Genomic DNA, 243,793 nt, shown 5'->3' with positions numbered 1-243,793 from the left:
AGAACAATACCTGGTGATTACAGATAATCTTTCCAACTGCCCGTTGTCAAGGCAATCAAAGTGTTCAGATTCCTAACTTTTAAAAGGGAATTGGAGACATGCTTGATGGGAAAACATTTACAGGGCTATGGGGAAAGAGCAGGGGAGTGGGACAAATTGGATAGGTCTTTCCAGGAGCAGGCACAGGCAGGATGGGCCGAATGACCTCCTCCTGTGCTGTACCATATTATGATACTATGATACATAAAAGTAATTTAATAATGTAGTCATCTCAGCGTTGGGTTTATTCTTCACGTCATGAATTTGTGTAAGGGGAAAGAGATTAGCGTTGAGTGGGAAAGGGCCCTAAGGGCAATGCGTAAGAAAATCAAACAGTACAGCGCCACTGATCAGGACTTGACAACGCTTTTTAACGTTTTCTGATTTTGAACATATTTTACAAAACCCTTTTGATGAAGTACAAGGCAGAGTAAAGGAATGGCTGATGTAGAATTTGGATTCCATTAGCAGCTTTTCCTTTTTTCCCTGATTTATTTCCAAGAAGCGGGGCTACTGCGCATGTAGCAAGTACACACATCGCTCCTCCATCTTGAGAAAGAGTATTAGCCCCAAAATATATTTTAACAAAATAATAATTTTAAATAGCCGATGTGTTAATGGTGCAGCGGTTTGAAAATGCAGATGGCAGAGCAGTGAGGTTGCAGTCTGTTGTGTCCTGCCTGAGTCGGTGATGGATATCAAGCACAAGGCGCACGCTGGGGGACTCAAAAGATCTCTGCTTGTTTAAATTTCGCACCGAGTGTCACGGTGAGTAGAAACCATCAGAAATTATTATTATTATTAATAAAAAAAAACACGCACACACCAGGCCCGACGGTGCTCGATGCTGTGTCGCTGGGTGATGTGAGAGGAGCGGTGTCGGCGCCATCATCGCCCCCAGCCCCCCGATGTGTTGTTTCGCCCTGTGCTGGTCCCGGTTGCTGCTTCCTTCAGGCTCTGGCCGGATGCGGCTTGATGTTCTGGCGGTTTTTTATTTACGAAGCCGACAGAAATCAGTGTGAAAAGGATGCAACGAGCTTCGGCCGCAGTACAATATAATGTTTAGATCTGCAATGTAATATTATTCACGTGTACGTGCTCTATAACAAAGAAAACAATTGCAATGTACGAGATATGCATCTTTCGGATTACTTATCGATTTTTAAGAAACCCGTGTTTAACGCTTTTATATTTTAAAATCCTTGAAAATTCGAACAGAAATGTCATCGCACAGTTATTGAAAAGGGTGGACGGGGTTTTAGTATCGGTGGGACTTAACAATACAAACGAGAGAGGTTTTTAAATAGTGAATGCGTTCTTGTATTGGGCATCAGATCCAGGAGTGGTTAAAGGGGATGTGTGGCAGCAATATAATTTTGGTGTCTGGTGATCAATATTGGCTCTAGATATGCAGTGTTGGGGCAGCAATCTTGTTACACACACTCAGACATGGACACATGTGCACGCTTGATTAAATCTGTTTAGTGTTTCTCTATTCTGTCATTTGCAAAATGGAGTTCCTGGAAGGATTTAACATTTGCTGACATTTTTCTTGTTCCAGATTAGCATCGTACTGGACCAATCAACTTCAGAATGGAGCTGATCAAGGCATCTCTTCTTGTCATCTTCTGCTTTTGGATTGAACAAGGCCTGTCCAGTAATAAGGCAAAGAAAGAAAAGTTGAAGAAGCAGCATCCGTGTCCATCGTATGTTGTCTTTTCTCTGTCATCTCATTCTGTATTAAAATTTGTATTTGTGTTTTTTTAAGTATCTGTTTCCCAAGTAATGATAGGCAATGGTTTCAGGCCCTTTGAACTCTTTCCAAATACCATACAGCTTTACCACATAATGAGGGAAGAGAATGGATACTTTTGGATTATAACCATTTTAATCAGCCTCTGTCTTCACAAAAAAGTACTCAAAAACCTCTTTATGTTTGGGAAGCGAGAACAGCCAGAAAGGTGTCATTTTCATCATGATGATGTCATGGAGAAATGTTGTGATTGTGCACTTCTGCAGGATTTATGTCACTTTGTTGTGTATTTGTTTGCAAATAGAAGAAAAGGTTTGCCAATCTTTCACAAAGCCATTGTCTCTTTAAAAAGAGATGCAAATGTGGTTGGAAAAAAAAAGCCCTAAAATTGTGCCCATGTGAAAAATCACAATATTCCTTCAGTATCGTTCAGAGGGGAGAATTGAATAAAAGAAGATGTAAGTAGCCTGAGGCTACACTAACATACTTATGCCATTTTTAGATGTAGCTCTTGTGGACAAAATTCTATATATCAGAATTTTTTCCAACAGAAGAATGACACCTGAAAATTACTATATAACATGGGTCAATATGTTCACCAGTTGGAGACAGAAGTTACAAGTTTCTAACAGCTGTTTGTGATGTCAGAAACCAGTTTGTGAAAATGTTGGAAAAATACAAGTCTGGGTGTGAAGTTGTTTTAATGGGTGGAACAGCAGCAACATGTGCTGATTATTACGGTTGTCATACATATCTTGGTGGATGGAGACATTTATCTCAGAGACCTCCATATATATGTTACTAGATATCGCCCAGAGCAGTACTCACTTTGGCACAGAAGAGTCTCTTAGCTGAAAAGGGTAGAAATCAGATTTTCCTGAAACTCCCACTTACCTCCCTTCTCATCTGAAAGGATGAGGTCAATCTCCTGAGGACAAAGTTTAGTGTTGGTGTGCTGCTGCTGAGTTTGGCAAATAATTCACCCTATTAGCATCGGCTCTAAGGTGGACTTGCAGGCAAGTGATGCACAGGGCCCCTAAGTGGTTGGAAACTGCAACATGGCCCTCTGTATTTTTCTAACATTTTCACAAACTGGTTTCTGACATCAAAAACAGCTGTTAGAAACTTGTAACTTCTGTCTCCAACTGGTGAACATATTGACCCATGTTGTATAGTAATTTTCAGGTGTCATTCTTCCGTTGGAAAAAATTCTGATATATAGAATTTTTCCCACAAGAGCAACATCTAAAAATGGCATAAGTATGTTAGTGTAGCTTCAGGCTACTTACATCTACTTTTATTTGATCCTCCCCTCTGAAGGATACTGAAGGAATATTGTGATTTTTCACTTGGGCACAATTTTGGGGCTTTTTTTCAAACACATTTGCATCTCTTTTTAAAGAGACAGCGGTTTTGTGAAAGTTTGGCAAACCTTTTCTCCTATTTGTACTCACAGACTTGTACATTTCAAATAAAGGATACAAATAGGGTAAATTTTACAAATTTTCACTCCTGGTGCAGTGTTTTGCTCACCTAGAACTCATATTGGAAATTAATACATGGTGGTTTTTTTTCTGTGGATGACAAATCCTGTGAGCCCCACTGATCTCAATGTCCAAGATCCTAATGTGCATTCCTGACAGGTAAATTTCACTGCTGGGACTGCAAATTCATAAAATCTAATCTAATAAATCATCAGACACAGCTAATTTTTGCTTTTGCCACATTAGCAACTGTTCCTTGGGTAAACTTACTTTGTGTATTCAGAAATCTAGGGGGATGGATGCAAAGTTGCTCATGAACAAAATTACTGGATTCTTTCCATTTGTGGAATATGTGCCTACCGTGTGTATTCTGTGATCTGCTCCCATGCAATCTGTGTACCTCTCACCTTTTGAATATGTGACCATGGTGGTGACCTCTGTAGTACCATTACTATTGGTGGAAGATAGGTGGAAGACTGTGAACCTTCAGATTGTTTATAGGCAAAATTAGGAAGATCATTGGTGCTTCATGATGGTGGAGTATTAGAGCAAGAAATGTCTTGTATAAATGTCATGGAGGACTGCTTGACTTCCAGTGAGTACCAAAGAAAGAAAGACTTGCATTTATATAGCGCCTTTCACAACCTCATGACGTCCCAAAGTGCTTTACAGCCAATGAAATACTTTTGAAGTGTAGTCACTGTTGTAATGTAGGAAACACTGCAGCCAATGTGCACACAGCAAGGTTCCACAAACAGCAGTGTGATAATAACCAGATAATCTGTTTAATGATGTTAGTTGAGGGATAAATATTGGCCAGGACACCGGGAAAAATTTCCCCGCTGTTCTTCGAAATAGTATCATGGGATCTTTTACGCCCACCTGAGAGGGCAGACTGTTTAATGTCTCATCCGAAAAACGGCACCACCAACAATGGTGCACTCAATCAGTATTGCACTGGAGTGTTGACCTAGATTTCTTGCTCAAGTTTCTGGAGTGGGACTTGAACCCAGAGCTCCAGCAATTTAGAGACAGTCTGCTGGCATATGCTTTAATGTCCTGCCTTTGCAGTCCCCTACTTAAGCCACTGATGGCGCTACTGACCTGTCTGAGAACAGAACAAGATGTACAGAATCCCCCTCACACCTGTACTGGTAACCACATTGTTTTTTCAAGATTATACAGCCCGAACCACAAAATTTCTTCCATAATGGACCCTATGTCAGGCATAGCAGCAGTTAGAACTTTGTGGAGCAATATCCCTACATTGTTTGTCCTTATTAAAGCCCATGGGATTAAAGGGACAGTGGTAGTGGATACAAAATTGGCTCAGGGACAGAAAGCGGAGAGTAGTGGTGAATGGTTGTTTTTCAGACTGGAGGGAAGTATACAGTGGTGTTCCCCAGTCGTCTGTATTAGGATCACTGCTCTTTTTGATATATATTAATGACCTGGACTTGGGTATAAAAGGTATAATTTCAAACTTTGCAGATAACACAAAACTTGGAAATGTAGTAAACAATGTGGAGGATAGTATCAGACTTCAGGAGGACATAAACAGACTGGTGAAATGGACAGACACATGTCAGATGAAATTTAACGCAGAAAAGTGCAAAGCGATCCATTTTGGTAGGAAGAATGAGGAGAGGCAATATAAACTAAATGGCACAATATTAAAGGGAGTGCAGGAACAGAGAGACCTGAGGGTGTATGTACAAAAATCTTTGAAGATGGCAGGACAAGTTGAGAAGGCTGTTTAAATAAGCATATGGGATCCTGGGCTTTATTAATAGAGGCATAGAGTACAAAAGCAAGGAAGTTACGCTAAACCTTTATAAAACGCTGGTTAGGCCGCAGCTGTGTTCAATTCTGGGCACCACACTTTAGGAAAGATGTCAAGGCCTTAGAGAAGTTGCAGAAGAGATTTACTAGAAAGGTGCCAGTTATGTGGAGAGACTAGAGAAACTGGGGTTGTTCTCCTTAGAGCAGAGAAGTTTAAGAGGAGATTTGATAGAGGTGTTTAAAATCTTGAAGGGTTTTGATAGGGTAAATAAGGAGAAACTGTTTCCAGCGGCAGAATGGTCAGTAACCAGAGGACACAGTTTTAAGGTGATCGGCAAAAGGTGACTTGAGGCAATTTTTTTTATGCAGCGAGTTGTAATGATCTGGAATGCACTGTCTGAAAGAGTGGTGGAAGCAGATTCAATAGTAACTTTCAAAAGGGAATTGGATAAATATTTGAAGGGAAAACTTTTACAGGACTGTGGGGAAAGAGCAGGGGAGTGGGACTAATCGGATAGCTCTTTCAAAGAGCCAGCACAGGCATGGTGTGCCGAATGGCCTGATCCTGTGCTGTACCTTCTATGATACTATGTCAACAATGGATAAACAACATAATGACACTGATCCACAAAGTTCAAGTGCTGCTATGCCTGACATTGTGTTTATTGTGTGTCCAGCTCATTATAGTTGTCACAAGATGGAGATACTCCATTTTGAGATATGGCTATTGAACGCAGATACGGGGGTCTCTGAGTTGGATGTCTCCATCCTATCCATTCCCTCTTCCACTATAGTATGAATGGCGACCGTAACATTCTGCATATCTTGGTGATGTTCCACTATCCCTAGCTTGAAGGTGGTGCCACTGAACACTGCACCTACCACTGCTTCTCTTTGGGCCTTGAATGTAGGACATCTGTGAAAACTTCACCTGAGTCTCCAAACGACCTTCAGCGAGTGGAGTCACTGGCCCACCAACCATAGTCTTACCTGCATTTTGATTAAAAGCTAGATATTGCTTGCTTTTCTTGATGATATGAAATCTCTCCATGATCTGCAAACATTCAGGATGGTGGGCAGTGCATTATATTGTAATTAATTCTCAGGATATGCATATCGCTGGCAAGGCCAGTATTTACACCTATCCCCAGTACCCTTGAGAAGGTGGTGGTCGGCCTTCTTCTTGAACCACTGCAGTCCATGTGAGGAAGGTACTCCCATAATGCTGTTAGGTAGGGAGTTTCAAGATTTTGACCCAGCGACTGTGAAGGAATGACGATGTATATCCAAGATAGGATAGTTTGTGACTTGGAGGGGAACTTGGAGGTCAAGGTGATCCCATGCACTTGTGCCCTTGTCCTTCTACGTGGTGGAGATTGATGCCTTGGGAGGTGCTGCCGAAGAAACCTTAGTGACTTGCTGTAGTTTATCCTGTAGGTAGGACACACTGCAGCCACGGTACGCCAGTGGTAGAGGAAGTGAATGTTTAAGCTGATGGGATGGGGTGCAGAACACACGGACTGCTTTGTCCTGGATGGTGTCGAGCTTCTTGAGTGTTGTTGGAGCTGCATCAATCCAGGCAAGTGGCGAGTATTCCATCACATCCCCAACTTTTGCCTTGTATGTGGTGGAGAAGCTGTGAGGAGTCAGGAGGTGAGCCACTTGCTGCAGAATACCTAGCCTCTGACCTGCTCTCATAGTCACTGCATTTATGCGGCTGGTCCAGTTGAGTTTCTGCCCAATGGTGACCCCCAGGATGTTGATGGGTGGGGGTGGGGGGGGTGGCGGGATTTGGTGATGGTAATGCCATTGAATGTCAAGGGGAAATGGTTAGGCTTTCTCTTGTTGGAGATGGTCATTGCCTGGCACTTGTGCGAATGTTACCTAATACAAATCAGCCAAAGCCGGGATGTTAGCCAGGTCTTGCTGCATGGGGGCACGGGCTGCTTCATTATCTGAGGATTTGCGAATGGAGCTGAATACTGTGCAATCATCAGCGAACAGCCCCACTTCTGACCTTATAAAGGAAGGAAGGTCATTGATGAAGCCATGAAGATAGTTGGGCCTAGGACGCTGCCTTGAGGATGTCCTGCAGCAATGTCCTGGGGCTGAGATGATTGGCCTCCATGAACCACAATCATCTTCCTTTGTGTTAGGTATGACTCCAGCCACTGGAGAGTTTTCCCCCTGATTCCCATTGACTTCAATTTTACTAGGGCTCCTTGGTGCCACACTTGGTCCAATGCTGCCTTGATGTCAAGGGCAGCCACTCTTGCCTCATCACTGGAATTCAGCTCTTTTGTTCACGTTTGGACCAAGGCTGTAATGAGGTCTGGAGCTGAGTGTTCCTGGTGAAATCCAAATTGAGCATTGGTCAGCAGGTTATTGGTGAGTGAGTGCCACTTGCTAGCACTAATGAGGACACCTTGCATCACTTTGGTATTGATTGAGAGCAGGCTGGTAGGGCGGTAATTGGCTGGGTTGGATTTTTCTTGCTTTTTGGGGACAGGACATACCTGAACAATTTTCCACATTGTTGAGTAGATGCTGGTCTTGTAGCTGTACTGAAGCAGCTAGGCTAGAGGCGCGGCTAATCCTGGAGCACAGGTGTTCAAGTACCACAGCCGGGAAGTTGTTGGGGCCCGTAGCCATTGCTGTGTCCAGTGCACTCAGCCGTTCCTTGATAGCATGTGGAGTGAATCGAATTGGCTGAAGACCGGCATCTGTGATGGTGGGGACCTCAGGAGGAGGCCAAGAAGGATAATCTACTAGGCACTTGTGGCTGAAGATGGTAGTGAACGGCTCAGCCTTGTTTTTTGGACTCATGTGCTAGGCTCTGCCAACATTGAGGATGGGAATGTTCATGGAGCTTCCTCCTACCGTTAGTTGCTTAATTGTCCACCACCATTCGCAACAGGATGTGGCAGGACTGCAGAGCATTGACCTGATTGTTAGTTGTGGGTTCGCTTAGCTTTGTCTATAGCGTGCTGTTTAGCATACATGGTTAGTAGTTGTAGCTTTACCAGGTTGACATCTCATTTTCAGGTACGCCTAGTGCTGCTCTTGGCATGCTCTTCTACATTCCTTATTGAACTATGGTTGGTCATATGGCTTAATAATCATGGATGAGTGAGGGATATGCCGGGCCATGAGACTATAGATTGTTATGGAATACAATTCTGTTGCTGCAGATGGCCCACAACGCCTCATGGTTGCCCCCAGTTTTGAGCCGCTAGATCTGTTCTTAATCTATCTTATCTGTTCTTAATCTATCGTTCCACACGATAGGATGGAGCTTGTCCTCCGTGTGAAGTCTAGACTTGTTCTCCACAAGGATTGTGTCGTGGTCACGCCTAACAATACAGCCATGGACGGACGAATCTGCGACAGGTAGATTGGTGAAGGCGAGGTCAAGTAGGTTATTCTCTCATGTTGGTTCTCCTTAAGGACTCAGCCAGCTCGGTCAGTGGTGGTGCTACCAGGCCATTCTTGGTAATGAACATTGAAGTCTCCCACCCAGAGTATATTTTGTACCCTTGCTACCCTCAGGGCTTCTTCCAGGTGGTGTTCAACACTGATTCCTCGACTGAGGCAGGGCAGTAGATGGTAATCAGGAAGAGGTTTCCTTACCCATGTTTGACCCAAAACCAGGAGACTTCATTTGGTCTGGAATCAATATTGAGGACTCCCAGGGCCACTCCCACCTGACTATACCACTGTGTCCCCACCTCTGGTGAGTCTGTCCTGCTGGTGGAACAGGACATACCCAGGGATGATGATGGCGGAGACTGGGATATTGGCTGATAGGTATGATTCTGTTAGTATGACTTTGTCAGATTGTTGATTGACTAGCCTGTGGGACAGCTCTCTCAACTTTAACACCAGTCCACAGATGTTGGTGACATGCTGTTATTAATACACAAATTGACTAGCGAGTTCAGGGGATGAAGAGAGATGCCATGAGTTGAATCTCCAGAACTTGCTGCTCGATTTACGCTGCTCCGCCATTTGCTTTGCACAAACGGCATCTTGCCCTTAGCCTCCCTGTCATTTTTAGGAACTTGCTGGATTTGCATATTAATTTCCCATTAAACTCGCCACAGAAAGTTAGGGCTGGAACTTAATAGTGTAAGTACCTTTTTACCAATGTGATAATTGTTAATGCAGTGCCAATCAATCTCTCTTGCCCAGAAAGGGAACAATTTAAACTGTTCAATCCCATTCCTACGTGTAGTAAATTGTTGTTAGAGGTTTCAAAAATGTCAAATTTTAATTTTTAAATTCTTTTCCTTTCTGTCTCTTGTTTCTCTTTCTCTTAATCCAATCTTTCTTTCCCTCTCTTTATTTCTCTCTCTGTACCTGATTTGACTCTAATTTACCCTCCTTCTCTGCCGTTCATCTGTTTCTTTCTCAGTCCTTAAATCTCATTGGTTAAGGAAATAAACTGTTGGTCCTGTTGTTCACTAAGGTCCCAGATGCCCTGTTGACTTCACCACACCGTATCAGCTCGCACTTCTAGCAAGTTACGGCGAGCTGAGGGTGCAGAAAAATATCTAACTAACGGCGTGTACAGCGAGAGGCGCTGCTCCAGCAAGATCCGGTCCATCATGTCTTACAGAATTAGATTCACCATTGTATTAATGAAACATGCCCTTGTATTCAATTTTCTGGTGCTAAAGTTTCCGCTTAGAACATCTATACAAGTGAAAAGTTTTTTGTTACAGGGGTCAAGAGGCTCCTTTATGACTTGTTAGAATGTGCTGTTGTGACTTCTTCAAATTTATTTGCTAAACCTGATGCTGGGAGTAAACTTCAGCATTCCCACCTGTTTATAAATTGTTCATGTTTCATGATAAATAGGTCTGTAAGAGGTCTAAATTTGTGCCTTCCATTCCTCCTTTTTATAAAAATACTGACTTAATGGAGGCTGCTTTTCTTGACAAAAAAATAAAATACTGATGTGCAGACAGATAACATCCATTTTAGATGGGTTTTGTTATGAGCAGAGGACCAGGAGTCTATGTGCAGTCAGGGTATGAATTGCTCCACTATGCCTAACACCTTCCATGAATGCATGCCCAAATGGAAGAGATGGCAGGTCTTCAATACATTTGGAATCATAGAATTTTGCAGCATATAACCTTTAAGATTGTTTTTTCAAATATTTATTCACTTCCCTTTCAAATGGATTTTGCATCCATGTCCCATGTCTGGTAGAGTATTCCCTATCATAACAATTCTGTGCACAAATAAGATCTCCCAACCTTTCCCTTCATTCCTTCATTCTTTCGGTGATGATATAAATGTATGCCCTCTAGTTATCGACTCATGGACCAGTGGAAATAGTTTGTCCCTATTTATGCTATAAAACCCTTCATAATTTTGAGTAGCTCTGTCAGAAATCCTCTTAATCTGCACTGCTGTAATGAAAAGGGCCCATGTTTCTCTAGTCTCTCTTCAAAACTAAAGCAGTATCAGTGAATCTCTTTTGTGCGCTTTTCATGGCCCTGCCATTTTTCTTAAATTAGGGCACTCAAAACTGGACACAGTGGCATAGGATTATTGGTGTGAACTGGGTAGGCCCAAGGCCTCAGGCCTCATTTAAATGAAGCTGGTGAGTTGCGGACACATGCTGGGCATACCCAGAAACTCACTGGCGAATTGGCATTGGTGTCAATGCAGCGGCCCTCAGGTAGGTTCTGGTGGTGGGGGTAGGCAATCGGGAGGAGGGGAAACAATCGGGAGGAAGGGGGTCATCGAGAGGGAGAAGGGCAATAGGGAGAGGAGGGAAGCAATCATAAAATCATAGAAAAGTTACATAATGGAAGGAGGCCATTCGACCCATCGAGTCCATGCCAGCTCTATGCAAGCGCAATCCAGCTAGTCCCACTCCCCCGTCCTTTCCCCATAGACCTGCAAATTTTTACCTTTCAAATACTTATCTAGTTCCCTTTTGAAGGCCATGATTGAATCTGCCTCCACCACCCCCTCGGGCAGTGCATTCCAGATCCTAACCACTCACTGTGTAAAAAACGTTTTTCCTCATGTCACCTTTGGTCTTTTGCCAATCACCTTAAATCTGTGTCCTCTGGTTCTTGACCCTTCCAACAATGGGAACAGTTTCTGTCTACTCTGTCTAGACCCTTCATGACGCAGTGATGTAATTTAATATAGTGGATGGCATACTTTCGGTGCGGAACATGCGTGCGCTTGCCGCACGCTATATTGGATGCTTTGCCGTCCGTTTTATGGCTGTAAAATAGTCACAGCGTCAATCAGGAGGGAGAGGGCAGTCGGGATGGAGTGGGGATGCAATCGGGAGAGAAGGGACGATTGGGAGAGGGGGGAATCTAGAAGGCATAAGGCGATTAACCCAGCATCAAAGCTGAAGGTCAGGCTAGGGTGTGTGGCCCAACTAAGAGTTCTATATATAAATGCATGGAGTATAAGGAATTAAATTAAATTAACTACAGGTTCAAATTCAAATTGGAGGGTATGACATGATAGCTATTACTGAGATATGGCTGCAGGATGGTCAGGATTGGGAACTAAATATACCAGGTTATAAGGTCTACAGGAGAGATAGGGAAAATGGAAGAGGGGGAGGAGTAGCCTTAATGATTAGAGATGAAATCACTTCAATGATAAAGGGGGATATAAAGAGGTAAGCAGCCAACAGAGACCTTATGGGTTGAATTGAGGAATAGGAAAGGATCTAAGACTATAGTGGGAGTTGTGTATAGGAGCCCTGGCAGCAGCTCTGAAGTGCTAGATTGTATAAATGCAGAGATTAGACAAGCATGTAACAAAGGCATGGTGGTCTTAATGGGGGACTTTAACCTTCACATAGATTGGGAAAAGCAGACTAGAAACTGTTAGAAAGGTAGTGAATTTCTTGAGTGTGCCCGGGATAGTTTTCTGCAGCAGTGTGTCCTAGAGGCAACAAGGGGGCAAGCCATACTAGATTTAGTAATGAGTGATGAACCAGATTTAGTTAACGGCTTAACTGTATGCGAACATCTATCCAATAGCGATCATAACATGATTGAGTTCAATGTAGTGCTTGAAAGGGAAAAAAGTGAGTCAGCTGCTCAGGTTCTAGACTTCGGTAAGGCTGACTTCAATGGGATGAGACAGAGACTGTCCACAGTAAACTGGGCAAATCTGTTAATGGGTAAAATGACTGATGATCAGTGGGAAATGTTTAAAGAAACATTTAACGTGATACTGAATCAGTTTATATCCCTGAGGGGCAAGAACTCTACTTGCCAAAAAAACCAGCCATGGACAACTAAAGAGGTAAGGGACAGTATAAGACATAAGGAAAGGGCATACAAAAAGGCAAAAAATGGCACAGATCCTGGCGAATGGGAAAGATACAAAGATCAACAAAGGGTCACAAAACAGATAGTAAGGGCTACAAAAAGAGAGCATGAAAAGAAACTTGGAAGGGATATCAAAACCAATACGAAGAACTTTTATAGTCACATTAGGAAAAAGGTCAGGAGCAGTGTTGGCCCCTTAAAAACTGAAAGTGGGGATATTGTCATTGACAATGGGGAAATGGCAGACATGTTGAATGATTACTTTGCGTCAGTATTTACAGTAGAAAAAGAGGATAGAATGCCGGAAATCCCAAGAAAACTAATATTGAATCGGGGACAGGGACTCGATAAAATTAACATAAGTAAAGCAACAGTAATGAGGAAAATAATAGCACTAAAGAGTGACAAATCCCCAGGACCAGATGGTTTCCATCCCAGGGTTTTAAAGGAAGTAGGTGAGCACATTGCAGATGCCCTAACCATAATCTTTCAAAGTTCTCTAGATTCAGGAACTGAATTCAGGAAAATTGCACATGTCACTCTGCTTTTTAAGAAGGGAGAGAGAGGGAAACCAGGGAATTATAGACCTGGTTTCCCTCTCTGTTGTGGGGAAAATGTTGGAGTCTATAATTAAGAATAGGGTGACTGAACACCTCGAGAATTTTCAGTTAATCAGAGAGAGCCAGCATGGATTTGTGAAAGGTAGGACGTGCCTGACATACCTGATTGAATTTTTTGAAGAGGTGACTAAAGTAGTGGACAGGGGAATGTCAATGGATGTTATTTATATGGACTTCCAGAAGGCATTTGATAAGGTCCCACATAAGAGACTGTTAGCTAAGATAGAAGCCCATGGAATCGAGGGAAAAGTACGGACTTGGTTAGAAAGTTGGCTGAGCGAAAGGCGACAGAGTAGGGATAATGGGTAGGTACTCACATTGGCAGGATGTGACTAGTGGAGTCCCGCAGGGATCTGTTTTGGGGCCTCAATTAGTCACAATATTTATTAACGACTTAGATGAAGGCATAGAAAGTCTCATATCTAAGTTTGCTGATGACACAAAGATTGGTGGCATTGTAAGCAGTAGATGAAAGCATAAAATTACAAAGCGATATTGATAGATTCGGTGAATGGTCAAAACTGTGGCAAATAGAATTCAATGTAGACAAATGTGAGGTCATCCACTTTGGATCAAAAAAGGATAGAACAGGGTACTTTCTAAATGGTAAAAAGTTAAAAACTGTGGATCTCCAAAGGGACTTAGGGGTTCAGGTACATAGATCATTGAAGTGTCATGAACAGGTGCAGAAAATAATCAATAAGGCTAATGGAATGCTGGCCTTTATATCTGGAGGACTAGAGTACAAGGGGGCAGAAGTTATGCTGCAGCTATACAAAACCTTGTTTGGACCGCACCTGGAGTACTGTGAGCAGTTCTGGGCACCGCACCTTCGGAAGGACATATTAGCCTTGGAGGGAGTGCAGCTTGGGTTTACTAGAATGATACCCGGACTTGAAGGGTTAAGCTACGAGGAAAGATTACACAAATTGGGGTTGTATTCTCTGGAGTTTCGAAGGTTAAGGGGTGATCTGATCGAAGTTTATAAGATATTAAGGGGAACGGATCGGGTGGATAGAGAGAAACTATTTCTGCTGGTTGGGGATTCTCGGAGTAGGGGGCACAGTCTAAAAATTAGAGCCAGACCTTTCAGGAGCGAGATTAGAAAACATTTCTACACACAAAGGGTTGTAGAAGTTTGGAATTCTCTTCCGCAAACGGCAATTGATACGAGCTGAATTGCTAAATTTAAATCTGAGATAGATAGCTTTTTGGCAACCAAAGGTATTAAGGGATATGGGCCAAAGGCAGGTATATGGAGTTAGATCACAGATCAGCCATGATCTTATCAAATGGCGGAGCAGGCATGAGGGGCTGAATGGCCTACTCCTGTTCCTATGTTCTTATGTTCCTATGGAATCAATCCGGCAGAGGGAGGGAATCAGGAGCCGGCAACAGTCTTCGGCTGGGAGGAGCACTCCTACTCCTCATGACTCCATGTTAAGGTAAGTTAAATATTTTTTAACAAACTTACTTTTTTGGTAGCGGTGTCCAGCGGTCCTTTTAAGGACCTCTGGTTAGGCCGCATGTGGACCACGTTTTTCTGAACACAGCCGGCACAGACTTCTCTTTTTCTGTCTTTACTAATATAGTGGATGGTGCACATTCGGCGTGGAATATGTGTGCGCTTGCCGCACGCTATATTGGACACTTTGCCGTTCGTTTTATGGCTGTAAAAAGATCAAGGCGTATTCTAACTTTGGCCTAACCAATGATTTGTATGTGCTTAGCTTCCCTATTTCTTGTGTACTCAATGCCTCTATTTATAAATCCTCGAATCCCATATGTTTTGTTTTGCATAGTTTTATCATCTTGTCTTCCCACTTTTAAAAATTTACTCTGTGTTAAAATGTGTTTGCTGGTCGAACGAAAAGGGAAAATTGGCTCAAATACTAATGAAAATGACTAATTTATTCATTCCTTGTGAACAATGGACCAAAAGTAATTAAATAATCTGCTTCATATGAAATAGTCGAAATGAAGGGTGGTAAAGTGGCATAGAGTTCCGAAACACTTTGCCACTCAATGATGGGATATGGGCTTTTAACAAGTTTCTACATGGTAAGTTTCCAGTCACGATGAAACACAGAGCAGAGGATAGGCACTTCTTCCCCAGGGAAGGAGTGCAAATCTAAGAGGCAATCATCCTATGCTCCAACTGACTCCTCAGAGACCAGTTATAAACCAACATTGGCAGAGGCCTGGTTGTGGAGATCCAGTCCATTCTGCTGGTTGTGCTATGATGCATGCCTTGTGCAGAACTGAAGAAAAGAGAAACAGGTAATAATAAATTCCTTTAAAAAAATAACAAAGTGAATCCATCAGTCTTGAATAACTTGATCACTTTTGTAACAGCCATAATACTGTAAGAAAATGGCATTCTGTTAATGCAAGTTCAGTGGGATATGATTTTTGTAATTTGACATAAAAAAACAAAATAGTTCTGTTCTTTATTTTGCCAATCTACTGTTATATTTTAAACTGAGAAAATTTCTTCATGAATAACAGGCACCTAAGTTCAATTGATATAAAAACATGAATCTGATTTTGAAATATCACATTTGGGCCTGGAGCAGTTGCTCATATACTGTGTCTTCATTATAGCTATGAAGAAAATGTGTTTATTTTCAGGCTAGGTTTCTTGCTGTTTGGACAGGGACAAGTGTACACCTGTGTTACATACAATTAAGTGACTGGTGCATGAGCATACTAATCACATAATTTCTGCAATGTGTACACTGTAGGGTAGATTTTTCGATCGGTTACGCCTGACAATTAGATGTAAAGTAGGTATAATCAGTTATAATAGCCCGGCTTTACTTTGCCTTGGTTCCATGGATGCAGAACAGTATTCAACATATCTAACAGAGACTTTATAAATGCACAGCAGTATGCAAAATATGTTACACATATGTATTTTATTGTATAATCACCTTTTAAAATATATTATGAGTACTCTCCTCTGCAGTGGTGTGATGCAGTGTCAGAAAAAAATCATAAGTACAGAATTACTAAGCCTCAATTGAGACGATAGGGGTAATTTTATGAAATGATAATCCTGGCATGGAGCCTCTTGAGCACTCGCTGCCCATTATTTTCCATCCTAAGGACAGAAAATCATGGGCACCTGAATTCCTACTATGTACTCCCGATCAGTGAGGCTCCCTGCTGGTAGAGCAATTTCAAAAAATTACCCCTTATTGGTTTGACAATTTTTTTTTACAAAGCAGTAGGTGCGTAATAGGTTTTAAACAAAAAGTATTGAATGCTGTGCCAATTAACACCTTTAAGAAAGAGCTGGATGAGTATCTGATGAGGAACAGGATTGATACTAATAAAAATAAGTAGAATTAGAAATAATCAAATACTGTGTAGAATCTTATGATCCTGAGCTACTGGGATATGGAAGTGTACCAAGGAAAGCAACTGGCAACTGTGGATAATGTAGGATGCAAGATTAGATAGATATTAGTAGATAGAGTTTTACTTGATTTAGTTTTGGGGACACAAGAGGACACTTGTATAAGCTTCCTCCTAAGATTAATGAGTTGGGTAGAGTTCATGATTGAACAAATTGTACATGGTCTGTAGAAAAATTGGCTTGATTGTTTGAAAGACCGTTCTTGTTTCATGCTTTTCATTCAAGTGATGTGTTGCTAAAAATGTTGTAGCCTCAGGAAACAATACCACATCAATTATAGGTTTACTTTTATTGCATGCTGTGTGATCTATAACCCATTCCAAAGTTAATAATAACAATCAGTTATGTATCATTGAACTGACAATTAGCAAGACATCATTCTCAGTATCAGCTGTTTAATTTGCCCCCTATTTTGTAGTATCAGAAGTAGTTTCCCATATGATAATTGGACAAGAATGCACAAGACCTTAGAGTGTAGAATGCACCAAGTAATAAAGGACAAAAAGATTGAATGAGTTTATTCACTAAATAGCTGAGGCATACAGATCAGAAAGATCCAGGCCCTAAAAATCTGCAGTCCTTCCAGTATACTCCTGCGGTAACTTCGGCAGGCGCCCGCTGGAATGCCGAGCAATGAGGTCAGGACCTGGAGACGCTGGGTCTCAGTCTTGTTGAGTTTCCAGATGGCGTGGTGGGAATGGAGCCTACACTCATTCCATCTTAATATATAAGAAGAGGCAGAGCCAGGGGGTGGGGACTCTCTAGAATCATAGAAAGTTACGGCACAGAAGGAGGCCATTCGGCCCATCGTGTCCGCGCCGGCCAAAAAAGAGCTATCCAGCTTAATCCCACTTTCCAGCACTTGGTCTGTAGCCCTGTAGGTTACAGCACTTCAAGTGCACATCCAAGTACTTTTTAAATGATTTGAGGGTTTCTGCCTCTACCACCCTTTCAGGCAGTGAGTTCCAGACCGCCACCATCCTCTGGGTGAAAAGAATTCTCCTCAGTTCCCGTCTAATCCTTCTACCAATGACTTTAAATCTATGTCCCCTGGTCACTGACCCCCTCTGCTAAGGGAAATGGGTCCTCACTATCCAGTCTATCTAGTCCCGTCATAATTTTATACACCTCAATTAAATCTCCCCTCAGCCTCCTTTGTCCCAAAGAAAACAACCCCAGCCTATCCAATCTGTTCCCATAGCCAAAATTCTCCAGTCCTGGCAACACCCTTGTAAATCTCCTCTGTACCCTCTCTAGTACAATCATATATTTCCTGTAATGTGGTGATCAGAACTGTATGTAGCACTTAAGCAGTGGCCTAACTAGTGTTTTATACAATTCTAGCATAACCTCCCTGCTCTTATATTCTATGCTTCGGCTAATAAAGGAAAGTATCCCATATGCGTTTTTGACCGCCTTATCTACCTGTCCTGCTACCATCGAGGATCTGTGGACATGCACTCCAAGGTCCCTTTGTTCCTCTACACCTCTCAGTGTACTCCCATTTATTGTGTACTCCCTTGCCTTGTTTGCCTCCAGATGCATTACCTCACACTTCTCTGGATTGAATTCCATTTGCCACTTTTCTGCCCACCTGACCAGTCCATTGTTATCTTCCCGCAGTATACAGCTTTCCCCCTCACTATCAACCACACAGCCAATTTTTGTATCATCTGCAAACTTCTTTATCAAGGCCCCCACATTCAAGTCCAAATCATTAATATGTACCACAAAAATCAAGGGACCTGGTACTGAGCCTTGTGGGATCCCACTGGAAACAGCCTTCCAGTTGCAGAAACACTCGTCAACCATTATCCTTTTGCTTCCTGCCACTGAGCCAATTTTGTGTCCAACTAGCCACATTCCCTTGGTTCCCATAGGCTTTTAGTGTTTTGACCAATCTGCCATGTGGCGAGCTCCCCCTTTCTGGCCCTTAATTTGCCAGCAACCAGGTGTACTAGGCTGACCAACGGCGTGTGTAGGGATCACCTGGATGTCCAGGCCAGGATCCTGGTACTGAAGAAAACTCAGCGTTTTTAAACATTTTTTAATTGTGGCCTGAGATGCACCCCTGGCCTCACAGATGCCCATTGGCAGCCTATTGAGCAAACTTTCCCTTGACCCCCAGAAAATCTGTCAGCTTATACTTCTTGCTGGGAGCATCTCGGCTATTATGATAGGATGCAGCCCATTGGACATTTTTGGACCCCAATATTTATTCCCTGCCTGTGCTAAATCAGCTGACCTCAGTTGAGACAACAATATGGGTGCAATGCTCCTGGTATAGGGAGAAGAGAATTGGCCATAGCTCCCATTTCTGATCACTAACCAGGCACCCTGCCCCAGCAAGAAGTATACAAGTATGAACATTGGGTAAGGGCAGAATGCCCTCTGTGTGTTCTCTAAATGGGCAAATGCATTTTCTACGAGAGTTGCAAACCTGGGAGGCACCAAGCTTCAGTATCTCCAGTTCAGGTATTGAGTTGAAAGTGCAATGGCATTAATAACTCCACATGTAGAATGTTACCTCTAACTTTTGACACTATTGGCTTTATTAAGACCAATATTTGTCTGATCTTATATGTCAGGTCACTTGGAAAGAGCAAGTACACTTATACTTCTCACCCATTCAGTGGAAGTGGCAGAGGTAAATGCAATATTTGATTGCCAGAGGACAACAGAAGAGGGGGAGAAGGGATCTGAGGCTCTACCTCCACAGAAAAACTTTATAAACTCTGCAGTGATTTCCTTATCTAAAAAATGCAGATTTTAATAACTTATTGAACACGGGGAACCAAAAGAATTATTAGGAATTCTAAGACCCTGTCATCCTAAGTGGCATTTCCTAGTTAATTCCTGCTTCAAATAATGTTTCTCTTGCAGTAGGCCTCTATCTTGGTAGAGTTTGCTCTTCAAGGAAAAGTTATTGGCTTGCACTCTACTGATCAACTTGCTGGGCCTTTGTTTCCTTGACCAAAGTTAAAGAATTGTTTTGAGTGCTTACACTTATTCCTGATTTCATCATCTTGATTAGTGTCCTTTCCATTCCCAGTTTGGGTGGTTATGGATCCCTGAAGAAATGTTTAAAAGTACACTTCTCAAGAGCTGCACATCTTTGTGGAATGCTTTATATCACCTACTATGCATTGTCACTGAATGTTCCACATTGTTTTCTTTAGCCATTTTTAAAACTGCTACACATTTTGGTCATGTGCTACACATTGAACTCAACATTAGGTGTTTAAGACATTGAGAGGTATTTTTATTGGTAGAATCCCAAAAGGAGGAAGCTCTGACTTTTAACATTAATTGGAAGCACTAGGGGATTGGATGCTAATGGAGTTTTAGCTGCCATCATAGTGCATCTATTAATGTTGTATGGTCTCATTTCTATGAGCACTCAGCAACTCATATCTTTGAATTGTATTTACAATGATATCGACAAGTTTTTTGGTAATAATCACGTCCTTCTTCTAGGTTTGCAGAAAATACTTTTTGTATGTCTACCGAGCAATTCATTTCTTATTTTAAAATCTCAAATTTTATACTCAGTCATCTGTTTTCCAAATGGAATCAATTTAATTTTCTGAGCCAATCTTCATAGCTCAATGATCTAACATCTGGAATCATCTTTCCTGCTTCTCTTTGTGCCCTATTTTCTATGGGTACAATGTTCTATGTTTGATCTCAGCAGTGCTCTTTATGGTATTAGTATCACTTCTTTGAACAGATAGGAATACATTTTTCAGACCCTTTGCCAGTGATTTTCTGTCCATTGAAGTCAATCCAGTAAAAAAGCAGAGTGCTGCGATTTTGCAATCCCCACCGGCTGCATGTGAGGCCCTGCCACCGGCATGGGGTCTCACAAAACTTACCCCAAATTATATGAAACTGACATACAAAACCAGCATATTATGAAGCTATGATATCATTGGCACCACAGACTCCTGATTTAATAATAACACATGTTGGGCAAACATACTAGGTACAGATAGATAAGACAAACTGGGAGGAAGCATAGCATTTTATGTGAAAGAGAACTTGATTATATTGGAGATTGCTGTAAGCTCTAGAACCAACGGATATGGGCTCAAGCTTAGAAGTGGGAATGTATACAGACAGTTTTGATTTAACTATTTTATGCAGAGGATGGTGAAAGTGTTGAATAGGCTGCATAGGGAGATAGATAATATGGAAAAATTGAAAGCAGAATTGGGTGGATTTTTGAGGGAGTGAATGATTGAGAGATATTGCTTTTGGGACTGGCCAGATGGACTAGTCTTTTTTGCTCTTGTACTTTTCCTATGTACCTATTTATTTGGTTTTGCAACTGGTGTCTGCCAAAGAGTTGGTGCTCAATCATTATAGCTGAATCATTTTTCTGACTCATGTTATTTAGTACTATGCTGTTCATTTTATAATTACATCTGTGTCTTTAGGACTAATATGTTACCTTGCACTTCTGAATGATAAAGAACAATGATACTGTGCTGAATTGTCATTCATGTTCCAAAAAAAGAAATCTGCGCATTAACTAGTTTATCTCTATGAGGACAAAATTCTGCATATCAGACTTTTTTGGTTGTAGAACTATACCCAGAAACTGTCATGCTGTATAGGTTAATATGTTTTCCCGTTAGGGTTAGTGATTACAAGTTCCCAAATTCTATTTCTGATGTCAGAAAATAGTAATTAAGCTTGTTAACTTGGGCAGGTGGTTGATCCTATTCAGCTGGCCTTTTTACAATTTTCACATACTTAAGAGGCTGCCAGACTTTTAAGTCTATCTCAGAGCTGCCACTGAGGGGATGAAGCCTTTGTCAAAACCTGCAAAAGCATAGCAGCATGAATTTTTATTCAGTTGTAGTTGTCAGGTGAGGACTGGGACAAACGGTAGCTGAGGGCACACAGGTGCAAGATTCTCAGAAGACCATATTCCAGAGAGAGGGTCTACAGGACCAGAATATAAGAACATAAGAACATAAGAAATAGGAGCAGGAGTAGGCCATATGGCCCCTCGAGCCTGCTCCGCCATTCAATCAGATCATGGCTGATCTTTGACCTCAACTCCACTTTCCTGCCTCATCCCTATATCCCTTGTGTCTTACCTGAGGTTAAGGTTTTCCAGGGATACGATTATTGGACTGTGTGGGATGTAAACAGAGGACTTGAGGTTCTCCTCCATGACTAGAATTGTTCTGTGTGTGGCTGAGGATTAGTCAGAGAGCCTTGTCTACCTATATTCAGGACATTTCTGATGCACTGTTTTGCAAGAGTGAAAGGCTTGTTCATTTCCACAGAGGTGCAGAGCGACAGAGGCAGGGAAAGGAACAATTTCACACCATTGCTGACTTCTCAAAGTTATTGAGTAGCAGAAAGTACAGGAACATACAGATTAGGATGCCCATGATAATCCTATGGTTTACATCAATTGCAAAGATATTCATTCCATCAATTTGTAGGTAGTCTGATGCACAAAAAAACAAGTCCTACATATTAATGCGCGTGACTCCTTTATTCTCAGCTAATTGTCTCTGGTTTCAGCATGACAGCAGACTACATGATTGGGGCAAAAAATGTTAAATTATGGGGACAGATTGCATAGACTAGGCTTGTATGCCCTTGAATATAGAAGATTAAGGGGTGATCTAACTGAGGTGTATAAGATGATTAAAGGAGTTGATAGGATATTATAGAATCATAGAATGATACAACAACATCAACAACTTGCATTTATATAGCACCTTTAACGTAGTAAAACGTCCCAAGGTGTTTCACAGGCGTGATTTCCAAACAAAATTTGACTCCAAGCAATATAAGGAGATATTAGGACAGGTGACCAAAAGCTTGGTCAAAGAGGTAGGTTTTAAGGATCATTTTCAAGGAGGATAGAGAGGTAGAGAGGTGCAGAGTTTTAGGGAGGGCATTCTGGAGCTTAGGGCCTAGGCAGCTGAAAGCAAGTCCACCAACGGTGGAGCGATTAAAATCGGGGATGCACAAGAGGCAAGAATTGGAGGAGCGCAGAGATCTTGGAGGGTTGTAGGGTTGGAGGAGGTTACAGAGAAAAGGAGGGGCGAGGCCATGGAGGGATTTGAAAACAAGGATGAGAATTTTAAAATCGAGGTGTTGCCAGTGTAGGTCAGTAAGCACAGGGGTGATGGGTGAATGGTACTTGGTGTGAGTTAGGATACGGGCAGCAGAGTTTAGGATGAGCTCAAGGTATTGGAGGGTGGAAGGTGGGAGGCTGGCCAGGAGAGCATTGGAATAATCAAGTCTAGAGGTAAGAAAGGTGAGGGTTTCAGCTGCAGATGAGCTGAGGCAGGGGCGGAGACGGGCGATGTTACGAAGGTGGAAGTAGGCGGTTTGCTGATGGAACATAACACAAGAACATAAGAAATAGGAGCAGGAGCAGGCCATCTGGCCTCTCGAGCCTACTCCGCCATTCAACAAGATCATGGCTGATCTTCTACCTCAATGCCATGTGGTCGGAGGCTCATCTTAGGATCAGATAGGACGCCAAGGTTGCAAATGGTCCGGATCAGCTTCAGACAGTGGCCAGGGAGAGGGATGGATTCGGTGGCTAGGGAACAGAGTTTGTGGCGGGGACCAAAGACAATGGCTTTGGTCGCCCCCATATTTAGTTGAAGGAAATTTTTGCTTATGTCAGACAAGCAGTGTGTCAAATCAGGGACAATGCAGGGGTCGAGGGATGTGATGGTGAGGTAGAGCTGAGTGTCATTAGCCTTCATGTGGAACCTGACGTGTTTTCGGATGATGTCGCCGAAGGGCAACAGGAGGGGGCCAAGGATAGATCCTTGGGGGACTCCAGAGGTAATGTGCAGGAGTGGGAAGAGAATCCATTGAAGGTAATTCTTTGGCTACGTCTGGATAGGTAAGAATGGAACCAACCTAGCACAGTCCCACCCAGCTGGACGATGGAGGAGATGCGTTGGAGAAGGATGGTTTGGTCAACCGTGTCAAAGGCTGAGAAGGATGAGGAGGGATAGTTTACCATGGTCACAATCACATAGGATGTCAGGATACTGCAAAGAAGGAGGCCATTCGGCCCATCATGCCTGCGCCGGCTCTTTGAAAGAGCTATCCAATCTTTCCCCATAGCCCTGTAAATTTTTTCCCTTCAAGTATTTTTCCAATTCCCTTTTGAAAGTTATTATTGAATCTGCTCTGACCACCCTTTCAGGCAGTGCATTCCAGATCATTACAACTCGTTGCGTAAAAAAATGTTTCTTCATGTCACCTCTAGCTCTTTTGCCAATTACCTTAAATCTGTATCTTCTGGTTACTAACCCTTCTGCCACTGGAAACAGTTTCTCCTTATTTACTCCATCAAAACCCATCATGATTTTGAACACCTCCTATCAAATCTCCCCTTAACCTTCTCTGCTCTAGGGAGAACAATCCCAGCTTCTCCAGTCTCTCCACATAACTGAAGTCACTCATCCCTGGTATCATTCCAGTAAATCTCCTCTGCACCCTCTCCAAGACCTTGACATCCTTCCTAAAGTGTGGTGCCCAGAATTGGCTACAATACTCCAGCTAGGGCCTAACCAGTGTTTTATAAAGGTTTAGGATAACTTCCTTGCTTTTGTACTCTATGCCTCTATTTATAAAACCAATGATCCGATATGCCTTTTTTAACAGTCTTCTCAACTTGTCCTGCCACCTTCAAAGAATTGTGTATGTGAACCTCCAGGTGTCTCTGTTCCTGCAACCCCTTTAATATTGTACCATTTAGTTTATATTGCCTCTCCTCAATCTTCCTACCAAAATGAATCACTTCACACTTGTCCGCATTAAATTTCATCTGCCACGTATCTGCCCATTTCACCAGTCCATCCATTTCCTCCTGATGTCTGTTGCTATCCTCCTCACTGTATATTACATTTCCGAGTTTCATGTCATCTGCAAAGTTTGAAATTATGACCTGTATACCCAAGTCCAGGTCATTAATACATATTGAAAAGAGCAATAGTCCGAATACCGAGCCCTGAGGGACACCGCTGTACACTTCCCTCCAGCCTGAAAAACAACTGTTCATGACTACTCTCTGCTTTCTATCCTGTAGCCAATTTCATATTCACACAGCTGCTGCCCCTTCAATTCCATGCACTTCATAGATAGAGATACAGAGAAATTATTTCCTCTGGTGGCAGAGTCCAGAACAAGGGGGCATAATCTCAAAATTAGAGCTAGGCCGTTCAGGGGTGATGTCAGAAAGCACTTCTTCACACAAAGGGTATTGAAAATCTGGAACTCCCTCCCCCAAAAAGCTATTGAAGTGAGGTCAATTGAAAATGTCAAAACTGAGATAAATAGATTTTTGTTAGGCAAGGCTATTAAGGGTCATGGAACCAAGGCGCCTGGATGGAGTTAAGGTACAGATCAGCCATGATCTAATTGATTGGTGGAACAGGTTCGAGGGGCTGAATCGCCTGCTTCTGTGCCTATGTTCCTTCCTTTCTATGTTCCTATGATTTTTATACAGTGGAATGAAAATTAGGAGGGTTCTATAAAGGGTGTGCGATTCACCCCACCAGATTACCACCCAGGCACTGAAAACAAAAATCGACTCCGGTGTCTTAAGACCCCACTGCTCACTCTACAGCCACCAGCAGACCAGAGGCAGAACGATGTACATAAAACTACCTGGCATTACCAAGCAAAAGATTAGTTGGGATCCTGAAGCAGTGATTGAAGTGTCTTGACTGCTTGGGGGAGGGCTTTCCAGCATGATCTAGCCAAACTGCAGAGTGACTTTGGCTTGCCACATGCTGCAAAACCTCATAATTAAGAAGGGCCCACAAGGCAATCAGCAAGGAACGCACATGTGCCAAGACTTGGATTAGGAGGAACTACATCTGCCAGCACAGGTTGAAGATAAGGTGGCTTATGCATAGGAGGTAAGGGACAATCTGATTAACACACATTCTCCATAGAGGTGATGAAGCATACAATTGGATCATTCTTAATCAACAGGGTAGCTGTCAAAAATATTACTCAGTCTTGTATGGAAAAGCTGTTTCATGCAGTAAATGAGGTGTGGCAAACCTATCAAAGTTCAAGAACTGGGAAAAGAAATTGTAATATATTGAGCCACAGATTTTCAATACAATTTGTATTATGCTCACTGATATTCTGTAACTATAACTAGTACAAGTATGCTATGAAAGGAATTTTGAAACCTAGCTATCTTTTGACATGCTTTGTTTCCAACTATATTTACTTGAAATCTGACTACTCTCTCATTCCCTCTCTCCTACGTTCCATCCCTTCTCCTTTGCTCATTCATCCTCTTACTCTGTCTCATTCCTCCTCTCTCATTCCCTTTCTTGCTCCCCCTTTCTAATTCCTTCTATTTCTCTTTCTCTTAGTTTCTCTTCCCTCTTCATTTTCCCTCATACCCTCTGTTTTGTTCCCTTTATCTGTGATTATCAATCTCTCTTATCTTGCCTTTTTCATTCCCCCTTTTCTCTTTACTGCTCTCTGTTCTCTCATTCCCTCTATATCTTTCATTTCTCTTCTCCTTCACTCATTCTCTTATCTCTTTCCTCTGTTCTCTCGTTCCATCTCTTACCGTTTCTGGTAGCGGCTCTTTGTTTCATTAGCCCAAGCCACACCTCCAATCCAGGTGACACCATCTTTGGTGCTGCAGAGGTCAGTACACTGACGGTTTGTGCAAATGTGGTAGCAGCAATATTATGCCTCGTGTGTACCTTGCTAGGTTATGAGCTGATTGGTTAAAAACTGAGTTTGTAAATTAGGTGTAATGGGCATGGTGGCATATTCAGCACAAAATTAGATAAAACAAAAATGATTCCATAATCATATGAATAAATAAAATAATTTATCTTATTGCAGATCCCGTATCAGAAACTTTGTTTGTTTAACCATGATTTGTGCACTCTGATTTCCAAACAGGCCTTGTTCATTAGAACATTGGGAATGTTACCATGAATGTTAGAAAGAAAGAAAGAACTTGCATTTACATTGTACCTTTCATATCCAGAGAATGTTCCAAAGCAATACACAGCCAATAAATTACTTTTGAAGTGTAGACAAAAAAAGCAGAATCTAGAGTAGTGATAACTGGGGACTTCAACTATCCTAATATAGACTGGGATAACAATATTAATATAAGTGGCAAAAAGGGGGAAGAATTTTTTTAATGCGTTCAGGATAACTTTCTTGACAAGTATGCTTCCGGCCCAATGAGGAAGGAGGCATTGCTGGACTTGGTTCTAGGGAATGAGGTGGGCCAAGCGGAGCAAGTGTCAGTGGGGAGCATTTAGGGAGCAGCAATCTTAGTATCATAAGATTTAGAATAGCTATGGAAAAGGACAAGGACCACTCTAAAGTAAAAATACTCAATTGGAGGAGGGCCAATTTCAATGGGATGAGAACAGATCTGGCCTGGGTAAATTAGAATCAAAGATTGGCAGGCAAAACTGTAATTGAACAGTGGGTGACCTTTAAAGAGGAAATGGTTCACATGTCGTCTAGGCACATTCCCATGAGGCAGAAAGGTGGGCCAGCTAAAGCCAGAGCTCCCTGGATGACAACAGAGATAGTGAGTAGGATGAAATGGAAAAAGATGTCAGGTTGATAACACAAGTGAGACCAGGCAGAATATAGAAAGTTCAGAGGGGAAGTGAAAAAGGAAATAAGAGGGGCAAAGAGAGAGTTGAGAATAGACTGGCGGCCAACATAAAAGGGAATCCAAAAGTCTTCTACAGGCATGTAAACAGTAAACGAGTTGTAAAAGGAGGGGTGGGGCTGATTAGGGACCATAAAGGAGATCTACTCAGGGAGGCAGAAGGGATGGCTGAGGTACTAAATGAGTACTTTGGATCGTCGTTACCAAGGAAGAAGATGCTGCCAGCGTCTCAGTAAAGGAAGATATAGTTGGGATACTGGATGGGCTAAAAATTGATAAAGAAGAGGTACCAGAAAGGCTAGCTGTACTTAAAGAAGATAAGTCACCTGGTCCGGATGGTATGCATCCTAGGTTGCTGAGGGAAGTAAGGGTGGAAATTGCAGAGGTACTGGCCATAGTCTTCCAAACATCTGTAGATACGGGGGGTGGTGCCAGAGGACTGGAGAATTGCAAATGTTACACCCTTGTTCAAAAAAGGGTGTAAGGATAAACCCAGCAACTGTAGGCCAGTCAGTTTAACCTCAGTGGTGGGGCAACTTTTAGAAACAATAATCCGGGACAGAATTATTAGTCACTTAGATGAATGCGGATTGATTAGGGAAAGCCAGCACGGATTTATTAAAGGCAAATTGTGTTTAACTAACCTGATAGAATTTTTTGATTTTGATTTTTTGAGGTAACAGAGAGGGTAGATGAGGGCAATGCAGTTGATGTGGTGTATCTGGACTTTCAAAAGGCATTTCATAAAGTGCCGCATGGTAGGTTTATCATCAAGATTGCGGCCCATGGAATAAAGGGGGCAGTAGCAACATGGATACAGAATTGGCTAAGTGACAGGAAACAGAGAGTAGTGGTGAACGGTTGTTTTCCAGACCGGTGGGAGCTGTACAGTAGTGTTCCCCAGGGGTCGGTGCTGGAACCACTGCTTTTCTTGATAATATATTAATGACTTGGACTTGGGTGTACAGGGCACAATTTCAAAATTTGCAGATGACACAGTAAACAGTGAGGAGGATAGTGATAGACTGCAAGAGGATATAGACAGGCTGGTGGCATGGGTGGACACGTGGGAGATGAAATTTAACGCAGAAAAATGCGAAGTGATACATTTCGGTAGGAAGAACGAGGAGAGGCAATATAAACTAGAGGGCACAATTCTAAAAGGGGTACAGGAACAGAGAGATCTGGGGGAATATGTGCACAAATCGTTGAAGATGGCAGGGCAGGTTGAGAAAGCGGTTAAAAAGCACATGGGATCCTGGGCTTTATAAATAGAGGCATAGAGTACAAAAGTATGGAAGTCATGATGGACTTTTATAAAACACTGGTTCGGCCACAACTGGAGTATTGTGTCCAGTTTTGGGCACCTCACTTTAGGAAAGATGTGAAGGCCTTAGAGATGGTGCAGAAGAGATTTACTAGAATGATTCCAGGGATGTGGGACTTTAGTTATGTGGATAGACTGGGGAAGCTGGTGTTGTTCTCCTTGGAACAGAGACGATTGCGAGGAGATTTGATAGAGGTATTCAAAATCATGAAGGTTCTAGACAGAGTAGAAAGAGAGAAATTGTTCCCATTGGCGGAAGGGCCTAGAACCAGAGGAGATAGATTTAAGGTGATTGGCAAAAGAACGAAAGGTGACATGAGGAAAAACTTTTTTACACAGCGAGTGGCTAGGATCTGGAATGTACTGCCCAAGGGGGTGGTGGAGGCAGTTTCAATTATGGCTTTCAAAAGGGAACTGGATTAGTACTTCAAAGGAAAAAAATTGCATGGCTACGGGGATAGGGCAGGAGAGTGGGACTAGCTGGATTGCTCTTGCATAGAGCCGGCGTGGACTCGATGGGCCGAATGGCCTCCTTCCTTGCTGTAATCTTTCTATGATTCTATGCTTCTACATCAATGAAATAAATGACCCGTTAACCTGCTTTGCTGGTGTTGCTTGAGGGTTAAATGTTGCCCAGGACAACTCCCCTGCTCATCCTTGCACCACGTCTTGGGATCTTTTCCAATTACCTGAACAGCTTGCCAAGGTATTGGTTTAAAGTCTTATTTGAAAGATGGCACCTTCAACAATGTAGCACCCCCTTCAGTACTGTGCTGAAGTGTCAACGTAGATGATGTGCTCAAGTCCTGTATCAGGGCTTGAACCCGGAACCTGAATTAGAAGTGAGTACTTTCACTGAGCCAAACTGACATAATAAAAAAAACCTTTTCTATCAGTTATTATCTAAATGAGAACTTTGGAATCATAGAATCATAGAAAGTTACGGCACAGAAGGAGGCCATTTGGCCCATCGTGTCAGTGCCAGCTGAAAAAGAACTATCCAGCTTAATCCCACTTTACAGCGTTTGGTCCGTAGCTCTATAGTTTACGGCACTTCAAGTGCACATCCAAGTACTTTATAAATGAGTTGAGGGTATCTGTCTCTACCACCCTTTCACACAGTGAGTTTCAGACCCCCACCACCGCCTGGGTGAAAAAGTTTCTCCTCGGCTCCCGTCTAATCCTTCTACCAATGACTTTTAATCTATGCCCCCTGGCCACTGATCCATCTACTAAGGGAAATAGGTCCTCCCTATCTACTCTATCTAGTCTTGTCATAATTTTATATACATCAATTAAATCTCCCCTTAGCCTCCTTTGTTCCAAACAAAACAACCCCAGCCTATCCAATCTTTTCTCATAGCTAAAATTCTCCAGCCCTGGCAACATCCTCGTAAATCTCCTCTGAAACTTCTCTAGTGCAATCACATCTTCCCTTTTGAGCGCTGACCAGAACTGTGTGCAGTACTCAAGCTGTGGTCTAAACAATGTTTTATACAGTTCTAGCATAACCTCCCTGCTCTTAAATTCTATGCCTTGGCTAATAAAGGAAAGTATCCCATATGCCTTTTTAACTACCTTATCTACCTTCAGCGATCTGTGGACATGCACTCCAAGGTCCTTTTGTTCCTCTACACCTCTCAATATCCTCCCATTTATTGTGTATCCCTTGCCTTGTTTGCCTCCAAAATGCATTACCTCCCACTTCTCTGGATTGAATTCCATTTGCCACTTTTCTACCCACCTGACTTGTTCATTGATATCTTCCCGTAGTCTACAGCTTTCCTCCTCACTATCAATCACATGGCCAATTTTTTTTTCTTCTGCAAACTTCTTGATCAAGCCCCCTACGTTCAAGTCCAAATCGTTAATATATTCCACAAAAATCAAGGGACCTAGTACTGAGCCTTGCGGAACCCCACTGGAAAAAGGCTTCCTGCCACTGAGCCAATTTTGGATCCAACCAGCCACTTTCCCTTGGATCCCATGGGCTTTTACGTTTTTGACCAGTCTGCCATGTGGGACCTTGTCAAAAGCCTTGCTAAAGTCCATGTATACTACATCAAATGCATTATCCTCATCGACCCTCCTTGTTACCTCCTCATAAAATTCAATGAAGTTAGTCAGACACGACCTTCCCTTAACAAATCCATGTTGACTGTCCTTGATTAACCCGTGCCTTTCCAAATGACGATTTATGCTGTCCCTCAGAAATGATTCCAATAATTTTCCCACCACCGAGATTAGACTGACTTAGTCTATCTCTTTCTCCCTTTTTAAACAACGGTACAATGTTAGCAGTCCTCCAATCCTCCGACACCACGCCTGTAGCCAGGGACGATTAGAAAATGATGGTCAGAGCTTCTGCTAATTCCTCCCTTGCTTCTCTTAACAGCCTGGCGATTTATCACTTTCAAAGATGCTAAACCCTTTAACACTTCCTCTCTCACCTTGTTGATCCCATCCAATATTTCACACCCCTCCTCCTTAACTACAATGTTTGCATTGTTCCCCTCTTTTGTAAAGACAGATGCAAAGTATTCATTTGGAACCGTACCCATATCTTCTGCCTCCACACATAAGTTATCTCTTTGGTTTTTAATTGGCCCTACTCTTTCCTTAGTTATTCTCTTACTCTTTTTGTATTAATAAAACATCTTTGGGTTTTCCTTGATTTTACTTGCCAGTATCTTTTCATGCCCTCTCTTTCCTTTCCTAATTTCCTTTTTATACTCCTCTCGGCTTTCTGCAGTATTGAGCTCTCGGTGGCTGACTTAAGCTTCCCTTTTTTGCTGTATCCTACCCTGTATGCTCCTTGTCTTCCAGGGGGCTCTAGATTTGGCAGTCCCACCCTTTTTCTTTGTGGGGACACGTTTGCTCTGAACCCTCGCAATCTCTCCCTTGAATACCTCCCACTGCTCTGACACTAATTTACCTTCAAGTAGCTGTTTCCAGTCCACTTTTGCTAAATTGCTTCTCAGCTTAGTAAAATTGGCCTTTCCCAAATTGAGAGCTTTTACTCCTGTTCTAGCTTTGTCCTTTTCCATAACTATGCTAAATCTAACTCAATTACGATCACTACCACCAAAATGCTCTCCCACTGATACTCTTTCCACCTACCGAGCTTCATTCCCTTAAACTAAGTCCAGAACTGCCGCCCCTCCTGTTGGGCTTGCTACGTGCTGGCTAAAAAAATTCTCCTGAATGCAATTTAAGAATTCTGCGCCCTCTATACGTTTTGCACTGATTGTATCCCGATTAAAATTAGGGTAGTTGAAATCCTCTACTATTACTGCCCTATTATTTTTGCACTTCTCAGAAATTTGCCTACATATTTGCTCTTCTATCTCTCTCTGACTATTTGGGAGTCTATAGTATACTCCCAGCAGTGTGATTGCCCCTTTTTTGTTCTTTAGAAATATTCTGCAACTTTGACTTGATTAACTGAGCACATTTCTATTTCAGTCATCAAACCTTCCTCTCGCCCATAACCAATTCGTTATTGGTCACAAGTGGATATTGATTGTAAAGTACCATTTTCCAAGATAACTCCAATTTCTCAACTTATTGTAATTCAAAAATTTAACCTATTCTAGCTTGATAGTTAATTTCAGCTTAATCCAGAGGGTATCGCACTTGTTCTTGAGTCAAAGGTTGTGGTTTCAATCCAGGGTTTGTGCTCGTAAACTAGGCTCTAGTGCTGTATTGAATGTGTGCTGTATTGTTGAAGGTGCCATCTTTTGGATGAGATATTAAACTGAAGGCCCATCTGGTGGACATTAAATATCACCTGGTACTATTTACAGAAGAACCGGGGAGGTATCCTGGCCAATATTCATCTCTCAACCACTACCACCATTATACTGCACTCCAAAAAGCAGTTACTTATGTGAAGGACTTTGGGATATTTCTTTGAAATGTGATAAAGGGCTATATAATTTCAAGTCTTCTTTCTTTCTCCACCCCCCCTCCCCCCACCAGGCAAGAAAAACTCTTTTTAATCAAGAGCAGCTCTTCTGATATAAAAGAGACTATGAAAGATCTCAACCTGAAGATTGGACATGCTGTTTCTATCATAAGAGCTCATCATTTTCTTGGGTTATTCTTAACATAAGTTCTGTTCTCTTCTTATATTGCACAGTGGAGGGATCAGCAGAAGCTCCTGATGGTGGAATTTTACGCAGTCACTACAGAGGGCTATATGGCTTCTATTATGGCACCACAGGAAATGTGACTAGGACTGTGACATCAGGGACAGGCTATGAGTTCCACCCTCCTGTCTCTGCAGTGGCCTATTCATGCCAATGATGGTGAGCATCTTCTCACGGCTGCCACTGATCTATCTAAGAACAGAACAACATGCATCCATAAAGTGAGCAAAACCCTCCCTTATGATTAGCTATGTTCTTTCTCTAAAATTATATAGCACTGATCTTGGATATTAGACCACATATCAGACATAGCAGGACTCACAGCATTATGCAGCAATGTTCTTATATCACCCAGTGTCTGGGGCAACAAGTTTTCCGCTACAGAATCATGGAATAATAGAATGATACAGCACAGAAAGAGGCCATTCGGCTCATCGTGCCTATGCCGGCTCTTTGAAAGAGCTATCCAATTAGTCCCACTCCCCATAGCCCTGCAAATTTCCCCCCTTCAAGAATTTATCCAATTCCCATTTGAATCTGCTTCCACCACCCTGTCAGGCAGTGCAGTCCAGATCATAACAACTTGCTGCATAAAATTTATTTTCCTCATGTCACCTCTGGTTCTTTTGCCAATTACCTTAAATCTGTGTCCTCTGGTTACTGACCCTTCTGCCACTGTAAACAGTTTCTCCCCATCTACTTTATCAAAACCCCAAATAATTTTGAACACCACTATCAAATCTCCCCTTAACCTTATCTGCTCTAAGGAGAACAACCCCAGCTTCTCTAGTCTCTCCACGTAACTGAAGTCTTTCATCCCTGGTACCATTCTAGTAAATCTCTTCTGCACCCTCTCTAAGGCCTTGACATCCATCCTAAGGTGTGATGCCCAGAATTGGCCACAATAACCAGTGTTTTATAAAGGTTTAGCATAACTTCCTTGCTTTTGTACTCTATACTTCTATTTATAAAGCCCAGGCTCCTGTATGCCTTTTGAACAGCCATCTCAACTTGTCCTGCCACCTTCAAAGACTTATGTACATATATCCTCAGGTCTCTCTAATCCTGCACCCTCTTTAAAATTGTACCATTTAGTTTATATTGCCTCTTCTCACTCTTCTTGCCAAAATGAATCACTTCACACTTCTCTGCGTTAAATTTCATCTGCCATGTGTCTGCCCGTTTCTGTTCATATGTCCTTCTGGAGTCTATTACTATCCTCCTCACTGTTTACTACAGCCTACCTTTGATCCAGCATATTATGAGTGCAAGAGATGCAGTTATTCATCTCAGAAATACAGATATTCATTGGGAGGTAGGTACTTCTGAGGAAATGCATTCATCCTGAACAGCCTCACTTCTGTCATAGCTTGTGTGGTGACCATAACATTGTGCTGATACTGCACAACCATCAGCTTCAAGGTCGGCATGCTACTGTCCATACCTCTCGCTCCCTCATCTGGATTATTAGACCCAGGATTTGTGTAGCCCCTTAATAACGTCTCCAAACCTCCTTTAGCCAAAGGAAGGTTCTACCTCCCATGTGCTTAGTGAGTGCCCTGGTTATGCTGGAATTGCAACTAATTCTATTTCTATTTTGGTGTCTGGTGCAGTAGTAATGGTTGAGTGAGTGTCAGAGTTGTGGTGTGTGATACAGTGCACTGCAATCCAGGCGGCGCAAGCTTATCTGTGGAGAAAACACAAAGTTCATACTACTTGGTGATCGTTCATGTGATATGATAATATGAAATACATTTCATAAGTGTGCCCATTTCAAGGTAAATAATATTATACATAAAGTAGTGACTTTGTAATATTATACATATGCATATCTTACCCAGCAAAATGCATGGGAAAGCATGAGATTGGAGGAAAGATACTTGCAGAGACACTGGCAGATACATCAGGGTCGATTTTAACTTGTAGCACGTTCGGGGCGAGCAGGGCAGGAGGGAAACTCTCGTGGAGAGTTGAGCATGTGACCTGGGACATTTTAACTCCTGGACCTCATTTGAATAATGCAGCACTGTCTCCTGGCCAAAACTGGCGGGACTGACGTTAGGGATGTTGGATGGGAACGGAAATTTGGGTGGGAGCCACCGCCGCCGGGGACCCAGGAGATGGTCCCTGGCATAAAAATAGTGCTGGGTGGGAGGGTTTGAGATGAGATGTTGGAACTGGGAGAGAGAGGCAAGGGCAGGGCTGGGGGAAGTACTCCTGCTACTGTTGACCATGAAGGAATCCTCAGAAAGTTAAATTAAACTATTTACCTTGGCCTCTTCTGGCCACTCCGCTGACTCACGCCATGGTCTGGATGTCGGATTTGGCCCTGTGCAGCCCTCCCAATTTCCTGAGTTGAAATTGCATTGCAGTGCCAATGACATCATCACTTTTCACTGTAAAGTAGGTCCACAACTGCCTGGGATGGTGGCCCTCCCATGCCTGTTTTGAGATGAGTTACAATGCTGGCGGGTGGGAATGCATCAGGAGTGCAGTGCAAACCCCCCATCCGCCATGTTAATAACCCCCTCGCCATGTTCGCACCGGGCAGGCTGCGTTAAAATCTACCCCATCCAATTTGGCTTTGTCATCTCAGATTTTCCGGGCTACACAATTCCATCATATCATTTTGTAGTGTCAAATTTAATTTCCTGTGGCCACCACTTGTGGTCTTGTGTGACATTTAGTTGAAAACAAGCTTTGCACTTTTTGAAGTGAGGGAATTTTTTTCTGACCTCTTGCCACATTTTATGGGTGTTGGACATGGCATTCACCCAACTGGCAACATCTTCCCTGGATTACTTCCTTGCATGTGGATCAGTGATATATTTTCCAAAGTTGAATGTTGCAGCCCTCCTGGCAAGGACTCTTGCATAATCAATTGCATCTCTGGTTTGGTGAAACATCTTTCTGGTTGAGTTTTCAGTCATGGTTGTTAAGTTTCTGATGAGCACATGATTAGTGTTGAACTTTGCTTCCTGCTTGTTTAAATGTTAAACAATATTATTTGTTGATCTAATTTAAATTTGTTTGCTAAACTCGATGAACAGGAGATGGCACAGGGATGCTGGGAGGCCTACCGTCGCATCCCCGGCCCAACCTAAATTGTTCTTGCTCCACCTATGCAGGGAAAGCCATCGGCCATCCCTTCACTGCCCCACCACCGATAATTGGTTGGATCCAGGAACCTGGCCGATATCCCTGCCTTCCGCCACTGATCCCACCACCCCCCAGGGACTGCCAGAAGAGGGCGGTGGTAGTTCTTGCAGCAGTGAAAAAGGCCAGCTGAGGCCCATTTTGGAGAGAGAGGGCTCAGTAATAGTGTCCTCTTCCTGTTTGGTCTGGAAGCCTCTCTGGTGGGAGGAGGGGTGAATGAAGTGCTGACACTCACTCCACCTGGTGCTGCATTGTGTTGAATTAGTCTTGGATATTGGCACTGAGGATGACATTAGCATTCGCCGTGAGCCCTGCTATCTGTCTCAGGTTCTCCAAAATGATCCTCAGTGCCTCCATGTGAGTCTGATGCTCATCCAGCATCTTTCTTTCTAGAGCAGGAGGAGCCTTCACTTCCCAGTGTTATTGATCCCACTTTCACCTCTGACTCCTCTGATACTATGAGGGCAATGAATGGAGGAGTTCTACAAATATAAAGAGACTGCAAGGAAGGTTAGGAGGAGCAGGTAGTTTACCTTGGTTGAGGTTCGTCAAATTTCTTCCTGTACTGCACAAGACTCCTGGGGTTCAAGGAGGTGGCACTCAGTGCAACAGCCATCTCCCTTGGCAGATCTCCGGCTCCCAGCCCCAAATAGCTCATCTTTTCTGCTCCGTATCTCTGTTGGGAGGACATCCAGGTCAGACTCCGTGAAATTTATCGCTCATTTCTTCAACCTGGCTGCCATCCTTTTAGCTTAGATTTGCTGCCTCCTCTAGTGCTGCCATTGCTCCTTTAAGCAGCAGCAGGTTTTATATCCTGTTGTTGCTGTGCTAGATCTCTGCCACACCTCCAGCTATTCACCCCCATCAGCCAATCATTCAAAGCCTCCTTGGCACATAACTACAGCTTCTGCTAGAGTTTTCTAAACCCCATCTAACATTTATGTGGCGTCACAAGATGGATTTACACAGCCTGCACATCTCTCCACATTCTAATTATCTGACGCTGTAACTCATGGTCAGGTCAGCACCAGGACATATGAAGGGCAGAAGTCCCACCCCACATTACTTTCAGTGGCACAACAGCACTGTGAAATTTGGACACACGCTGCTTCATGCTATGTAATGTGCAATGTATTATAAAGGCCACTTGTTTTTTTCGTATCTTCGCACTCTTCCCTTGGAGAAGAGTGGCGAAGCAATGGAAGGATTCGCAGGCTGATTAACAGTCTGACAGGCCATGACATGAATGTTCCTTCCATGGCTGTAACCAGCCAATAGCGTGATTAGTCCTATACAACCACAACCCATATGGTGAGGGGGGGATGGGGGAGCACCCACACTCACTGGACACGAGTATCTCGCTGGATATCAACCCAGAATTCAGAACTGGAGGTCCAGTCTCCACTTGCTGGGACAGTCTGGAATGGGATTCCAACCTCACAGGTGGAAATGCTATCACTGAGCCAAAGACTCGCTCCCCATAAAGGCCACAAATTTAAGGTGATGGAATAATTAATTTAATTAATTCTAGTTTTTATTTCAAAATGTTACAGGAGTATCGGGGGTATTTTCAGGTTCAAGTTACGTGGAATCGTAATACATTGCACATTACATAGCATAAAGCAGCGTGTGTCCAAATTTCACAGTGCTGTTGTGCCACTGAAAGTAATGTGGGGTGGGACTTCTGCCCTTCATAATGTCCTGGTACTGACCTGACCATGAGTTACAGCGTCAGATAATTAGAATGTGGAGAGATGTGCAGGCTGTGTAAATCCATCTTGCGACGTTTTGTTGGAATCGTAAATTAGTGGCTTTGATTATTATTCCATGTTGTTTAGGTTTAAATGAATTTTATGTTTTAGGTTTTTGAAGTCCAGGATGCAGAGGGTAGTGTTAGGAGGGTGGTGCAGGTTGGGAGGAAGATCTTTATGGCACTTAACTGTGCTTCTACAGTCTTTGTAAAAACTCAGTAAGTGTTTTTAAGAACTTAGGTGATCAAGAAGGCCAACGGAATGTTGGCTTTTATTGCTAGGGGGATAGAATATAAAAACAGGGAAGTATTGCTGCAGTTATATAAGGTATTGGTGAGACCGCACCTGGAATACTGCATACAGTTTTGGTGTCCATACTTAAGAAAAGACATACTTGCTCTCGAGGCAGTACAGAGAAGGTTCACTTGGTTAATCCCGGGGATGAGGGGGTGGACATATGAGGAGAGGTTGAGTAGAATGGGACTCTACTCATTGGAGTTCAGAAGAATGAGAGGCGATCTTATTGAAACATATAAGATTGTGAAGGGGCTTGATCGGGTGGATACGGTAAGGATGTTCCCAAGGATGGGTGAAACTAGAACTAGGGGGCATAATCTTAGAATAAGGGGCTGCTCTTTCAAAACTGAGATGAGGAGAAACTTCTTCACTCAGAGGGTAGTAGGTCTGTGGAATTTGCTGCCCCAGGAAGCTGTGGAAGCTACATCATGAAATAAATTTAAAACAGAAATAGACAGTTTCCTAGAAGTAAAGGGAATTAGGGGTTACGGGGAGCGGGCAGGAAATTGGACATGAAGCTGAGTTCGGATCGGTCAAGGCCCTGTGGGTGGCGGAGCGGGCCCAGGGGCTGAGTGGCCGGGTCCTGTTCCTACTTCTTGTGTTCTTTAGATTTGAGGTTAGGATCAGATCAGCCATGATCTTATTGAATGGTGGAGCAAGCTCGAGGGGCCGATTGGCCTACTCCTGCTCCTATTTCTTATGTTCTTAAAGCTGGTTCCTGGATAATGATTAGGAATGTAGCGAAAGGGGTGTTTTACAATGGTTGGTGAGAAAGGAGACTAAAAGGCATGGGCATTCATGGCAGGAGTGTCAAAATTTGGTATGTTAAAATATGGAGAGCGGAAAGTATGGGCACCTGAGTGAGAGGCAATAGGAGGGAGCAGCAAGTTACTTTGAGTTTACAGCACAGAAACAGGCCGTTCGGCCCAACTGGTCTATGCCAGCGTTTATGCTCCACATGAGCCTCTTCCCTCCCTACTTCATCTAACCTTATCAGCATACCCTTCTATTGCTTTCACCTTCATGTGCTTATCTAGCTTCCCTTGAAACGCATCTATGTTATTTGCCTCAACTATTTCTTCTTGTAGCGCGTTCCACATTCTAACCACCCTTTGGGTAAAGAAGTTTTTTCTGATTTCCCTACTGGATTTATTAATGACTATCTTATATTTATGACCTCTAGGTTTGGACTTCCCCACAAGTGGAAACATTTTCTCTATGTCTACCTTATCAAATCTTTTCTTTATCTTAAAGACCTTTATCAAGTCACCCCTCAGCTTTCTCTTTTTTAAAGAAAAGAGCTCCAGCCTGTTCAGCCTTTCCTGATAAGTATCTCAGTTCTGGTATCATTCTTTTGAATCTTTTTTGCACCTTTTCCAATGCCTCTATATCCTTTTTATAAAATGGATACCAGAACTGTGCACAGTACAGTGGTAAGTGTGGTCTAACCAAGGTTCTGTACAAGCTTAACGTAAGTATGATGAGGTTGGAAGGCGCAGGTGGTCACAGGAGATTGGAGTCAATGGGAAGGAGGGACTTAGGACAGGTTGGTGAGAGCAGGGGGAAGGGGGGTGGGGGGGCGAAAGAGAATGAACTTTGTGAACCTTCAGTTCCTCTCCCTCTCCCAAATTTAAAAATGGAAAAGATTTTCCCAGTGATTTGTTGGTAAGCCCCCATGACTTAAAGTATTTGCTCTTCAATCAAGAAAGGCTTCCCTGAAGTCATTAAGAAGTGATGAGGGAATCCTGCAATAAGCCCCTAGGGTGTTCCGTTCTGCTGGATTCAGCTCGGCACAGTGCTACAGACCTCAAAGCTGACACTTTCTCCCTTCCCCACTCTTTGATATAGCTTTCCCTAAAAGTCGATTCACAGCGAGCAAAAATAAAGCAAGGTGAGAGGATAGTGGCAGCACAGAGCAGGGAAGGAGGAACAAATTACCTCGGATTTCTATCGGGTTGGGCAAGGTACCTGGAGGCAAGGCACAACTGCTCAAGAAAAAAATTAAATACTGTTCCCAGATGATGGCTGGGAATTTGTAGAAAAAATACGATGGCTGAAGAAAAATTTGAATATTGTTCTCAGCAGATGACTGTTAGGTGGGTGAGAACAGCTAGAGATGGAGGATGGAACAGTGGAGCTTGGGTGGGGGTAGCGGAGGGGTGGGGGGGCGGGGGGGAGAGAGAAGCAGGGGCCTCATGGTGGGGGGGGGAACATCAGTCAGTCAGCGGTATGTATATGATAAAAGGTTGAACATAAATGATTAATAGCATGACAACAATCAGGTGACAGACACAGGATGGTGGAAAAATTGTGATAGGAAGTGCACACAGACAGCACTTTAATAAATTAAAGATAGCTTATAGATATAGATAGTTTCATTTCCAACATGTAGAAATTTAGTTTCTACTTCCAAATTCTCCTATGTTCTTGTATTTTAAAACCTTAAAATTACTGGTCACTGGTGCCTGGGAGGGGACATTTTATGTAGGATGAGCTCTTCGCTAATATCCTAGGGCTTCATTCCAATGAGATTAGGGACAATGTACATTTGGCAGCACTTTGAATTTATGATGTCTTTGAAGAGGGAATTCTGCAAAAAATGACTGCTCCCAGCAGTTTTAACACATAAATTCAATAACAAAGGAGGACCGAGAGTCTAAAAAGTAGATAGATATATCCCTTTATAAAGCTTAGGCTTTTGTGACAGTTCAACAACAACAACATTTATATTATGTCTTTAATATAGTAAAACATCCTAAGGCACTTCTCAGGATCATAATCAGACAAAAATTGACACCGGGCCAACGAAGGAGACATTAGGACAGATGACCAAAAGATTGATCAAAGAGCATCTTAAGGAGCATCTTAAAGGAGGAGTGAGAGATGGAGGGGTTTAGGGAGGGAACTCCAGAACTTAGGGCCTAGACGGCTAAGGCACTGCCGCCAATGGTGGGCGAAGCCAGAGTTGGTGGAACGTAGAGTTGTCAGAGGGTTGTGGGGGGGGAGGTTACAGAGGTAGGAAGGAGCGAGACCAAGGAGAGATTTGAAAATTTTAAAATCAAGGCATTGTTGGACTGGGAGCGAATGCAGGTCAGTCACAGGGGTGCTGGGTGAATGGGAGTTGGTGTGAGTTAGGATAGAAAACATTACCCCTTAAAATGCAATTTTTGATGCATACACTCAGTTGCCTTTTTATTGTAAATTGATTAATACCTCTGTTAAAATAGTTGACAAAGGAATATCATAGGCTAAAATCTCAGGGCAGTCATCCCATTTAAGTTGTATCTCCTTCATCTGTTTTTCTCTACAATTTGGTATTACCTACAGACCAAATATTATAATACCTTGATTAAAATTGTTTATAATATTGTGAACAGTACAGATCCCTGGACTGACCCCTGATCACATTTATCCAATGAAAATTACTCCCACTGATCAATAGCAGTACTATTGTTCCCAGTTATTTAGTTAATTTATTATGCAATTTACAACAATCTCATTTATACTGAAAGCTTTCATCTTGGTCACGGGTCTCATGTGAAGCATTTTATTAAATACCTTCTGAAAGTATTGATGTACATCTTCAACGAATTCCAAAAAATGTCTGCAAAATCTGCCTTAAACTTTGGTATAATTGATTTTCACTGCTGTTTGTGTGTTTTTGCTGTGTACAGAATGGCACTTGCCGACAAAAAAGCATCGCTGCACTTCAAATATAATTGATTACATGCGTCGAGCTTTGAGACAATTGGTGAAATTCCAGACAATTGTAAATTTGTTTTGTTACTCTTCTTAAAAGTGATTACATTTGTTTCCTTTATAATGAACTCCAGTGCTTTTCCTATTTTTTATATAAAATTACATTTCCCAGGATCATGCTTCTGACCTCTTTTTAATAAATTGGAATAAGTGTAGTCATTTTCCTGCAATGTGATACTATAACCTGGAAATTGTGTAATTAAAAATACTGCAAGTTGAATGTAATTCTGGGGGGGCAGGTGTGGAGAATCAGAAATGGGGTGGAAACTGGATCTTCCAGGCTTCCGCCCTTCTTAAATTCCCAACAAATTTTATTTAGAACAGCGATGCTTGCCCCATTACATTGTGAGAGTTTTCTAGGGACATTCCTAGGCTGCTCCGGGAAAGCCATCAGGAGCACTCTTATAGGCCCAGTTGGATACAGATCTGCTGAGAGAAGGCATGGGTTCTGTTGTGAGCCTTAATTGGGGCCTGAATTTGAAAAAGCAAATGGTAACTGATCCCAGCAGCATATATATACCAGGGTACAAATTCCAAATGAATAAGTTGCCTCTTTTCGTACAGCCCAATCTGGGACTCTGGCTCCCTTTCTCGAGCGGCACCCTGCCACTCCAAGTTTTACTGCTTCTGTGGGGCAAGCACCGTATTGTGCCACTACTAGCATGGGCAGCCACTCTTATTTAAATGATGTCATCCATGGGATTTGGGATGGAGTTGGTGGCTAAAGTCCCAACCTGTGGCTCTTCTGTGGGTACAGAGCACCATGGAATTTGTAGCCTTGTATATATATCAATAGCTAATGTGCTACAAAAGGTTTTAGGCTATACCACCGCTTCTAACAAACCTCATTCTCTAAGTATTCATAGAATCATAGAATGGCTACAGCACAGAAGGAGGCTGTTCAGCCCATCGAGCCCGTGCCGGCTCTTTGTAAGAGCAGTCCAGTTAGTCTCATTCCCCCGCTCTTTCCCTGTAGCCCTGCAAATTTTTTCCCTTCAAGTATTTATCCAAATCATTTTTGAAAGCCATGATTGAATCTGCTTCCACCACCCTTTCAGGCAGCATATTCCAGATCATAACTACTTACTGAGTAAAAAAGTTTTTCCTCATGTCGCCTTTTTTCTTTTGCCAATCACCTTAAGTCTATGTCCTCTGGTTCTCAACCCTTCCGCCAATGGGAACAGTTTCTCTTTATTTACTTTATCTAAACCCTTCATGATTTTGAACACTTCTATCAAATCTTCTCTCAACCTTCTCTGCTTTAAGGGGAACAACCTCAGCTTCTCCAGTCTATCCACATAACTGAAGTCTCTCATGCCTGGAACCTTTCTAGTAAATCTTTTCTGCACCCTGTCAAAGTCCTTCACATCCTTCCTAAAGTGCGGTGCCCAGAATTGGTCACAATACACCAATTGTGGCCGAACCAGTGTTTTATAAAGGTAATATTTAGAAAGGCATGGGTTCGTCATTTAGAAAGGCATGGGTTAATCAAGGACAGTCAGCATGGATTTGTTAAGGGAAGGTCGTGTCTGACGAATTTGATTGAATTTTTTGAGCAGGTAGCAAGGAGGGTCGATGAGGGTAACGCATTTGATGTGGCGTACATGGATTTTATCAAGGCTTTTGACAAGATCCCACATGGCAGACTGGTCAGAAAAATAAAAGCCCATGGGATCCAAGGGAAAGTGGCTAGTTGGATCCAAAATTGGCTCAGTGGCAGGAAGCAAAGGGTAATGGTTGACAGGTGTTTTTGTGACTGGAAGGCTTTTTCCAGTGGGGTTCCGCAAGGCTCAGTACTAGGTCCCTTGATTTTTGTGGTATATATTAATGATTTGGACTTGAATGTGGGGGGCTTGATCAAGAAGTTTGCAGATGATACAAAAGTTGGCCGCGTCATTGATAGTGAGGAAGAAAGCTGTAGACTGCAGGAAGATATCAATAGACTAGTCCGGTGGGCAGAAAAGTGGCAAATGGAATCCAATCCACAGAAGTGTGAGGTAATGCATTTGGGGAGGGCAAACAAGGCAAGGGAGTAAACAATAAATGGGAGGATACTGAGAGGTGTAGAGGAACAAAGGGACCTTGGAGTATATGTCCACAGATTCCTGAAGGTAGCAGGACAGGTAGATAAGGTAGTTAAAAACTATTAGCCGAGGCATAGGATATAAGAGCAGGGAGGTTATGGTAGAACTGTATAAAACATTGGTTAGGCCACAGCTTGAGTACTGCGTGCAGTTCTGATCACCACATTACAGGAAAGATGTGATTGCACTAAGGAGGGTACAGAGGAGATTTATGAGGATGTTGCCAGGACTGGAGAATTTTAGTAATGAGAAAAGATTGGATAGGCTGGAATTGTTTTCTTTGGAAGAAAGGAGGCTGAGGGGAGATTTAATTGAGGTATATAAAATTAGGATGGGCCGAGATAGAGTGGATAGGGAGGACCTATTTCCCTTAGCAGAGGGGGTCAGTGACCAGGGGACATAGGTTGAAAGTAATTGGTCGAAGGATTAGACGGGCGCTGAGGAGAAATTTTTTAACCAGAATGTGGTGGGGGTCTGGAACTCACTGTCTGAAAGGGTGGTAGAGGCAGAAACCCTCAGCTCATTTAAAAAGTATTTGGATGTGCACTTGAAGTGCCATAACCTACAGGGCTACAGACCAAGTGCTAGAAAGTGGGATTAAGCTGGATAGCTCTTTTCGGCTGGCACGGACACGATTGGCCGAATGGCCTCCTTCTGTGCCGTAACTTTCTATGAGTCTATGATTCTATGAACGTAACTTTCTTGTTTTTGTACTCTATGCCTCTATTTGTAAAGCCCAATATCCCGTATGCTTTTTTACTGCTTTCTCAACCTGTCCTGCCACCTTCAAAGATTTGTGCAAATATACCCCTAGGTGTCTCTGTTCCTGCATCCACTTTAGAATTGTACCATTTAGTTTATATTGCCACTCCTCGTTCTTCCTGCCAAAATGTATCAATTCACATTTCTCTGCATTAAATTTCATCTGCCACGTGTCCGCCCATTCCACCAGCCTATCTTCTTAGAACAAAGAGATCTAGGAGTACAGGTTCATAGCTCCTTGAAAGTGGAGTCACAGGTGGATAGGGTGGTGAAGAAGGCATTCAGCATGCTTGGTTTCATTGGTCAGAACATTGAATACAGGAGTTGGGATGTCTTGTTGAAGTTGTACAAGACATTAGTAAGGCCACACTTGGAATACTGTGTACAGTTCTTGTCACCCTATTATAGAAATGATATTATTAAACTAGAAAGAGTGCAGAAAAGATTTACTAGGATGCTACCGGGACTTGATGGTTTGACTTATAGGGAGAGGTTAGGTAGACTGGGACTTTTTTCCCTGGAGAGTAGGAGGTTAAGGGGTGATCTTATAGAAGTCTATAAAATAATGAGGGGCATAGATAAGGTCGATAGTCAAAATCTTTTCCCAAAGGTCGGGGAGTCTATAACGAGGGGACATATATTTAAGGTGAGAGGGGAGAGATACAAAAGGGTCCAGAGGGGCAATTTTTTCACTCAAAGGGTGGTGAGTGTCTGGAACGAGCTGCCAGAGGCAGTAGTAGAGGCGGGTACAATTTTGTCTTTTAAAAAGTATTTGGACAGTTACATGGGTAAGATGGGTATAGAGGGATATGGGCCAAGTGCAGGCAATTGGGACTAGCTTAGTGGTATAAACTGGGCGACATGGACATGTTGGGCCGAAGGGCCTGTTTCCATGTTGTAAACTTCTATGATTCTATGATTCTTCAAGTCTGTTACTATCCTCCAAACTGTTTACTACAATTCCAAGTTTTGTGTCATCTGCAAATTTTGAAATTGTGCCCTGTACATCCAAGTCCAAGTCATTAATATATATCAAAAAAAGCAGTGATGCTAGTACTGACCCCTGGGGAACACCATTGTGTACCTTCCTCCAGTCTGAAAAACAACCGTTCACCACTACTCTGTTTCCTGTCACTTAGCCAATTTCATATCCATGCTGCCACTGCCCCTTTTATTCCATGGGCTTCAATTTGGTGACAAGCCTATTATGTGTCACTTTATCAAACACCTTTTGAAAGTCCATATACACAACACCAACAGCATTGCCCTCATCAAACCTCTCTGTTACCTCATCAAAAAACTCATCAAGTTAGTTGAACAGGATTTGCCTTTAACAAATCTGTGCTGACTTTCCTTTATTAATCCACACTTGTCTAAGTGACCATTAATTTTGTCCCAGATTATCACTTCTAAAAGCTTCCCCACCACCGAGGTTGAACTGACTGGTCTGTAGTTGCTGGCTTTATCCTTAGACCCTTTTTTGAACAAGGGTGTAACATTTGCAATTCTCCAGTCCTCTGGCACCACTACCGTATCTAAGGAGGATTGGAAGATTTTGGCCAGCACCTCTGCAATTTCCACCCTTCCCTCAGCAACCTAGGATGCATCCCATCCGGACCTGGTGACCTTCTAGTACTTCCTCTTTATCAATTTTTAGCCCATCCAGTATTTCAACTACGTCCTCTTTTACTGTGACTTGGGCAGCATGTTCTTCCTTACCAAAGACAGATGCAAAGTACTCATTTAGTACCTCAGCCATGCTCACTGCCTCCATGTGTAGATCTAATTTTTGGTCCCGAATCAGCCCCATCTTTCCTCTTTCTACTCATGCACCATTTATGTGCCTATAGAAAATTTTTGGATTGCCTTTAATGTTAGCCATCAGTCTATTCTCATGCTCCCTCTTTGCCCCTCTTATTTCCATTTTCACTTCTCTCTACTTTCCATATTCAGCCTGGTTCTCACTTGTATTAGAATCATAAAAATGTTACAGCACGGAAGGAGGCCATTCGGCCCATCGAGTCCACGCTGGCTCTATGCAAAAGCAACCTAGCTAGTCCCACTCCCCCGCCCTATCCCCATAGCCCTGCAGATACTTTCCTTTCAAGTACTTATTCAGTTCCCTTTCGAAGGCCATGATTGAATTTGCCTCCACCACCCCCTTGGACAGTGCATTCCAGATCCTAGCCACTCGCTGTGTAAAAACGTTTTTCCTCATGCCTTTGGTTCTTTTGCCAATCACCTTAATCTCTTCTGTTCTTGACCCTTCCGCCAATGATAACAGTTTCTCTTACCTACTCGGTCCAGACCCTTCATGACTTTGAATACCTCTATGAAATCTTCTCGCAACCGTCTCTGTTTCAAGGAGAACAACACCAGCTTCTCCAGTCTATCCACGTAACTAAAGTCCCTCATCCCTGGAATCATTCCAGTAAATCTCTTCTGCACCCTCTTTAAGATCTTCACATCTTTCCTAAAGTGCAGTGCCCAGAACTGGGCACAATACTCCAGTTCTGGCCGTTTCAGTGTTTTATAAAGACTTCCATATTTTTGCACTCTATGCCTCTATTTATAAAGCCCAGGACCCCGTATGCTTTTTTAACCGCTTTCTCAACCTGCCCTGCCACCTTCAATGATTTGTGCACATAAACCCGCGAATCTCTCTGTTCCTGTACCCCATTTAGAGTTGTACCCTCGAGTTTATGTTGCATCTCCTTATTCTTTCCACCGAATTTTGCATTTTTCTGTGTTAAATTTCATCTACCAATTGTCCACCCATTCCACCGGCCTGTCGATATCCTCTTGAAGTCTATCACTATCCTCCTCACTGTTCACTACCCTTCCAAGTTTTGTATCATCTGCAAATTTTGAAATTGTGCCCTGTACACCCAAGTCCAAGTAATCAATATATATCAAGAAAAGCAGCACCGACCCCCAGGGAACACCACTGTACGCCTCCCTCCCGTCCGAAAAACCTACTTGACTTCGTCCTCACCAATCTACCTGTCGCAAATGCATCTGTCCATGACTGTATTGGTAGGAATGACCACCGTACGGTCCTTTTGGAGACGAAGTCCCGTCTTCGCACTGAGGACATCATCCAACGTGTTGTGTGGCACTATCATCGTGCTAAATGGGATAGATTCAGAACAGATCTAGCAGCTCAAAACTGGGCATCCATGAGGCGTTGTGGGCCATCAGCAGTAGCAGAATTGTATTCCAGCACAATCTGTAACCTCACGGCCCGGCATATTCCTCACTCTACCATTACGAACAAGCCAGGGGATCATTCCTGGTTCAATGAGGAGTGTAGAAGAGCATGCCAGGAACAGGACCAGGCATACCTAAAAATGAGGTGCCAACCTGGTGAAGCTACAACTCAGGACTACATGCATGCTAAACAGCAGAAGCAACATGCTATAGACAGAGCGAAGCGATTCCACAACCAACGGATCAGATCAAAGCTCTGCAGTCCTGCCACATCCAGTTGTGAATGGTGGTGGACAATTAAACAACTAACGGGAGGAGGATGCTGTGTAAACATCCCCATCCTCAATGATGGAGGAGTCCAGCACATGAATGCAAAAGACAAGTCTGAAGCGTTTGCAACCATCTTCAGCCAGAAGTGCTGAGTGGATGATCCATCTCAGCCTCCTCCTGATATCCCCACCATCACAGAAGCCAGTCTTCAGCCAATTCGATTCACTCCACGTGATATCAAGAAACGGCTGAGTGCACCGGATACAGCAAAGGCTATGGGCCCCGACAACATCCCAGCTGTAGTGCTGAAGACTTGTGCTCCAGAACTAGCCGCGCCTCTAGCCAAACTGTTCCAGTACAGTTACAACACTGGCATCTACATTGTGGAAAATTGTCCAGGTATGTCCTGTCCACAAAAAGCAGGACAAATCCAATCCGGCCAATTACCGCCCCATCAGTCTACTCTCAATCATCAGCAAAGTGATGGAAGGTGTCTTCAACAGTGCTATCAAGCGGCACTTACTCACCAATAACCTGCTCACCGATGCTCAGTTTGGGTTCCGCCAGGACCACTCGGCTCCAGACCTCATTACAGCCTTGGTCCAAACATGGACAAAAGAGCTGAATTCCAGAGGTGAGGTGAGAGTGACTGCCCTTGACATCAAGGCAGCATTTGACCGAGTGTGGCACCAAGGAACCCTAGTAAAATTGAAGTCAATGGGAATCAGGGGGAAAACTCTCCAGTGGCTGGAGTCATACCTAGCACAAAGAAAGATGGTAGTGGTTGTTGGAGGCCAATCATCTCAGCCCCAGGACATTGCTGTAGGAGTTCCTCAGGGCAGTGTCCTAGGCCCAATCAACTTCAGCTGCTTCATCAATTACCTTCCTTCCATCATAAGGTCAGAAATGGGGATGTTCAGTGATGATTGCACAGTGTTCAGTTCCATTCGCAACCCCTCAAATAATGAAGCAGTCCGTGCCCACATGCAGCAAGACCTGGACAACATCCAGGCTTGGGCTGATAAGTGGCAAGTAACATTCGCGCCAGACAAATGCCGGGTAATGACCATCTCCAACAAGAGAGAGTCTAACCACCTCCCCTTGACATTCAACGGCATTACCATCGTCGAATCCCCCATCATCAACATCCTGGGGGTCACCATTGACCAGAAACTTAACTGGACCAGCATATGAATACTGGGGCTACAAGAACAGGTGAGAGGCTGAGTATTCTGTGGAGAGTGACTCACCTCCTGACTCCCCAAAGCCTTTCCACCATCTGCAAGGCACAAGTCAGGAGTCTGATGGATTATTCTTCACTTGCCTGGATGAGTGCAGCTCCAACAACACTCAAGAAGCTCGACACCATCCAGGACAAAGCAGCCCGCTTGATTGGCACCCCATCCACCACCCGAAACATTCACTCCCTTCACCACTGTAGCACTGTGGCTGCAATGTGTACCATCCAGAGGATGCATTGCAGCAACTCACCAAGGCTTCTTCGACAGCACCTCCCAAATCCGCGACCTCTACCACCTAGAAGGACAAGAGCAGCAGGCACATGGGAACAACACCACCTGCACGTTCCCCTCCAAGTCACTCACCATCCCGACTTGGAAATATATCGCCGTTCCTTCATCGTCGCTGGGTCAAAATCCTGGAACTTCCTGCCTAACAACACTGTGGGAGAACCTTCACCACACGGACTGCAGCGGTTCAAGAAGGCGGCTCACCGCCACCTCACCAGCAACGCCCACATCCCATGAATGAATAAAAAAAAGGTAACCCATGGGGTTGGGAGTAATATATTAGCATGGAAAGAGGATTGTTTAAAGGTCATAAAAGAGTCAGTAGAGATAAACGGGTCATTTTCAGGTTGGCAGGCTGTAACTAGTGGGGTGCCGCAAGTATCGATGCTTGGGCCTCAGCTATTTACAATCTATATTAATGAATTAGATGAAGGGACCGAGTGTAATGTATCCAAGTTTGCTGACGATACAAAGTTAGGTGGGAAAGTAAGCTGTGAGGAGGACACAAAGAGTTTGCAAAGTGATATGGACAGATTAAATGAGTGGGCAAGAAGGTGGCAGATGGAGTCTCATGTGGGGAAATGTGAGATTATTCACTTTGGTGGGAAGAATATAAAAACAAAATATTTTTCAAATGGTAAGAAACTATTAAATGTTGGTGTTCAGAGAGACTTGGGGCATCCTCATACAACAAAGACGAGGCTTGATTTTCCCAGGAAATTGCGGATGTGTTGGGGGCGGGGAGGCACCGAAAATCGGGAAAATCCCATTCGGGTTCGGGTATGGAGCCGGCTCCAACCCGTCGACGTCCGATTTCCCCATGGACGCACCTATGTGCGCGCGGGAGTCCCGAATCCAGAAGTCCCGCCGGCAATTAAAGCCAGCGGAATGATAGTTAAAGAGCCAAATGTACCTCATTGAGGTACTTAAAGCACTTCACTTGTGACGTATTAGCTGGTTAGAACGATTCTTAATGTACCTGGGCGGTTTTTCCATGGGTTCTGATTCACGCCTGGTGAAACCAGCCGTGAAGGGCCGGATTTTTTTTTATTCGTTCATGGGATGTGGGCTTCGCTGGCGAGGCCGGCATTTATTGCCCATCCCTAATTGCCCTAGAGAAGGTAGTGGTGAGCCGCCTTCTTGAACCGCTGCAGTCCGTGTGGTGAAGGTTCTCCCACAGTGCTGTTAGGAAGGGAGTTCCAGGATTTTAACCCAGTGACGATGAAGTCGGGACGGTGTGCGACTTGGAGGGGAACGTGCAGGTGGTGTTGTTCCCATGTACCTGCTGCTCTTGTCCTTCTAGGTGGTAGAGGTTGCGGGTTTGGGGGGCGCTGTCGAAGAAGCCTTGGTGAGTTGCTGCAGTGCATCCTGTGGATGGTACACACTGCAGCCACTGTGCGCTGGTGGTGAAGGGAGTGAATGTTTAGGGTGGTGGATGGGGTGCCAATCAAGCGGGCTGCTTTGTCCTGGATGGTGTCGAGCTTCTTGAGTGTTGTTGGAGCTGCACTCATCCAGGCAAGTGGAGAGTATTCCATCACATTCTTGACTTGTGCCTTGTAGATGGTGGAAAGGCTTTGAAGAGTCAGGAGGTGAGTCACTCGCTGCAGAATACCCAGCCTCTGACCTGCTCTTGTAGCCACAGTATTTATATGGCTGGTCCAGTTAAGTTTCTGGTCAATGGTGACCTCCAGGATGTTGATGGTGGGGGATTCAGCGATGGTAATGATCAGGCAAAAAGAAACAATATAAATTAAATAAAAAACCATTGCACGAATTTGAAACACAAAATCAACCTACCTTTCCACCCTGCTCCGATGTCCGATGTCTCCCTCTCCGATCTCCCCCCTTTCACCCCTCCGATTTTCCCTCGATCTCCCCTTCTTCACCCCCCCCCGATGTCCCCCCGATCACCCCTCCTTCATCCTCCCGATGTCCCCTCGATCTCCCCTCCTTCGCCCTCCCGATGTCCCCCCGATGTCCCCTCCTTCACCCTCCCCGATGTCCCCCCATCTCCCCTTCTTCACCCCCCGATGTTCCCTCGATCACCCCTCCTTCACCCCGCCCCCCCGGTGTCCCCTCGATCTCCTCTCCTTCACCCTCCTGATGTCCCCCCAATCTCCCCTTCTTCACCCCCCGAAGTTCCCTCGATCACCCCTCCTTCACCCCCCCCCCCCCCGGTGTCCCCTCGATCTCCCCTCCTTCACCCTCCCGATGTCCCCCCGATCTCCCATTCTTCACCCCCTGATTTCCCCCTGATCTCTCCTTCATCCCCCCCGATGTCCCCTCCGATCTCCCCTTCTTCACCTCCCTCCGATGTCCCCTCGATCTTCCCCTCGCCCCTTCGATCTTCCCCTCTTCCCTTCCCACCCCACCCCGGTCTTCCATTCCAGCGCTGGATGATGTCTCGCTCTCTTTCTCTCCCCCACCTCGCGTTGCAGCTCCTGACGGCAGCCAGCCTGATTGACAGGCTGGCTGATGGGCGCGAAACCCGGAGAGCACGTTAATCACCATCAATTAAGATGTGATCGCGTCGGAAACGGTAAGGTTTGTTTATTCGGGTTTGCCACGTGCATCTTCACCCTCCTGTTGCCAACCCGCCACTATTTCAAAATTGAGCCCAAGAAGTTAGTGTGCATGTACAGCAAGCAATTAGGTAAGCAAATGTCATGTTGGCCTTTATTGCAAGGGGGTTAGAGTACAAGAGTAAGGAAGTCTTACTACAGTTGTACAGGGCTTTGGTGAGACCTCCCCTGGAGTATGTGTACAGTTTTGGTCTCCTTATCTTAGGAAGGATATACTTGCCTTAGAGGTGGTGCAACGAAGGTTCACTAGATTAATTGCTGGGATGAGAGGATTGTCCTATGAGTAGAGGTTGAGTAGAAAGGGCCTTTACTCTCTGGAGTTTAGAAGATGTAAAGAATCTTACAACACCAGGTTATAGTCCAACAATTTTATTTGAAAATCACAAGCTTTCGGAGGCTTCCTCCTTCGTCAGGTGAAGAGTTTAGAAGAATGAGAGGTGATCTCATTGAAACATATAAGATTATGAGGGGGCTTGACAGGGTAGGTGCTGAGAGATTGTTTCCCCTAGCTAGAGAGTCTAGAACTAGGGGGCACAGTTGCAGGATAAGGGGTCAGCCATTCAATACTGAGATGAGGAGGAATTTCTTCACACAGAGGGTTGTGAATCTTTGGAATTCTCTACCCCAGAAGTCTGTGGATGCTGAGTCATTGAATATATTCAAGGCTGAGATGGATAGATTTTTGGACTCTAGGGGAATCAAGGGATATGGGATCGGGAGAAAGTGGAGGTGAGGTCAAAGATCAGCCATGATCTGATTGAATGGTGGAGCAGGCTTGAGGGGCTGTATGGCCTACTCCTGCTCCTATTTCTTATGTTCTTATGTTCTTAATGATTCCCACTTTTTCCCCGCCCTCGGTTTCCCCTCTTTGCCTGCTCACGGGTGGCTTTCTTGCAACTTCTCATACAACAGCTGCTGGCGTGAAACCATAAATAAAGATTCTCAACTATAGGGGACCTAACCTTTAGAAGGTAAATCCAATAACATTTGTAGAAGTTGTAGAAATCATTCGATCTGATGTCATGTGATCTGACATCATGTGATTCGATATCACATGGTCAGGTGTCATGTGGTCAGAACATCACATAATCAAACCTCCAGGAGTGCCTCCAACGAGCGTTGGCAACCCTACTCCATCAGTACATCATGTACTGATGAGCTGCCAAAGCCCCTACCCACTCCCCAGCACTTCAAACATTAGCAACTGCAGCACACGAAGGGAGGGGATCACAGACAGGTGTCTGCAGGACATTATTCCCCCCCAAATTTGACAGGCACTCTGGCCCTACAGCAGCCATCTCATCCTGTCAACGTAGGCTGTCAACATGGCAGTTCCCAGGATCAGGACATCCCTCCCTCAGTGGAAAAGGACCCCGGGATGGCAATGAATTGGGAAGCCCACAAACAGAAAATGAACTGAAATCACATCCTGCCGGCAGGGCTCCAGAATCAGGCACGATCCAAGGTAAGGGCGATGATGGAATGGTGCAGGAAATGCAGCCAATCCTGGGATATTTGGCTGATCCGGTTTACTGTACATACAATTACCATTTTGAAAATTAGGACTCCTTTAAAAAAAGAACACCTGATGCAAGTTCCTTAGATGTCCCCAATTTACAGGTTTCACCATAATTCCCAGTTTGCTATGATTTTATGTTGCTTAACATATTATTGGATAATTCAATTTTATAATGCAAAAATGGCTGAATTATCAGGAGTAGACAGTGGCCAGGAATTTTCTTGGAGCTGCTCCTGCTCCACTGCCGTAACTTTGCTGGAAGTGCGGCAGAAACCACATTTATACGTGGCGGAGTGGGAGCAGCTCAAAGGAAATTCCCAGTCTGTATTTTGTTTGGTAGTGATGTGTGTGTTTGGGGTGTGAATTTATACAATTTATGGGTGGGGGGGGCAGAAGGGGAGTTTCCTCAGGGCCGACAGTGGGGTAGGTGCAGAACTTTCACCCACTGGTCCAAACGTGTTGTGACCCAGGGTAGGGGTCAATTAATTATGCAGGGTCGACTCCCAGCAGTATCTCTGCTCTGTCTTAGGATTCCACTGCTTGGGGAGTGAACCTCTGCACTCCTGTAACACAGCCTTCACTGCGGTAATGTAAAGGGAGGGGCCACCAACTGTTGACAAAAGGGTTCCAAGTGCAGAGGAACAGAAGTAATCTAAAATCTTGCTGCAATTAATCTCGTGGGGAGGGGCGGGAATCAATTGGAGACCAAAAAACCTGCTGGCCTCATCATTAATGCCGCCTGGCTGCCATCATTGGAGACCTTATGACAGCTCTTCAAAACAGGCATTGTTTCAGGGAGGTGGAGTTGGGGCAGCAAACAAGGAAAATCCATGTCCAGAATGATTCTCCTTCTCATTGCCATTTACGTGTGGTAGAGCGGGCAAGCTGTGGCAGATAGAAAAAAATCTGAGGCAGCTTTTTGAGGCTGCGATTTGGCGGCAGGCTCCCCATCCCATTTTATTTCCATTAAGGCTCTGGGGTCACCCGAAAATGGGTGGAACATCAGAGGAAAATCCAACTCATATATTCATCGACATGAGGCTGTGAGTGCCCCGTAATGAAATACTTATTCAAATTGCTCATCAGTAATAAAATCTAGTGCTCCCATATCACAAACACGAGCCAGATACAACATGTGGTTTGACCGCAACTCTTGTGTATCACCCCCTATATTGTATCAGTGTGAATTTTCAGCTTCTCACAAGCAGTTCTTATGGCCTCTTTGAGATTGCCAATTTAGGGGCACAACTTCTGCTGCACACTGCTGGTATGCACTAACGGCACATAGTGCAGTTCCAGCCTGCAATTTTCCAGCGCATCAGAATTTTTACCCCTATTGCCATGAGTGCTGAATTGTTGCTAGTTTTATGCTGTAGACCTATTTTCACTGGGTTAAGCTGTTCAATACCATTTCACAGAGGATGCTTGTAGTTTATAGAAAGAGGAGAGTTTCATCCTATCTGGGTTACAGGAGAAAAAAGAGTGTATTAACCCACTGTGCAATGCAGCCTATCTTCTGTGCATTCTAAATGTTTGAAGTCAAGCAATATGAAACGTTTCACCGTCCTTCAATTCAAACGAGGCCCCTATTAGGCCTGAGCATTTTTGATCACTGCAGGATTGAAGGACCGTGTATGCTTCTAGACAGGTACTTTTTATGTTTAAGCACTGCTTCAGCAAAAAGCTTCATCTTTGCAATCCTGAAAAGATGCTGTTTCACAACCTTTAAATTTATATTATTTGCCACTTTCTACTTACTTTCTCTGCCAGAAACAATGTGAAATAAAAACAGAAACTAATGGAAATACACAGTAGATCAGTCAGTATCTGTGAAAAGAAAAGAAAATTCCATTAATTTCAATGGAAGGAGAATCCGACAGGTTCCGCTACCAGCGTGTGATCCTGCTGGATTTTCCTTTCTGCGCTTCACCCAGGTGATGCAAGAAATGGTGAAAACAAAACAGGTTCACACAAGCTCAGACACTTGCAATGTGACCTTTGCTAACTTGCTTAGAATATACAGCTGCTTGATTTTTTTTTGGATACTGTTGATGACTGGCAGGAAAAATTCACATGCATAGGAGAATCTATGCCTCAGCCTTATAATGTGGATTAATCCCATCACAGGATTACCACTGGATTTGATATCAGTGCTAATGATATGAGTATGTTAATCTTCATTTTTGGCAACAACTGTGAGTTGATGAAAAAAGTTTTCTAGTCTTTTCACAGTCTCAACGTTTTCTTCGGAAAGCTGACCTAACTAAGGAAACTTGATAGAATCATACAGCAGTGGAGGAGGCCACTTGGCTCATCGTGTATATGCCGACTCTTTGAAACAGCTATGCAATTAGTCCCATTCCCCTGCTTTTTGCCCATAGCCCTGCAAATTTATGCTTTTCAAGTATATATCCAATTCCCTTTTGAAAGTTACTATTGAATCTGCTTCCACCACCTTTTCAGGAAGTAAATTCCAGATTATAACAATTCGCTGCATAAAAAAATTTCTCCTCATTTCCCCCTGGATTTTTTGCCAATTAACTTAAATCTGTGTCCTTTGGTTACCGACTCTCCTGCCAGTGGAAACAGTTTCTTCCTATCTACTTTATCAAAACCCCGCATAATTTTGAACACATCTCTGCTCTCTCCACATAACTGAAGCCTCATCCCTGGTACCATTCTGGTAAATCTCCTCTGCATCCTCTCCAAGGCCTTGACATCCTTCCTGAAGTGTGGCGTCCAGAATTGGACACAATAGTTGAGGCCTAACTAATGTTTTATAAGGGTTTACCATAACTCCCTTGCTTTTGTACTCTATGCCTCTATTTACAAAGCCATGGACCCCATATGCTTTTTTAACAGCCGTTTCAACTTGCTCTGCCACTTCAAAGATTTGTTTTATGTGAACCCCCAGGTCTCTCTGTTCCTGCACCCCCTTTAAAATTGTACCATTTAATTTATATTGCCTCATTTGACATTAGATTCAATTATATCTGATTACTCTAATACTACGTTTCAAGCAGTGATGCCAAATGCAATATGCCCATTCCGAATTGCCAGGTGAGAGGAAATCCTAGTCCCGGCCATACTAGGTGAACAAAACTTAGAATTTGAGATCATGTTATCGATCAGTTTTTTTTCAAATTCATCAGTAAAATGTTGGAATGGATATTGGCACAGTAGCCTCCTGGAACAAACAAATTGATCAGGTTGATCACTGGAATTGAACATTCAAAATGTATTTATTTTTTGTTGCAGACAACAGCTATCTGAAGATCTTGCTCGAGTACCTTCGAATTCCACCAGTACCATCATCAACAGGTTACTTGTCACATATGACCCAAGAATACGGCCAAATTTCAAAGGTTTGTGGCACTTCATATGCAAGAACAATAGTAGACTTTCTCTATAAGTTTGTTATAACAAGGAGTACATTTTACATTCGGGTGTCTTATACAGTTTCGTTATTAGTAAAACAGCCATAAACGTGGTATATTAAGGGTCATTCCACAGCCTAGTACTCCCAGTGGGAGTACATTTCAGGAAATGCTGCATGTTTATTCCTATCATTTCATCCATTAAAATGAATGGATGGAAGATCATAGGCTGCCTGCATGTGCAGCATGGGATCACAGTTTTATTAGGTCAGATTTATAGTGAGTGATAGCTCTTTATAAGTTACTGCATAGAACCAGTACATTGCCATTTCAAGGAGCTTTATTATGAGTGAAAGCACATAATCAACAGTACAAATTTCTTTTCATTCTAAGTATGGTCATGAATAATTTGAGAAGATGGCATCTGAGTGGAGTGAGAAAACCTTACAATTTGTAAATATCTTGCATGCCCTTGGGAAACTGAAGACCAAATGGATGTCCATGTTCTTCTGTTTTTATTTCCATAAATGATACCCACCATATAACCCACATAAGTTACAGTCACTTGGGAGCTCTGGCTAGAATCACATGGAACATATACGATACCACAATTACAATAACATTATTTGGTGCCTATGCATCAGTTAGAAGTCTGCTAAATTGAAGTTATTAGAAGCAAACATTTTCAGGATTTTTACTTCTTATCTGTAGAAGATTTAGGAGGATCTCCGGGAGTTCTTCCCCGTGTTTGCCATAACATCTGCGGAAGAACGGCAGAAACCCTGGCAAAATGGCGTAATCGCCTTGTTTAAACTGTCTTTCTGGGGATTTTGCAGCTCTTCTGCTAAAGTTAGAGTGGTCGAGTGGGAGAACCCCCAGAATCTCATACACTTGAAATCTCTTATTTTTTTGACACCTGCTTTGTACGTAATTTTATTTCAATCTCCTATACCTGCAGAATGTGTGGAAGAATTGTGCCTGGTGAAGCAGACGGTTTAATTTTTGCTGAGAATGGATGTACCACAAGAATATTGTGGCAATTACAATATAAAAAAAGTGAAGGGGAAATCATGTTGAAGCCAAGTGCTTTGTTTTGTAGTGTATTTGAGTTTGTTCAAATCCATTCACTGGTAAATGAAAAGAGTTGAGGTTTGTTATTCTCATAAGTGATAGGGACAAAGAAGAAAAGAAAAATAAATACAATACACTCGTACATCGACAAACAGCAACAACTTGCATTCATGTGGTGCTCCTGACATGCAAGGAGATATTTCAGATTATTTTACAATAAGGAGGAACGTGATATATTGGGCACTGACTACGGTAAATGGAGAGACCAGGATGAGGAACTGAAGTCAAATAGCAGCGATTTAAGGAGGTCTTGAAAGTACGGAGGGTGGTGGCAAGACAGAGCACTGGGTAGAGAATTCTAGAGGACAGGATTTCGTGAATAAATGTTACAAGACCTGAGGTTCCTGCAGGGATGTAAGGCAGGAAGAAATCACTGAGGCTAGGTGGGGCAAGAGTATGGAGAGATATTGGAAACGAGTTACATCGAGTTACATCGAAACTACCGCACAGAAACCGGCCATTTGGCCCAATTGGTCAATGCTGGCATTTATGCTCCACACAAGCTTCCTCCCTCCATACTTCACCTAACCTTTTCAGCATACCCTTCTGTTCCTTTTTCCCTCATGCGCTTATCTAGATTCCCCTTAAATGCATCTATGGTATTTGCCTCAACTCTCCTTGTGGTAGCGCGTTCTACATTCTTACCACCGTTTGGGTAAAGAAGTTTCTCCTGAATTCCCTATTGCATTTATTAGCGACTATTTTATATTTATGACTCTTAGTTTTGGATTCCCCCAAAAATGGAAGCATTTTCCCTAAGTCTAACCTATCAAACCCTTTCATTATCTTAAAGACTGCAATCAGGTCAGCTGTCAGCATTCTCTTTTCTAGAGAAAAGAGCCCCAGCCTGTTCAGCCTTTCCTGTTTAGTGTTTCCTCTCAGTTCTGTTAACATCCTTGTGAATCTTTTTTGTACCCTCTCCAATAGAAACTTCTTTACCCAAACTGTAAAGATTCTGTTATCCTTTCTACCACACAAGGATGACAGTTTTGAAATCAGCACACTGAAGGAGCCAGTGGACCTTGGAGAGGAGGTGGGGGTGTGGGGGATTTGATGGGATTGTGGAACTTGGTACAGGTAAGGAGGTAGGCTGTGATATTTTGGATGAGTTGGAGCTGGTAGAGGGATGATGCAGGGAGGCCAGTTTTGAAAGGATGAAGGCATGGGCTAGAGTTTCAGCAGCAGAATGGGAGAATACACAAAAAGCAGTAATGAGAGAGACATATGAAATACAACAAATGTGAGGCCATCATAAGCAGATCAGACATCATAGTCTAGAGATAATAGTGTTTCTTATCAAACAGGACATCAAAAGCCATGCATGTTGAATCAGAGGCTTCCACATAGCTAGGGATAAATTAGATTCGCACTGTATACATACATGTCACTCTAAAAAACCGGCAAAAGCTAACCAATGGCTCCAAAAAAAGTTGACATAATCTCAGAAAAATGGAAAAGCTCAAGTACAACTACGACATGTAGTTAAACTGAAAATATAGTGCAGCACATAATTTAAGCTGCAAGGTACCCAACACTTCTATTGAGGTAAATTGTGGCAATTCTTGCTGGCACTCATCTCCCCCTTGCCTTCAATTCAATGTAATATCCTTCCACCCTTCCACCCTTTGATCATGCTGGCACTCTCCTTTTCACACTCAGTTCATGCTGGCATTCTTTATCCCGTGTCTCAGTTCTGACATGCTGCTATTCTGGGGGATAAAACCAGGCTGCAAGCTGTGAGTAGAAATTTCTGATCTCACACAACTATTGTGAGTATTCCCGCACATAGAGTGCAGCAGAGCTGTATTCCCAGGAGCAGCAGCATCATAAAGTAGGAGCCAGGAGCATAGGTGTGGGGTAGGATTGGGAGTGATGATGGGGGAACAGAGTATTAACTTTCTTTTGCCAATGCAGATAAGCGGATTCTAATTCCAAAATACTCGCTGTTCATGCAAAATGTGGAGGGTTGTCATATATATAAATTCAACATTGTTAGTAGAAACTACAGATTGCTGAACCTATATCCACTTAAATATTCATGTTTGTGAGACCATTAGTAGATTGTTTGATTGTAGTGATTTTGTTTGATCGTCCAGGAAATGAGGCATAAATGCATGTTAGAAGCGAGTTCCACATTCTAACCACTCTCTGGGTAAAGAAGTTTCTCCTGAATTCCTTATTGGATTTATTAGTGACTATCTTATATTTATGGCCCCTAGTCCTGGTCTCCCCTGCAAGTGGAAATATCTTCTCTACGTCTACCCTATCAAACCCTTTCATAATCTTAACAACCTCAATCAGGTCACCCCTCAGTCTTCTCTTTTCTAGAGAAAAAAGCCCAAGCCTGCTCAATCTTTCCTGATAGGTATAACCTCTCAGTTCTGGTATGATCCTAGTAAATCTTTTTTGCACCTTCTCTCGTGCCTCTATATCCTTTTTATAATATGGAGACCAGAACTGTGCACAGTACTCCAAGTGTGGGCTGATCAAGGTTCTGTACAAGTTTAAAATAACTTCTCTACTTTTCAATTCTATCCCTCTAGAAATGAACCCCATTGCTTGGTTTGCTTTTTTATGGCCTTATTAACCCGTGTTGCTACTTTTAGTGATTTGTGTATCTGAACCCCTGGATCCCTCTGCTCCTCTTTTAGACTCTTATTATCCAAGGAATATGTGGCGCCCTTATTCTTCCTACCAAAATATGATACCTCACACTTATCTATATTGAAATTCATTTGCCAATTACACGCCCATTCTGCATGTTTATTAATGACCTCTTGTAATTTTACGCATTCTTCCTTTGCATTAACTACACCTCAATTTGGTGTCATCCGCAAATTTTGAAATTGTATTTCCGATTCCCGAATCCAAATCGTTAATGTAAATTGTGAACAACAGTGGTCCAAGCACCGATCCTTGTGGAACACCACTTCCCAAGTTTTGTCTGTCTTGAGTAACTATCTTGAACCCCAACTCTCTGTTTTCTGTTTTGTAGCCAGCTTGCTATCCATTCTGCTACTTCTCCGCTGATTCCACATGCTCTGACCTTAGTCATGAGTCTACTACGCAGTATCTTATCGAAGGACTTTTGAAAATCCAAATATATTACTTCAACTGCAATACCCTTATCTACCATTTTTGTTACTTCTTCAAAGAATTCAATAAGGTTGGTCAAGCATCACCTTCCCTTTTGAAATCCGTGCTGACAATACTTATTACATTTTCGGTTTCTAGATGTTTTTCTATTACATCTTTGAGTAAGGATTCTATTATCTTACTACTGACGTTAAGCTAATTGGCCTATAGTTCACTGGGCTGGTTCTATCTCCCTTTTTAAATGTAGGTATTACATCTGCTGCCCATCAGTCCTCTGGCACTGTTCCCTTTACTAATGAATTTTTATATATATGTAATAGTGCCTCTGCTATCTCTTCCTTAACTTCCTTTAATAGGTGCGGATGCAATCCTTCCTGACCAGGTATTTTATCCTCTCTAAGTTTGATTAGTTTATCTATTATCTATCTCAAATGTCTTTATATATTTTTTGATCTCTTCTTTTAATGTCCTGCCCACCATGTTAGTCTCCCTAGTAAATACTGAGGCAAAGTAATTATGCCAGGCAGAATATAGAAAGTTCAGAGGGGAAGTGAAAAAGGAAATAAGAGGGGCAAAGAGAGAGTATGAGGATAGACTGGCGGCCAATATAAAAGGGAATCCAAAAGTCTTCAACAGGCATGTAAACAGTAAACATGTAGTAAGAGGAGGGGTGGGGCCGATTAGGGACCATAAAGGACATCTACTCATGGAGGCAGAGGGGATGGCTGAGGTACTAAATGAGTACTTTCTATCTGTCTTTACCAAGGAAGAAGATGCTGCCAGAGTCTCAGTAAAGGAAGATATAGTTGAGATACTGGATGGGCTAAAAATTGAAAAAGAAGAGGCACTAGAAAAGCTAGCTGTACTTAAAGTAGATAAGTCACCCAGTCCGGATGGGCTGCATTCTAGGTTGTTGAGGGAAGTAAGTGTGGAAATTGCAGAGAGACTGGCCATAATCTTCCATACATCCATTGATATGGGGGTGGTGACAGAGGACTGGAGAATTGTGAATGTTATACCCTTGTTCAAAAAAGGATGTAAGGATAAACCCAGCAACTACAGGCCAGTCAGTTTAACCTCAGTGGTGGGGAAACTTTTAGAAACGATAATCCGGGACAGAATTAACAGTTACTTGGACGAGTGTGGATTGATTAGGGAAAGCCAGAACTGATTTGTTAAAGGCAAGTCATGTTCAACTAACCTGATAGAGTTTTTTGATGAAGTATCAGAGAGGGTAGATGAGGGCGTTGCAGTTGATGTGGTGTATATGCACTTTCAAAAGGCGCTTGATAAAGTGCCGCATGGTAGGCTTATCATCAAGATTGCGGCCCATGGAATAAAGGGGGCAGTAGCAACATGGATGCAGAATTGGCTAAGAGACAGGAAACAGAGAGTAGTGGTGAACGGTTGTTTCTCGGACTGGAGAGTGGTGTACAGTGGTGTTCCTCAGGAGTCAGTGCTGGGACCACAGCTTTTCTTGATATATATTAATGACTTGGACTTGGGTGTACAGGGCACAATTTCCAAATTTGCAGATGACACAAAACTTGGAAGGGTAGTAAACAGTGAGGAGGATGGTAATAGACTGCAAGAGAATATAGACAGGCTGGTGGCATGGGCAGGCACGTTGCAGATGAAATTTAACACAGAAAAATGTGAATTGATACATTTCGGTAGGAAGAACGAGGAGAGGCAATATAAATTAGAGGGCACAACTCTAAAAGGGGTACAGGAACAGAGAGATCTGGGGGTTTATGTGCACAAATCGTTGAAGGTGGCAGGGCAGTTTGAGAATGCAGTTAATAAAACATACGGGATCCTGGGCTTTATAAATAGAGGCATAGAGTACAAAAGTATGGAAGTCATGATGAACCTTTCTAAAACACTGGTTCAGTCACAACTGGAGTATTGTGTCCAGTTCTGGACAACGCATTTTAGGAATTATGTGAAGGCCTTAGAGATGGTGCAGAAGAGATTTACTAGAATGATTCCAGGGATGAGGGACTTTAGTTATGTGGAGAGACTGGAGAAGCTGGGGTTGTTCTTCTTGGAACAGAGATGGTTGAAAAGAGATTTGATGGAGATATTCAAAATCGTGAAGGGTCTAGACAGTGTAGATAGAGAGAAACTATTTCCATTGGCGAAAGGTTCAAGAACCAGAGGACATAGATTTAAGATGATTGGCAAAAGAACCAAAGATGACATGTGTAGCACCAGCGTTCTGGCCGTTTTTATGAATCATATTTTAAATCCAATACCCCTAAGAAAGCAAGCTTGTGGGAGTGGCTTAGAGAACAGGATTGACTGGCAGGAGTTTCGAGCCAGGCGAACCTGACTAAGGTGCATTCATATGCAAACGGACATTTCACACTGACAGGCTGGGTGGAAGGGAACCCAGGCCGATTGACGTCATCACCATTTAACATAATTACTGGAAACAATACCCCGAGTGGTAACTCAGAGACACTCAGTCTCCTGGTGGAAGGCAGGAGATGGCCGGGCCATTGTCTTCCAGGAGAGAAGCCACGATGTGGAGATGCCGGTGATGGACTGGGGTGGACAAATGTAAGGAATCTTACAACACCAGGTTATAGTCCAACAATTTTATTTTATAATCACAAGCTTTCGGAGATTATCCCCTTCGTCAGGTGAGTGAATGAATAAGAGGTTCTCAAATCGCATATCTTATATTAGGCTGGGACACCATCACACCAATCAAAAGGTGTCGTTGGTGTTCAGACAGGTTAGCCAAGGAAAACAGTAGGTCCCAGTATGCTGAATACACATTGTGTCAAATTACACAGACAGAGAGAGAGAGAGAGAAATATTAAAAACAGATAACTTTTTTTTCCCCTTGCTGGTGGGGTTACGTGCAGCGTGACATGAACCCAAGATCCCGGTTGAGGCTGTCCTCATGTGTGCAGAACTTGGCTATCAATTTCTGCTCAACGATTTTGCGTTGTCGTGTGTCTCGAAGGCTGCCTTGGAGAACGCTTACCTGAAGATCGGTGGCTGAATGTCCTTGACTGCTAAAGTGTTCCCCGACTGGGAGGGAACCCTCCTGTCTAGCGATTGTTGCGCGATGTCCGTTCATCCGTTGTCGCAGTGTCTGCATGGTCTCGCCGATGTACCATGCTCCGGGGCATCCTTTCCTGCAACGTATGAGGTAGACAACGTTGGCCGAGTCACAGGAGTATGAACCATGTACCTGGTGGGTGGTGTCCTCTCGTGTGATGGTGGCATCCGTGTCGATGATCTGGCATGTCTTGCAGAGGTTGCCGTGGCAGGGTTGCGTGGTGTCGTGGATGCTGTTCTCCTGAAAGCTGGGTAATTTGCTGCGAACGATGGTCTGTTTGAGGTTGGTTGGCTGTTTGAAGGCGAGTAGTGGAGGCGTGGGGATGGCCTTAGCGAGGTGTTCGTCGTCATCGATGACATGTTGAAGGCTGCGGAGAACATGGCTCAGTTTCTCCGCTCCGGGGAAGTACTGGACGACGAAGGGTACTCTGTTGGTTGCGTCCCGTGTTTGTCTTCTGAGGAGGTCTATGCGATTCTTCACTGTGGCCCGTCGGAACTGTCGATCGACAAGTCGAGCGTCATATTCCGTTCTTACGAGGGCGTCTTTCAGCGTCTGTAGGTGTCCATCGCGTTCCTCCTGGTCTGAGCAGATCCTGTGTATTCGTAGGGCCTGTCCATAGGTGATGGCCTCTTTGACGTGGTTGGGGTGGAAGCTGGAAAAGTGGAGCATCGTGAGGTTGTCCGTGGGCTTGCGGTAGAGTGAGGTGCTGAGGTGCCCGTCTTTGATGGAGATTTGTGTGTCCAAGAATGAAACCGATTCTGAGGAGTAGTCCATGGTGAGTTTGATGGTGGGATGGAGCTTGTTGATGTTATCGTGCAGTCTCTTCAGTGATTCTTCGCCGTGGGTCCATCGGAAGAAAATGTCGTCGATGTATCTGGTGTATAGCTTTGGTTGGAGGTCCTGTGCAGTGAAGAAGTCGTGCTCGAACTTGTGCATGAAAATGTTGGCGTATTGGGGTGCGAATTTGGTCCCCATGGCTGTTCCGTGTGTTTGGGTAAAGAACTGGTTATTGAAGGTGAAGACATTGTGATCCAGGATGAAGCGGAGAGGCGCCAGTTAAGCAAGATCGGTTTGAGATCGAAACCCATTACCTGCTAACAGGGGCCATCAACTCAGGAAACAACAGACACCCAGTAATCAGCACCCATTGTCTCTCCAGGTACAAGGCCTGGGAGCGGGATAACGAAATAGCATTTTTCACAAAGATTTCAAAGGTTATGAGTCACTCCAGGCCACAGGGGGACCCAGACAGATCACCTGAGTCAATACATCGAGCAGATCTGTATCGTATCGGCTCAGCTCTGGTGGGGTCTGAGCTCTGCGCTCTGCTCTCTGCTCTGGGGCTGCGCTCTGCTCTCTGCTCCTCGGCATCAATCTACAGTGAGTCTCCCGAGTGGGGCTCTGCTTGATTCAACGGAACACCACCAGAAGCTGAGCGCTACTCTTCACCCCTCATCAACGGATCTCGACTCAAACTGGAACTTGGATACCGCGTCGGCAGTATGGAACCAGGAGCGAGATGTGCAGGAAGAAGCTGCAAGCAAGACAATGGGCAATCGGGGTGAGCATATTGCCTGCGCCTACACATCCTCAAGACCACTTAGCTGTGTGAGGGGGTGATTGTATGTCCCAACCAAACCTTAGAGGATTTTCGTGCTCGGGGGTCCTGTGTTAGTTTATTTTAAAGGTAGTTTTTTCTCTTATTAGGCTGTGGTAATTTAGCACGGTAGGGCTTATTGGACAAGCCAGGGTTGTACGGTTTGTACTGTTTACTAGTGTCATTGTTAATCTTATTAAACACAGTACGGTTGAGCCCGAAAACGTCCGAGTCTGATCTGTCCTTATAATCCCTATCGTTCCAGAACTTATAGTAAGAGGTGTGTTTTCGGTACGACTGAGAAAACCACTTACACATGAGGAAAAACTTTCTTACACACCAAGTGGTCAGGATCTGGAATGCACTGCCCGAGGGTTAGGTGGAGGCAGATTCAATCAAGGCCTTCAAAAGGGAACTGGATAAGTACTTGAAAGGAAAAAATTTGCAGGGCTGCACAGAAAGGGCGGGGGAGTTGGACTTACTGGATTGTTCATGCATAGAGCCGGCGCAGACTCGATGGGCCGAATGGCCTCCTTTCGTGCTGTAACCTTTCTATGATTCTCTTCTATGATTTAATATTTCTGCCATTTCGCTGTCATTATTTGTGAGTTTATCATGTGTACCCCTTAGTGGCCCTATCCCTATTCAAGCCAGAGACATTTACTGCAGATGTGGCAATCCTGGACAGTCTCGCCGTCCACAAACTCCCATATATTACAGCCCCGACACACAGCCTTTACTGCCATTTCTAGTTTTTATTTATTTAATCAGTGGTTTATTTCTAGGACTAATAGAATCACTTGAGATCTAGGTTATATTTGCCAAATGGATTTAGCTTGATTTCAAAATAATTAGTAATTACTTGGTCTTTATTTTAATTTCATGTAATTTTATTTTTAAGTTTGAAAAGTTGATAGATTAGTTTATAGTCCCTTGGTTTAAATCGCTTAGTACCCCCTTCCCCCTCTCCACCTAATTCCCACACTCACCAAATTCCCAGTTGAAAGTCCTCACCCTGTTAGCAATTCACTCCGTTAGAGGTTCACTCTCTGCTCAAGCTGTGTGCTGATATTCTAGTCACCTAATATTTCAAATTCAAATTCCAGCATGCTTTTCATTGGAATAGAAGACTGCAAATTGATCAAACTACTCAGTAGCTCAGCCTCGTGCCTTAGTCAGTTCTGTCTCCTGTTCTGCTATAAACACATCCGACTACTCACTGTAACTTAGTAAAAGTGTTGTCAAAACTCAAGATAAAAGAGGAAGTGAAATTCTAGAAGATAATGTAGTTGAAATATCAAATGAATACATTCTGAAACATTCATTAGGATAATGCTGACTTGCTATCCAATTTCAATAATGTACCCACATTGAAGTCGACAGGGCAGAGGTTAGGAAGAGTTCGGAGGAGTTGAGATTAATAGGCCAGATAGCATAGATCCCAGGATGCTGAAGGAGTCCTGGGAATTACTATTTTGTGCACTAAATGGAAATTTGGGATGCTGCAGGTGGACCAGATCGTAAGATGGCAAGAGATGGTCGGTGGCGGGGGCAAGGGCGGGGAGGGAGGATTTTGTTATATCGCGTAAATTACATGGGCAGTGGGCAGGACAAGTGCTCTGCCTGACTGAGGGAATCAATGTGGACCTGTGCTATTTTTGGCCCCATGCGCCTAATTTAAATGGAATCAGTTAGCTGCCACTGCTAATGACGCTTCGCATGATTGGGAGGATAGGAAATCCGGCAGGGTCGCCTCTAATTGAGGGTAGCCAGAATCCCGTTAAGAGTTCAGAATGTTCTACAGCCACTACAAGCAGTCTGAAATTGTCTAAGTAGCAAAAACTACAGTGTAACACAAACAAAATTTCTTCTGAAACTTTCCAGTGTTTTACCTGAGAACACCTGGGGATCCCTTTAAATATCGCTGGAAATGGCAGCTTCCTGACTTTGTACAGTCCATGGTTTGTGGGTGGGATCAGGAACTGGGAGTACGGGCAGAGACAAAAATAACATTGAGGGTCCTGACTACATCATCTGACCCTGATTAACATTTATTCATTAGACTCCCGCCTGTTTCCAGCGGGTGCTCTGGCTATCCAAATCAAGATTTGCCTGACAACTAGCGTTAAGTTCACATATCTGTTTCGTTCGTGATTTTGGTCCTGCTACCACCCCGTTTTTAGGCACAAACAGGATGATAGTGAGATGAAAATTGCCCCTGGTATGTGAGAAACAGGGCTGGGAAGTAAGAGAGACTGTGGTATTTTCAAAGGCTGTAGTAATCTGAGGACAGATAAGTTTGTTGTTGTGGTAATTCTCAAAACTGTAGGAAGACACCCTATATATGTGCTTGATGTAGGTGATCCTTGCTGCATTGGACAATCTGCAGCTGGATGGCATCATCACTGTGCTGTGCCATAGCTTGGCCATTCTATGTGTCCAGTGCGTATTTGTTCCCCTCCTGTTGAGTGACATCTTACCCTGAAAGTAAAAGAGTCATGAGTGAGGATAAAGGAGGAAAAACAAGCACAAGGACAGGGAGCTGCACACTTTGTGTGTCATTGGAATGATGTCTGCACTTCGCCAGGACAATGGTGAATAAAGTGGCTGGTTTGACAGGTATCTTGCTTTGCTCGAGTTCAGTTTTGACTCAAAACTGGACTTGAGCAAAGCAAGATACCTGCCAAACTAGCCACTTTATTCACCATTGTCCTGACTATGCGCAGACATCACCAACTTTGGTTATTTCACCAACTACAGTCTTGCCGTTCAAGGAATTTCTTTGGTAGCCCACTGTGCTTCTGCCAGCAGTCCAATGGTTAATGTCATGATACTGCTCTGCATGAAGTAGCAGTAAGATCTAAGAGGTTGTTCAGGGTTAGCTTGAAGCCCTACTGTTTGTGACAGTTGGAGAGCAGAGCTAACAATCCTTGGCTCTAATCTTGGTCGATTTCTTTAAGCCCATCATCTCGTCCTTATATCTCTCCATGTTCTAGGGGGTCTGGACGCAACATTTACCAATATGGCTATTTTTACCATGCTCTGTGAACTTGGTACCCCTCCCTATATATAATTTCCCTTCATTCTTGCACTCCCTGGACAAGTGAGTGAAGGGCCTGGTCACCAGGCCTACTCTTTCTCCTTCCTCTGCTCCATTTGTGCAACAGAATTACTGGCCTTAAATAAGGTGTGCTCTTCCATGCACTTTTAAAGGGACTTCAGTGTTCCCTTAAGCCAGATTGAAGGTAGCCTTTGATTGGTTGCCCAGTTGTGCGAGTACGAAAACACAGTGACTAGTGCACATGGGGAAAAAACGATGAGATTGTGCCTTGAGTTGCATGCTTAACAATGGTCCTCTAGAGAGTGAGTCTGGGGAATTAATAATGGAGAATAAGGAAATGACGGATGAATTGAACAGATATTTTGCATCCGCCTTCACTGTGGAGGAATCAAATAACATGCCAGAAATAATTGTGAATCAAGAGGTGAAAGGGAGGGAGGAACTTAAAACATTTATAATCACTAGGGAAAGGGTTTTGAAAAAAATATTAGAACTAAAAGCTGACAAGTCCCCAGGTTCTGATGGACTTCATCCTGGGGTCTTAAAAGAAGTGGCTGCAGAGATAGTAGATGCATTGGTATTAATTTTCCAAAATTCCCTAGATTCTGGAAGGGTCCCATCAGATTGGAAAATAGTGAATGTAACTCCTCTATTCAAGAAAGGAGGGAGACAGAAAGCAGGAAAGTACAGGCCAGTTAGCTTAACATCTGTCATAGGGAAAACGCTAGAATCTATTAGTAAGGAGGTTATTGCAGGGCACTTAGACAATCTCAATGCAATCAGGCAGAGTTAACACGGCTTTGTCAAAGGGAAATCGTATTTGACTAATTTATTAGAGTTCTTTGAGGAAGTAAGAAGCATTGTGGATAAAGGGGATCCTGTGGATGTGGTGTACTTGGATTTCCAGAAGGCTTTAGACAAGGTGCCACATCAAAGGCTACTACACAAAATAAGAGCTCATGGTATAGGGGGTGACATATTAGCATGGATAAAGGATTGGTTAGCTAACAGGAAGCAGAGAGTAGGCAAAAATAGGTCATTTTCAGGTTGGCAACCTGTCACGAGTGGATGCCATAGGGATCAGTGCTGGGGCCTCAACTATTTACAATCCATACCAATGACTTGGATGAAGGGACCGAATGCCTAATAGCCTACTCCTGCTCTTAATTCGTATGTTCGTATGTATGTAATACTCCCATTCAAAACTAGGCACCATTAGTTCCCATTTAGTGCAAAATATAATAACTCCAAGGCTTAAAAGTTTCAACAATCCAGGAAATGACATGAGAGTGGATATGAAGCTGGTTCAAAAATAGTAAAGTGAAAGTAGGTGTGAGGTGTGATGTTGGATTGGAGGGAGATGTTAAGTGAAATCCCTCAGTAGTCGATGCATGGATCCCTGTTGATTTTAATCTATCTAAATAGCTTGGATACCAAGTGTGAGTTGCTCAAATTTACTGACAGTACTTAAATGTGGACAAAAATAGAAACAGAGGATCTAGCTAAGGACTTGCAAATGGATTTAAATCAGTTGTGCAACTAAGCAAACAAGTGGCAAATAAAATTTAACACTGACTCACCGTACACCAGTCAAATAAAGTCGGACATAAGTACGCAATCAATGGAAGTAAGTTAGCACAGGGACTCTCGAAATGTGTCACATTCAGTGTCCTAACAAAGTGGCAAAGAGGTTAAAAAAAATTAAGAGCCTGAAATTTCAGTCCAGGCCAAGGCAGAATCTCTCAGGGCAATTTTGACTGCGATAGAGTAAAACAGGTGATAATGAATCGGCAGCCCGTTTTACATCTCTGACTTCAATGGAAATAAAAATCGGAGCGATGTAAAACATGCTGCCAATTCACTATCACCTGTTTTAGGACATTACACAAAGTTAAAATGACCCCCTCTGAATTGGTAGCCATAATATGCGACAGAACCTGGTTCAGCCGGGCTCCCATCTGTTTTTTATTGGGTTTCCATTTTCTGTTAAGAGGGCTGTGGGCTGGTCTTCTGCGGGTCTATGCCAAGGGAGCATGTTGGAGGAAGTTCCTAAGCTACCCCAGGAATTCTGCCCTTTACATACTTAAAACGTAATTGTTGAACTCTTGCCAGCTGAGGCTGGCATAAGTACCTTTTAGGCCTGTTGAATGACCTTACCAAGGCTAAGGTGATCACGTCTAGTGGCAAAATGGCTCCTTCTGGAGCCAAAGGCGGCCATAGCTGCTTTTCTTACTCAGACTGGAAAGACCTGGAGGCGCCTCAGTTGCTCCACCCCACAATGCCAGATTGGGCTGGGTGCCACTAAAGTGTCTTTGCAGTTGCCGGCAGCCCACATCAATCGTGCAATGACTTCTCTTAGGACAGTCAGCGGTCAAGGATATGGGCAGACTGTGGGTTCTGATCTATTACCCATCCACTGGCGGAGCGGCCCCCAAAAAGTTCCTGGCCGTAAAGGAATGTTGAAAGTCTGCAGAAGTTGTGTGAAGGTTTTGCACTGGTCAGACCACACATAGAATATTGTGTTCAGTTTGATCACCACCCAAAAAAAAGATGTATTAGAATTGGAACAGAGAAGAGCAACAAGACTGATCCCAAGTGTAAAAAGGATTAATTTGAGGGAAGATTAGAGCAGTTTAAACTTGACAAACCAGATAGAAAGTGGTTAAGGATAACTAAATTATATAACATATTAAATGGCAAATGTAAGGAGTCTTACAACACCAGGTTATAGTCCAACAGCTTTATTAGAAATCACAAGCTTTCGGAGGCTTCTTCCTTCGTCAGGTGAGTGTGGGATTCCATAAAGGTACAGCATATATAGTTAGAGAACAATGCCTGGTGATTACAGATAATCTTTCCAACTGCCCGTTATCAAGGCAATCAAAGGAGTTGAATAGTGTTCAGACAGAGAAACATTACATACAAGACTACTGAATACACAAACGGTCATAACACAAAGACAGAGAGAGAGAGAGACAACCGAAAGGCAGAGAAAGAGAGAGAGAGACAACCGAAAGGCAGAGAAAGAGAGAGAATGACCAGTTGTATTAAAAACAGATAACTTTTTTTCACTGGCGGGGTTACATGTAGCGTGACATGAACCCAATATCCCGGTTGAGGCTGTCCTCATGGGTGCGGAACTTGGCTATCAATTTCTGCTCGACGATTTTGCGTTGTCGTGTGTCTCGAAGGCCACCTTGGAGAACGCTTACCTGAAGATCGGTGGTTGAATGTCCTTGACTGCTGAAGTGTTCCCCGACTGGGAGGGAACCCTCCTGTCTGGTGATTGTTGTGCGGTGTCCGTTCATCCGTTGTCGCAGTGTCTGCATGGTCTCGCCAATGTACCATGCTCCGGGGCATCCTTTCCTGCAACGTATGAGGTAGACAACGTTGGCCGAGTCACAGGAGTATGAACCATGTACCTGGTGGGTGGTGTCCTCTCGTGTGATGGTGGCATCCGTGTCGATGATCTGGCATGTCTTGCAGAGGTTGCTGTGGCAGGGTTGTGTGGTGTCGTGGACGCTGTTCTCCTGAAGGCTGGGTAATTTGCTGCGAACGATGGTCTGTTTGAGGTTGGGTGGCTGTTTGAAGGCGAGTAGTGGAGGTGTCGGGATGGCCTTAGCGAGGTGTTCATCGTCATCGATGACATGTTGAAGGCTGCGAAGAACATGGCGTAGTTTCTCCGCTCCGGGGAAGTACTGGACGACGAAGGGTACTCTGTTGGTTGCGTCCCGTGTTTGTCTTCTGAGGAGGTCTATGCGATTTTTCGCTGTGGCGCGTCGGAACTGTCGATCGACGAGTTGAGCGTCATATCCCGTCCTTACGAGGACGTCTTTCAGCTGCTGTAGGTGTCCATCGCGTTCCTCCTCGTCTGAGCAAATCCTGTGTATTCGCAGGGCCTGTCCATAGGGGATGGCCTCTTTGACGTGGTTAGGGTAGAAGCTGGAAAAGTGGAGCATCGTGAGGTTGTCCGTGGGCTTGCGGTAGAGTGTGGTGCTGAGGTGCCCGTCTTTGATGGAGATTCGTGTGTCCAAGAAAGAAACCGATTCTGAGGAGTAGTCCATCGTGAGTTTGATGGTGGGCTGGAACTTGTTGATGTTATCGTGTAGTCTCTTCAGTGATTCTTCGCCGTGGGTCCATAGGAATTCGCTTCGATCCATATTCACTTCGATAACCAGTTCTTTACCCAAACACACGGAACAGCCATGGGGACCAAATTCGCAACCCAATACGCCAACATTTTCATGCACAAGTTCGAGCACGACTTCTTCACTGCACAGGATCTCCAACCAACGCTATACACCAGATACATCGACGACATTTTCTTCCTATGGAAGAATATCAGCACACAGATTGAGCAGAGAGTGAACCTCTAACGGAGTGAATTGCTAACAGGGTGAGGACTTTCAACTGGGAATTTGGTGAGTGTGGGAATTAGGTGGAGAGGGGGAAGGGGGTACTAAGCGATTTAAACCAAGGGACTATAAACTAATCTTTCAACTTTTCAAACTTAAAAATAAAATTACATGAAATTAAAATAAAGACCAAGTAATTACTAATTATTTTGAAATCAAGCTAAATCCATTTGGCAAATATAACCTAGATCTCAAGTGATTCTATTAGTCCTAGAAATAAACCACTGATTAAATAAATAAAAACTAGAAATGGCAGTAAAGGCTGTGTGTCGGGGCTGTAATATATGGGAGTTTGTGGACAGCGAGACTGTCCAGGATTGCCACATCTGCAGTAAATGTCTCTGGCTTGAATAGGGATAGGGCCACTAAGGGGTACACATGATAAACTCACAAATAATGACAGCGAAATGGCAGAAATATTAAATCATAGAAGAGAATCATAGAAAGGTTACAGCACGAAAGGAGGCCATTCGGCCCATCGAGCCTGCGCCGGCTCTATGCATGAACAATCCAGTAAGTCCAACTCCCCCGCCCTTTCTGTGCAGCCCTGCAAATTTTTTCCTTTCAAGTACTTATCCAGTTCCCTTTTGAAGGCCTTGATTGAATCTGCCTCCACCTAACCCTCGGGCAGTGCATTCCAGATCCTGACCACTTGGTGTGTAAGAAAGTTTTTCCTCATGTGTAAGTGGTTTTCTCAGTCGTACAGAAAACACACCTCTTACTATAAGTTCTGGAACGATAGGGATTATAAGGACAGATCAGACTCGGACGTTTTCGGGCTCAACCGTACTGTGTTTAATAAGATTAACAATAACACTAGTAAACAGTACAAACCGTACAACCCTGGCTTGTCCAATAAGCCCTACCGTGCTAAATTACCATGGCCTAATAAGAGAAAAACTACCTTTAAAATAAACTAACACAGGACCCCCGAGCACGAAAATCCTCTAAGGTTTGGTTGGGACTTACAATCACCCCCTCACACAGCTAAGTGGTCTTGAGGATGTGTAGGCGCAGGCAATATGCTCACCCCGATTGCCCATTGTCTTGCTTGCAGCTTCTTCCTGCACATCTCGCTCCTGGTTCCATACTGCCGACGCGGTATCCAAGTTCCAGTTTGAGTCGAGATCCGTTGATGAGGGGTGAAGAGTAGCGCTCAGCTTCTGGTGGTGTTCCGTTGAATCAAGCAGAGCCCCACTCGGGAGACTCGCTGTAGATTGATGCCGAGGAGCAGAGAGCAGAGCGCAGCCCCAGAGCAGAGAGCAGAGCGCAGAGCTCAGACCCCACCAGAGCTGAGCCGATACGATACAGATCTGCTCGATGTATTGACTCAGGTGATCTGTCTGGGTCCCCCCGTGGCCTGGAGTGACTCATAACCTTTGAAATCTTTGTGAGTAATGCTATTTCGTTATCCTGCTCCCAGACCTTGTACCTGGAGAGACAATGGGTGCTGATTACTGGGTGTCTGTCGTTTCCTGAGTTGATGGCCCCTGTTAGCAGGTAATGGGTTTCGATCTCAAACCGATCTTGCTTAACTGGCGCCTCTCCGCTTCATCCTGGATCACAATGTCTTCACCTTCAATAACCAGTTCTTTACCCAAACACACGGAACAGCCATGGGTACCAAATTCGCACCCCAATACGCCAACATTTTTATGCACAAGTTCGAGCACGACTTCTTCACTGCACAGGACCTCCAACCAAAGCTATACACCAGATACATCGACGACATTTTCTTCCTATGGACCCACGGCGAAGAATCACTGAAGAGACTGCACGATAACATCAACAAGCTCCATCCCACCATCAAACTCACCATGGACTACTCCTCAGAATCGGTTTCATTCTTGGACACACAAATCTCCATCAAAGACGGGCACCTCAGCACCTCACTCTACCGCAAGCCCACGGACAACCTCACGATGCTCCACTTTTCCAGCTTCTACCCTAACCACGTCAAAGAGGCCATCCCCTATGGACAGGCCCTGCGAATACGCAGGATTTGCTCAGACGAGGAGGAACGCGATGGACACCTACAGACGCTGAATGACGGCCTCGTAAGAACAGGATATGACGCTCGACTTGTCGATCGACAGTTCTGACGGGCCACAGCGAAAAATCGCATAGACCTCCTCAGAAGACAAACACGGGACACAACAACAGAGTACCCTTCGTCGTCCAGTACTTCCCCGGAGTGGAGAAACTACGCCATGTTCTTCGCAGCCTTCAACATGTCATCGATGACGACGAACACCTCGCTATGGCCATCCCCACGCCTCCACTACTCGCCTTCAAAGAGCCACCTAACCTCAAACAGACCATCGTTCGCAGCAAATTACCCAGCTTTCAGGAGAACAGCGTCCACGACACCACACAACCCTGCCACAGCAACCTCTGCAAGACCTGCCAGGTCATCGACACAGATACCACCATCACACGAGAGGACACCACCCACCAGGTACATGGTTCATACTCCTGTGACTCGGCCAATGTTGTCTACCTCATACGTTGCAGGAAAGGATGCCCCGGAGCATGGTACATCGGCGAGACCATGCAGACTCTGCGACAACGGATGAACGGACACCGCGCAACAATCGCCAGACAGGAGGGTCCCCTCCCAGTCGGGGAACACTTCAGCAGTCAAGGACATTCAGCCACCGATCTTCGGGTAAGCGTTCTCCAAGGCGGCCTTTGAGACACACAACGCAAAATCGTCGAGCAGAAATTGATAGCCAAGTTCCGCACCCATGAGGACGGCCTCAACCGGGATCTTGGGTTCATGTCACGCTACATGTAACCCCGCCAGCGAAAAAAAGTTATCTGTTTTTAATACAACTGGTCATTCTCTCTCTTTCTCTGCCTTTCGGTTGTCTCTCTCTCTCTCTCTCTCTGTCTTTATGTTCTGACCGTTTGTGTATTCAGTAGTCTTGTATGTCATGTTTCTCTGTCTGAACACTATTCAACTCCTTTGATTGCCTTGATAACGGGCATAGAGTCATAGAATCATAGAGTTATACGGCACGGATAGAGGCCCTTCGGCCCATCGTGTCCGCGCCGGCCATCAAGCCCTGTCTACTCTAATCCCATATTCCAGCATTTGGTCCGTAGCCTTGTATGCTATCGCATTTCAAGTGCTCATCCAAATGCTTCTTGAATGTTGTGAGGGTTCCTGCTTCCACAACCCTTTCAGGCAGTGAGTTGCAGACTCCAAGCACCCTCTGGGTGAAAAAGTTCTTTCTCAAATCCCCTCTAAACCTCCCGCCTTTTACCTTGAATCTATGTCCCCATGTTATAGAACCCTCAACGAAGGGAAAAAGCTCCTTAGTATCCATCCTATCTGTGCCCCTCATAATTTTGTACACCTCAATCATGTCCCCCCTCAGCCTCCTCTGCTCCAAGGAAAACAAACCCAATCTTTCCAGTCTCTCTTCATAGCTGAAGCGCTCCAGCCCTGGTAACATCCTGGTGAATCTCCTCTGCACCCTCTCCAAAGCGATCACATCCTTCCTGTAGTGTGGCGACCAGAACTGCACACAGTACTCCAGCTGTGGCCTAACCAGTGTTCTATACAGCTCCATCATAACCTCCTTGCTCTTATATTCTATGCCTCGGCTAGTAAAGGCAAGTATCCCATATGCCTTCTTTACCACCTTATCTACCTGTTCCGCCGCCTTCAGGGATCTGTGAACTTGCACACCAAGATCCCTCTGACCCTCTGTCTTGCCTAGGGTCCTCCCATTCATTGTGTATTCCCTTGCCTTGTTAGTCCCTCCAAAGTGCATCACCTCGCACTTTTCCGGGTTAAATTCCATTTGCCACTGTTCCGCCCATCTGACCAACCCATCTATATCGTCCTGCAGACTGAGGCTATCCTCCTCGCTATTTACCACCCTACCAATTTTTGTATCATCAGCGAACTTACTGATCATACCTTTTACATTCATATCCAAGTCATTAATGTAGACCACAAACAGCAAGGGACCCAGCACCGATCCCTGTGGTACCCCACTGGCCACAGGCTTCCAGTTGGAAAGATTATCTGTAATCACCAGGCATTGTTCTCTGACTATATATGCTGTACCTTTATGGAATGCCACACTCACCTGACGAAGGAGGAAGCCTCCAAAAGCTTGTGATTTCTAATAAAGCTGTTGGACTATAACCTGGTGTTGTAAGACTCCTTACATTTGTCCACCCCAGTCCATCACCGGCATCTCTACATCATTAAATGGCAAAGATAATAAGCCTAGATTATTAGTTCAAATCAAGACAAGAAAGGAGGATCAGAGGACACAAATGGAAATTAGCAAAAGGTAAATTTAAAAGTTATCAGGAATTGATTCTTTACTCAAAGAATGATAGCTGTTTGGAATAATCTTCCAGGCAAAAACATTGGGCTTGTTCAAAATACAGCTGAATGCTTTGACAGGAGAGTTGGGGTGCGAGAAAAATAAATGTCACTGTTCTAACTGGTCTTTTCCTTTCTCTGACTTAAGTTCTTGTAAGCGTAGTATTTACCCTATGAGGTTAACAGTTCTTCTGTTTTTTTTCTAGATATTCCAGTTGATGTACAAGTAAATATTTTCATTAACAGCTTTGGCTCAATACAAGAAACGTCTATGGTAAGCTCACCTTATTAATTTAATAAATACAGACCTGCTTGACGAAAATTGAAAATCCTGTTTATACACTGGGGGCTGGATATTGACTCGGAACTGGGAAGAGAGCTTGGGCGGGGGGGGGGGGGGGGTAATTTTCAAATGTGAAACCCGGAAGTAAGGATTTCCCACATGTCAAGCCGATTTTGATAGTAGGATGTCTTCTTCAACAGGTTTCGCGTCTGACAGTCAGCCAGATTGATAGGCCTGTCAGGCGGGAAAGCAGCTTGGGAGCAATCGGGGTCAGGGAAAGATTGGAATTTTTGAGGTTTGGATGGGGGTGGGGGGGTCGGGAGAGATGGGGTTTTTTGGGGTTTGGAAGGGGGGGGGGTCAGGGAGAGATTGAGGTCTTTGGGGTTTAGATGAGGGGTCATGAAGAGATCGGGATCGTCGGGGTTTGGGTGGGGGGGTTGGGGAGAGATCAGGATCTTCGGGGTTTGGATGGGGGGTCAGGGAGAGATCGGGATCTTCGGGGTTTGGATGGGGGATCAGGAAGAGATCAGGATCTTCGGGGTTTGGGTGGTGGGTTGGGGAGAGATCAGGATCGTCGGGGTTTGGATGGGGGGTCAGGGAGAGATCGGGATCTTCGGGGTTTGGGTGGTGGGTTGGGGAGAGATCAGGATCGTCGGGGTTTGAATGGGGGGTCAGGGAGAGATCGGGATCTTCGGGGTTTGGATGGGGGGATCAGGGAGAGATTGGGATCTTCGGGATTTGGGTGGGAGGTTGGGAAGAAATTGAGATCTTCGGGGTTTGGATGGGGGGGTCAATCTGGCTGACTGTCGGACGCGAAACCTGTTAAAAAAGATATCCTACCATCAAAATCGTCATGACATGTGGGAAACCCTTTCTTCTGGGTTTCCCATTTGAAAATCTTCGGGGTCGGAAAGAGATCGGGATCTTCGGGGTTTCAATGGGAGGGTCAGGGAGAGAGCGGGGTCTTTGGGGTTTGGATGGAGGTCGATCGCGGGGGAGGTGGGTGAAGTCGGACATTGTGGGGGGATAGTTGGAAATTGTCGGGGGGAAGTTGGACGTCGTGGGGAGGGATTGGGACGCATCGGATATCGTGGGAGGGTGTCAGCCGATCGTGGGACGTTTAAACAGTAAGTTTGGTGAGCCGTGGGGAAGCACTCCTGCTCCCCTTGGCCCATAAGCAGTGCAATAAAGACACTTACCTCATGGATCCGGCCCTTCTTGCCTCTTTTTACCTGCCGGGAATCCCGTGCTGGAGGCGTTAAATTCTAATGCCTGTTGAATTCAATTAAAAATCACCTCATTAACATCTGCTTATCATCTAAATTAGAATCATAGAAGTTTACAACATGGAAACAGGCCCTTCGGCCCAACATGTCCATGTCGCCCAGTTTATACCACTAAGCTGGTCCCAATTGCCTGCACTTGGCCCATATCCCTCTATACCCATCTTACCCATGTAACTGTCCAAATGCTTTTCAAAAGACAAAATTGTACCCGCCTCTACTACTGCCTCTGGCAGCTCGTTCCAGACACTCACCACCCTTTGAGTGAAAAAATTGCCCCTCTGGACCCTTTTGTATCTCTCCCCTCTCACCTTAAATCTATGTCCCCTCGTTATAGACCCCCCTACCTTTGGGAAAAGATTTTGACTATCTACCTTATCTATGCCCCTCATTATTTTATAGACTTCTATAAGATCACCCCATAACCTCCTACTCTCCAGGGAAAAAAGTCCCAGTCTATCTAACCTCTCCCTATAAGTCAAACCATCAAGTCCCGGTAACATCCTAGTAAATCTTTTCTGCACTCTTTCTAGTTTAATAATATCCTTTCTATAATAGGGTGACCAGAACTGTACACAGTATTCCAAGTGTGGCCTTACTAATGTCTTGTACAACTTCAACAAGACATCCCAACTCCTGTATTCAATGTTCTGACCAATGAAACCAAGCATGCTGAATGCCTTCTTCACCACCCTATCCACCTGTGACTCCACTTTCAAGGAGCTATGAACCTGTACTCCTAGATCTCTTTGTTCTATAACTCTTCCCAACGCCCTACCAATAACGGAGTAGGTCCTGGCCTGATTTGATCTACCAAAATGCATCACCTCACATTTATCTAAATTAAACTCCATCTGCCATTCATCGGCCCACTGGCCCAATTTATCAAGATCCCGTTGCAATCCTAGATAACCTTCTTCACTGTCCACAATGCCACCAATCTTGGTGTCATCTGCAAACTCACTAACCATGCCTCCTAAATTCTCATCCAAATCATTAATATAAATAACAAATAACAGCGGACCCAGCACCGATCCCTGAGGCACACCGCTGGTCACAGGCCTCCAGTTTGAAAAAACAACCCTCTACAACCACCCTCTGTCTTCTGTCGTCAAGCCAATTTTGTATCCAATTGGCTACCTCACCTTGGATCCCGTGAGATTTAACCTTATGTAACAACCGACCATGCGGTACCTTGTCAAAGGCTCTGCTAAAGTCCATGTAGACCACGTCTACTGCACAGCCCTCATCTATCTTCTTGGTTACTCCTTCAAAAAACTCAATCAAATTCGTGAGACATGATTTTCCTCTCACAAAACCATGCTGACTGTTCCTAATCAGTCCCTGCCTCTCCAAATGCCTGTAGATCCTGTCCCTCAGAATACCCTCTAACAACTTACCCACTACAGATGTCAGGCTCACCAGTCTGTAGTTCCCAGGATTTTCCCTGCCGCCCTTCTTAAACAAAGGCACAACATTTGCTACCCTCCGATCTTCAGGCACCTCACCTGTCAATTTGCTCTGTTAATTTCCGACCTGCCTGTACTAATTATCAACCTGCCTTCAGCGAGTAGGTTACTCTTATGCAGCCAAACGCGCTTCTGTTATACCCAGAAGTGGGCGTGTTGGAGCAGAGTTGCGATTGCGCTTCAAATTATTTTAATTTCCCACCCGCCCCCAAACCACACGTTCGTGGGGGTTAAAATTCCCCCTAATGTAAGCAATTAAAACACAAGAAATTATTTAAATTTCTGCTAAGATGTGTGATAAGCAGAGGAAAAAGAAAATGTCATAGATGATTGTATTGGTGTTGCAGGGATAATTGTGCCACATTTCCTTGAGAGGTCTTTTGGGAGTGAATCAGGGGCCGGGTGAAACATCAGGCCTACAAAGGTAGGTATTTAGCCTGAAATGGAGGAGAGGAGGCCTTTACTAGGCTTCCTTTCTCTCCATCAGAAAACTTATGGGCCTTTACTAAAGCTACCGAGGGCCTACTGGAGTACAGCGTACAGTTTTGGTCTCTTTATCTAAAGAAGGATATACTTGCCTTAGAGGCAGCGCGACGAAGGTTCACTGGATTAATTCCTGGGATGAGAGGGTTGTCCTATGAAGAGAGGTTGAGTAGAATGGGCCTCTACTCTCTGGAGTTTAGAAGAATGAGAGGTAATCTCATTGAAACATATAAGATTATGAGGGGACTTGACAGGGTAGGTGCTGAGAGATTGTTTCCCCGGCTAGAGAGTCTAGAACTAGGGGACATAGTCACAGGATAAGTGGTCGGCCATTTAAGACTGAGATGGGGAGGAATTTCTTCACTCAGAGGGCTGTGAATCTTTGTCATTCTCTAACCCCAGAGGACTGTGGATGCTGAGTCATTGAATATATTCAAGGCTGAGATGGATAGATTTTTGGACTCTAGGGGAATCAAGGGATATGGGGATTGGGCGGGAAAGTGGAGTTGAGGTCGAAGATCAGCCATGACCTTATTGAATGGCGGAGCAGGCTCAAGAGGCCATATGGCCTATTCCTGATCCTATTTCTTATGTTCTTATGTTCTACTGTTACCTTTTACCAGGCAGTCCCAGGGAGCAATGGAAACCGGGCAGATGGGAGGTAAATGGGATGTGAACATAAATCCCTCCGCCCACCCCAACCTCCCCCACCCTCACTGGCATTTACATATTACAGCGGTGGGCAGGGAAGGAGGGATATCCAGGTAGGCGCAGGGAGGTGTTGGTATTTTCGTGCCATTTCTGCCGCAATCCTGCCCAAAGGAGAGAAATCCAGCCCCCAGCCTCCCCATAAGACTGGAAAAGTGTCAAGCACTTGGACCCTTTTCCTGGAGGCCTATACTACATGGCCGCTCTTACATACATCACAGTACATCCTTAAAGAGAGGAGCAGGTGGACCTGAGAGGAAAGAAAGAAGGAACTTGTATTTAAATAGCGCCTCTCCTGATCTCAGAACATCCCAAAGCACTGTACAGCCAATGAAGTACTTTTGAAGTGTAGTCACTGTTGTAATGTAGGAAACGGGGCAGCCAATTTGTGCGCATTTGGGCAAGGTCCCACAAACAGCAATGAGATAATGACCAGGTAATCTGTTTTAGTCATGTTGTTTGAGAGATAAATATTGGCCAGGGCACCGTGGAGAGCCATAGGATCTTTTATGTCCACCTGAGAGGGCAGACACGGCCACGGTTTAATGTCTTATCTGAAAGATAGCACCTCAGACCGTACATTGCTCCATCAGTACTGCACTAGAGTGTCAGCCTAGATTTTGTGCTCAAGTCTCTGGAGTGGGACTTGAACCTACAACTTTCTGACTCAGAGCCATCGCTGACGCCCAATAGGAGTAAACCCCCATTGACTACAGATGCCGTAAGAACAGTGACAGAATGCAATGGCACTCATAAAAGCAGTAAGATAACCCCTGTGTATTACTGCCCAGATCCTTGCCCACCACTGAGTGACCACCAGCAACTGATTCAGAAATGTGTAACACTTTACTATACCGGTGCATATAAGCAGGACAACAGACTCATTGGGCTCAATTTTCAAAGTGAAAAATGGGTGGGTTGGGGGTGGGGGGGGCATTAAAAATTGCTATCATTTCAGACCCACCCCAACCTGCCCATTTCCGTTTTCATGGGGTGGGAAGAGGGGCGGGCGACTAACCTGCTCCCAGGAGGCGGGTCAGGCCTTAAAACCTTTCGAGGAGGCTTAGGGCCTCCATTTTTCTGGACTTCCCGATTTCAACGCCGGGGGGGGCCAAGATTCCTGGGTCTTCTGTTTTACGCCTCGTGAAAGGAGGCGAGAAGGCCCGAGACTATCAGATAGGTGCCTACAAAGGCACAGCTTGTGGGCCCAGAGGAGCAGGGGTGCTTCCCCCAGGCCCAACAAGCCTACCTGCACGACCCCCCCCCCACCAACGATCGTGGACACCCAACCCTCGATCGCGAACCTCCCTTCCCCCCCCCCCCCCCGATCGTGGCCCCCGACCCCGATCCTCGCCCCACTTCGATCCTCCAACCCCCGACCCCAATCCTCCCCTCACTGTGATACTCCCACCCCGACCCCCGATCCTCCCCCTCAACGATTGCGGATCCCCGCAATGACCTCCGATCCTGACAGCCCCCCCCCCCCCCCCATGACTGACTCCTGATCCCATCTGCCATGACTCATTCCCCCCATGCCCACCTATCCCCACCCATGCCCCCTATGCCCACCCATGCCCCCCGTGCCCCCTCCCCTTATCCATACAAACAAAAACTTACCTGCAGACTTACCTCAACACGTCCTCTCCCTGGCAGGTCTCCCGTCTGACTGAGACCAGCCTGTCACTCAGGCCGGTCAGTCGGACGGGAAACTGACAATGAAAAATAGAAGACTTCCTTTCGTCAAAATCATAAGGATGTTAGGGAAACCCGTACCAATGGGTTTCCCGACCTCAATTTGACCCCCACGACCCCTCCCCGGCTCGGTTTAAAAATTGAGCCCATAGGTACAGAAATTATAAGGTTCCACTGACATTATAGACTTGACAAATGTAAGGAATCTTACAACACCAGGTTATGGTCCAACAATTTTATTTTAAAATCACAAGCTTTCAGAGATTATCCCCTTTCGGAGATTATGAAGGGGATAATCTCCGAAAGCTTGTGATTTTAAAATAAAATTGTTGGACTATAACCTGGTGTTGTAAGATTCCTTACATTTGTCCACCCTAGTCCATCACCGGCATCTCCACATCATTATAGACTTGAGTGTGAGGCACTGAATCGGAACTACAATGTTGCAACTCTATCTCTAACTCAAGCTCGTGTCTAGTGAGACCCTGCAATGACAACAGAGCCTTACAATTTCTGCTCTATTATGTCAATGTACATTCATCAATTCTCTCCTGAACAAAATTCACCAATGTGTAAACCAGTGTAGAATTAAAAAAAATGAAAAAAAATTCAAAATATCTATGAACCAGTAGCTACAAAACTAGACCATCAAAAAACAGATGGGACACAGGTTCAAATCCCAGTTCTGGATTGGTAACATGGTTCAGTAAAGTAAAATTACTCAATAATTCATACTGATAGGACCACCAGGATGTTAAGATGATAGAGATACCTAGCAACTAGATTGTCTCATCTCTTCAACCAAGAAGAAAAACATGGGGGAAGAGAGAAAATGATACAACAGAAAAATAGTCAAGCAGCAATGATTTAAAAGCTGTACAGTTCAGTCCTCTTGGTTGTGTACCTAATTTTTCACATGTTGACCCTTATTCAGATCATAAGTATTAGAGGCGGTAATTTTACGAGTCCAGTCAGCCGGCAGGAAACCTCACCCACTGGCAGTGTAAATTGGAAATTTAGGCATGCACTAAATGATTTTTGACCATCGTTGGAAAATCACAGTCAATGTGCACCCAAACTTCTGATTTGCATTACCAGCGGGCGAGGCTCTCCGCCAACAGTGTGAATACGTAAAATTACACCAGGAGTTAGTAGAAAATGAACACCAATGCTAATTTTTTAACGAAAAAATTGCTGTGCATATATTTATAAAACTGTTGAGTATTTGAAGAAAGTCCATGGTTTATAAATAAATATATTTTTAAAAAGTAATGAAAGAAAATCATAATGAAAAATGCAAATCCTGCTTATCACAAGAGTTAGCACAAATGTCGTGAGTAGTGCCTTAAAAGGTACATCATTTTAATCCTTTAAGTTAATTCTCAACTGTATCAAAAATAATTAATAGTTATTTTGTTCATTTCAGCAAGTTCTGCACTGCAGCATAGCTCTGAAAAACACTAATATACACTGACATTATGAGCTGAACTCCTGTCTTCCACTTCACGGAAGCAGTCTTTCGATTCTTTGAAGATGAGTCTAAGGAGTGTTATTAGTAAGTTACCAAGGTGCTTGAGTTATCTTCTATAATCCAATATACTCATATCATGTGCAGTTAATTTGACTAACAGTAAGAATCAAAATTCTGCCCTCCATTCACAATGGTTGGCAAACTCCAGTCTTAACACAATAGTTTACTTAACTTCAGCCTTAACACATTGCTGAAACCCTCACAGAAATGCTAGAATATAAGAACAAAAGGAGTTGTGAGAAAAAGGACCAAGAAAGGGGCATTCAGCCCATCTAGGTTATCGACTTAGATCCATCTACAGAGCCTGCTCAAACCATATTCATCCCCTTCTTGGCTCGATGCCCAGATTTCCTGCAGAATCTGAAATAAGTCTTTTTTTTCTTTTTGAATGCCTCGACTGTGTTCTCATTCACTGCCCTTGAAGGGAGTCTACTCCATAAGTTGACAAGAACAAAAATCACTGAAAACACTCAACAGGACAGGCAGCATCTGTCGTGAGAATACAAATCGGCATTTTGAGTATTGAACCCTTCCTCAGAACTGGAAGATGTTACAGTTGAACAGCATTTAAAAAGGACCAGAACAGGGGAAAGGGGGAGGATGAAAAACACGCAACGATCACACACTCAGGGAAAGAAATGGAATAACCTGTAAAATGCTTAGGTGGAGAACAGAGATGGTTAGATTGCAAAAGTGATATATGCATGAGACAAAAGGAGGCATAATGAGAGAAATCAAAGAAATAAAAGACATATACAAGACACAGAATAGATAAAGGGGGGTAAGTAGTGTGATTGTTGTGTGTTGTCTTCTCTACCCCATTTCCCTTGTTCTGGTCCTTTTTAAATGCTGTTTATCTGCAATATCTTCCATTATTCAATCTACTAGGCAAATTTTGTGAGGTTTCACCTCTGTCATGGAGCTCTGCCCAATGGAAATGCAAATCAGAGGTTTAGACATTGAGGGTAGTTACCACACAGTCGCCACACTCCCGATTTTCAAGTCATTAAAATTGAGAACCTCCATGCCAAATCCTTTGCTTCACGCTTCCCTCAAGCCAGGCTCTGTTCCAGGAGTGGAATGTCACAAAATTCACCGTTGCAAGTAATTAAATTCACATGAAAGCACAGATTAGAAAAAAATATTGTGTGTACGACAGATATGGGAGCAAGAAGGTCAATTTACGGGGCCGATTTCCCTAACCCTTTGCCCCTGGTGACCGCTTATTCCTCGGGTGCAAAGGTCAGGTAGGAAGGAGTAAAGACCTGTTATGCCAACCTCTGCCTTCTTATTTTGCCCAGGGCTTTCTGCAGCTTTCTCCAGAGATCAGAGCTATGTCTGTACTTGCAAAAGGCCCAACAATGTTGTAATAATGAGGCAGGAGGAGGCATTTCTAGCCTCCCTCCTCTTTCTACAATAGTAAGGAGCATAGGGCTCTCAGACGCAGGCCTGCCCTGGCATTGGGCTTGTGCCAACGACCGCCTTCAGATAAGAGGGTCTGAGAGGCATGGCGGCAAGCTGAGGAGGATCTCCAAAGGTAAGGTTTAAAATAAATCCTACTCATCAAGTTGATCGTTGAGGCTCTCCAACCACAGTAAGAAGGCTTTACAGCTAGCAGACAGGACTGCGTCTAAGGAATGCCCTTGAGCCATGCGAATGACTGAAAATTCTGGCACACCTACTCCTGGACAGGTGTAGCTCATTTTGAGTGCACTATGCCTGTCCAGTAGAATTCTGTAATTTAAAACACTTATCTGTAGATTAGACCTTATCACTGTTCTGTGATAGGCTGTTGTGAATGACTTAGATAAGTAGAGAATATATTTTGAAAAGGTGAGATTTGAGGCCATTGATTTGCTGCTTGTGAGTATGAACTTCAAACGATGCCTAACTGGATATTAGGCTCATTTTATATGCTTAACAGAATTGGTTTTCCAACAAATAAATGAGTTTGGTTTGGGTTTTTAAAAATCTACACACTGTAATAAAGTACGTCTTGACAAACAATACATTTGAATGGAATAAGCTGAACTTTTATTTTACAAAGTCTTACCCAGAATAAGTAATGACTGATTTATGGAGCCAGTGTCCTACAACAATCCCACTTGAAATCAGTTCCAATCCCATTTTAACCAGCACTCAGTGTGTCAGTAGTCAGATTTTCTCATTTTTTGCTGGGCTGTTAGGTTGTGTTTTGCAGAGTAGAGTATCCATCTCAGGAAGGAAGAAATATTTAATTGGAGCAAACACATCTGAGGAATATTCGTCAATGGCTGTGAAAGAATACACCCTTTCGAGTACAGGCGGTAGCAGCGGTGATGTTCATGAATATAAGAATAATGCAGCAGAGTGTTAGTTGAAGCAAGTAATGTGTGGCAACATTTTGGGGATGATCAAACTTACATTTGAACGGAACTAAAACATAGAACATGTGTTAAAGGTTTCAAATTTGCAATTTCACGTTGGCTTTTTTAGCTTGTGTGCATGAAATCTGAATCGAGTCAGGATGAGATGAACTGGTTTTGTATAAAATTATGGTATAAGTGCGTGTAGGGGGCATGGATTTACATGTCTCCTATAGTTACCCTCAATACCATAATTTTATGAAGAACCAATTCTGCTCAGTTTGATTTAGTTTTGGTTTCACAAATCATGCCAAAAAGTTGAGAAGTTACAGTTTTGGGCCCCGATTCTACTCACGATATGTAGCGAGATAGCAACATAGTTATGGTGAAATTGCCATTTGGGCAGAATCTGTGGCCTAGAAATTGGTTTGTGCCAGCTGCCGGTGCATTCCCTGCGCCAGAACAGGTAGGCCCTAGGTCCTATTTGGCCAAGGGCCTCATTTACATCAGACTGGCAAGCTGCAGATGCTTGCTGGAGGCCCCAGGCAGCTCGCTGGTGACGAAATTTAAATTTTGGGCCACTGTGTCTAGGTCTTGGAAGTGGGGGGATGGTTAGCGATCGGGAGGGAGTGATGCGACTGAGAGATGGGTGGAGAAGCGTTCGGGAGAGGGAGGGAGGCAGCGATCAGGAGAGGGACAGGTCAGTGACCGGGAAAGGAAGGGAGGCAGTTATTGGGAAAGGGAGGGAGCAGCAATCAGGAGAGGGAAGGAGACAATCGGGAGGGGGATGAGTGGTGGCCGGCAGCGGTACATGGTTTTAATGTGGAGCCAGTAGGATCACTCCTGCACCTCGGGCTCCACATTCAGGTAAGTATTTTTTTTTACGGATCTTTCCTTTTTGGTGGTGGCCTGCAGTAGTCCCTTTATGGACTGCTGTTAGGCCACAAGTAGACCTGGTTTTCCCGGTGCCTGCTGCGTTCAGGTTAGCCCATTTTACAAAGGTGAAACAGGCGTTAGGCCTCCTATTTGCAATGTGCAAAGGCCCTAATGCCTATTTCAGACTTGGCCTGGTCTCATCTTTTGATGCTTATACCAATATGGCGGCGGCACATTTCCGACTCATGCATGCCGGCCGCATATTGGACGCACTCGGGCTGAAGTTTCGCCTGTAAAACGGGCGCAGCATCATTGAATTTCTAAGCCTGTATGTTTCCGCCCAGTTTACAGTGCATTGCCATTTCTGTGCCGGCTTTGGGGGCTGTTTCCTCCGCCTGTCTCTTCATGTGTGAGATCATTTAAATAATATCCAAATCACAGAATAGTGTTTCTAGCCAGAAATCCCATGAGTTGTGCAGCAAAAGTGAGACTTTGTTAACCATTGTAACTAATGTTGAGATAAAAGTAACATAACAGTTCATCTGATCTTGGAAGAAGTGTTTCATTATATGCACCTTGCAGCCTAGGAGAAGGGACTTTTGAGGATATCTCATGTTACAAGTGATATTCCAGCTTTTTTTTTTGCTTTGGTCAGCTACAGAGGAGGACCTCCAGCAAATTTTCGATCCTCCAACCAGATTGCTTATTTAGCAACATGAGTTTCCCTATGGCAATTTATTTGTTACCAATAATGGAGAAGGAAGAGGGAAACAGAATGGAGCTCAGCAGAGTGAGGCAGCATTTAAGAAAGATGAGGCTAACCATATGTTATGCTCCCTCCGACAAAGAGTTTATAAGCCCCACAGATCTTATCAACATAGAAGTGAGGAGCTCTGCCATAAGAAGAATAAGGTTCACTAAAGAGGGTATTGAACTCTTCCAGCTTCTGAAAGATGAGCTGCAGCACTGAACGTCCAGCTGAACAACTTTGCCATTGGCTGTCAAAGTTGTCCCCACACTTAATTTTTTCATCACAGCCTCTTTTCAAGCAATTGTAAACAATTTTACAACACCAAGTTATAGTCCAGCAATTTTATTTTAAATTCACAAGCTTTCGGAGATTTTCTCCTTCCTCAGGCAAATGTTTCAAGATCTCCTTGAAGCCTACGCATTTATACATATTGAACAATAATAAATGGTGTTTACAGACTGCCCCTGCAACTGCCCGTTGCCAAGGCAATCACCGTGTTCAGACAGAGAGGTGTTACCTGCAGAACCTCCGAATACACATTCAATAAAAAAACAAACAGGGAAAAAAAACAGAAAAAAAAACACAGAGAGAGGCAGAAACATCCGGAAGGCAGAGAGAGCCAGCAAATGACCCATTATATTAAAAACAGATAACATTTGTTCGCTGGTGGGGTAACGTGTAGCGTGACATGAACCCAAGATCCCGGTTGAGGCCGTCCTCATGGGTGCGGAACTTGGCTATCAATTTCTGCTCGACGATTTTGCGTTGTCGTGTGTCTCGAAGGCCGCCTTGGAGTACGCTTACCCGAAACGCAACGCCATCAACGCTCTCAAGACCAACCGCAACATCGTCATCAAACCAGCGGACAAAGGAGGAGCCATAGTCATACAGAACAGAACAGACTATTGCAAAGAAGCATACCGACAACTGGACAACCAGGAACACTACAGACGGTTACCCGCAGATCCGACCAAAGAACACACCCACCAGCTCAACAAACTGATCAAGACCTTCGATCCAGACCTTCAAAGCATCCTACGCATTCTCATCCCACGTAATCCCCGCGTGGGAGACTTCTACTGCCTCCCAAAGATACACAAAGCCAACACACCCGGACGTCCCATCGTATCAGGCAACGGAACCCTGTGTGAGAACCTCTCTGGATACATCGAGGGCATCCTGAAACCCATCGTACAGGGAACCCCCAGCTTCTGTCGTGACACTACAGACTTCCTACAAAAACTCAGTACCCACGGACCAGTTGAACCAGGAACACTTCTCACCACGATGGACGTCTCGGCACTATACACCAGTATCCCCCACGATGACGGCATCGCTGCGACAGCATCAATACTCAACACCAACAACAGCCAATCTCCGGAAGCCATCCTACAACTCATCCGCTTCATCCTGGATCACAATGTCTTCACCTTCGATAACCAGTTCTTTACCCAAACACACGGAACAGCCATGGGGACCAAATTCGCACCCCAATACGCCAACATTTTCATGCACAAGTTCGAGCAGGACTTCTTCACTGCACAAGACCTCCAACCAACACTATACACCAGATACATCGACGACATTTTCTTTCTATGGACCCACGGCAAGGAATCACTAAAGAGACTACACGATAACATCAACAAGTTCCATCCCACCATCAAGCTCACCATGGACTACTCCTCAGAATCAGTTTCTTTCTTGGACACACGAATCTCCATCAAAGACGGGCACCTCAGCACCTCACTCTACCGCAAGCCCACGGACAACCTCACGATGCTCCACTTTTCCAGCTTCCACCCTAACCACGTCAAAGAGGCCATCCCCTATGGACAGGCCCTGCGAATACACAGGGTCTGCTCAGACGAGGAGGAACGCGATGGACACCTACAGACGCTGAAAGACGCCCTAGTAAGAACGGGATATGACGCTCGACTCATTGATCGACAGTTCCGACGGGCCACAGCAAAAAATCGCATAGACCTCCTCAGGAGACTAACACGGGACGCAACCAACAGAGTACCCTTTGTCGTCCAGTACTTCCCCGGAGCGGAGAAACTACGCCATGTTCTCCGCAGCCTTCAACATGTCATCAATGAGGACAAACACCTCGCTATGGCCATCCCCACACCTCCACTACTCGCCTTTAAACAGCCACCCAACCTCAAACAGACCATTGTTCGCAGCAAACTACCTAGCTTTCAAGAGAACAGCGTCCACGACGCCACACAACCCTGCCACGGTAACCTCTGCAAGACATGCCAGATCATCGACACAGATACCACCATCACACGAGATGACACCACCCACCAGGTGCATGGTTCATACTCCTGTGACTCAGCCAACGTTGTCTACCTCATACGTTGCAGGAAAGGATGCCCCAGAGCATGGTACATTGGCGAGACCATGCAGACGCTGCGACAACGGATGAACGGACACCGCGCAACAATCGCCAAACAGGAGGGTTCCCTCCCAGTCGGGGAACACTTCAGCAGTCATGGACATTCATCCACCGACCTTCGGGTAAGCGTACTCCAAGGCGGCCTTCGAGACACACGACAACGCAAAATCGTCGAGCAGAAATTGATAGCCAAGTTCCGCACCCATGAGGACGGCCTCAACCGGGATCTTGGGTTCATGTCACGCTACACGTTACCCCACCAGCGAACAAATGTTATCTGTTTTTAATATAATGGGTCATTTGCTGGCTCTCTCTGCCTTCCGGATGTTTCTGCCTCTCTCTGTGTTTTTTTTTCTGTTTTTTTTCCCTGTTTGTTTTTTTATTGAATGTGTATTCGGAGGTTCTGCAGGTAACACCTCTCTGTCTGAACACGGTGATTGCCTTGGCAACGGGCAGTTGCAGGGGCAGTCTGTAAACACCATTTATTATTGTTCAATATGTATAAATGCGTAGGCTTCAAGGAGATCTTGAAACATTTGCCTGAGGAAGGAGAAAATCTCCGAAAGCTTGTGAATTTAAAATAAAATTGCTGGACTATAACTTGGTGTTGTAAAATTGTTTACAATTGTCAACCCCAGTCCATCACCGGCATCTCCACATCTTTTCAAGCAGCAATGGAAGACTTTTACAGTATCACTTAGGATTCTTTTGCCAGGTGACAAATAAAATCTTCAGAAGAGTTGACAAATTAATTCAATTCAGCATGACTCCAAGTGTGCTGGTGCTGTTCAGTTTTATCATGTTGCTAGGTTCCCTAAAGTTCTGGTTGCCCTGTGAGCTCCAACAGTCAACCCTTTGAATATTCTCAACAGAACATAGGAACAGGAGTAGGCCATTCAGCCCCTCGAGCCTGTTCCGCCATTCACTGAGATCATGGCTGATTTGCATCCTAACTCCATCCACCTGCCTTGGCTCCCTATCCCTTAATGCCCTTGGCTAGCAAAAATCTATCGATCTCAGATTTAAAATTATTAATTGAGCTAGTATCTACTGTTTTTTGTGAGAGAGAGAGAGTTCCACACTTTGCGTGCAGAAGTGTTTCCTAACTTCTCTCCTGAATGGCCTGCCTCTGATTTTGAGGTTATGTCCCCTTGTCCTAGACTCCCCCACCAGCGGAAAAAGTTTCTCTCTTAAAGTACAAATTATTTGTCGAGTCACAATGATTTTTCATGTCACTGTGAAATATGCAGGCAGCTGTCACGATAGCGTTGTGCTGAGGAATTCCAGCCTCTCTGATCTTTTCAGGAAAGAGAATCAATGATTAGGATAACTTTTAGACAATAAGGCTTACTTCCCAATGCCATGGATCATGATCCCACTGAGACTGCCAAGAACAACAAAAACTTCAATACAATGAGGCTCATCCATCAACTCAAGTGGTCATTGAGAGAAATGTCATTGAGGGGTCCAGAAGGGTAGGTTTCAGAAAGGTCTGGAATTGCAGATGCCGAAGGAGGTAGCCCTAGCTGCTTTGGAGGCAGAAGAGCATGGACTGAAGGCTCATCAGGAACATTATTCTGGGGAATCATCATTGGCTGCAACGGAGACTCATAAACAGATAATGGTGCTTTCTCATCCAGTTAAATATCTCCCTACTGTTACTGCATATCTCCAGCCTTCATGACAACTCCAATCCTTCAATGCTGGTAACAGTTTAATGCTGCACTACTTGCCTCATAATTTAAACATATGCCTCATGGAGTAGTTAAGGCAAATAACATAGATGCATTTAAGGGGAAGCTAGATAAGTACATGAGGGAGAAAGATTTAGAAGGATATGCTGTTAGGGTTAGATGAAGTAGGTTGGAGGAGGCTCGTGTGGAGCATGAACACCGGCATAGACCAGTTGGGCCAAATGGCCTGTTTCTTTGCTGTAAATTCTACGTAATTCATCCTTGGTTGGGCCTCATTTCTTGGTTAGACCTCATTTAGTATACTCTGTCCAGTTTTGGTCCCCTCACATGGTGGGTGACATTAAGGCTTTGGAACAGGTACAGAGGAGGCTCACAAGATTAATTGCCAATTTAAAACACCTTAATGGGTTTGTATACTTTAGAGAAGCGTAGACTCAGGCCATTTAATTGAGGCTTATAAAATAATGAAGGGATTAGACTGTGTTTAAGTGGACAAATTATTTCAACTGGATAAGTTAGGGAGGACGAGGTGTTATGCTTACAAGTTACCTAAGGGCAAAACTAGGTTGGATGTTAGATGGTTCTTCTTTTCCCAGAAAATAGTAGACCTGTGGAACAGGTTGCCGGCTCATGCGGTGAACGCTGATTCGCTGTATTCCTTCAAGAGTGAGCTGGTCCGGTTTCTGGCTGGAGAGGAGGTCACGTCGTACAAGAGGCAGGTACATTATAATATAGATCAGGGTCAGTGTGGTCTCCTGGACTAGTTTCGATCGCCTAAGGGGCCGAAGAGGAATTTTCCAATCCTCCCCCCCCCCACCTAATTGGGTTTCTATATATTTTTTTGCCCATCCATGGCTGGGCATTACATCACTCAAGTTGGGTAGGGAGTGTCTGTATTGTGATACATAAAGCATCACAACTGTATGGGACAGGCTAGATGGACCAGCTGGTCTTTTCCTGTCTGACATTTTCATATGTTTGCGTGTTTATATATCACTTTGTCCCATCACACCTTGTAAGAAATTACAAGCTCATTGAAAATCTGGGCAAAATCAAAATGCAATACAAGTCTTAACAATATACCAGGACTGCTTTTCACCGTGTTTCCCCTGGTGTCTAAACTTGCTTTTCGCTTAGGTTATGGGTGGCCACTGATCAGCATGCGGCAGATCTAATGATTATCACTAGATCCTGAAAGCCCTGAGAGACTGGTCTCTAGGGCTGCCATCTGTGCTTCCATGGAGGAGGAGGTTCCAACTTGTCCTGACAACTTGACTTGGTGCCCAGGAGAAAAGTGGCTGTTCTCTTACTTTGCCTGACCTCGCCAGGTCATTGAACTTCTTTTTGCACTGGTGTACTGTCCTAGGGATGAGAGAGATGACATTTTGCACCAAAGCACCTCCTTCTACATGGCTCTTGTAACATTATTTTGGGATTTTCTTCCATGATAGCCTAGCAGTCTCTCTCTCTTTTCTCTTCTTGTCTACATTTTGTCTATCAGAGTTTGAAGATCTAACTCTGAGTAGTTGTGAGTTCTTCTTTTGCCTTTCTTACATTGATCTGAGCCTTTCTGTGGGTCCCTCTCATTGTGCCCAAAGTTGATACCATCTTTCTTAGCAAATTACAAGAAGTCCCAGACATCTGAACACAATCATTTGGAAATAAATCCAAAAAATTACAGGTTTTAAAATTTATCCAGGCTGCTGCTGCTTTGCTCAGTTGGTGTGTTAAAGCCTATAACAACACTTTTCCACCCCAACTAGTTCTGCAGTCTCATTTTATGCAGGAGTTCAGGGGTTTGTAGGTGGATGTCCTTCTTCAGGAGTGCTATACTGGTGTATTTAGCCTCATGGATTTTCAGGGCTAAGATTTGTGTAAGTTAACTGTGGCTCAGTAGTAGCAGTCTCACCGCTGAGTCAGAAAGTTGTGGGTTCATGTCCTACTCCAGAGGCTTGAGCACAAAATCCAAGCTGACACTTCAGTGTAGTACTGAGGGAGTGTTGCGCTGTTGGAGGTGCTGTCTTTTGAATGAGATATTAAAATGAGGCCCCGTCTGCCCTCTCAGGTGGATGTAAAAGATTCCTTGACAGTATTCAAAGAAGAGCAGGGGAGTTCTCTCTGGTGTCCTGTCTAATATTTATCCCACAACCAATATCACTAACTTTGATTGTTTGGTCTTTATCTCATTGCTGTTTGTGGGGCCTTGCTGTGCACATGTTTACCTACATTAGAAGACAGAAACTGAAGGACCTCCTGCCAGTACCATTTGGGTATGTTGATTGGTGTGTTTGGCAGCATCTTAGCCTGACATGAAGTGCCTTTATAAACACAATGGGCTCGAATTTAGCAGGCCTGCGGGTTCCGGGTGGTCCTCCGGGAGCGTGGAAAACGCGGACGGCTAATCGTTTGCGTCCCCCACGCGATCGCGGGATAATTGACCTGATTAAGCCCTGCTTCCGGGTTCTCCGCTCCCCAGCTGCGTGCCGGCCGGCTGCGCATGCGCAGTACCGTCGACACGATGTAGGAGCTCCACTTAAAGGGGCAGTCTCCCAAAGCCCCTCCTGCTGCAAGCAAGCGGTTTGAGACGATGGCTCAGCAAAGGGGAAAGGCTGCGCCCCGTTTTTCAGACCTGGCACTGCAGCTGATGCTGGAGGGCGTGAGGAGGAGGAGGGAAACACTCTTCCCGGAAGATGGACGCAAGTTCCCTGCCGCCGCCACCAGGAAGGCATGGGCAGAGGTGGCGACGGAGGTGAGCAGCAGGGGCAACACCCCAAGGACTTGGGAGCAGTGCCGCAAGCGCTTCAATGACCTGACTAGGTCTGGCAAGGTGAGTACACCAACGCACCCTCCCACATCCCGTCCCCACCATCACGCCAAACAGATCACAACCACTCCTGCACAGCCACCACTGCGCTCCATCAGCAATCCTCACAGCCACTCATTCACCATCCTCGCCGTGCACGCAAGTACCCACCGTCCCTGACCCCACCCGAACACTACCACACACCCCAATCCCCATGCAATGGGATGGGCACGTGGCCCACGCATCCTCCCATCCATCCGCGCCACGCTCAACCCAACCACACCGATGCTCGATGCGTCTCACGATGCAATACGCACCCACTCACACATCTGTGTTTTGCCTTCACAGGAGAAGAGAAGCAAGAACAATAGGGAAAGGGCACGCACCGGAGGTGGGCCGCCGCAAGTGGTGGAGCTCACCGACGCCGAGGTGGAGGCGCTCGACCTTGCCCACACGCGACATTGCCTGTCGGTGGCCGATGGCGAGTGTGTCGCTGCCGAAACGGCCGGTAAGGGAAAACTGACACTCAACACCCATGATCGCGAGTTACCGTATCATCACCTGCCATCAGGCGCACTGTCAAGTTGGTCCACATGCCTCAAAGTGCCCTCTGTTCTCTTGCAGGTCCGTCTTTGTGTGAAGCGATCGTGGAGGGCGATTCCTCAGAGGACATGGCGGTCTCTGAGGGTGCATCGTCACATCAGAGCCAACCATCCACCAGCGCAGAGACACGCACCTCGGTGGGTCCCCCTCGCCAACTAGTTGTGGTAGCACTTGGTGAGTCACCGCGCACGAGTGAGCATGAGCAGACCCTGGTGGCAGGGGCAGCCGCGGAGGGTCCGCGACGGAGGGAGCACTCATCTCCAGGCTCTGCTCAGCCGGACCCAGATGCTGAACCCAGGGGGCCACCAGTGAAAAGGATAGTCGTCGAGGGGCACCAGCTAATTGCTGAGGTACTGGGAGAGGTGCCGCGCGCATTGTCCACAATAGCGCAGGCGATGGAGGAGTCCAACTCCTGCATGTGGGCATTGGTGGCGCAGGCACAGGAGGGTACCGGCGACACAGTGTCGCGGGTAGGTGCGGGACTGTCTGCGGTGGAGGACAGGCTGGCCTCCCTCGAGCGTCACGCACAGCTCCAGATCGAGTCCATGCAGGCCCTGACAACGTCTGTACGGATTCAGGGTGAGCAACATTCCGACGCCATCAACAGGCTGAGGGATACACTAGGGGTGGCCTTGCAAGGCCTCACACATGCCATCCAAACTGCCGTCCAGCAGGGTGGAAGGGGTGATGTGGGCCGAGGCCAAGAGAGGGATGATGGTGACCGGGGACATGGAAGCGGGGACGCTTCTCAAGGCGCCCCCACGTCCCACCCATCGCCCACCTCTCAACCAGTACCCGCAATGGTGCCTCCTCTCCAGGTGGCCGAGTCTGCCCCTGCCCCGTTGCAGGAGGAGCAGTCTGTGGAGGTGCCGTCACGGGCACCGAAACCCAGGGGCCGTCCGCCAAAAGCATCTACCCGGTCAAGGCAAGAACACGAGCAACCTGCCACTACCTCTGCTGGAGCCACAGGGGTAGCACCACGTAGGGGTTCCTGGAAAAGAATTGCAAAGGCCTTATAATCACAAAGGGAATACACCAGGGTGTTTATTAATTTGTACTTTTTTTTTATATAATGTCACATTCGAGATATTAAATACTCTATTCTCACCACTCCTGCCACCTCTCGTCCATTCTTCCGCGGCTTGTGCAGTAGTTGCGTTCCGTGGAGGCCATCATGACGGCGAACACCTGCTGCCACCCATTGGGCACACTGCTGTGGGTGCAGGATTACTGGCAACACTCTTCAGTGGAGGGGGCTGGTATGGCCGCTCGCATGTGCAGGTGAGGAGATGCGAGCACCTCGCAGTGTCTGACTCTAGGAGAACCGTTGACGTATGAGTGCCTCCCTGGCCTGGCGACCATCCCGGTGAGTCGCGGCTCGGCGCATGGGTCGTCCAACATCCTCTGGCGCGTCCTCCTCCTCCGCCTCCTCCTCCTCCGCTTCCTCCTCCTCCTCCTCGCCCTCGCCTTCCTCAATGTGGGTGGCGGGTGTGGATGGGGCCTCCTCCAGCGGCACCCCCCTCTGTTGGGCCATGTTGTGAAGGGCACACCAGACAACTATGATTCGTCCCACTCTGAATGGTGTGTATTGGAGCGCTCCCCCAGAACGATCAAGGCACCTGAAGCGCATCTTGAGAAGCCCTATGGTCTGCTCAATTGTAGACCTGGTAGCAGTGTGGCTGTCATTGTACCGACGCTCCGGCTCGGTGATGGGGTTCCTCAGAGGTGTCATGAGCCACGTGTGTAGGGGATACCCCTTGTCGCCGAGGAGCCAGCCGTTGCCGGCGTTGGGTGCCTGCAGGATGGGCGGGACGGCGGACTCCCTGAGGACGAAGGCATCGTGGCAGCTGCCGGGGTATCTGGCGCACACGTGTAGGAATCTCTAGCGGTGGTCACAGATGAGCTGGGCGTTCATGGAGTGATGCCCCTTCCTGTTGATGAACAGCCCTGGCTCATGCGGAGGTGCCCGTATTGCGATGTGGGTGCAGTCGATTACACCCTGCACCCGTGGGAAGCCGGCCATGGCATGGAATCCAACCGCCCTCTCCATCTGGCTGCGCTCGTCCATGGCGAAGTTGATGTAGTGCGAGGCCCTGCGGAACAACCCATCGGTGACCTGCCTTATGCACTTGTGTGCAGAGGACTGACAGACTCCGGTGATGTCCCCGGTGGCACCCTGGAAGGAACCGGATGCGAAGAAGTTGAGGGCAGTGGTGACTTTGACGGCGACAGGTAGGAAGATGCTGCTTGGTCCATCAGGGAGCAGCTCGTCGTTAAGGAGGCTGCAGATGTCGGCGACTACCTGGCGATTGACTCTGAGCCGACGTATGCACTGCTCCTCGGAGAGGTCCATGAAGCTGAGCCTCGCTCTGTACACCCTGTGCGGAGGGTAGTGCCTCCTGCGACGCATCTCTCTCTGCGGTTGCCCTCCCTCCTGCTGTGCAGGTGGGTGTGCCGCAGCACCGTGTTGGGGGGCCCCACGTCTCCGAGGCGGACGGCGTGGACTGCGAGGCTGCTGAGGCTGGTCATCCTGTTCGTCCTCCGACGATGTCAATGCACCACCCATCTGGCAGGTGTTGGTCTGAGGGGTTGTGCAGGGTAGGTGGGTGGGTCCTCGGACTGGGGCTGCGGTTTCGTGTCGGTCTGTCCTCTGGCTTGGCGGGGGGTGGTGGAGGGCAGGGGTTGCCCTATGTGACGCGGTGGCCTCCTGCGTGGGTGAGGGCTCTCCCCCGTGGAGCGCACCTTGGCACCTGCCACAGGCTGCTGGCTGCAACACGCCTGGTTGGAAAGGGACTGTTTCCCCCAGTGTGTGAAACTCACTGCCTTGAACCTAAAATCCCACACTTCCTCTTTTGACAGCTGCTTCAGCTCATTAACTGACCACAACGAGCAAGGTAAGTACTCTCAAGTGGAACCCCGCTGGCTTTAATTGCCTGCGGGATTCCCACCAGCGGGGCTTGCGCGCGCAGCCCCGCACGTCAGCGCGGTACCCGGAAGTGGCCGGGATTTCGTCGCGATCCGGTCACGTGACCGGATATCGGGATTTTCGGGGCCGCCCCGCTGGGAACCCGCCGGAAACACGATCCCAAAATCGAGCCCAATGTTTACAATTGTAATCATTGTGAAAACAATTAAAATAATCCTTCATATAAATATTATAAACATAATAGCCGAGATGTGGTGATCCTGCAGTATTGGTGCTTCCTCATTCCTGCAGTGAAGGTTCACTGAATTTTGCATTCTAAGGCCCACCCCCTAATTTTAATAGACTATTAACACAGGCAAAGCTTCCCAGAGAAGTTGGGATTTTAACACACTTGGCTGGGCAATGCATAATCGAGCGAGGTAACAACACTTAAAGAGCTGCAGCTCATCATAAAAGGGGGCATTGTGGTCATAGCGGAAAAGTGGACTTTTATTCACAGTGGCACAGCAGAGACATGTGGACAATATTGCTCCTTGTGGAGGATTCCAGGTCCTTCTGCAGGAGTTACTCCCAAGGAGGCTGGCTCTACTTATAGTTGAGGGCCACTTAAAACACATGTGCCAACTACATGGAGGATTAATGCAAACTGAGTTAATGCAAGCGTCCACTTCCCTTGTACATGGTTGCAAATGAAGAAGTTTGCTGGTATCAGCAGCAAGATGAAGGTGAGTGTGCTCTTCACTTTTGCATACATTTCTTGTGAAGTCCAGCAACCATGACTGGAACGGCCTCCCCTTCTCTGGGAGGTAACATTTGAAGCATTGTGCACAACCATTGCCTTTTTCACACACTGTTGTTCCTAATCTGCATTGCATACTTCTGTTGCAGTGAAGGTTACAGCCGAGAATTAGCAGAATCATGCTGCTAGAGGGTGTCAGGAGCCATGGATGCAGAGGATAGCACTGTTCTCCTACGAGCTATTCACTTAGTGTTTCTTTTCCTTCAGATAATGAGGAAACCATGAACTGCCACACGATGAAAGCATCATGGGTAGAGGCCAGATACAAGAAAGCTCATGCTGCAACTAGAATTATCAAGCACACTAGTATGACTCAACCAATTAGGGGTTGAATAGTGCATAACCCACTGAAAGTTTCACATCTGCTCCACAACTTAGCCCTGCAAAGAGACCTTATCATGTATGTTGAAGAATAGGATTGTAAACAATTTTACAACACCAAGTTATAGTCCAGCAATTTTATTTTAAATTCACAAGCTTTCGGAGATTTTCTCCTTCCTCAGGCAAATGTTTCAAATGTTTCATCTTGAAACATTTGCCTGAGGAAGGAGAAAATCTCCGAAAGCTTGTGAATTTAAAATAAAATTGCTGGACTATAACTTGGTGTTGTAAAATTGTTTACAATTGTCAACCCCAGTCCATCACCGGCATCTCCACATGAAGAATAGGATGACAAAGCAGTGGTAGAGCAAGATAGAAAAAGTGACAATGAGGAATTAGTTGATGAACTAGCAATGCAACAAGATTGGTGTGCCAGCCACTAATTCAACGTTCCTTCCAAAGAGTATCAGAGCTACATTATTTCTTAAAACTCCAATTCACATCTGTGACTGTGCCCAAACCACTTTACATACACCTTCCTGCACTGTTCCTTAAATACCATCTATTCCCATCTTTTTCTGGCTCCTGCATTGTTCTGAACAATTACATTTAAATAATCGGCACCATGTTCAAATGAGGTGTAATCCATTGTATAATGTTTGCTAACATGATTTACATATGAACATATGAAAATGAAAGGCAGGAGAAGACCAGCTGGTCCATCAGGTCTGCCCCATACACATGATTCCTGGAGCCTCATGATTAGACACTTCCTAACCCCCCTCCCCACCGCAGCCATGTAATATCCCGGGAGAGGCAAAAAAACAGGAAAAAAAACCCAGGGCCAATAAGGGGGAAAAAAATCTCTGGAAAATCCCTCTCCGACCCCCTCACACGATCGAAACCAGTCCAGGAGATCACATTTTATACATTAACTATTGATCCACTTACCTTCTATATGATGTGATCTCTGTCCCAGCAAAGAACCATGTCCAGCTCCCTCTTGAAGGCTTGCTCAGCACACACCGTACAAGCCGGCAATACATTCCAGAGGCTCACTACTCTAACATAGAGCCTAACGTCTAGCCTATTGCTACTTTTGCATAGTTTAAATGCATGTCCCCTGGTCCTCCTCAATCTGTCAAACTGAAATAATCTATCACTAGGCATGCAATCCAGCCTTTTTATTATTTTATATACTGTTTTATATTTTTTAATACATTGCTTCTCCTTTAAGAGAATTTTTTTTTGAAGCATGATACCTAATCTTACACTCCTTCCAAGTGATTCCTGTTTGGAAGGAGTGTGCTACCTGCCTGCCTGCATTGACAGCCTGCTCTGATTCTACTGATCTTATATGTCCTTGTGGTATGATCTCAATAGCTCTGCATCTGAGTCAGCCATGATAGTGCTCTTTTGGCTCACTTTGTGGCACATCTACTTTCACTTAGCCAGGCATGTTTGATGGGCCGGATGTGCCATTACCTTGAGGGGCAGGCACCTAATCCATTCCTACCTGAATATGCCATTGCTGTTGGACAGCTCCCCAGCATATCCAAAGATTTGACTGAGAGCAGAATTTTGGGCAGCTACGAATTTTATGAATCCCAGCCTCAAGTTTTCTCTGCGGGATCTCCCAGCATGTTGAAGCCAAGGGAGCGTCTTTAAGATTGGAGTCCAACAGTGTTAACATTCATGAGAGATAATCATACTGTGCCTACTGCTCATGCAATTGAAAGCTACTAGGTCACAAGAATGGCCACATATTCCATGGCAGACTGCATTGCAGATAAACATTCATTACTGCACAGATCCAGATAGTGAACACTTCCATACATCTCCTCATACTAAGTAATGGGGTAGAATTTTCACAGGGGTCCCCGATCTCCCGCCATAATTTCAGTGGAAACTCTGGCGAATTGGCGCAAACTGCCATTTATTTGGGGTTTCTGCCAACCTTTCACTGAAGTTACAGCGGATGATTGGGAGAACTCTTGTGAAAATTACTGTGGAGTATATTTTGCACAGGCACAACTGACTCACAGACAATCTCGCTCTGACAGCATTTTCCATTTGTAAGCAGATCCTGTAAGGTTGAATTCCCAGATGCTGCAGCAGATGCAGGAACTGTGCTAGATCGCACAGTCCTCGTGGAGATGAAGTCCCGTCTTTGCACTGAGGACACCATCCAACGTGTTGTGTGGCACTACCACTGTGCTAAATGGTATAGATTCAGAACAGATCTAGCAGCTCAAAACTGGGCATCCATGAGGCGCTGTGGGCCATCAGCAGCAGCAGAATTGTATTCCAGCACAATCTGTAACCTCATGGCCCGGCATGTTCCTCACTCTACCATTACCAACAAGCCAGGGATCAACCCTGGTTCAATGAGGAGTGTTGAAGAGCATGCCAGGAGCAGCACCAGGCGTACCTAAAAATGAGGTGCCAAACTGGTGAAGCTACAACTCAGGGCTACATGCATGCGAAACAACGGAAGCAACATGCTATAGACAGAGCTAAGCGATTCCACAACCAATGGATCAGATCAAAGCTCTGCAGTCCTGCCACATCCAGTCGTGAATGGTGGTGGACAATTAAACAACCAGCGGGAGGAGGAGGCTCTGCAAACATCCCCATCCTCAATGATGGCGGAGTCCAGCACATGAGTGCAAAAGACAAGTCTGAAGCGTTTGCAACCATCTTCAGCCAGAAGTGCCGAGTGAATGATACATCTCAGCCTCCTCCCGATATCCCCACCATCACAGAAGCCAGTCTTCAGCCAATTTGATTCACTCCACGTGATATCAAGAAACGGCTGAGTGCACTGGATACAGCAAAGGCTATGGGCCCCGACAACATAGTCAGCTGTAGTGCTGAAGACTTGTGCTCCAGAACTAGCTGCACCTCTAGCCAAACTGTTTCAGTACAGCTACAATACTGGCATCTACCCGACAATGTGGAAAATTGCCCACAAAAAGCAGGACAAATCCAATCCGGCCAATTACTGCCCCATCATTCGACTCTCAATCATCAGCAAAGTGATGGAAGGTGTCTTCGACAGTGCTATCAAGCGGCACTTACTCACCAATAACCTGCTCACCGATGCTCAGTTTGAGTTCCGCCAGGATCACTGGGCTCCAGACCTCATTACAGCCTTGGTCCAAACATGGACAAAAGACCTGAATTACAGAGGTGAGGTGAGAGTGACTGCCCTTGACATCAAGGCAGCATTTGACCGAGTGTGGCACGAAGGAGCCCTCGTAAAATTGAAGTCAATGGGAATCAGGAGGAAAACTATCTAGTGGCTGGAGTCATACCTAGCACAAAGGAAGATGTAGTTGCTGTTGGAGGCCAATCATCTCAGCCCCAGGGCATTGCTGCAGGAGTTCCTCAGGGCAGTGTCCTAGGCCCAACCATCTTCAGCTGCTTCATCAATGACCTTCCCTCCATCATTAGGTCAGAAATGGGGATGTTCGCTGATGATTGCACAGTGTTCAGTTCCAATCGCAACCCCTCAAATAATGAAGCAGTCCGAGCCCGCATGCAGCAAGACCTGGACAACATCCAGGCTTGGGCTGATAAGTGGCAAGTAACATTCACGCCAGACAAGTGCCAGGCAATGACCATCTCCAAAAAGAGAGAGTCTAACCACCTCCCCTTGACATTCAACGTCATTACCATCACCGAATCCCCCACCATCAACATCCTGGGGGTCACCCTTGACCAGAAACTTAACTGGTCCAGCCATATAAATACAATGGCTACAAGAGCAGGTCAGACGCTGGGTAATCTGCGGCGAGTGATTCACCTCTTGACTCCCCAAAGCCTTTCCACCATCTACAAGGCACAAGTCAGGAGTGTGATGGAATACTCTCCACTTGCTTGGATGAGTACAGCTCCAACAACACTCAAGAAGCTCGACACCATCCAAGACAAAGCAGCCCGCTTGATTGGCACCCCATCCACCACACTAAACATTCACTCCCTTCACCACCGACGCACAGTGGCTGCAGTGTGTACCATCCACAGGATGCACTGCAGCAACTCGCCAAGGCTTCTTCGACAGCACCTCCCAATCCCGCGACCTCTACCACCTAGAAGGACAAGAGCAACAGGTACATGGGAACAACACCACCTGCACGTTCCCCTCCAAGTCACACACCATCCTGACTTGGAAATATATTGCCCTTCCTTCATCGTTGCTGGGTCAAAGTCCTGGAACTCCCTTCCCAACAGCACTGTGGGAGAACCTTCACCACACGGACTGCAGCGGTTCAAGAAGGAGGCTCACCACCACCTTCTCAAGGGCAATTAGGGATGGGCAATAAATGCCGGCATCGCCAGGGACGCGCACATCCCATGAACGAATTTTAAAAATACTAAATGCTAGAAATTGACGATAGATATTCCTCGTGTGAAAACCCTTCTAAGATTTCTTGTTGTGTACACAGGTTGGCAGATAAACTTGCTAACTGTAACTATACTGTAAACCCTAATGTGTTCATTTATCCAAAACATTCCTTGCCATGGCTCTATTAAGGCAGGACTCATTTGGATAACCTAATATTACTGCTTAGTATCTTCCAGCATTAAAGGATTAAACTTTTAACAGAGAGCAACTTTTTTTTCATTTTGTGCACTTGTGGCAGTTACTTATCATGTAGAGTTATTGTTGGCTTAATATAGCAGATTTGTCTGTGGAATTTGCTGCCGTCTGTGGAATTTGCTGCCCCAGGAAGCTGTGGAAGCTACATCATTAAATAAATTTAAAACAGAAATAGACAGTTTCCTAGAAGTGAAGGGAATTAGGGGTTACGGGGAGCGGGCAGGAAATTGGACATGAATTTAGATTTGAGGTTAGGATCAGATCAGCCATGATCTTATTGACTGGCGGAGCAGGCTCGAGGGGCCGATTGGCCTACTCCTGCTCCTATTTCTTATGTTCTTATGTTCTTATTTGATTTTGACATCTTTTTTCTGATGTCATTCCAGCTCCTTTCTGCCACCTATTCTGATGCCTGCTGCACCAGGTGCTTTTGTGTTTGGGGGGGGAAGTGGCAATCGATCGTATGCATTGTTTCACTCCACTCACTGACTCCTAAAAGTAGGGCAAGCAGCACCTGGTCAGTCATTAAACTTGGCTTTCTGTACTGTGCTGCGCCCTGTTCCTCAGCGATATTGCTCAGTGAACAGCTGTCTTCAGCTTCCCAGTGCTATTTCAGCTGTTTACATGGTTCCTAATTGCAGTTCACAGCTAGTTATCAGGGTTATTTCTTTAAAGTACATGTTTTAATGTACAGGAATCTCCAGGAAAGAGTAAAATGGGGGGAAGGGTTAACCAGTTTGCTGAGTAACTCAAAAACCAAAGTATCACTTAGCAACCTCTCAACAGCAATTGTGACTGCTTGTGACTGCTATTGGGATTAACAATAATTGTGTCGCTTCACATACTGCAATTAACTTGAAGGTGATGAACTTCAGGAATAACAAAATTTGTAACACTTTAATCATTTCCTTCAGTTACTTTTTTAATTACTTGTCACATGGAGTACCCACAGCACATTCAAAATAAGAGCCTTAATGGAATCAATGACATTATTAACTTGGCAACAAGCAGTTAAGTCTATATGATATTAATCTAGTGATAGTTCTCACTGCAATTCAACTAATTTTTTTCCTCCTTTGGGAGTCGTTTTCCGCTGTTGCACCCTGCACAGAGCAGCACAAGTTAGGAGCTTATATCAGAATATTGGGCATGGAGGTTAGCACATCCGTTACACAGGCTGGGCAGCCTGTATAACAGGCATGTTATCCTCTGCACCTGGAACTCGAAAGCAGAAAGTTATCCCCAAGACTATAGTTTGTTTTTTCTCTTTATTGCGAGGGTGAGATTCTCTCTGATTTCAATTAATTGCTCTGCTTCCTTGGCTTCCTTCTCCCACCCACCATCTGCAGACAAATGGGTACATGAAGTACACAGTAGTGTTGCCCAAGGGTTGGTATTAGGACCACTGGTCTTTTTGATATTAACGACCTGGACTTGGGTACAGTGGGCATAATTTCAATGTTTGCAGATGATACGAAACTCGGAAATGTAGTAAAAAATGAGAAGGATAGTAACACACTTCTCATTATTTACTACATTTCCGAGTTACTATAGTAACATACTTAAGGAGGACATAGACAGACGGGTGAAATGGGCAGACACATGGCCGATACAATTTAACGCAGAGAAGTGTGAAGTGATGCATTTTGGTAGAAAGAATGAGGAGAGGCAATATAAACTAAATGGTACAATTTGAAAGGGAGTACCGGAACAGAGAGACCTGGGGGTGTACTTACATAAATCTTTGAAGGTGGCAGGACAAGTTGAGAAGGCTGTTAAAAGAGCATATGGGATCCTTGGCTTTATAAACAGAGGCATAGGGCGTCATTTTAGCACCCGCTATCGGGTGCGTTCCTGGCGGGGGGGCTCCGAAAATCGGAGAATCCCAGAGCGGGACCGGAGCCCGCCCCGAACCCGTGCACTTCCGGGTTCCCCGCTGACGCGCCGGCGTGCGCGCGCAGCCCCCGCTGGTGGGAATCCCGCAGGCAATTAAAGCCAGCGGGATGCCACTTGAAAGTATTTATTTAGGTATTTCAGGTCATTAACTGACCTGATTAAGGGATTATGTGAGGAGGGGTGGGATTTTAGAGCAAACTGGGACTGTTTCCCACACTGGGGGAAACACTCCCAGGTCAAATGGACGTGTTGCAGCTGTCAGCCTGTGGCAGCTGCAAAGGTCCATTTGACAGGTGGTGAGGGGAGACCCTCACCCATTGCAGGAGGCCACTCTGTCACTTGGGACAAAGTTTGGCCTCCACCACCCTCCTCCTGACAGTCAAAGTCACCAACCTGCACACTTACCCTGGGGTCCGGAGACATGTACCTACCTTGCGGACCCCCTCAGATGTACATCTTGCGGATGGGGTCCGCTGTAGCTGCAGTCATGACCTCCTCGGAGGGCGAACAGCATCACCAGCCTCACCAGCCTCGCCATCCACGCCGTCCACCTCTGACACGTGGAGCTCCACAACAGAGTGCTGTGACACATCCACCTGTACAGCAGGAGGGAGGGCTACCGCAGAGAGAGATGCGTCGCAGAGGGCACTACCCTCGCCACAGGGTCCACAGACCGAGGCTCAGCCTCCTGGACCTCTCTGAGCAGCAGTGCACACGGAGGCTCAGAGTCACTCGACATGTAGTCATGGACATCTGCAGCCTCCTTCATGCCGAGCTGCTCCTGGCTGGCCCAAGCACCATCTTCTTACCTGTCGCTGTCAAAGTCACCACTGCCCTCAACAACTTCTCCTCCGCATCCTTCCAGGGTGCAACCGGGGACATCGCCAATGTCTCTCAGTCGTCTGCGCAAAAGAGCCCTGCAAATACACCTACACCCACTCTGCAGTGACACAATGGGTGGCATCAGTTGTGGGTCCTCATAGTGATCCTCAGGAGAGGGCATTATTGCACAAACCAGACAAGATTCGCGAAGACATGGCAGTAGTGGTGCCAATATAATATGTAATGTGAGTTGGTCAGAAATTCAATATAATTAAAGCCCATGACAAACCCTCAAACACCCTTGTGCACCCCCTTCATGCTCACGACACGTTTGCCTTACGCTGCCTACTGCACATATGTGATGCATGCCCTGTGGCTGCAGCACAGGTAGTGGCAGGTTGAGTGAGGCCATGAAAGAGATGCACGAGAGGGTGAGTATGAGACAGAGCCATGAGATTGTATGAGGATTGGGTTGAGTGGTAGTGGCGGGATGAGTACTGGCGAGGTGAGTAGGTGCAGGTAAGATGAGGATGAGGTTTGAGTTGGTATGAGGGGTGATGTGACAGAGTAGTGTTGGCAGTGCTGAAGGAGATGTGGGGTGGGGGCAGTGATGTGGCAGACGGAGTGTAGGGGAAAGACTACGTGTACTCACTTTGGCTGACCTACTGAGGTCATTGGAGCGCCTCCTGCACTGTATGCAGGTGGGCGATATGTTGGTTGCGCTGGTGACCTCCTCTGCCACCTCGAGCCAGGCCTTCCTGGTGGCAGAGGCAGGCCGCTTCCTCCCGCACGCCGGGAGGAAGATCTCTGTCCTCCCCCTCCTCCTCATCCCATGTATTGATACCTGGAGTGAGGCATCATTAAACTGGGAGCAGCCTTCCCCCTGGGCTGCTCCATGCTGTAATTTTTGCTATTTGTTGCAGCATCTGTCAGTGGAGGACTGCCCCTTTAAATAGAGCTCCTCCAGCTGACAGATCTTACTGCGCATGCGCAGCCCGCCCGACGCGCAGATCAGCAGTGGGGAACCCGGAGGACCAGGTAAGTGGATCCAATTCGTGGATTGGATGCTACAATCACGCAGCAAGTTGACTAATTTCACCGGGCGCGTTACCCACGCGCCCGATAGCCCCCCCGCCGAGAACCCGCAGCCCTGCTAACATCGGGCCCATAGAGTGCAAAAAAAAGGAAGTTATGCCAAAGCTTTATAAGTCACTGGCTAGGCCCCAGCTGGAGTACTATGTCCAAATCTGGGCACCACACTTTAGGGAGGATGTCAAGGCCTCAGAGAGGGTGCAGAGGACATTTACTGGAATGGTACCGGGGATGAGGGACTTCAGTTACATGGAGAGACTAGAGAAGCTGGAGTTGTTCTCCTTGGAGCAGAGAAGGGGAGATTTGATAGACGTGTTCAAAATCATGAAGGGTTTTGATAGAGTAAATAAGGAGAAACTGTTTCCAGTGGCAGAAGGGTCGATAACCAGAGGAACCAGAGGCGAAATAAGGAGTTATTTTTTATGCAGCGAGTTGTTATGATTTGGAATGCACTGCCTGAAAGGGTGATGAAAGCAGATTCAATAATAACTTTCAAAAGGGAATTGAATAAATACTTGAAGTTAAGAATATGCAGTGCTTTGGAGAAAAGGCAGGGGAGTGAAACTAATTGGATAGTTCTTTCAAAGAGCTGACACAGGAATGATGGGCCGAATGGCTTACTTCAGTGCTGTATCATTCTATGATTCTATGAAATTATGGTCCTGAAATTACCATGTGGATACTAGCGTACGAATACTGAACGCTATTCATTTAAAAAAAATGTTTGTCTCTGCTATTTTAAAAAATAAGTTCATTAATTTATTCTTAATGTGGATGAAGATACTTCAAGACAAATGTATTTGAACAGTTAATGAGGTAGAAATTTGTCTGGCCCGTTTTCAGATTCGGCGCTGCGTAGGCAGCTCATGCCTGAACCGAGAGGCCCGAGGCCGGCCCATAATTGGGCCTCGGGCCTCATATGAATATTCCAGGCAGGTGTTGCCTCCAGGAAGATTGAATTGTGGGTCACTTGCCTTGCCGGCAACCTCAGGTAAGTCCCGGAAGGGGGAGTAGGGGAGGACAACTGGACGGGAGCTAATTGCTGCTCGCAGTGGCCGTTGGGAGTGCTATGGAGCCAGGAACTCCTGTTCCTCCTGGCTCCATGTTAAAATTTTAACTTTTATTTTAATTAACTTCTTGCTGGGGGCCGCTTGCTAAGCTGCGTCCACGCCAGCAAGAAAGAAAGAACGAACTTGCATTCATGTAGCGCCTTTCATGACCTCAGGAAGTCCCAAAGCACTTTACAGCCAATTAAGTACTTATGAAGTGTAGTCACTTTTGTAATGTAGGAAACGTGGCAGCCAATTTGTGCACAGCAAGGTCCCACAAACAGCAATGTGATAATGATTAGATAATCTGTTTTAGTGATAAATACTAGACAGGACACCAGGGAGAACTTCCCTGCTCTTCTTTGAAAAAATGCCACAGGATCTTTTATGTCCACCTGAGAGGGTAGACAAGGCCTCGGTTTAACGTCTCACCTGAAAAATGGCCCCTCCGACAGTACAGTATTCTGTCAGTACTGCACTGTCAGCCTTTGTTTTGTGCTTAAGTCTCAAGAGTGAGACTTGAACCCACAACCTTCTAGACCTAGAGGTGAGAGTGCTACCACTGAGCCACAACTGAAACCTCAATCTGTACAAAACCTGAGTGGACCAGGCCCAGTAACCCAATTTCCCTGAGGGGTCCTAAAACAGACATTAGACCCACCATTAGTATTGGCAAGGAGCCTAAAACCTGTGTTAGGCAGCCGTCCTGGACGCCTGAAAATCGTCCAAGGCCAATGTAGTGCCAGAGGTTTCTCAGGCGTCCTTTCGGCGCAGGGCGTAGCCCAACAAAATTGGTCATTTTTGCTCCCCTTTTCCACCCAGAAAACAAGCGCAACAATGATCAATTTCTACTCCAGTATGTTCACATTTTAATCTGTATTGAAAAAGTGAGTTTAAAAATACTCCTTTCTTAAGTAATTCTACATGTGCTTTTGGATATGGAAAGCCGTAGATTGAAAGACGTCCTGACAACTTCAGTGGTGGAATGCTGTATTCCAAGCTCGCCTGTCCTGATTAGATGAATTTGCCAGGGCTTGACTGGACTTGTTAATAGAACAGCGTTCATTGGTGGAGTGTTTTATCTTGGGGAGGAGGGGGAACTGGCAGGGCCAGATCAATTGTACAGAAATGTATCTTCTGTTGTTCTGACATAGAGTGAGATTGATGATGGTCACGAGGACATCTGCAGTGCAATCCAAACCATCCCAACATCATTACTAAAGGAAGGTCATCCATTGGTGGAAAGCAGTACAAAAGATGGTAAAAAGATAAAGTTAAGTCTAAACATAGAATAATGAATCTGCAAGTAAATCTCCTGCAACAAAGGACCTGTCACTGTCAGTGCCACAGTAATTCTTTGAAAAAATACTGATGTAGTTTTGTATGAAAATGTTAAATTTTACTATTTAAAGAGCTTTTCCTAAATCCAGTATTCATGCACTGCCTGGGAAATGAGATGAGATACATTTGGCTTAGAGCATGTAGCCATATGTAGCCTGTCTTATTCAAAATTGCTATCTGGGTACTGATAACAGAAGTGCAACTTTGCAATTGGTAATTCTTAGTATCATAGTTGATGGAAGCAGATTCAACCGTGGCTTTCAAAAAGGAATTGGATAAATACTTGAAGGGAAAAAATTTGCAGGGCTACGGGGAAAGAGCGGATGAATGGGACTAACTGAATTGTTCTTACAGAGAGCCGGCATGGGCTCAAAGGGCTGAATGGCCTCCTGTGCTATTATCATTCTATGATTCTATGATTCTAGTGGTACAGCACAAGGGGAGGCCATTCAGCCCATCATACCTGTGCCGGCTCTTTGAAAGACCTATCCAATTAGTCTCATTCCCCTGCTCTTTCCCCATAGCCCTGTAAAAGTTTTCCCTTCAAGTATTTATCCAATTCCCTTTTGAAAATTACTATTGAATCTAATTCCACCGTCCTTTCAGGCAGTGCATTCCAGACCATTACAACTTGCTGCGTAAAAAAATGTTTCCTCACGTCGCCTCTGGCTTTTTTGCTGATCACCTTAAATATGTATCCTTTGGTTACTGACTCTTCTGCCATTGGAAACAGTTTCTCCTTATTTACTCTTATCAAAACCGTTCATGATTTTGAACACCTCGATCAAATCTCTCCTTAACCGTCTCTGTTCTAAGGAGAATAACCCCAGATTCTCCAGTCTCTCCACATAACTAAAGTCCCTCATGCCTGGTACCATTCTAGTAAATCTCTTCTGCACCCTCTCTAAGGCCTTGACATCCTTCCTAAAGTGTGCTGCCCAGAATTGAACACAGTACTCCAGCTGAGGCCTAACCAGTGTTTTATAAAGGTTTAGCATAACTTCCATGCTTTTGTACTCAATGCCTCTATTAATAAAGCCCAGGATCCCAAATGCCTTTTTAATAGCCTTCTCACCTTGTGCTGCCACCTTCAAAGATTTGTGTAAGTGCACCCCCAAGTCTCTCTGTTCCTGTACCCCCTTTAAAATTGAACCATTTATAACAGTTTTTTACATTGTTTTTATTTGACAGGTTATTGATATTCAGTTCTACCACCAACCTCCCTAAATTGAGGGATCTAAATGTTATAAGCACTGCAATTTAAAGTTAAAATTTAATACCAGAGGCAGTATCACTACCACTGTGTTCATTAGAGCTCTTCCTAATATTATTGCCATGTAATGATTACTGGAATAGTCCTAATGGAACATTGCAACAATAAAATAACAATTTAAGGTGATTTATTACATTTCTGCTTGATTTACTGAAATTTAGCCTTTCATTAAACATTTAATGGTAAAACAAAATCAACAGGAGATAGCTGTGGTACTCGAACTGTATAATTGTCAACAAATGTATTGAGGGTGTACAGTCATTTGAAACTGACAGACACATTGGGGTCGATTTTACCAGGCCTGCGGGTTTCCGGCGGGTTGGGTTTCGGGAGCGTGGTCAACGCGCCCGGTGAAATTAGTGGGTTTCCCGCGCGATCGTAGCAGGCAATCCACTAATTGGAGCCAATTACCTGCTCCTCCGGGGTCCGCGCTGCTGGTCTGCGCGTCGGGCGGGCTGCGCATGCGCAGTACGATCTGTCAGCGGGAGGCTCTCTAGTTAAAGGGGCAGTCCTCCACTGACAGATGCTGCAACCAATAGAACAAATTACAGCATGGAGCAGCCCAGGGGGAAGGCTGCTCCCAGTTTAATGATGCCTCACCCCAGGTATCATCAGATGGGGTGAGGAGGAGGGGGAGGACAGAGCTCTTCCACCCGGCGGGCGGGAGGAAGCGGCCTGCCTCTGCCACCAAGAAGGCCTGGCTCGAGGTGGCAGAGGAGGTCACCTGCACCACCAACATATCGCCCACCTGCATACAGTGCAGGAGGCGCTCCAATGAACGCAGTAGGTCAGCCACAGTGAGAACACGTAGTCTTTCTCCTACACTCCGTCTGCCACATCACTGCCCCCACCCCACATCTCCTTCGGCACCGCCAACACTACTCTGTCACATCACCCCTCATACCCACTCAAACCTCATCCTCATCTTACCTGCACCTACTCACCTCGCGAGTACTCACCCCGTCACTAACACGCAACCCAATCCTCATCTAATCTCATGGCTCTATCCCATACTCACCCTCTCGTGCATCTCTCTCACGGCCAGCCTCACTCAACCTGCCACCACCTGTGCTGCAGCCACAGGGCATGCATCACATATGTGCAGTAGGCAGCGTAAGGAAAACGTGTCGTGAGCATGAAGGGGATGCACAAGGGTGTTTGAGGGTTTGTCATGGGTGTTACCTATATTGAATTTCAGAACAACTCACATCACACATTATATTGGCACCACCACTGCCATGTCTCCGCGAATCCTGTCTGTTTTGTGCAATAATGCCCGCTCCTGGGTATCACTATGAGGACCCACCACTGATGCTACTGCAGAGTAGGTGCAGGTGTATTTGCAGGGCTCTTCCACGCAGACGACTGAGAGACATCGGCGGTGTACCCGGCTGCACCCTGGAAGGATGCGGTGGAGAAGTTGTGGAGGGCAGTGGTGACTTTGGCAGCGACAGGTAAGCAGATGGTGCTGGGGCCAGCCAGGAGCAGCTCGGCATGAAAGAGGCTGCAGATGTCCACGACTACATGTCGAGTGAATCTGCGCCTCCGTGTGCACTGCTGCTCGGACAGGTCCGGGGAGCTGCGCCTCGGTCTGTGGACCCTGTGGCGAGGGTAGTGCCCTCTGCGACGCGTCTCTCTCTGCGGTAGCCCTCCCTCCTGCTGTACAGGTGGATGTGTCACAGCTGTCTGTTGTGGAGCTCCACGTGTCAGAGGTGGATGGCGAGGCTGGTGATGCTGTTCGCCCTCCGAGGGGGTCATGACTGCAGCTACGACGGCCCCCATCCGCAATATGTACATCTGAGGGGGTCCGCAAGGTCGGTACATGTCTCCGGACCCCGGGGTGAGTGTGCAGGTTGGTGACTTTGACCGTCAGGAGGGGGGTGGTGGAGACCACACTTTGTCCCAAGTGACAGAGCGGCCTCCTGCAATGAGTGAGGGTCTTCCCCCCCCCCCCACCTGTCAAATGGACCTTTGCAGCTGCCACAGGCTGACGGCTGCAACACGTCCAGTTCAACGAGGACTGTTTCCCCCAGTGTGTGAAACACTCCCATGTTTCTCCAAGATCACACACAGTCCCTTAATCAGGTCAGTTAATGACCTGAACAAGCAAAATAAATACACTCAAGTGGCATCCCGCTGGCTTTAATTGCCTGCGGGATTCCCACCAGCGGGGGCTACGCACGCACCCCCGCACGTCATCGGGGAACCCGGAAGTGGGCGGGATCGTGGCGCGATCAGGTCACGTGCCTGGATATCGGGATTTTCGGGGCCCCCCGGCTGGAAACGCACAGGAAACCCGCTGGTAAAATCGAGCCCATTGACTGAAGAAGAGACATGGGGGCCAATTTCCATCCCCTCCGCTGGGCAAGAACAGGGGTGGCAGCACGATGAAAATAGCAGCGCAGCATTTACTACCCTGTTTCCGCTGACGTTCGGGTCGCCACCATTTTGTTTGGGGCCGTGAAACGGGTGGCCCAGGCACCCGTTGGAAACAGGTGGGAGCTTTATTAGCTTATGCAAATCAGGATCCTATCATGTCAATAGAACCCTGATGCAATTTTGAAGCACTATTGGGAGGAATGTGTGCAACGCACGCTCTGCCCATTGGTACCTGGCATTCAGTGGCCTAACCAGAGGTTGTTCAAGGGACCACTGCAGGCTGCTCAGAAAAAGTCTAAAAACAGGTTTCTGAATCTTTTTTTGTGGGATTAGGAAGACCATTCAATTCTCTCCTGGCCGCACAAAAATCGACCCTCGTGTTGCCTGGCTGTCCAAGGCCCTCCCTTGGGACCGTCCCCCCACCCTCCAACTTATCTGGACTGGTTAGGCTCTGCAGCGCAGCTGCCAGATTTTTCTTCTCTTTTGATTAGCAAACTGCTCCAAATAAGTAAGCATACGAACATACGTAATTGACGGGCAGGAAAAGATCAGCTAGTCCATCAAATCTGCCCCACGCACCATGATGGCTGGAGCATCATGATTAGACACTTCCCACCCACCCCTCCCACAGCCATGTAATCTCTTTCTGCTATCTCTGCCCCATTAAAGAACTGGTCCAGCTACCCCCTACAGGCATGCAGGGAGTGAGCACCCACCATACCAACCGGCAATGTATTCCAGAGGCTCACTACTCTCTGGGAAAAGAACTGCCTAACATCTAGTCTATTCCTACTTTTACATAATTTAAACTCACGTGCCCTGGTCTTCTCTAATCTGTTAAACTGGAATAATCTATCAATAGGACTGCTATCCAGCCCTTTAATTATTTTATAGTCCACTATCAGGGCGCCCCTAAGTCTACGCTGCTCTAAAGTAAATAGATCAAGGTCCTTAAGCCTATCTGAGTAGCTGAGTTTCTTTAAGCTAGGAATAATTCTCGTAGCTGTCCTCTGGGACTTTTCCAAGACTACTCTATCATCCACTATTTGGGGGGACCATAACTAGTTGTGAGCTACTGGCAAAATTCCACAAACTTGGATATTTATTGTATTCTATTATTAAATGAGAACATAACAATGAATATTTTAATGAAAAATATTAAGAATATAGTCTTCTGGAGGAGTAGGTGGGACAGTAGCTAATTTGGAGCTTTCTAGTAAAATTGAAGTCATTGGGAATCAGGGGGAAAACTCTTCATTGGCTGGAGTCATACCTAGCACAAAGGAAGATGGTAGTGGTTGTTGGAGGCTAATCATCTCAGCCCCAGGACATTGCTGCAGGAGTTCCTCAGGGCAGTGTCCTAGGCCCAATCATCTTCAGCTGCTTCATCAATGACCTTCCTTCCATCATAAGGTCAGAAATTGGGATGATTGCACAGTGATCAGCTCCATTTGCAACCCCTCAGATAACGAAGCAGTCTGTGCCCGCATGCAGCAAGACCTGGACAACATCCAGGCTTGGGCTGATAAGTGGCAAGTAACATTCGCGCTAGACAATGACCATCTCCAACAAGAGAGGGTCTAACCACCTCCCCATTACATTCAAGGGCATTACCATCGCCGAATCCCCCATCAACGACATCCTGGGGGTCATCATTGAGCAGAAACCTAACTGGACCAACCACATAAATACTATGGCTACAAGAACAAGCCAGAGGCTGGGTATTCTGCAGCAAGTGACTCACCTCCTGAACCCCCCAAAGCCTTTCCGTCATCGACAAGGCACAAGTCAGGAGTGTGATGGAATACTCTCCACTTGCCTGGATGAGTGCAGCTCCAACAACACTCAAGAAGCTGGACGCCATCCAGGTCAAAGTACCCCATCCACGACCTTAAACGTTTACTCCCTCCACCACCAGCGCACTTTGGCTGCAGCGTGTACCATCTACAAGATGCACTGCAGCAACTTGCCAAGGCTTCTTCGACAGCGCCTCCCAAACCCGTGACTTCTACCATCTTGAAGGACAAGGGCAACAGGCACATGGGAACACCACCACCTGCACATTCCCCTCCAATACACACACCATCCCGACTTGGAAATATATCGCCGTTCCTTCATCATCGCTGGGTTAAACTCCTGGAACTCCCTTCCCAACAGCACTGTGGGAGAACCTTCACCACACAGATTGCGGTTCAAGAAGGCGGCTCACCACTACCTTCTCTAGGGCAATTAGGGATGGGCAATGCCAGCGATGCCCACATCCCATGAACAAATTTTTTAAAAATTCTGTGTGTAAACTGAAAAAGTCCCCTTTGCAGTACTCACAAAGAATGTAATGCCTAAGGTGATAATTTAACACTGAACATGATGAAACATGATGAATAAAATAAACCATTTGTCCATTGTCTTCTGCCCTAGGGCAGGTTCCTAACTCAATTGTCATACAAGATTCTTGAGTTACTAGGGAATAGTAGCTGAGATGGTTCACTGTTGCCTTCCTCAAAATTTTCATTTTCAGAGTACCTTCTCCTAGGTGGGCTGCAACCAAGGCTCAAGAGCCCCACCTACCCTTTACAGTTCGTTGGAGGGAGGTGGGCTCACCCCCATCCATCGGACACTCACTGGGGCTGTCTGGAGCGGGGCCTGAACACAACCCTTCTGACTCCGAGGCCGGAATGCTTCCACTGAGCCAGTGGTCACTCCATCTGTATGTGAGTATCCTGCTGGATGTCAACCCAAATTTGGAGACCATGGTGTGGATTTTCCCCGAGAGTGATATCAGGGTGGCTGGTAGAAGCGTCGGCTGACCACCCTGTAGTTCCAGTCGATTTTGAGGGTCGACGGGCTGCGGCCCGGAACTGAGCATACTAGGGCAGCCTGCCAAATCTGGGCTGCCGCAATATTTAGCGGTCTGGTTGGCCTCCAGGCTGGAAGAAGGTAGCTTCTTGGGTGAGGGGGTGGTGATCTCTGGGAGGGGGACCCAGAGTGGCAGCAGCCCAGACTAGGTTTGGGAGCCAGGAGGAAAACGACTGAACAAAAATGAAGAGGTTCTTACCCTTCAGGTCCTCTTTGGCCACATCGGCATCTGCTGCTGATCTGAGCTTGAACGGCACACACACAGGCTAAATCTGGCAGTCAGGGTCCTATTGACATCATAGGACCATGATTTCCATTTTAAATGGGCCTACAGCCTGATTATGGGGGCCACTCAAAACAGGCACCAGAGAACATTGCTGCAGCCACAGTGGTAGCAGCAGGTCATTACTGCTCCATTTCTGCCAGGCAGAAGGGGCAAAAATTCAACCCAATATTCTAGTCTCCACTTACCAGGGCTGTCTGGAGCGGGGCTCGAACCCTTCTCACTCAGAGGTAGGAATGCTACCACTAAGTCAGAGGCTCGCTTCATAAAATAATCATTGAACAGGACTTTTAAGATTAGAGCATTAGGTTAACATGATTAACAGTGAATGTCAACAGAAACTAATGCTAGAGGAGCCTTAGGGAGCTAGGAAAGAGATTAATAAGCAGGACCTCAAAGGTAGTAATCTCTGGATTACTCCCGGAGCCACGCGCTAGCGAGTATAGAAATAGGAGGATAAAGCAGATGAATGCCTGGCTGGAGAGATGGCGCAGGAAGGAGGGCTTTAGATTCCTGGGGCATTGGTACCGGTTCTGGGAGAGGTGGGACCTGTACAGGCCAGATGAGTTGCACCTCAACAAAGCTGGGACCATTGTCCTCGCAGGGAGGTTCATCAGTGCTGTGGGGGTGGGGTGGGGGTTAAACTAATTTGGCAAGGGGATGGGCACCAGAATGTAGCATTGGAAAGGAGAAAAATGGTGCACAAAGGATTGGGAGAGGCAGATAGCATTAGAGTAAGAAATAGTACAGTATTAGGTGGGATCAGACTTAGAGAGAATACAAGAAGGTCTAAGATAGATTTACAGTGCATGTGTGTAAACGCACAAAGCTTGGTAAATAAGGTTGGTGAGCTGCAGATGCAAATAGCCACGTGGGAACATGATCTCATGGTGATAACAGAGACCTGGCTCAAAAAAGGCAGGATTGGGTAACAAGGTGTTTAGTAAAGATAGGGAAGGAAAGAAAGTTGGGGGGGTTGGTGGGAGTATTGATTAAGGAGAATATTGCAGTGCTGGAGAGAAAGGATGTCCTGGAGGGGTCAAGGACAGAATCTATTTGGTTAGAGTTAAGAAACAATAGAGGTGCCATTACACTACTGGTTGTATTCTATAGGCCACCAACTAGTGGGGAGGATATAGAGGAGCAAATTTGGAAATTACAGAGAAGTGCAAGAGCTATAGAGTAGTGATAATGGGGGACTTCAATTATCCTAATCTAGACTGGGATAGGAATAGTGTAAAGGGCAGAGAGGGGGAAGAATTTCTGAAGTGTTCAGGAGAACTTTCTTGATCAGTACATTTCCAGCCCAACGAGGAAGGAGGCATTGCTGGATCTGGTTCTGGGGAGTGAGGTGGGTCAGGTGAGCAAGTGTCAGTAGGGGAACATTTAGGGAACAGTGATCGTAGTATTATAAGGTTTAGATTAGCTATGGAAAAAGACAAGGAGCAATCTAGAGTAAAAATGCCTAATTGGAGGAGGGCCAATTTCAGTGGGTTGAGAATGGATCTGGCCTGGGTAAATTGGAATCAAAGATTGGCAGGCAAAACTGTAATCGAACAATGGGCAGCCTTTAAAGAGGAGATGGTTCGGGTACAGTCTAGGTACATTCCCACGAGGGGGAAAGGTAGGACAACCAAAGCCAGAGCTCCCTGGATGGCGAAAGTGATAGAGAGTAAGATGAAGCAGAAAAAGGGGGTGTATGACAGATGTCAGGTTGATAATACAAGTGAGAACCAGGCTAAATATAGAAAGTTTTGAGGGGATGTGAAAAAGGAAACAAGGGGGACAAAGAGAGAGTTTGAGAATAGACTGGCAACTAACATAAAAGGGAATCCAAAAGTCTTCTATAGGCATATAAATAGTAAACGGGTAGTAAGAGGAGGGGTGGAGCCAATTAGGGACCAAAAAGGACACCTACGCATGGAGGCAGAGAACATGGCTGAGGTACTAAATGAGTACTTTGCATTCGTCTTTACCAAGGAAGAAGATGCTACTAAATGAATAAAGAAGAGGTACTAGAAAGGCTGGCTGCACTTAAAGTAGATAAGTTGCTGAGTCCGGATGGGATGCATCCTAGGTTGCTGAGGGAAGTAAGGGTGGAAATTGCAGCAGTACTGGCCATAATCTTCTAATCATCCTTAGATACAGGGATGGTGTCAGAGGATTGGAGAATTGCAAATGTTACACCCTTGTTCAAAAATGGGTGTAAGGATAAACCCAGCAACTGCAGGCCAGTCAACTTAACCTCAGTGTTGGGGAATCTCTTAGAAACTTCAGTTAGGGACTTTGGTTACGTGGATAGACTGGAGAAGCTGAGGTTGTTCTCCTTAGAGCAGAGAAGGTTGAGATGAGATTTGATAGAGGTATTCAAAATCATGAGAGGTCTAGACAGAGTAGATGGAGAGAAACTGTTCCCATTGGCAGAAGGGTCGAGAACCAGAGGATGCAGATTTAACGTAATTGGCAAAAGAACCAAAGGCGACATGAGGAAAATCTTTTTTACGCAGCGCGTGGTTATGATCTGGAATGCACTGCCTGAAAGGGGGTGGAGGCAGATCCAATTGTGGCTTTCAAAAGAGAATTGGATAAGTATTTGACGGGAAAAAATTTGCAGTGCTACGGGGAAAGGGCAGAGGAGTGGGATTAGCTGGATTGCTCTTGCAGAGAGCCGGCATTGGCTCGGCGGGCCAAAAGGCCTCCTTCTGTGCTGTAACCATTCTATGATTCTAGAGATTTGTCATTCTGATGCAGCCAGTAGTTTCCATTCACCTGTGAGATTATCAGCAAAATGGATGCAAATATTATTCTCTATAAATAAAATGTCAACATTTAATTAGTTCCAATGAGAGGTCCTACATTAACCTATTCTTCTCTTTCAGATGCTGATCAATCTGCTGTTTATTTCCAGCATTTTATTTTTATTTCAGATTTAGAGCATCACAGCTTTTCTTTTTAAATTCTCTATAATTGTTGTATTTTTCACATACGACTAACCTGACCTTCAGCTTTTGTTTTTGGTAGGACTATAGGGTCAATATCTTCCTCAGACAAAAATGGAATGATCCTCGACTCAAACTGCCAACTGATTTTAAAGGTTCAGACGCGCTGACTGTGGACCCCACAATGTTCAAATGCTTATGGAAACCTGATTTATTTTTTGCAAACGAAAAGAATGCAAATTTCCATGATATAACGCAAGAGAACATCCTGCTCTTCATATTCCGCAATGGTGATGTGCTGCTCAGCATGAGGTGAGATAAAAACTTACGACTCCTAAAGAAGACACTGAATGCATTTGCTGAAAGCTATCTTTTTATAACTGTCAAAAGTGGGTAATGTTTTTCCTTCTCTTTCGTATTTCAGGTTGTCCATAACTCTTTCATGCCCACTTGATTTGACTCTGTTTCCCATGGACACGCAGCGCTGCAAGATTCAACTGGAAAGCTGTACGTTTCTTGAACATTTTCATAGACAGATCGGTGTTGATGAGCTTGTTGATTTTCAGATAGTTGCTGTTCGTACAAAGTTAGCTGAACTTTTTGTTTGATGTCATGTTTCAGAAAAAAATGTTTTTCATGGTTCAGCGAAGGGAAAATTTCAGCCAGAAGGGACGATTTTCACTCTCGTCGCGGGCAGTAAATAGGCAACCGTGGATCATTGGAACTGAAAATCAGCCAGGGAGTACATCTGGTGGCTGAACCACAATGCCAATTGACCGCCCGTGCCAAACATTGAAAATTATCCCCAGAGTTCCTGATCCTGATCACAGTTTAGTGACCCTTGTTGGAAAAGATGCATGTGTGGATGTCAGGTGAAGACTGAATTTTGTGAATTGGCTTGGCTCTGGAAACCCTGCCAGAAGTTACCATCTAGACTCAGACGTGAAGAGTGACCACTTAGGCAAGGTCCTGGAGGGCTGCAGGCACCCTCTGAATTGCACCTCAGCAAACTTTACTTCCTTCGAAAAAGGGGGAAATTCGGGAGAATTTTTTTTGTTGAAAATTTCAATATAAAATTATATTTTTTGGTGGAGGTCTGACTATAAATTAAATTAATGACTTATTAGGTTAGAAATTACTGATGGTCATTTTAACAGATGAACACTTAATGCATTCTTATGACATTTCTGTGTTATTTTGAATTGTAAAAATAATGAACAAAGGAATCTCGTAAGTACGTATTAAGCATTTTTCCGTTAATACCACTGACAGTAATTTCTAGCCCGTAGCTCCCAAACTACTAATAACTTGGTCAGCAGTGTATTTAATTTCTGATTATTTGTGTACAAAGTGACTTTGTTAGATGCCAATCAAACACTTACAACATGGAGGCAAAGGATTTGCCATTAACACATAATTAATAGTTTGCCACTGGGTATGAGAACAGATTTAATATTAATATCAGAGTAATAAAGATGATTTTTGAGTCTTCACACAGCGAATATCAGAAAATCGAATGGATGGGAACACATGCTTGTAATAGAGCTGCCCTATTTGTGGAGGAGAATTGGCAGGTTCCTTTATAGTTGTGCATTCTGACCTGCCCAATCTCCCGATATCACAGACCCAGGAAAATCTCCCCAATAATGTTTTGTATATAGAAAAAAGATACAACACTTTGAAGTAACATGGGTTTTAGTATTCGCACAAAATTGCGATTGACTAGTAAAATGTACTGGTTGCGGAAATGTGCTGGGTTTGTTCAGTAAATTAGCAGGCTTACTTTGAAATAAAATCAGGAAATGCTGAAAGTACAAAGCATACCTGTCAGCATTGGAAAAGAGACAAGATGGTTTAGTGTTTGGATGCTGACCCTTTGTCAGAACTCAGTACTAACCTTTTGTGGCTTCAGTAAACAAGTATAACCTTGATGAGCAGGGGAGGAAAATGTGATGGGGAGCTCTTCTGTTGGCTCCCACCAATACCACCGGAAGTGATGTTAGAGGTATAATATGTCCAACCAAATATGGGATAACATCTTACAATGTATTTCTCATCATTTGCGCACTGGACAAAGCTGGGTGCCAGCAACATCAGTGTATTCCAGGTGACCAGTGTTCCTATGGCCATGTGAGGGGCGGGGGTTAGACTTTGGTTTGTCTGGTTCAGTTGATTGCAGAGTGCAAATTTAGATAAGTAAAAGTTTTATTGAAATTTTGAAGTGTTCAGTCAGCAAGTGTTGCAGCAATTTCCCCTCCCCCCCCAACCTGATGCAGGTGCCATAGAGGTGCTGTAAAAGGCCCGAGTGCCCACCCTAATTATGTAAATCAACTTGACCTTAGGAGATGGGCTAAGCTCAGGGATGCAGGCAAGGGGTGAGTGGGAGTCCCACCCTACCAAAGATCCGCCGCCATTGCGGCCAACCAGAAAATCTGGGTTACTGTTTTTGTGTCAGATTTCCAACATTTGCACTTATTTCTTTAATTGTATGTACTGGTATTTTCTTTCTTTTTCAGTTGGGTATACCACAGATGACCTTCGATTCATATGGCAGAGTAAAAACCCTGTTCAGATGGAGGAAATTACATTACCACAATTTGACATTAAAGAGGAGGATATTGAGTATGGAAACTGCACAAAATATTATAAAGGCACCGGTGAGGATTTCTCATATTAATCTTACAAACTTATTTTGGTGCAACGTTTTGAAGGCAAAGGCGTTGGACAGAGACTACATTGCATGAGTCTCAGTTTGGAAGCTCCATTTGGTTTCAACAAGTAACATATGGAATTTTCCCAAATCAAACCAACTGCAGTTAAAATCCATCTTTAACACCAGAAAAAACATGCTGTCAGTTTAAATTTCTTTGCGACTGTAAGAAAAAATACATAGGCACATCCAGATTGAGCTGGAAAAGGTTAGGTTTTTGATCAAATTCCAGCTGTTTTGATGTTCAGTCCTGCTCAAACATTCCAAACATATACGGTTAAAAACCTCAAAGGCCTTGAAATTATTCTGTGCAAATACCAGCGCACAAACCTGTTTACATTCAATTCCTTTGTCTGCTATTTTACTTGAGACATTAAAGTAAACAGGTTAACAACTCCATTAAAACAGTGGCCAAAGGAATTATATACAAATGTGTTAAGCACTTGTATGATAATATTTGCACAGCATAATTTCAAAGCCACAGTATTTTTAAAAGGAGAGATTCTTTTCCCAACTAAACTGTCTTGCCATTGGATGAAATTAATTTCCATTTTATCCTCAGTTAGAAGTAAAATGATCCTTCAAATGTATTCTCACCTTTTTTCACCTGCAGTATCTTCTCTACAGTGTGCCCTATCCAGTCCTACAGTCCAAGTAGGTGTATGTAAGTAGCCAGGGATCTTTTGAAGCATCCTCTTCATGCATCAGTGCCACTAATGCATCAAAGGAGATAGTGTAGATGATTGACAAATTAGAGGAACTGTTCACTGCAGTCTATAATGTTCGCCATAAATTCACATTGTGTTCTTATTTAATTTTACAAAATGTTACTTTTCACCTGATTGTCATTTCCCCAAAAGAGGACAGAAAGATTGGCCCTGATATTTATGGGGAGGCGTGGAGGGAGTGGGGGCGTGTGTCAGCAGCTGGGAAACCCGGAAATACTGGGAAGGGGGAGGTCCTGCCGAATTTAACGGCAGGACCGCATTAGAATTTTTAAACTCTGTTTCCGGTCAGCTGGATAGATTGAGATCGCCTTGGGGGGGAGGGGGGGTGGGAAGAGATCACAGTGGGGGCTGGCAGATCCTGGGTGGGTGAAGAGATGGCTGCAGAAGATGTGTTTGAGGGGCCGGGGGAAACACTCCTGCTCCTCCTGGCCCACAAGCAGTGCTGGAAAAGCATTTACCTGCTGGATCTGGCAGCTTCCGCTCCCTTCAGCTGCCGAGTTTCCCGAGCCCTGGGAGCAACGCAACCTCATTTAAATATTAAAATCACTGATCCACCTCTCCAGTGCAGGTTTCTCGGCCTCCCCAAAACCCACCGCGGTAAAACCGCAAATAGGCACGTTCGCGGTGGGATGGGGTTGGCTTTTGCGTTCTTAACAATTTAACCCCACTCCCTGACCCTCTCCCATGTCATGGTGAGGGGGATGGGGGTTAAAATTTCCCCCATTGTATTCTTTCTCCATCTTTATGTGTATGAGCTTAATAAATAATGCTTTGGTGGGTTTTAACTAATAGGATGATGAGGTCAATAACCTAGAATAAGTTCAATGTTATATCAAACCTAAGGTTATTCTGCTTCTTAAATGCTGCCATTCATCATAAAGCTAAGTACAGATGAGGGAGGTGTGTCAGACTTGCCCTTCATAGAATCAAGAAGACATTAAAGCATCTAACTGACCACTGAATGATTCCAGAGTTTTTGTCTTCACTACCCCAGCTAAAAGCCATTTTAGGTATCAATTACTCTGAGTGAGGAATTGCTTCCTGAACTTGCCTTTTATTATTTTGTACCTATGTACCATGGTTTAACTTGAAGTATCTTAATTATCTCTATAAGGCCTCTTCTCTTTCATTTCCTTTCAAGGCCAAAGTGTCCCAATTTTTCTAGCCTGTTTAGATATATCAGATTTTTGATGTTAGGGGGCCGATTTTAACCCCCAGTGGGTTTCAGGGCAGGCAGGGGGTGGTGTGAGTGCAAAAGGCACTCGCTGGTATTTTAACTCCCGGGTCTTATCTACATGGCATCGGTAGCTGCCTGCTCAAAACGGGCAGTAAGTGGCAGCTGGCAGGAATGGAACAGTTTAGTTACATCTCCAAATTTGCTCAATTTGCATTACATTTCTGAAACCATGTCATTTATATAGGTTATTAGGGGTCCCAGCACTGACCCCTGGGCTACTGCACTCAGTACCTTCCTCATGGAAAGGTCTTCAGAGGACAAAATGGAGCTCTGAATGGCAGCTTCCCATAACTGTTTGGAAGGAGGTTACTGGTTTTGCATAAAGTTGGTATGTAGATTAACTGGAGAGCTAACCAGCTGTTCTCACTGGGCTCAACATATAATACTGTGCAAGGTGACCAGTTAGTCAGTGTACCTCTTGGTGTTTCCAGCTTACATATGCAGCTTGCCATAGACATTTTCAATGGTTTGATGGACAGCTGCATATCTTCTTCTAGTAGGTTCCAGATTGATGATAGAGGCGTCAAAGGACGAGTACCTAGCTCATGTCTAATGTGCTCTTGGTCCGTTGAAACAGACCCTTTGGCTTCTAATCTGTGTCCTAGAAAAGGCCCTATGAAGAAATGGCTGAACAAATGATGGATTTGTTAAAGGAAATTCGTGTTTGACTAACTTGATTGAGTTCCTTGATGAAGTAACGGAGAGGGTTGATAAGGTTGGTGTCGTTGATGTCGTGTATATGCATTGGATGAAGTACCACATAATAGACTTGTTAGCAAAATTAAAGCCCATGGGTTTAAGGGGACAGTGGCAGCATGGATACAAAATTGGCTAGGGGACAGAAAGCAGAGAGTAGTGGTGAACGGTTGTTTTTCAGACTGGAGGGAAGTATGCAGTGGTGTTCCCTAGGGGTCAGTATTAGGACCACTGCTCTTTCTGACATAGATTAATGACCTGGACTTGGGTGTACAAGGTATAATTTCAAAGCTTGCAGATGATACTAAACTCAGAAATGTAGTAAACAAAGTGGAGGATAGTAACAGACTTCAGGAGGACATACACAGACTGGTGAAATGGGCAGAGACATGGCAGATGAAAATTAAAACAAAAGTGATGCATTTTGGTAGGAAGAATGAGGAATAAACTAAATAATACAATTTTAAAGGGGGTGCAGGAACAGAGAGACCTGGGGGTGCACATGCACAAATCTTTGAAAGTGGCAGGACAAGTTGAGAAGGCTGTTAAAAAAGCATATGGGATCCCGGGCTTTATTAATAGAGGCATAAAGTACAAAGCAAGGAAGTTGTACAAAACTTTTATAAAACACTGGTTAGGTCTCAGCTGGAGTATTGTGTTCAATTCTGGGCACCACACTTTAGGAAGGATGGCAAGGCCTTAGAGAGGGTGCAGAAGAGCTTTACTAGAATGGTGCCAGGGATGAGGGACTTCAGTTATATGGAGAGATTGGAGAAGTTGGGGTTGTTCGCCTTAGAACAGAGAAGGCTAAGGGGAGATTTGATAGAGGTGTTCAAAATCATGAACAGTTTTGGTGGAGTAAATAAGGAGAAACTAGGTTCGGTAACCAGAGGACACAGATTTAAGGTGATCTTCAAAAGAGCCAGAGACGACATGAGGAAACATTTTTTTACGCAGTGAGTTGTAATGGTTTGGAATGCACTGCCTGAAAGGATGGTAGAAGCAGATTCAATAGTAATTTTCAAAAGGGAATTGGATAACTACTTGAAGGGAAATAAATTACAGGGCTATGGGAAAAGAGCATGGGAATGGGACTAATTGGATAGTTCTGTCAAAGAGCTGGCACAGGCACAGTGGACTGAATGGCCTCCTCCTGTGCTGTACCTACTATGATACTAAGATGGAGGGTCTTCCTGATATTCTTCAGCTTAGTGTGGAATCTGGTTCTTGGATGACATATGTATAGTGACTGTTATTGATTTTCCTTCACCAAGGATTCAGTGCCCTCTTCTGCCTAATTAGTGTTCTATTTTAAGAGGATAATTTCCTCAGGTTTGGATTAATTTCCTCAGATTTGGATTCTGCAGACCCAACATGAAGACACATGAAAGACATTGTTTGGTTAGTTGCTTTGCTTTACATGTGCAATAGAAATGCCTATTGACTGCTGCAGGGATCATAGAAGCAAAGAACGATAGCCCAGAGCGGCGAATGAACGGTGCCTGCCACTTGTTAGACTTGCATCTTCCTATAAAATGTTCTTTTTTTTTTCATTGCATGTTCCTCTCTTGGGGCGCTGAACCCAGTATGGTGCCCTCTACAGGGCATCTGGGACCTGTGTGAACAGGGCAAGCAACTGTCTATCCCCATAACCAATCAGATTGAAGCACACAGGCAGAGCCAGGAAGTGTAAGTTGGAATAGTGAATTCAATGTCAGATCAGTTATAGAAAACGAAATAAAGAGAGGGTAAGAAATATTGAATTAAAAGACATAGATAAAAGAGACAGAAAGATAAAGTTAAAGAATAAAAATTAAAAACATTTTTTTTTAAACTGTCCAAAAATTAAAATCAGAAGGAATGAGACATTTTTAAAAATAAATTTTCAGTGCCAGAGAGGTTGTTGGTAGTCATAAAGACTTAACACACTGTTAAAAGTGTGTTTAGATTTAAATAACTTGACGTACCTTTTTTTGGCGAGATTAGTACGTACTCACGGCGTCTCTACAGCAACTTCACACTCTTCCATTCATTTGAGTCAGCCGGCGAGATGTCCTGCCTGTGCAGCTTTTGGAGGAGCAGGACATCTGGTAGAGCATCTTCCGGATTTCCGTGTTTGACTGCGCATGTGCAGTCACCGGAAATTGCTCTACCATTTGCACTGAAATAACAGTGAGCGCTGTTAGGCTTGTCATTATTTTCAGAGCAAAATCCGGCCCAATGCATGCAGTTCAAATGCAGGAGAGGAGCATGGTCATAGGATTTTTCCCATGACTAAATGAATCAGCATGTAGATTAAGTACAAACATTGCTTGCACACTACTTCTAGTGTCTTAAAAAGTACTGAGGTATATTTGCAATTTTCCACCCTGGTGTAAAATTGACATTGCAGATTGACCCCCATTATGGAAACCATCCAATTTTATTTTCTATTGATTTCAATGGAAATTAAAATTCGGGTGGTTTCTATAATGGAAGGACGATCCGCAATGCCATTTGTATGCCCAAGCAGCAGGTTAAAAATCTATCCCATTGTATTTTACACAGTTCTGAATGTGGAGTTGTTGTCTTTCTCATCAAAAAGTTTGAATTGTTTGTCAACCATGAAATCAGACCAGCTAAGACTTTTTTGATCATTGATAGATTAACCTAATCCTCCACACTTTGAGATATGATCCAACCTCTTTCACCCTTTTGTATTTGGGAGAACACATCTGTGCCAATAAAGCACTTTTATGCTTGATGAGGTTTTTTTGACAAGAATAAACAGTTCAGGTTATGAAACGAGCCTTTGCATTCTTAAATTAACTTCCATTTCTTGTCCTTTCTTGTTCCCAGTGGAGAACATCAGATTTGTTACCAGAGGTAAAGCATCTCATTGCCCCTTGTTGAGACATTAAATCTGAATAAATTCAATTGGTTGTCTTAAATTCCTGCCTGTGATAAGTTTAAATGGTGTGGACATATAGAATGTGCAGGGTCTCCAGTTGAATGATAAGTGCACAACCTACTAAAGTGCCGTACCACCCTACAGACTGAAAAGATAAGTTTAAAAAAGTTACTTACCTTGAGGTCGTATGTAAAAAAAAACTGAACAGAGCAGGCCCAACTCCTGCTCCGCTCAGCACCAACCAATTTCACTAAAAGGTTCTTAACGGGCATTAGGCCTCTCATTAACATACTTAAAGGGGCTAATTCCTATTTAAGACCGCGGCCAGAACGCCTGAAAATCGTCTGAGGCCAATATGGCGTAGGACATATTTCAGGCGTTCTTGGGGCAGAGGGCCAATAGCCTTGCGAAATTGGTCATTTTTTGCCTCAATATTCCGCCTGCAAAACGAGCACAAAGAGGACCAATTTCTACCTCAGTGTTTTGTCATTACAACTAAATTTATGCTTTCCTAGCTATCGGTGGATAATTTTAACTAACCCAGTCAATTTAACTGTTGAAAATGAAGAACAGTATTATTCTCATTATATTAAGCTACAGTTTTATATATCATCATATTTAGGAAGAATGTAACTAACTCTGGGATTTTTTTATTATTAAGTAGGCTCCTACCAAAATACTCTGACCAGTTTCAAAATTGTTGAAACTATAAAAGCAGGATTGTTTCCCATTCAATTTAATGATCCTTTCTGCTTTGAAAATGGATTCTCTCAGTATACTAGTTGCAAAATTTCTATTAAATATTTCACTTTTATTGTAGAAAATAGTATCTTTAATCATTTACTTTGTTTTTATTAAAGGATATTACACCTGTGTGGAAGTGATATTTACATTAAGAAGACAAGTTGGATATTATATGATGGGTGTTTATGCTCCAACTCTTCTGATAGTTGTCCTTTCATGGCTGTCATTTTGGATAAACCCTGATGCAAGTGCCGCAAGAGTGCCTTTAGGTAAACCAAATTAGCACTGAAACTCATGCAAATGATCACCTCCTCCATTGTTATTACAGAAAGTAATTCCACATTTCCACAAATGTTATTGACTGATGTGCCATTGTATATCTGATTGCATAGCAAATTTCGTGAGAGGTCATTTGATAAATTAGATGTTTCAAAGGAGTAAAATAAGGATAATGTAAAATTACTATTTTAAATGTTAACTATTTTAAAAACAACAACTATCTGATTGTATGGACACTGCACATTCAAAGTCATTTGGAAATAGGCATGATTGAGGATCTCCACATTGGATACTCTATTGTAATAGAGTACTTAACGGTCATCTAGTACTGGGTGTCATTAATTGCATGGAGATATCTTGTGTACTGTTTGAAGTGGACAGCGATTCTTGGAAGACGGAGACGATTAGAATATCAAGGTATTACCATAGAAAAGATACAGCACAGAACATCAACATTGGCAGAAACTGTCCTTGAATAGCTAAAATGGACTCTGCCTCTTCTATACTGATAATGGCCAATTAAAGGGCTCATCGTGTGATCTTGCCCTGTCTATATATAATTTTCAGGTAGAGTACAGGCATTCATCCATTATTACTTAAAAAGAAGAAAGCGAGGGAACAGAGAACCTACATATTCTTCCACATATTATGTCATATTAAAGTTGTTACTTATTTTCTACTGTTTTTGCTACATAAGATAGTGACTCATGCTGGTTTACAGTTCCACAGCTGCTAGCCACTCTCCACTACTTAACCAAATGTGATTTTTCAGATGTGCTAGACAATGAGTGTTGGCTATTTATGTGTGTGTATAGGCGAGGAGGGATGGGGGGTGGGGCGTTGGTGAGCATGGCAAGCACAAGCATCTCCAATCCTGTACTCATCCAACAAGAGTAAGAACCCTTGCTATTTTTTTTTCTCCTCTCTAAGCCAGAACACTGAGACTAACTAAGAACGGAAGATTTGCATGTTACAGTATCCGATCATGTCTCTCAGAAACATCCCAAAGTGCTTCACATACAGTGAATTACACTGAAGCACTGTTATAACATAGAAAATTGTGGCGTAACCACCAGGACTTAGATTGGTTAACTCACTATGGCCCAATATTTTTATCTGGGATTTTGCTGGTCTATCTTGCTCAATGTCACATCATACAATGCATTTACCCACATAGCAATTAACAAAGCAGAAAAAAATCATTAATTTTCCAAAGTCTAGTGTTTTTAACGATCCTTGTTTTAATTACATCTGTAGGGGGTGGTGGTGTGTGTCAGCTTCACCTCTGACTTCTGAGCGCTCCCACTCCCTGGGTTCTAGACCTTGGACTTATTTGGGGGTTGTGACAAAGTGCAGCAGACAACTGGTTTTGGTGCAAGAAACTTTGACCTTTATTCAAGAGAGAAAATACAACACAACAATCTTAACACTCTAATAAAATGGGGAACACTTCAGTACACACGAGGGAAATTACAGTAGAAAGATACCTCACCCCTCCCAATCCCACTGTACTAGCTAAGTTGGACTCTAAAGGGCCAGAGATAATGCTCACCAAACGAATCCTTGACAGTAATTCACCCAGAGGTAAGTCAGAAATAGATTGTAGAGTGGAAACTTTGCTGATCTTCGGTTTTCTACAGAGTTTGTTTTCTTTGGTCTCGGTGGCCCAGTATTACCCGGTTGGTTGGTGGTAATATTCGGTTGGTTGTTTCGTAAGGCCCTTGTTGCCGTGAGGTGTCTGATGGTCGCTGGGGCTGTTGCTCTGGTTTCTTCTTGTGTGTCGGCCTGCTTCTAGAGCTGCTGTCCTTCCCTGTCGAACTGCTCTCCTTGTTGTTCGCAGGAAGCTGCCCTTCCTTCCAGAGACAGGCAGAACAAGACAAGCAGCCAGCAAGAACCAGAGAGAGAGAGCGAGAGAGGTTTTGAGTTTCCACTTCTATATCCCCTCCCTTACAATGGTCTTCGTCACTTTTAAAAAAAACACTTCATGTCTGTTTAAACAGTTCTTACAAAGTCCTTAAGAATCTTTGATGGCTTTTTGATAGTCCCTCATCATGTTGCAATTGTTTCTCCCGATGGGTCATTGTTAATTCCGATTTTTAGAGCTTGTCACACAAGGCTTCCTTTTGTATCCAACGCCCTAGGTGTTGATGGGTTTTGCTTTAAAACAAAGGCATGGCCCCACCATGTCTGGAGCAGTTGCCTCTTTCAATGGCCGACTGCCTTTTGAATTAGTGCTGAGTGTCGACCACCTGCTGTAGGTTTTGGATTAAAACAGAGACATGTCTGAAGCAGTAATTCTCCCACATTCCATGTGTGTGTTGTGGATTTGTCTGGTGACCTCTCACCTATCCTTCCATCTTAGGATTTCAGTCAATGGCCAAAGTTTTCCCATACTCAGGGGTTTTTAGGGTTTTTCTCCGAGTTTTGGGGGATCTGTGAATTTTGAGAATCTTACACATCTGTAGGGGAAGAAAATTAAATCAACAATAAATGCTAAGGGTCACAAATACAATGTTATCTAAAAACAAGTGGATTTGTGTATACCCTTGCTTTTATTTGCCATTGAAAATTTTATTGCATTCCTATAATAAAGATTTGCAGAACTGACTTTTTTTCACTTTATTGTACTTGTTATAATTTTCTCACTTTGTATTTTTACATTCCTCCCCTCTTACCTGCTTGCTTTGTCAAATTTCCTCCTCCAGCTATGAAATAGGAAGGAACTTGCATTTATATGGTTTATTTCACATCCTGAGGATATCTCAAGCATTTCATAGTCATAGAATTACTTTTAAAGCGTAGTCATTGTTGTTTTGTTAGCAAGGTGGGTGGTTTGGACCTCACGTTTCCATTTTCACCGTCAGTACTGATCCAAGATTGGCCAGGATGAGATGCACTTCCATCTGGTATAGTTGGTGCTACTAATTTTTCTTAACCCCTGAGGCGAATTGTATCATTGCTTCTCATCAAGCAGCTGGGAAAAAGAATTGCTAAAACTTAACCCTTGAGAGCCGATGAGTTCAAGCATCAACGCTAGCATTAAAACTCAAACCCTCTGGTTCTTTAATATTACTTTTCTAAAGCTATGCATGAAATATATAAAAGCTTACACAGAAATTAATGAAGTTACAAATAATAAGTCATCCACATGTTTATTAATTTCACTGTGTAAGTATTTTATTGATTTAATTCATATGGCCAAACTGGTCATAATCTTCCAAACATCCATAGATACGGGAGTGATGCCAGAGGACTGGAGAATTGCAAATGTTACGCCCTTGTTCAAAAAAGTGTAAGGATAAATCCAGCAAATACAGGCCAGTCAGTTTAACCTCAGTGGTGGGGAAACTTTTAGAAATATAGAAAGGAAGATGGTAGCTAAAGTAAACATTGGTCCCTTAGAGAATGAGACTGGGGAAATAATAATGGAAAACTAGGAAATGGCAGAGGAATTGAACAGATATTTTGTATCTGTCTTCACAGTAGAAATGATGTGGAGTTGTCGGTGATGGACTGGGGTTGACAAATGTAAAGAATCTTACAACACCAGGTTATAGTCCAACAATTTTATTTGAAAATCACAAGCTTCGGAGGCTTTCTCCTTCGTCACCTGAAGAATTCACAGTAGAAGACACTAATAATATACCAATAATAGTAGAAAATCAAGGGGCAAAGTGGAGGGAGGAACTAAAAACAATCACTAGAGAAAAAGTACGAGGTAAACTAATGGGTCTAAAGGCTGACAAGTCCCTTGGACCTGATGGCTTGCATCCGAGGGTCTTAAAGGAACTGGCTAGAGATAGTGGATGCATTGGTTGTAATCTTCCAGAATTCACTAGGTTCTAGAAAGGTCCCAGCAGATTGGAAAACCACAAACATAATACCCCTATTCAAGAAGGGAGTGAGACAGAAAGCAGGTAACTATAGACCAGTTAGCCTAACATCTGTCATTAGGAAAATGCTAGAATCCATTATTAAGGAAGTAGTAGCAGGACATTTGGAGACTCATAATACAATCAAGGAGAGTCAATATGGTTTTATGAAGGGGAAATCATGTCTGACAAATTTATTAGAGTTCTTTGAGGAAGTAACAGGCAGGGTGGATAAAGGGGAACCAATGGATGCAGTATATTTGGATTTCCAAAAGGCATTCGATAAGGTGCCACATATAAGATTACTGCACAAGATAAGAGCTCATGGTGTTGGGGGGTAATATACTGGCATGGATATAGGATTGGCTAGCTAACAGAAAACAAAGAGTCAGGATAAAAGGGTCATTTTCAAAATGGCAATCTGTAACTAGTGGGGTGCTGCAGGGCTCAGTACTGGGGCCTCAACTATTTACAGTATATAGCAATGACTTGGATGAAGGAACAGAGTGTCTTGTGGCCAAATTTGCTGATGATACAAAGATAGGTGGAAAAGCAAGTTGTGATGAGGACACAAAGTGTCTGCAGAAGGATATTGACAGGTTAAGCGATTGGGCAAAAATTTGGTAGATGGAATATAATGTGGGAAAATGTGTGAAGTCATCCACTTTGGGAAGAAAAATAAAAAAGCAAAATATTATTTGAATGGAGAAATACTACAAAATGCTGTGGTACAGAGGGATCTGGGTGTCCTAGTACATGAAACACAAAAAGCCAACATACAAGTGTAGCAGGTAATCCGGAAGGCAGATGGAATATTGGCCTTTATTTCTAGGGGGGGATGGAGTATAAAAGCAGGGAAGTCATGCTACAACTGTACAGGGTTCTGATGAGACCACACCTGGAGTACTGGGTACAGTTCTGGTGCCCTTATTTAAGGAAGGACATACTTGCATTGGAGGCAGTTCAGAGAAGGCTCACTAGGTTGATTCCGGGTATGGAAGGGTTGTCTTATGAGGAAAGATTGAACAGATTGGGTCTATACTCATTGGAGTTTAGAAGAATGAGAGGTGATCTTATTGAAACATACAAGATTCAGAGAGGATGTTACCCCTCATGGGGGAATCTAAAACTAGGGGGCATAGTCTCAGAATAAGAGGTTGCCCATTTAAGACGGAAATGAGGAGGAATTTCTTCTCCCAGAGGGTCGTGAATCTTTGGAATTCTTTACCCCAAAAAGCTGTGGAGGCTGAGTCATTGAATACATGCAAGGCTGAGTTAGACAATTTTTCAATCAGCAAACGAGTCAAAGGATATGGGGAAAAGGCAGTAAAGTGGAGTTGAGGTAAAAATCAGATCAGCCATGATCTCATTGAATGGCGGAGCAGGCTCAAGGGGCTGAATGGCCTACTCCTGCTCCTATCTCTAATGGACTTATGACAGTAATCCAGAACAGAATTAGTAGTCACTTGGACAAGTGTGGATTGATTAAGGAAAGCCAGCATAGATTTGTTAAAGGCAAATAGTATTTTTGATAAGGTAATAGAGAGGGTAGATGAGGGCAATACAGTTGATGTGTATATGGACTTTCAAAAGGCATTTGATGAAGTGCTGCATGGTCAGCATATCATCAAGATTGTGGACCATGGAATAAAGGGGGCAGTAGCAACATGGATACAGAATTGGCTAAGTGACAGGAAACAGAGTAGTGGTGAAATATGGTTTTTCAGACCAGAGGGAGGTGTTTAGTGGTGTCCCCCAGGGGTCAGTGCTGGGACCACTGCTTTTCTTGATATTTGTTAATGACTTGGACTTGGGTGTACAGGGCACAATTTCCAAATTTGCAGATGACGAAACTTGGAAGGATAGTAAAAACAGTGAGGAGGATAGTAATAGACTTCATGAGGATATAGACAGGCTGGTGGCTGGGGCAGACATGGCAGATGAAATTTAACATAGAAAAATGCAAAGTGATACATTTCAGTAGGAAGAACGAGAGGCAATGTAAACTAGAGGGCACAATTCTAAAACTGATGCAGGAACAGAGATCTGGGGGTATATGTGCACAAATCGTTGAAAGTGGCAGGGTAGGTTGAGAAAGCCATTAAAAAAGCATACGGGTTCCTGGGCTTTATAAATAGAGGCATAGAGTACAAAAGTATGGAAGTCATGATGAACCTTTATAAAACACTGGTTCGGCCACAACTGGAGTATTGTGTCCAGTTCTGGGCGCCGCACTTTAAGATATGAAGGCCTTAGAGAGGGTGCAGAAGAGATTTACTAGAATGATTTCAGGGATGAGGGACATTAGTTACTGGAGAAGCTGGGTTGTTCTCCTTGGAGCAGAGACTGTTGTGAAGAGATTTGATGGAGGTATTCAAAATCATGAAGGGTCTAGACAGTAGATGGAGGTATTCAAAATCATGAAGGGTCTAGACAGTAGAATCTATGTTTTCCGGTTCTTGACCCTTCTGTCTAGACAGTTCCATTGACAGAAGGGTCAAGAACCGGAAAACATAGATTTAAGGTGATTGACAAAAGAACCAAAGATGACATGAGGAAAACTTTTTTCACACAGCAAGTGGTTAGGATCTGGAATGCACTGCCCGAGGGGGTGGTGGAGGCAGATTCAATCATGGCCTTCAAAAGGGAACTGAATAAGTACTTGAAAGGAAAAAACTTGCAGGGCTACAGGGATAGGGTGGGGGGAGTGGGACTAGTTGGATTGCTTTTGCATAGACTTGATGGGCCGAATGTCCTCCTCCTGTGCTGTAACCTATGATATCTTTAAAAGTTAAACCTAATAACATCCCCTTCCATATATTATAGAATTATACCGCACAGAAGGAGGCCATTTAGCCCATTGTGCCTGTGCTGGCTCTTCAAAGAACAAATTAGTCCCACTCCCCTGCAAATTTTCCTTTTTATGTAGACATCCAATTCCTGTTTGAAAGTTACTATTAAATCTGCTTCCACCATCCTTTCAGGCAATGCATTCCAGATCATAACTTGCCGAGTAAAAAAAATTCTCCTGATCTCTCCACTGTAATTATTTACAATAATTTTGTCAATTAGTTTTTCCCTATTTACTCTATCAAAACCCTTCAATTTTGAACACCTCTATTAAATCTCCCCTTAACCTTCTCTACTGTAAGGATAACAATCTCAGCTTCTCTAGTCTCTCCAGGTAACTGAAACCCCTCATCCCTGGTACCATTCTAGTAAATCTCCTCTGCACCCTCTAAGGCTTTGACATCCCTTCTGAAGTGTGGGGACAAGAATTGGACATACTACTCTAGCTGAGGTCTAACCAGTGATCTATAAAGATTTAGCATAACTTCCTTGCTTTTGTATATTTTGTGCATGCTGGCTAATGTTTCCATATTAAAAGTGCCTGACTTGTCAACTGAAACTTCATTCTTTTGAATAAGCTCTAGAATCAAAATACAGCATAGAAGGAGGCCAATTCGGCCCACTGTGCCTGTGCCGACTCTTTGAAAGAGCTGTCCCAATTAGTCCCACTCCCCAGCTCTTTCTCCATAGCTCTGCAAATGTTTCCACTTCAAATATTTATCCAATTCCTTTTGAAAGTTATTATTGAATCTGCTTCCACCACCCTTTCAGGCAGTGCATTTCAGATCATAACTCACTCATGTCACCTCTGGTTCTTTTGCCAAATATCTTAAATCTGTGTCCTCTGGTTACCGACTCTTCTGCCATTGGAAACAGTTTCTCCTTATTTACTCTATCAAAATCATGAAGGATTTTGAACACCTCTATCAAATCTCCTCTTAACCTTCTCTAAGGAGAACAACACCAGTTTCTCTAGTCTCACTATAAAACTGCAGTCTTTCATCCCTCCTCTGCACCCTCTCTAAGACCTTGATATCCTTCCTAAAGTGTGGTGCCCAGAATTGGACAATACTCCAGCTGGGGCCTAACTAGTGTTAAATAAAGGCTTAGCATAACTTCCTTGCTTTTGTACCCATGCCTGTTTATAAAGCCAAGGATCCCTTATGCTTTTTTTAATGCTTTTTTGTCTTGCCACCTTCAAAGATTTGTGTACGTACATCCCCAGGTCTCTGTTCCTGCATTCCATTTCAAATTGTACCATTTATTTTATATTGCCGCTCCTCATTCTTCCTACCAAAATGAATCACTTCACACATCTCTGCATTAAATTTCATCTGCCATGTGTCTGCTTATTTCACCAATCTATGTCCTCCTGTTACTATTCTCCTCACTGTTTACTACATTTCCGAGTTTTGTATCATCTGCAAGCTTTGAAATTATACCCAGTGTACCCAAGTCCAGGTCATTAATACATATCAAAGAGAGCAGTGGTCCTAATACCAACTCCTGGGAAACACCACTGCACATTTCCCTCCAGTCTGAAAAACAACCGTTCACCACTACTGTCTGCTTTCTGTCTCTTATCCAATCTCATATCCATGCAGCAACTGCCCCTTTAATCCTAAGGGCTTCAGTTTTGCGAACAAGTCTATTATGTGGCACTTTATCAAACACCTTTTGAAAATCCATATACCTATCAATCGCACCATCCTCATCAACCCTCTCCATTACTTCAACAAAGAACTCAAGTTAGTCAAACACAATTTGCCTTTAACAAATCCTTGCTAGCTTTTATTTATTAATCCAAATTTTTCCTAGTGCCAATTAACTTTATCCCAGATTAATGTCTCAACGGTTCAGCACCACTGATGTTAGGCTGACTGGCCTGTAGTTGTCAGGTTTATCCCTCTTCCCTTTTTTGAACAGGGGTTTCACATTTGAAATCCTCCAATCCTCTGGCACCACTCCCATATCTAAAGAGGATTGGAAGATTGTGGCCAGCACCTCTGCAATGTCCATCCTTAGGAATATAGGAACAGGAGAAGGCCATTTAGCCCCTCAAGCCTGTTCTGCCATTCAATGAGATCATGGCTGATCTGCGACCTAACTCCATATACCCACCTTAGCCCCATATCCCTTAATACCTTTGGTTAACAAAAATCTATTAAACTCAGATTTAAAATTAACAATTGAGCTAGCATCAACTGCCGTTTGTGGAAGAGAGTTCCAAACTTCTACCACCCTTCGTGTGTAGAAGTGTTTCCTAACTTCACTCCTGAAAGTCCTGGCTTTAATTTTTAGACTATTTCCCCAACCAGTGGAAATAGTTTCTCTCCATCTACCCTATCCGTTCCTCTTAATCTTCTAAATTCCAAGGAATACAAACTTAGTTTGTGCAATCTCTCCTCGTAATTTAACCCTTAGAGTCCAGGTTTCATTCTGGTAGATCTATGCTGCCTAAGTCAAATAATCCTTCCTACAGTGCGGTGCCCAGAACTAAACAATACTCCAGGTGTAGTCTCACCAGGACTTTGTATAGCTGTAGCAGAACTTCCACCCCCTTGTATTCTAGTACTCTAGATATAAAGGCTAGCATTCCATTGGACTTTTAGATTATTTTCTGTACCTGTCCATGACATTTTAATAATCTATGTACATGGACCCCTAATTTCTTTGGACCTCCACTGTTTCAAGCATTTCACCATTTAGAAAGTACTCTGATCTATCCTTTATAGGTCCAAAGTGGATGACCTCACACTTGCCTACATTGAAATCCATTTGCTACAGTTTTGCCCATTCACTTAATCTATTAATAACCTGTGTCATCAGCAAACTTGGATATGTGGCATTTTATCCAGTCATCTAAGTCGTTAATAAATGCGGTGAATAGTTGAGGTGCCAACACAGAACCCTCTGGGGCACCACTAGTCACATCCTGCCAATTTGAATACCTGCCAGTTATCCCTACTCTGTCTCCTGCCGCTCAGCCAATTTCCTAACCAGGTCAATAATTTGCCCTCAATTCCATGAGCTTCAACTTTGACTAACAGTCTCTTAAGAGGGACTTTATCAAATGCCTCCTGGAAGTCCATGTAAACAACATCCATAGACAGACATTCCCTTGTCCACTGTTTTAGTCACCTCTTCAAAAAATTCAATCAGGTTCGTCAGGCATGACCCATCCTTTACAAATTCATGCTGGCTCTCTCTGATTGAACACCTTAAATTTTCAGCCAATCACTCAATCCTTAATTATATACTTTAGTAATTTCCCATCAACAGATGTTAAGCTAACTGCTCTATAATTCCCTGGTTTCCCTCTCTCACCTTTCTTAAATAGCAGAGTGATGCGTGCAATTTTCCAATCTAAAGGAATGGTTCCTGAATTGAGAGAACTTTGGAAGATTATAGTTAGGGCTTCCGCAATGTTCTCACCTACTTCCTTTAAAACCCTGGGATGGAAACCATCTGGTCCTGGGGATGTCACTCTCGTGCTATTACTTTTTTCATTACTGTTAATTTGCTTACCTTAATTATGGCGAGTCCCCATCCCTGATTCAAAATTAGTTTCCTTGGGGCATCCACAATGCTATCCTCTTCCTCTACCGTAAACACTGACCAAGTAATTATTTAACATGTCCACTATTTCCATTTAAATTATCACCATTATCAGTTTTTAAGGGGCCCACATTGCTCAACCACCCTCTTTTCCCTAATACAATTGTAAAAAATTGTGTTGATTTTGATATCCCTTGCAAGTTTCTTTTCATACTCCTTTTTGTATCTCTCCCAGACGCCAGGGGCTATTTTTGTATGCTTTTTCTTTTAGTTTTATGTTGTCCCTTACCTCCTCATTCACAGCTGTTATTTTTGGCAAGTGGAATTAGGGGTATAAACTGGTTCTGTATCACATTAAATTCTTTATTGAACACTTCCACCTCCCATTTTCTGTCGTTTTACTCATTAACAGATTTACCCAGTTTACTGTGGACAGTCTCTGTCTCATCCCATTTAAGTCAGCCTAACCAAAATTTAGAAACTAAGTAGCCAATATGAGTTTCTCCCTTTCAAATACAACATTGAACTCAATCATATGATCACTATTAGTGAAATGTTCATGCACCGTTAGGCTGTTAACTAAATCCAGCTCATTACTCATTAAATCTAATTTGGCCTGCCCCCTTGTTCGTTCTAGGACATTTTGTTGCAGAAAGCTGTCCTGAACACACAAGAAATTCACTATCTTTCTTATATGAGCTCATCTGCTTATTCCAATCAGTATGAAAGTTAAAATCCCCCATTAAAATCACTGCCTTTGGTACATGCTTGTCTAATCTCTGCATTTATACATTCTGCCACTTCATAGCTGCTACCAGGAGGCCTATACACAACTCCCTCTACAGTCTTAAATCTTTTTCTATTTCTTAATTCTACACAAAGTCTCCATTGCCTGCTTACCTCTTGATACATCCTTTCATCAGTGAGGAAGGAAGAAATTACTTCAATAAGGCTACTCCTTCCCCTCTACCAGTTTCCCTATCCTTCCTATAGATCTTATAACCTGGTATATTCAGTTCCCAGTCCTGACCATCTTGCAGCCATGTCTCAGTAATGGCCACCATGTTGTACCCTGTAAGTTGGATTTGTGCCTGCAATTCATCTAATGTGTTTATACAAATGCATGGAGTTTGTAGGAAGAATGCTTATTTGGGCCACACACCCTAACCCATCCTTCTGCTCTAATGTTTTTCTCAAACATTTCTTATTTCTCTCTCCTAATTTAATTATTTACATCTTTTAGTTTTCCCTTTACTTGTAGCACCTAAAGCACAATTTCTGACCATCACTCTACTCTCTTCCTTTTCATATGTTTTCAAATTATTATTTATACTACCATTTTCACCCAAGCCCTTCCCACCAGTTAAAGTCCTTGTGATCACCCTATTTATCCTTTCCGCTAAGACCCTGGTCCCAGCCCGGTTTAGGTGGAGCTTGTCACAGCAGTACAGCTCCTTGTTCTAGTACTGGTGCCAGTGTCCCATGAAATGTAACCACTCTTTTCCACATCACTCCTTCAGCCACATGTTCACCGCCCTAATCTGCTTATCCCTACACCAATTTGCACATGGCTCAGATAATAAATGTAAAGTAAGATTATAACCCTTGAGGGCCTGGTTTTTTTTAAGTTTAGCTCCTGGTGCTGTCTGGACAGGACCTCTTGCCTACATTGTTGGTCCTGACATGGACCACAACAACTGGATCCTTCCCCTCCCTCTCCATTATCCTTTCAGGCCAGTTCAAGATATCCCTCACCCTGGCGCCAGGTAGGCAACAAACCATATGGGACTCAATCTTGCTTACAAAGCAGGCTCTCTGTCCCCCTAATTATTGAATCCCCTACAACTACCACAACACACTTCACCTCCTCTTCCTCCCTTTGGACAGCCGCCTGCTCCAGAGTACCATGGTCAGCATTCTGTCTGTCCTTTCAACAGTCTTTATCCTTATCCACACAGGTAGCAAGTACATTGGACTTGTTGAATAAGATCAGTTTCTGCAGATTCTGGTTCTCTATCTCACCTGGGTTCCCCTTACTCTATACACCATCAGTCACACCAACCCCATTGTGATCCTAAATGGGGTCTGGAGCAAGCTGTCCAGATACTTCTCCCCCTCCCTTGTGCCAGAATGACTCTCACGGGCACTCCAGTTCAATGACTCTGAGCTAGAGACATTCAAGACAGAGACATCTACTGCAGATGTGTTCACTCAAGACAGTCTCAATGTCCACAAATTCCCACATACTCCAGTCCTGACACACAACCTGATCTCCCATATCTTAGGCTATGTTTATTTATAGATAATTGCTTTTTAAGCCTATTGTGGGTTTTTTTTTTCCATTTTTTAAAATTTAGTATCTCCTTCCCCCTCTACACCTAATTCTCAAGTTCACAGTCTAATCACTGTACTTCAGCAGCTAACCCTCTATTTTATACAGCTTTTGAAAACAATAGTTACAACAGCTCAATCAGCTTCCAGCTCACAGTAATTACCTTCTATTCAGGCAATCACTTACAGCTGACTGGTAACTGTTAACTGCCACTGACTTGCAGTTTTTGTCAACCATTAACGAACTTGCAGTTTCTTTTAAAGGTTTAAAGTTCTAAGTTACATTTTAAACTAAATTTTAATTTCAGTTCACCCACTACTTTAACAGAGTCCCACTCTCATCAAATTCTCAAGTTCTCACTTGGTTCACGATCCACTCTCTTTGCGATGCCGCTCTGTGCTTCACCCTTACTTCCCTTAGCAACCTAGGATGCATCCGATCCGGACCGGGTGACTTTTCTACTTTGAGTACTGCCAACCTTTTAAGTACCTCCTCTTTATCTATTTTTATCCTATCCAATTTCTCTACCACCTCCTCCTTTACTGTGACATTGGCAGCATCCTCTTCTTTAGTGAACGCAGATGCAAAGTACACATGTAGTACCTCATCCATGTCCTCTGCCTCTCTTTTTTGGACCCTAATCAATGCCACCCTTCCTTTGACTACCCTTTTACTATTTATATGTTTATAATAGACTTTTGAGTTTCCTTTTATGTTACCTGCTAATCTATTCTCATATACTTTCTTTGTCCCTCTTATTTCCCTTTTCAGTTCCCCCTGTATTTTTTGTATTCAGCTTGGTTCTCTACTGAATTATGAACCTGATATTTATCATAAGCCTCCTTTTTCTGTTTCATTTTAATCTCTATATCTTTAGTCACCCAGGGAGCTCTAGCTTTGGATTCCCTGCCTTTCCCATTCATGGAATGTGTCCAGTCAGTACCTTTGAAGGCCTCCCATTGTTCACTTACTGTTTTACCTGGCAATCTTTGATTCCTGGGTCAGATCCCGTTTCAACTCACTGAAATTAGCCCACCTCCAGTTAAATATTTTCACATTTGATTTTCCTTGTCTTTTTCCATAACCACTCTAAACCTAATGATATTATGATCGCTGTTTCCCAAATGCTCCACCACTGGATCCAGCACTGCTTCCTTCCTCGTTGGGCATGAAACATACTGATCAAGAAAGTTCTCTTGTACACATTTCAGGAATTCTTCCACCTCTTTGCCCTTTACACTGTTATTTTCCCAATCTTTATTCGGATAATTGAAGTCCCCCATTATCATTACTCAAAAGTTCTTGCATCTTTCTGCAGTTTGCCTGCAAATTTGCCCCTCTATCTTCTTCCCACTATTTGGTGGCCTATAGCATACACCCAACAGTGTAATAGTTCCTCTATTGTTCCTTAATTCCAACCAAATAGATTCTGTCTTGGAACCCTCAAGTATATCATCCTTTTCTAGTGGGAAGTGGGAAGACCAAAACCATTGTCTTTCGTCCCCGCTGCAAACTCTGTTCCCTAGCTACAGACTCCATCCCTCTCCCTGGCCACTGTCTGAGGCAGAACCAGACCGTTTGCAACCTCGGCGTCCTATTTGACCGTGAGATGAGCTTCTGACCACATATCTGCTCCATCAGAAAGACTGCCTACTTCCACCTCCGTAACATCGCCTGTCTCTGCCCCTGCCTCAGCTCATCTGTTGCTGAAACCCTCATCTATATCTTTGTTACTTCCAGACTGGACTATTCCAATGGTCTCCTGGCTGGCCTCCCATCTTCCACCCTCCATAAACGTGAGCTCATCCAAAACTCTGCGGCCTGTATCCTAAGTCGCACCAAGTCCCGATCACCCATTACCCCTGTGCTCACTGACCTACATTGGCTCCTGGTCTGGGAACGCCTCGATTTTAAAATTCACATCCTTGTTTTCAAATCCCTCCATGGCCACGCCCCTCCCTATCTCTGTAACCTCCTCCAGCCCGACAACCCTCCGAGATCTCTGCACTCCTCCAATTCTTGTCTATCCCCGATTTTAATCGCTTCACCATTGGCGGTGTACCTTCAGCTGTCTAAGCTCTAAGCTCTGGAATTCCCTCCCTAAACCTCTCTGCCTCTCTACTTCTCTCTCCTCCTTTAAGACGCTCCTTAAAAGCTACCTCTTTGACCAAGCTTTTGGTATCTGTCGTAATACCTCCTTTTGTGGCTCGATGTGAAATTTTGTTTGATAACGCTCCTGTGAAGCGCCTTGGGGCATTTTACTACCATAAAGGCGCTATATAAATACAAGTTGTTGTTGTTGTGGTTGTAACAGTATCTTTGCTCAATACTGCCACCCCTCCCCTCCATTTTTTCTTCACTATCTTTCCTGAATACCTTGTAGCCAGGAATATTAAGTACCCAATCCTCCCCTTGTTTGAGCCAGGTCCCCGATATTGCCATTATATCATAATCCAATGTGGCTACTTGTGCCTGCAGCTCAGGAACCTTATTTACCATGCTGCATGCATTTACGCACATGCACTCGAAACCCATCTGAATCTGCCTTGCATTTTCCCCTGTCTGATCCCTCTTATTTCTGAACTATTGTCAATCTAATGCTGTTTGTCTCTCCCACTCCTCGGTGCACCTTGTCCTGGTGCCCCTCCCCCTGCCAAATTAGTATAAACTCTCCTCCATATCACTAGTTAACCTACCTGTGAGGACATTGGTCCCAGCACTGCGGAGGTGCAACTCGTCCAGCTTGTGCAGGTCTCTCCTGCCCAGAACTCTGCAAACATCCCCATCCTCAATGATGGCGGAGTCCAGCACGTGATTGCAAAAGACAAGGCCGAAGCGTTTGCAACCATCTTCAGCCAGAAGTGCCGAGTGGATGATCCATCTCGGCCTCCTCCTGATATCCCCACCATCACAGAAGCCAGTCTTCAGCCAATTCAATTCACTCCACGTGATATCAAGAAACGGCTGAGTGCACTGGATACAGCAAAGGCTATGAGCCCCGACAACATCCCAGCTGTAGTGCTGAAGACTTGTGCTCCAGAACTAGCTGTGCCTCTAGCCAAGCTGTTCCAGTACAGCTACAACACTGGCATCTACCCGACAATGTGGAAAACTGCCCAGGTATGTCCTGTCCACAAAAAGCAGGACAAATCCAATCCGGCCAATTACCACCCCATCAGTCTACTCTCAATCATCAGCAAAGTGATGGAAGGTGTCGTTGAAAGTGCTATCAAGCGGCACTTACTCACCAATAACCTGCACACCGATGCTCAGTTTGGGTTCCGCCAGGACCACTCGACTCCAGATCTCATTACAACCTTGGTCCAAACATGGACAAAAGAGCTGAATTCCAGAGGTGAGGTGAGAGTGACTGACATCAAGGCAGCATTTGACCGAGCGTGGCACCAAGGAGCCCTCGTAAAATTGAAGTCAATGGGAATCAGGGGGAAAACTCTCCAGTGGCTGGAGTCATACCTAGCACAAAGGAAGACGGAAGTGGTTGTTGGAGGCCAATCATCTCAGCCCCAGGACATTGCTGCAGAAGTTCCTCAGGGCAGTGTCCTAGGCCCAACCATCTTCAGCTGCTTCATCAATGACCTTCCCTCCATCATAAGGTCAGAAATGGGGATGTTCGCTAATGATTGCACAGTGTTCAGTTCCATTCGCAACCCCTCAAATAATGAAGCAGTCCGAGCCCGCATGCAGCAAGACCTGGACAACATCCAGGCTTGGGCTCATAAGTGGCAAGTAACATTCGCACCAGACAAGTGCCAGGCAATGACCATCTCCAACAAGAGAGAGTCTAACCACCTCCCCTTGACATTCAACGGCATTACCATCGCCGACACCCCCACCATCAACATCCTGGGGGTCACCATTGACCAGAAACTTAACTGGACCAGCCACATAAATACTGTGGCTACGAGAGCAGATCAGAGGCTGGGTATTCTGCAGCGAGTGACTCACCTCCTGACTCCCCAAAGCCTTTCCACCATCTACAAGGCACAAGTCAGGAGTGTGATGGAATACTCTCCGCTTGCTTGGATGAGTGCAGCTCCAACAACACTCAAGAAGCTCGACACCATCCAAGATAAAGCAGCCCGCTTGATTGGCACCCCATCCACCACCCTAAACATTCACTCCCTTCACCACCAGCGCACAGTGGCTGCAGTGTGTACCATCCAAAGGATGCACTGCAGCAACTCGCCAAGGCTTCTTCGACAGCACCTCCCAAACCCGCGACCTCTACCACCTAGAAGGACAGGAGCAGCAGGCACATGGGAACAACACCACCTGCACGTTCCCCTCCAAGTCACACACCATCCCGACTTGGAAATATATCGCCGTTCCTTCATCATCGCTGGGTCAAAATCCTGGAACTCCCTTCCTAACAGCACTGTGGGAGAACCATCACCACACGGACTGCAGCGGTTCAAGAAGGCGGCTCACCGCCACCTTCTCAAGGGCAATTAGGGATGGGCAATAAATGCTGGCCTCGCCAGCAACGCCCACATCCCATGAACGAATAAAAAAAACTGGTCCCTGTGTCCCAGGAACCTGAAGCCCTCCCTCCTGCGCCATTTCTCTAGCCACACGTTAACCTTTCTTATCTTACTGCTCCTATACTCACTAGTATGTGACACTGGGAGTAATCCAGAGATTACTACCTTTAAGATCCTGCTCTATCAGTGAGAGTTGGATCAGATTGGGATTGCTGGCAGGAATTGTGTTAGGGCTACCAGGAAGTGGCCGTTTAGTTCAGAGCTGCCAATTTTCGGTCAAATTGAGACTGCCAGCTGAAATTAGGTAGAGATGCATTTTTGTTCAAGGTACTGCATAGGATCTCTATAATCTGGTCTGTAAATGAAATATTTGCCATTTATGTTCATTACATGCAATTTAGCTGCCTTAAGCGCCCTGGGATGTTTTACTACGTTAAAGGTGCTATGTAAATGCAAGTTGTTCTTGTTGTTGAGAAATGTGAAATGACCTTTATTGCAGGTAATTTGACCTAAAATTGGCAGCTCTGAACTAAACGGCCACTTCCTGCTTATGAATTCATTTTGGAAGAACCCAGCCCTTTAAAAATGAGAGCAATCACCATTTTGATTGATGCCCATTAAACAGGACTAAAAATAATTAATTGTTTTTGAATATTAGAAATAAATATTCCCGTTTGTGAATGGCATGCATTGTATTTTGTTATCAAATAAGAGCTCTGAAATTCTGCAGACATTCTCCTGGTCTCCAGCCATAATTTCGGCAGGAGACCGCTGAACCCCCAGAGTTATGGCGCAGATCATTGAAAGTGGCCATTTCTGGGAGACTGAGAACCTTTGCGAATTTCAGGACCATGTTTTTCTCTATGGGTTAACTTTTACGAAAAGGTAGATGTGAGCAAAGAGGAGAACAAAACCAGTAGAAAGCAGTAATGGACAGTTTGAGGTAGATTTTCATCTTCACTGCCTGGGCAGTAATCTGGTAGAGCGCATCACCTGCCCAGAATAGATTCCATCTGATTTTCATTCCACTAAAGTCCCTTTGTCTATTTTTACCACTAAAATATGTACATGGAAATTAGCCCCAAAATGTTGTTTGATGAGGGCTATTACAGTCTTCTTACTGGCCAATCAAGAGAAATATGTACAGAATTGCACAGAGTGAAATAAAAATAAAACTTCAATTCATTACTAACAGTCAGACCTGTGAATTAGTTGTACAAAGTAATAGGAAGATTTCAAAGTTTCAACAGACAAATGAATAGTACAAAAGACTTTCAATCCACAGCATAGATGCAGCAGCCACACCCAGGAACATAAAGGACATTCCGTCTGGCTCCAACTGGAGCTATGGGGCCTATGATAATATTTTAAAGGGTATGGGAAAAGAGCATGTCAGTAGGACTATGTGGATAGCAGTTTCAGAGGCCCCGATATTAATGGGGAGGCGGGGAGGGTGCAGGGGAGCCTGGTAGTGGGCAGAAAACCCGGTAACATTTAAATAATTTTGGGCAGACTCCTGCCCAACAGCCGGCCAGATTGACTACCTAGCCGGCAGGCAAGAGCTGTAAGTAATAGCAGGAGGCTGCAGCCGGGGATGGGGGGGATGGTCTCTGGCTGTCATTAAGGGGGGGAGTCTCAGGGCCGTGATCGGGGCAAGGCGAGGGTGCAGAAGATTGGGGGCATGATCGGGGGAGACAGAAGCTCCGGGCCATGATCGGGGCTGGAGAGGCTGAAGCCTTCCTTGTGAGGCCTGGGGGGAGCACTCCTGCTCCTCCTGGCCCACAAGGAGTGCTAAAAGAAGCTGATCTGAATTAACACAGTATTTACATTTAAATCCACCAATGTAAGCAAATATTAAATAATGTTGATGTTAAAATACCTGTTTGTTTCTCACAGGCATCTTCTCAGTGCTCAACTTGTCATCTGAGTGCATGGTTCTTGCTGCAGAGCTGCCTAAGGTCTCCTATGTGAAAGCCTTGGATGTCTGGTTGATTGCTTGCCTCCTCTTTGGGTTTGCATCACTTGTAGAATATGCTATTGTGCAGATTATGTTGAACAGCCCAGAAAGAATTGAAGCTGAAAGTGCTCGAATCCAAAAAAAACTGAAGGCCAAGGAGCAGGCCATTGCAGCTGAAGGGAAAGGATGTGGAAACTGGGTCAAGCCTTCCTCTAAGAATACCGTAAATGGAACAGGGACCCCTGTTCACATTAGCACTTTACAGGTAAGAAACTATGAGACTTGCTTTTAAAAATAATCTGCTTACACTTTTCCTCACATTTTATGGTTTCTACCATATTTTGCCTTAAAGGTTTTGCAAGAGGGGATTGCTGTGCCATCATTATTATAGCTGGAATTAAAACTCTTCTATGTGGGTGACCCACTACAAATATTTACATGGCTCTGGGAACTCTGTGCTAACTTCTGAAAGATAGCAGTAGCTACCAAAAGCAAAACAGCACTACAATATGATTTTTCTATTAATGTACAATGTGCCAGCATGCCAACAAATACAGAATTCTCAGGACATAGAAACATAGAAAATAGGAGCAAGAGTAGGCCATTCAGCCCTTCGGGCCTGCTCCGCCATTCAAAATGATCATGGCTGATCGTCTAACTCAGTATCCTGTACCCGCTTTTTCCCCATATCCCTTGATCCCTTTAGCATTAAGAAATATATCTATCTCCTTCTTGAATACATCTAATGACTTGGCCTCCACTGCCTTCTATGGTGGAGAATTCCACAGGTTCACCACCCTCTGAGTGAAGAAATTTCCCCTCATCTCGGTTCTAAATGGCATACCCCGTATCCTGAGACTGTGACCCCTGGTTCTGGACTCCCCATCCATCGGGAACATCCTCCCTGCATCTAGTCTGTCTAGTCCTGTTAGAATTTTATATGTTTCGATGAAAGTCAGTCTTACCATCCCAGGAATCGGTCTGGTAAACCTTCGTTGCACTCCCTCCATGGCAAGGACATCCTTCCTCAGATAAGGAGACCAAAACTGCACACAATACTCCAGATGTGGTCTCACCAAGACCCTGTATAACTGCAGTAAGACATCCGTGCTCCTGTACTCAAATCCTCTTGCAATGAAGGCCAACATACCATTCGCCTTCCTAACTGCTTGCTGCACCTGAATGCTCGCTTTCAGTGACTGGTGTACAAGGACACCCAGGACATTGCTTGTATCATCTGGCCTGAGGTAGATAGAAATCTGCTAACCTTGTTGATCCTGCTCTGGTTCATAGACCGCTGTTTGAAAATCCATGAGGGATAATTTTCCAACTTCATGTTTCCAGCAGGGAGCTTCATCTGCCAGAATCACATATTGGAAACTTGGGTGCACACTTAAATTCCAGTATGTGCTACCAGTGAGCATATACTGGAAGCAGGAAGGTGGAAAATTACCCCAACAGTTTAAAAGAAGTAGAGCAACCCAATAGATAAGGCTTGAAATTATGATTAATTAAAATCAATGGCTGAAAACCAAGTGTACCACAAATTGGACACGTTGACCTCTGCGTCCATTTCTTCCATTTGCACTCCCGTCAAAAGAGACTTGAGAGTCTTGTAATCTTGAGGCTGTAATTTGGCTGATATCTACAGTACAGCACTGATGCTTGATACTCTTCAACCCATTACATAGAATTTTCATTTGCATAACATTTTACCACATACGGTGAGTTATTTTGAAGTACCATCATTGTTGTTTCGTAGAAAAATGTGATAACCATTTTGTACACAGCTGGGTCACATAAATTGCAATGAGATGAATGCCTAGTTCATTTTTTATTTTGATAATGTTGGTTGAGGGAAGAGTGTTGGCCAGGACACCTCCCTGCTTTTCTTTGAATAGTACCATCTCGGCTTATTGTCTCATTTAAAGGACACACCGCCAACCCTCTTAACATGGCACTGGAGTGTCAGCTTAAATTATGTTCTGGAGTTGGGATTGAATCTACAGCCTTTTGATTCAGAAATGTAAGTGTTACCAACTGAGCCCAGCTGACACTTGTTAGAATTAATAGCCTTGATTTTAACCCTCCCCCCCCCACCGATGGGCAGAAAAGGGTCGGGCGAGGGGATAAAATCCTAAAAACCGCGAGCCCGCCTCCATCCCGCCGCGTTCCTGACCGCCACAATATAAACTGTGGCGATTCAGGCCCTGGACGAGGATCCCACTAAAAGCAGGCGGGGGTCTACTTAAGATTCAAAAGTCACGGCCCGTGATGTCTTCGGTGCCGCAACACAAATTTAACGTCCACACAGTGGGAGACCTGTGCTGTCTCCTGCTTGGCAGCACAGCAGCACTAAGACGGGAGGAGCCAACTAGCTGAAGAGGCCCAGGTCATTTTGAAACTTTGCCTTTGAACTCCTTGTGGACCAGAAGGAGCAGGAGTGTTCCATCCTGGTTCCTCAAGGAGTTCTTGGGCCTCCGCAGACCTGGCATTTCCCACAATCTTCAAGGAATCCATAGCACCGGCTTCCCCACATTCTTCGGGGATTCCCTAGCACAATTCTGCCCCGATTGATCACAAAAAAAAACCCGGCCAGTGCAATAAAACCTGGCCTCTTCCTCCCATGGAATTCCCTTCAGCCACTGATTGCCGAGCAAGAGCTCCCATCAGTCCCCGGCAGTGGCCAAATTTAAAGTCCAGCTGGCCGGCCAGGTAATTAATCCTGATTACCTGGAAATATTTATTCAAATGAGGCCCTGCCGATCTCCCTGATCTTGCCAGGTTCATCACCCACTGCCGGACTCCCCCGCACCCTTCCCGTCCTCCGATAGAAATCGAGGTGAATGTTTCTGCTACGCGAAATCATTTTTATCAGAAAATCTTAAAGCTGACATATTGCTTCCAGCAATTCACTTGGAATTTTCACGGGGGTTCTCTGGCGGGGGATCAGCAGAATCCCCAGAGAAATGTCCTAAACAGCTAGAAATGGCCATTTCTGCCATTTCTACTTATCTCTCGCTGAAGTTACAGCAGGAGGTCGGGAGAACACTTTGGAAATTCAGAGCCATTATTTTTTGGCACAAAGGTATTTCACAAACTGATCTAATGGGGCTGATTTTCGGATGGCCAAGCGGGTGCATTGGGGGCAGGGGGGCTCCTAAAATGGCGGAATCCCGGAGCGGGCGCGCGCGGAGCTTATTAAAGCCGGCGGGATGCTGCTTTACATAGTTAGGTAGATACTTGAGGTACTTGACAGACCTCATTGAGTGGAGGTTTTGGCAGGGGTACAATTTTGAAGGATCCTCAGCGTGTTTCCCGTGCTGTGGGAAACACTCCCTGTTGGAGCAGACGTGTTTCAGCCAGCAGCCAGTGGGAGATGCAGAGGATTATTTGACAGGTGGGGGGAAAACCTCATTTATTGCAGCAGGGCACTCTGCCACTTCAGACAGCATTTTGGCTGCAACACCTTTGTCTTTCCACTCAAAATTCTTAATTTATACCCTAAACTCTGCTGTACAAACACATTTACCTACTTTGCGGACCCCCTCAAACTCACACCGTCAGGATGGGGGGGCGCCATAGCTGCATTCACCACTTCATCCGAGGACGAGCAACATCACCAGCCTTGCCAGGCACGCCGTCCACCTCCGCCACGTGGAGCTCCACAATACAGTGCTGTGCCACAGGCAGCTGCACAAAACAGTCCTGCAACTACATGCACACCCACTGAAGGGTGACCCAATGGGTGGCATCAGTGTGGGTGTTCATGGTGAACCTCATGATAGGGACTTATTACACAAGCCAGTCAAGAACGGCCAAGACGTGGCAGTAGTGGTGACAATAATAATATTTAATGTGCCAGTAACAAAAATCAAATATAAATAAAAAAACATGACAAACCGTCAAACACCCTTGTGCATCCCCTTTGTACTTACAAAACTTTGCCTTACGCTTCCTAGTACTCCTACTTGGTGCTTCCCATGTGGCTGCAGCAGAGGTAGTGGCAGGTTGCTCTTGATCATGCCCTGACCAATTAGATGCTTTGGGCCTACGTCCTCTGGGTTTCAGTGCCCATGAGGACCCCTCCAAAGACTGCTCCACCTCCACCTGTGCAGGGGCAGAGACGGCCACCTGGAGAGGAGGCAGCATTGCGGGTACTGGTTGAGAGGGGGGCTACGGGTGAGACATGGGGGCGCTTTGAGTGGCGTCCCCACTTCCATGTCCCCTTTCGCCATCATCCCTCTTCTGGGCCAGGCCCACGTCACTCCTACCACCCTGCTGGACGACAGTTTGGAGGACGTGTGTGAAGCCTTGTAAGGCCAGTGCCAGAGTATCTGCCTGCCTGTTTAAGGCGGCAGAATGTTGCTCACCCTGAGTCCGAAGGGCCGTTGTCAGGGACTCATTGGTGTGCCGTTCTTGAAGCTCTATGGAGGCTCGCCTTCCCTCCATCACAGACATTCCCGCATTTACCCGTGACACTATCTCAAAGACGCATTCATGTCCCTGTGACAGTATCTCAGAGATTCCCTCCTGTACCTGTGCCACCATTCCACTCATGCAGGAGTTGGACTCTTCCATCCTGCGCATGATTGTGGAGAGTGCGCATGGCACTTGTTCCAGCACCTCGCAAATGCGCTGCTGCCACTCGATAATTCTCCTTTTCATGGTTGGCCCCCAGGGTTCAGCATCTGTGTCTAGCTGAGTAGAGCCTGGAGAAGAGTGCTCCCACCGACACGGACTCTCCACAGCTGCCCCTGCCACCAGTGTCTGCTCGTGCTCACGTGTGTGGTGACTCACCATGTGCGACCCCAACTAACTGAGGACGGGGACCCACCGAGGTGTGTGTATCTGCGCTGGTGGATGGTTCACTTAGATGTGACGGTGCCCCCTCAGGCCGGCTGGTCCTCTGAGGAATCGCCCTCCGCCATCACGGCGGTCGCTGAAGGTCCTGTAAGAGAACAGAAGGCAATATTAAGCATGATGACAGATGTTGAGGTGCTGAAGATGGCAATGCAGGTTAACATCATTTGCTATTGTGAGTGCTGAATGTTAAAGTTCTGTCACCAGCCGTTTGTCGGGTGGCAGTCTCGACGTCCCTGACGGACAGGCACTCGAGGGTGCGGCTGAGTTCCAGAGCCTCCTGCTCCGCATCTGTGAGAACGACCAGATTTTGCGGGCCCCCTCCGGTCTTCGCCGCCTCCCGTGCATTCTGGGCTCTCTTCTCCTATAAGGGGAGAAAGTAGAGAGGCGTGAGTGAGGGATGGTGACGTGACCAACTGCTGAATGCATTGGTTTGGGTGAGGCTTACCGTGAAAGAGGTGCATCAGAGGGTGAGTATGAGACAGAGCCATGACATTGTATGAGGATTGGGTTGAGTGGTAGTGGTGGGATGAGTACTGGGGAGGTGAGGAAGTGCAGGTAAGTTGAGGATGAGGTTTGAATGGGTGTGAGGAGTGATGTGATACAGTAGTGTTGGCAGTGCAGAATGAGTTGTGGGGTGGGGGCGATGATGTGGAAAATGGAGTGTAGGAGAATGAGTAAGTGTACTCACTTTGGCTGACCTAGTTAGGTCATTAAAGCACTTCTTGCACTGTATCCATGTGCGGGAGACGTTGCTGCTACTGGTGACCTCCTCTGCCACCTCGAGCCAGGCCTTCTTGGTGGCAGAAACAAGCCACTTCCTCCCGTCCGGCAGGTAGAAAATATTACTCCTCCTCCTCACCCCATCCAGTAGGACCTGCAGTGAGGCATTGGTAAATCTGGGAGCAGCCTTTCCCCTGGTCTGCTCCATTGTATAATTTTGGTTGTTTGCTGCAGCAGCATTGTAGGACTGCCCCTTTAAATAGGGCTCCCCCAGCTGACAGCCTGTGATGCGGGTGCACAGTCCACCCGCTGCGCAGGTTGATGACAGGAAAGCCGGAAGCCACAGTAAGGGGCTTCAATTTACCCGCAATCACGTGAGGAACGGACCGATTCTACTGGGCGGGTTACCCAGTTGCCCCCCCCCCCAGCTGCCATCCCGTCTCCCTGGTAATACCAGGGCCAATGCTGTTGTGCAAGGAGTTAAACCTACTAATAAGCAAAGTGGTTGTTGCTCTAGGGTTAATAAGATTTAGCTCTTTTGTCAGGTAAACAGAATCTTACATAATTCTTAATTGAGTATTTGTCAGTAGCTAATGTGTTTTTAAATAGATATTTCCCAGCAGTTCCAGTAATTCCATCTTATTTTCTGCTCATTGTCAGGAAGGGCCTTATTCCACCTGAATGGAGGCTTTTTTTGAAGATAATAGATACTGGCAAACACATTATCTTGTCAACACTGCAATTCAAGGAAGTAATGATTGACTGGTTCTTTACCAAAGGATTTCTCTGAATTGTTCATGGCTGTAGAAGCTTTGAAAGGGTATTTTGATTCAATAGAACCTAGCAAATCTAATGTAGAGCAGGGCCTTAGATGTACCCCCTCCATTTTAACAAATATGTTGAAGAATTACTGGAGATCTAGCAAGAAGATTTAGAACCAGTTCTTAGTGGCCCAGTGGTGTTATTTCATCAAGTCCCGGATTCTCTGTGGAAACCCATTGGCCTGTTTCGCAGCATCTGAATTTTGGACCTTCTGAATATGTCCAAATGCTGCTCCTTAAGGAGAATCTTAACTCAGAAAATCATAAAATCAAAACTTTGGTTTTAATCTAACATACTCTGCATCAATCACACATTTAATACTTCCAAAGTATTATCTAAAAGCAATGCATTCAGTACTCAGGCAAGATTGTGCTGTGAACTCGCCCCCCAGCCTCAGTTTTCCAAGTTCTTATTTAGATTATTCTAACTCAATTAAATGATTTGCTTCAGATGTTTGTGCTTTCATTTGGCTGGAGGTCATGTGTTTCACATCACATGATGTTTTAGATTAAGTGTAAGTTTCACTTTAAAAACATTATTATATAGCAAGGCATTATTATACCAAATCCTAATGTGCTTTTAGATGTTTTAATTAAATGTTTCTTTTTTCTTCAGGGAAGTTCATTTCAGGATTTCACTGATAAGAGCACTTCCCTGTTATCCCTCGATTAGTTTTAGCTTATCTATTATGAAAGCTCACAGTAATTCCTATTAATATCTTGTAGATAATATAAATAATAAGCAATTCCAAGCTTATTAATAGTACAAACTCTTTAGTCTTTGCTCCAACTCTTACTTCTTGTTGGTCTCCGTGCCTGCTTTCACTACAGAGGGCCCATTTTAACTTCTTTCAATTGTTCTCTTTTGCATAAAGTTCCGAATGCCTGTAATATTCAGTCTTGTTAAATGAATGTTCTACCTGTACATGGTGTACTTTGCCATTTTTTTCCTGTGTACATTTGACAGAGGGCTTATATACCTTGATCTGTGATCCTGCTAAATTAACTTGAATCTGATACAAAGAGGCATCTACTGTATTATAAAGAGATCCTTCGGCACCCTGCAGTCTATTTGGAAAAAATTTTTATGCAGCCATCTGTTACCATTAATGCATCTGTAACCAATAGAAACCTTTTGCTTTGAAGTTTTGATGATATCATCAAATAAGTGTGCAAAAGACCCTTTAAAGGGAGTGTTCAGTCTATTGAAGCTAGTGTTTGATGAAGATAGCCTCTAGTAACAGAGAGTAAACTGGTTCTTATCTCAGCAGAATGTTGAATTGTGATGCTATCCACAGATAGGTGTACCATGTGACCATTTCAATGTGACTTCGTCCATATGAAAATTATATAGTTCTGTCTTTATTGAGTTGCAAGGAATTATTTTTATATATTACTCATAAATATGGTCTCGAGGAGTGCTACTTTATTTATATCTAGTGATCGTTGCTGCATCAGAATTCTTTTATTTGTTCTGGCATCAGCTGCCCACTGCGGTAGCACATTCTCTCCATCATTGCTCACCAAACCACAACACTGCTATTTTTTTGTGCCTCTTATACAGGCCCCTGAAGTGGCACAGATGCTAATATATGACCTCCTACCACAGTCTTACAGTTTCAACCCTGCAATACAATCTCAAAAATGACACTCTGTCCCCAGCCCCTAAATTGGCCCAGAGCTTACTTAACTTGTACGCTGCTCCGTAATGGCGTCCATCCCAACCGCCGTCGAATCCATTGGAGCAAGTTCGCGAATGCGCATTAAAACCCGGAAATCGAGAACTTGCTCTGATTGGTACAATGGCGTTTTGACAGTCCCAAATTAAAGGTCCAACTACGCCACAATCATATACAATCAAACACAATCACCAAACAATCGTAAACTTACCCATCTGCCCAGCTGGAACGAAGATACTTACACCACAAGAAGGTACACTTGAAAATACCAGCCCTACACTATTTTTTAAAGCACCATGACTTATAGTGACTGCAAAACAACAAAAAATTAAATGTTAAAAATGTGGAATGTCTAATTAGACATATTTTAATATTTTTTGATCATTTAAAAAAATTATTAAAAAATAAAAATATAATTTTTTTGAATATTAACTTCTGTATGTTTAAGTAAATTAAATCATTTCCTTGCATTTTTATAATTAGGTAAGTTAAATTTTTATTTAGACTAACATAGGAAATGTCACTTTCAACTTCTGAATTCAACTTGCCTGCTTATGGGCGGGGCTTGCAGCCCCACAAGTGTTTCCATGCGCACGTGGCCTGCACTGATATCGGAACGCACCACTGAGGGAGATCTCAGAATCCAACCAATTTACACTATGGACTACGTAGTAAGTACATTCGTACTTTTTATCCGCAGGAGGTGCGGAGAGCCTTGCCACGCCAGTCGGAGCAAGTTCTGGCCCATTATGTTCCCAGCCAATGCTACATTCCTCCAGCTTCATATTCATTCCACAACCACACAAAACTCACAGATCTCAAATATCACTAGATAGATATACTAGGTGAAGGCCAAGGCACATAGTACAGGACACCACTAAGGTTAGAAAGGTTAAAAGAAAAGATTATACAAAGAAGTAGTAATTAGGTAATTCCAAGCTTGGGTTTTAAAAGCCTGAAGATTGTAGGGGAATAGAAGACTGAGGGTGGTCAGGAGATTTCCTGAGAAAGAATGAGCTAGAATAAGAGACAATCAACTAATTTTTTGAAGAGTCCATTTGTGGAGCGGAGTCTCACTGGACTGGAGTACAGATGGAAGAACCGAGCATCTAGATCTGTATGTAGTGAGTGACATTTGGAAGAAATGCATCTCATAGAGCAGGCACACAGCCTATGATTTTCAATCCATTAAAATTAATTATTAATGATCAGAAAATTCAGGTGAGACACGTTGATCTCTGCCCAGTCCTCGCTCCCATGCCCCAAGAGCAGAGGCAGGATTTTAACTGTGAAAAACGGGTGGGTTGTGGGCAGGGGGCATTAAAAATTGCAATAATTACAGTCCCGCCTCCAACCCGCACATTTCCGGTTTTCGCAGGGGCAGGCGACCAATCCGCTCTCAGGAGGCGGGTTGGTCACTAAAACCTTTCAAGGAGGCTGTGGGCCACCATTTTGAAAGGTTTTGCGATTTCAACTCCTGGGGGCCGGGATTCCCGGGCCTTCTCCTTCACGCTGCGTGAAAGGAGGCGAGAAGGCCCGAAACTGCAGGTAAGTGCCTTTCTAGCACAGATTGTGGGCCCGGAGAATCCGGAGTGCTTCCCCCAGGCCCAACAAGCCTACCTGCAGTGAGGCCCCCCCCCACCAACGATTGCTGACGCCTCCCCCCATCGATCTTGGACCCCCCTACCCCCCCAACGATCGCGGACTCCCCCCCAACGATCACAGACCCCGCGATGACCCCTGATCCGACCCCCCACCCCCTCGGTGGCTGACCCCGCGGTGACTGACACCCGACTGCCCCCCCCCCCTCATGACCCCTGATCTCCACCCCCCATGACTGACTCTCCCGGTGACTGACCTCCGATGACTGACCTCCCCATCCCCACATGTCTGACCCCCCTCCATCATCCCCATGCTTCCCCGGTGCCCCCATGCCCACCGATGCCCCCGTGCCCACCCATACACCCCATCCATACAATCTAAGACTTACCTGAACACCTACCGTTTCACGTCCTCTTCCTTGCTCGTCTCTCGTCCGATTGAGACTGTCGGACGGCAAACTGACAAAAAATAAAAAGACGTCCTTGTGTCAAAATTGTAAGGACGTTCCGGGACCCGTACTTCTGGGTTTCCCGTTCGCAATTCGACACCCCCGCCCTCTTCCCGGCTCCAGGTCAAAATCCTGGCCACAGTCTCTGAAAATTTATCCAAATGTGAGGAGTGTCAATTTTAATATTTTGAAGTTTTAGCATTTAGTGAGAGAGTATAGGATGATGTATTCAGAGTTCAGGAGAAACAAAAGAGGGATGTTCAGAGAAGCAATGATAATAATAGTATTCATTAAAATAAAGAGCAAAAAAAAGGCTGTGACATAGAGAGGTTGGAGGCTAGAAATAGTTTTAAGTGCCTGCCACCTACAGTGACAGTGTTCCTTGCCTTAATCACTGTTGGTTCATATTGTTTCAGTCATTTCTTCTGATCCCTAGCATAAATTAAGGTCTTCAAAGTTTCTCCATCACTATCACATTGTATATGATTCCTGTTCATAACCAATACAATAACAAAAGTACCCTTTTTAAGAAATTGAAAATGATATAAGCCAACAACACTATTCCCGTGTGCTTTGTTAGGAATGTAAGAACACAAGAAATGGGAGCAGGAGTAGGCCATAGGGCCTCTCGAGCCTGCTCAGTCATTCAATAAGATCATGGCAAATCTTCGCCCTCAACTCCACTTTCCCGCCCGATCCCTTTTCCCTTGATTTCCTTAGGTTCCAAAAATCTATCGATCTCAGTCTTGAATATTCTCAACGACTGAGCATCCACAGCCCTCTGGGGTAGAGAATTCCAAATATTCACGACACTCTGAGTGAAGAAATTCCTCCTCATCTCAGTCCTAAATGTCCAACCCCATATCCTGAGACTATGTCCCCTAGTTCTAGACTCTCCAGCCAGGAGAAATATTCTCTCAGCATCTACCCTATCAAGCCCTCTTAGAATCTTACATGTTTCAGTGAGATCACCTCTCATTCTTTAAATCTCCAGAGAGCATAGGCCCATTCTACTCAATCTCTCCTCCTAGGACAACCATCTCATCCCAGGAATCAATTTAGTGAACCTTCGCTGCACCACCTCTAAGGCAAGTATATCCCTGCTTAGCTAAGGAGGCCAAAACTGCACAGTAGTCCAGGTGTGGTCTCACCAAAGCCCTGTACAATTGCAGCAAGACTTCCTTACTCTTGCACTCCAACCCCCTTGCAATAAAGGCCAACACACCATTTCCTTTCCTAATTGCTTGCTGTAGCTGCATGTTAACTTCCTGTATTTTGTGTACAAGGACACCCAAATCCCTCTGAACACCTGCATTTAATAGTTTTTCACCATTTAAATAATATTCTGTTTTTCTATTTTTCCTACCAAAGTGAATAACCTCACATTTCCCCACATTATACTCCATCTGCCACCTTCTTGCCCACTCACATAACCTGTCGCTATCCCATTACAGACTCTTTGCGTCCTCCTCACAGCTTACTTTCCCACCTAGCTTTGTATCGTCAGCAAACTTGGATACATTACACTCGGTCCCTTCATCTAAGTCATTAATATAGATTGTAAATAGCTGAGGTCCAAGCACCGATCCCTGCGGCACCCCACTAGTTACAACCTGCCAACCCAAAAATGACCCGTTTATTCCTACTCTCTGTTTTCTGTCCGTTACCCAATCCTCTGTCCATGCTAATATATTACCCCCAATCCCATGAGCCCTAATCTTGTGTAACAACCTCTTATGTAGCACCTTATCAAATGCCTTTTGAAAATCCAAATATACTACATCCACTGGTTCCTCCTTATCTACCCTGCTATTTACACCCTCAAAAAACTCTTAATAGATTTGTCAAACATGATTTCCCTTTCATAAAACCGTGTTGACTCTGCATAATCATATTATGATTTTCTAAGTGCCCTGATACTATGTCCTAAATAATAGATTCTCGTATTTTCCCTACTACTGATGTCAGGCTAACTGGCCTATAGTTCCCTGTTTCCTTTCTCCCTCCTTTTTTGAATAACGGTGTTACATTTGCTACTTTCCAATCCACGGGGACCTTTCTCGAATCTAGGGAATTCTGGAAGATAAAACCAATGCATCCACAATCTCTGCAGGCACCTCTTATAGAACCCTAGGAAATAGGCCATCAGGTCAAGGGGATTTGTCGGATTTTAGTCCCATTAATTTTTCTAAAACTTTTTCTTTATTAACCTTAATTACTTTAAGTTCCTCCCTCTCATTCGGCCCTTGGTTCCCTAGTTTTTCTCTTTTTTTTTGTATCTTCTACTGTAAAGACAGAAATAAAATATTTGTTTAATGTCGCTTATTCCCCATTATAATTTCTCCTGTCTCTGCCTCCAAGGGACCCAAATTTACTTTCGCTAATTTCTTCCTTTTTATATACTTGTAGACGCTTTTACAATCTGTCTTTATATTTCTTGGTAGTTTACTCTCATATTCAATTTTCTCCCATTTTATCAATTTCTTGGTTACCTTTGCTGATTTCTAAAACCCTCCCAATCCTCAGGCTTGCTACTCCTTTTGGCAACATTGTAAGCCTCTTTTAATCTAATACTGTCCTTCTCTAGTTAGCCATGGTTGGATCACTTTTCCTGTGGAGTTTTTTTCTTCAAGGGTGTATATATTCGCTGAGAATTATGAATTATTTCTTTAAATGTATACCATTGTTTATCTGCCGTCATATCTTTTAACCTAATTTCCCAATTTACCTTAGCCAAATCGCCCCTCATACCTATATAATTGGAAAGGCTGGGTGTACTTAAAGTAGATAAGCCACCAGGTCCGGATGGGATGCATCCTAGATTGCTGAAGGAAGTAAGGGTGGAAATTGTGAAATTGGCCATAATCTTTCGATCATCCTTAAATACAGGTAGTGGTGCCAGAGGACTGGAGGATTGCAAATGTTACACCCTTGTTCAAAAAAGGGTGTAAGGATAAGCCCAGCAACTACAAGCCAGCCAGTTTAGCCTCGGTGGTGGGGAAACTTGTAGAAACAGTAATCCGGGGCAAAATTAACAGTAACTTGGACAAATGTGGATTAATTAAGGAAAGCCAGCATGGATTTGTTAAAGGTAAATCGTGTTTAACTAACTTGATTGAGTTTTTTGATGAGGTAACAGAGTGAGTTGATGAGGGCAATGTGGTTGATGTGGTGTATATGGACTTCCAAAAGGTGTTTGATAAAGTGCCGCATAATAGGCTTGTCAGCAGAGTTAAAGCCCATGGAATAAAAGGGGCAGTGGCAGCATGGATACGAAAATGGCTAAGTGACAGGAAACAGAGTAGTGGTGAACAGTTGTTTTTCGGACTGGAGGGAGGTATGCAGTGGTGTTCCCCAGGGTTTGGTACTAGGACCACTGCTTTTCTTGATATATATTAATGACTTGGACTTGGGTGTACAGGGCACAATTTCAAAATTTGCAGATGACACAAAACTTGGAAGTGTAGTGAACAATGAGGAGGATAGTGATAGACTTCAAGAAGACATAGAACAGGCTGGTGGAATGGGCGGACACGTGGCAGATGAAATTTAACGCAGAGAAAGGCGAAGTGATACATTCTGGTAGAAAGAACGAGGAGAGGCAATATAAACTGAAGGGTACAATTCTAGATGGGATGCAGGAATGGAAAGACCTGGGGGTATATGTGCACAAATCGTTGAAGGTGGCAGGGCAGGTTGAGAAAGCAGTTAAAAAAGCATACGGGATCCTGGACTTTATAAATAGAGTCATAGAGTACCATAAGACCATAAGAGGTAGGAGCAGGAGTAGGCAATTCGGCCCCTCGAGCCTGCTCCGCCATTTAATGAGATCATGGCTGATCTGATTTTTACCTCAATTCCACTTTCCCGCCCTTTCCTCATATCCTTTTACTCCCTTGCTGATCAAAAGTACAAAAGTATGGAAGTTATGATGAACCTTTCTAAAACACTGTATATTGTGTCCAATTCTAGGCACCGCACTTCAGGAAGGATGTGAAGGCCTTAGAGAGGGTGCAGAAAAGATTTACTAGAATGGTTTCAGAGATGAGGGAATAGACTGGAGAAGCTGGGGTTGTTGTTCTTAGAGCAGAGAAGGTTGAGAGGAGATTTAATAGAAGTGTTCAAAATCATGAGGGGTCTAGACAGAGTAGATAGAGAGAAAATGTTTCCATTGGCGGAAGGGTCAAGAACCAGAGGACACAGATTTAACGTGATTGGCAAAAGAACCAAATGCGACATGAGGAAAACTTTTTTACGCATTGAGTGGTTGTGATCTGGAATGCACTGCATGAGGGGATGGTGGAGGCAGATCCAATCATGGGTTTCAAAAGGGAATTGGATAAGTATTTGAAGGGAAAAAATTTGCAGGGCTACAGGGAAAGGGCAGTGGAATGGGACTAGCTGGATTGTTCTTGCAGATAGCCGGCATGGGCTCGACGGGCCGATTGGCTTCCTTCTGTGCTGTAACCATTTTATGATTCTGTTATTCTAATTGGCCTTGTTTAAATTTAAGATCCTAGGACAAGATTTTAACCCCGAACAATGGGTGGGTTGGGGGCGGGAGGGGCAGTAAAAATTTTAAAAGTTGGGAGCAGGAACGAGTCCCGGCTCCAAAGCGCCGAGAATTGAGTTTCACCCAGATGCATCTCACTCCACGTGCACTTTGGAAACCCGTAAGTCCCGCCAGTTTTGACATTTAAAGGGGGAATTAAGATCATTGAAGTTCAAAGGGTCCTGGGTGTCCTTGTACGTAAGTCATTGAAAGCTAACATGCAGATGCAGCAAGCAATTAAGAAGGCAAATGGTATGTTGGCCTTTATTACAAGAGGATTTGAGAACAGGAGTAAAGATGTCTCACTGGAATTATATAGGGCCTTGGTGAGACCACACCTGGAGTATTGTGTCCAATTTTGATCTCCTTACCTAAGAAAGGATATACTTGCCATAGAGGGAGTGCAACGAAGGTTCACCAGACTGATTCCTCATTGAAACATACCAAATTCTTACAGGGTTCGACAGGGTAGATGCAGGGAGGATATTTCCCCTGGCTTGCTGGGGAGTCTAGAACCAGGGGTCACAGTCTCAGAAAAAGGGGTAGGCCATTTAGGACTGAGATGAAGAGAAATTTCTTCACTCAGAGGGTGGTGAATCTTTGGAATTCTCTACCCCAGAGGGCTGTGGGAGGCTCAGTCATTGAGTACATTCAAAACAGAGATTGATAGATTTCTAGATATTAAAGGCATCAAGGGAAATGGGGAAAGTGCAGGAAAACGGCGTTGAGGTAGAAGATCAGCCATGATTTTGTTAAATGGCCTACTCCTACACCTATTTCTTATATTTTTATTTTCTTACTTAAATCAATTAAATTTGTGGGGATTATGGCAGACAAACGACTTTAACCATGCCTGAACGTGTCTCCCGTGGCCTCTGAAACACGCCATAGAAATGGAGGCGAGTTGCAGCCGGCAGCTGTTTGGACATTTAAACCAGTTACTGAAAAATGGGGATAAAAGGTGAGTTTTTGCAATGGGAATCAGTTCTCTCAGACAAACATTTGGCTGGGAGTTCTTTATTCACAATCAGAATTCTTCTGTTCTATTCTATTTGCCTGCATTTTGACCCCCTCCAACTGACAGCATCTGGATGGGGTGGGGGGGGGCGCAATGGATTTATTCAACAGTACATCTGAGGAGGAAGTACATCAGCATCCGCAGCATGCACCGCCTGCAGGTCTAGGAGTTGCAGCTCCACAAGACAGAGGTGAGCCACATGGACCTGCAGGAAAACAGAAAGGGGAACAACGGAGGTGCCGACGTCGCAGGAGGCACTACCCTCGTGAGAGGGTTTACAGGCAGAGGCTGAGCTTCCTGGACCTCTCTGAGCAGCAGTGCCTACGAAGGCTGAGATTGAGTGGCCAGGTGATCGCAAATATCTTCAGGCTCCTTCATGCAGAGCTGCTCCCGACTGAGCCTGGTGGCCATGCATTGCCCGTCTCAGTTAAAGTCACCACTGCCCTCAACTTCTTCGCCTCCAGATCCTTCCAGGGCGCCACCGGTGACATCACCAGGACCTCTCAGTCGTCTGCACATAAGTATATATGACAGGTCACGGATGGCTTGTTTGCCAGGACATCCCACTACGTCAACTTACCTATCAACGACATCAGCCAGACTGAGAGGGCAGTGGGTTTCCACTATCTGGCTGGCTTCCCATGGGTACAGGGCACAATTGATTGCACACACATAGCAAACAGAAAGGGATATCACTCTATCAATGCGCAGCTGGTTTGCGCCACCGGAAGAGGTTTCTGCAGGTGTGTGCCAAATTCATGGGCAGCTGCCATGATTCCTTCAATCTGCATGAATAAATATCCTGGCCCTCTTCCACACACAGGACACACTTAAAGGATGGCTCCTTGGAGACAAGGGATACCCACTGCAGACGTGGCTCATGACATCGATGAGAAACCCCACGAGCGACGCACAGAAGCGGTACAATGACAGTCACCGCACCACCAGGTCTGTCATAGAGCAAGCCATAGGACTGCTGAAGATGCGCTTCCAATGCCTGGATCGATCTGGAGGAGCCCTTCAGTACTTACTTGCGAAGGTTGTGTAGAATAATACTCGTATACTGCGTCCTGCACAACATCGCTCAACAGAGAGGGTTACCCGTGGATGAGGTCCCATGTGTTCCACAAGCAGCCGCACCTACCATCAACATTGAAGAAGAAGACGAGGAGGAGGAGGAGGACGATGATGTGCGAACTATCAGCAGAGCAGCTTCTCCTCTGGCTGCTTGTTATGCCAGGGAGTCACTCATATTTGATAGATTCTTATAGCGAGACCTGCAAAGTGACTGCAGCCAAGTACTCAGACAACCTATAAGGACCACCACAACCACAACCCGCACCCCCCCCCCCCCCACCCCAACCCAGGTTGCTCAAAACAGTCATACAATGACACATACACCCATTGGAAACACACCCAATGGGCGGCATCAAGTCTCGCCTTTCATGAACAACTACATGTAAGGGCTCTTTCACAAAAGGGACTCAAGAATGGGCAAGACGTGGCAGTGGTGGTGAGACTCATAACACTTAATGTGCTTTTAAGATAAACCAAATTTAAATGAAAAACATGACAGTCTGTCAGGCACCCTTGTGCATACTCTTGGTGATTGCAAAAACTTCGACTTCCTCTTCCTACAGCTTCTACGTGATGCATCCCTTGTGGCTGCAGCAGATGTAGTGGCAGATTGTTCTGATTCATTCCCGGACTAATTGGTCATAGGCTTTCGGCCTATGGTCTCTGGGTTTTGGAGCCCATGAGCGCCCCTCCAAAGACTGCTCCACCTGCACCTGTGCAGTGGCAGACTCGGAGAGGAGGCAGCATTGCGGGTACTGGTTCAGAGGGGGGCAACGGGTGAGACATGGAGGGATTTGAGTGGTGTCCCCACTTCCATGTCCTCTTTCACCATCATCCCTCTCCTGGGCCAGGCCCACACCACTCCTACCACTCTGCTGGACAACAGTTTGGAGGACATGTAAGGCTTTGTAAGGCCAGTGTTAATGTATCTGTCTGCCTGTCTAAGGCAGCAGTATGTAGTTCGCCCTAAGTCGGCAAGGCCGTTGCCAAGACCTGAATGGACTCATTTGTGAGCCGTGCTTGAAGCTCAACGGAGGCAGCCACCCTCTCCATCGCAGAAATCCCTGCACCTACCTGAGCCGTCAATCCACTAGCGACGGAGTTGGACTCCTCCATCCTCTCTGCTGTTGTGGTGAGTGCTCATGGCACTTTTTCCACTCCCTCACAAAGATGCTCCTGTACCTCTATCATTCTCCTCAAGGATGGCCCCCAGGGTTCAGCATCTGTGCCAAGCTGAGCAGAGATTGGAGAGGAGTGCACCCGCTGACGCGGACTCTCCACCGCTGCCTCTGTCACCAGTGTCTGCTCGTACTCACTTGTATTCACCAGATGACAACCCAGCTACCTCTCTAATAGGACCCACCGAAGTGTGAATATCTGCGCTGACGGATGGCTTACTAAGATGTGATGGTGCGCCCTCAGAGGCAGGGAGCTCCTCTGAGGAATCGCCCTCAATCACGCCTTCATCCGTGACGTCCCAGAGGAGAACATGCAGCAGTATTAATAATTATCATCGCAGAAGTAGTGTTGCAATGAGCATGCTGAGGTGTGCAACAGATCAATCATTGATAGCATCAATCTGTGTTTTGTGTGAGGGATGTTAAAGTTCTGTCACCAGATGTTTGCTGCGTGCCAGTCTCGGCATCTCCTATGGCCAGGCACTCCACCATCTGGCTTATACCCAACGCCTCCTCCTCAGCCTCTGTGAGGGTCACAATTTGGGGATGCGACCCTCCAGTCCTCGCCCTCTCCCTTGCATTTTGCGCTCTCTTTTCCTGCAAGGGGAGAAAGTACAGACATGTTAGTGAGTGAGGGTGACATGGTCACCCGATGGATGCATTGCTCTGGGTCAGGATGACAATGAAGCAGATGCACAGAAGGGTGACTATCAGACAGATTGATCACATTGCATCAAGATTGGGATGAGTGGGAGAGGTGGGTGCACAAATTTGTGGGGGGGGGGGTGTGGAGAAATGCATAGAAAGTGAAGGTAAGTCGAGATTGAGCCTTAAAGTGGGTGTGAGGAGTGATGTGATGGAGTAAAGTTCGCAGGGCAGTGGGGGGGGGGGGGCGCGGTGTGATGGCGTACTGTTCACCACAGAATGCAGGTGAATCAGTAACTGTTACTCACTTCCTGACCTGGTTGGGTCATTAAATCTCTTGCTGCATTGGAGCCACGACCAGGGCATCATGCTTCTGCTGCTGACCTGGTCTGCCACCTCCAGCCACGCATTCTTTGTGACAGACCGAGGTTTCTTGCTCCTGCCAGCTGGATAAAGCACCTCTCTCCTGCTTCTCACAGTGTCCAGCAATGTCTCCAGGGCAGCGTTGGGGAACCTAGGTGCTAGTTTGGCTCTGGAACTTTGCATGGTGATTGTAGCCTCCTTTCTCCTTCAAACTGCATTGTTGGAGTGGCCCTTTAAATAGTGGGCTTTAAACACGTCAGGCGGGTGCGCAGTCTACCCACTGCACAACTTGAGGACGTGAAACCCGGAAGGTCAGTTAAGTGGCTTCAATTGAGTCACGATCACTTGGGAAACCGCCCAATTTTTTTCTCCAGGTTTCCCACCCGATTATTGACGCCCTGCTTAGATCCTGCCGCCAAGTTAAAATCATGCCCCTAGTTTCGGACTTAACTACATCACTCTCAAACTCAGTATGGAATTCTATCATATTATGATCACTCTTTCCCAGAGGATCCTTTATTATAAGATTACTAATTAATCCTGTCTCATCACACAATACTTGATCTAACATAGCCTGTTCCCGAGTTGATTCCATGATGTATTGTTCTAGAAAACTGTATTGGATGCATTCCATGAACTCATCCTCCAAACTACTTTTGCAATAAAAACAGAAAATGCTGGAAAAGCTCGTCAAGCCAGACAGCATCTGCGGAGATAGAAACTGAGTTAAGGTTTCAGGTCGGAGACCTTTCCTCAGATTTTAAGAATTTTTAAGAAAGTACAGAACCAGAGAAAGGAGGGGAGGGGAGGAAAGAAGAAAAGGGAAAGACTGTGATAGAGTAGAGGGCAAGAGTGATTAAATGACAAAAAGGATGATGATGCAAGGCAAAGAGGGTGGTAATGGGACAAGTTAAGAAACAAAAGATCGGCTTAGAGGAGCTGTAAATGGCAACATTAGAACCATTATCAGTAGCTACAGTCCCATTAAAAAAATGGGAGCAGTGGTTATGGTCTGAAGTTATTAAAATCAGTGTTGAGTCCGGAAGGTTGTAAAGTGCCTAAAAGAAAGATGAGGTGCTGTTCCTCGAGCTTCCATTAAATTTCATTGGAACAGTGTAAGAGGCCGAGGACAGAGAGGTCAGAGTGGGAGTGGGAGTGGGACGGGGAATTAAAATGACAAGCGACCGGCAGATCAGGGTCACACTTACGGACTGAGTGAAGTTGTTCAACAGTGCGATCACCCAATCTACGTTTGGTCTCCTCAATGTAGAGGAGACCACATTGTGAGCAGCGAATACAGTATACTAAATTGAAAGAAGTACAAGTAAACCGCTGTTTCACTTCAAAGGAGTGTTTGGGGCCCTGGATGGTGGGAAGGGAGGAGGTGAAAGGGCAAGTGTTGCATCTCCTGCGCTCGCATGGGAAAGTACCATTAGGGAGGAGAGTGGGTGTTGGGGGTGATGGAAGAGTGTACCAGGGTGTCATGGAGGGAGCGGTCCCTTCGGAATGATGAAAGGGGAGGTGAGGGGAAGACGTGTTTGGTGGTGGAATTGCGCTGCAGAAGGCGGAAATGGCGGAGTATAGTGCATTGAATGTGGAGGCTGGTGGGGTGGAAGGTGAGGACAAGGGAGACCCTATTATGGTTCTGGGAGGGAGGGGAAGGGGTGAGGGCAGAAGTGTGGGAAATAGGACGGACACGATCGAGGGCCCTGTCAACTACAGTGGAGGGGAATCCTCGGTTAAGGAGAAAGGAAGACATATCGGAAGCACTGGTGTGGAAGGTGGCATCGTCAGAACAGATGCGATGGAGACGGAGAAACTGAGAGAAGGGAATAGAGTCTTTACAGGAAGCGTGGTGGGAGGAAGTGTAATCAAGATAGTTGTGGGAGTTGGTGGGCTTATAATAGATATTGGTTGACAGCCTATCCCCAGAACTTCTTTTGTCACTTTGGTTTGCCCAGTCTATATGAAGATTAAAGTCCCCCATGATTATTACATTACCCTTGTTACATGTTCCTCTAATTTCCTAATTTATACTCTGTCCAACGCTTTAACTACTGTTAGAGGGCCTGTAAACTACTCCCACCAGTGTTTTCTGCCCCTTGTTATTTCTTAGCTCCACCCATACTGATTCTACATCCTGATTTTCTGAGCTAAGATCCTTTCTCACTACTGTCCTTATGTCCACCTTTCTTATCAGGGCTACCCCCACTTTTCCATTTTCTTTGTCTTTTCTAAAAGTCAAGTACCCTGGAATATTTAGTTAATCTATTATTAAGGAGTTATAGCAGAGAACTTAAAAAATCTCAATGCAATCAGGCAGAGTCAACACGGCTTTGTGAAAGGGAAATCATGTTTGATGAATTTATTAGAGTTCTTTGAGGAAGTAACAAGTAACGTGGATAAAGGGGATCCTGTGGATGTGGTGTACTTGGATTTCCAGAAGGTGCCACATCAAAGGCTACTACACAAAATAAGAGCTCGTGGTGTAGGGGGTAACATATTAGCATGGATAAAGGATTGGTTAGCTAACAGGAAACAGAGAGTAGGCATAAATGGGGCGTTTTCAGGTTGGCAAGATGTAACGAGTGCAGTGCCACAGGGATCAGTGCTGGGACCTCAACTATTTACAATCTATATCAATGACTTGGATGAAGGGACCGAGTGTATGGTTGCTAAATTTGCTGACGACACAACACAAAGGTCGGTAGGAAAGTAAATTGTGAAGAGGACATAAGGAGTCTGCAAAGGGATATGGATAGGTTAAGTGAGTGGGCAAAAATTTGTCAGATGGAGTATAATGTGGGAAAATGTGAACTTGTCCACTTTGGCAGGAGGAATAGAAAAGCAGTATATTTAAATGGAGAGAGATTGCAGAACTCTGAGATACAGAGGGATCTGGGTGTCCTAGTACATGAATCACAAGAAGTTAGTATGCAGGTACAGCAAGTGATTAGGAAGGCAAATGGAATGTTGTCATTTATTGCAAGGGGAATGGAATATAAAAGTAGAGATGTTTTGCAGTTGTGCAGGGCTTTGGTCAGACGACGTCTAGAATACTGTGCGCAATTTTGGTCTCATTATTTAAGAAAGGACATAATTGCTTAAGAGGCGGTTCAGAGAAGGTTCACGTGACTGATTCCTGGGATGAGGGGGTTATCTTATGAGGGAAGGTTGGACAAGTTGGGCCTGTATAGATTGGAATTTAGAAGAATGAGAGGTGATCTTATTGAAACATATAAGATCCTGAGGGGACTTGAAGGGGTAGATGCTGAGTGGATGTATCCCCTTGTGGGAGAGACTAGAACTTAGGGGCCACAGAGATGAGGAGAATTCTTTTCTCTCAGGGGGTCGTGAGTCTGTGGAACTCTTTTCCCCAGAGAGCGGTGGAGGCAGGGTCATTGAATAATTTTATGGCTGAGTTAGATAGATTCCTGATTAACAAGGGAGTCAAAGGTTATAGTAGGTAGACGGGAAGTAGGGTTGAGGTCTCAATCAGATCAGCCATGATCTTATCAAATGGCAGAGCAGGCTCGAGGGGCCTAATGGCCTACTCCTGCTCTTAATTCGTATGTTCCCAACCTTGATCACCCTGCAACCACGTTTCCGTAATGGCTACTAGTTCAAACCCGAAAATGTTAAAAATGCAGGTCCTCACAAGTCAGACCTGTGGATTTAATCAGGAGAACTTTTACTAAAGCACTGAATCCTGTCCTGTCCTTCTCCTGTATTTGACCAACATTTTAGGCTAATACCAGAGTGGTCACACTTGTTTATCATTTCAAATAATGACAATAAATTATAGTATTAGGAAAGGGAATTACTTGCCTGAAAATCTAAGACCTTAAATCTCAATTTCCATCTGTGCTCTGCACAATTTTAGTGCTATAATCGGATTGGGGAGTGATGGTAAATTGGGTGGTGAGCCTTTTTGCCAGATCTACACAGACTGACTTTCCACTGTCATTTCCAGCAGACGGTGGAAGTGCCCACCACCTATCTACAGGAAAGCATATCTAATAATCCCAATGAGATCAGCAAAAAGCTGTATGATGCTTGTCTGCAACTGGTCACTAAGCCTGCTCAAACTGGAAGATGTGGAGATGCCGGTGATGGACTGGGGTCATTCGTCATTCACCTGACGAAGGGGATAATCTCCGAAAGCTTGTGATTTTAAAATAAATTTGTTGGACTATAACCTGGTGTTGTAAGATTCCTTACAAACTGGAAGAGAGAGACCTCTCCAGTCTGGTACCTGTCGCATCCATGGCAGCAATCTGAGCATCTGTGCAGAAAGCAAAGACTGCCTGTAGAGCAATGGATATGTCCCTGGAGTTGCAACATGCTCCATAGTGGACTGCAGTCCTCCAGTGTGCTGTTCATGTAGCTAGTGAACTTCTCCAGCTGAGCTGCCAACTGCAGCATACTGTCCCAGACAAACCCCAATGCTTGCAGCAACACTTGATGTTCTGAAAGCATCATTTTTTTTAGTGCAAGGCCCTTGAGTTGCACATTCCAACGCTCGTTAGTTGAGAACCGGGGCCTCCTCCCTTCCAGCTGGCAATATCTTGCTTCAGTTGCTCTTGCTCATTCATGCTTTGGGTGTCACCCAGTGCACTCTCCTGTTCCTCTCCTATGGTGGGTACCTCTCAGCTGATGCTTAGCAGACATGGAGTGAGAGAGTGTGTTCTGTGGAGTGCTGCATTGCTGGATGATGGGGGACCTATGTCTTCTTGATACTGCAGCACATCTAGAGGGATGGGGGGAAGAAGGGAGGTTATAATGGTTTCCTGAGAGCACAGCTCACAAGTCAGTTTCAGTGGTAGTAATATGATTGTCACTGACAAGGGTACAATAGGAAGTGAAGTAGGATGTCCTAATGAATTCTCAGTTGAAACTTGCCTTCCTGCTTTCCCATCTCCAACACCCCTCGATGGCCTTGCTTCCCTGAATCTATAAAAGCTTCTTCCTCATCAGCGGTAAGAATTTTCATGTTTGGGAGTTCACTACTTGGTTGCCAATCTTTCCCGACTGTTGGTCACTAAGCCTGCTCAAACTGGAAGAGAGGCATGCAGCTGTCCCAAATCTCCTGCAGGACCTTTTCCACATCTACATTAGCAAATTTGGGGGGTCTAAATCCTATAGTAGTCCTTTAAGACATTATATGCAGCAGATTTAAGTGGTCATGAGCAAAAGGTTTTGTGAGCATTGATGTCCCTTTGACCTGTTGCAGGCACTTAAAGCATACAGCTACATTCAATTTCCCATCCCCAAACAGGTGACTCCCAATCAGAAATATTTCCAATGCCTGCAGTTTGCCTGAATTACACAAATCATGCTGACCCCAGAAACTAAAGGAACATCAGCGAAAGGTGGAGGTCCCACCCTGTCACACAGGGATTGTACCAAGGCAGAAAATTTAGGTTTTAATGTTATTAAGCCCATCTATACTTTACTTTGATGCCATAGAAATTAGAATTAGACTTAGAATTAGAACACGTTTTTAAAGACGTGAAGCTGATTTTCCTCCCCTCCCTGGTTTAATCAGGTACTGAACAGGCGCAGCTTGCCCGAATTGCCCTATACCTGTCCTCACCTGATTATGCCTGTATTTGGTAGTTCAGGTTAGTTCATCGACCCAGTCACATCCCTGGCACAAGCTCAGCAGGTCCTTGCATCTGGCAATGGGGGCATAAATACAGGTGGAGCTGCAGGACTGGCTAAATTGGTCTCGGCCTTTTTGGGGGGTCCTGTGTTTATTTCAGACTTAGACTCCTAAATTTGTTTGCCCTAGTCTGACTGGCATTTCTGGATATTGAGTAGCCTTAAAGAAACTGCTGAAGGCCGCTCACAAAAAGGCCCCAAAACTTCCTCCAGGTCAATGTTGCACTTTCATTTGTTTCCAATATATCTATTTGGAATAATGCAATCATATAATCCAATGCAAAGAGGGGATATAGCACTCACAAAATATAGATGAGGGAGGCTATTCAGCTAATTTAGCTCATCCTTCCATAACAGCATTCAGCTGCCTCTTGAATAATTTCAGAGTTTTTGGGGGTAATTTTAGCCCCCAAGAACGGGTGGACTGGGGACAGGAGAGTAGTAAAAATTGTTCATTTCTTCAGTGGGACCGCAATCCAGCTCCAACGCGCCCACTTCCGGGTTTAACCTAGTCGCGTTTGGATGCGTGCGTGCATCCGAAACCCAGAAGTCGTGACCCCTATTAATGCCGGCAGGCGGATCGTTAAAGGACCAATTTATTTACTTCAAATAGAATAAGGCAGGTAATTTTTTTGTGGATTCTGAAACTGAAATAAATTTAACCTTACCTGCATGGGTTTCCCATGGATCTCAAATTCACCAGTGAAACAGCGGCAAGATTCATGCAGAAGTTGATTTGGCCCTTTAAACCTGTGATTGACACATCACAATAAAATCTGTATGATTGCAGCTAGTCTCAGCTCTCTCAGACAAACCTTTGGCTGAGAGTTCTTCTTGTGTTGAGACTGAGGGTTCTTTGTTGAGGCTGAGAGTTCTTTGTTGAGACAGCTTTAGGACAACTTTGCAGTCTTTCAAACTGACAAGATCAGATTGGTGGGGGGGTGGGGTGCAATGGATGTATTCCAGAGGACATCTGAAGAGGAGGAAAATGACCATCCACAGCAGCCACGTCGTCTGTGTTGGGATCTGCAGGTGGACAAGACAGAGGTGTGCAACAAGGAAGTAGAGAAGAGCAGAGAGGCGACCAACAGAGGGGCCAACGTCGCAGGAGGCACTACCCACATGAGAGGGTATACAGGCAGAGGCTGAGCTACCTGGTCCTCTCTGAGGAGCAGAGCCTACGTAGGTTCAGATTGAGTCGGCAGCTGGTCGCAGACATCTGCAGTCTCCTTCAGAAAGAGCTGGACCAGGTGGTTGTGCATTGCTCGCCGCAGTTAAAGTCATCACTGCCCTCAATTTCTTTGCTATCGGTGACATCTCCACAGTGTCAGTCGTCTGCACATAAGTATATAAGGCAGGTGACGGATAACTTGTTTGCCAGGACGTCCAACTACGTGAACTTCTCCCGTAATGACATCAACCAGAAGGAGCGGGCAGTGGGTTTCACCTCTCACCTTGAAGAAGAGGACAAAGAGGAGGAGGAGGAGGAGGAAAATGAAGCTGGGGCACCCATCGCCAGACCTGCCATTCGCATTGTTGTCCGTGATGCCAGGGATGCCCTCATTTGTAACAGGTTCTCATATTGAGAGTTTTAAAGTAAAGAATTTGAGATATCCAGGTCGCCTGGAACAACTACCACCAACACCAACCCCCACCCACTTCCCTTTGCACAAAACAGTCCTTCAACCACACATACATCCATTGCACACACGCCCAATGGGTCCCATCATGTCTTGGCATTCATGATGAAGCAAATGAAAGGGTGACTTCACACTTGGGACGCAACAATGGCCAAGACGTGGAAGTGGTGATATTCAATAAATTTAATGGGGCAATATAAGAAAAATAATAAATTAACAACATGACATTTCTTCAACACCCTTGTGCATACCCTTGGTGAACTACAATTGCTTAGATTTACGCTTTCTTATGCTTCTACATGGTGCATCCCCTGTATATCAGGCTGCTCAGATCCCTGCCCTGATTGCTGAGATGCTTTTGGCCTATGACCTTTGGGTTTTGGAGCCCTTGAGGGCCCCGCCAAAACTGCTCCACCTGCACCTGTGCAGGGCAGATTCGGCCATCGGGAGAAGAGGCAGCATTTCGGGTACTGGTTGGGGGGTGGGGCGGGGGGGGGAGCGGTGGGGCAGCGGGTGAGACGTGGGAGTGCTTTGCGTGGAGTTCCCACTTCCATGTCCCCTTTCGCTATCATCCCTCTCCCGGGACAGCGCCACATCACTCCCACCACTCTGCTGGACAACAACTTGGTGGACAAACATGCCGCTTTGTAAGGCCACAGATAAGGTGTTCAGTTGAGCAGAGCTTGGAGAGGAGTGCGCCCCCTGACACAGACTCTCCACAGCTGCCCCTGCCACCAGCACCTGCTCGTACTCACTTGTGAGTGGTGAATCTCCAGGTGACAACCCAACTCTCTGGCTAACACGACACACCGAAGTGCCAGTATCTGCGCTGATGCGTGGCTGAATATCGTGACGATGCGCCCTCAGAAGGAAGGAGGTCCTCTGAGGAATCGATGTCTTCAATCTTGCATAATTCTTCTTCAACTCGTGAAGGCCCTGGAAGACAACAGAAAGCAATATTAATTATTCTTGGGGAAAGTGACAATCTTTTCAATGGCCATACTGAGGTCTGTCACAATTCACTCATTGATGAAATAAATTCATCATGTTTGTGAACATAAGAACATAAGAAGTAGGAGCATGAGTAGGCCATACGGTCCCTCGAGCCTGCTCCGTCATTCAATAAGATCATGGCTAATCTTCAACCTCAACTCCACTTTCCCACCCAATTCCCATATCCCTTGATTCCCTTAGATTCCAAAAATCTATCGATCTCGGTCTTGAATATACTCATCGACTGAGCATTCACAGCCCTCTGAAAGAGAATTCCAAAGATTCACAACCCTCTAAGTGAAGAAATTTCTCCTCATCTCAGTCCTAAACGGCCGACCCCATATCCTGAGACTATGCCCCCTAGCTCTAGATTCTCCAGCCTGAGGAAACAGCCTTTCCGCATCTATCCTGTCAAGCCCTCTCAGAATCTTATATGTTCCAATGAGATCACCACTTATTCTTCTAAACTCCAGAAAGTATAGGCCTATTTTACTCAATCTCTCCTCATAGGACAAACCTTTCATCCTAGGAATCAATCTAGTGAACCTTCATTGCACTGCCTCAAAGGCAAGTATATTCTTCCTTAGGTAAGGTGACCAAAACAGTACTCCAGATGTGGTCTCGCCAAAGCCCTGTACAATTGCAGGAAGACTTCCTCACTCTTGTACTCCAACCCCCTTGCAATAAAGGCCAACATACCATTTGTCTTTCTAATTGTTTGCTGTGCTCGCATGTTAACTATCTGTGTTTCGTGTACAAAGACACCCAAATCCCTCTGAGCACCAACATTTAGTTGCTTCACACCATTTTAAAAAATTCTGTTTTTCTATTCTTCTTACCAAAGTGAATAACCTCACATTTCCCCACATTATACTTCATCTGCTACCTTCTTGCCCACTCACTTAACCTGTCTATTTCCCTTTGCATACTCTTTGTGTCCTCCTCACAGCTTACTTTCCCATCTAGCTTTGTATCGTCAGCAAACTTGGATACATTACACTCAGTCCCTTTATCTAAGTCATTAATATAGATTGTAAATAGCTGAGGCCCAAGCACCAATCCTTGCAGCACCCCACTAGTTACAGCCTGCCAACCTGAAAATGACCCATTTATTCCTACTCTCTGTTTTCTGTCCGTTAACCAATCCTCTGTCCATGCTAATATATTGCTCCCAACCGAGGAGCCCTTATCTTGTGTAACAACCCTTTTGTGTGGCACCTTATCGAATGCCCTTTGAAAATCCAAATATACTACATCCACTGGTTCCCCTTTATCTACCCTGCTAGTTACATCCTCAAAAAATTCTAATACATTTGTCAAAAGCTATTTCCCTTTCATAACACCATGTTGACTGTGCCTAATCATATTATGATTTTCTAAGTGCCCTGTTACCATGTCCTTAATAATAGATTCCAGCATTTTCCCAACTACTGATGTCAGGCTAGTCCCTGTTTTCTCTCTCCTTTCTTGAATAGCGGTGTTATATTTGCTACTTTCCAATCCAATGGGACTGTTCTAGAATCTAGGGAATTCTGGAAGATCACAACCAATGCATCCACTATCTCTGCAACCACCTCTTTTAGAACCCTAGGATCTAGGACATCAGGTCCAGTACTTTTTCTTTACTGATATTAATTACTTTAAGTTCCTCACTCTCATTAGCCCCTTGGTTCCCCACTATTTCTGGTATGTTTTTGTGTCTTCTACTATGAAGACATACAAAATATTTGTTTAACGTCTGCCATTTCCTTATTCTCCATTATAATTTCTCCTGTTTCAACCTCTACTTTTTCTAATCTCTTCCTTTTTATACACTTGTAGAAGCTCTTACAATCTGTTTTTATATTTCTTTGTAGTTTACTCTCATTCTATTTTCTCCCTCTTTATCAATTTTTTGGTCATCCTTCGCTGGTTTCTAAAATTCTCCCAGTCCTCTCTTCATGGCAACATTATAAGCCTCTTCTTTTAATCTAATACTATCCTTAACTTCTTTCGTTAGCCACGGTTGGATCACTTTTCCCATGGAGTTTTTATTCCTCAATGGATTATATATTCGTTGAGAATTATGAAATATTTATTTAAATATTCATCATTGCTTATCTACCGTCATACCTTTTAATCTAATTTCCCAATCAACTGTAGCCAACTCGCCCCTCATACCTATGTAATTGGCTTTGTTTAAATTTAAGACTCTAGTTTCGGACTTAAGTACATCACTCTCGAACACAATGTGAAATTCTATCATATTATGATCACTCTGCCCAGAGGTTCCTTTACTATGAGATTACCCTGTCTCATTACACAAGACAAGATCTAAAATAGCCTGTTCCCTGGTTGGTTCCACGACATAATGTACTAGGAAAATGTTTTGAATGCTTTCCATGAACTCGTGCTCCAAACTACTTTTGCCAATTTGATTTGCCCAGTCTATATGAAGATTAAAGTCCCCCACGATTATTGCATGACCTTTGTTACAAGCTCTTTTTATTTCTTGATTAATACCCTGTCCAACACTATAACTACTGTTAGGGGGCCTAGAAACTACTCCCACCAGTGTTTTCTGCCCCTTGTTATTTCTTGTCTTCACCCATACTGATTCTACTTCCTGATCTTCCGAGCCAAGATCCTTTCTCACTACTGTCTTTAGGTCATCTTTTCTTATCAGTGCTACCCCCTCACCTTTTCAATTTAGTCTGCCTTTCGAAAAGTCAAGTACCCTGGAATATTTAGTTCCCAACCTTGGTCACCTTGCAACTACATCTCGATAATGGCTACTAGATCAAACCCATTTATCTCTATTTATGCCATTAATTTGTCTTTCTTGTTACGAATGCTTTGCACGTTCAGATAAAACACCTTTAATTTTAATATTTTACCATTTTTCCCTGATTTGACCTTATTCACTGATGCACTATTACCGTTAAACTCTCTGGGTGCTAAATTGGGCCGTGTAGCGCCCGTTGTTTCAATGCTACACGGCCTCTCTGACATCCAAGACAGTGTCTTGGATGCCATCCTGGTACAGGAGTTAACGCAGGCGCAAATACTGAACGCTGGAAGCATGTAAAGTAGGGAGAAAATGCGTGCAATCAGTGTGCAACGCTGACTTAAAGTAATAGACACCATTTTGGACCTTAACGCTCAACTCAATGCACAGTCTTAACCCCCGACCATCTGAACATGTCTTACAGTGCCTGAAGGACCCCCACCAGCGCTATTTAAAGGGGCCATGCAGATGTTGCAGGTTAGTTGCTGGATTATTGCTTCTGGCTGCTGGTGGAGTAGGAAGTGTTTTTTGAAGCTCCCTATTCTTACTGAGAGTTCCTAGATTACATTTGAGAATGGTTTGGCAGGAACTGCCTTATGGTTCGGAAAATCAAAACCGTGGCTGAACAACATTCCTGCCAACCATGGGCGGTCTGCTAAGGCTCTTGCTGGGCATTGAGCACGACTGGGAGCATGCAGAGAGGCCACGCATAGCAGGTTAAGCAGCGAGGAGACGGAGGATGAGGAGGCGCAGGGCACTGAGCAGGAGGCCCTACATAATGAGGGCCTTCCTGGATCAATTCTCAACATGACCGAGGAGGATTGCATCTGACGCCTGAGGTTCACCAAGGAAGCCGTGACCGAGATCTGTCAAATGGTGCGGTCACAACTGCAGCCTCAGAGCAGGGCAAGGACAGCATTGCCTGTTGCTGTGAAGGTCATTGTGGCGCTGAATTTCTACGGCTCAGGAGCGTTTCAGGCCTTTGCTGGTGACATGTGCAACATCTCGCAGTATGTAGTGCACTTCTGCATAAGGGAGGTCACAGACGCACTGTACTAGGTGAGGATCAGGTTCATCACCTTCCCTCTCCACAGAGATAAGCAGAATGAGCGAGCCTGGGTGTTCGCACACATTGCTGACTTCCCATAGTGCAGGGTGCTGTTGACTGCACACATTTGGCCTGCGTGCCCCGCATATCAACTCAGCTGTCTTCAACTGAAAATGCTTCCACTCCCTCAATGTGCAGCTGGTGTGCGACCACACGCATTGAATCATGGAGGTTGATGCCCACTACCCTGGGAGCAGTCACGACACTTTTGTCATGTGGCAGTCCAACATGCCAGCTATCTTTCACCAGACTCGGCAAGTCAGATGCAGGCTACTGGGCAATAAGGGCTATCCCCTCACAATGTGGCTCATGACACCGGTCAGGAACCCACGCACATGTGCACAGCAGGCCGATAATGAGAGCCATGCTGCCACACGCAACATCGTGGAGCACATCGTAGGCATCCTCAAACAACGCTTCCACTACCTGGACCAGTCTGGAGAAGCTCTGCAATACTCCTCTGAGCGGGTGGGAAGATTTGTCTGCAAGGGCTCTGTGTGCTCGCCTGATTTGTGCCCGCTATCAATAATGTGAACTACATCCCCCAACTCACCAACAGTCCTACACTCCCCACCTTTCCACTCCCACAAGACAATCAAATTGCCCTCCGTCTGATTACACATTGGTGTCCCTCTCAGCTCATTGCATAAATGAAAACCACCACCAAATGCAAAATCAGTCTCATTTATCAATTAATAAATGAAATTATGCAAACATAACAGAACTATTCACCCTTGTGCGTTCCCTTAGTGCCTTTTGTTTATGTGCCTTTACCTATTTTGGTGCTCCTTCAAGGTGCTTCCCCAGTGGTTGGAGCATGGGTGGCGGGAGGCTGCTGGCCTTCAATGGAAGAGTGCGCAGATGGCCTTGGAGGACGACCTCGAGCAGCTCAGGGCTGGGAGAGCCCGGCTTCAGACTGCACCATCTCAGCATGGGCTGCAGCAGTCTGGCCTGGCTGGTCGAAAGGCAACAACAGGATCACTGGCAGAGTGACGGGGTGGGAGCAGGAAGGCTGTCGTCATGAGAGACGACAGCAGGTCCGACTGCCATGGTGCCACTGCCACTTTCCCAGGGCGGCGCCTCAGCAATCCTGGTGATCAGCTGGAGAACGGATTGCTGGAGTGCTGTGACACCCTGGAAGCCCCATTCCACAGTAGTCCCCAGAGCCACGATAGCAGCAGTCTGAGCTTCCAAGGCAGCAGTCAGACCTTGGATGGCAGATGTTTGTGCTGCAATGGAAGCTGCATCAGTCATCAGACACTGCATCATGGTGGGTTCCACAGGTGCGCTGATGGAGGTGACCACCGGTTCCATGTTGGAAAGGATGGGCTCCAAGCTCTGCGCAAAGCCCTGTGCCAAGTTGGAACTGGACTCCTCCATGCCCCTTCTTATTGTGCGCAGGCTTTCTGGCAGGCTTTCCAGTGCCCCAAGCATTTGGTGGTGTACGCCCATCATCTTCTGTAGCCTGGCCCATCGAAGTCCTTATCTGACTCCTCTGCAGCAGAATTAGTGAGTGATCTCACCCTCCGGCGACCAGGCACCTGTGGTATCCGTTCCCCCGTCCCGGCTCCTGCGCACTTGTGTCTCACCACGTGCCGATCCCTCCTCTACCCTAGCCTCTAAACCACGTGCAGTGTCAGTCTCTGAGCTGGTGGAAGCAAGTGTCAGATCAAGTGACGGTGTGGCTTCAGTGTGCCCCTCCTCCTCCTCCTCCTCCTCCTTCTCCTCCTCCTCCTCCTCCTCCTCCTCCTCGGACGTTGCCGCCACGTGTTCTTGGGTATCTGCAATAACAAAGGGAAACAGGTTGAGTTGTGGAGTGGGGAGAGGAGCAAGTAAGAGGTGTGTGCTGACAGCATGTGCAGCACGTGAGTCAGAAAAGATTATGGGAGGAGGGAGATGTGGGAAAGGAGAAGGAGCATTAGATATGCAGAGACCCCCTTCATCGGGACCTCCAGCATGGCATGTTGTCACGGCTGCAGCGATGGCCCGCCCAATGATCTGAAGCACTGTCTCTTCTAGGGGGGTGAGGAAATGTAAGCATCCCCGTCCACCCTCAGGCCCCTCCTGCTGCCGGCTGTTATGCGCCACCTTCTCCTGCAAGACAGAGGACAGTGTATCCTGCAAGGTGTCTGGGTGATGTGCCTGTTATGGTTGAATAGCTGCCAATTTGTGTGACCTTTGAGTGGTGGTTGTGTGGCCTGCAAGTGTGGTACTATGTGCGGGTGAGATGCAGCATGCTGAGTACAGCATTGCGTATGGATGGGGAATGTTTGTTGGTGGGTGGGTGACGGGGAGTATGATGCGTGGAGCAGTGGTGCAGTTGGTAGGATGTGCCACTTGGCACTTGCATTCACTCACCTTGACCACTCGTGTCAAATCATTAAACTTCTTTCGGCACTGCACCCACGTGCATGGTGCAGTGTTCCTGGCGTTGACTTCCTGCGCCACAGCCTGCCAATGCCTGTGAAGCTGCAGTCTGGAGGGTCTCCGACCACCCTGCAAGTACATGTTGGCCCTCCTTTTGTCCACCCCTTCCACCAGGGCCTCCCGAGCATCATCAAAGAAGCGTGGAGCCTTCTCTCATGCCGGTCCTGCTATCCTCTTGGCCATCTTTCCCTTCTCCAAGTAAGCTGTGTACCTGCCATTTGAAATGTGTATCTGCACCTTTCAGAGGTGCAGGCTGCTGATGACATGCGCTGTGCACGCCCCATTTCCAACTTCCTCATTCTCCGTGCAGCCTCTCAGTAGCGCGGGTTGCACTGGCTGTACGGAGATATTGTGGTAAGTAGCAGGCAGCACGAAGTTCATGTGCTGCCTGCGTAAGGGCCATCGGGCGCAGGGTACTAGCGCATCACTCTACCCCCACCCAAAAACGGCCCATATCGAATTTTTCCCCTTCTATCCCTTCCTGACACACACTGCTTATCTTTACCCAAATCGCTACACTGCTTTATGGCCTTGTCTTTTCTCTTTAGATTTATAAATTTACCCTTACCTGAACTCTCCCCCCCCCCACACCTTTATAGTTTAAAGCCCTATCTGCTGCCCTAGTTATTCGATTCACCAGGACACTGGTCTCAGCCCAGTTTAAGTGGAGCCTGTCCCAATGGAACAGCTCCCTCTTTTCCCAGTGCCCCATGAATTGAAACCCCTGCCTCCCACACTATGCTTTGAGCCACGCATTTAACTCTCTGATCTGTTTGACCCTATGTAAATTTGTACATGGCTCAGGTAGTAATCCAGAGATTATTACCTTTGAGGTTCTGCTTATTAATTTGCATCACATTGCATCAGGATTGGAGTGAGTGGCAGTGCTGGGTGCATAAATGGGGAGGTGAGGAAGTACATAGGAAGTGAAGGATGGTTTATGCTGAAACCTAACTGGGTGTGAGGAGTAGTGTGATGGAATAAGCGTGCCAACACAGAGTGAGGGGAGGGTGGTGGTGTTGCACAACACAGGATGTGGGTGAAACATCAAATGTACTCACTTTTCCTGACCTGGTCAAGTCATTAAAATGCTTTCTGCACTGCAGCCAAGACCTGGACACAGTGCTCCTGCTGCTGTCTTCATCTGGCAGGAAAGCCACAATGGCTTCCCTGCTCAGGGCACCAGTTAAAATTGCAGTTGGGTCCTGAAATGTCATCAGGACTTGACATGCATATGTAAAGAAGGATCCCGCCGGCTTTGAGTGTCCTTGCAGCCTGTTCTGGACTTTCTGATGGTAAGTAACCTGGGCAATTTTAACAGCCAGACAGCGCATGTGAGAAACAAACAGAAACTAGGGGATAAATTGGTTCGCACCCGTTTTCTGGTGCAAACCGGGTGGCACGCACCAAAAGAAGACGGCTCGAGGAGCACCCAAAATTGTTTCTCAGGCCTCATCTTAATATTCCGGCTGAGCTCCAGAGGCAGCACGCCCATGTCGAGGGATCTAATTTCAAATCACATGCCTCACCGGCAGCGGCCCTCAGGCATGCTCCTGATCCTCCTGGCTCCACATCAAACTTAAAATAAAAGTACCTACATTTTTGGTGGCGCCACTTGCTAGGCCGCATCTGTGCCAGTAAAATCTGTGTGGAGAAGACAGCACAATTTTCCAGAGGGGTCCTAAAACAGGTGTCAAGCCCCTGATTAGCATATGCAAGGAGCCATAGAGTCATAGAGTCATAGAGCACGGATAGAGGCCCTTCGGCCCATCGTGTCCGCACCGGCCATCAGCCCTGTCTACTCTAATCCCATATTCCAGCATTTGGTCCGTAGCCTTGTATGCTATGGCATTTCAAGTGCTCATCCAAATGCTTCTTGAATGTTGTGAGGGTTCCTGCCTCCACAAGCTGCTAGAGGAGGGAGGAGGAGATGGGAGAGGAAGTGGAGGAGGAGGAAGTGCAAGAGTAAGTGGAGGAATCATAGAGCCTAATGCCTGTTTTAGGCTGCCGCCCCGCCACATAAAAAATCGCCCGACCCAATATTGGGTCAGACTTCTTTCAGGGGTCCTTGGGGCACAGGATATTAGTCCGCAAAATTGGCACTCATTTCACCCATTTTACGTCCATAAAACAGGTGCAATGAGGTTCAATTTTTCCCACCTTATGGGAGTTAAAATGGAACTTGTAGCGCCCGTTTTTTAGGCACTACATGGCCAACTAAGACTCAAAAATGGGGTCCGAGATGCGCGCGCACACTAACGACGGGAAGTGCTCAGTACACCATCTTGGTAAAGGGATTTGTGCCTGCGCACCTAACAACCGCCGGCAGCATGCAGAGTAGGGAGAATATGATGTGAATCAGTGTGAAATGCTAATTTGATGCCACCGCTGCCATTTTGCAACTCCACAGCTGAACACAATGTTAAATGGCATGAAGGACCACCCACCAACGCTATTTAAAGGGATCATGAAATACTTACAGTTTGTTGCTGAAATATTTCTTCTGGCTGATGGTGCAATTGTATGCGTTTTTGGAGACTTCCTTTGCTTGGCTAAAGTTTCAGTTCTCTATAGGTGGTGGTCTGGCTGGACATGCAGTACTTTTTGTGTCATTTAAAATATTGTGCTGACAGAAGTTGCTTCCAGACATGGGTGGCCTGGTAGGGCTTCCTCCGGGAATTAAACATGACTGGAAGAATTAAGAGAGGTCACGCAGAGCAGGACAAGCTGCTAGAGGAGGGAGGAGGAGATGGGAGAGGAAGTGGAGGAGGAGGAAGTGCAAGAGTAAGTGGAGGAATCATAGAATCATAGAAAAGCTACAGCACGGAAGGAGGCCGTTCAGCCCATCGAATCCATGCCGGCTCCATGCAAGAGCAATCCAGTTAGTCCCACTCCCCCGCCCTTTCCCCGTAGCCATGCAAATTTTTTCCTTTCAAGTACTTATCCAGTTCCCTTTTGAAGGCCATGAAGAGGAAGGGAGGCTACAACATGGAGAGTCCCTTTCTGCCAGGGCTCTACCTGATCAGATTATTAATGAGTGACACCAGTAACCTCAACTACCTCCTCCATTCACCAACAGTTCCACTCCCCTTACCTTTCTTCTATCACTGACCATCACATTGTCCTCTTTCTGACAACACATATTGGCTCCTCCCTCAGTTCACCACAGAAATAAAAACCACCACCAAATGCAAATTCAAATCTAAATTTATCAATTCAATCATTAAATAATGCATACAAAATTGAACTAATTACCCTTGTTGCATTCCCTTAGCGCCTGTCTTCCGTGTGCCTTTACCTTTCCTAGTGCTCCTACAATGTGCTTCCCCGATGGCTGCAGTATGGAAGGTGACAGGCTGCTGACATTCAGTTGAGGAGTGTGCATATAGCTTTGGAGGATGACCTCGAGCAGCTCTGGACCTAGAGGGCCCGGCTTCAGACTGCACCATCTAGACCTGGACTGTAGCAGACTGGCCTGGCTGGCTGACAGGCAACAGCAAGGGCACTGGCGGAGTGGCAAGGGTGGGAGCAAGAATGCTGTCATCCTGAGAGAGGACAGCAGGTTCCTGTTCCATAGAGCCACTGCAACTCTCTTGGGGCAGCACAGACGCTACATCATAGTTGGTTTGACACGTGTGGAAAGGATGGGCTCCAAGCTCTGCGCAAAGCCCTGGACCGAGTTGGAGGTGGACGCCTCCATGCTCCTTGACATTGTGCGCAGGTGAGCTGGCACCTGTGGTATCCTTTTCTCCCACCGTGGCTCCTGCGCACTTGTGCCCGGTGTCTCACCACATGCAGACCCCTCCTCTGTTCTGTCCTTTAAGGTAGGCACTGTGTCTGTCTCTGAGCTGGTGTCTGCGATTGTAAGATCAAGTGATAGTGTCTCTTCATCATCACTGTCTTCTGCCTCTTCTTCCCCTGACTGGGATGGTTCCAGTTCTTGGGTATTTGAAATAAAAAAGGGACAAGGGTTGGTTTGTGGTGAGGGGAGAGGAGACAGTAAGAAGTGCAAGCTTCCACCATCTACAGCTTATGAGTCAGAAGAGATTGTAGGATGAAGGAGAAGTGGGAAGAGATAGGAGGATTAGATATGCAAATACCCTGATCATCGATCCCTCCAGTGCCATCGGTGGCCACGGCCTCAGGGATGCCACTTCCCATGATGGCCAGCACTGTCTCCTCCATGGGAGTCAGAACGTGAAAGCTCCTCCTCAGTTTCTTGTTGCTGCCTTTTGTTCTGCGCCACCTCATCCTGCAAGAAAGGGGGAAGTGTGACGTAAGGAGGAAAATTCGATAAAGGTCCGTTTTGGGCGGTGGTAGCACCACCCTGCGCCCGACGGACCCTGCACAGGCAGGACGCAAGTTTGGACCCACGGGAGCACTTACCTGCAATCAACGTTCCTTTCCAGGCCTTGCACGTGGAATCAATGCAATTTGCACTTTTCCACCACCAGAGGGAGCTCAATCTCTTAAAGGGAGGATGCTTATTAGAAATCTCTTAAAGGTAGCTGGTACCTGTTATTAGCAGAACATAACAGTCTACTGTCTGTATGGAGTCTGAACAGAGATCAGAAATTGCACGCGTAAAACACAGATGCAAATCCCATCCCTATGTTTACACACTGATGAGTTATGTTAAAACATTGAATAAAGGTTGCGCATTACTAAATCTCACATCCTCCAATCTGCACATCAGACCTCACCAATCTGCCGATCTGAGTTGGTACCAGGCCTGCGAGAGTGCATGCACCAAGGTTCTCTGCTGATGCACTAGAGACCTTGGGTGCAAGAGGGGGACAGAAGGAGGGACATCCTATATCCGCAGTTGGGCCTCCAGACATATATTCTATTTATCTAGGATTGCAACGGGATCTTGATAAATTGGGCCAGTGGGCCGATGAATGGCAGATGGAGTTTAATTTAGATAAATGTGAGGTGATGCATTTTGGTAGATCAAATCGGGCCAGGACCTACTCCGTTAATGGTAGGGCGTTGGGGAGAGTTATAGAACAAAGAGATCTAGGAGTACAGGTTCATAGCTCCTTGAAAGTGGAGTCACAGGTGGATCGGGTGGTGAAGAAGGCATTCAGCATGCTTGGTTTCATTGGTCAGAACACTGAATACAGGAGTTGGGATGTCTTGTTGAAGTTGTACAAGACATTAGTAAGGCCACACTTGGAATACTGTGTACAGTTCTGGTCACCCTATTATAGAAAGGATATTATTAAACTAGAAAGAGTGCAAAAAAGATTTACTAGGATGCTACCGGGACTTGATGGTTTGACTTATAGGGAGAGGTTAGATAGACTGGGACTTTTTTCCCTGGAGAGTAGGAGGTTAAGGGGTGATCTTATAGAAGTCTATAAAATAATGAGGGGCATAGATAAGGTAGATAGTCAAAATCTTTTCCCAAAGGTAGGGGAGTCTATAACGAGGGGACATAGATTTAAGGTGAGAGGGGAGAGATACAAAAGGGTCCAGAGGGGCAATTCTTTCACTCAAAGGGTGGTGAGTGTCTGGAACGAGCTGCCAGAGGCAGTAGTAGAGGCGGGTACAATTTTGTCTTTTAAAAAGCATTTGGACAGTTACATGGGTAAGACGGGTATAGAGGGATATGGGCCAAGTGCAGGAAATTGGGACTAGCTTCGTGGTATAAACTGGGCGACATGGACATGTTGGGCCGAAGGGCCTGTTTCCATGTTGTAACTTCTATGATTCTATTCTATGACAGTGGGAGGCAGTGGGGGACGATGCCAGGTGCACAGCATCATGAACATGGATGCAGTGTAGGAAGAAGTTCAGTGCTTTGACATGAGTGGGCAACGTGAGTGAGGTCAACTGTCAAGTGGCATCTCCTACCAACTGCACCACGCACTACACCCCCTATCACCCACATACCAATAAACTCCATCAGTACTCAACTCTTCCAATCAGGTGCTTCCTCTCACTCTTACACATTACCACTGTTTCAAGTGGCCCACCCACAACTCACAGGCCACACACAATGGCAGCTATTCAACCATGACAGGCACATCACCCAGGCACACGTCCTGCTTTCTTTCAGGAGAAGGTGGCGCATATCAAGAGGCAGCAAGTGGCAGTGGCATTTAGCCCCTCGAGCCTGTTCCACCATTCAATGAGATCATGGTCGACCTGTGACCTAACTCCATATACCCGTCATAGCCCCATATCCCTTAATACCCTTGGTTCACAGAAATCTATCAATCTCAGATTTAACATTCACAAGTGAGCTAGCATCAACTGCCATCTGCAGAAAAGCATTCCAAACGTCTCCCACTCTTTGCGTGTAGAAGCATTTCCTAACTTCACTCCTGCACGTCCTGGCTCTAAATGTTAGGCTTTGTCCCTGCGTCCTAGTATTGAAGTCCAGGAGACCTCCAAAAACGGTTACAAATGTCTCGGCAGCCGGAAGCAATAACCTAGACACTAACCTGTAAATCCTGCATGGTCCCTTTAAATAGCGCCAGTGTGGGGTCCTCCAGGCACTTTAAGACACGTTCAGATGGTCGCGGTTAAGACTTTGCGTTGAGTTGAGCGTTACGTCCCAAAATGGTGTCTATCACTTTAAATCAGCGTTGCACACTGATTGTATCCATTTTCTCCCTACCGTACATGATTCCAGCATTCGTTATCTGCTCCTGCGCTAACTCCCACACCAAGATCGCGTCTGACGCAGGAAACATGCACACGCATCCAAGACGCCATCTTGGATGTCGGAGAGGCCGTGTAGCGCCCTAAGTGTCCTGCAATATAGCTGCTAGTGTGTGTAAGCTGTTAGTTGTGGATGTGAGGCTTGCAACAATGCTAATTGTGTGAGGGTGAGGTAAACCATATGAATTGAAGTGTTGAGTACTGATTGATCAAGATTGTTGATAGGTGGGCGATGGGGCTGTAGTGAATTGAGCAGTGGATGAGGCTAGTGGTGCAGCTGTGAGAAGCCATTTGAAAATTGAACTCATCTTGACAACTCGTGTCAGATAATTAAACTTCTTCCTGCACTGCATCCAAGCTCTAGGAGCGATGCTCCAGCCATTGACCTCTGCTGCTACTTCCTCCCACTTCCTCCTGAGCCAATGTCTGGAGGGCCTTCTGCCCCCCTGCGGATATAGGATGTTCGTTCTTCTCTCCACCGCCTGCATCAGGGCTTCCAGTGCAGCATCAGACAACCTTGGTACACACTCTCTCACAGGCTGAGACATCTTCACAAAACTTTTTCCAAAGCAATCTGCTTCCTGACACCAAACCCATCAGTCACAGTGCACCTCCCCTTTAAGAGGTGCAGGCTGCCTTTAAGTAGCCCAAGCCACTCGCGATATCAGCCCCCTGCTGATGCGTGCAGCCAATGAAAAGCTCAGGTAGTGCTGGCTGCACACAGCAATCATGGAAATCAGCAGGCAGCATAAATTTAACATCCTGCCTGAAGCTCAATGACACAGCACAGGTTAATAGCGGACAATGATCCCTACGCTCATTTTCGGGGCTTATCCAATTTAATCCCCTATGTCTTTAAGGAATTGAAAGAAACAAGATTTTCATTCCCCCATTCAAAAGCATGAACGAGAGAAAAGATTTGCAATTCAGCTGATATATTATGAAAGGATTGGAAGTTGTGAGCATTGAGGCTTGTAACCTGAATGAAGTTCATGAAAGTAGAATGGAATCTGCAGCAGAAGGGAGGATAAAGGATTCAATGAGAAGGGGAGGTCATTGAAATGAAGTGAGAGAGAATTGGGGAAATCCCTGAGCTACTGGAAAATGAGCCAAGACTATGAGCCATCAACTATTGCACAGATAGACTGGTTCCCCGGCTCTCAGAGCTCTACCATAATATGCTTAATCCTGCTAAATAAGAAAAGCCCAGGGTGAATCTCCTGCCAATTTTCCCTCTATGGAAAAACACCTAGTGAAGTACCTCCTTTTAATGAAAAAGAGAGTGACTACTTTCCTTTGTAGTTAAGAATCTGTTTACAAAATTGCATTTTCAGAAATCACGCATTTCAAAGCTGCATGTCCCCACAATTTTATTAATTATAGAAAAAACACCATTTTCCTGTTTTGATTAAAAGAGGAATTTTACCTTAACTGGTCTTCAATTGACACCATCTTACAAATTTACCAATTAAGAGCAGGAGTAAACCATTCGGCCCCTCGAGCCTGCTCTGCCATTTGATAAGACCACGATGAAATACACAGATGGAATCAGAAATCCTGTCTGTGGGGAATTATTGCCACAGACTTGCATCCTACGACACTATACTGTACAATGCAATGGGACATCCAAGTAGAATCATAGAATCATAGAAGTTTGCAACATGGAAACAGGCCCTTCGGCCCAACATGTCCATGTCGCCCAGTTTATACCACGAAGCTAGTCCCAATTGCCTGCACTTGGCCCATATCCCTCTATACCCATCTTACCCATGTAACTGTCCAAATGCTTTTTAAAAGACAAAATTGTACCCGCCTCTACGACTGCCTCTGGCAGCTCGTTCCAGACACTCACCACCCTTTGAGTGAAAAAATTGCCCCTCTGGACCCTTTTGTATCTCTCCCCTCTCACCTTAAATCTATGTCCCCTCGTTATAGACTCCCCTACCTTTGGGAAAAGATTTTGACTATCTACCTTATCTATGCCCCTCATTATTTTATAGACTTCTATAAGATCACCCCTTAACCTCCTACTCTCCAGGGAAAAAAGTCCCAGTCTACCTAACCTCTCCCTATAAGTCAAACCATCAAGTCCCGGTAGCATCCTAGTAAATCTTTTCTGCACTCTTTCTAGTTTAATAATATCCTTTCTATAATAGGGTGACCAGAACTGTACACAGTATTCCAAGTGTGGCCTTACTAATGTCTTGTACAACTTCAACAAGACATCCCAACTCCTGTATTCAGTGTTCTGACCAATGAAACCAAGCATGCTGAATGCCTTCTTCACCACCCGATCCACCTGTGACTCCACTTTCAAGGAGCTATGAACCTGTACTCCTAGATCTCTTTGTTCTATAACTCTCCCAAACGCCCTACCATTAACGGAGTAGGTCCTGGCCCGATTTGATCTACCAAAATGCATCACCTCACATTTATCTAAATTAAACTCCATCTGCCATTCATCGGCCCACTGGCCCAATTTATCAAGATCCCGTTGCAATCCTAGATAACCTTCTTCACTGTCCACAATGCCACCAATCTTGGTGTCATCTGCAAACTTACTAACCATGCCTCCTAAATTCTCATCCAAATCATTAATATAAATAACAAATAACAGCGGACCCAGCACCGATCCCTGAGGCACACCGCTGGTCACAGGCCTCCAGTTTGAAAAACAACCCTCTACAACCACCCTCTGTCTTCTGTCGTCAACCCAATTTTGTATCCAATTGGCTACCTCACCTTGGATCCCGTGAGATTTAACCTTATGTAACAACCTACCATGCGGTACCTTGTCAAAGGCTTTGCTAAAGTCCATGTAGACCACGTCTACTGCACAGCCCTCATCTACTTAGTTACCCCTTCAAAAAACCTCCCATAATGTCCTGGGATACATTTCATCAGGTCCCGGAGATTTATCTACCTTGATGCGCGTTAAGACTTCCAGCATCTCCCTCTCTGTAATATGTACACTCCTCAAGACATCACTATTTATTTCCCCAAGTTCCCTAACATCCATGCCTTTCTCAACCGTAAATACCGATGTGAAATATTCATTCAGTATCTCCCCCATCTCTTGTGGTTCCGCACATAGATCACCTTGTTGATCCTTAAGTAGTATGTCACTATGGTTTATTATATTATTATACTTATGCTATAATTTTGGCATATTACATTTTGGGTAAAAGTGAAAAGTACTACATAGAATAGGAATCTTTGCAGCTCCAGTTGGCGTAGAGGTGAAATACTTGATATGGCGTTTCATCCACAGAACTAACATATTGGAAATTTAGATGTACGCAGCGCATGATTTTCCGATATGCATTGTCGATTGGCGAGACTCCTCCCCAGGACCACAAAGTCAGAAAATTGACCCTCACATTTTCTGCTTCAAATGTACCTCAGCATCTTCCTTCTGAACAGTTCCAATAACATAGTCTTATGGAACTTAAATTAATTTATGATTAAGTTAAAATTTTGCACCTCACTAACAGTCTAATTAAATTGAGACCCAATTGGCTCTGACGTTTAATTCTGTGTTCACACCATAGCTTTCAAACTAACCAGCATATAGGATGCCCATTAGAAAAAATATAGCACTCACTGCATCTGCTGTTAATATTTTATGAAGGCAGATTTTCCTGCCATCTGTCTGCCTGAACTGTGATGCTTCTGTCCAGCCCAGGATCACCAGGATTCCTGCAGCTGTGTCTTGGGCCTGGGAGATTGGAACCTTCTGGCTGTCAATGAGATCGGCAGCCAGAAGGTCCAGATTGAATTTTAAAATTCTGGGGGGTCATTTACAAAAGTGAAACACTGCTGACCTTCAAGTTTTCTGCTTGCCTCTGGACCTTCATGAAATCTCGGGTCAGCAGGGTCTGTGGGCAGGCGGCAGTACCATGTTCTGCCATGGGACACTGAGCAAGCAGGCCAACAGGGAAATGAGGCACGAGGTCAGTAACATCTCCTCCCTCCTCACTATCATAGCTTTGGCTGACCTGAGGCTATTGCAGTGCATTTTAATTCAAAACAACTGTGGCATGAACAGTGTATTTTAAATCAGAACAGTTATATTGGGGTTACAGTGGGGTTGAAAATTCACAGCCATTCCAGTACACTCCAGCCATAAGTCCAGTGAGAGTCTGACGCAAAAGCTACAAATTAGTCCAGGACCCAGCAGTTTGCCGAGGACTTTGTTTAGGGCGGAGCCTCTGATCTACCTGAAGTTCAGCAGCATAAGAGGGGAGGTGGCTACGGGTGAGGACTTCCAGGCTGGGAGTTTCTTCAACCCCGGCCTGGCAAAAGAATGGTGGGCCACTATGCTGAATGAAAGCAGACACCCAGCCTGCTGACCAGCATATGTGGGACCCCTCTGGGATTGCAAGCATAGGTCATGGCCTTTACTCCATTTCTTGGTCCCCTTAAAAAAGGTCCATATGGGCAGATGGGGGAGGTGAGATGGGGGATGCCTGGCACCTCCACCCCAATTCCCTCCCAGAGCAGGCACCCAAAGTTACATTTTGCAGCTGCTCTAGAGTGGCTGGAAATGTACCCCTTACGGCATGGGCGCCCACAAGCATTATTTCAATAGAGTGAACTCCCCCATATCCTGTATATTTTGGGCGGGGTCGGCGCTGGAGGTCACAGGCAGTGTGTCCTGGCACTTACGTTGAATGTTGCACATGCATTATCGGGCCCAGTGTGTCTAGTTTTAACTCAGAGAGACTTTAACGTGTGTTCATTGTATTTTATTTTGGTGCAGTTAAAACGCATGCAGGTATATTTCAACTCAGAAAAGTTGTAGAATATTTTAATTTGGGCCAGCACAGATGTATTTAAATTCAAAGCAGGCTTGTACACAATAGCCCAGATATTTACAGGGAGGTGCGGGGGAGGCCGAAAACGACCGAAGAACCTGGCAAGGCCGGGGATGCGGCGGTCCTGCTGAACTTAACGGCAGGACCTAATTATCATTTTTTTAATCCGTTTCTCGCCCGGCAGCCAGCCAAATTAACAGCCAGGAGGGAACACCAGTGGCAGGAGGCCGTACCCGGGCACCTTGGGGACCATCCCTGGCAATCGAGAGGGGCGAAGATAGGCGATCAGGGCTGAGAGTGGGGAATTATAATTTCCAGGCAAAAAGCCAAGTGCCTACAAGCAACATACATTGACATGGTTGGTGCAAGGTAGCCAAAAAAAATCAAAAAAATTTCAAAGCTAATAATAACACCAGATGACGGTGGGGAAAGTGTATAAATGTTCTGTCCCCTTGCAGGGAGACATGAAACCTGTGCTTGCCAGCTCCCAGCAGGCCTTGGATCAGGAAACCAAGTGGAGATCAAATCGATTGGTGCTCCAGCAGACAGTGGGGCCAACTATCAGGGGTCTTCCTTGCGCACTGCCGTCTTAAGACCAACGGGAATGTGGCAAAAAAGCTGGGAATTAGGCTGGACCTACTAGATATGCCCAAGGCAGCTTCCACCAGTTTCCACAGAGTCCCTTGGGGCAGTGACACCATCTGCCCCAAACAAGGACACTAGCATCAGAGGGGACGTGGCTAGGGGAGGAGTCTTCCAGGCCAGGAGTTTCCTGGCCCCTGGCCTGGCAGAACATTGGCGAGCTGGTACGCCAAGTGAAAGAAGGTATACCATTCTACCAACTGGCAGATATGGAGATCTAGGCCTGGGGCTTAGCCCGGAACCCTGAAGATTTTTTTAAAATGTTGAATTTTTTTCCCCATCATGAAAGGGGCCAATGGAGCACAGAGGGGAGTTTTTCAGGGGGGCACTCTTACTCCCGAAACAGCCATCTATTTTGCAGCCTCTTCTGTCTGGCAAGCACCCAAGATGTGCTGCCAGTAACACGGTGCCCACTGACCATGTTTAAATGAGATGACTTCACCCTGATTCAGCATATTTTGGCGGGGTTGGTGCCAGAGCTCCCTTGCACCAGGATATCAGGCAGGCACATTTTCATCCCCAGTGCCCTGAAAATACTGATTTTATTTACTTCTTTCCTATGCTTTAATGTGAGCATGGATAAAGACCAATAGCCTGTTAAATAGAGGTTTATTGTAATCAAATACATTTATTGTTAGGAATATGGCAAACTATTGCAATCACTAAGCTCTATGACGAGGAGGAATAGGTACAACAACATGAATTGTAGCTGGATTCCAGAGACTGCATGTGAATAAAGCTGATTTCAACCTCATGTCATAACAGGATCATATAACCTTGCAAAACGTGAAAACAGCTGCATGAAATGCTTTATGGTTTAATTAGATTGATCATAAACAAACCAAATAAGTTGAACTCAAAACAGTTGCCATTTACAGAGGAGCAGAATAACTATGGAGAGAGAGAGAGAAGGGGCAGTAAGGACAAGAATGGTTGTCTGTCGGTAAAGTTAATTGAAAGTGAAATATTGCAAATTAGGCTTACAGGCAACCAGTGAGTCAAAAGAATCCTAGCGGGTGAATGTATACATTACATGTGCTGATTTTGAATGGACCAGGACCATATTAAAATGGTTTTAATGGACATGCTTAAAGATTTTTTTACACTTACGTTTGATTTATTAAAATAATTATGAAAAGACGAAAAACATTTTAGAGAAAGTAAAAAAATGTGCTAAATGATATCGTGCCCCACATTTTTCTGGAAATCCTAATTTCCATTGAAATCCATTGTAACTTAATTTGCTCTGTTTCAAATAAATCATTTAAAAATATTTTAGAATTGACCTAAATATGTATGTACAATCTTCACAGTACCGTTTACATTATGAAGAGCTCAGAAAATGACAGCAACCTACAAAGTGTTTTTGGCACTCTTGTAGAGTTTCATAATTTCTACAAACTTAACTTTATAAGGCAGACATTATAGTGTTCGGATAAATAGTGTTGAGTCTTAGTTCAATATTTATGCTTCCAGTTAAAAGTGCTGATAAAAAATCCATGGTAAATATTAAATAAATAGTAATTATTGTTTTCCAGCACTTTATTCCACATAAACACCAATGAGTGAGCATTAGTGACATGCATTATTAACAAGTTAAGACCACCCAGGGATCATCTTTTGTTAGCAAGTCTGACATTTCTTCTTTATCTTAGAAATATGGTAGCAGGCCATTTGAGTCACCACTGGTCTCTCAGCCAATCTGCAAAGAACCATGAAATAAAAACAGAAAGTACTGGGCCATCAGCTGCTGAAGTTAGAAAAAAATAGATGACATTTCAGGCGTAGACCCTTTGTCTGAATTGGAAACTCGAAGATAAGCAAGCCAGTTTCTAGTACTGAATTAAACAAAGGGGAGGGAGAAGGCTGAAGCATATCACATAGAAGTAGGGAATTAGGAATGCTGATCCCTGTCTGAGAGATGCAGATAATGGGCTCTATTTTCCAGTGAAGTAGTGGGCGCGGGGGGCTCCGAAAATTGTGGAAATCCCGAGCGGGTTCAGAACCCGGCTCCAACCCGCAGACTTCCGGGTTCCCCAGTGACGCATCTGGGTGCGCGCGCGCCTCCCAAATGCGGAAGTCCCACTGGTAATTAAAGCTGGCGGATGATAATTAAGACATTTATTTAGATACTTAAAGTACTTGAAGTACTTAATTTTTCCATATTAAGGCAGGGGTCCGATTTTTAAACATCCCCAGTGTGTTTCCCGTGCTGTGGGAAACACATTGTGTTCTGCCAGATGTGATTCAGCCAGCAGCCAGTGGGACATTCAAATGCTTGTTTGACAGATGGGGAGATAAGGTGAGTTCTTGCTGCAGGGCACTCAGTTCTTTCACACAAAATTTTGGCTGCAAGATCTTTGTGTTTTCACTGAAAATTCTTGCTTTCCACTCACAATTCTTCTGATCACACATATTTAACAACTTTTCAGACCCTCTCAAACTCACACCATCAGGATGTGGGGGGGGCGCCATGGCTACATTCACCACTACATCTGAGGATGAGCAACATCACCAGCCTTGGCGTGCACTTCTGCCACTTGCAGTTCCACAACACAGTGCTGCACCACAGGCACCTGCACAAGAGCACAGAGGGCAACAACAGAGAGGGGTGCCGCTTGAGGAGGCCCCATCCACATCTGCCGCCCACATGGAGGAGGAGGAGGAACCCATGGGCAGAGCAGTGGCTCACCTGGCTGTTCGTGAGGTCAGGGAGTCACTGATATGTGAACGGTTCTCCTAACATCAGAAAGTGTGAACAGTCCAGTCGTCACACCACCTGGAAAGAGCAGTGACCACACCAGGCCGCGCACTGCTCCCTGCACAAAACAGTCCTGCAACTACAGATACACCCACTGTAAAGTGACCAAATGAGTGGCATCAAGTGTCGCCGTTCATGGTGAACCTCATAAAAGGGCACTACCACAAAAGCCAGTCAAGAATAGGCAAGACGTGGCAGCAGTGGTGACAATGATAACATTTAATGTCACTTGAACAAAAACTAAATATAAATGAAAAACATGACAGTCTGTCAGACACCCTTGTGCATCCCCTTTGTGCTCACAAAACCTTTGCTTTTCTCTTCCTACTACTTCTACGTGGTGCATCCCCTATGGCTGCAGCAGAGGTAGTGGCAGGTTGCTCATGTTCATACCCTGACTGCTTAGATGCTTTGGGCCTACGCCCTCTGGATTTTGGCGCCCATGAGGACCCCTGCAAAGACTGCTCCACCTGCATCTGTGCAGGGGCAGACTTGGCCACCTGGAGAGGAGACAGCATTGCGGGTACTGGTTGAGAGGGGGGCAATAGGTGAGGCATGGGAGCGCTTTGAGTGGCGCCCCCATTTCCATGTCCCCTTTCGCCATCATCCCTCTCCTGGACCAGGCCCACATCACTCCTATCACTCTGCTGGAGAACAGTTTGGAGGACATGAATGATGCCTTGGAAGCCCAGTTGTAAAGGTTGGGAGGGATGAAGTCATGGAGGGATTTAAACATAAGGATGAGAATTTTAAGTTTAAGTGGTTGAGGAACCTGGAGCCAGTGTAGGTCAGAAAGGACCGGAGTAATGGCCAAGTTGGACCCGTTGGAGGATAGGATATGCAGAGATGAGGGTTTTTGAATGCCAATTGGTTGAGATAGGGGTGAAGGCGGCCAATGTTGGAAAGTGGAATTAGGCGGTCTTTGTAATGGAGAGGATGTGGAGTCAGAAGCTCAGCTTGGAGTCAAATAGGATGAAAGAGTTCAGTCTGAGACGGTGGCTGGGGAGGGGAATGGAGTTAGTAACAATGGTATGGAGTTTGTGGTGGGGACAGAAGATGATGACTTCAGTCTTTCCAGTATTTAACTGGAGGAACGTATGGCTTATCGAAGACTAGATGTCGGACAAGCAGTCTGACAGCACAGAGGAAGTGGAGGGGTCAAGAGAGGTGCTGGTGAGGTAGAGCTGGGTGTCATCGACGTACATATGGAAGCTTACTCCATGTCTGTGGATGATGTCTCCAAGGGGAAGCATGTAGAGGCGAGAGACTAGGAGACATGCTTGGAAACTCCTAAAGTGACAGTGTGGGGATGGAAAGAGAAGCCATTGCTAGAGATGATTTGGTTGTGATCAGAATGAAACCAAGTGAGGCATTGGAGGAGGATGTCATTTATGACTTTGATTAGGGCTGTTTTGGTGCTATGGGACCTGTGGAAATCTGATTGGAGTAATTCAGACGGTCAGTTGCAGGAGTGGTGTGCATGGATCTGGAAGGCAACATCATGTTTGATGATCTTAGAGAGGAATGGAAGGTTGGAGATGGAACAGTAGTTAGTGAGGACAGAGGGGTTGAGGGTAGTTTTTTAGACGAATGAGTGATGACGGTGATTTTGAAAGCAACGGGACAATGCCTGAGGAGAGGGAACCATTTAGTTCAGTTACATAATGTGGCTATTTTATTTCCAGTTTCCAGTTCTGATAAAGAGACTAGACTCGAAATGTTAATTTGTCTATTCAGATGCTGATGGAACATAGAAGCAGGAGTAACCCATTCAGCTCCTCTGGCTTGTTCCACTATTCGATTAGATCATGACGGATCTGTCCCTCAACTCCATTTGCCCGACTATTCTCCATATCCCTTGATGCATTTTACCTAAAAAATATCAGTCGGTCTTAGTCTTGACCCAGCATCCTCAGTCTTTCGGGGGAGAGATTTCCAGATTGCCACTATCCCATGTGTGAAAAAAGTGCCTTCTGATTTCACTCCTAAAAGGCCAAGCTCTAATTTTAAGATTATGCTCCCTTGTTCTGGATTCCCCCACCAGAGGAAATAGTTTCTCTACGTCTAGCCTATCAAATCCTTTTATCATTTTAAAGATCTCGATTAGATCACTCCTCAACCTTCTAAACCTAAGGGAACTGTGTAATTCCAGCATTGTATTTATGATTTTCAGCACTTGCATTTTTTTCTTTTTACCTGCACAGAAAATTGCAAGATAAATACAAGCGATGGAAACCATTCAGCACATCTTAATTCATCCATCCAGAATAAAAGACATATATGCCCCCATCATGTCATCTAACTGACTCTTGAATTAGTTTAAGAATTTAGCTCCACTACTGTTTTAGGAAGACCATTCCAATTGTTGATTGCACTTTGCATGAAGTTTTTCCTGATACTAGTCCTTTCACCAGTTTTAATCTATGTTACAGTATCCTGATATAGTTTGAAATAGTGCTTTATCTTATCTATGCCACTGAATACATTGTATACTTTAATAAGGCCCCCTCTCAGTTCCCTCCTTTCAAGGCTTTCCTCAATCCTTTGACGCCAGGAATCAGACTCATGGCTATTCTTTGCACATCCATGATTAGAACATTTCCCTTATGGCTTGGTGACCAAAATTAAACTGCAGCCTGACCAGAGTATTGTACAGTTTTAGCATGACATCTTCTGAACTATACTCAATTGACATAGCAATATAATTTAGTTATTGATTTCTTTATTATTGTTCCACTGTAATTTAATATGTTAAGTACCAAATCTATTATAAAACCCAGATCCCTTTCTGCTTCACCTCTAGCTTGCAACATCCATTTTTTTTACTGCCAATATGTCTTTATTGAATTTAATTTGCCACTGATTTTCCCAATTGCAGATTTTATCTAACTCATTTTCTAGATCCTCCGGTTGTTTTGCCCACCTCAACAGCTGTTCCAGTACAGCTACAACACTGGCATCTAACAGACAAGGTGGAAAATTGCCCAGGTATGTCCTGTCCACAAAAAGCAGGACAAATCCAATCCGGCCAATTACCGCCCCATCAGTCTACTCTCAATTATCAGCAAAGTGATGGAAGATGTCATCGACAGTGCTATCCAGCAGCACTTACCAATAACCTGCTCATCAATGCTCTGTTTGGGTTCCGCCAGGACCTCTCAGCTCCAGACCTCATTACAGCTCTTTTGTCCAAACATGGACAAAAGAGCTGATTTCCAGAGGTGAGGTGAGAATGACTGCCCTTAAGATCAAGGCAGCATTTGACCAAGTGTGACATCAAGGTGTCCTAGTAAAATTGAAGTCAGTGGGAATCAGGCGAAAAACTCTCCAGTGGCTGGAGTCATATCTAGCACAAAGGAAGATAGTAGTGGTTATTGGAGGCCAATCATCTCAGCCCCAGGATATCGCTGCAGGAGTTCCTCAGGGCAGTGTCCTAGGCCCAACCATCTTCAGCTGCTTCACCAATGACCGTCCCTCCATCATAAGGTCAGAAATGGGGATGTTCGCTGGTGATTGCACAGTGTTCAGTTCCACTCGCAACCCCTCAGATAATGAAGCCGTCTGTGCCCACATGCAGCAAGACCTGGACAACATCCAGGCTTGGACTGATATGTGGCAAGTAACATTCGCGCCAGACAAGTGCCAGGCAATGACCAACTCCAACAAGAGAGAATCTAACCACCTCCCCTTGACATGCAACGGCATTACCATCGCCGAACCCCCACCATCAACATCCTGGGGGTCACCATTGACCAGAAACTTAACTGGACCAGCCACATAAATACTGTGGTGACAAAAGCAGGTCAGAGGCTGGGTATTCTGTTGCAAGTGTCTCACCCCCTGACTCCCCAAAGCCTTTCCACCATCTACAAGGCACAAGTCAGGAGTGTGATGGAATATTCTCCACTTGCCTGGATGAGTGCAGCTCCAACAACACTCAAGAAGCTCGACACCATCCAGGACAAAGCAGCCCGCTTGATTAGCACCTCATCCACCACCTTAAACGTTCACTCCCTCCATCATCGGAGCACCATGGCTGCAGTGTACAAGATGCACTGCAGCAACTTGCCAAGGCTTCTTCGACAGCACCTCCCAAACCCGCGACCTCTACCATCTAGAAGGACATGGGCAGCAGGCACATGGGAACCACCACCTGCACGTCCCCTCAAATCACACACCATCCCCACTTGGAAATATATCGGCGTTCCTTCATCGTCGCTGGGTCAAAATCCTGGAACTCCCTTCCTAACAGCACTGTGGGAGTTCACCACACAGACTGCAGCGGTTCAAGAAGGTGGCTCACCTCCACCTTGTCAAGGGCAGTTATGTATGGGCAATAAATGCTGCCGTTGCCAGCTACGCCCGCATCCCATGAATGAATTTTTAAAAAGCCTAATCCCCCCCCTAGTTAAGTCTCATTTGCAAACTTGACCATTTTCCGTTTGATTTCTATATCTAAGTCATTAGTGTGGATTATGAACAGTAAGGGTCCCAACATACATCCTGGGCACTCCATTCACTTCCCCCACCTGACAGCAGTCCTCTAATGAGTACGCTACTTCCTTTCCTTGAGCCAGTTCCTTATGCACATCCATATACTTTGAATTTCCACTGCTTTCATTTTTAGTGGCAGCTTTTCATGAGGAATTTTATCATAAGAACATAAGAACATAAGAAATTGGAGCAGGAGGAGGCCAATCGGCCCCTCGAGCCTGCTCCGCCATTCAATAAGATCATGGCTGATCTGATCCCAACCACAAATCTAAAGAACACAAGAAGTCGGAGCAGGACCCGGCCACATAGCCCCTGGGCCCTCTCCGCCACCCACAGGGCATTGACCGATCCGAACTCAGCTTCATGTCCAATTTCCTGCCCGCTCCCCATAACCCCTAATTCCCTTTACTTCTAGGAAACTGTCTATTTCTGTTTTAAATTTATCTAATGATGTAGCTTCCACAGCTTCCTGGGGCAGCAAATTCCACAGACCTACCACCCTCTGAGTGAAGAAGTTTCTCCTCATCTCAGTTTTGAAAGAGCAGCCCCTTATTCTAAGATTATGCCCCCTAGTTCTAGTTTCACCCATCTTTGGGAACATCCTTACTGCATCCACCCGATCAAGACCCTTCACAATCTTATATGTTTCAATAAGATCGCCTCTCATTCTTCTGAACTCCAATGAGTAGAGTCCCAATCTACTCAACCTCTCCTCATATGTCCGCCCCCTCATCCCCGGGATTAACCGAGTGAACCTTCTTTGTACTGCCTCGAGAGCAAGTATGTCTTTTCTTAAGTATGGAGACCAAAACTGTATGCAGTATTCCAGGTGCGGTCTCCCCAATACCTTATATAACTGCAGCAATACCTCCTTGTTTTTATATTCTATCCCCCTAGCAATAAAAGCTAACATTCCGTTGGCTTTCTTGATCACCTGCTGCACCTGCATACCAACTTTTTGATTTTCTTGCACTAGGACCCCCAGATCCCTTTGTACTGCAGTACTTTCCAGTCTCTCGCCATTAAGAAAATAACTTGCTCTCTGATTTTTCCTGCCAAAGTGCATAACCTCACATTTTCCATTATTATATTGCATCTGCCAAATCTCCGCCCACTCACCCAGCCTGTCTATATCCCCTTGCAGGTTTTTTATGTCCTCCTCACTCTCTACTTTCCCTCCCATCTTTGTATCATCTGCAAATTTTGATATGTTGCACTCGGTCCCCTCCTCCAAATCGTTAATATAGATTGTAAAGAGTTGGGGACCCAGCACCGACCCCTGTGGAACACCACTGGTTACTGGTTGCCAGTCCGAAAATGAACCATTTATCCCAACTCTCTGCTTCCTGTTCGATAACCAATCCTCCACCCATGCCAGAATATTACCCCCAATCCCGTGATTTTTTATCTTAAGTAATAATCTTTTATGTGGCACCTTGTCGAATGCCTTCTGGAAGTCTAAATACACTATGTCCACTGGTTCCCCTTTATCCACCCTATACGTTATATCCTCGAAGAACTCAAGCAAATTTGTCAGACATGACTTCCCCTTGATAAAGCCATGCTGACTTTGTCCTATTAAATTATGCTTATCTAAATGTTCCGTTACGGTCTCCTTAATAATAGACTCCAAAATTTTACCCACCACAGATGTTAAGCTAACTGGCCTATAATTTCCAGCCTTCTGCCTACTACCCTTTTTAAATAACGGTGTTACATTAGCAGTTTTCCAATCTGCCGGGACCTCTCCTGAGTCCAGGGAATTTTGGAAAACTATCACCAAAGCATCCACAATCCCTACTGCCACTTCCCTCAAGACCCTAGGATGGAAGCCATCAGGTCCAGGGGATTTATCCGCCTTGAGTCCCATTATTTTACTGAGTACCATCTCCTGAGTGATTTTAATCGTATTTAGCTCCTCCCCCCCGAGAGTCCCCTGTTTGTCCAGTGTTGGGATATTCTTAGTGTCCTCTACTGTAAAGACTGAAACAAAATATTTGTTCAGCATTTTTGCCATCTCCATGTTTCCCACCATTAATTTCCTGGTCTCATCCTCTAAGGGACCTATGTTTGCCTTAGCCACCCTTTTTCTTTTTATATAACTATAGAAACTCTTGCTATCTGTTTTTATATTTTTTGCTAATTTCTTTTCATAATCTAACTTCCCTTTCTTAATCAATCCTTTAGTTACTTTTTGCTGTCTTTTGAAGAATTCCCAATCTTCTATCCTCCCACTAAGTTTGGCTACCTTATATGTCCTTGTTTTTAGTCGGATACTATCCTTGATTTCTTTACTTAGCCACGGGTGGCTGTCATTTCTTTTACACCCTTTTTTCCTCAGTGGAATATATTTATTTTGAAAGTTGTAAAATAACTCCCTAAATGAACACCACTGCTCATGTACCGTCTTACCCTTTAATCTATTTTCCCAGTCCACTTTAATCAATTCCGCTCTCATACCATCATAGTCTCCTTTATTCAAGCTCAGTACGCTTGTTTGAGAATCAACCTTCTCACCCTCTAATTGGATATGGAATTCAACCATGTTGTGGTCGCTCGTTCCAAGGGGATCCTTAACTAGGACATTATTAATTAATCCTGACTCATTACACAGGACCAGGTCCAAGGTTGCCTGCCCCCTTGTAGGATCAGTTACATACTGCTCAAGAAATCCATCCCTGATGCACTCAATGAACTCGTCCTCAAGGCTGCTCTGCCCAATTTGATTTGTCCAGTTAATATGATAATTAAAATCCCCCATAATTATAGCTGTTCCCTTATTACATGCCCCGACTATCTCCTGATTAATACTTCTTCCAGCAGAGTTGCAACTATTAGGAGGCCTATATACTACGCCCACTAATGTTTTTTTTCCCTTATTATTCCTTATCTCCACCCAAACTGTTTCATTATCTTGATGCTTTGTCCCAAAATCATTTCTCTGTATTACAGTGATTCCTTCCTTTATTAACATAGCCACCCCACCTCCCCTTCCTTCCTGCCTGTCCTTCCTGATTGTTAAATACCCTGGCATATTTAATTCCCAGTCGTTGTCACCCTGCAGCCATGTTTCTGTAATGGCCACAAGATCATACCCATACGTAGTTATTTGTGCCGTTAACTCGTCCATTTTATTACGAATGCTACGTGCATTCAGATAAAGAACTTTCAAATCTGTTTTGTGACGCTTAGTTCCTGCTTTTTCCTTTTTTAACACTTTACCTATTACTCCATACCTTCTGTCCCTTCCTGTTACGCTTTCCTCTCTCCCCCTGCTCAGGTTCCCAACCCCCTGCCACTTTAGTTTAAACCCTCCCCAACAGCACTAGCAAACACTCCTCCTAGGACAGCGGTCCCGGCCCTGCCCAGGTGCAGACCATCCGGTTTGTACTGGTCCCACCTCCCCCAGAACCGTTTCCAGTGTCCCAGGAATTTGAATCCCTCCCCCTTGCACCATTCCTCTAGCCACGTATTCATTTGAAATATCCTCCTATTTCTACTCTGACTAGCACGTGGCACTGGCAGCAATCCTGAGATTACTACCTTTGAGGTCCTATTTTTTAATTTACCTCCTAACTCCCTATATTCTGCTTTTAGGACCTCATCCCCTTTTTTACCTATATCGTTGGTGCCTATGTGCACCACGACAGCTGGCTGTTCGCCCTCCCCCTCCAAAATGTTCTGTAGTCGCTCCGAGACATCCTTGATCCTTGCACCAGGGAGGCAACACACCATCCTGGAGTCTCGGTTGCGGCCGCAGAAACGCCTGTCTATTCCCCTTACAATTAAGTCCCCTATCACTATAGCTTTGCCACTCTTTTTCCTCCCAGCCTGTGCAGCAGAGCTACCCGTGGTGCCAGGAAGTTGGCTGCTGCTGCCTTCCCCTGATAAGTCATCCCCCCCAACAGCATCCAAAGTGGCATATCTGTTTGAGAGGGGGATGGCCACAGGGGACCCCTGCACTCCCTGCCTGCATCTCTTACTCTTCCTGGTGGTCACCCATTCACTTCCTGCCTGTATACCCTTTACCTGCGGTGTGACCAACTCGCTAAACGTGCTATCCACGAGTTTCTCTGCATCGCGGATGCTCCACAGTGAGTCCACCCGCAGCTCCAGCTCCGAGATACGATCGGTCAGTAGCTGCAGGTGGACACACTTCCCGCACACATGGTCGGCAGGGACACTGGTAGTGTCCATGACTTCCCACATCTTGCAGGAGGAGCATATCACGGGTGCGAGGTCTGCTGCCATGACTTGCCTTAGCTTAGTTACCCCTTTTAAATTACGTTGAAATTAGAAAATGTTAACTATACTAGGGACCTAGGTTCACTAAAAAAAAACACTATCTGCTATAAAACCTGCAGATCTTCCCTTTCTTATTACTTTACTTACAGTAAAATGGTAGAAATACTCACCTGAACCTACTCACCAATCAGCTGCCTCCCCTGTGCCGCGTCACTTTCTGACTGGTGACGTCACCCCGAACTCTGCCGCTGGTCTCAGAGTCTCGCTCTCAGAGTAAGCTCTGGTCTCGCTCTCTCCGCGCTGTTTATATCTCCGCTCTGGTCTCGCTCTTTACCGCCGCTCACCGACTGGACTCTCGCTCTCTCCGCGCTGTTTTTATCCCCGCTCTGGTCTCGCTCTCTCCTGCCGCTCACCGACTGGACTCTCGCTCTCTCCGCGCTGTTTATATCTCCGCTCTGGTCTCGCTCTTTACCGCCGCTCACCGACTGGACTCTCGCTCTCTCCGCGCTGTTTTTATCCCCGCTCTGGTCTCGCTCTCTCCCGCCGCTCACCGCTCTCAGGTCCACTACCGCTCTGCAGGAAAAGCAAGGCAAAGCAGCACCTCCTTCCCCCACTTTACCAAACTCCCACACTTACCGAACTCTCAGGACACTGTGTAATATCCGCACACCATGCAGTCCGCACTGACAGGCCCCTGTATTTCTACAGTTGAGACTCAGATGAGTCAGGCCTGCCCCACCTTCAGGTACCAATTGAATCTAACTAACCAATTAACTTGCTACAGCAGCTCTCTGCTGAAGCCAGACAGAAACTTAGAAATTTAAACTTTTAAATTGACCTTAAACAGTTGAAGCAATATGCACTAGATTTAAAGAGATTAACCCTTAAAGAGATTAACCCTTCAACTCCCACACGTACCGAACTCTCAGCACACTATGTTGTCCTCACACCGTGCTTTTTGGAAATCTTAGTGTTTGTGATGTCACTTCCACAAAAAAATTAAAGATGTTCATCAGGCAGGGCTCTTTTAAAGAAAGAAAAAGAAAGTCTTGCATTTATATAGCACCTTTCATGACCTCAGGACGTCCTAAAATGCTTTACAGCCAATGAAGTACTTTTGACATGTAGTCACTGTTATTTATTAGACTATTCTCATACAGCTATCTTCAAGTTTGCCCCTGAAAATTGATTCCATTGCTTTATCAGACATCGATGTTAAATTGATGATTCTGTAGTTCTTCTGATTCGATTTGTCCTCTTTCTTGAATATGGCTTGTTTCCAATCTAGTGGCACTTTTCCAACATTTATTGACCTTCTCATGATGATTTTTAGCACATCATAAATTTCATCCTGAATCTCTTTTAATACCCTAGGATAAATACCATCTGTCCCTGAGGATTTATTTGTATTGAGCTCTTTTTGCCTGCTTAAAATCTCCATCTTATCAAATTCCTGAAGTCTAATTTTTCTATATCTGTCTTTTAGACCATCCTATGTAGATTCTGTTTTCACCTGGGTTAGCAATAGCAGCAATATGATTGATCTCAACATCCCTAGGGTATGAAGGGGAGAATCAGTCAAGGTCCATGCTCCTATTTGCTATCCAGTGGCCAATGGTAAAAAAGTTAGTTTGCGTTCAACTGTGATACCCCACATATTTGAAGAGCTTATCAACGGACATTAGGTTCGCACATGAAGAATTGCCATATGGGTGACGTTAAGTAGGGTGGCCAATGCCAGTGGAATCATGCCCCAGCACGAGTTGACTCCTAGAGAAGAGAAAGGGTGAAAAGGGAAAAGAAAAAGCAAATAAAAGTTGAATACAAAAAAATCAGTTTGGGAAATTTTTCCCTTTGAGAAAAATGATAACATTATTCTCAAGGACGCTGAATCTATTCAAGTTGCTGGTGTTTTGTTAGAATCTGTGTTTCTTGTTGCTGATTAAAGTTATGAAATGGAGGTACTGTCAATGATGGCAAATGAACACCTGCATTACTATCTGAGGTCGGCCCCAGGATTTTTTGAAACTCTGATGCATTCTTCAATTTACCTCTCACTAGAGGAGATTTTCCTGGGTCTGCACCCAGGTGCACTGGATCAGCTTGATGCAGCGAATATTGGAAAATGGACAGGTCAGAGTGTATACCTGTAAAGGAACCTACCCAATTTCTGTCCATTAATTTAAGTGGAAGAAACATCAAGTGGGTTCCTTTGCAGGCATACACTGTCTTACCCAAATCTCTGAGATTTGCTGCACTGAGGCGATCCGGTGCACCTGGGTGGAGAATCGGGAAAATTTCCCCTATGGCTTCTCCGGAAAGTCAGAGCTATTGCATTGGCCACTGTGCAAGAAGTATAAAGACGAACAAGAGATGGGAGAAAAAAGAATAAGTAAAAAAAGAGTAAGAACCAAGTATGAATATAGAAGAGGAATTGAAAAGCAAGATTTGAAGTGAGAAACACAAATGATGACTTGGTTGCATACACATGAGACTGCAGGGACAACATTAGGCTTCTTGACACCCTGCTGAATCAGCAATCTTTTGAATGCTTCAACTGAATCAGCATTTACTGTACTAGGCAGCACTTTGTTGCATCTTACCTTCATCATAATACACTTTAGGTGCTGGGACTGGGGCCAGATCAGTGCCATGCCACAAATGTCATCATATCAGCCCCAATAATATAACATAATGGGGTCGGTGCCAACCTGACCTTGACTTTAGTGACATCAGCAGTAAAATTCCCCAAGAGAATATCTTCCACTGGCTTTTCTTTCTCCAGCTAGAATCTAACTGTGCCTGGCAAAGTGCCCTGCTTTTATTTGCTTTTTCTAAAAAAAGCATGTTGCCACTTCTACTGGCAATCTTTTTTCTCCTGATTAAAAAGAGCTCCCCAAAGTACAAGAGGCCAGTAAATTTCTTAATTTTGATTAAGCATATGTGAAGTTCTCTTCACCCTCTCCACCCTTGCCCCCATAGCATTGGTCAGTATAATTGGACAGTTGCTCCACATACAACTATACAGTTGGCATTGATAATAAAATGGCCCATATATGGGGTACAGTAGTGTACTGGTTATGTTACTGGACTCATAATCAAGAGGCCTGGACTAATAATCCAGAGAATGTGAGTTCAAGTCCCACTTTGAGAATTTCAATTCAGTTTTTAAAAAATCTGGAAATAAAAAGCTGGCATCAGTAAAAGTGACCACAAAGCTTGTTGGATTGTCGTAAAAACCCAAATGGTTCACTAATGTCCTTTATGAAAGTAAAGATAACATCCTTACACAATCTGGCCTACACGTGACTCCAGTCCCTCAACAATGTGGTTGACTCTTAATTGGCCCCTGAAGAGGCTTAGCAAGCCACTTAGTTGTATCAAACATCTACACAGGACTGCAATGGTTCAAGAAGAAGGCCCACCGCCACCTTCTCAGGGCAACTAGGGATGGGCAATAAATGCTGGCCTTGACAGCGATGCCCACATCCTGAGAATGAATAAAAAGTCAATATAATAGAAACATTAATAACAGTTGTAAGTATAAAACATAGTCATATAAATTAAGGTGGTCCCACTGAGCCAATGGAGGTGGGGCAGGCTGAAACTTCTGCAGTCACTATGACATTCCCACGGTCCTGTACTAAATGGGTATGGGGTCATTACCATAATAGTAGTGTGCACCAACACGAATAGTGACTCAACAGGGACACCCACCGAGTGCAGTCAATGGAATCTCAGCACATTACCCTGCCACTTTGAGAAATGAAGCCACAGGCCTGTCAGGCCAAAGAAAGAAAGTGCTGCCAAACTCTTATGAGAAAGTTGTCTGCCAAATCAAACTGCAATCGGTCCTTCTGGGATCGATTTCTGTTTGATTTCTTCCTGGTGGGACCCACTTGATGCCTAGAATGGCACCTACGCCTGCTTTCTGATGAGATTTCTGGGGGACCCCTGGTAATGCCCTCAGAAATGCCCCCATCAGAATTTCCTGTTCAATCTCTGGGACGAAATCTCTACCGAGCCAGGTTCCACCCCACCTTAGGTCCCTCCCTATCCACTACAACAGTACGTCATCCCAAGAAGGAGCGTAATTTCTAGGCTGCGTTCTTTAAGTTTCATTTACTTTGTGTCTTTTTTAGTTTATAATCATGTCACCTTGATTACCAAACATTGGCTTTATATTTTTGTTCATTTTTCTAAAAGCTTACGTTTTGTTGCCGCCCCCTCCCCATCATCTTTTCTTCCAGTGATAACTAATATAGTCTCCTTACCAATTGTTTATATCTCAGATTTTCGATAAGTGTTTAAGACTTTTTAAAAAAAAATTCTCCCTAGGCCTGAGCCCATATCACTCCTCAGCATCGCCCTATCTTCTATGCCCTCAGAAAGCTTATCTTCTCTAGACCTACACCTTGCTCGCTCAAACATCTGACCACTCACTAATTTTCTTGTCCGAATTCTTGCTGACATCCTTAATGGCTCCCTTTGCACAGCGTCCTACTAGTTACCCATAGGAGATGTCTCTGACTTAGCCAGTCTTGCACCAGGTGACAGTAGATCTATTTTGCCATGCAAACATCTACAATGTGCTGTTAGCAGCTTTCTGATGAGTGCATTTAAAGAACTGGCTTCAAACTATAAGTGAACTGCATTTTTCTATTTGTATATAGGTATGCGCAGTGAATGTAGTCAAGATGATGTGCTTTAGCCTTGTGCCAGTTGAGCTAATGTGGCATGGCTTCCTTGCAACTTTCAATTTCATGTGATTCAGAAGGTTACATATGAACACACGAACATACAAATTAAGAGCAGGAGTATAGGCCATTCAGCTCCTCGAGCCTGTCGTGGTCCATGTCGGCACCAACGACATCAGGAAGAATAAGGAGGCGATCCTGCTAAGGGAATATCAGAAGCTAGGAACTAAATTAAAAAGCAGGACCTCACGGGTGGCAATCTCAGGTTTACTACCTGAGCCATGTGCTAATTGGCATTGGGATAGACAGATCAGGAAGGTGAATGCATGGCTGAAAGATTGGTTTGGGAAGGAGGGGTTCCATTTCATGGGACATTGGCACCAGCACTGGGACAGGAAAGACCTGTACCGATGAGACGGGCTCCGCATGAACTGGAATGGGACCAGAGTCCTGGCGGAAAGGATAAATAGGGCGGTGCATAAGGCTTTAAACTAGCAAGATGGGGGAGGGACCTGGTAACAATAACAAAGCCTTAAAGATAAAAGAAATTAGAGATGAGTGTAAAGGTCAGACCAGAGTAAGGAATAAAGATAACATGGTCAAGGAGCAAATACAGTTATAAAACAGAAGAATAAAATAACTGTTAAAATAAAGTAAAAGGACCAACCATTAAAGATGAATTGAACTGGTTGTACAGCAATGTACACAGTGTCCAAAATAAAATGGGGAAACTGGAGGCAAAGGTGAAGAACCAGATGTAGTAGGAGTAACTGAAACATGGCTGTATAAAGAACAGGATTGGCAGCTAAATATTGCAATCTATAACATAGAATCAAAGGGGAAAAAATTGGATAAAGGCTGTTTTTGGGCGCGAGTAGCGTGATGCTCTATTACTCCACGCCCAATGACCCCTGCACAGGTAGGATGCGAGTTTCGGCCAGCCTGAGTACGAACCTGCAACCAGCGTTCCATTCCAGGCCTTGCACATGGCATCAATGCAATTCGTACTTTCCACCAGCAGGGGAGCCCAATCTCTTAAAGGGAAGATGTTTCTTAGAAATCTCTTAAAGGTAGCTGGTACCTGTTATTTGCTGAGCGGAAATCAGACATCGCACACGTAAAACATAGATGAAGGTCCCATTGCTACATTTACACACTGATGAGTCATGTTAAAACATTGAATAAAGGTTGCGCATTACTAAATCCCAGATCCTCCAATCTGCACGCCAGACCTCACCAATCTGCCGATCTGAGTTGGTACCAGGCCTGCGAGAGTGCGTGCACCAAGGTTCCCTGTGGTGCACTAGAGACCTTGGGTGCAAGAGGTGGACGGAAGGAGGGACATCCTATATCCGCGGGGAGGGGGGGTTGGCAAGATGCCCTCCTGACATATATCCAAAAGGCAGTGGGAGGCAGTGGGGGACAAAGTCAATGCCAGGCACACAGCATCAAGAACATGGATGCAGTGCAGGAAGAAGTTCAGTGCTTTGAGATGAGTGGTCAAGGTGAGTGAGGTCAACTATCAAGAGGCTTCTCCTAGCAACTGCACCACACACTACACCCCCATCACCCACATACCAACAAACTCTTTCCATCAGTACTCAACTCTTCCAACCAGATGCTTCCTCTCACCCCTACACATTACCACTGTTTCAAGCCGCCCACCCACAACTCACAGGCCACACACACTGGCAGCTATTCAACCATGACAGGCACATCACTCAGACACTCATCCCACTTTCTTGTAGGAGAAGGTAGCGCATATCAGGAGGCAGCAAGTGGCAGTGACATTTAGCCCGTCGAGCCTGTTCCACCATTCAATGAGATCATGGTGGACCTGTGACCTATCTCCATATACCCGCCTTAGCCCCATATCCCTTAATACCCTTGGTTCACAGAAATCTATCAATCTCAGATTTAACATTCACAAGTGAGCTAGCATCAACTGCCATCTGCAGAAGAGCGTTCCAAACGTCTCCCACCTTTGCGTGTAGAAGCATTTCCTAACTTCCATCCTGCATGTCCTGGCTCTTTATGTTAGGCTATGTCCTCGCGTCCTGGTATTCAAGTCTAGGAGGCCTCCAAAAACAGTTACAAACAGCCACTAACCTGTAAATCCTGCATGGTCCCTTTAAATAACGCTGGTGGGGTTCCTCCAGGCACTCTAAGACACGTGCAGATGGTCGGGGATAAGACTGTGCGTTGAGTTGAGCGTTAAGTCCCAAAATTGTGTCTGTCACTTTAAATCAGCATTGCAGACTGTATCCATTTTCTCCCTACGTTACATGATTCCAGTGTTCGTTATCTGCGCCTGCGCTAACTCCTAAACCAAGATGGCATCTGGCGCACATTATGCTGGAAATGTGCGCGCGCATCCAAGACGCCATCTTGAATATCAGAAAGGCCGTGTAGCACCGAAACAACGGGCGCTACACGGCCCAATTTAGCTCCCATAGAATCATAGAAAGGTTACAGCGTGGAAGGAGGCCATTCGGCCCATCGAGTCCGTGCAAGGTCTATGCAAGAGCAATCCAGCTAGTCCCACACCCACCCCCCCCCCCACCACCTTTCCACGTGGCCCTGCAAATTTTTTCCTTTCAAGTACTTATCCAGTTCCCTTTTGATGGCCATGATTGAATCTGCCTCCACCAGCCCCTCGGGCAGTTTTTTCCAGATCCTAACCACTCGCTGTGTAAAAAAGTTTTTCCTCATGTCACCTTTGGTTCTTTTGCTAATCACCTTAAATCTATGTCCTCTGGTTCATGCCCCTTCCACCAATGGGAAAAGTTTCTCTCTATCTACTCCGTCTAGACGCTTCATGATTTTGAATACCTCTATCAAATCTCCTCACAACCGTCTCTGCTCCAAGGAGAACAACCCCAGCTTCTCCAGTCTATCCACGTAACTAAAGTCCCTCATCCCTGGAATCATTCTAATAAATTTCTTCTGCACCATCTCTAAGGCCTTCTCATCTTTCCTAAAGTACAGTGCTCAGAACTGGACGCAATCCTCCAGTTGTGGCCATACCAGTGTTTTATAAAGGTTCATCACGACTTCCATTCTTTTCTACTCTATGCCTCTGTTTACTTATCTACTTTAAGTGCAGCTGGCCTTTCTAGTACCTCTCCTTTATCAATTTTTAGCCCATTCAGTATCTCAGCTATATCTTCCTTTACTGAGACTCTCGCAGCATCTTCTTCCTTGGTAAAGACAGATGCAAAGTACTCATTTAGTACCTCGGCCTTCCCCTCTGCCTCCATGAGTAGATCTCCTTTATGATCCCTAATCCACCCCACCCCTCCTTTTACTACTCGTTTACTATTTACATACCTATAGAAGACTTTTGAATTTCCTTTATGTTGGCCACCAGTCTATTCTCAAACTCTCTCTTTGCCCCTCTTATTTCCTTTTTCACTTTCCCTCTGACCTTTCTATATTCTGCCTGGTTCTCACTTGTGTTATCAATCTGTCATACACCCCTTTTTTCCGTTTCATCTTACTCTCTATCTCTTTTGTCATCAAAGGAGCTCTGGCTTTATCTGCCCTACCTTTCTGCCTCGTGGGAATGTGCCTAGACTATACCCGAACCATCTCCTCTTTAAAGGCCGCCCACTGTTCAATTACAGTTTTGCTTGCCAATCTTTGATTCCAATTTACCAGGGCTAGATCTGTTCTCATCTCATTGAAATTGGCCCTCCTCCAATTGAGTATTTTTACTTTAGAGCGGTACATGTCCTTTTCCATAACTATTCTAAACCTTATGATCGCTGCTCCCTAAATGCTCCCCCACTAACACTCGCACCACTTGGCCCGCATCATTTCCTTGTTGGGTCAGAAACGTACTGGTCAAGAAAATTATCCTGAACACATTTCAAAAATTCCCCCCCCTCTTTGCCTTTTATATTATTATTGTTATCCCACATAATCAGAAGGATAGGGAAGGAAGAAGGCTGGGGGCGGGAGGGTTGGAGAAGCTGTACTAATTAGAGATAATATAATGGCAGTAGGAAAAAGGGTCATATCTAACAGAAGGTTAGAAACATGATCCATATGGATTGAAATAAAAGATAAGGGATTGATCACGCTAATAGGGGTATACTACAGACCACCTAATAATGGAAAGGGGGTAGAGGAAGAAATATGTAAGCAAATGTATGAAATGAGTAAAGGACAATCATGGGAGATTTTAACTATCCCCAAATAAACTGGCAAGAAGAGGTAAGTAAAGAGGTACTGGGAATGGAGTTTTTATAATGTGTGCAGGAAACCTTTCTCACCCAGTATGCAAAAAGCCCAACAAGAGAGGTAGCACTGCTGGATTTAATAAAGGGAAATGAACCAGAACAGATGAGAGAAGTAAGCGAGGGAAACATCATAGGAGCAATTGCGACCACAACATAATGAGGTTTAAAATAAAGATTGAGAAGGACATAAGCAAGATGAAGACCAAAGTAATAAATTGGAAAAAAGCTGATTTTCAGGGGATGAGAATGGAACTTGGGAAAATAAACTGGAAAAATTTACTGATAAACAAAGAAATAGAACAGCAGTGGGAAACATTTCAAATGGTGATCAATAAAGTCCAGGAGAAATATATGCCACTAAAAAGCAAGAATAAACTAGCCAGTACTGAAACACCGTGGATGAATAAAATAAGGGCAAAATTGAAACTGAAGAAAAAGGCATACTTTAAATACATAGAAAACAAAGGAGAGGATGACAAAAGGGAATTCGAAGAAGTGAGGAAAGAAGTTAAAAAAACAATTAGGAAGACAAAGAGAAACTACAAAATTAAATTATCAAGGAATATATCTACAGGTACATAAATAACAAAAGAAAAAACAGGATAGGGATAGGGCCACTAAGGGATACACACGATAAACTCACAGGTAATGACAATGACAGTGGCAGAAATATTAAATAATTGCTTTATCTCAGTATTTACCTGGGAGACTAACATGGTGGGCGTGGTATCAGAAGAGATCAAAAAAACATAAAAAGATATTTAAGATAGAAATGATAAACGAATCAAACTCAGAGAGGATAAAACCCCTGGTCCGGATGGATTGCATCCGTGCATATTAAAGGAAGTTAGGGAAGAGATAGCAGAGGCACTATTACATATACATAAAAATTCATTAGTGCCAGAGGACTGGCGGGCAGCTAATGTTATTCCTATATTTAAAAAGGAAGATAGAACCAGGGAACGATAGCCCAATTAGCTTAATGTCGGTGGTACGAAAGACAATGGAATCCTTACTCAAAGACGTAATAGAAAAACATCTAGAAACCAAAAATAAAATAAAGAATATAAAAGAGGATATAACGAGAGGTAAGCAGCCAACAGAGACCTTATGGGTTGAATTGAGAAATAGGAAAGGATCTAAGACTATAGTGGGAATTGTGTATAGGACCACTGGTAGCAGCTCTGAAGTGCTAGATTGTATAAATGCAGAGATTAGATAAGTGTGTAAGAAAGGCATAGTGGTCTTAATGGGGGACTTTAACCTTCACATAGATTGGGAAAGGCAGACGAGCAACTGTCAGAAAGGCAGTGAATTTCTTGACTGTGTTCGGGATAGTTTTCTACAGCAGTGTGTCCAAGAGGCAACAAGGGGGCAAGCCATACTAGATTTAGTAATGAGTAATGAACCAGATTTAGATAACGGCTTAACTGTGAGTAAGGCCGACTTCAAAGGGATGAGACAGAGACTGTCCACAGTAAACTGGGCAAATCTGTTAATGGGTAAAACGACTGATGATCAGTGGGAAATGTTTAAAGAAACATTTAACATGATACAGAATCGGTTTATGCCCGTGAGGGGCAAGAACTCTACTTGCCAAAAAATACAATGGGGAAATGGCGGACATGTTGAACGATTACTTTGCGTCAGTATTTACAGTAGAAAAAGAGGATAGCATGCCGGAAATCCCAAGAAAACTAATATTGAATCGGGGACAGGGATTCGATAAAATTAATATAAGTAAAGCAACAGTAATGAAGAAAATAATAGCACTAAAGAGTGACATATCCCCAGGACCAGATGGTTTCCATCCCAGGGTTTTAAAGGAAGTAGGTGAGCACATTGCAGATGCCCTAACTATAATCTTTCAAAGTTCTCTAGATTCAGGAACTGTCCCTCTGGATTGGAGAATTGCATATGTCACTCCGCTTTTTAAGAAAGGAGAAAGAGGGAAACCAGGGAATTATCGACCAGTTAGCCTAACATCTGTTGTGGGGAAATTGCTGGAATCTATAATTAAGGATAGGGTGACTGAACACCTCGAGAATTTTCAGTTAATCAGAGAGAGCCAGCATGGAATTGTGAAAGGTAGGTCGTGCCTGACAAACCTGATTGAATTTTTTGAAGAGGTGACTAAAGTAGTGGACAGGGGAATGTCAATGGATGTTATTTATATGGACTTCCAGAAGGCATTTGATAAGGTCCCACATAAGAGACTGTTAGCTAAGATAGAAGCCCATGGAATCAAGGAAAAAGTATGGACTTGGTTAGGAAGTTGGCTGAGCGAAAGGCGACAGAGAGTAGGGATAATGGGTAAGTACTCACATTGATGCATTTAAGGGGAAGCTAGATAAACACGAGGGAGAAAGGAATAGGAGGATATACTGATAGGGTTAAATGAAGTAGGGAGGGAGGAGGCTCGTGTGGAGCATAAACACCGGCATGGACCTGTTGAGCCGAATGGCCTGGTTTTGTGCTGTACATGCTATGTAATTGTTGCTTGTACAGTATCCAACATTTGAAATCTGCCCCAATGAGGCTTGAATCCTGGGAGGAGAGGGTTGTCCTATGAGGAGAGATTGAGTAGAATGGGCCTATACTCTCTGGAGTTTAGAAGAATGAGAGGTGATCTCATTGAATCATATAAGGTTCTGACAGGGCGTGACTGGGTAGATGCTGAGAGGCTGTTTCCCCTGGCTGGGGAGTCTAGAGCGAGGAGGCATAGTCTCAGGATAAGGGGTCAACCATTTAGGACTGAGATGAGGAGAAATTTCTTCACTCAGAGGGTTGCGAATCTTTGGAATTCTCTTCCCCAGAGGGTTGTGGATGCTGAGTTGTTGAGTATATTCAAAGCTGAGAGCGATAGATTTTTGGACTCTAAGGGAATCAAAGGATATGGGCGGGAAAGTGGAGTTGAGGTCGAAGATCAGCCATGATTATTGAATGGCAGAGCAGGCTCAAGGGGCCGTATAGCCTACTCCTGCTCCTATTTCATATGTTCTTATGAATGCCAAAGTGATGCAGCAGGAAGTCAACATGTTGGAACTCTGCCCAGCATTAGCAAGTCTTTCTTCGCCCACGAGCACTGCCCCTTTCCCATGGTGCTCAGTGCCTCACCTTGTTTTCATACATCAGGCTCACTGTCAGAATTCTCCACAGTGCATGATTCTGAGCTGATGCTTTATTCAAGGATTGATGTTGGCACAACGTGCTGTGCTGTGAGGGAAGAACTGGCTTCAACTCAGATTCTGGCAATTCTGTGAAAAGACCATGTGGCACATTATGAGTTTACAGGCTCAGTTATCTATATTTTTGCAGCACCTTAAGTTTATTCTGGGACCGAATTTCCTGTCCACCCCAATGGCAGTGGATCTTTGGCGGTGTGGGGCTTCTGCCTGCACCTTGCCTGTGCCCCAGATCCTGATCGATTTCTTGAGGTCAAGAGCATAAATGGTGCCTGGGTATGTATGGCACAACTGGGGCTTGTATCCTAGATGACTAGGGGGAGTAAATTACTGCTAAGTAGGTCCCTGGTCTTGACCCAATTTGAAAAATGCTAATTTCCCACTCAAATTCTGGCAATTCTGTGAAAAGAGCATGTGGCACATTATGAGTTTACAGGCTCTTTCAGGAGTGAGATTAGAAAACATTTCTACACACAAAGGGTTGTAGAAGTTTGGAACTCTCTTCCGCAAACGGCAATTGATACTAGCTCAATTGCTAAATTTAAATCTGAGATAGATAGCTTTTTGGTAACCAAAGGTATTAAGGGATATGGGCCAAAGGCAGGTATATGGGGCTCGAATTTAGCAGGCCTGCGGGTTCCCAGCGGGTGGTCCTCCGGGAGCGTCGAAAACGCGAACGGCGAAATTAGTGGGTTGCCCACGCGATCGTAGCAGGCAATCCACTAATAGGATCCAATTACCTGCTCCTCCGGGGTCCACGGCGCTGGCCTGCGCGTCGGTCGGGCTGCGCATGCGCAGTACGATCTGTCAGCTGGAGGCTCTCTAGTTAAAGGGGCAGTCCTCCACTGACAGATGCTGCAACCAATGGGACAAATTGCAGCATGGAGCAGCCCAGGGGGAAGGCTGCTCCCAGTTTAATGATGCTTCACCCCAGGTATCATCAGATGGGGTGAGGAGGAGGGGGAGGACACAGATCTTCCCCCCGGCGGGCGGGAGGAAGCGGCCTGCCTCTGCCACCAAGAAGGCCTGGCTCGAGGTGGCAGAGGGGGTCACCTGCGCCACCAACATATGGCCCACCTGCATACAGTGCAGGAGGCGCTGCAATGACCGCAGTAGGTCAGCCGCAGTGAGAACATGAAGTCTTTCCCCTACACTCCGTCTGCCACAACACTGCCCCCACCCCAAATCTCCTTCGGCACCGCCAACACTATTCTGTCACATCACCCTTCATGCCCACTCACACCCCATCCTCATCTTACCTCCACCTACTCACCTCGCCAGTACTCATCCTGCCACTAACACGCGACCCAATCCTCATACAATCTCATGGCTCCATCCCATACTCACCCTCACGTGCATCACCCTCACGGCCAGCCTCACTCAACCTGCCACCACCTGTGCTGCAGCCACAGGGCATGCATCACATATGTGCAGTTGGCAGGGTAAGGCCAACGTCTCGTCAGCATGAAGGGGGTGCACAAGGGTGTCTGAGGGTTTGTCATGGGTGTTACCCATATTGAATTTCAGAGCCACAAACAGCACACATTATATTAACACCACCACTGCCATGTCTCCGCGAATCCTGTCCATTGTGTCCAATAATGCCCGCTCCTGGGTATCACTATGAGGACCCACCACTGATGCCACCCATCGTGTTACTGCAGAGTAGGTGCAGGTGTATTTGCAGGGCTCGTCCGTGCAGACGACTGAGAGACATCGGCGGTGTAGCCGGCTGCACCCTGGAAGGATGCGGAGGAGAAGGTGTGGAGGACAGTGGTGACTTTGCCAGCGACAGGTAAGCAGTTGGTGCTGGGGCCAGCCAGGAGCAGCTTGGCATGAAAGAGGCTGCAGATCTCCACGACTACATGTCGAGCGAATCTGCACCTCCCTGTGCACCGCTGCTCAGAGAGGTCCGGGGAGCTGCGCCTCGGTCTGTGGACCCTGTGGCGAGGGTAGTGCCCTCTGCGACGCGTCTCTCTCTGCGGTAGCCCTCCCTCCTGCTGTGCAGGTGGGCGTGCAACCACACCGTGTTGGGGGGATCCACGTCTCTGCGGCGGACGGCGTGGACTGCGAGGCTGCTGGTGCTGGTCATGCTCTTCGTCCTCCGAGGGTGTCCACACACCACCCAACTGGCAGGTGTTGGTCTGAGGGGTTGTGCAGGGTAGGTGTGTGGGTCCTCGGACTGGGGCTGCGGTTTCGTGTCGGTCTGTCCTCTGGCTTGGCCGGGGGGTGGTGGGGGGCAGGGGTTGCCCTATGTGACGCGGTGGCCTACTGCGTGGGTGAGGGCTCTCCCCCGTGGAGCGCACCTTGGCACCTGCCACAGGCTGCTGGCTGCAACACGCCTGGTTTGAAGGGTCCTGTTTCCCCCAGTGTGGGAAACTGACTGCCTTGAACGTAAAATCCCACACTTCCTCTTTTGACAGCTGCTTCAGCTCATTAACTGACCACAACGAGCAAGGTAAGTACTCTCAAGTGGAACCCCGCTGGCTTTAATTGCCTGCGGGATTCCCACCAGCGTGGCTTTCGCGCGTAGCCCCGCACGTCAGCGCGGTACCCGGAAGTGGCCGGGATTTCGTCCGAATCCGGTCACGTGATCGGAGATCGGGATTTTCGGGGCCCCCCCGCTGGAAACCCGCAGGTAACCCGACCCTAAAATCGAGCCCATGGAGTTAGATCAGATCAGCCATGATCTTATCAAATGGCAGAGCAGGCACGAGGGGCTGAATGACCTACTCCTGTTCCTATGTTCCTAAATCGATTGCTCTGCAATCAATTGTGTTGGGACAACTAACCTTTTAAACTTTAAACAGCACTCTGAGGCCTTAGCAACCTGGACACTAGGCTGCACAGGCATCCATTGATCCCAATGTTACTGGAGCATAAATTATAGTAAATAGGTCATATGATAGATTCCCATCAGTTGATTCTCATTTTAATATATCTGCCCTTATTTGGGCAGACATATTTTGTGCTGAACATCACTTCCAGTGGTAAATGTCACTGGGGGTGGGAAACAGGCAGAACACCCCTGCCCAATTTTCCTTTGCCATCCGCTAATGTTACTCCGGTTTAACTGGAAAACCAATGAGGAAATTTGGGCCATGCTATCTTCAACTGGTTCATCCGAGTAAATGTAAAAGTTCTTGATAGTGGTTAATTAGATGAAAATTATGGCCCAAACCAGGAACCCGGCTATTTCCTCCAGTTTTGCTCTAAGGTTTTCACGCCTATTATAGAATCATGGAAAATTTACGGCACAGAAGGAGGCCATTCGGTCTATCGTGTCCACGCCGGCCAAAAGTGAGCCAAAAGTTTAATCCCACTTTCCAGCACTTGGTCCATAGCCATGTAGGTTACTGCACTTCAGCTGCACATCCAGGTACTTTTTAAATGAGTTGAGGGTTTCTGCCTCTACCACCCTTTCAGGCAGTGAGTTCCAGACCCCCACCATCCTCTGGGTGAAAAATATTTTCCTCAGCTCCCCTCTAATCCTTCTACCAATGACTTTAAATCTATGCCCCCCAGTTATTGACCTCTGATAAGGGAAATAGGTCCTCCCTATCCACTCTATCTAGGCCCCTATTATGTTGTATATTGAAAGGGTAAGGGCTGTACTCAGTGGGACATCACCATCAGCCACTGCCCCTCGTGTCTACACTGACTGAGAGTGCCGTGTGGACTGACAGTTTAAACTAACACTGTTAACTCACTGCATAGTCTGTCTGACGTCAAGGATGGTAGTCTAATTTGCATTACTTGCTGGCTGCAGTTCTATGATATTACTACCTAGATTTATGTTGACAGTCTGGTTGTGCTGCTTACAGGTGTTTAGGCAGATATCTTTTTCACCTGAAACTTCCTACTATTTCTTTATATGTGCTCCCATGATACTTCACATAAAAGTTCATTGTTTAACTCTGTGTTTCATTTTGAGCACATTGCTCAATAAATTTTTGACAACTGCTTTTCTAAAGCTGTTTAGCCATATATTTTTGGCATTTGCAACTTCCTATCATCTTCAATTATATGAATTAGGTGAGAAAAGACCATCAACCCCATCAATGCTCACCCTATCCACTAGATGGTATAACATCATGCATTGTCCTCCACAGCTGCTCATAATACTAACTGCTGGGGAGGCATTAGAAAACAGAGAAAAAAACCTGCGGCCAAGTTCAGGAAAATTTATCCCAGATTGCATACATCAGTCAAACAAGTTCAAGGAGACCATGGTTACCCATGACCCGTTACTAGAGGATCAAACATACCAAACCCACACCCCCCGCCCCCCAAACTTGCCATGTCCCTTCTTAAAGGGCTGTAGTATATCTATATTGATCTCATCTCCTAGGAACCTGGGTGTGACGACCCTCTGAGTAAAGAATTACTTCCTGGCATCTAACTTGATTCTCCCATCATATTTTATAGGACTGCCTTCTAGTCCTCATCTCTCTATCCAATTTGAATATCTGTTCCAAATCTACTCCATCCAAACCTTTCATATATTAAGAGCCTCAATTTTATCCCCCTGAACCTCTGTTTCTCCAAAGTGTATGATTATCTCTCTCTATAGCCATTTTGATAATTAACAGATCTAAGTTTAAGTATCATCCTTGATGGTCTCCTGCACACCCTCTGAGCATCTGTCGTGTCCATATATAGCCTGACCTAATACTTAACATTAACATTCATTGTACCTTGTATTTTTCTTAAGCTCAGACAGATTTTTGTGCACTTCCTGCCAAGTGTGATGTTTGTGCAGCACCATCTCTAAATTTTTTCCTACACTTGGTCAACCCTCTAGTCATTGGCAGGGTATCTTTGCGGGCTGAAAAGGGCATTTCTCTATTTCCTCATGCCATTCACCAGAACCTCATTACTAAAATGTGCTTTTGTTTGTATTATCCTGTGCTTCATTACATAAGAATATAAGAAATAGGAGCAGGAGTAGGCCATCCGGCCCCTCGAGCCTGCTCCGCCATTCAACAAGATCATGGCTGATCTTCTACCTCAAAGCCATTTTGCCAAACATGATTTCCCTTTCATAAATCCATGTTGATTCTGCCAAATCCTATTATTACTTTCTAAGTGTCCTGTTATCACATCCTTTATAATAGATTCTAGCATTTCCCCTACTACTAATGTCAGGCTAACAGATCTGTCGTTCCCTGTTTTCTCTCTCCCTCCTTTCTTAAATTACCATTCAATATTGCACCCCCTGTAGCTGTATTAATGAAAAATGCTTGTTTTATATCATTAAATGGCTCAAAAGTGTTATTGCAGGTACTTTCTGATAGGTTCCTTAACATCAATGTTGCAGGATATACGTTGTTCAAAATACGCATTCCTACAGTTTATTACAATGGCAATTTAAAAAAAAACACTGCTTAACACATTTTTCATGTGCAAAGAGAAATTTCACCTCCAAGGAGACCAAATAGTACCCATCATTTATTATTATGCAGGAAAAGTGATTAAAGTTAATATTACTTCTGCCGAGGCACTGGCCCTAAATTCGTGGCTGCAGTCTTCCAATTTATTTTAAATGCTAAGCCTGAAGGTACTGTCATGTCCATGAAACAAAATGTTTTGGAAAGGTTGAAGCTGTCAAAGTGTCCCATGCAGTTTATGCAGAAATCAATTCAATTATTCTTTAGTTATCTGAAGCCTGGCTGAGATTGGTCACCTATATTCTACTACCCTGTGGCGCCACATGTTGGTATAACAATGTACTGCGCCACTTCCCCAGCTTTCTGTCATACAGACTAGAGCAATTTAAACAAAACACTTCTTTTGTAAATTTTATAGTTATCCTGTGGTACTAATGATTATGATAATGATGATTACAATGATGCCAAGCATCAACAATTATATTCTGTGTTTTCCTAGGTTGGGGAGACAAGGTGCAAAAAGGTTTGTACTTCTAAATCTGACCTGAGATCCAATGACTTCAGCATCGTTGGAAGCTTGCCACGGGACTTTGAATTGTCTAACTATGACTGCTATGGAAAGCCCATAGAAGTTAACAATGGTCTTGGGAAGCTCCAGTTAAAAAATAATAAGAAACCTCCACCTCCCAAACCTGTCATCCCAACTGAAGCGAAGCGGATTGACCTCTATGCAAGAGCTTTGTTTCCATTCTGTTTCCTCTTCTTTAATGTGATATACTGGTCTGCTTATCTATGATCATTCCATCATTAATTTCCATTGTATCATATATGTCAGATATTATTGAACCCTCTCCCCATATCTCTTAAGCTTCATTTTCATTGTAATTGCTCTGTGATTGAAATTTGATTAGTAGCCAGATGCATTAATGTCAAATTTGAATGAAAGCATGAAATTGCAATGTGTACACTATAAGCAATGTTGTATATAGCTGTACAGCACCCAGGCTGCTTTGGAATTCATTAACGATAAATTACATCACGATCTTTCTACTACTTTAAGACTAACATATTTATGGGGTTGTGATGGGTCATTTAAAATGTGCTGTAATCTTTCTGATACTGATGCTTACACATGCACGTTTAATATTACTGAGATATAAATTAAGTATGATTATGTGTGTAATTATGAAAAATTCTATATCTTCCAAATAGTAAAGGGTAGACACTTTGTTAGTATTGTTTTAACTTAAAATTGTGTTCCCAGAACTAAGTACCTCAGTATTTTATTGATCAAATGTGAGCTGTAGTTCGTACCACTGTCATTTTTCAAATGACAGAAAATAGTACAAACTATTTCTGTCGATGTCAAATTATGATAAAATAAAGTTTAAATTGCCAAAATAATTTATTAAAGTGATTGTATTATTGAGATGTTCTAGTGTCAAAATAAATTTTAAAATTGTATATCTGTAATAACTTTTGCTTCAATAATGCATCACATAAATGGACATATATCAGTTGTGTGGAAGTTCACCAATATCTGTTCTGAAATCAAAATCATACAATTGGGATGGTAGTAATATATGAATTATGTCCCCAAAGTGAAAACTAAAGGGAAGTGAATGAATGTCTCTAGAACTTAATCTCAAATTGTGTTTTTAATGCTTTTATTTCATACATCTAGACAAAATATATTAGCTATGAGCCATCTCATAACACAGGTTCTGTTAGTTTTGATAGCTAAGGATGTATTTGCAGTGCACAGTGCAGACCAAAGGTGCACTTGTAATGCACAATGCTGCAAGTGGTCTATAAGATATAATAACATGAGAACCTATGCTGATATATACTTACTTTGTATAGTAAACATTTTCTGTTCATTAAACTAACTAAATTCCATATTTTGCACTGAATTCTTTGCCATGAACTCTTTAAGGAATTAAAATGTAATGTATAGTCCACATGCCTCCTTTTCCAAAAGAATAAGATAGCAATTCCCTGACAAATCTCTTATGTCCTCTGCAGAAGCAAACAATGGGTTACGATAAATGGATCTTTATCTTCTTACAGCAATGCCTGCATAAGAGATTTGCAGATGCTTGCCCAGTCTTTATGTTCATCAATGGAAAATGTCATAAAAAGCGATGTTCTTTTCAGTGGATACACCACCTTTAATGGAGTGGTTGATATGTCAAAGACAAGCAATCACTAGATCTTTTCAGACAGATATAAGAACATAAGAAATATGAGCAGGAGTAGGCCACACGGCCCCTCGAGCCTGCTCCGCCATTCAATCAGATCATGGCTGATCTTCGATCTCAACTCCATTTTCCTGTCCGATCTTCATATCTCTTAATTCCCCTAGAGTCCAAAAACCTATCTATCTCAGCCTTGAACATATTCAACGACTCAGCATCCACAGCCCTCTGGGATAGAGAATTCCGAAGATTCACAACCCTCTCAGTGAAGAAATTCCTGGTCATCTCAGTGGCTGATCCCTTATCCTGCGACTTTGCCCCCTAGTTCTAGACTCTCCAACCATGGAAAACAGCCTCTTGGCATCTAAGGAAGGTAGACCCTGTCAAGCCCCCTCATAATCTTATATGTTTCAATGAGATCACCTCTCGTTCTTCTAAACTCCAAAGAGTATAGGCCCATTCTACTCAACCTCTCCTCATAGGACAACCCTCTCATCCCAGGAATTAATCCAGTGATCCTACGTTGCACCATATCTAAGGCAAGTATATCCTTCCTTAGATTAGGAGACCAACATTTTACACAGCATTCCAGGTGAGGGCTCACCAATGCCCTGTACAATTGTAGTAAGACTTCCTTACTTTTGTACTCCAACCTCCTTGCAATAAAGGCCAACATGCCATTTGCTTTCCTAATTGCTTGCTGTATCTGTATGCTAACTTTTTGTGTTTCTTGTACAAGGGCATCCAAGTCTCTCTGAACACCAACATTTAATAGTTTCTCACCATTTAAAAAATGTTCTGTTTTTCTATTCTTCCTACCAAGGTGAATAACCTCACATTTCCCCACATTATACTCCATCTGCTATCTTCTTGCCCACTCACTTAACCTGTCTATATCCCTTTGCAGACCCTTTGTGTCCTTCTCACAGCTTACTTTCCCACCTAGCTTTATATTGTCAGCAAACTTGGATACATTACACTCAGTCCCTTCTTCTAAGTCACTAATATAGATTGTAAATAGCTGAGGCCCAAGCACCGATCCTTGTGGAACTCCACTATTTACAGCCTGCCAACCTGAAAATGAATGAGCTGACCTATCGTATGTTATCACAGTGAGAGAACCAAGTCAGCGACTGTCATGAAAACTTATCCACGATATTGTATGCATACGCTCCTGTACAATGGGACCAAGCTTTCTTCAACCACAAACTCCAAAATCATTAGTTTGATAAACCACATCTGAGCTAGGCTGAGGCCAACACACAGTGAAGATGGTTGAAAAGCTGGTAGAATAATAGCAATCATCAAGAAAGTTCAGCCCCTACCTGTCACAGTGTGCAATACCAGTATTTTTTAAAGCCTGTAACCACAGAGCGCTGCAATATTGTAGCCCTCCAGGCCAGTTTTTGGCAGATGAGTAGCAATGTGAGTTAGAAACTCATCTGCTGCTCCAGAATGCGGGCCGGGATATTTTCACTCCTGGACCTCAATTAAATCCCGCTGGCCGATATCCCACCCAAAGCCGACAAGAAGCAGCGGAAAATCACACAGCCTGGAAGCCATCCTCTGAGACCAGGTCCTGCTTCTCCTGGCCCCACAAGGAGAGTAAAAACATGTTTTAAAAAACTACATTTTTGGACCTCTTCTAGCCCTGATTTGCTTCCTCGCTGTGTTGGCCTGGTGGGAAACTCACTTCCCACTCAGGCTGCTGAGTTGAAACTGCAAGTCCCAACATCATTGCATGACATGCATGACATCATTGGGACTCGACATGCACATGTTGAAAAGGACCCCATCGACCGTGTCCGGTGCCCTTGCTGCTTTCACAGTTGAACGGGTTAAAATTCCAAACAGTCAGCTCCCAGCGACTCCAGGGTGGGTATGTGACCTAGGCGATTTTAACTGCCAACCTGCCCAGTTTCTACCGGGTGGGTGGGGTAAAAACACCCTCCTCCACTTTTAATCCATAGGTAAAACCAACTCATTTTACCCCTGGCTAAATCCTTTTAGACGGGATAAAGCTGTCCAACCTCTGCAACGTAACAAGATCATGATCAGGGCAGCATTTCAACTGAGTTGCTAGCCTTTCACAGACCTACATGTTTATGCCACAAAGGATAAAACTGCTATAGCTGCACTTTATTATTCTTTACTAGAAAAGTTATATGCTGCTATCAATGACAAAGCATTCTACAGCTGCCAAATTGTCTGCCAAAGACTGTCATCTGGCACTTTGAGGGAGAAATCTACTTTACTGGAAAACAGGCAGCCTGGAATTGAAAACCGGAAGTGGGGGGGGCACATCGGCCACCCCAATGATGTCCATGGCCCACCTGATGCCATAATCAGACATGCCTGAAATAAGCATAATGCTGCTTTTCTATGTAAATGTGAGTCCTACCACGGGTTAGGGGACACTGATGCCAAATTCAAGTCCAAATTGACAGAGCTTGTGTGGCGTAAGCTCCAGCTACTTACACCAGGTCTTGAGTGGATTGACAGCCCCCTTAAAGGGACTGCTGGAGGCAGCTCAAAAAATGGCCATGAAGCTTCTAAAAGCTATATTTTTGTAGCACCAGAAGGAGCAGGAGTGCCTCTCCTGGCTCTACAACAATATTACAGCTGCTACCAACCCAGGTTCCCCTCCCACCCTCTATCTACCTCCAGGCCGGCTTAGCATTAGTCAAGTTCCAACCGGCGAGCTGCATCCTGTTTAGTGCCTACAGCTCGTCGCTGCGATTCAAATGAGGCCCGATGACGAATTTGGCTTGGGCCTCAGGCCAACACAGACGGGCGCACAGAGCAATCACTTTGCCGATTAACTGTCTGTTTTATAGAAACATTGAATCATAAAAAGTTACGGCACAGAAGGAGGCCATTCGGCCCTTCATGTCCATGCCAGCCGAAAAAGAGCTATCCAGCTTAAACCCACATTCCAGCACTTGGTCCGTAGTCCTGTAGGTTACGGCGCTTCAAGTGTACATCCAAGTACTTTTTAAATGAGTTGTGATTTTCTGCCTCTACCACCCTTTCAGGCAGTGAGTTCCAGACCCCCACCACCCTCTGGGCGAAAATATTTCTCCTCAGCTCCCCTTTAATCCTTCTACCAATGACTTTAAATCTATGTCCCCTGGTCATTGACCCCTCTGCTAAGGGAAATAGGTCCACCCTATCCACTGTATCTAGGCCCCTCAATTAAATCTCCCCTCAGCCTCCTTTGTTCCAAAGAAAACATCCCCAGCCTATCCAATCTTTTCTCATAGTACCAAACAATGTGGATAAAGGGGATCCTGTGGATGTGGTGTACTTGGATTTCCAGAAGGCTTTTGACAAGGTGTCACATCAAAGGCTACTACACAAAATAAGAGCTCATGATGTAGGGGGTAACATATTAGCATGGATAAAGGATTAGTTAGAAAACAGAAAGCAGAGAGTAGGCATAAATGGGTAATTTTCAGGTTGGCAAGATGTAACGAGTGCAGTGCCACAGAGATCAGTGCTGGGGCCTCAACTATTTACAATCTATATCAATGACTTGGATGAAGGGACCAAATATATGGTTGCTAAATTTGCTGATGACACAAAGGTAGGTAGGAAAGTAAGTTGTGAAGAGGACATAAGGAGTCTGCAAAAGGATATAGATAGTGAGTGGGCAAAAATTTGGCGGATGGAGTATAATGTAGGAAAATGTGAACTTGTCCACTCTGGCAGGAGGAATAGAAAAGAAGTATATTATTTAAATGGAGAGAGATTGCAGAACTCTGAGATACAGAGGGATCTGGGTGTCCTAATACATGAATCACAAACAGTTAGTATGCAGGTACAGCAAGTGATTAGGAAGGCAAATGGAATGTTGTCATTTATTGCAAGGGGAATGGAATATAAAAGTAGAGGTGTTTTGCTACAGTTGTACAGGGCATTGGTGAGACCATATCTAGAATACTGTGTGCAGTTTTGGTCTCCTTATTTAAGAAAGGACATAATTGCTTTAGAGGCGATTCGGAGAAGGTTCACTCAACTGATTCCTGGGATGAGGGGATTATCTTATGAGAAAAGGTTGGACAAGTTGGGCCTGTATACACTGGAGTTTAGAAGAATGAGAGGTGATCTTATTGAAACATATAAGATCCTGAGGGGACTAGAAGGGGTAAATGCTGAGAAGATGTTTCCCCTTGTGGGAGAGACTAGAACTATGGGCCACAGTTTAAAAATAAGGGGTCTCCCATTTAAGACTGAGATGAGGAGAATTTTTTTCTCTCAGAGGGTCATGAGTGTGTGGAACTCTTTTCCCCAGAGAGCGGTGGAGGCAGGGTCATTGAATATTTTTAAGGCTGAGTTAGATAGATTCCTGATTAACAAGGAAGTCAAAGGTTATAGTAGGTAGATGGGAAAGTAGGGTTGAGGTCACAATCAGATCAGCCATGATCTTATCAAATGGCAGAGCAGGCTCGAGGGGCCGAATGGCCTACTCCTGCTCTTAATTCGTATGTTTGTATGTTCGTACAGCTAAAATTTTCCAGCCCTGGCAACATCCTCGTAAATCTCCTTTGTACCCTCTCTAGTGCAATTACATCTTTCGTGTAATGTGGAGACTAGACTGTATACAGTACTCAAGCTGTGGCCTAACTAGTGTTTTATACAGTTCCAGCATAACCTCCCTGCTGTTATATTCTATACCTCGGCTAATAAAGGAAAGTATCCTGTAGGCCTTTTTAACCACCTTATCTACCTGTCCTGCTACCTTCAGGGATCTGTGGACATGCACTCCAAGGTCCCTCTGTTCCTGTACATCTTTCAGTAACCTCCCATTTATTGTGTATTCCCTTGCCTTGTTTGCCCTCCCCAAATGCATTACCTCACACTTCTCCAGATTGAATTCCATTTGCCACTTTTCTGCCCACCTGACCAGTCCATTGATATCTTCCTGTAGTCTAAAGCTGTCCTCCTCACTTGGGGCGCAAGTAGAATTCCCCCCCCATTTGCCTTTGTTATGCAAAGCTTCCAATACAATGGTAACCATTGCCAACATTCTTGGATCATGCACACAGCAAGGTTCCACCTTGAAATGATTGAAATGTACGCAAAAGAAAATTTCACATGAAAACCATTGCCGTTTGATTTTGTCTGAAAGTGAGCAAGATTTGACCAATCTGAACAATGTGTAGCCCAAAGGAAACAAACTTTAGGGAAATTAAAATCCTAACCGTGTAAGAAGCCCTGTGAAAGGGGTGCGAGCACAGAAAGCAGCAGGGGCCCATCTAAAAGAATCTCTAAATCACTGTTTCAGCATCTGCGGGAGATATTTCTTTCCATATCGTCCACTTGTATTATTCTATTAGCGGTGACAGACTGTAAGGCAGTGATAGCCTGAGTATCGCAACCATAGAAACAAAAAAATGCCCTAGATTTTGCTGTCAAAATAACGGTGAAGCTCATGGGCTCGCCGTTATTTAAGTGCAAATGGTACAGCAACTTTAGGCAAGGGGCAGATGCACGGATACCCAAAAGATGCTGTCCGAGTTGTGCCGCTCCACCATTAGTTTCACGAAAATGGCATCTCACTGTTTGCCTCTGTTTGCATTGAATGGCATGAAGTTGCTGTATTTGCGCGGTAGATACGAACCGCAGAAAGTTAAGTCAAGTTATTTCAAGTCTAAGTGCCCTTTTAACAATGTGACAAGTGCTAATTTCTGCCAATCAACCTCTCTGGCACTGAAAATTAACTATTATAATTGTGGAGTCTCATTCCTTCAGGTTTTAATGTTGGAGATTTTAAAAAATTTATTTTTTTTTACTTTTCTTTTCTGTCTCTTTTTTCTTTCTCTCATAATCCAATCTTCCTTTCCCTTTCTTTATTTCTCTTTCTGTACCTGATTTAACATTGAATTCCCCCATTCTAATTTACACTTCCTGCTCAGTCCTTGCACTGTTTATTTCACAATCCTTCAATCTGATTGGTTAAGGAGATACACAGTTGCTTGCCCTGTTCGCTCAGGCCCCAGATGCCCTGTTTCTCTCGCTGCAACGTTATCAGCTCACACTCTCAGCAACTTGCCACGCAAAAAATGTAAAAACCTAAACGTGCATGGGCAAGTCTAACTAATGACAGACGCCGTTTGATGCCCTGCCACAGCTAATTATGGACCAATAAATTAACTGATTAGTCCACAAGAGCCATCTGCAGCTGGAAAAGGCCAGGTATTCTCAACCAATCACTCCCTGCGAAGGATCTAACCACACGCACTTGTGGGAAGCCCGAAATATTTTACTAGAACAAAGTTACTATTTGAGCATTCTGTTCAAATGAACCCGGACTGTAGAGCAGCTCTATTGGCAACTCCTTACAACTATACAAATGTCAGCAAAAAGAACAAGCTTTTACTCATAGCTATGGTTATCAAATCTATTTTTCTTTCGAAGTATTAGTGTTCTTAAAAAAATTGAAAATCACTCCAATTCTGGCTTTTTTTCAAAATGTTTCTTTTGATCTATCAGAATTGAAAAATGTGACTCGTCTATGGAGTGATGGAAAGTACAATAGCCAATGGCTGCGCAGTTCCCAATCTGCTGCCATGCTCGCTGCAAAGTATTCTAATTATTTTTTCAGCCTGAATTTGCCACTGGAGGATCGGGGAGCACAACAGTCTAACTTATGACATTCAGCGTTAAACTCGCCATTGCAGCGAATTCTGGGCCATTGTTTTCTAGGACACCCTGCACCTCTTCAAGTAGTGATATGGGATCTTTGACACCAAGGACCTCAGTTTATCATCTCATCCAAAGGACAACTCCGCTAACAATGCTGCACTGCTACAGTACTGCATTGAATTGGCAGCCTAGATTATGTGGTTAAATCCAGTACTGGTGTTTGAACCCATACCCTTCTGATTGAGAGATATGGGTGTTAGCCAAGCTGACAGTTTATGGTATTTGCTATATTTTTGGACTAGAATACAAAAGTGTGATGTTAAAGCTATTGCCTGATTGTTAAATATAAAGTGCAAAATTAATATTTAAGGATCTGAAAGTGAAATTTCTTAGGGATGTGAACCTTCTTAAGAAATAATATAGTATGGAGTAATTTGATACTAAACAGTATTAGTATGGAGTTTTCTCTAGTTTACAAAGTTTTAGATAACTACGACTTATATTTGCTAGTAATTGTCACTGGAGTGGAGATCAAGTTTGCAAAAATATATTTATTCCAGAGGTAATAAGATAAAATGTAAATAGATGTGTTCTGCCACTAACTCCAGCATATTACATCCAAAATGATGATAGACTAGAATCAGCAGATGAGTGGTGAGAAGTGTGGTCCCAGTTAGGCAGTTAAAGATTAGTAATAATGATTGTACCATTTGTTATTAAATTCAGCTGGTAATAAATTAGAAAAGATATCATTGCCTAAAAATGTGTTCCTCACTGCTCTTCACTACATGTGGCTGTTAATCTTACAAATACTTCCAGGTCAGAGGGAGTAATCAGGGAACTCTCTGTACTTGACTAAGGATATAAAGTTACACTAATATTGATAAATCTGCCTCCTCAAAAGAAAATAAACTTTTAAGTATGAATACCTCAACAACAATTAAATCTGTATCAACTACAAAGTCCAGTATTAACAGTTCACACAAAATCACTGATAGATAAAATCATGAATGCATGGTTTTCGCACATCTCTATCACTTCTTCTTGTTCAGGTCATTCATACATGGTTTTCAAACCAAACTATCTCATCTCCTTCTTGCATGGAATTACTAGGTGCCTTGTCCATTCCATTAGAGGTACCAGTGACTCGATAATGCTTGAATATATCACACCTAGATATAGATTTCTTATGCCTTTGTTCATCAGAGGCCAGTAAATCATTTTTCTAGCTCTTCAAAGACAATTCTGGATTCTAACGCCACTTCACTGAACTCTGTACTTCATTCCTTTTCTCGTACAGAATAGTACTCTGACTGTTTAAATAGTTAATGCTTGGACCATTTTAATTGGACCAGCCACATAAATACTGTGGCTACAAGAGCAGGTCAGTGACTGGGCATTTTGCAGCAAGTGACTCACCTCCTGAATCCCCAAAGCCTTTCCACCATTTACAAGGCACAGGTCAGGAGTGTGATGGAATACTCTCCACTTGCCTGGATGAGTGCAGCTCCAACAACACTCAAGAAGCTCAAAACCATCCAGGACAAAGCAGCCTGCTTGATTGGCACCCCATCCACCATCCTAAACATTCACTCCCTTCACCACCGGTGCATCGTGGCTGCAGTGTGTACCATCCACAGGATGCACTGCAGCAACTCGCCAAGGCTTCTTCAACAGCACCTCCCAAACCCACGACCTCTACCACCTAGAAGGCCAAGGACAGCAGGCACATGGGAACAACAACCACCTTCACGTTCCCCTCCAAGTCACACACCATCCTGACTTGGAAATCCTGGAACTTCCTACCTAACAACACTGTGGGAGAACCTTCACCACAAGGACTGCAGCGGTTCAAGAAGGCGGCTCACTACCACCTTCTCAAGGGCAATTATGGATGGGCAATAAATGCTGGCCTTGCCAGCGACGCCCACATCCCATGAACGAATTTTTTAAAAATGGACTTACGACTTGTTATATGTTGTAGTAAACAATGTCATCCTTTTTCTCCCTCTTTTTGTCATGAGAGTTTACATATTGCAGTATATCAGAACCCTGCAAAGTTTCTGGTTCGTAGTAATCCTTCCAGGTTGGCATTCACTCAATGTGCTTTGAATATCAGTTCTGCCTGTATTCAGTGTTCATCTGTGACACTTCTTGTGGATCAAACCATCATTTAGTAATTATTATTCTCAACAATACAGATCTTCATCTACAGCAATAGTTTGGTTAATTTTTGTCAGTGCATCCTCAGAGAAGGGTAAATATTGGCGCATCTTGATGATTCCCATATTTCTATTTCCGGATGTTGTCAATTGACAGGACTTTCTCATTAATCTTCTAATCATGTGAGCTAGAAATGCTCTAGGTCAGCATGTCAGCAAAAAGGCATCTTATATCCACCTTCATAGAACCTGTGGCCCAACTATTTCACTTTGCGTTCCTTGAACTTTATTTTATCCTTGTACAGCCTGATACATTTTTGTTGGCATCGTTTCAACAGAGCTTCCAGTTTCCAATTGTGATCCTGTTCATCTGTACTCTAGATTAAAATGTTATCTGCCACAACAGGGTCAACTTCCAGATTTTTAAGTGCCTCGTGAAATTGTCTCTGAAATTCCTCAAGAGTTTAAGAGATTCTGAAAGGCTTGCACAATCACCTGTATCTGCCAAATGGTGCAGAAAAGAGAGACAGCTGACTCAATTCTACATCCAATACAACATACCAAAAACCCATTGTTTGCAGACACAGCAGTGAATAGTTTCACTTTTGCTAGTTCAGGCAGAACATCATCTATGGTTTGAAATGGGGAGTGATTGCACTTAAGGGCTTTCTTAAGTGGCTTTGCATCAATAAATGTTATAAAAATTATTTATTCTCAAGATATGAGTGATGTTGGCAAGGTTGCATTTATTGCCCATGCAGAGTTGCCCTGAGAAGGTGGTCATGGTCTTCATCTTGAATGGCTGCAGTCCTTGTGGTGATGATGTTCCCACAATGGTGTTAGAATTCCAAGATTTTAACCCAACGACGATGAAGGAATGGCGATATATTTCCAAGACAGGATGGATGACAAAAGAGATAGAGAGTAAGATGAAGTGGAAAAAAGGGACATATGACAGATGTCAGGTTGATGACACAATTAAGAACCAGGCAGAATATAGAAAGTTCAGAGGGGAAGAGAAAAAGGAAATAAGAGAGGCAAAGAGAGAGTATGAGAATAGACTGGCGGCAAACATAAAAGGGAATCCAAAAGTCTTCAACAGGCATATAAATAGTAAACGGGCAGTAAGGGAAGGGGTGGAGCCGATTAGGGACCATGAAGGAGATCAACGCATGGAGGCAGAGGGCATGGCCGAGGTACTAAATGAGTACTTTGCATCTATCTTTACCAAGGAAGAAGATGCTGCCAGTCTCAGTAAAGGAAGATATAGTTGAGATACTGGATGGGCTAAAAATTGATAAAGAAGAGGTACTAGAAAGGGTAGCTCTACTTAAAGTAGATAAGTCACCAGGTTGGGATGGGATGCATCCTAGGTTGCTGAGGGAAGTAAGGGTGGAAATTGTGGAGCTACTGGCCATAATCTTCCAAACATTTTTAGATATGGGGGTGGTGCCAGAGGACTGGAGAATTGCAAATGTTACGCCCTTGTTCAAAAAAGGGTGTAAGGATAAACCCAGCAACTATAGGCCAGTCAATTTAACCTCGGTGGTGGGGAAACTTTTAGAAACGATAATCCAGGACAAAATTAACAGTCACTTGGATGAGTGTGGATTGATTATGGAAAGTCAGCACGGATTTGTTAAAGGCAAATCGTGTTTAACTAACCTGATAGAGTTTTTTGATGAGGTAACAGAGAGGATAGATGAGGGCAATGCAGTTGTTGTGGTGTATATGGACTTTCAAAAGGCGTATGATAAAGTATCGCATAATAGGCTTGTCATCAAGATTGTAGCCCATGGAATAAAGGGGGCAGTAGCAACATGGATACAGAATTGGCCAAGTGACAGGAAACAGAGGGTAGTGGTGAACGGTTGTTTTTCGGACTGGAGGGAGGTTACAGTGGTGTTCCCCAGGGGTCGGTGCTGGGACCATTGCTTTTCTTAATGACTTGGACTTGGGTGTACTGGGCACAATTTCCAAATTTGCAGATGACACAAAACTTGGAAGGGTGGTGAACAATGAGGAGGATAGCAATAGACTTCAGGGCATGCGCGGACACGTGGCAGATGAAATTTAACTCAGAAAAATGCGAAGTGATACATTTCAGTCAGAAGAATGAGGAGAGGCAATATAAACTAGAGGGCACAACTCTAAAATGGGTACAGGAACAGAGAGATCTGGGGGTATATGTGCACAAATCGTTGAAGGTGGCAGGGCAGGTTGAGAAAGCGGTTAAAAAAGCATACAGGATCCTGGGCTTTATAAATAGAGACATAGAGTACAAAAGTATGGAAGTCATGATGAGCTTTTATAAAACTCTGGTTTGGCCACAATTGGAGTATTGTGTCCAGTTCTGTGCACCACACCTTAGGAAAGATGTGGAGGCCTTAGAGAGGGTGCAGAAGAGATGTACTAAAATGGTTCCAGGGATGAGAGAATTTAGTTACATGGATAGACTGGATAAGCTGGGATTGTTCTCCTTGGAACAGAGATGGTTGTGAGGAGATTTGATAGAGGTATTCAAAATCATGAAGGGTTTAGACAGAGTAGATAGAGAGAAACTGTTCTCATTGGTGGAAGGATCAAGAACCAAAGGGCATAGATTTAAGATGATTGGCAAAAGAACATTGCTGTTTTGTTCTTCTCAGTTGTAAAGGTTGCAGGATAGAGAGGTGCTATCGAAGTAACCTTGGTGAGTTGCTGTATTTCTCCCTGTAGATTGCCTGCAAATTTGCTCCTCTATCCCCTTCCCACTATTTGGTATATTGCATAATAGCTCCTCTATAGTTCCTTAATTCTAACCAAATAGATTCTGTCTTTGCAGCCTCAACTACATGGTGCAGTAAAGAGGGCTTTAGATTCTTGAGGCATTGAGACTGGTTCTGGGGGAGGTGGGACCCGTACAAACCGAACGGGTTGCACTTCAACAGGGCCGGGACCAATATCCTTGCAGGGAGGTTTGCTAGTGCTGTTGGGGAGGGTTTAAACTAGCTTGGCAGGGGGATGGGAACCTGAGTGTAGATTCAGATGGGACAGAATCGAAATTGGCGATTGAAGGCAGAAAAATGAGTAAGTGACTTAGAACGGCAGAGGAAACAAAGGTTAGAAAATAAACAGCAAGTGAATTTGGCAGTGCTTAAAGGTATATGCCTGAATGCAAGGAGTATAGTGAATAATGCAGATGAGCTAAGGGCACAGATAGACATGTGGCAGTACGATATCTTAGCTATTATAGGAACACGGCTTAAAGAGGGGCAGGAATGGCAGCTCAACAGGGATTTCAGACGAGATAGAAAAGGGGATAAAAAAGGATGGGGGGTTGACAATTTTGATTAAAGAAACATTTACAGCTATGAGGAGGGATGATATGTTAGAAGGATTAACAAATGAGGCCATATGGGTTGAGCTAAGGAACAAAAAAGGGGCAGTCACACTGCCAAAGGAGTGTACTATAGACCCCCAAACAGTTAGAGGGAGGTAGAAGAGCAAATATGTAGGCAAATTTCTGAGAAGTGCAAAAACAATAGGGCAGTAATCGTAGGAGATTTCAACTACTCTAATATTAACTGGGACACAAACAGTGTGAAGGGTATAGAGGGCACAGAATTCTTAAATTGCATTCAGGAGAACATTTTTAGCCAGTACATAACACGCCCAACAAAAGAGGGTCAGTTCTGGATTTAGTTTTAGGAAATGAGGCTTGGCAGGTGGAAGGAGTATCAGAGGGAGAGCATTTTGGTGGTAATGATCATAATTCAGTTAGTTTTAGCATAGTTATGGAAAAGGACAAAGATGGAACAGGAGTTAAAGTTCTCAGTTGAGGAAAGGCCAATTTTACAAAGCTAAGAAGTGATTTAGCAAAAGTGGAGTGGGAACAGCTACTTGAAGGTGAATTAATGTCAGAGCAGTGGAAGGCATTCAAGGGGAAGATTCAAGGGGGGCAGAGTAAACATGTTCCCACAAAGAAAAAGGGTGGGACTGCCAAATCCAGAGCCCCCTGGATGTCAAGGAGCATACAAGGTACGATACGGCAGAAAAGGAAAGCTTATGTCAGACACTGAGAACTCAATAGCACAGAAAGCCTAGAGGAGTGTAAAAAGTGCAGGGGTGAAATTCAAAAGGAAATTCGGAAAGCATAGAGACGGCATGAAAAAATATTGGCAAGTAAAATCAAGGAAAACCCAAAGACGTTTTATAAATACATTAAGAGCAAAAGGATAACTAAGGAAAGAGTAGGGCCTATTAGAGACCAAAAAGGTAAACTATGTGTGGAGGCGGAAGTTGTTGGTATGGTTCTTAATGAATACTTTGTGTCTGTCTTCACAAAAGAGAGGGACGATGCAAATATTGTAGTTAAGGAGGAGGAATGTGAAATATTGGATGGGATAAACATAGTGAGAGAGGAAGTATGAAGGGGATTAGCATCTTTGAAAGTAGATAAATCGCCAGGCCTGGATGAAATGTATCTTAGGCTGTTAAAAGAAGCAAGGGAGGAAATAGCAGAGGATCTGACCATCATTTTCCAATCCTGACTGGATACAGACGTGGTGCCGGAGGTTTGGAGGATTGCTAACATTGTACCGTTGTTTAAAAAGGGAGCGAAGGATAGACCGAGTAATTACAGGCCAGTCAGCCTAACCTCGGTGGTGGGCAAATTATTGGAATCAATTCTGAGGGACAGGATAAACCATCACTTAGAAAGTCCCGGATTAATCAAGGACAGTCAGCATGCATTTATTAAAGGAAGGTCGTGTCTGACTAACTTGATTGAATTTTTTGAGGCGGTAACAAGGAGAGTCGATGAGGGTAGTGCATTTGATGTAGTCTACACGGATTTTAGCAAGGCTTTTGACAAGTTCCCACATGGCAGACTGGTCAGTAAAACACAAGCCCATGGGATCCAAGGGAGAGTGGCAAGTTAGGTCCAAAATTGCCTCAGTGGCAGGAAGCAAAGGATAATGATCGATGTGTATTTTTGTGACTAGAAGGCTGTTTCCAGTGGGGATCCGTAGGGCTCAGTACTAGGTCCTTTGCTTTTTGTGATATATATTAATGATTTGGACTTAAATGTAGGGGGCATGATTAAGAAGTTTGCAGATGATACAAAAATTGGCCGTGTGGTTAATAGTCATAGGGTCATAGTCATAGAGTTATACAGCACGGATAGAGGCCCTTCGGCCCATCGTTTCCGCGCCGGCCATCAGCCCTGTCTACTCTAATCCCATATTCCAGCATTTGGTCCGTAGCCTTGTATGCTATGGCATTTCAAGTGCTCATCCAAATGCTTCTTGAATGTTGTGAGGGTTCCTGCCTCCACAACCCTTTCAGGCAGTGAGTTCCAGACTCCAACCACCCTCTGGGTGAAAAAGTTCTTTCTCAAATCCCCTCTAAACCTCCCGCCTTTTACCTTGAATCTATGTCCCCTTGTTATAGTACCCTCAACAAAGGGAAAAAGCTCCTTAGTATCCATCCTATCTGTGCCCCTCATAATTTTGTACACCTCAATCATGTCCCCCCTCAGCCTCCTCTGCTCCAAGGAAAACAAACCCAATCTTCCCAGTCTCTCTTCATAGCTGAAGCGCTCCAGCCCTGGTAACATCCTGGTGAATCTCCTCTGCACCCTCTCCAAAGCGATCACATCCTTCCTGTAGTGTGGCGACCAGAACTGCACACAGTACTCCAGCTGTGGCCTAACCAGTGTTTTATACAGCTCCATCATAACCTCCTTGCTCTTATATTCTATGCCTCGGCTAATAAAGGCAAGTATCCCATATGCCTTCTTTACCACCTTATCTACCTGTTCCGCCGCCTTCAGGGATCTGTGAACTTGCACACCAAGATCCCTCTGACCCTCTGTCTTGCCTAGGGTCCTCCCATTCATTGTGTATTCCCTTGCCTTGTTAGTCCCTCCAAAGTGCATCACCTCGCACTTTTCCGGGTTAAATTCCATTTGCCACTGTTCCGCCCATCTGACCAACCCATCTATATCGTCCTGCAGACTGAGGCTATCCTCCTCGCTATTTACCACCCTACCAATTTTTGTATCATCAGCGAACTTACTGATCATACCTTTTACATTCATATCCAAGTCATTAATGTAGACCACAAACAGCAAGGGACCCAGCACCGATCCCTGTGGTACCCCACTGGCCACAGGCTTCCAGTCACAAAAACAACCTTCGACCATCACCCTCTGCCTTCTGCCACTAAGCCAGTTTTGTATCCAAAGTGCCAAGGCACCCTGGATTCCATGGGCTCGTACCTTCTTGACCAGTCTCCTGTGGGGGACTTTATCGAAGGCCTTACTGAAATCCATGTATACCACATCCACTGCGTTACCCTCATCCACACGCCTAGTCACCCCCTCAAAAAATTCAATCAAATTAGTCAGACATGATCTTCCCTTGACAAAGCCATGTTGACTATCCCTGATTAATCCTTGCTTCTCCAAGTGGAGACTAATTTTGTCCTTCAGAATTTTTTCCAATAATTTTCCTACCACTGATGTTAGGCTCACTGGCCTGTAGTTCCCCGGTTTTTCCCTACTCCCCTTCTTGAATAATGGTATTACATTAGCGGTTCTCCAGTCCTCTGGCACATCCCCTGTGGCCAGAGAGGTTCTGAATATATGTGTCAGAGCCCCCGCAATCTCCTCCTTTGCCTCACACAGTAGCCTGGGATACATTTTGTCCGGGCCTGGGGATTTATCCATTTTTAGGCCTGCTAAAACCGCCAATACCTCCTCCCGCTCGATGTTAATATGTTCGAGTATATCACAGTCCCCCTGCCGTATTTCAATGTCTACATCGTCCTTCTCCATAGTGAAAACAGATGCAAAAAATTCATTTAGAACCCCTCCTGCATCTGCCGGCTCCACACACAGATTGCCATTTTTGTCCCTAATGGGCCCTATTTTTTCCCTAGTCATCCTCTTACCCTTAAAATGCCTATAAAACATCTTAGGATTTTCCTTTATTTTGCTCGCCAGTGTTATTTCATGGCCCCTCCTTGATCTCCTAATTTCTTTTTTAAGTATCCCCCTGCACTTTTTGTACTCCTCTAGGGCTTCCTCCGTCTTTAGCCTTTTGTATCTGCCAAAAGCCCTCCTTTTTTTCCTAATCCATTCTCGTATATCCCCTGACATCCAAGGTTCCCTGGAGTTCTTGGAACCACCCTTGACCTTTACGGGAACATGTTGCCATTGTATGGTCTCAATCTCCCTTCTGAAAGACTCCCATTGCTCCGATGCGGATTTTCCTACAAGCAGCTGATCCCAGTCCATTTTGGCCAGATCCTGCCTTATCCTATTAAAATCGGCCTTCCCCCAATTTAGAACCTTTATTTCCAGCCCCTCCCTGTCCTTTTCCATGACCACCTTAAATCTCACCGAATTATGGTCACTGTCACCAAAGTGCTCACCTACTAGCACTTCTTCCACTTGGCCGGCCACATTCCCTAGAATTCGGTCCAGTACCGCCCCCTCTCTTGTAGGACTTTCTACATGCTGGCTCAAATAGTGAGGAGGAAAGTTGTAGACTGCAGGAAGATATCAATGGACTGGTCAGGTGGGCAGAAAAGTGACAAATGGAATTCAATCTGGAGAAGTGTGAGGTAATGCATTTGGGGAGGGCAAACAAGGCAAGGGAGTACACAATAAATGGAAGGTTACTGAAAGATGTAGAGGTTCAGAGGGACCTTGGAGTGCATGTCTACAGATCTCTGAAGGTAGCAGGACAGATAGATAAGGTGGTTAAGAAGGCATATGGAATACTTTCCTTTATTAGCCGAGGCATAGAATATAAGAGCAGGGAGGTTATGCTGGTACTGTATAAAACACTGGTTAGGCCACAGCTACAGTACTGTGTACAGTTCTGGTCACCACATTACAGGAAGGACGTAATTGCACGAGAGAGGGTACAGAGGAGATTTACGAGGATGTTGTCAGGACTGGAGAATTTTAGCAATGAGGAAAGATTGGATAGGCTGGTGTTGTTCTCTTTGGAACAGAGTAGGCTGAGGGGTGATTTAATTGAGGTGTTCAAAATTTTGAGGGGCTTAGTTAGAGTGGATAGGAAGATCCTATTTCCCTTAATAATAACCTGAGGGCATAGATTTAAAGTAATTGGTAGAAGGATTAGAGGGGAACTGAGGAAAAAATTTTTCACCCAAAGGGTGGTGGGGGTCTGGAACTCACTGCCTGAAAGAGTGGCAGAGGCAGAAACCCTCAACTCATTTAAAAAGTACCTGGATGTACACCTGAAGTGCCATAACCTACAGAGCTACGGACCAAGTGCTGGAAAGTGGGATTAGGCTAGGTGGCTCATTTTCGGCCGGTGAGGACATGATGGGCCGAATGGCCTCCTTCTGTGCCGTAAATTTTCTATGATTCTATGACTCTATACATTGTCCCTTTCCAGTACTGTATCTTTGATCAACATTGCCAACCCCCCCATAATTTTTTCCTTCCCTATCTTTCCTGACTACCTTCTAGCCAGGAATATTAAGTTCCCAATCCTCTCCTTGTTTGAGCCAGGTCTCCGTTATTGCCACAATATCATAATCCCATCTGGATACTTGTGCCTGCAGCTCACCAACCTTATTTACCATGCTCTGT

At 44.7% G+C, this 243,793-nt stretch overlaps 1 protein-coding gene across 1 annotated transcript; it reads left to right on the top strand.

Moving 5' to 3' along the window:
• The first annotated feature begins 639 nt into the window (after positions 1-639).
• glrbb (glycine receptor, beta b) lies at positions 640-225,479 on the top strand. The gene is made up of 10 exons (XM_067992734.1): positions 640-807; positions 1,601-1,745; positions 56,755-56,861; positions 77,804-77,871; positions 121,184-121,413; positions 121,526-121,608; positions 123,618-123,758; positions 130,223-130,375; positions 149,396-149,721; positions 224,671-225,479. Exons 2-10 carry the CDS (start codon positions 1,633-1,635, stop codon positions 224,965-224,967), a joined length of 1,518 nt encoding a protein of 505 aa, XP_067848835.1. The 5' UTR covers positions 640-807; positions 1,601-1,632; the 3' UTR covers positions 224,968-225,479.
• The last annotated feature ends 18,314 nt before the right edge of the window (positions 225,480-243,793 follow it).

This window comes from Heptranchias perlo, chromosome 1, assembly GCF_035084215.1.
Source record: "Heptranchias perlo isolate sHepPer1 chromosome 1, sHepPer1.hap1, whole genome shotgun sequence".
In the NCBI taxonomy this organism is placed as follows: Eukaryota; Metazoa; Chordata; class Chondrichthyes; order Hexanchiformes; family Hexanchidae; genus Heptranchias; species Heptranchias perlo.
This window is presented reverse-complemented; position numbering and strand designations above follow the sequence as displayed.

Excerpts from the sequence above, each read along its gene's own strand:
- glrbb (XM_067992734.1), top strand. The coding sequence starts at position 1,633 with ATGGAGCTGATCAAGGCATCTCTTCTTGTCATCTTCTGCTTTTGGATT. Across the intron at positions 123,759-130,222 it reads AAAATATTATAAAGGCACCG|GATATTACACCTGTGTGGAA; the intron begins GTGAGGATTTCT and ends TTTTTATTAAAG. Across the intron at positions 149,722-224,670 it reads TTCACATTAGCACTTTACAG|GTTGGGGAGACAAGGTGCAA; the intron begins GTAAGAAACTAT and ends GTGTTTTCCTAG.